The 281,496-nt window shown below is 48.1% G+C and overlaps 10 protein-coding genes and 1 pseudogene across 27 annotated transcripts; 7 read left to right on the forward strand and 4 right to left on the reverse strand.

The window, feature by feature from the left end:
- Positions 1–4,879: 4,879 nt before the first annotated feature.
- On the forward strand, positions 4,880–5,134 carry MYMX (myomixer, myoblast fusion factor). The gene has a single exon (XM_024557696.1). It carries the CDS (start codon positions 4,880–4,882, stop codon positions 5,132–5,134), a length of 255 nt encoding a protein of 84 aa, XP_024413464.1.
- Positions 5,135–10,565: 5,431 nt separating this feature from the next.
- SLC29A1 (solute carrier family 29 member 1 (Augustine blood group)) lies at positions 10,566–20,386 on the forward strand. Of its 8 annotated transcripts, none has more exons than XM_024557829.3 (14): positions 10,566–10,656; positions 12,813–12,905; positions 14,012–14,156; positions 16,029–16,110; positions 16,214–16,416; positions 16,516–16,655; positions 16,970–17,104; positions 17,191–17,288; positions 17,433–17,511; positions 17,958–18,055; positions 18,286–18,394; positions 18,637–18,722; positions 19,112–19,311; positions 19,708–20,386. In XM_024557829.3, the coding sequence occupies exons 3-14, from the start codon at positions 14,128–14,130 to the stop codon at positions 19,817–19,819; spliced, it is 1,371 nt and encodes a 456-aa protein (XP_024413597.1). In that variant the 5' UTR covers positions 10,566–10,656; positions 12,813–12,905; positions 14,012–14,127; the 3' UTR covers positions 19,820–20,386. The 8 variants fall into 8 exon arrangements, with proteins under 8 accessions (XP_024413597.1, XP_045049295.1, XP_045049287.1 ...); XM_045193360.2 differs by having other exon boundaries at positions 14,078–14,156; XM_045193352.2 differs by having other exon boundaries at positions 10,573–10,656; positions 12,735–12,905.
- Positions 20,387–27,310: 6,924 nt separating this feature from the next.
- Positions 27,311–28,757, forward strand: LOC123479464 (translationally-controlled tumor protein-like; annotated as a pseudogene).
- A 4,047-nt stretch (positions 28,758–32,804) lies between these two features.
- HSP90AB1 (heat shock protein 90 alpha family class B member 1) lies at positions 32,805–38,701 on the forward strand. Its single transcript, XM_024557813.3, has 12 exons — positions 32,805–32,958; positions 34,332–34,478; positions 34,767–34,973; positions 35,089–35,248; positions 35,416–35,549; positions 35,673–35,981; positions 36,412–36,577; positions 36,791–36,981; positions 37,108–37,255; positions 37,383–37,651; positions 37,921–38,254; positions 38,356–38,701. Exons 2-12 carry the CDS (start codon positions 34,332–34,334, stop codon positions 38,463–38,465), a joined length of 2,175 nt encoding a protein of 724 aa, XP_024413581.2. The 5' UTR covers positions 32,805–32,958; the 3' UTR covers positions 38,466–38,701.
- Positions 38,702–38,883: 182 nt separating this feature from the next.
- SLC35B2 (solute carrier family 35 member B2) lies at positions 38,884–42,325 on the reverse strand. Of its 4 annotated transcripts, none has more exons than XM_053913679.2 (4): positions 42,174–42,325; positions 41,477–41,670; positions 41,131–41,285; positions 38,884–40,388 (listed from the first exon to the last, which is right to left on the reverse strand). In XM_053913679.2, exons 1-4 carry the CDS (start codon positions 42,182–42,184, stop codon positions 39,450–39,452), a joined length of 1,299 nt encoding a protein of 432 aa, XP_053769654.1. In that variant the 5' UTR covers positions 42,185–42,325; the 3' UTR covers positions 38,884–39,449. The 4 variants fall into 4 exon arrangements, with proteins under 4 accessions (XP_053769654.1, XP_024413579.3, XP_053769656.1 ...); XM_024557811.4 differs by having other exon boundaries at positions 42,156–42,306; XM_053913681.2 differs by having other exon boundaries at positions 42,103–42,284.
- Positions 42,326–43,390: 1,065 nt separating this feature from the next.
- On the reverse strand, positions 43,391–50,142 carry NFKBIE (NFKB inhibitor epsilon). The gene is made up of 6 exons (XM_024557852.4): positions 49,527–50,142; positions 47,143–47,245; positions 46,215–46,437; positions 45,131–45,219; positions 44,732–44,998; positions 43,391–43,999 (listed from the first exon to the last, which is right to left on the reverse strand). Exons 1-6 carry the CDS (start codon positions 49,895–49,897, stop codon positions 43,934–43,936), a joined length of 1,119 nt encoding a protein of 372 aa, XP_024413620.1. The 5' UTR covers positions 49,898–50,142; the 3' UTR covers positions 43,391–43,933.
- A 4,319-nt stretch (positions 50,143–54,461) lies between these two features.
- TMEM151B (transmembrane protein 151B) lies at positions 54,462–61,933 on the forward strand. The gene is made up of 4 exons (XM_053913768.2): positions 54,462–54,537; positions 54,627–54,889; positions 56,992–57,432; positions 58,685–61,933. The coding sequence occupies exons 2-4, from the start codon at positions 54,767–54,769 to the stop codon at positions 59,810–59,812; spliced, it is 1,692 nt and encodes a 563-aa protein (XP_053769743.1). The 5' UTR covers positions 54,462–54,537; positions 54,627–54,766; the 3' UTR covers positions 59,813–61,933.
- Positions 61,934–63,176: 1,243 nt separating this feature from the next.
- TCTE1 (t-complex-associated-testis-expressed 1) lies at positions 63,177–69,419 on the reverse strand. Its single transcript, XM_053913770.1, has 4 exons — positions 69,075–69,419; positions 67,512–68,080; positions 65,002–65,451; positions 63,177–63,503 (listed from the first exon to the last, which is right to left on the reverse strand). Exons 1-4 carry the CDS (start codon positions 69,364–69,366, stop codon positions 63,294–63,296), a joined length of 1,521 nt encoding a protein of 506 aa, XP_053769745.1. The 5' UTR covers positions 69,367–69,419; the 3' UTR covers positions 63,177–63,293.
- A 12,214-nt stretch (positions 69,420–81,633) lies between these two features.
- On the reverse strand, positions 81,634–92,870 carry AARS2 (alanyl-tRNA synthetase 2, mitochondrial). The gene is made up of 22 exons (XM_024558019.3): positions 92,604–92,870; positions 91,571–91,762; positions 90,888–91,033; positions 90,523–90,690; positions 90,214–90,358; positions 88,698–88,843; positions 88,398–88,506; positions 87,967–88,005; positions 87,767–87,878; positions 87,138–87,271; positions 86,545–86,689; positions 86,117–86,289; positions 85,883–85,996; positions 85,639–85,779; positions 84,810–84,947; positions 84,621–84,730; positions 84,363–84,471; positions 83,983–84,105; positions 83,634–83,744; positions 82,991–83,074; positions 82,769–82,879; positions 81,634–82,333 (listed from the first exon to the last, which is right to left on the reverse strand). The coding sequence occupies exons 1-22, from the start codon at positions 92,844–92,846 to the stop codon at positions 82,169–82,171; spliced, it is 2,958 nt and encodes a 985-aa protein (XP_024413787.2). The 5' UTR covers positions 92,847–92,870; the 3' UTR covers positions 81,634–82,168.
- On the forward strand, positions 88,841–153,986 carry SPATS1 (spermatogenesis associated serine rich 1). 8 transcript variants are annotated; one of them, XM_053913772.2, is made up of 9 exons: positions 88,841–89,025; positions 127,520–127,680; positions 134,851–134,998; positions 141,440–141,558; positions 142,840–143,001; positions 150,357–150,477; positions 151,076–151,138; positions 152,594–152,709; positions 153,184–153,986. In XM_053913772.2, exons 1-9 carry the CDS (start codon positions 88,904–88,906, stop codon positions 153,210–153,212), a joined length of 1,041 nt encoding a protein of 346 aa, XP_053769747.1. In that variant the 5' UTR covers positions 88,841–88,903; the 3' UTR covers positions 153,213–153,986. The 8 variants fall into 8 exon arrangements, with proteins under 8 accessions (XP_053769747.1, XP_071075788.1, XP_071075786.1 ...); XM_071219687.1 differs by having other exon boundaries at positions 127,520–127,653; XM_053913774.2 differs by lacking the exon at positions 152,594–152,709 and adding an exon at positions 90,096–90,246 and having other exon boundaries at positions 88,939–89,025.
- A 7,119-nt stretch (positions 153,987–161,105) lies between these two features.
- CDC5L (cell division cycle 5 like) lies at positions 161,106–213,905 on the forward strand. The gene is made up of 16 exons (XM_024557756.4): positions 161,106–161,275; positions 164,051–164,154; positions 165,220–165,381; positions 166,466–166,593; positions 168,884–168,983; positions 174,431–174,649; positions 176,477–176,621; positions 177,787–177,975; positions 184,872–185,020; positions 187,312–187,474; positions 189,000–189,164; positions 190,444–190,524; positions 190,805–191,047; positions 193,807–194,004; positions 206,458–206,670; positions 207,365–213,905. Exons 1-16 carry the CDS (start codon positions 161,231–161,233, stop codon positions 207,467–207,469), a joined length of 2,409 nt encoding a protein of 802 aa, XP_024413524.1. The 5' UTR covers positions 161,106–161,230; the 3' UTR covers positions 207,470–213,905.
- The last annotated feature ends 67,591 nt before the right edge of the window (positions 213,906–281,496 follow it).

The raw sequence follows: 281,496 nt of genomic DNA on the forward strand, positions 1-281,496 counted from the left end.
CAGGAGGGGGGGAAATGGAGACTAAACTATGACTAGATGCCTGACCTGGACCGAGCCGTTGCCTCTCCCCACCTCCCTTCCCAACTTCCCCTGGGGCTCCCCATTGTTAACAGAGACAACATCCTGTTTCCTTTATTTGCCTCGCTGACCCAGGTCCCTGGAGTTCCTCTGTTTACAGGGGACAGGGAGAGTTCAGGCATTTGGTCCCAGACCCGGGGTCCAAGGTTCTCACAGCTGGAAGACCCCACAGCTGTGGAAGCTCAGCTGGAAGGGATGGTGGGACTTACCCGAGATCACAGCAGCTGCACATCTGAGGCAGCGCTTGGTCAGGCCTCCACAGTACCCCCCAAATTATACACTTTGGAAGTTCCCAGAGGGAACCATTGAGGCCTGACTTCGATTTTCTGTGGCTCAGTGTGATCAGTTCCTCCCCTCCCAGCGGCTCTCTCCAGCTGTGTGCAGCCTGCGGGGTTCTCCTGTGTATCTCAGAAGTGTGTTCAGATCAATGTAGTTCTGGGTCTTAGAGGCACAGGCTCTGGGGCAAGCAGGCCTGGGTTTGACCCCGTCACAGAATTTTCATTTATTTTTTTTTTACATCAAATGTTTATTGCCAAGCACCGGCGACACAGCAGCTGACAAAACAGATGCAAGTCCCTACTGTCATGGACTTTACATGCTAGTGGGGGAGGCAGATACCGGTAAGATAAGGAAGTAAAATAAAATATATAGCATGTCAGACAATGATGTGCTATGCAGACAAAGCAGAGGAAGGGGTAGAGAGGAAGCAGCAGGAGATGGGGCAGGAGTGTACTTTTAAATAGGATGGGTGGATAACATTGGGCAAAGACTTGAAGAGAAACCGGAAAAGACACCGGCATTCGTGCTGCCTGTCACACACCGAACCCAATAAGCAGAGACAGGGGTTGAATCTTTATGGGCGCTTTATTCCGGTGATCTGAGAAGACAGCAGGTTTATACCCTAACGGACCGTCTTACATTTCCTTCCAAGCTAGCCTTTTTATAACGGAACAAAGTGTGGTGAGAGGTTTTGAAATTCAGGGAAAATGAGATTAAAAACTGCAGTATTCTCTCCCTAGGCAGTTATCTGTTCCCAGGGGCCTGCGGTTGTCTGTCTCTCCCTGGAACACAATGGCCCAGATGCCTCCATTTGCCCCCAGGCAGTATGGAATTTAGTGGTGCCACAGGAGGACGACTGTCTCTCAGCTGAAGCCTGGATGGGCCTTATCTGTAGTTTCTGAAACAATAGCTTTAACATTGCTTCCTTACTAGGCTTATCACTACTTACCTTAAACTAAAATTTTCCAACTCTGGAGTCCCCTATCAGAAGGAGATAAGAGATGAGACTTGTGGATGCCTGGAGGAAGAGCCTCGCAGGCAGGAGGAACAGTAGGTGTAAAGGCCCCGAAGCAGAAACAAGTCTGGCACAGTTAAGGAGCTGCAAGAAGGCCAGTGTGGCTGGAGCGGAGTGAGAGGCACGAGCTAGAAGCTGAGTCTGCCAGACCATCCAGGCCAGGGCCTTGGAGGTCATAATTCAAGCCGTTGGCTTTAACTCTGAGTGAATTGGAGCCAAAGGACAGGATCTGACCCATGTCTTATGAAGATCATTCTGGTACTGTGTAGAAAAGGAAAAGAGGAACACCAGTTAGGAGGCCTCTCTGACACTTCGGGCGAGAGGCGATGCTCAGGTGGGGCGGTCCTGGTGGCGTTGGTGAGGCGCGGTGACATTCTGAGTGTTTTGAAATTACACCTGCTGAATGGTTAAAAAAACAAGACTCTTGTACGTGCTGTCTACAAGAGACTCACTTTGGATCAAAAGACATACACAGACTGAGAGTGCAGTGTTGGAAAAGGATATTTCTGAAAATGGAAATAGAAAAAAAAAAAAGCTGGGGTAGTGATACTTAAACCAGACCAAATAGACTTCCAAACAAAGGCTCTAACAAAAGACAAAGAAAAGCCCGGCAATTCCAATTTCGTTTTCTGTTGGACATTTATCCAAAGAAAATGAAAACAGTAATTTAAAAAGGTATGTGCACCCCTATGTTCATTGCAGCAGTATTTACAATCTCCACGAGGTGTTCGACCTAGGTGTTCACTGATAGATAAATGGGTAAAGATGATGTAAGATTTTATATAATACAGAAATAGAATTTTACTCAGCCATAGGAAAGAATGAAATCTTGCCATTTGAGACAACATAGATTTAGAGAGTATTCTCTTTTTAAAGATTTTATTTATTTAGTTTTAGAGTGAGGGGAACGGAGGGAGAAAAAAGGAGAGAAACATCAATGTGTGGTTCCCTCTTGTGCACCCCCCCACTGGGGACCCAGCCTGAAACCCAGGCATGTGTCCTGACTGGGAATCAAACCAGCAATCCTTTGGCTCACAGGCCAGTGCTCAATCTACTGAGCCACACCAGTCAGGGCTGGATCTAGAGAGTATTATGCTAAGTGAAATAAATCGGAGAAAGACAAATACTTTATCATTTTACTTACATATAGAATCTTTACAAACTAAACAAATGAACAAACAAAACAGACTCATAGATATAGAGAACAAACTGATAGTGGCCAGCGGGTTGGGTGATGGGGGGAGGATGGGCAAAAAGGTGAAGGGGATTCAGAGGGACAAACTTACAAATAAGTCACAGGGACGTAGAGAACCGCAGGGCAAAGAAAATACAGCCAGTAATAGCTCAGTACCTTTGTAGGGTGATGGGGGTTACCAGACAATCTGTTTGGTAAGGTATATGAATGTCAAATCACTATGCTTACATATGAAATTTCTATAATATTACATATCGACTATGCATTAATAAAAAGAGTTTTCTATTCCAGAGTGAAAGGAGATAGAAAGCAGAACCACCTGGCTTTACGAACATGGGTAATGGGCTGTGATAGGAAGAGACAAGTCGAGGTTTCTGGCCAGAGTCACTAGGGAGGTCAGATGCCACACATGGAGATGGGAAAGCCAAAGGGAGGGCAGGCTTGGGGGAGCGATCAGGTCATCTATCTGCTGTGTGATTCTCGGTAAGTTGCTTAACCATTCTGAATCTCAGTTTCCTCATCTATACGATGGTTATAATAATTGCCCCCCCTTTGCAGAGCGGTGGTAAGAATTGAGAGTGATCATGAATTCACAGGCTTGGCACACGCGTGCACATTCTGCCCACGGCCCAGGGACGACACATGGCCATCACATGTCTTCAGGAAGAAACTGGAAGGAGAGCAAGACAGTGCCTATAAATCTATACTCTAGCGCCTGCTTCCTCCAGGCAGAAGTGGAGCAGGGCTTTCAGATAGTTAAGTTTTCTTTCTTCAAGGTCTTCGATGGTTTGGAGATGTGATGATACAGGCTGGTGGTGAGATGATGATGTGGATGGTCATATTCCCAAGGCTAGGCTGAAGTTTATAAAATACTTTCATGACTATTATCTCATCTGAGCCCAGCAGGGCAGATTTATATCCATTTTATAAAGTAGGAAAAACTAAACAAACCCAGGCTATCTCTATATCTTGCTACCTCGTGGAATTTCATTTAATCTCAGGGTGGGGGGGAGTAGATAGAGAAGAGGGTCCTGAAGTGGGTATTCTTCTTCTTGTCCCTCAGTGGCAGTGCCACATAGCTCTGTCCCACTGGGCCCAGCTGTGAGATGCACTGTGACCCCACTCCTTCAGTCCAGGAGACAGCCCACGAATGCCTGCCCAGGGCCTGTTCTCCCTGTCTCAGCCACTCCGAGCGTGCCTGCTGTGTCTGGGCTGCAGTCTTACTGCTCCTGAGGTTGGGCAAATGTGTCTCATACACAGCCCCATTCCAGTTACTTCCCCCAGCTACCCCCAGAGACCGAGGTAACTGAGGAGGGGACCGGAGTCATGTCATTAGAACGTGCAATCTGGCCCTGGGCAGGTAGCTCACTCAGTTGGTTAGTGTCATCCTGATACACCAAGGTTGTGGGTTCGATCCCTGGTCAGGGCACATGTGTAAATAAATGGAACAACAAATCAATGTTTCTTTCTCTCTCTCTCTCTCTGCCAAAAAATTTAAAAAATTAAAAGAAAAAGAACTGGGAGGAGAAAACAACAGGCGTGAGATCACATTTAAAGTGCAGTCTGGGTTCCAGCTCTGAGGTCTGAACCCTGCAGGGAGAATTCCTGCACCTGTTCCTGCCACTTCTTGCAGTACAGCTGTCCCCTCCCCTCCAGATACCAAGTGCCAGCACACAGCTGTCTCTTCAGAGTCTCCCCCATCCTGACAAGCTGTCTGAGGTGGGGCCCAAGGTAGGTGGGGCAGCCCTGCATATTGAGGGCCATGTGAGGCTGTGTCCCCACCAGCAAATTCAGGCAGAGATTGCTTCTGTGCTTCTGAGCAGTGGTTCTGACTGGGGAGAGCTGCTGCCCACAGGGCGGAGGGCTGGGAGGGTAAGACATGTCAGCTCTGGGTGGATCAAGGCTCCACCCCCACAAAAAAAGAAAATTTAGAGTTGCCTGGGGAAGAACTCCTGCTGGATTAAGGAAGAAGGGTTGGAGAATGTCGGGAGAGTGTGCAAGAGAAGGGGGTGACTGGAGGAGGGAAGGGTGTAGGGAACAGTAGGAGCCCCTGCAGCCTGGATGTGGTGGGCTGTAGGTCCTAGTCCCAACTTCACTCCACAGGGAGGACCCTCCTGCCCCAGATTCTACCTCGCAAGGAGAAAGGGCTTCAGGAAAGCAAATGGGACCCACCAGTTGAGGTCTGGGAACGTGAGGGTGGAAACTGAAGGGGATGGGAATTCTGCTCAAAACCCCGTGTCTTTGCCAGGTGAGCAGGGAGCAGGAAAGGCAAGCCTAGATTCTGGATTGCTTTGGAAGTCCCTGACCCAGCCATGCCTGTGCCGCTGCTCCCGCTGCTGCTTCGAATGCTGCTGTCTCGCCTGCTGCTGCCTGCCGCCCGCCTGGCCCGCCAGCACCTCTTGCCCCTGCTGCGTCAATTGGCCCGCCGCCTGGGCTCCCAGGACATGCGAGAGGCTTTGCTGGGCTGTCTGTTGTTCCTCCTCAGCCAGAGACGCTCGCCAGATGCTGGGGTGGCTTCCAGAGCGGCCAACCCTGAGAGGAGGGAGAGGCTAGCCCCGGGAAAATGAGGCCACGAGTCCTGGTAGCAGCGGGAACCAAACACTTGCTTTGGGAGCAAGACAGTCCTGGCAGCATCACTGACGGAAGCCTGGCCAATGGGCATTAGATACTGTTCGGGGCTGAGCATGAGCCGAGTCTGACCAAGACGTGCCTCCCGGCTCCAGCAGAAATGACTGGAACCCAGCAGAAACTGAACTTTACCTGTCCTCTCTGCATTCCTGAAGACCTTTCCTAATCACCTGGGGCTTCAGAAGGGAAAGGAACGGACTCTCCCGTCTCTCCCTACCCCCAGACAAATGAGGACATGAGGTCCTGTGAGGGACAATCCTTAACCCAGGGACAACCGACAATTTAGTGGAGAGGCAAGACTTTAACCCTGTTTTCCAGACTCAGGATTTACCTTACAAGAATAAGACATTGATTCCGCCAAAGAATCAGTCCTGCCCCCAAAGCCTGGCGTGCAGCAGGTGTTCAATAAATATTTTTGAATTCCTGGAATGCCTTTGAAATTCTTGTCACCCACACTCCTGCCTGCACTGCACGGCAGTGTCACCTGGCCAGTGGGTAAGGGTGGGGAACAACTCCAGGCCTCCTCCCATGCCCACTCTGTTGTCCCTGTCAGTGCCCATCTCCTGGAAGTCGTTCCTGCGTCTCACTCCAGTCAACCACACGCCGACCCCGCAGTCCTGGGCCTCTCTGGGAGAGCGTTTGGTTGTCCAGCTCACGGTAAGGAGGAAAACGTTCTGAGAGCCTCTGGAGACTCTTCTCAGCAAGCCGTGGTGGAAAGAGGGGGATTTGTTAGCTAAGGGACCCTGAGGGCAGCCCCTCAGGGGAGGGGTGCAGGACCGCAAGTTCCTGCAGAGATGGAGTGTGGGGGGCAACCTGAGAAATCCACCTCTTCATTCCCTCCTCTCCAACGGGAGGCACCTCAGGGGTCAAATAAGAGTCGTCAGATGTATTTACATTTCAGCCTCCGGATAATTTGCTTAGGGCTTCCCAGCAACAGTCTTTCCTCTCTCCTTCCACCTGCTTTAAGGTCAGAGGAGCATAGTGAGGAATATAGGAATCTTGCGGGACCACCCCCCTCCCCTAACTCGGTTCCCACAGCAGTCAGACGCTTGGGCCAGGGGAAGGGCTGAGACCAGAGCTGTGCGCCCCCTCCCAGCCTGTGGGGCTTTCCGCCAGTCACCCGCCTCCCCACCGCTCCGCCATCTGCTTCCTCCTGGAGTCCTCAAAAGCCAGTGCATGTGCTCGCTCCACTCGCGAAAGCAGCCTGGGGGGAGGAGCGGACTGAAGAGGGTGAGAGCCCCTGGTCCCCGAACACCGTTCCCCTCAGGGGTCATGGGCGCCTTTTTCCCCCACCCCCCTGCTCCAGGCCTCCCTCTCGGCCTCCCTCCCTTTCTGCCCCTCTCCCTAGCCTCAGGCTTCCCTGATGCGCTCCCAGCTCTGGAGGAGTGCCGAGCAGGACACAGCCTGACGCGGATCGGGGGTTGCAACCTCTCTCCTGCCGGGCGGCAGAGACAGGGCAGACCCGGCCCGGACAGCCCCAACCCCGAGGTGGGGAGGCCAGGAGGGCGACTAGGGCCCCGCCGGCCCGAGCATTTCCGCCCCACACCCCCAGCTCAGCCTGCCCCCCAAGATCTCTGCAGGGGTGCGGGGAGCAGAGGCGGTGGGGCGGGGCGGGGCGGGGTCTGAGCTGTGTTCCAGAGGCCTAGCGAGGCGGAGAGGTGCGGTTAGGGCCCTGGTTGGAGTGGGGCTACCGGTGGAGTCTGAACCTACGGTTTCTGGCGGAGGGGGTATTATATGGGACATCGAAGGCCGCAGTTACATGACTGTCCCCTGACCCCAAAAACAGAGAGGTCACGCAAGGTCAGAGACCCACCGAGAGCAGAGGGAAGGGGCGGAGAATTGAGGCTGGAAGGGCTAGCCCAGAACTAGTGAACAGAGAGCCCCTATCCACTCGAGGAAGGTGAGGGGAGTCTGACCCTGCGAGAACCAGATTCTGTCTTTATTTTCAATGTTGATGCTTTGTCCATGGAGTTTTCTTTTGCATTCATCTTGATTTTTAAAAATACTGCATTAAAATATTCATCTTGATTCCTGAACTTTCTGGCATCCCCCTTAAATTCCGTGACTCAGTCCAGTTGCCTCATTGGCCTTGCCCTAGTCCCAGCCCTGCGACAAGGCCATGGAGGTACCGTCACAGGCACGAACTGAGAACGCACAGTCATGAGACCTGCCCTGGTGACAAAACAAACACGGGGCTGAGCAAACACACTTGCAGCAGACAGATGGACACAAGGCTGGGCGCAGACAGGCCTGCGCGAGCGTTCGGGCAGGCCTGGATGGGGGAGCAGGGGGTCTGGAGCAAGGCACAGTGTTAAATAGGATAAGAGTGGGGAACTTGATCAGCCCTTCCCACCCCACTCCTAGACCAAGGATCCGAGGGAGCCCAGGGAGGAAGAGGGCCATTAGGCTGGGCAGAGGGTGACTAGGACTGCCTTGGCCTGGCTAGAAAAACTCCAGGCACAGGCCAGCGTGAGTAGGGCTCTGCTGATGCTGTCCACAGAAGTCCCTGGCATCCAGCGATCTCCTCCGCCCACGGAGGAGGCTCTGGACGGGTGTGGGCGCTGGCTGGGGGCCCAGGCAGGGTGTGTGCTCTATGGGCGTCCCTCCAGCAGTCACAGACCTGGTTGTTGCCATCTCAAGTGCAGGCCAGGCTCCAGCAGGGGTAAACAGAGGAACCAGCCTCCCCCTTCTGGCCTAGGACCCTCACCACTTCCCTCCAGTTTCTTTCCACTTCCAGCCCCCCTTATACACACTGCAGCATTGGCCACCAGCCTAACCATGCCTGACGGATCTGTCTGACCACTAAGGCTTGCCACCCCCGCAGGCCCAGAGCTGGGCAATAAAGGTGGGGAAAGAGACAGGGGCCAGGAAGGGGGAGAGGAGAGCCAGGAGAGGAAGAGAGAGAGACTGGACAAACACAGGGTAGGAAGGGGGAGGGAGATCCAAACATGAAGCTGCCCTTAAGCCATGGTGCAGTGCCTGAAAAAATACCACCGATACCCCTCTTCCTGCCCTCTGCTTGTTTAAGCCTGGGGGATGATGGTGTGTGTGTCTCTGTGGGACAAGGAGCTGGAAGTTTGGGAACACCCCTTCTGGAGTAGCTGGGTGGTGTCCACTGATTCTAAGTGGGAAAGCTCCCCCTCACCTCAGAGTCCAGCCTCGCCTCTGGGGAGATGGCGTGATTCTGCCTTATCCCTATGATGTTAGTGAGACATAACAGTGAGAGGCTAGGAAAATTCCTTGGCAAGTAGACTCGGGAAACCGAGACAGATAGCTGAGCACAGTGGTTTAGCAGTTCACAGCCACGTGCAGACTCTCACCAGCGCAGAAGACCCCAAGTGCCTGGCAGGGGGCAAAACTAGGAAAACAAGGACCTCGCTCCCAGGCTAACCTTTCCCCCCTGGAGATAACATCTGGGCCTCAGTTGTATTTCAGTTCCAGGCCCAGAAAAGCAGCAAAACCAGGTGGGTGATGCCAGAACCAACTGCAATGACTAAAGACCCCCTGTCCTCACTGACCAATCAGTGGAGACCGTGACCCTGTCAGGGCCAACAGCGAGAACTGATGAATATTCTGCTGAAACCCTCCCCTGAGACCTGCCCTAAGATTCCCGAGTAAGGGAGAGAGAGAGAGAGAGATTGACTGAGAGAGAGAAAGCCTCAATACAAAGGCCCCAGCTCTCACTCTCCTTCTGGAGGGGTGCCCACACCATTTCTTTTCCCTTCACCTTCTCCCCACCCCCACTTCTTTCTTCACAGGCACGCAGCTCTTAAACTCTAGCAGGGGTGTGTGTCCAACCTGCTGCCCACAGGCTGCATGCCGCTCAGGATGGCTGTGAATGCAGCCCAACACAAAATCGTAAATTAACTTAAAACATTATGAGATTTTTCTTGTGATTATGGGTCGTGATGTATTTAATGTGTGGCCCAAGACAACTCTTCTTTCAGTGTGGTGCAGAGATGCCAAAAGGTTGGACAATCCTGCAGGCAATGGGCAGTGGCAGCTTGTCCCAGGCTGATCCCCTGAACCAGTCCCCAAGGCCCCCTTTGCTCTGACTTCCCAGTGAGCTAAGGTAGCCCAGCCGAGGCTCTCCTGTTGCTTTCTCTATGCCAAGCCCTTCCTTGTTTCACTGCCCCCAGCTTTGACAAACGTATCCTCATAGTCACTTGGACTCATGTTGTGAAATCTTTCCTACACGAAGTCAAGAACCCGCACACTGCAGTTGGCCGTAGGCAGACCCGCTCTCTGGTAACAGTACTCCCAATTGTTAATCAGCGTCTGTGGCTTCTCCAGGGGACAGGCCTCTTGGGCAGTGGGGATCAGGTGGGAGCCGGAATGGATTTGCTCTCCTCAGTACCTCTCTAGCCTTTGGATTGTCCTCCAGCACGGAGAGCTGCTGTAGGGGCGGTGACTCCCCTCACCCCCAAATTTCCTAACCAACAAAAAGGAGTGAATCCCTCCCCCCTCCCTTGAAGGTTCAAGAAGGACTTCTTTACAGGTCTACCCCCTCTTCCTGGGGCAGTGGAGGATGTGGGACTTGGCAAGCTTCAGCCCGCCTCTGAGGATCAGGACAATAGGATTCACTCAGTGTGGAAGGCTGTTTCCTGCTTTTTTTCTTCCTGTCCTCAACTGGGCCCCAGTCTTTCCTAAATGCTGAATTTGGAAAGGGTGAATCACGAGGGGCTACAGGGCTGTGCCTCTACTGTCAACCCCCACACAAAACCAAGCATCCCTCTTCAAGTCAAGAGTTGTGGGGGGCTGTGTTTGGGTGGGTGTGGGGTCTGTGTGTGTTAGAGGTGAGAAAACCCACCTTGTAGGTCACTGATTGTGTGGGAGGGATCCCAAGGCGTGCTGGGATCTACGGGGAGAGGAAATATCAGGACAAGTCTGAAGGGAAGAAAGTAGCCCTGAAAGGGCGGGGGGTCGCTGTTAGGGAAAAAGATGCACTGTGGAAGAAAGTGGCCTGGGAGGGTGTGTGGGGGTGATAATGGAGAATCTGCGAGGGAGGAGGGGCATGGGGGTGTGGGGCCTGTCTGGCAGGTGTGTTGCTGGGAGAACCCTGAGATGAGTTCTGTAGGATTTGTGTGGCCCCAGTACGGAGGAGACTGGGGGTACCCGTGCGGGGCTGTACCCTCCAACGCCGGGGCAGGGTTTGCCGGGGCAGCCTTTGGTGGGGCCGGGCCTAGGGAGGTCCTCGCTACAGAAACCAACCAGGCTTGTGTGGGCCAGGCGGCCCTGGGCGGGGTAAGGTCCCGGAATAGGGGCTTCTTCTGGGCAGAAGCCCGGGTGCAACTGGCAGGGACGGTCGGGGCGTGGCCCCGACGGCCACGCTGCCTCTCTGGGGAGCGGGAGGGGGCGGAGAGCGGGAGGGGGCGGGGGCACCCTGCGCGGGAAGCAGCGAGAGGGCGGTGGAAACGGCGAGACAGCGCGCGGATTTTCAGCGCCGGAGGGCTCGTTCACAGTAGGTGTTGCCCTGGTCCGGGGGTCCCGGGGTCCAGAGGCCAGCGGGGCGGAAGGCACTGTTTTCCGCGTTCCAGGAGGGCAGGGAAGCGGGGCCTGGCACACTGCAGGACAGACGCCGGGCGGGGCCCCAGGTGCGGGGTGTGCAGAGCAGCGCAGCACGTGGCTGGCTTGCCCAGGGGGCAAGAAAAAAGGTGCAGTGTGGAATAAAGGGGCGTGGGAGGGAGGCCCGAGCCGGGCGGGAAGACCTGACTCTCGGGCTTAAAACCGGCTGTTGCGGAGCTGACCTCTGCAAAGGCGAATAGATGGTTAATCTTGGTACGGGGGGATGGGGGAGGCCGCGCCGCTAACTACGCGGGGTGGGGGGAATGGAGCTGAGGGCACGCGCTTTTTAACCCCCGCTTTTAATTGGCCGAACTCTGGCCCTGGCCTCTCCTTTCTGTGTGCGGCCTCGTTTACTCCGAGAGAGAGGACCCTTCCTTCACCCTAAGAAAGGGCAAGGACACGCACCTTTCAGGTTTTCTTCCCGAGTAGAGCAGTGGTGGGTGAGGGTTGGTTCCATCCTGCCCCTTGCCTCTCTTGGGGTGGCCCCTCTGCCCATTTTTCTGGTAACCTTTAGACCCTCCCATTTGTACTCCTGCTGGGTGAGCTCTTCTCGCCACTATGTGTGTGTAATGGCGGGGCGGGGGTGTGCCTTACTCCCGACACTCCTGTCAGGCTGGAGGTGACCTTGGCCCCCACCTTGTTTTTCCCCCTTAGCTGGAGGAGAGCATCCCCACCTCCCAGTATGTAGGACTAGCTGAGAAGCAGCCTTCATACCTCCCTCTCTACCCCAGAAGGAGCCTAGAATAAGCTGCACGTTAAATTTGAATTTCAGCTCCAAGAACCTTGGTTGCCCCCCCATCTGTTAAATGGAGAAAGTTTAGAACTAGCCGATGGGTGGTTATGAGAGAAAGGAGGGGCATTTGCAGGCTGGGGCACATGAACGGTAGGTGTTGGGAGCCTGAGTTTGGTGGCTGCTTTCAGGGCCCCATCGAGGCAGCCCAAGGCATGGCTGGAGGTACACCAGATGCTCTGAGCCGGTAATTTGCTGCTGGGCAAAGAAGACATAGCACTGGCTGGTGTGGCTCAGTAGATTGAGCGCTGGCCCACAAACCAAGAGGTCACTGGTTCGATTTGGGGCCCATGCCTAGGGTACAGGCCAGGTCCTGGGTTGGGGGCATGAGAGAGTCAGCTGATGGATGTTTTGCTCCCTCTCTTCCTCCCTCCCCCTCTCTCTGAAAAATAAATAAAATCTTTTAAAAAAGTAGGAAGACAAAAATAAAACACCTGGACTGGTCTGCTGTTAGGATATGGGCAGGGGAAGGGGCTGCCCCTGGAGTTGAATTGTGCCCAGCCCTGGGCTGAGAGCAGAAAGCCGGATGTTGACGAGGGAGAGGACAGAAATTTATTCTTCTCTGAGCTTACAGCAGATTTCACCAAGAAAGGGCAGGTGCCCTATTCTCTCCACCCAGTCTCTGGTCTGGTTTTGAACTCCACCTGCTCTTCATTGCCAGGAACATTGTGAGGTGGGGGAGGAGCACAGGGTGAAAAGCGGCCTCTCTGTCCATTCCCCCCACCACCCCGGGTAGAGCCCTCTTGCCCCCATCCCTCTAGAAAATGTAAAAAGTTGTTCACTCTGTCCCCGGTGCTTAGAACGGTGCCAGGCTAGCCTGCAAAGGTCCTCGGTAAATGTTTGTTGAAGGGCTACATGCAAGAAGCCCTCTGCTTGCAGGTGGAGACGGGTGGGTCTGCTCCCCCTCCCCCAACACACACACACACACAACCCAGGTGTGGGCTTGGGGGCGAAGGAAGGCTTTGGAGAGTCTGGGGTTGACCCAGGGAAATTGAGAGGATGAGGACTGCTAGAGGGGTTAGGGTCCCTACAGATGTCTGTCTGTCTGTCTTGGGCTGGGGTCTCCAGCACTGGCTGTACTCAAGTTGACCCACCCCCTCAGCTCCCCTGCTGAGACTGTTGGATCTGTTATCTCCCAAGCTGCAAATGTGGTTTTTCTTATCTCCCTGGTGATGTGTGTGAAGCTTCTAGGAATGGGGCAGCTTTCTCCTACAGCAAAGGCCTGGGGGTTTCTCTCCCCATATGCTCTGGACCTTACCTAGGAGAAGCCCATGGCCAAGGTCTGCTGCCTGAGCTGGAGCTAGGACCACCTTCCAGGGACTGCCCAGGACTCCAGTGCTCCGACTCTTCTGCTGGTAAGTCTGGGCATCCCGTGAGCGCTGGCCCAGGTGGGCCTTGGGGGAAGCCAGTCCTCCAGGCTCCAGAGCTAGTCCCTTACTTGGGGGATGCACCAGCACACGGCTGCCTGGCTTTCCATGCCACCCAAGGGGAAAGCCGTTTTATCTGCTGGTGCCAAAGAGGTCCTAGCTGCAGACATAACACAAGGGTGGGAGGAGCAGGAGAGGGACACTGAAGCAGGAGGCTAGGAGCTTTGGGACTCTGCTGTTAGGCAGGCCTGTGCTCCCACCCCACCCCCAATCTTCCCTTCAAGTTTGCTCTCAGAAAGGGGAAGAATACAGAGGCCTGGAATGAGAGGAACCAAGGGGGCTGGAGGGGGATGGGATGAGTTGGGCCAGGGCTAGGGGTCAGGGGAGAGGTCAAACTAGGCTGTGAAAAAGGCTGTGTCCCACACCCATCCAAAAGTGTTTTCCTGGAAAAGTGACCAGGAACTGGGAAGTCCCTGGCCAGTGGCTGGAAGGGAAGGTTAAGGTGCCACCAGCAGAGAGGCTGGAGTGAGGGGTACCTCCAGGAGGGGACAAGTTCTCAAGAGCCCACCCTAGCCGTGAATCCAGGGGCTCCCCAGGAGGGCGGAGAGGTCAGGTTTAACGGGCAGGCCCTGGAGGCGGCTGCCTCTGGCTCTGCCTCAGTCACCATCCCTGGGGCTGCTGCTCCTGCAGATGTTTGTTTTGTGCGCTCCCTCCCGCTGTCTGCTGTGTCTCTGCTCTGTTCCCCTCCTCCTGTCCCTCCTTCTGTTGTCGTCACTGTCCCTGACCCCACTCATCCCCTTCCCTGCCTTTGTCTGTCTTCCCCTCCCTCTCAATCAGAGGTCCTCCTCCTCCTCCTCCCCTGCTCTCCACCCTCTGGTTTCCCAGCGTACGAAATGCTTCTCTGCTGGGTAAAAATAGCAGTGGCAGCGGCCAGGCCAGGCCTGCTGCCAGGTAGAGCCTGAGCGGGCAGGGGGGCCCAACAGGACTGGCTAGAGGGGTCAGACTGAGCAGTCCTGAGAGGCAGTGTCAGGAGGGTGTCCTGCTGGACTCTAGCGCTTGCCAGCTGTTTGCCCTGCCCCTTCCTACCCCCCAAGAGTCTGAAGAGGCCTGTGGGGAAACAGGGCGAGACAAGGCCTCACACTGCTTCTGCCCCAAGCAAGCCTCAGAAGAAGACAGCTGTCAGCCAGGCAAAACCAAGACCGCCGTCACCATGACAACCAGTCAGCAGCCTCAGGACAGGTACTGGGAGACCTGGGCTGGGGACCCAGGGCAGTGGAAATGGGTCTCCAGGGGGCTGGATGCCATGTGCCTGGGAATTCGGAGCTGTCACTGCAGACTGGCCTTTCAGCTAGTCAGCCAGAGTCAGGTCTGCGTGGGGGCGGGGGTATCTTGGTGGGCTCTGGGTGGGGTATCTATGGGGAGGGCCAGGATGGGTAGGTGGTAGCCCCTCCCTGGTCTGTCAGTTTTTCCACTGTTGCTCTCCAGCCAGCCAGCCGCTGCTGGTTCCTCCCGCCACCACCGCGGAGAGATATTTGGCAGCACCCCTCATTCCAGAGCACATCTGGCAGAACTGCCCCTCCCTCCGAGTGGCCTCTATTTCACATGACCTTGGCCCACCCTGGTCCGTGCTTTGGCCTTCCTCTCTCTCCTGCACCTCTGGAGCCGGTGAGCTCCCTCTAGTTGGACCTGCACGTGTGACCGTGCATATGTGTGTTGGGAGAAGGCGCTGTAGCTTGATTCAAGTTCTCCAAGGAGTCTAGGACCCAAGAAAGTTGACGAGGTCACGCCTCAGATCCAAAGCTCTTCAACCCATCACCTCTTTCAGCCCATGCTGTCTCCCTCCTATGCCAAAGGCCATAGAACTAGACCACTCTGGCTGTGAGACCTTGGGCACCTAGCTTGTTCTCTCTGGGACCATTTCCCACCTGTAAAATAGAGGGGAGGTTTATTTGGATGGGAGAGAACTTAAAGAGACAGTAAGTATAGGCCCCTCCCTCCCTTGTCCCTACGCCTGGGCTGCCTGCCTGCACCTTCCCAGCCTCACCACTCCCTGCTGTTCTCTGAACCCCTCCGCATCTCCATCACCTGTTGCGCTCACCCAGCCCCACTCTGTCCCTCTATCGTATGTGACCTTGACTGGGAGTTTCTCCCTTCGTCCTGGGTCTCTGAACCAAGCCTTTAATGACTTCAAGGTGGGTATGTGAGGGCTTTGGGGGGCTGCAGTTGTAATGACTCAGACCTGCCCAGTGGGGCGCTCACCCAGGCCCTCCCTGCGTAAGGCCAGGCCCTGCACTCTGGCCGGACTGCCCTCACTGCCTTGGGCTTTGTCCCTGCCATCTCTGTGAAGAAAGAGATGTTGGCTGTGGGGAAGGTATGGCAGACACACCTGGAGACTACAGTGGGGGGACCCAGGGCTGTCTGAAGGAAGCTGGCCCATCCCAGACAGGCCCTGAGGTGTACAGCTTGAGGCTGTGCCCTGGCAAAAACTGGGGTGGCACTTATTTATACACTGGGGCCCAGATGACCTCCAGTGGCCGGATACCCCCTGGCCTACCTAGGTGGTGTGACCTACAAAGCTAGTTCTGTCTGGGCCAGGAAAAAACAGCTCCTTCATTTTCCACCTGCCCCAAGGCACCCCGCCTGCCTGCACCACTAGGTCCAGAATGGTCTGGGACTTTCTTGACCTCAGAATCCCCTTTGGGAAGCCACACAATTCCCGCTCAGACTGCATAATCACTTCCAGCCTGCCTGGTGGGCAGGGGTGGAAGACAGTTGCTGTTTGCTTTCTTGCTCACTCTCCACCCCCAGCCCTTACAGCAGGATTTCCAAAACTGCCTGCAGACATGTGGTCACATCGGTTCCCGAGTCTTTGGGGGCTGGGAACCACTATCCCATGGCCATGGCCTTCAGCCCTGTGTTCCTGGTCCTCCTCCCTCTGTGGACTCAGCTAGGCCCTTTTCCCTATCCCAGGACACCTCCCCCTCCACATACACTCACGGGAGGACACAGGCACACGGACACAAACACAGATGCCCTGTGCCCTGGGGTGGCTGGAGAGACAGAGGTCAGGGAGGGACAGGCTTGTGCTCCTTTTTCCTCTCCCACCCCCAGGTACAAAGCCGTCTGGATCATCTTCTTCATGCTGGGTCTGGGGACCCTGCTCCCCTGGAATTTTTTCATGACTGCCACTCAGGTGCGACTGGGAGCCCTGGGCTCCGGGGGTATGTCCATAGGGCACGGATCTGTGCTCCAGGCATAGGGAGAGAGGTTGCAACACTCCTGTGTACCCCCCACAGTATTTCACAAACCGCCTGGACCAGTCCCAGAATGTGTCCTCGTTCGCTGTCAAACTGGACGGGGACATCCAGGCGTCAGCCGTCCCCACAGCGCCCCCTCTGGAGCGGAGCTCCCTGAGTGTCATCTTCAACAATGTCATGACCTTGTGTGCTATGCTGCCCCTGCTGCTCTTCACCTGCCTCAACTCCTTCTTGCATCAGAGGTGAGCTCCCAGCCCGGCCTGACCCCTGGCTGCCTCCTGCGCACTCTCCGCTGCGCCCCGGCCGCTGCCACACCTCTGCCACCTCGGCCTCTCCCCCAGGATCCCCCAGGCTGTCCGTATCCTGGGCAGCCTGCTGGCCATCCTGCTGGTGTTCCTGATCACCGCTGTCCTGGTGAAGGTGCCCGTGGATGCCCTGCCTTTCTTCGTCATCACTATGGTCAAGATCATGCTCATTAACTGTAAGCAGAACTGGGAGGGGCCCTGGGGCCAAGACCTTCCCACACACTCCACCCTTCCCGTAGACCCGAAGTCAGCCAAAGAGGAGCCTATTCAGACGCCCGGAGGAAATGGATGCCGTGGGCTCAGAGGCCTGGGCAGGAAGGGAACCAGGGCCGGGAGTGGGGGGCAGAGAGAAGGGCCGCTGAGCAGCAAGGCCCACTGGCAGTAAAGCGGGAGTTACAGGAACCTGTTTTCCCATGAGCCCCAGCTGCCCCCAGTGGAAGCGAATCCCACGCTGCCCACACCCCTGCTGATGCCCACCGTGTTCCCCCAGCATTTGGTGCCATCCTGCAGGGCAGCCTGTTTGGTCTGGCTGGCCTCCTGCCTGCCAGCTACACGACCCCCATCATGAGTGGCCAGGGCCTGGCAGGCATCTTCGCCTCAGTGGCCATGATCTGCGCCATTGCCAGTAAGTCTTGCTGTCTGTCTGCCTGTCTGGTTTTTGTGGGGCGAAGGGAGTAGAGCTTGTCTCACCTCTGACACCCTCCACCCCAGGTGGCTCAGAGCTGGCAAAAAGTGCCTTCGGCTATTTCATCACAGCCTGTGGGGTCATCGTTTTGACCATCATTTGTTACCTGGGACTGCCCCGGCTGGTGAGCAAAAGGAGAAAGCAGGGGTTTGGGGCCTGGGGAGTCCAGGACTCGGGACCACCGGAGTTTTGAGGCTGGAACCAGGGGGGAGGCAGGAATTCTGGAGATCCTGCCTCTGAGTCCACCTCCGTCTCCCTCTCTTGGTAGGAATTCTACCGCTACTACCAGCAGCTCAAGCTTGAAGGGTCCGGGGAGCAGGAGACCAAGCTGGACCTCATTAGTAAAGGTCTGAAAGCCTGACGAAGCTGGGGCAGCGGACGGCCTCCCTGGCAGGGGGCAGCTGAGCACAGAGGGCAGGAGTGGGTACACTGTATTTATTGGCAGCGATGAGCCAGGGGCCAGAGGGACTGGGGTGGGGTCAGGGGAATGATGGGAAATAAGAGCTGGGAAAACCAAAATGGGGAGATCCTGGATGACCTTGAATGCCTGAAGACAGTGGATTCTTGGATAAGGTGCAGTGTGAGCTGAGACTCCTGGGAGAGGTCAGGACACAGGGACTGGCACTGTGAGCATTTGAAGGAGGTCTGGGCTAGATGTTAGGGTGCTTCTGTTCACTGTAAGGGCGTGTCCACCCCCCACTAACCCCAGCCCTTTCGGGGAATGGTTGTGTCATTTCCTGTTGCTCTGTCCTTCCAAAACTTAAAGATCCTTCCATAACCTGTCACCCCCCAGGAGAGGAGCCAAGAGCAGGCAAAGAGGAGTCTGGAGTTTCAGCCCCCAGCTCTCAGCCCACCAATAAAAGCCACTCAATCCGAGCCATCCTCAAAAATGTGCGTGGGGCATGGGTGTCTTTGCCCTCTACCCCTCACCCTCTTTCTCTCCTCATTCCCCCCACCCACTCACCACTCACCTCCACATGGCCCCTTCCATCCCTTTCTGACTGAGACTGGCCACTCTCCTGGACTCTTCTGTGTGTGTGTGTGCGTGTGCACACGTGTGTGTGTTGGTTCTTTAATGCACTACCACCATGAAGACTTGGGCCTGGGTCCCTTTCCTCCAGATCTTAGTCCCGGCTCTCTCTGTCTGCTTCATCTTCACAATCACCATTGGGGTGTTTCCTGCCGTTACTGCTGAGGTCAAGTCCAGCATTGCAGGCAGTAGCGCCTGGGGTGAGGACACCATGGGTCCCCGGATGGGGATGGATGGGCTCTAGCAGGACTGGGAGTGGGGAAGTGGAGGCCCTGGGCTGCCATCTCCCCAGCTAGACTCTTCTGGTCCACTTGCCCTTCCCTGGGCTGAAAGTATCTTCTCCACTTTACAGCTGGGGACACTCAGCCCCAGCGAGGGTCCAGGTTGCTAAATCTGCCTCTGGACCTAATAACATTACCCTCATGTGCTGTTCCTTCTCCAGAAAACTACTTCATCCCTGTGTCCTGTTTCTTGACTTTCAATGTCTTTGACTGGCTGGGCCGAAGCCTCACAGCTATATCCATGTGGGTAAGTGGAAGAAGAGGGCACCAAGTCCCCACGAGGGGGCAAGAGTCCATCCTGAGACCCAGAAAGGGCACCAAGAAAGTATGGTGACAGGACCATGCTTACTCAAAAACCAAGACATCATGTATAGTTAGGTGTACAAGGCATGAGTGTACAGCTTAATGACCATGTACACATCCCCTGTATAATCACCAACCAGGTGGAGATGGAGAACATTGCCAGCCTTCCAGAAGTTTCTACTCTGCCCTCTCCCCATCAGTACCCATAAGGGTAACCAGGTTTTGAGGTTCCAATGCAGATCCTGAAGGGTTCCATATTCAGCCTGGGGGTCTGGGTGTGCCCGGGGGTGGGGTAGAGGGCAGCCCGACTGAGGCACTGCCTGGTCCCCACAGCCTGGGAAGGACAGCCTCTGGCTGCCAAGCCTGGTGCTGGCCCGGCTGGTGTTCGTGCCCCTGCTGCTGCTGTGCAACGTCTATCCCCGCCAACACCTGCCTGTGTTCTTTGAGCACGATGCCTGGTTCATCATCTTCATGGCCGCCTTCGCCTTCTCCAATGGCTACCTCGCCAGTCTCTGCATGTGCTTCGGGCCCAAGTGAGTGTCAGGCAGGGTCCAGCGCTCCAAAGGGGGACACTCAACAGAGGAAGAAAGGGCTACAGGAGCCTCCCTGATTCTGGAGCTTAAGGTTTCCAGGCTGAGCAAGAAGTCAACCAGGAGGGGCATCTGGATTGAAGGGGTCACAGTGGGCGGGAGCGCAGGAGCGGGGTACCCAGGCTTATGGAAGTGGGGATACGGGAGGGCACTCTCAGAGAAGGAGGAAGACAGCCCCCGAGGCCATGTTTCCCCAAAAGGGAAAAGCCAGATTAGCGTGGGGCAAGTAGAATGGTCTGGTCAGCAGAATTGGGTGCTGAGGCAGGTCTCACCACGCCAGTGCTCTGGGTGGGGCTGGAGTAGGGGCCATCCTAAGGTAGCCTTGCGCCCCTCCTTTAGGAAAGTGAAGCCGGCTGAGGCGGAGACAGCTGGAGCCATCATGGCCTTCTTTCTGTGTCTGGGCCTGGCGCTGGGGGCTGTCGTCTCCTTCCTGTTCCGGGCAATTGTGTGACCACGGATGGACAGAGGAGTGTACTGGCCACCTGCTCATGCCCCTTCTTTATCCTTCAGGGATGGGCAGGGGTCGGCTGGAGGTTTTCTCTTCTAGCTGAATTCTGCTTTCTTGTGGCCTGTGCTGGGCCTGGTGTCCAGGCCCCAGCGAGGGACCCTCTGGGCAGACAGTTGGACAGTGGAGACATTGTGGGCCCGCAGGTCAGAGTCAAGGAAGGGGACGCAGTGCCTGCATATGCTCGGACCCCCCCCACTTGGCTCCGACTGATCCCTACTTGAGCTGGACGGCGGAGGCTCCTAGGCTCAGAGACTGTGTGTCTGTAGGTTCATGCACCAGGGGTGGCTAGGGGCCAGGACCGTCTGTTCTAAGGTCCAGTCTGGTATGTGCACCCCTCCCTGTGCTTCCTCCCCCAGGCTCTTTCTGTCCCTCTCTGCGTCCCCTGCCGTGTATCTACCTGTGACGTACCCTGTACAGTTGCCACACTTTACTGCCTTTTTTTATACTCAACAGAAATCAGGTGCCCTCAGAGGCTCTCTGACTAAATAAACCATTGTATTTTCCCCCGTGGCTCTCTGTGTCCTCCAGCCACGACTGCCTGCCCTGGAGAGGGTAGAGGGACGGCAGCCTGAGCCTGGGGGGATGCGCACAACCCAGCTGGGTCGTGGCCAACACCAGGCCTAGGTCCAAGGTTGGTGGGTGGAGGTGGGTTAGTCGTCTTAGCCTTAGAGAGGCTGCAGTGTCGTCTGCTGGGGAAACAGGAGGGAGGGGCCTAGAGCCAGGACACCCAGACTTGGCTAAGACCAAGAAAGGCCATTTTTCTTTGCTGCTTCATTCCTTCTTCCATAAGACTGGGGATGGAGAAAGCACCCACTCATTTTTTGTTGTTGTTGTTGGTCCTGGAAATGAATTCTGCAAAACTGGCCAGCTCTCCCCCCACAGCCTCCTCCCACCTGGCTCCTGGTTGTACTCCCACACCTCCCGGGGAGAACAGGCTGCGCCCGAGGGTTCTCCCCTACCTGGCACTCTGCCCTGACACCAAGGCTCGGAACTCCGGGGGAACCGGGGGAACAAGAGGCCTATGTGTTCTCACACTGAAGCTCAGCCCTCCCCTTCCCTTTCCAAACTCTGGCCTTGGGAGGGAGGGGTGGGATGGTGTGGGACAATGAGTGTCTCAGTGGAGGGGGCCATACCGCTGGGTCCCCCTGCTCAAAGATGACTCCTCCTGACAAAGTGGGGCCAGAGCTCTAGCCACTGGACCCCCTTCCCCACCTCAGTGACCCTGGCCCTCAGCACGTGTCCCAGACTTCCCAGAAGGGCAGGAGGTGTACTGCCCAGACTGCTCACTGATCCCAGACCGGCAGAGGCTGCAGAGTTGGTACCTCTGCCGGGGCTTCACTTCTCAGTCTGACTGAATTGCAGGCTTCAGGCCTCATCACAGGGTAGTTGAGTGTATCACTGTGGGGGCACTGGAGCCCACGCACCCCAGTCAGGCCAGAGCGCGTATCCGAGGGTGGTGGAAAACGGAATTTCTTTCCTATCAGGTTCAAAGGTGAGGAGTTCCCTGAGACTCCCCCAGTTTTTTTTTAAGATTTTATTTATTTTAGACAGAGGGGAATGGAAGGAGAAAGAGAGGGAGAGAAACATCAGTGTGTGGTTGCCTCTCGCGCACACCCTACTGGGGACCTGGCCCACAACTCATGAATGTGCTCTGACTGGGAATTGAACCAGTGAACCTTTGGTTTGCAGGCAGGTGCTCAATCCACTGAGCCACACTAGTCAGGGCTCCCCCAGTCTTTGCAGTTCCCTTTGGCAATGAGTCAGGCAAGAAAAACCTGTGCTCTCCCCCTCAATCCTTCCTGACTGCCCCATTGTACCCAAACCTGAGAGTCCTATTGGGCTTCTTCCTCAGCACCATCAGCCCTGAGGGACCCTGTGTTCCTCCCTGGGTCCCTTCACCTCTTCCTGCCTGGCCTTTCAGGACCCCTGCTCAGGCCTCCTGCAAACCATCCCACACGTGGTATATGCTGGTCCCTCCCTCTGGAGCATCTGAGCATTTCCACATCTTCCACCACCACCACTAGCAACAGCCAGTTTACGCAATTCCTTCCCCCTCTGCACCTCAAAACTCTGGTAACTTTGTGACATATCTTATCATCATCCTCCAGACTTAGGCCCGGTCTTGTTTTTCAGGTTAGAGTCTATTCATGTGTTCACTCTTTAAGCCAGAAGTGCAGTAGCTGGCTCCCAGAAGTACTCAAAAAATGTTTGCTTCATTCACTGTTTGCTCGTTCCTCCCACACGGTCTTCACACGCCCGACTCCAGCTGTGTGGCAGCGCTCCCTTCCCTGCCTGCGCCCATGGGATGGAGTTGGGTGGTAAGTAGGCTGCTCAAGCCCAGCAGTGGTTTGAAGGAGGAGACCTCTAGGTTAGTCATTGTCCTTCTTTCTGTACTTACACTGATGTTGGAGAAAATGACTAGTTTTCCAGAAACCCTGTCTCAGGTTCCTCCCAGAAGGGCAGGAAGTTTTGTAATGTCTCCTGACCTATGTTTTCACCTGAAAAACTGGGAGTTAGGAAAGCAGCTCCCAGGTCCCTTGCCTGCTCAGCTGCAGTGATAGCCCTGACCACAAGGGGGCACTCTGCATGCAACACCACCTGTGGGACTAGTATTTCCTCTTCACTTTGCTTCCTGTAAGATGGGGAGTTCTGAGCGTGAGAATCTGCCAGGTATCCCTAACTCTGCCATAACTTGGGCTGGTCGTCATCTTCCATGTGACATTTCTGCCCAAAGTCAGTCTGTATTCAGCTTCTGTCCTCCCTCAGGTGGCTGCCATTGCACACAGAAATTTTCCACTAGTTTAATCTTATATGGTGACTTGTTCGGGCTTTAAACCTGGAAAGGTAAGAGTCCCAGTAAAATGAGCAGGCAGCTTCAGGTATAACTAATGACTGTATCTGTGTATCTATTTTAAAAAATTTTATTTATTGATTTTAGAGAGAAAGGGAGAGAGAAACATCAATTTGTTGTTCCATTTACTTACGCATTCATTGGTTGTTTCGTATGTGCCCTGACCAGAGATCGAACCCGCAACCTTGGCACATCAGGATGACGCTGAAACCAACTGAGCTAATTGGCTTGTGTGTCTATTCTTTGAGGTGAATATGGAAAGAGGATGGTGAGGGCTACAGAATGGCGGAGGGGTGGGGCCTGATAGGAAAACAATTACTGGGAACATAAATTATTAGAATGTTAAACTATGATTAGTGATTCGAAACAGATGAGGGCAGAGACATGCAGTCACTATAAAGAAAGCCCTGCTCTCTGGCCGGCAGACCCTCTTAGAACTGGAAGAGTGGCAGGCTGAGAGAGGCAGGCCAGCCAGCAGATCTGACAGGAACCAGGCTGGCAGTGAAGCCCGTCTGGTTCCCGGGGCAAGTTGGCGGTGGGTGTGGTGATGGGCAGCTCCGACAGGCAGAGCCCATGCCCTCCCACCCCCAATCCATCAATGGCCTGTGTCTTAGCTGCGCCGTCTGTCTCCGCATGACCTGGCTTACTACGTGGGTCCCCTCTGGGAGAGGATGTGCTCTCTACAGCCTCGGTGTTCCCTGTCAACGAGCCAGTTGGCATTCTGGCTGCAGGGCAAGTGCTAAATGAGCCCACAGGACCCCACAAAGTGGGAGCATCTGCCCCTGGCAGCTGCCTTCTCCCAGGGCTTTCTATGGAGTTTTGGGTGGTTTGGATTCAGAGCCTAGGATTCCATCCAGGGCCTGCCAGGTACCCTGCGGGACCCTGGACAAATCACTCATCCTCTGTAACCCAGCTCCTTGGTGTTTTTTTGTTTATTTGTTTTAGATTGTGTTTATTTTTAGAGGGAGGGTAAGGGATGGAGAAATAGAAAGGGAGAGAAAACATTTATCTGTGAGAGAAATATTGACTGGCAGTTGCCTCTCACATGAGCCCCAACAAGGACAAGCCTGCGACCTAGGCATTTGCCCTGACCGGAAATCGAACCATGCCCATCAGGGCCCAGCTCCTTGCTCTTAAAACAGGGTGACACGTCTGTAGACTCGCTAATGAAATTAAAGGGGCCTGTGCTGGAGAGCCGGGACACAGAAGGCGATGGCCCTAAAGACGCACGGCTCCAAGTAGTCATTAGGGTGAGCCTCAGCACGGAGCGCTCCCGGCGCCCACCCCCACCCAAGCGTCTTGTTGCCCCTCCCTACATGCCCTTCGTTCCTCTATCCCACACCTCCAGCCCCAGGAAGCTTCCAGAACCAAACCTTATTTCCCCCATCGCAGCCATCCCTAGTATGAAGCACTACTGGAGTCCAGTCTGGCACGGGTCAATGGAGAACTGCAGGTCCGAAGAGGACCAGGAGCGAGGGGTGGAGCCCGAAGCTAGGCCCAGCTTTGCCCCGCCCAGCGAAGAACAGAGGAGGAAGGTGATGTCACCCGCCCTGCGCGCCCTCTGGCGGGAGCCCGGTCCCAACCAGTGCAGCCCTCCGCATCTGACCCCCGGCTAGGAACACCAGACTGGGTGTCTCAGGCCCACTCCACTGCTCCTTAAATCTGAGTGACCTTGCGCCAGGCACTGCCTGTCTCGTTGACACCCATCTGTAACGCAGAGGTAGTAGCACTTGCCCTGCCTAACTCTCCAGTTGAGTAACTCCTCTGAGATAATGAATAAGAACTATTACTTTTGTCTATCATTCTGCTGTCTTAATAGTGATTATCTCCTATAATCTCTCAATAACCAAATGGAATGCTAACTATTGCTATGCCCATTTTACTCCAGAAAATCGAGGCTGAAAAGATTAATGATGGAAAATATTTTGTTAACCGCAAAGCACCAGGTGAGTATGTCTCTGTCCCACTCTCTGATAACACACACACACACACACACACACACACACACACACAGGCAGTGAAGGGGATGGGAAGACACAAAGCCTCATGTGATCATGTGGCACCATAAAGCAGGCTTGCCACACCTTCCTTCCCTGCCTCCAAAACATTCCGGAGAGTCAGCTTCTCTTTCCACATCCCCAGGGGTACCAAGTGTCCTAGAGTCCTGAACTCCCATGTCACCCTTCCCAGGTGAAACCAGCAAAGTCTTTTCCGACATCTAATCGCTGTTCCTCCCAGTAGTACTTCCAATCCCTTATCTGGGTGCAGGTGGCCAGGCAGGCAATGGGCCCTGTGAATGACCCAGAAACCCTGTCAGTTTGGACCTGCACATTGAGGAGGGACTTGTGCCTGGGGCTGAACAGGTAGCAGGTAGAGCAGTTAAGTAGGTCAAGGTTGTTTGTGACGCCACCACACTCCCCTGCCTATATCATCTGCTCTGGGCTGAGGTAGTTTGGGGTTAAATTTTACCTTCTTCGTTAAAGGGGGGTCTGGAACACTGAGCAACACTCAAGACAAAAAGGGATGCTTGTGGCCATGATGGCAGGAAGAGGACTGACACTTTTGGGCTGGCTGGCAATGGCAGGTAGGCAGGACTGAGTCACACCCCTCAGACCACTGACCCTGTGCCCTTGCCTGTGGAGAGTCAAGACACAGTCATGTGTGTATTAATAGTGCCAGTTACCAACTTACCATTCCAGAAGGGCTTAGTCACAAGTTCTGGCCTCATCACACTCCCCTGAGTGAAGCGGTTCTTGCCTATGACCTTAGCCATCAGCTCTGCCTCCTGGACATCTCTCCTTGGTGCCTACAATGTGCCTAAAACAGACTTCCTGACCCCTCCTACCCAGAGTGGTCCTCCTCCCCTCGGCCGCATTCTATCATTCTATCCCATAAAAGGTGTACACCGTGCCTCTTCCCACCCTGTCCTATCCCCCCAACTTCAGCCTCTCCTTTCTCTGAGCTATGTCCCGTGGAGTCTCTAAGTGGTTTTCTGTTTGTTTTGAACAACATGATTATCTGGCTTGACTTAATAGATTTTACACATTTAAACCTTTACCCAACAATATATATGTTTTCACAAGCATGTATGACACATTTATAAACATTAGCCACATTCTAGGTTATAAAAGAAGTCTCAAATAAAAATATGCATACCACATTGTATGCCCACAACACACTTAAGGGATAACATTTAACAAATAATTGGAACTTCTCAGCCTGAGAAGTAGCAGGAGGCCTCTGCCCAGGCTGAGTCTCTATGTTCCCTCCAAGACCTCTCTAAGCTTTAGCAAGGCCTGGGGTCTGTAAAAGTGTGAAACACTTTCAAATGATCAAAAAAGATAACATATAAAGAATCAGAAGATTCTTAAAACTGCATTATAACAAAAACAGTATATATTAAAACTTGTGGGATATAGCTAAAATAGTACTTGAGAAAACTGTAGCCTTAATTCCTTATATGGGAAAGGGGGAAAGTCTGAAATGTAATGTGCTAAGTATTAAAGTTAAGAAAATAGAAAAAGAACAAGACTGACTCAAAGAAAGTATAGATAATGAGACAGAAATTTAGCAGAAATTAAAAAAATAAAGAAATAAAGTAAAACTAAATTCCCAGACAACAATAAACTAAAGGAGTTCATTACCAACAAACCAATATTACAAGAAATCTTAAAGGAACTTCTTTAAGAAGAGGAGCCCTGGCTACTGTGGCTCAGTGGATTGAGTGCCAGCCTGCAAACAAAGGGTCACCGGTTCAATTCCCAGTCAGGGCGCATGCCTGGGTTGCAGGCCAGGTCCCCAGTTGGGGGCACATGAAAGGCAACCACACAGTGATGTTTCTCTCTTTCTCCCTCCCTTCTCCTTTCTCTGGAAATAAAACCTTTAAAAAAATAAAAGGAGGAAAGAAGATTTAAAAATATAAATAAAATGGCGATAACTACATATCTATCAGTAATAACTTTAAATGTAAATAGGTTTGATGCTCCAACCCAAAGGTGCCCGAATGGGTAAGAAAACAAGACTCCTACATATGCTGCCTCCAAGAGGCCCACTTCAGATCAAAAGACACACACACAGGCTGAAAGTAAAGGGATGGAAAAAATATTTCATGAAACTGGAAATGAAAAAAAGCTGGGTTATCAATACTTAGACAAAATAGACTTTAAAACAAAGGCTATACAAGAGACAAGGACTCAGCAATTGCACTTCTGGGTATTTATCTGAGGAAACCCAAAAGACTAATTTAACGAGACACATGCACCCCTATGTTCACTGCAGCATTACTTACGATGACTAAGATAATGAAAGTAGTCTCAGTGTCTGCTGACAAACGAATGGATAAAGAAGATATGGTACATACACACAGTGAAATAATGTTACTCAGCCATAGAAAGAATGAAATACTGCCATCTGCAATGACATAGATGGACCTAGAGGGTGTTATAAGTGAAAAAGGACAGAGAAAGACAAATAACATGATTTCACTTATATGTAGAATAAAAAAAACAATTCATAGATACAAAGAACGTTTTGATGGTTGCCAGACAGGAGGGGGAATGGGTGAGAAAGGGGGAGGGATTAAGATGTGCAAATGCCCCTTATAAAAAAAGAGTCACAGGGATGTAAAGCACAGCAGAGGGGAGACGGTCAATAATGTCGGAGTAACTGTGTATGGTGTCAGGTGGGTGCTGCGTTTACCAGGTGATAACTTTCTAAGTTACATAAATGTATAATCGCTGTACTGTTCACCTGAAACTAATATAATATTTTATGTCAACTGTGACTGAAAAATTAAAAAGTACAAAAAAGTAAAGAAGCAGAAAACAAAGATATGAAGCTCAATATAAATAAAAGACAAATCTCTGGTGAGATGTCATTTAAAAAAGGTATAAGACATGAAAAAATTTTAGGAATAAAAAAAGGAGACATACTTCAGATAGAACAGAGATTAAAAAGACAGTCAAAATAGTATGCCATAATATTTAAAGCTTTCAAGAAACATCCAGAAAAATTATTAAACAAAACTGACTTCCAAAACTGTGAGCTTTGCCGCCCCCGCTCCAATCAAGCACCGAGCTGGCTGCCCTAGACCGGCTGCAGTCTCCTTCCAGCCGCCGTCTTGGTCATCTACCGGGACTGCATCAGCCATGAATGAATGAGAGGTTCCCTAATATCTACAAGATCCGGTAGGCCGCAGAAGGGCTGTGCCTGGAGGTAGCAGCGAAGATGGTCAGTACGACAGAGGGTAACATGGATGACTCACTCACTGGTGGAAATGCCTCCACTGAAGGCCCCCAGGGACAGTAATCACCAGTGGTGATGTTGTCAGAAACCATCATTTGTAGGAAGCCAGCTTCACAGAAGGCGGCTACAAGTACATCAAAGTTACAGGAAATCAATTGAAGGGAAACTCAAAGAACAGAGACCAGAAAGCCTAAAGCCTATTACGACAGGGACGGCAGAACGAATTAAGCACATTTGTGCTAACCCCAGAAACTACCAGTTCTTTATTGGTGAAAACATGAATCCAGATGGCATGGCTGCTCTGCTGGACTACTGTGAGGATGTTGTGACCCATGTATGATTTTCTTTAAGCATGGTTTAGAGATAGAAAAAAGTCAACAAATTTTGCAATTCGGGCCAATCCCCTGTCATCCTAACCAGCTGCGGCTCTTCATCCCCACCCCAGGACTAGGACAAAGAGGACTTGTGCTCTTCATTTATTTTGACCTTGATTTATTTGGAGCAGAGGCATTGTTTTTAAGAAAAAAACATGTCATGTAGGTTGTCTAAAAATAAAATGCATTTAAACTAGAAAAAATTTTGAGTCCTTAGTTAAAATGTCTTCATACAGAAAACAATAGACTCAGGCAGTTTTATGGGTGAGTTTTACAAAACTTTAAAGAAATAATTATTTCAATCCACTATTAATAAGTCATTTATGAGTTAAACATAGAAATAAAAATTTAAATGACATTCTCAATAGATGCAGAAAAATAATTTTCATATTGATTCAGATTAAAATTGTAACAAGTTAGGAATAGAAAGAGTAAATATTATGCTCAATGACGAAATGTTGGAAGTTTTCCTTTTCTGATCAGAAATGAGACAGGAATACCCAGAATTATTGTTTCCACTCATCATTTTTCTGCAGGTTCTAGCTGGTGCAATATAACAAGAAATACAAGGTATAGAAAGGGAGGAACCAAACTCTCTGTTCTCATATGGAAGATGGGTCGTACCTAGAAAACACCAAAAACTGACGGACCAATTAAGAAGTAAGCCCTGACTGGCATGGCTCAGTTGAGCGTCCTGCCATAAAGCAAAGTCACCGGTTCGATTCCCAGTCAGGTCACATGCCTGGGTTGCAGGCTAGGTCTCAGGTTGGGGGCCTGCGAGAGGTAAGCCAATGATGTTTCTTTTTCCCTCTCTTCCCTTCTCTCTAAAAGTAAATAAATAAGATCTGAAAAAAGAAGGTAGTTTATCAAGTTTCAGGATCGATAAAATCAGTTGCTTTCAAACTCGTTGGAAAACAGAAATTGAAGGAAACTTTCTATTTGTCATAGCATCAAAAAATTAGTAACAATAAAGTGAGCAAAAGTTGTGCAAGAGACTCATGCCCTGGCAGAATGTAGACACTGAGACAAAGACATGGAGCCCAGGCTAGCCATGCATGCAGACCTGCTCAACTGTCTAACATATATGAACATCAAGTCTATTTACTGGCTTGTAAGAAATACTAGTTCAGGGTATTCCCTGGAGAATTCAGAGATGTAAGCCCTATGGAACTGGGAAGGCCCAGAACTGACAGCGAGGAGCCGAGCTCCCTCCCTGACCCCCAACAAAACTCCCTGTCTGAACAGCAGCAGGTCATCTCTGCCCAGTCTGAGTCTCTGTGCTCCCTCCAAGACCTCGCCTAGCTATAGCGGGATCAGGGGTCTGCACACCTTTTGAAGTAGGTAAGACTAAATATTTTAGACTTGGCAAGCTATGTGGTCTCTGTCACAACTATCAACCACACCATTACAGCATGAAAGCCGTCAAAGACATGTAAACGAGTGAGTTTGAGTGTGGCTGTGTTTTGGTGAAACTTCATGTACACAAATTCAAATTTCATACTGTCCACATGCCAAATATTACCTTTCAAATTTTTTTTCCCAAACATTAAAAAATATTAAAAAACCCATTCTTACCCACAGGCCATACAAAAACAAGGAACAGGCCTTTCAGCTGCAGGCCATAGTTTGCCTCGCCTCAACTGGCTGCCCTCCAATATGGCAAAAGGTTGGGCTGGGCCTTTTGAGGCTTGATCAGGAATAACAGGTATCTTGGGAACATCGGGCACTGCAAGTGCTGCTGGGAATAGACTTCTGGAGAACTGGGGCTTTTAAGCCATCTTTAATAACCTTCAGTGGCTGAAGGTTACCCTCACCGTTAGTTAGGGCTGGAATGTCTTAGGGTGGCATTTGTGGCCCTTTGTGACTTGACCCCTGCCTGCCCTAAGGGTCGCTTTCGGCTCCTCCTGCCTTCCTCAGTTTCCGGGACTACCGGCCCTGTCAGGGCAGTAACTTGTCATGCTTTTCTATTCCACGGCCTGGCCAGCCATAGCCCTAGGCCTGCTCCCTTGCCCAGGCTGAGCTGGGAAGCCCTATCTTCTCCCACATTGCTACGATTCACACTTGGCCTGCTGTAGCCCCCAGTGGGGCAAGGACTCCGTCCTTTAAAAAAAAATTTTTTTATTATTCAATTTTAGAGAGAGCAGAAGGAAGGGAGAGGAGTCCCACATGTCCCACATCATTGTGAGACAGAAACATTGATCTGTTGCCTTTCACATGCTCCCTAACGGACTGTGGGATTGAACCCACAATCCAGACATGTTCCTGACGGATAATGGAACCAAGGACCTTTTGCTTTGCAGAACCCAACCAACTGGGCCACACTGTTCAGGGCTCCCTGTCCTTCTTACGCATCTCTGCATCCCCAGGTGTGAAGGCTTCTTGGAAATCATCTTGGAAAGCTTCCAGGGAGGAGGTGAAATGTCTGTGCCGGTGCAAGATTTAAGATTTTTCCACTAGGAAACCAGGGGAGCCCTTGGTCCTGGCACTGATTCAAAGGAGCAATTCCTGCTCTGCTTTGGCCGTGGGACCTGAGAGGGGGAACAGCATCCCTACTACTCTGGAGCAGGAAGCAAGGGAGTGAGTGGGGCAAATGCTCTGAGCTGACCCACCCTGGGGCAGTCACGGAAGCCTGTCTTTCCCAGTCCATAAAATGTGCAGACTCACTTTTACCTCTTCACAGGCTGTGAGACACTGTGATTGCTTTGCGAACTCTGGGGCAGATTTTTAATTAGCTAGGCCCCTTCTGCCAGAGAGGGAGGGAGGGTGTGCTGAGGGATGATGCCCCTAGTTTGAGATTTCGATCAGCAATGGAGCACCTGGGGGCCTTCCTGCACACTCATTGACATCTCCCAGCCTCAGGCTTCTCACAGACCACAATGAAGGGGAGTACATGGGTAAGGAGAGATGAAATTGGGGTGGCTGTGGCAGGGGTGATGAGGTCTGGAATGGGGGACAAGGAAAGCAAGGGTCCTTTGTTCGCTGGAATTCAGCACAGGCACAAAGAAAATACGAAGAAAGGAAGACTGGGCGCCAAGGCTAGTGAAGGACTGCGGGTGGTGGTCGGGGGAACCCATTCTCAGCATTCCAGGATCGGACAAAGTGGGCCCGGAAGGGACTTTGACAAACATCTACAGAGCAGGGAGTGGCCATTGTCTCCTGGCTGGAAGAACCTGGAGGCGCATGGCCTCTTGCAGCTCGTGTGGTAGGCACACGGCCTGGGGGCCTCCGCGCCATAGCTGAAGAAATCAAGTTGGTTGTGGTGTCCCGAAGCCGACGCTCTACAGCCGGCCTCTTCGGGAGGCCTCCAAGAGGTCCTGCCAACCCTCCTCCGCAGCTGCAGAAAGGAGAGGGCTAAAGGAAGACACCAGACTGAGAAACAGCTCTATGTGCTCCTGTAGCAAGGCTGCACGTCTCTGCGTTCCACACACGCGGGCACCTGCAGAGGCTGGGAAGGGTCTCTCTGGTCGCACTCCATTCCCCTTCTCGGCTCGCTGAAGGCGGCGCCTGCAGGCCCGGGTACTGTGTGGTTGATGGAGGAGAGGAAGGGGTCAGTCAATTGTTATCTTTACGCTCCATCCCACCCCTGACGCAGTGTCCGGCTAGTTGGGCCCGCGGGTGGCGAAGAGGGTCCCGCAGGCGGTTTCCCAGAGTACAGAGAATTGCGGACGCAGCCACCGCTGGGACCCTGGCGAAACTGCGGCGGGGCGGAGCCGCCGCACAGACGCAGCCCACGCCGCAGCGGGCGGGGAAAAGCCTCTGTGAAGGGGGGGCGGGCGGGGCGGGAGCGCAATCTCCGTGTCAGGCTTGGAAACTGCTGGAAGTAATCGCAGTACAGCCGCCAGCGCTCCTTCCGCCGCACGCGGACAAAGAGTCCACCCCCGCCCCCACCCCGCCAGCCCAGGCCGGTTGTCCCCCACCCCCAGCCGAAGCCACGCCCTGCGGCTAAACGCTGGCCCTCGTTTCAGCCCACCGGAGGGTCGGAATGTGGGGGCTGCCCGTAGGTGCACCTGGAACTCCGCAACATCCCCAGGGAAAAAACAAACAAAAACCCCCAAACCCTTACCCTTAGCGGGGAGTAGGAGTGTGTAGGGCAGATTCTAGGAGGAAGGTCGAGCTTGGGAGCGAAGGTCGGAGTGATTGGCCGCCTCCCACTCCCCATTTTTAGGTGTCCATCGAGGCTGGCACAAATGGGTGGAAGCGCCTGACTCACAGGTGTTTAGAGTCATCAGCGAGATCCTCCCTTCTAGGCCTACCACTATGTCATCTGAGCATTCCCAATTCCTAGTTCTGGTGGGGTCATGCCTTGGAAGTGCGGCGATAGAACCGCATAAAGGAGTGTAGAGAGTCAGGCCGGCCCCTCCCGCTCTTCACCACCTCCTTATCTATTTGGGCCATTACGTCAAGGTGGGCGGGCGGCGGCAGGTGCGAGGCTGACAGACATCCTCCTTTAAGGCGGAGGGATCCGTGGGCGGGCAGCCGGGTGTGCTTCGCCCTATATAGAGCGGCTGGGTGCACACAGTCCTTCTCTTGAGTCAACCCCGCGCACGCAGTTTGCGGTGTGTGAGCCCAAAATAGTCCCTGCTTGCTAGTACTTGCATCTCTTCCTTCTCAAGGTAAGGCCATAGCCCTTTTCTTCATGCTTTTGTGTTGAGGGCCGTTTCGAATTGCTTTCGTCTCTTTTCAAAGCTCAGATTTTGTTGTGCCAGATGGCCTTTCTTGGGGCGGGGGGGGGTGGGCTCCCGGTTGTAGCTCTCTTTTACTAATGTGCTTAGGCGGCATGGTTTTCCCCAAGCCACTAACCTTGGCCGAGGTGGGCCGTGGAGTGGACTTGGGCTAGCAGTGGGCGTTGCACGTGGTGGCGGCGCCGGCCTGGAACGCTGCCATCTTTGCCCCTTCATTTCCGGACGCGGCTACGGGTGGCTGGAGGGTCCTCAGGAATGGTGGGTGGTAGGTGTGCTACTCGGAGTGACTCAGCACAGCCTGGTATGGCCTGGCTTTGTCACATCTCTTTATAGGACGCATTTTTCAATTCTGAGGGTCGCACTAGGAAAGCTTTAGACCTCCACTGGCCCATCATGCTTGCAGATTTTCCTTGCGTCTGGTTGGAGAAGGAGGAGAGGAGGGGGCGGGCACGGGAATATTCATTTTGGTTTCCTTCCTTCCCCCACCCTCTTCCCGAGAGCTGAGATTGTTCTGGAAGCTTCTGGAGCCCAGCGCGCCCCGCCCAGGTGCCCGGATGCTGGGGCGCAGGGAGGCTGCGCGGTGGCGCCCCCTCCTCGCGTGTTTCTGGCTGACCGTTGTCTTGCTGTGAGGAGGGTCGGCCTGTTGGACCAGGGCCACCATCTTAGTTGTGTCTGGTTTAGCCCTGTACTTCATAGTCACGTGTGCTGGAGGATCACGATCGAGGTTTTTGTTTCCTTGTTTGTTTTGTTTTAATGGACACCCAGACGGATAACCTCAGAGGCTATCCTCCCCTACCTGTCAGGCAGCACCCGCCTCACGAGCGAGCAGTTTCAGATCATTGTCACGTAACGTAAAGCTAGTGTAATTTTGTTTTTTTTTTCCTTTCACTTGGTACCAAAAAAGGTAACATAAGTGTAGTCAGTGATTTCTAACTTTAAATATTTGTGTGGATTACCTGGGATTGTCAAGTAGGTTGGGGCATTTCTAAGAAGCTGCTAGGTGATGCTGAAGCTTTTGGTGCATGGACCACTTAGTTTGGCCTCCCAAAACCCTGACCTTGTGTTTTGTTGAAGAACATGTTACCTTCCTCCCCACTCAATTGGTTTCCAATTAATTGGTTTCAAGCCTACAGCTTGAAATCTTTGATGAAAAGGCTCTTTAGTCTCTTGGAAATGGGTAGTACTCGGCCCAAAGCAGTTGGAACTAATTTTTTTCATGTCTTCATTATTGGAGTGAACTTTAGTAGTAGTCTTAAATTCAGGCCATCATGTTCCTTTGTAATTTTTAACTGTTCTTATTTTAGATGCCTGAGGAAGTGCACCATGGAGAGGAGGAGGTGGAGACTTTCGCCTTCCAGGCAGAAATTGCCCAACTCATGTCTCTCATCATCAATACCTTCTACTCTAACAAGGAAATTTTCCTTCGGGAGTTGATCAGTAATGCTTCTGATGTGAGTATTCTGCGGGTCTTCGTGGGTGGTGGTGTTTTGCTTTACTTTTGGGGGTTTAGTGGGGTTTACTATTGAAGGGGGGTAAATCTGGCATTCAAAAAGGGCTGGTCTTGATCTATGTGGATAGATGGAATATTGTAGGCAACTGTATGTGGTTCTTAAACCTCAAGTTAAAGGGTTATCAGTTTGGAGGCTGTTTGGGAGTAAATAGCAAAAAAGGGGTTTTTTTGGGTGAAGAGGTGGGCTTTAAGAGAGCGGAATCGTGCAAATGATAATTTGTGTTTTTAGGCCTTGGACAAGATACGCTATGAGAGCCTGACTGACCCTTCCAAGTTGGACAGTGGTAAAGAGCTGAAAATCGACATCATCCCCAATCCCCAGGAACGCACTCTGACTCTGGTAGACACGGGCATTGGCATGACCAAAGCCGATCTCGTAAATAATCTGGGGACCATTGCCAAGTCTGGTACAAAAGCATTTATGGAGGCTCTTCAGGTAATGGTCTTCCAGCTAGGCACACCATTTACCCATGCCCTTTGGCTCTCTATTTTTTCGGAACTCTGACTTTCTTTCTTTATTATTTATTTATTTATTTATTTATTTTGGACAGGCTGGTGCAGACATCTCCATGATTGGACAGTTTGGTGTTGGCTTTTATTCTGCCTACCTGGTGGCAGAGAAAGTGGTAGTGATCACAAAGCACAATGATGATGAGCAGTATGCCTGGGAGTCTTCTGCTGGGGGTTCCTTCACTGTTCGAGCTGACCATGGTAGGCTTTCCTGTAAAGGTGTCAGGGTTTGAATTCTGGGGAAACCTGAAATAGACAATCTCTAGTCGCTTATCTGTAAAGCAGTTACCTTTCACTATAGCTCTGCATTTAGTTTCATTCCCTTACACTACATTGTGAGTGCCTTTATTTATTTACTTATTTATTAGGTGAGCCCATTGGCCGGGGCACCAAAGTGATCCTTCACCTTAAAGAAGACCAGACAGAGTACTTAGAGGAGAGGAGGGTCAAAGAAGTGGTGAAGAAGCACTCACAGTTCATAGGCTATCCCATCACCCTTTATGTGAGTATGGACTGGAGACCCTCACGGGAATGGGATCTGCTTCTCTGGAGAATTGCATGGTCCTTGGCTTTTTTTTCTTTCCCTGGTGTTCTGTACTCTGAAACTTGTCTTTGGTACTTTTAGTTGGAGAAGGAACGAGAGAAAGAAATCAGTGATGATGAAGCAGAGGAAGAGAAGGGGGAGAAAGAAGAGGAAGATAAAGATGACGAGGAGAAACCCAAGATTGAAGATGTGGGCTCAGATGAGGAGGATGATAGTGCTAAGGATAAGAAAAAGAAAACAAAGAAGATTAAGGAGAAATATATCGATCATGAAGAACTGAACAAGACAAAGCCCATTTGGACCAGAAACCCTGATGACATCACCCAGGAGGAATATGGAGAGTTCTATAAGAGCCTTACCAATGACTGGGAAGACCACTTGGCAGTCAAGGTGAGAAACCCCAGATGGTGGCTCAGTGAGGAGAAGGTGGAAAGGCGTTGATGGTATTAGACAGGTGAAACTTGCACAACTGGTTGGTAGCTGGGAACTGTGACTGCTGTGTAGCCACATGAGTTGGTCTACAGGTGACACTTTCAGGGTGGAGAGAGAACATCCTTCCCAGTGACCTCACTTTGTGTCTATGGTAGCCTAACACATGCTGGGTTCAGACTTGACTGTTTTCATTGGCCCAAGGATTAACACCTTGTAGCGTTCTAGATCATTCAGGATATTAAGGATTAGTTTTCTCCACAGCTGCCCTATACTGTGCTCATTCTGTAGTGCTTAGGGAAGATCTTTGTTTCAAACAGTTTGGTAATTTGGTGTTGGGTCCAGAAGCTATGCATAACCTTGAAATGTGTTGGCTTGTCTTGAATTGCAGCACTTCTCTGTAGAAGGGCAGTTGGAATTCAGGGCATTGCTATTCATTCCCCGTCGGGCTCCTTTTGACCTCTTTGAGAACAAGAAGAAGAAGAACAACATCAAACTGTACGTCCGCCGTGTGTTCATCATGGACAGCTGTGATGAACTGATACCAGAGTACCTCAGTGAGTATCCTCTTGGCCTAATGTTACTTGTTGGGTAAAGTTCTGTGAGGCTTTAAGCATTCTCAGGGGAACTGAAGTCTTTTTTACATAAGTAAGGATTCTCCGCAAAGTAGCCAGTGAAGATGCAGTGGAAAAATGTATTCTGCTGAATCTAGATGAACCACCTCATCTACCTGCTGTTTTAACTGAGCTTTCTTCCCTGTGTGATTGCAGACTTCATCCGCGGTGTGGTTGACTCTGAGGACCTGCCCCTGAACATCTCCCGAGAGATGCTCCAGCAGAGCAAAATCTTGAAGGTCATCCGTAAAAACATTGTTAAGAAGTGCCTTGAGCTCTTCTCTGAGCTGGCGGAAGACAAGGAGAACTATAAGAAATTCTATGAGGCGTTCTCTAAAAACCTAAAGGTAAGGAGGCAGCAAATGCATACTTTCTTTATGACGGATTTTTTTTAATTTTTTTTTTTTAATTGAGAATAGAGGGTAAGAGGTTATTTCCAAGTGAGATTGGTTTTCTACTTTCCACTCTTAAAGCTTGGAATCCATGAGGACTCGACTAATCGGCGACGCCTTTCTGAGCTTCTGCGCTATCACACCTCCCAGTCTGGGGATGAAATGACTTCTCTTTCGGAATATGTCTCTCGCATGAAGGAGACCCAGAAGTCCATCTATTACATCACTGGTGTGTTGGAGCATGGGTCTGATTAAGGCCTTTTCTTAAGAGGTGTAGGGATTTGGGGGACATTCTGGGATTCCTGGGAACTGGTGGTGTGCAGGTTTTTGGTCTGAATTCAGTAAAAACCCTACAGGTGAGAGCAAAGAGCAAGTTGCCAACTCTGCCTTTGTGGAGCGAGTACGGAAGCGGGGCTTTGAGGTAGTGTACATGACGGAGCCTATTGACGAGTACTGTGTACAGCAGCTCAAGGAGTTTGATGGGAAGAGCTTGGTCTCAGTTACCAAGGAGGGCCTGGAGCTACCTGAGGATGAAGAGGAGAAGAAGAAAATGGAAGAGAGCAAGGCCAAGTTTGAGAATCTCTGCAAACTCATGAAAGAGATCTTGGATAAGAAGGTTGAGAAGGTAAGCAATTCTGAGACTGATCCGTTTTGTAACATGCCTCTAGGGCTGTTTCCCTCGGAGCCTGGTGTTGCTACACAATGAGTGCTTTTAAGCAACCTTGTTTAAGATCCGCCTGACCTCTTGCTCTCTTAAGCAGGCAAGTTTAAGGTTGCCATGTCTAGAATTTGGCAAAGGTTATGCAATTATTTTGAGAATAGAACTTGATACCCTTTTACCTCCAAGTGGTAAGCTGGTTTAATATAAACTTGAGGTTTTTGTGATGTCCACAGGTGACAATCTCCAATAGGCTCGTGTCTTCGCCCTGCTGCATTGTGACTAGCACTTACGGCTGGACAGCGAATATGGAGCGTATCATGAAAGCCCAGGCACTTCGTGATAACTCCACAATGGGCTACATGATGGCCAAAAAACACCTGGAGATCAACCCTGACCACCCCATCGTGGAGACCCTCCGGCAGAAGGCAGAGGCAGACAGGAATGACAAGGCTGTGAAGGACCTCGTGGTGTTGCTGTTTGAAACTGCGCTGCTCTCCTCAGGCTTCTCCCTTGAGGACCCCCAGACCCACTCCAACCGCATCTACCGCATGATCAAGCTAGGCCTAGGTGGGTGCCCCACTAGCTTGAGCGTGGCAGAGTTGGGGAGCTGGTCCTGTGGGGATAGACATGACTTGAGACAAGTCTCTTGATATTTTTCCCACTTACAGGGATTGATGAAGATGAAGTGACAACAGAAGAACCCAGCGCTGCTGTCCCTGATGAGATCCCCCCCCTTGAGGGTGACGAGGATGCCTCTCGCATGGAAGAAGTAGATTAGGAGTTTCTACCTGCAGACCTTGTGTCCACTGTGTAGTGTCTTCATGGCTTCCCCAGCAGCCCTGAGTGGCCTGAGCCCACCTGGTTTCCTCTGCTGTTTAGTGGGTTTTTCTCTTCCTGTCTTTGCCTAAGGCAGGTTATGAGGGCTTGCTCAAGCCTTCCCTTTTCATTTGACATTGGGTTTGGATGCTGTTGTGTATTTTTATTTTGTTCTAAAATTAAAGTATGCAAAATGAAGATGCGGTTTTATATCATTTTGCTCTCACAAAATGGGTAGGATGCTGCCTTTTGAGTTCCCCGAGACAGACACTCAGTGTCTCGCCATGACATGGTAGCATTTGAAGTCAGCATTGGCTGGCGAACTGCCATGTTGACACTGTTTCAGTCCCCTCTGTAAAGCATGTACTTGTCAACCAAAGCACAGGACCAACCTATTGCAGCAATTTAATAAAATAAAATTATGAGAGCAGAAAGTTACATTTCCAAAGTACCAAAACCCACAGCTGGCTCATGGAGCAGAGCTCAGGGGTCCAGGAACACAGAAGGTGGTGTTGCTGGGTAGGCTCTCCCTTCCCCTCTTTCATTTATCATAGGAAAGTAGCACCCTGCCTACAGTCACCAAAGTAATGCAGGTGGAGGGGGGTGGGTGGGGAGTCTAAAAGGGTGGGTATTTTGGGCAGGGGACAAGCACAGGTGAGTTTGCTAGCAGTGCCAACAGGGGCAAAACCAGGGAACTTCAGAGGGGGAAGGTATCTGTACCCTGGGGCTCAAGAACCCTGCCTACTAGAAGACTGGTGACTTAAGGCAAAAGGGAAGGCTGCCTCCTGGTCTCCGTGTCCTTAACTGCAGAGCTCGTTTGTGTAGGCAGAAAATACCTGCACTTTGCGCCTGAGCTGGTCACCTCTGATCAGTTACAGTAGAAGTGGAAAAATGGCATGGTGAAGTATGGTGAGAGGGTCCTACTTCACTTTGCCCCTCAGATCCCTCAAACCTTCTGCACAGGGGACTCCATGGGCACAGCCTTCTTTCCCCGTTGCTTTAAACGGCCCCGGGCATAGACTCTGAGCAGTAGGGCAGCAAAGACCACGGCCACCCCCAGCCCGCCCACCACAGTGACAGTGTGGCCGTAGAGGAGGCAGGAGAGGAGAATGGCAAAGGCCTGGCGCAGGGTCATGATGATGGTGAAGACCGCAGCCCCGAACTGTGCAATGGTGTAGAAGATGAAGAGCTGGCCACATGCGGAGCAGATGGAGAGCAGCAGGGCATGTGCAGCAAACTCGCTGTGTCTCCCCATAAAGCGGGTCCCCTCCAGGAGGGCCCCCTGCTCTAGCAGGGAGCCCACTGTGAAGAGGCAGGAGAAGAAGTTGACCCCAAACATCATCTGCACTGAGGACATCTTATAGGCAAACAGGGCATCCTGCCAGTTTGAGGTGAAACTGTCAAAGGCAATGTAGCCTGCCAACAGGATCAGGCCCGAGAGTGTGGTGGCCGGGGAGCTTCGGGGCTCTGGTCCACTGGACAGCAGAAACATGCTGACCCCAATGGAGATGAGGCCGGCTGTCAGGTATTCCCAGTGTTCGTAGCTGCGCCGAGACACCAACTTTCCCATTAGCATGACAGGAATCACCTTAGAGGCCTTGGCCAGCACCTGGGTGGGGAAGCTGACGAACTTGAGTGCTTCATATTGGCACCAGCTGCTAAGCACATTCGACAGGCTGGCGAAGGAATACCGATACATGGGTGCCCCATGTCGGGGCTGTTTGCAGAGAAGGCAGTAGAGGCCAGCCACGATCAGGGCCAGCACTCGGTTCATTAGCACCAGGAACTGAGAGTCTGTGAAGCGCTCACCTGCCCACGTGGCTGTAGCTCCATAGCTCCGGGTCATCACTCTTTCCTGCAGCACTCCCCAAGTCAGGTATGATACCTGGGTGGGGGAAGGGTAGAAACGAAGATAAAAGGAAAAGGCTGGCAAGAAAGGATCTCAACAACTCCCTCTCCCCCAGAATGCTGTTTAAATGACTTAAAGGACAGCGTAGGTATTTTGGTTCCTCTGTAGTAACCAAAAGCTTCCCTTCCCCTCTCAAGCCTGGATTCATCTTGTAGGGAATGAAGTGAGTGTATGTGAAACACAAGCGCTTTAGAACTGCCCAGACCCCGTCTGTCCCCACAGTGGGGCTGGTCAGGGCTGACTGCGTCCCAAGTATTTTCCTGTCTATTCCCAACCCATTCAGGGAGGCAAGAATCGTTAGAGAAGATTGGACACCTCTCGGTTTAACATGTTCTATGAGGTGGACCTAGTAGTGTCTACTCAAAAATGCCATGAGGCCAACATCTTTGTATCCCTCTCACGTACAGTGTGGGGGAAAGCTGAATGGCTTCCCCAAGCTTTTTTCAGTGGGTTTACAGTGTATGAAACACAACATTGCAGGGGAAAGTGTACTACAGCACAGTAGAAATCGCCAAAAAAAAAAAAAAAAAAAAAAAGAAAGAAAAAAAAAAGAAAAGAAAAAGAAAGGAGGAGGAAAAGTGATTTTTCCTCCAACCAGTTCTAAGAAAATGGTGGTACAGTGTGGACACATAACACACCAACCAGCACCCCGACAGAGTGAGGCGGACCCGGACCCAACCCAGGAACAGAGGCAGAGCCTGTCTGCCAGCCCACCTACCTGGAGTCCCACCGCACAGAAGAGCAGCTTCAGGGCCTGCCAAGTGGGAGTGGTCTCTGCTGGCTCTGTCCGGGAAGCCTGGGGGACCTCATCGGAGGCCTTGGGCTCATTGCCAAACACACAAGTTTTCACCAGGGGGAAGCAGAGACCCCTGCCTGAAGAAGGCGCACAAGGTCAAGCCCCGGGCTTCTTCCTAGCACCCCATCATCTTTTTCAGAGCAGCCAGCTTGCCCGATGGTTGGGCCTGCTGCCCTCCCTCCCTCTGTTTCCAAGCCACATCCTTCTTTGGACGGCTGGCCAACACCTAATACGGACCTAGCACACTTCCCCACCTTCACCCACACACCTGTCTCCAGGTAGTTCCTCCTCTTGAAGTACTGCACCAGCAGGTAGCCAGGTACCATAAAGCTGGCATAGCCAGCAGCATTCACCAAAAAGCGGAAGAACCATAGTTGGGTCCATGATTCCGGAGGGGCTTCGGGGGTTTCCCCACCTGCGCCCAGGGCGGGGAGTGCAACCAACACCACCACTGCCCACCACCTGCGGGGACAGCGGACATAAGGATTAGGGTGCAGCCCATCATCCACTGGGTCCTGCAGAGGAGACCACACTAGAGAAGGGCCCGGAGTCACCTCCCCACCCCCCTCTGCTGCAACCCAGCCGGGACAAAGAGCCTCTCTCTCCTTGGGGGGCCGGCGCCTCCAGGCAAGGCTTCCTCCCTCCCCGGGGACAGACCCGCCCCTCCGGCCACACAGGTTTCCTCTGTTCCCTCTAGCGCTCGCCGGCTGCTCTGGCCTGAGGCTGTGCCCCTTCCTTCCCCCGCCCTCCAGGTTCCCGGGGCGCCGGGGTTCCCCAACTCCTCCGCTGGACACTAAGTCCCCCGAAAAGCACAACCCCACGCCGCGCCCCCGCCCCCGCCCCCGCCGGCTCAGCTGGCTCGGCGTAGCGATCGGTGGGCCCAACCTGGCCCACCCGGCTGAGGAGCAGCAGTCACGTGGTGCCGGGGCTCGGTCACGTGGACTCACCACCCCGGAGCCCCCCACCTGGCAACCATGGTCCGGGCCGCGTGGGGCGGAGGGGGGCCGGGGAATGCGAGGCCCCGGGCCGTGCAGTCCCTCCGCTCCCGCCGTCGCCTCCAGAAGCTGCCAGCGAGCCAGCGGCTAGCGGAAGTGCCGCGATCTTCCCGCCCCCATCCCTGCCCGCGGCCGCCCCTCCACCCCTCGCCGCGACCACGCAGCGCCCCGGGCCGCAGCGCCCCCGCGCGGCCCGGAGGGAGACGCGGCTCGGTGCCCGGGAGTTTGCTGCCCTGGGCCGGGAGGTGGGGAGCCCCGAGCCCCAAGCCACCCCCTGCTTCTCCACGCCAATAGGTCTGACGGAGGGCTACTGCCATCTTAGGGGCGGGGACATTAAGGTTCTGACCCAAGCACTTCCCCTTATGGTACTGTTTTCTGACGGGAAGATGTCTCCCTTTTTTGGCTGGGACAGCAATTCTGTCCCCCCATTCTCCATGACCTTCAAGGCTCTTGCGTGACCTGGCCCTAGTCTTCCTCGCCCACTCACCCATCCCCTGTAGAACCCCACTGGCCTGTTCTCAGTTCCTCTAATTCGCCTCTCCCCATCCCTTACTCACCCTTCTGTTCAAGTTGAAACGACACTCCCGACCACCCGAAGTATGCCCTCTACCCACTCCACTGTTCTTCCTCCCACTGCTTCTTTTTCCTTCACAGCTCCCATTGCAACTTGTAGTTACGTATTTATGTATTATATAGAAATACACGTTTATGATTTTAGTGGCTGCCTCACTCACTAAACTATATACTCCAAGTGGCTAGAGACCGTGTTGGTTTATTCCCATAGTCTTCATCCCCGCATAGGTCTGACCTAACAGGGCCCCTAAACATGTGTGGAATATGAGAAAAACATAAAAAGCCACAGCTCCCTTATGTCACCCTCCCTTAGGCTGGCCCTTCTCCACAGGCTCCTCCAGAGGGCAACCTCCAAGGCAGTGGCGAGGCCCCCCACCTGTGTCTCCTTATTTCTCGTTCCCTCCATCCGTCTGCGTTTCCACAGAGAGGGCAAAGGTCTGTGCTGGACAGAGAGGCCTGAGGACTGTTAGGCCTCCCACCCCACCTAGCAAGGTCCTATCCTGCTCAGGTGACAGTTTCCTTCTTCTGCCTCTACCACAAGACCACAGGGCAGGCGTGTCTAAAAATCCCCAATGCACGCAGACATACATTTGCACAAAACAACTATAGGGGGGAACTTTTGAAAAGTCTGCCGTTTTAGTGTCATGTTATTGAAACTTCCCCTTCCCCAAAGCTCAGTCCGGGGCCTTCTGTGTCCAGTCTCTAAACAACAGTGTTTAACAGTCCTCGACAGCAGTGCAGTGGAAGCCCTCAGGGCCCTGCTCCCTCTTATTTCAGTTTCTCTCCTCACTCAGGAGAGTCCTTCCTTGTATTCCTACTGGCTGGCAGTTTCAGGGTGACCCAGCATGGGTAGAAACAAGTGTTCCTGTCATCTTCCAGAGAGGTAAAGAGGCTTCGCCCAGGATACCTGGGGCTTTGGGTGGGGGGTGGGGGGAGGGAGGGTTCTTCCAAGAATCTCCGTCCACCTGGGAAGCTCTTCCTTCCAGGCTGGCTCTCTCTCACTTGTGATCCCTCCTCTCAGCTCAGGACTGTGCCGGTCCCAGCAGTCCCCAGGACTCCAGAGGGCACACTGCCTGGGCCCAAACTGCAGCAACTGTGGCTCCAGCTTCCAGATGGGAAGAGGTGAGGCCTCCAGGGCGCCAGACCCTGCCCTGGCTTCAGTCGGCACACATCAGTGGCTTTCCAGAGATCTTTAGGTCATCAAAGGGCAAAAGAGCAAAGGGCTGAGAAAGAGAATGGAGAGAAGCAAGGTCAGGGACCAGCGGAAAAAGGCAGTGGTGGGGGAGGGGAGCCCCCCATCAACTGACAGCTGGACATCAGGGAACAGACCCTCCTACTAATCTCCTAAGTGGTGGCCCCTCTGGGCTAGCAAGAGCCCTGAGGCACTGGGCGAGCCCTCACTGTCTAAGAACATCCCTGAACATCACAGATAAGAAGGACGAAGGAGGTAACCCAGCCCATGGGTCTGGTTTTTTTGGGGGGGGGGATAATTACAAAACATTTTGAATATTTTTTTATATCAAATATTGAAAAATGGGCAACTATAGAGAAAATCTAGGTTTCATTTCTCCAAACAACCCCAAGAGTTGGAAATACTGGGCCCACATTCCTCCTCTGCAACTATGTGCTGAAGCTGAATAGAATGATCTTCAGGCAGAGACCGGTGTCACAGGCCCCACCACCCTGCTGTCTGATATTTGGCTGGGTTCACTGATCCACTTTAGCTGCAGGGCTCCTGTAGGAGTCCAAGTTTGGGCCCCCCTCAGCCTGAGCCAACTAAGAAAGCAGGCTGAGAGAGGGGCAGAAGCTTGCCCTAGTCCTACAGTTGGTGAGTGGAGGAGTCGTGGATTGCGCCCCAGGATCCCAACTCCTTGGCTCTTTCAGCCATTACAGCGCCTGCCTCTGCTATGGGTGTGGGAGGGGCTGGAGAGCAGAGCAGAGTGTATGCCTCTTACATCCTCAGCCAGGTCCTGGGGCGTCACATCCTCAGCCAGGTCCTGGGGCGTCTCATCCTCCACGTTCCGCAGCAGGGAGTCAGCACCTGCCTCACGCAGAGTGGATGAGATGCTCTTGAGGCCCCGGCCTGCAGCGAGGTGCAGGGGTGTGCACCCGTTGAGCATACGGGCATCTACCCGGGCCCCAGCCTGGAGCAGAAAGTGCACCAGACCCCGCTCCTGGGTCTCCACAGCCAGGTGCAGAGCTGTCTTCCCACTCGTGCCCTCCTGGGGGAGAATAAGGATGTCAGCCAAGGCCCTCTAGAGGAAGCATGTTGGACCTGGGCCCCGGGTAAGGTGAGTGCCACCACTTCTGACACTGGGAGCAGACCTGGGGGCTAGACCAGGTGGCCACCTCACCTGCACGTCAATGTCAGCTCCATTTTCAAGAAGCAGTTTCATGAGTGACTGGTTCCTCTGCAGGGTGGCAATGTGGAGACAGGTCAGACCTGGAATGGGGTGAACACAGGGGCTGCTGATCTGTATGCACCAACTCTCTCTCCCCTACTTTTCAGGGACCTCCCTACCCCCCAGTCCCAAGGGACCCACTGCCCACTCAATAACTCTGATCACAGGGCTGTTAAAACACAAACCCAAAAACCCCCTCAAAAATCTGAGGGGAAAGGAATGAAAGTTTCCACTGTTTCAGTCATGTTATTGAAACTTTCATGCTTCAGGGGTCATGTTGCTGAGTGACACCCCCATACACACACCCTCCCCCCCAAATCCTCCCTTCCCCAACCTCTCTAACTCTAACTCTGCCTGCCTCCAAGCCCTGTCCAAAGCCCTTCTTCAGTGGTCTCTGGGACCCTTACAACCCCGGCCGCTCCCCAGGGCCACCTCCTCTGGTGTGCTCCCCTAGTCTTTTTGCTATCTCCTTTCTGGCCTGGATTCCCCTCTGCTCAGAGACTCGATTCAAATGCACATGCGTCACCTCCCTCAAGTCTGTGCTCAAATGTCCCTGCCTCATGAGACTCTCCCCAACCAACCTGTCTAATCGCACATCACACAGCCTCATTCCCCCAATTCCGGTTCGTCTCGCTCTGTTCTACTTTCCCTCAGCACTTGCTGCCTTTTAACCTACGAGAGAACCCATTTCTTACGTTTATTGTCTGTCTCAGTCATTCTGTTTTGTTCACAGCTATAGGCCCAGCTCCTAGAACAGTGTCTGGCACATAGAGGCCCTCTGCCCATTTTTGTTGAATGAATGAATGAGTGATCTTTATTAAACAGAATACATAGCTTGAGGGCAAGGTTTAGCTCTCTGTTTAACACATAGCATGTTCTAAGTAAATGCTAAATCAAATTCATTCATTCAGCAAATATGTACTGAGTGTCTGTGTTCTTAGAATTGGAGGAGCATCGATGGACAAGCTACTACCCCCTCCCCTGAGAGTGGGGTCCCTTCCCCTCTTCATCCTATGGGCCCTGCGGCTGCCTGTACCTTGCCAGTTTTGCAGCTGGAGGTCCAGGGAGTGAGATGGTCCTCTGCCTGGCTCTGGCTGTCCCTTCAGCAGGCAGTGGGCACAGTCTAGGTGCTGGCGCTGGCAGGCCACATGCAGGGCTGTGTCGCCGTGCCGGTCCTGTAGCGTGCGGCTGGCCCCCTTCTGCACGAGGGCCTGAACTGTGCCTGGCTGGTTCAGATGCACAGCCAGGTGGAGTGCTGTCTGTAGGCACAAACAGAGGTCACGAGGCCACTGCAGCATGCTCCCACCTTTGGGAACATGCTCAGGTGAGCGCAGGAATTGACAACTGCCCACACCTTCCTTAAGGGCAGCTTATAGAGGCTATGGCCCTGGTCTTCCAAGGCCACACTACCGAGCCCTTCCCTTTGTCACCCCCCACCAAGCTCTTGGGACCTCTATTGTGGAGGCAGGGTGAGGAAAGTAGCCCCCTGCTCTTCCTGTAGGTTCCCTTAGCCCCTGGAGAAAGGACAGATAAAGGCAGGGTCTACCTTCTCACCCTCTAGGAAGACCTGTTATCCCCAAGGGCTAGGTGACAAAGAGGGGCTGGGGAGAGGAAAGAGAGTCACCTAGCACACTCCTCTTTAAAGCTCCATGCAGACATCACGACTCATATGAACCTCCCCCCGGCTGCCCCGCACAGACACTGGATGCCGCAGCAGCTGGTATGTGTCTCCATCACAACTCTTGTCACCATGCTGTATAATTAGTTGTAGACACAGTTCCCTGGACCAGGCTCAAGCACCTTGTGGGCAGAGGCTGCGCCTTACTCTTGTTTGTACCCTCAGTTTCTAGCTCAGTGTCTGGCATATGGTTTCCTGAGTAAGCAACCTAAGGTCACTCGTGTGGCTGCTTGGCATGGCTGCCAGGGCAGATATGGGTATCTGGGCACAGCCCACCCTTTCCCACCTGGTAAAGGTTGTTCTGTATGTCCAGGACCTCCTGGGGCAGAAAAGCCAGGCAACAGTGCAGCACAGCTGGGGCCTCGTGAATTACGGACAGGTGGATCAGCCTGGAGGGCAGGGGCAGGGTTTCATGTCAGGGCCCAGGCCAGAGACATTGGCCTGGGGTCCTGGGGTTAGAAGGAACACATCCCTAAGAGGCCACTCATAGGGTAGGTGCAGAAAGTGAGAGTATGGGCCAGGAAGTGAGGGTTGGTTCAGGAAGCCAGGATCCTGGGGGTGAAGACTCCAAGTCCCTATCTCTGGCCTTCAAGGAGGGCCTTGGCTCAGTGAGAGTGTGGGCAGGGTGCTGACGGGCCAAGGTCCTTCCGGTTCCATACCCTACTCCCCGCTGGCACCAAGGCCCTGCCACACTGCAGCTCCAAAGCCAAACTGCAAGCTGCTGGGGTAGTGCAGAGGTAGTGTGCAGGGCTGAGCTCCCCACTTACCCCCATCTCAATAGGGAGAAGAGAGGGCAGGAGTGGGGTCACCCGCATCCCAGGAACTCAATGTTGCACATGCCAAGGGAGAGAAAACAGAAGCTTTTGGGTGAGGAGTAAGGAGAAGTGCAACATCCTGTCCTGCTGCCCCCACAGGGGGGTGAGTCAAGAGGGCCGCTCTTCAGACAGCACAGCACAGACTGGTGGGTCTGGCCAGAGCCCTCCACTCTGTGCACCTCCAAGGGGAGGTTTGTGCAGTGCAGAAAATGTGTTTGTTGGGGGACAAAGAGCCTTAACCTAGGGGTGGCAGGGCAGCTGGGAGGGGAAGTTCCAGTGCTGGGGTTTCCCCACATCAGGTGGGGAAAATGAAAGCCAGCGCTGGAGGGTCTAGGCCAGGACAGCTGCCTTGAGGTATTAGTGACTGGGGTAGTTTGGCTAAAAGGCCTGTTTGGGCTGGGGAGGGGGCTGCTCAGGCAGGAGCAGGGCAGGCCTGGGGGCAGGCGGCAGCAAGAGAGGCCCAGGAGAGAGTGACGGAGGGAGGGAGGAACCGCTCTGGAAATCCCCTCGGCCAGGACCAGCTCTCTGGGTCACATTCCTGCAGCCACCTCCCTCACTCCCTGTCTCCCCTCCTCCCACTTCCTCTTCCCACTTCCATCTGTCCCACACCCCAGACACTTCCGAGGGAAGGGACCCCCTGGGGAGTCTTGACACCTCCCCCTGCCCAGTCTAGACACAACACCTGTCTGTAACTAGAGGCGGTAAAGGCTGGGCTGAGAGGCTGACAAAGGAGGGCAGCACCAGAACTCCCCACTCTCCGAGTCAAAGGTCAGCCATGGGTATTTCACAGGAGCCTCCAAAATCTTGGTTCTGGGCCTGAGGGCAGGTGATCTAAGCACAGAACACAAACGGCCTGGGGTCACCCCTCTCCTGCCCACTGCATCTCTAGGCTTTCTTTGTCAAAGGTCCCAGGATTAGGACCCTTGCATTTCCAAAAAGCAGCTCAGGACAGACACTTCCTGCCCCTTTATATCCCCTGGACATCTGTTCATCAACCCAGATCTAGGACCCCAGACCCCCCCACTCTCTTTCTCACCCCCAAATCCCAGCCACCCCCTGGTCGGACTTGCCCTACTATTGCCTCTTACTTCAACTGTCTCCTAGCCCAGTCTCCACCAAGCTCCACCTGGTAAAGTAAGGGGGTCAGACAGGACAGTGAGGGGAACTTGGGGGGCTCAGGAGATAGAAGGTGCCCGTAAGACTGACTCCAACCCTCACTTCCCCTTTCTCAGCAGAGAAGGAAGTAAGCTGGGGCAGCCAGCTGCCTATCAGTCTGCTGGGGCCAGACTGTCTCAACCTGGCTCACCACCCCTCCCCTCCTCAGGCCCGGTGTCAACTCTGCACCCTGGCAATACACCCACCCCTAGTTTCCTGGCCTCCATGGGCAACCTGTAACTGGCACCTCTTGTTCCCTGAGACAGGGCATTCTGAGGTCAGAGACTGGGAATTCCAGATATTGCACAAGCAAGGGTGCCCTCTCCCCCAGCAAGTAAAAAAAAACAACAACTGGACTGGTCAGGGGAATTTTCTCTTCCTAGTGGTGGGTTATTGGTAGGTTTCAAAGATTCTAGCTGGGGTTCCAGGTGCCTGGTAAGGGCCCTACCAGCTCTGCCCACCTCCAAAAGGGAGGGCAGAGAGATGACTCCAGGTCCTCTGCTCTGGGCCTGGCTAGAGCTCAAAAGTAGGCTGAGAGTTAAGTCTGGAGTTTGGAAAAGAGAGTGGAGGCTGCCCCTTCCAGGGCAGGTGCCTTGAGGGACTACCATAGAGGGGGTAACCGGCCTGTTGCTGCTCCTGGGAGGCTCCGAGTTAGCGTCGGGAAGAAGGGGTGTGGTCCCAGCCTAGCCCCCATACTCACGTGTCTCCGTCCTCCGAGATATAAGTGAGTGCTTCCAGCTGCTGAGGGCTCAGCACCCCAACTGGGGGTGGCGGCGAGCCTGGGGATGGGTTTTCGGTCTCAGGACCTCCCCAAAAGGTCAAAGACTCCGTGAGCGACGAGGAACCATAGATGGAGTCAGCCCTCTCCCCATCTGTGTCTTCCTTCTCCTGTGGCTGTTTGGCTGTTCCCGGAGGATGATGGGTCCAGGGCTCGGGGCCTCCGCCCTCCGAGGGCCCGGAGGCTGAGGCCGGGGTGGATTCGGGCAGGGAGCGCAGAGAGCGCAGGCACTCGATGCCCGAATCACACTGGCTCTCGTCCGGCTCGTCAGTCCCCTTGCGCGCTTCCGACATGCCAGCGGCACCAGCCCGCGGGGGCCCTGTCCAAGCAGGATCCGGCTCCGGGCTCCGCCGCACCGCCTTTCCGGGTTGCAGGTCTGCCTTGCGGAAGAGGCACCTGGCCTGGAGTGACCTCCTTACCGGGCTTCCGGGGTCCGAGGAGCCAGGGAGTAGAGCTGGGGTGGCTCGGATCGCTGGTGGGGTCCACCGTAGAGGCTACTCAGCGGAGCCGGGATGCCGAGTCTGACGCACTCCCTCCACCCGCCCCTCAGGCCCCGCCCCCGACGGGCGCTTCCGGACAGAAACCCCGCCCTCCGGAATCCCCCGTACCTCGCCCTCTGCGTTTGCTGGGAGTCAGGGGTTACCCCGTCCTGACTCACCCCTGCGTTAATTCACCCATTCATCATCCATCCATCCATCCATCCATCCGTCTATCCGTTCATCCATCCATCTATCCGTTCATCCATCTGTCCGTCCGTCTGTCCTCCTCTTTTTCTCTTCCCTCCCTCCATTCATTCATTCATCTTTCCGTACATTTATTCATTCACTTTTCCCCCCTTCCTTCTTCACTCCATTCATAATTCTAATCATTCTTTCCTTCCTTCAGTTCCTCCATTTCTTCATTCATTATTTCCATTCATTCATTTATTCATTCGTTTGTCGTTAAATAAAGATTAATTGTACAAATTAGGCATCTTGTTGGGGGTGGCACGCGGCTGGTGGGAACGCGGAGCATTGCTTCCTATCTCCTACCTATTTCCGTTTCTCTTGGTTTCTCATCTACCAGTTCCCAGGACTTTGGGTAGGGAAAGGGGACACCCGTTGTCTTTAAAGAACAGATTCTCCCTTTGGGTCCTGGATAGAGGGTTTCTTGTTTCAACTTCTCAGGTCACATAGAATTGGACACGAGGATGTTTTCCAGAAATGGATTTTCTCAGGCAGACTGTTGTCTAAAAGAAGGAGGATGGTTACGATTTTTTGTTGTCTAAAAAAGCAGAGTGGTCATTCCTCACAGGGGTGAAACACTGGTCTCGGTGGTTACAATATTTGATTACCCCCACCTGTCAGGGAAGATTAGTTCCTCGGGATGAGGACAGGATGGGGAGGCCCCAGACACGCTGGGCCACGTGCTGCTGAGGTGACCACCCCAACCCCAGCACCAGCACCAACACATGGTTCCTTCTTCCCTATCCCTGCTTTCCGTGGGCCCAGGGAGGCCATAGGCAAACCTCACCCACATGGTGAGCCCCAACCCCGTGCCCCATGATTTACCCCCACCCCCCACCCCAAGTGCCATTGACCATGGGCCAGCAATGCCTTTGGAAGATCATCCCCGAGGGAACATCCTTTTCTGTCTCTGGCATTGGGGGAAGAACACTGGGGAGAGTGTAGACAGCTACTAATCAGCTTCCCTACTGCCCTTCTCCATGCGACCTCATTTTATTCCATCCATTTGACAAACATGTATGGAATCTCTCCTACATGTATGCAATTGTTCTCTCTCCTGGAAGCGAAACCAAGTATCACAGTGACAGTGATATCCACCAACCACCATCCCCCGCACCACCAGAAATGCCCCATGGCCTCAACCTTCAAACAGCTCCCTGGCAGTTACAACAGTGATTGTGCTAAGACAGGAGAGAGAACAGGGTGCTGTGGGGCACACAGTGGGACCACACAGTGGGACCAACTACTCAGTAGTATGAAAGGCAAGAAAGTCTCCATTTGAACTGAAGGGGGAAGGGAAGAGGTCTGGGGAGACGAGAAGTACCCAGTCTTTGGGAGGAGGGGGTTAGTAAAGAGAGAGGAGAGAGGGGAGAGCAGATGGGAGGAGATGACCCACTGCTTGCTCTCCATCTCCCTGGAGGACCAGAGAGAATGTGTTGAGCATGAGGCAGTAAGAAGTCATTAGGGAAAAGCCCAAGGAAACTGAGGCATCTTCTTCTTTTGGGGTCATGTGATTTCAGGTTTTCAGCTTCCTCCTCTGACATGTTTCTCTCCTATTCTCAAAATCTGGAGCAAAAGTACAGTCATAAACCCAGACCGAGACCACTTGGGTTCAAAACCTGGCACTGTCTCCATTTTAGAGCTGGGAAGCTGTGAGGCGAGAGGCGAGTTGACTTTCCTAAGGTCAAACGAAGCGCAGGGCCAGGTTCTCCTGACCCTTATCCAAAACTTAAATTTTTTTCAGTACATTTTTTCCTTTATGAAGGCCTAACGGTTGGGGCGTCTGAGCCCTTTGCAAGGACACAACAACTCAGGCATGTTCAGTGACCACACTTCTTATTCATACAGAGGTTGAACTTAAGAAAAAACCTACCCCCATCCAGCCCTGTCTGGCTCTGAACCCTGAGAGGTGTGTGGCAGCCCCTTTTCTGGCCACACGAGGTCAGGATTGAGTCGCCCACTGCTTCCAGCACCAAGTCTACACTCTGACAGGAAGCCCTTCTGGGGAAACTTCAGGAATAGAGGGACCATGCAGTGTCATCTGGAAACATGGTGGCCAGGGACTTGGCTGCGGCCACAGTGTGGTCAGGACCCTGACTTTGTTTCCTCAGCCCCAGTCTTCTTCGAGGCTGGGCCCTCCCATCTCCTCTCTCTCTCTTCCCCCCCCCCCCCGCCCTCTCTCTCTCTCTCTCTCTCTCTCTCTCTCTCTCTCTCTCTCTGCTGGTGTTTTCTAGTTCTGTTAGTTGTTTTCCCACTCCCAGCTTCCACCCACCCCAGCCAGGCTCATCTTTTGGAAGCAGGCCCAGTTGCCATGGTGACCAGCTGGTCAGCTGGCTACTTCAAAGACCCCTCCCTTCACCCCTCTTTTCCCTGGGCTTTCAAGGAAGGGTAATGTATGTGAATGGATTGGGGGGGGGGTGTTCTTTTATATCTTGGGAGCTCTGGGATTGGCCGAAATTAATTGGGCTATCTTTCTCCCAAAGCCCCCTGAAGTGAGAAAAAGGGAAGGCTGTGGGGGTGGAAACAGGAGGAAGATTATAATAACTAAATGGGGAGTGTGAGGATTTTATCTGGGTTAGGAAACAGCAAGGTAGGACCTCTGCTCTCTGCCTGCAGCCAGGACTGAACTAGGTGGAAGAGGATGAATCCAGAAGTAGAAGGATCAGAGTTAGCTATGAGGCAGGACTTTCCAAAAAGCAAGGGTGGGAGATAGTGGAATGAGCCACTTCTCCTCTTCCACAGGAGTGAAAGAGAACCCTTGCCTCTTCAGGATCACACCCTTCCTCTGTGTGGGCAGGGAGGACGGACTCGCTGATCTGGGGAGGCTTATGCAGGCTGGCTAGTTCTGAAGCAATTGGCGGACAGAGTCACCTTTACCTCGCCTGGTAAGGGAAGAGTAGAAAAATGGAGGCAGGACCAGGACAGGGGGGTGAGTGTGTGGAGAGTGGAGGCAGTGGCCTTTCTGCCCTAATGAGGGGCAGGACTGTCCCAGCAGATCAGTGTGCTTGTCCCCCACCCCCAAAGATCAGATATCCAGGCTCTGCCTCAAGCTAACTTCCTACTCCCAAATATCCCCATGGGCTTTCGAATGGGGAAGATCTGGATTCTAGGACTAGTTCTGTGAGTACTAGCAGGTGACCTTAAGTAAGTCCCTCTGCCTCACTTCCTAAAGGGTAAGTGGGGAAACAGTTACTGTATGTTCAAGACTCCAACAAAGCACAAGACACACAGTAGGACTCCACAGTTTACTGTGCACAGAGATTGATCATGCATAGCCCTTACCTGATTCTATTATAATGATTGGTTTCCTTGTCCCTTCTCCCCGTTAGACTGTGCTCCCTGAGGGTAGGACATAGTGTGTTTCATTTCTGAACAGGGCACACAATAGGTACCTAATACCTGTTTATTGAATGGCTGCATCCAGGAATGAATGAATGTCAGTTTCCTTTCTTACTATCCTGGGTGTGGCAGGGAAAAGCAGTGTGGGTGGATGGCGTGAAGGGGTAGGCTACCTGCAGTCACACAGCCTGGCCTATGGTCTGTGATTTTGCCTCCTACACCCAGAGAAGGTCGGAGTCTTAGAGACGTTCACTGCACAGATGAGGAAACCAAGGCTCAGAAAAAGGAAGGCACTTACTTGTCCAAGGCCACACAACTTGTTAATGGGAGAGCCAGGATTAAGAATTAGAACTCTGATTTCCTGATCTCCAGCATAGAGCAATGTACACACTTCTTTGCTCCTCTGGGGAAGTACTTCTAGTGAAGGATGGTTCCAATGCCCCCTCCTCCGCCCTCTGTGGGTCCTTTCTCACATATAGCTCCGATCCTTTCCCTATCGCCCTATTCCATCCAGGTTCACTTGGGTCTGGCCTCTTAAGTCTGATTCCTGCCACTCAACTGAGAATAAGGATCTTCCCAGGGTTCCAAGACTCAATTTCATAAATCGTCCTCGGACGGTGGTGTGTGTGCGTGTCATGCATGCGGTTAGCAGGGCCAGGAGTGCGGCACGGGTGCTGGAAGCCCCCTGTTGCTTCTCCTCTTTGGGGGGTGGTTATTAGGTAGGCTTGGGGAAGGCGGAGTTTGGGGGGCTGGGGGCGGGGCTCCTGCGCTGGGAGGAAGAGGGGGGGCGCGCTGGCTTCAGCTCCGCTCAGACAAAAGGCGGCGGCGGGAGCGGGCGGGAGGCGGAGCGGCGCCGCGCGGGCCTCAAGGTGACACCCGCCCCCGGCCCCGGCCCCCCCAGCCCGGCCCCCCAGCCCGCCTTCCCACCCAAGCCCCTTTCCCCCTGTGCCCTTTACAGGTCCCCTCCCCCCGTGCGGGGGGGTGGGGAGCAGAAGGGGCCCCGCCCCCTCCCGTCCTCTACCCAGGGCCAGCGCAGGATGCCCCCGGCCCCCGGCAGCCCCCCGGGAGGCCCTGAGCTCGACGCACCCCCTCTACGCCATGTCCCCCCCTGGCTCGGCCGCGGGAGAGAGCGCCGGCGGCGGCGGCGGCGGTGGCGGCCCCGGGGTCCCGGAGGAGCCCACAGCAGTGGCGGCGGCGGACGAGGGCCCCGCCCGAGAGGAGGTGAGAGTCGGAGGAGCCCCTTCCCCGGGCGCGGCCGCAGCCTGGCCCCCCATCCCCCTCTGCGCGCGGCCCCCACCGGTTCCGCCGCAGCGCGGCCGGCGCCCCGCACCCCGAGCCGGCCGCTGCAGCCGCAGTCCCGCGCCACTGTCCCCACCCGGCGGCGGGAGCTGTCCGCTGTGGCAGGGGAAGGGGCAGCGCCAGGGGCGGGGCTCGGGGGTCCTGGGCAGGGGGAGGGGCCTAGGGGCGGAGCCTCGCAGACCCCGGGCAGATCCGGGTGTGGATAGTGGCTCGAATCCTCTATCGCGGAGGGAATGCTATCTTGAAGGCCAGGAAGGGCAACTTGTAGGGGCCACAGCGGCAGGAGAACACCAGGGGAAAATGGTGATATTACCTGAGCTGGGGGTCTTAAGAAGGTCAAATGTGTAGAGGCGACACCCACCTAACCGTGCATCCCTCCCCTCAACCCTATCACTGGGAATGTGTGTGCAGCCCCCCACCACTAGCCCCCTCGCCCAGGGGGCCTGAGCCCAGGAACCCTTCATAGTGCTGGTACTAAGCATGTCCCTACTCAGGGGCCTTACTCTTCAGTGCTCCGAACCTGGAGACAAAGAGATGGAGGAAAGTACCGGGAGCACCCCCGTCTCCTATGTAAACTCACGCACACACATGGACACTGCACTAGGGCAGAGGCACACAGGCAGACAGGCCTGCAGGTAGGGCCCCTTTGCTCTCACTGGGACAAGTGTGCACCTGGGCAGGTGCACATATGCAGCCTCCCCAAGGACAAGGCTCCCTAAAAGGCTCTTGGATCCTCCGCTGGTTTGTTTATACTGTGTGCTATTTCCTAGCCCAGCTACCTCTCTACATTTCGAGATCTTTCCTTTGATTTCACACCAGGCCCACTGCCTGTTACTGTCCCCTTCTTTTCCATCCTTTTCTCCCTTCCCCTGGCTGGCCTCCAGGCCAGGTTCTGGGGACTGGAAGAGTAAGTCAGGATCTCAGCAGGAGTGTGCGAGGTTCCTAAAGCTGGACAGCAGGAAGGAAGAGTGGGAAAGCCCAGGCACCACCAGAAATCCAGCACCACGGTAGACAGCCAGGATGCAAACAAATGGGGCCCTGCCCTCAGGAACACCCAGTCTAGTAGCAGAGCCAGACATGTCAACAACTCACAGGGGCGACTGTGTGACAGAACCTGCCAAGTGCTTTAAAAAGCTAACAGGCCCCCAGGGAGAGCACCAAAAATCGATCTCTTGACAAATGACTGCGCTGCAAACATCTTCCTTCCTACCCCCCGACACCCAGTCCACATCCCCCCTCCCTAGCCACATGCCTCTGCCCTTCTAGATGTCTCCTCTGGAACTGCCTTCAGGGACACCAGCCCCCATCCCTCTTAGAACAGGGGAAGGATCTTAGGGTGCAGGAGGGAGATTCACAGGGAGCCTGGGGTACAGAATGGGAGGAAAGAGATAGGGCCTGGGGTTTTCTGGGGGTCCCCTTTCAACGGAGGTATGAGGCTATTTGTCTGTGAGGGACATGGAGGTGGATGGGTCAAAGAGGAGTGGGTCTTCTGGAATGTAGGGCTGAAAGAATCTGGAAGCGAGGGACCCACCTGTTAGGTGGGAAGGTGATGTCAGTGGAACACCTGGAAGAGGTCTGGGCTGGGGACCGGCCTTTGCTGATGCGTGTCTGTCCTCCCCTCTCTTCCCCATCCACACCTTTTCGTGTTTCATTGCTATCTTTGTGTTTGTCCTTGGACTGTGTCTCTGGGTGTTATCCTATCCATCCACGTCTTTGCCACCTGTGCCTCCTCTCTCCATCTCCGGTGCTGATCCCTTTCTGCTTCTTGGGGCATCTATTTGCACTTCCCTATATTGGCGCTCTGTTCCCTTTCCTGTCCCCATGACTCACTCTGGGTCTCTTCTGTGTCTATCTCTGGTCCTTGGCTCCCATCTCGGTCTTACATGATCTCTCCACATCCGTCTCTGCCTGTCATCTCTGGTGCTGGCCTCTGCCCCTCTGTCCCTGCATCCATCTTTGTTCTGGATCCTGCCACTGCCTCACTTCCCTCTCATCTCGGCCCCTCTTCCTGCCCCTCTGAGTAGCAGCGTCCCATCCAGCCCTCTTTCACCAAGTCTCTCTGCCGTGAGTCCCACTGGAAGTGCCTGCTGCTCTCCCTGCTCATGTACGGCTGCCTGGGGGCCGTGGCCTGGTGCCACGTCACCACGGTGACCCGCCTCACCTTCAGCAGCGCCTACCAGGGCAACAGCCTCATGTACCACGACAGTCCCTGCTCCAACGGCTACGTCTACATCCCCCTGGCCTTCCTGCTCATGCTGTATGCTGTCTATCTGGTGGAGTGCTGGCACTGCCAAGCCCGCCATGAGCTGCAGCACCGCGTGGATGTGAGCAGTGTGCGGGAGCGCGTGGGCCGCATGCAGCAGGCCACGCCCTGCATCTGGTGGAAGGCTATCAGCTACCACTACGTCCGACGCACCCGCCAGGTCACCCGATACCGCAACGGAGATGCCTACACCACCACCCAGGTGAGGGGCTGGAGGGGAGTGCCGGCCAGTCCAGATGGGAGGGGGGTGCACATCTGGTCCACCCTGCCTGTCTCCAGGGGGAGGAGCAGAGGCTCAGAGAGCTTTCGTAGGCACTGCAATGGAGGGGCAGTAACAACAATCATAATAATAACAGCGAACACCAGCAGACAGTCTGCCCCAACTACTTTACAAACATCAAATCATTTATTTACCCTTCATAACAACCTGATGAGGCAGGTAACTGTTATCCCCATATTACAGATGAGGAAACTGAGGCTTGGAGGGGTAAAGTAACTTGCTCAAATTCAAACAGCTAGTACCTGAGGGAGCTGGGATGTGAACCCAGGCAGTCTGCTCCAGGGTCTTTACTGTTTAGTGCTTAATAGTTGGAGACTGCTTCACGTGCACAGTCTCATAGCATGCTCTCACTTGTTCAGTGAGGTGGCTATTACCAAGTCCTCTTTCACAAGTAAGAAGACCTTAGCTCATCTGCAGCTTCCAAGTGGTAGTGCTAGGCTCAAACCCAGAGCCCTGGATCCCAAGCCCAAGGCTCCCAGAGGTGAGAGCCAGCTGGCAAAAAGGTGGAGGTAGGCGTGGGGGGACACATGGAAAGTGGTGGTGCTGGTGGGGATTGTCAGTCAGCGCTTCCTGGTCCCTCCAGGATTAGACGTGTTAAGAGCCCTGGAGGAATAGTAGGAGGAAGAGATTTTCCCAGGGGAGAGTGACCTTCCTCTCAGTACTGGGATGGGTAAACAGAAGCCTGGGGCCTTGAGAATCAGGAGGGAGGTGCAGCAATAGCTCAGAGGGGGAATAGGGAGACCAGAGACAAAGGCCTTCGAGAGGAAGCTCCTCTGGAGGGCCCATTTGGAGACCACTTGAGAAAGGAAGATGGGAAGGCTTTAGTGATGAGAGGGCAGTGCGGGACAATGGAAACAGTGGCAAAAGGGTCAGGCAAGCCCAAAGAGGAGTTCACGGCCAGGGCAGGACCTACAGATGAAGCAGAGCTTAATTAAAATTAGGAAGCACACATGTAGGGATGAGGTGGATTCCTGCCGTCATCTCTAACTCACTGATTAAGCTGAGGGCCTCAGTGTCTCTCTGTAAACCAGATGAGAAGATCCTACCCGACTCCAACAGGGATCAGAACCAGGACAGCTTGGGTTCTGACCAGAACGTACAAGAGCAGCGAAGGGGCAGACGGACGAGGGTGAGCAGACATAAGAGACCCCCGCCTCCTTCCCCAACGCCGCAGGTCTATCATGAGCGTGTCAACACGCACGTGGCGGAGGCTGAGTTCGACTACGCGCGCTGTGGCGTTCGCGACGTGTCCAAGGCGCTGGTGGGGTTGGAGGGCGCGCCGGCCACGCGGCTGCGCTTCACCAAGTGCTTCAGCTTCGCCAGTGTGGAGGCCGAGAACGCGTATCTGTGCCAGCGGGCGCGCTTCTTCGCCGAGAACGAGGGCCTGGACGACTACATGGAGGCGCGCGAGGGCATGCACCTCAAGAATGTGGACTTCCGCGAGTTCATGGTGGCCTTCCCGGACCCGGCCAGGCCGCCGTGGTACGCCTGCTCGTCCGCCTTCTGGGCTGCGGCGCTGCTGACGCTGTCGTGGCCGCTGCGCGTGCTGGCCGAGTACCGCACGGCCTACGCGCACTACCACGTGGAGAAGCTCTTCGGCCTGGAGGGCCCGGGCTCGGCCAGCAGCGCGGGCGGCGGCCTGAGCCCTAGCGACGAGCTGCTGCCCCCGCTCACCCACCGCCTGCCGCGGGTCAACACGGTGGACAGCACGGAGCTCGAGTGGCACATCCGCTCCAACCAGCAGCTGGTGCCCAGCTACTCGGAGGCCGTACTCATGGACCTGGCGGGGCTGGGGGCGCGCGGCGCCGGGGACGCGGGGGGCGGCTACGCGCCCACGTGCCGCTACGGCGGGGTGGGCGGCCCGGGCGCGGCGGGCGTGGCTCCGTACCGGCGCAGCTGCGAGCACTGCCAGCGCGCGGCCAGCAGCTCGTCCATCTTCTCGCGCAGCGCCCTGAGCATCTGCGCCAGCCCGCGGGTCGGCCCGGGCCCCGGCGGAGGGCCTGGCTGCGGGGGCAGCCGCTTCTCGCTCGGCCGCCTGTACGGCTCGCGGCGCAGCTGCCTGTGGCGCAGCCGGAGCGGAAGCGTCAACGAGGCGAGCTGTCCCACGGAGCAGACGCGGTTGTCGAGCCAGGCCAGCATGGGGGACGACGAGGACGACGACGAGGAGGAGGCCGGGCCGCCGCCGCCCTACCACGACGCCCTCTACTTTCCGGTGCTCATCGTGCACCGGCAGGAGGGGTGTCTGGGCCACAGCCACCGGCCGCTGCACCGCCACGGCTCCTGCGTGGAGACCTCACTGTGACCAAAGGCCTGCGACAAGCCCGCCATTCTCCCTCCTGCCCCCCGCCGGACTGCGCCCCCTGCCTATAGCAGGGGGAGTCAGGATGACGACTGCGGCTGTGCATGGCGCGGGGGAGGTTTGGGGGAGGCAAGGGTGAGCGGGACGGACTCCATGGGGATGAGACCCCCGCCTTCCCTGTACATAAACAGACAGATGGGTGGGAGGGGGCCGGCAGTTCCTGCAGAACCCCACTGGGGCAGAGTCGTCCCTTTCATCCCCGCCCCTGAGTTGCTGAGGGCACCCCTCCCCTTCCTAGACGCACACTGGATTTCGCGTCCAGCCCTTCAATGGATCTTCTGACTGTTAATGTGGCGACTGTGCTGTGGGACTCGTGTTGGGCTTCGTCTCAAGTGAGAGGCACTGGCTGTGCAGCCGGGGAGGTTCAGAGCCTGGGGAAGGGAAATTGGGGCTTTCCTTCTAACGCTGCCTGGATTCCCGGGTCTTGTCTCTGCCGAGGGGGCTCTGGTTTGGTGAACAGCAGGGCTAGCTTCTAACCAGCTAATGAATTCAGTGGGTCTGCGCGGGGACCAGGTGTCACCCCCCATCTCAAAACCGATACTCCATCTCGAAACTGGAAATGTTGCTATCCTCTCCTGGGCACGGGCGCACAGGCGGGGGCGGGGCGGTTTCCTTTCTGCCACTCCCACCACTGTTGTTTGTTTCACTGGGCCCCTGGAGTCTGGGTCGTGAAGAGACGACACAGAAGCCACTCGCCTCCCTTCCCTCCTGCTCCCTGGCTCTGAAGAGCTGTTGCCAGGGGGGCAGGGCAGGGCAGCGCACCGCGATCTTTCTCCGTCCTCCGGGCAGCGTCCTTCTCCCTGGGTTCTAGGAGGGCACTCCTTTCAGAGAGGGTGAGATCCCACCCAAGCAGCATTCCGTAAAGCTGGTCAAAGTGAAGGACTGAGTGGGGAGCTGAGGGGTAGACCTGAGTGACAGTGGGGAGCTCTGGAAGCGGGACGGGAGTCGGAGGAGAGGGCAGTGGAGGATGGAGTGAAAGGGCCTTCAGGGGAGGGCGTGTCTTTGAGGACCTTGTCACAAGCCCCAGCTGAAGAAATACTCAATTCCAGTGGCAGGGACAGAGTCAGATTCTCTAAATCTTGCCCACTTCCTCCCTCCTCCCCTATCCCATGAGCTGACGAAGCCCTGCTGTGTGTCCCAGGGTCTTCAGAGGGGCATCCTGCCCCACATCCTGTTCCCCCAAAGCTCTGATGTCCCCTTCACTCCCCACCGCTCCCACTCTGGTGTGCTTCAGTGTGCATGTCTGCGTACAGCCACCCTCCTCCACCCCGCCCTCCCAACTCCCCCTGCTAAAGTTTTCCCAGCAGACTTAGTGCCTAGGGATTGAGCTCATATTTCAAGTTGAAGAGGATACCCCTTGGGCTGCCTAACATTGCTCACCCCTGATGCTGCTTCTCACTTTGCCTGAGCTATCAGAGCTCCTTCTTCCCCTCCTGCAACACCCCCATCTTCTCCCAGCCAAGCTAGGCCTGCACCCACCAAGGGCATGGCCTCCACCTATGCAACATCTCTGGCTCCCCAGCCCTCCCTCCTCCCCGGGGGACTTGGGAGGCACAGGTTGTAGGGACCCCACAGTCTGTGGCCTGTGGCAGTTGAGCTTTATTTTCCTGTGGAGATGGCTGAAGGCTGGAGAAGGGGAGGCTTAGGCAGGAGGGTACAGCTGCCCATTATGATTCCCTGGACAGCAGTACCCATCTGTCTACCAGCACTAAACCCACCTGGACCCCGAGTCCATGTTCCTCGGGGGCCTGGTGCTTGGAGCACCCCTCGTTCCTCTGAGCGGACGTCTGTGAGGTACAGATGGTGAGCTGTGGCCTCAGGCCCCAGTTCTTGGCCAGCTGGCACCTGGACATCTCCTGGCTCCAAGGAAGGAGGAACTCAGCCCCTCCCTCAGGATCGGTTCTGAGGCAAACCCAGAGCCGGACGAAGGTAAAGGGGCCCCTGTTACTACTTTTGCCTGTGCTGACCGTTTCTGCCTAGGTTTCTCACACAGACAGCCTCATCTCCCACACATGCACAGACTTAGGAACCAGTTCTTTGGTCTCTTTCCTTGGTAGCTTTATTGATTGCCAGGGAAAAGGAAAACCAGAAAATTAATCTACAATTAAACTTTACGCTGAATGTTCTTGTTTCTCTAATTAGAACCTCTGCTAGCAGCCGTGGCTATGTGCGCACACACTCACCCTCACACCTATACATTTGCACTCTGGAACTGTCAGAGGGTATCAGGCACAGACAGACTCGAGGTTGCCCGGACAGGCACGCATTTGCAGTCACTCCCAAGCCCCCTTTGGTGCTCTGCTCAGCGCCTGCTTGTTGGGAGGAGTCCCCAGAGAGCAGGCACCTGTAGGCTGTGGTTGCAGCCTACAGCCCACACTTTGAAAACCGATCTGCAGGTTGTGGGGCCCCTCAGACTGAGGAGGATGGGAGATGGGGCTCAGCCTGAGTCCATCAGTCAGGTCCTCTCATGGCCCCGTGGGTTGATGTGATTTCTGTGGGTGTGGCTCCAGGGTGCGCAGCCACAGAGTGTTGGGGACTTGTGGAGGGAGTCTGGAAGGCTCTGTGTATCCTGGGGACAAGGGCTTGTGGGGTGGGCTGGGCCTGGCTGGGAGAAGACAGGTCTCTGTCAATTGGGTGCATCACACTGTGGCCTTTCTGTCGTGGATTTCCAAGCGCAAAGATTGTACAAATCAAACTGGTGGATAATAAAGTTTTGGATGACTCACTGACTTCCCTCCCCAGCGTGGCGCTTCCCCCACCATCTTTGCCTCCCATGAGAAGCTCTCTGGGGAGGCTGGTCTGAGTCCACCCCCCCACCCCTGTCACCTCTGTTTCCCCCTCCCTAGGTTGTGGGGAAGAATTAGGGGATGCCACGGTCTGTAGAACTGGGTTACTCAAGCAGAGTGAATTAATAGGGAGGCGGCATCTGCAGGGGTGAGGGTGGAAGAGCCAGGCGAAGTTTTGCTGTCGCAGGACCAGGGGCAGGGAGAATGAGTGTGTGTGTGTGTGTGTTTGAAGGAGGTCAAGGATCTGTTCCGTAAAGAGGAAAAGGGTGGGGATGCGGGTCAGGGACATGGGTGGCCCTGTGGGAGAGTCTGGGCAGGCAGTCCTTCAGAGTTCTCTCTGCCTCTCCCTATACCTGGAAGAAGTCATTTATTTTAGGGGGTCTGGTAATACCTTCTCCCTGGCGAGGGGGCTGGGTCTCACTTTACACTCCTTCTCTCCCCCCCTCCCCCGTCCTAGGCCCCCCCCTTCCTCACACCTCTGTGCACACGACCCTCGATTACATTCCGAGGATCTTCATGGTCTCCCCCTCCCTCCCTCCTGGTGAACCAGTGTGACACTCTGCAGCAGGCATGGGGGACACATGAATTGGGGGGGGCAGGGACCCAGGCCTGGTTACTGCCCCAGCCCTGCCCCTATCTTATCCTGCGGGGTTCTCAGGGCCCTTGGCAGTGAGTGGCGACAGGAAGTGGCTGGGATTCAGGGTCCGCTGGCGGGCTTCTTCGCGGTTGGCACAGAGGGCCTGGCCAATGAGGTACTCACTCTCCTGGGTGATGTCTGACAGGCGCAAGTCAAACTGCAGGAGGGTCCTGTTGTCCGACATGCCTTCCAGGAGCTGCTTCCCGCCGTCCTGGAGGAGGGGTGCAAGGGAAGGGTCATTTTTTTAAAAGGTTTTTAGAGAGAGGAGAAGGGAGAGAGAAAGAAGAGGGAGAGAATCATCAGTGCACGGCTGCCTCTCACACTGCCCCCCCCCCCCCCCCACTGGGGACCTGGCCCGCAACCGAGGCATGCACCCTGACTGGGAATCGAACCAGCGACCCTTTGGTTTGCAGCCCGCGCTCAATCCACTGAGCCACACCAGCCAGGGTGGGAAGGGTCATTTGTTTTACATAGAGATGTGACTGTAACAGAAGTTCCACAAAATGGTGCTTAACATAATTGTGCAGCACACTGACATTTTCATTCTATTCTGTTCTGTGTGAGCTGCAGTAGCCATCTTGGGACCCCATGAGGAGCGCCAGAGAGGCCATGGCCACGTGGCTGGGGGGGGCAGAACAGAGGCTGGCACTGAGCCCGGGAATTTTCCAACCCCAGAGCCCCCTACCTTGGGGCTTCTGATAATATTCCCATAGGGAATATTCCCCTTGTTTAAGCCAAGTCCAAGAGCACCCCCTTTGGAGACAGCGTGAGTGTGAGCAAGGCTGCTCTCTGGGGAGGTTTGGTAGAAGGTGCAGGGCCTTAACTGAAGTACCCAGAGGGGCCTCCACACCACTCCTCACGGCTTCAGCCCCTTCTGGGTTGGGTGGGCTAGGCCCAGTGCAAAAGCATTTCATGTTGGGAGGCAGAGCTGCTGCTCTGTGGTTGTGACCCAATAGTGTGTTGCAAAGTCAACGTAATACAGAAGCATTTTTTATTTAAAAAAAAAAATAGATTATAAAGGAAAACATCAGCAGCCATACCAAGCAGTGAAAGTAAATTTCAATTATGTTACATCCATGTATCTGTTTGTTCACTAGGTATTCATGAAAATTGCATTTGTTACTGTGACTCTTGATCAAGACAGTTTGAGAAACCTGGTCTATCGGAAAGGACCCTGGCTTGCAGTCAGTCCTGGGTTTAATCGCAGCTCTGCCACTTCCTACTGACTGGGTGCTCTCGGCAAATCACTGATGTCTCTGAGTCAATTTTCCATCTGTAAAGTGGGGTTAATAACACACATTTTACTAGATAACTGGAGGGTTAAAGGAAAACTAGTGGATATTGGGTACCCAGGCATAGTGTACTCATATAACCCTGAGTGATAGCAACAGCTAGCAATTACTGAGGACCTAGACCGTGCCTGCAATGTTTAACTGCTTCACAAGCATCACTCATTTAATCCTCCCAGTAACAACATGTAGAAGTAGATGCCATTATCATCCCCATTTTACAGATGAGAAAATGGAGGCCCCCAAATGTTAAGTAACTTAACCGAGGTGCTAAATGGCAGAGCTGGCATTGGATCCAGGTAAAGTCTGTGATCTTAGCAATCGCCCGGTAAGTGCCCCAGGACCGCTGGATTCCACCCCCACCCTCAAGGCCCCGGGGGCCTCTCCGTGGCCCTGCCTGCCCCAGGAGCTGGGGCTCACCGGTCCTATGTGGTTGCAGGACAGGTTGATGCTGGTGAGCGTGGTGTTGACAGAGAGCACCTGGGAGATGAGCGTGGCTGTAGGCTCAGAAAGCTCGTTGCCCCCAAGGTGCAGCGTGGTGAGGCCCTTGTTGGTCTGCAAGGCGTGGGCGAGTGCCTGGCCGCCCTCATCCTCGATGCAGTTGAGGCGCAGGTTGAGGGAGAGGAGGTTGGTGTTGTGTGCCAGAGCGTGAGCCAGCGACTGGGCACCAGGCGCGCGCACCTGGTTGTTGGCCAGGTTGAGCACACGCAGGCGACTGTGGCTCAGCAGCTTGGCGGCAGCACGTGCACCACGGTCCCCAATGAGGTTGTGTGACAGGTCCAGCTCCTCGAGGGCTGGGTGGTCCAGCAGGCTGCGAATTAGGGCGCGCGCCTTGTCGTCATCCACCTTGCTTCGGGTCAGCCTAAAGATCTGTGGGCAAGTAAAGTGTCCATAGCACTTGGTAGCCAGGGGTAACCTGCCTGCTTACCTCCCTTCTGCAGGTAGAGGAGGGAGCGAAAGGGAGGCCTGAGGCTCAGCTCACCTTGCATTGGCCTCCTGGCTGGCTCTTGGGCAGGGAAGGTGTACCCAGCATGGCAGAGTGGTACGGAGTTGGTGGCAGGTAGTAGGGGGAAAAGGCTACTGTTTCTTGAGAAATTACTGTGTGCTGGACATGCTGCTAGAACGTTTCACAACCACTATCTCTCACCCTCAGCATCCCAGTGACATAGAACGACTTATCTCCATTTTACAGGCAGAAAATGGAGGCTTAGGGCAGACGCATCATGTGCCCAGAGTCACACTGTGGTTAAGGTGTGGGGGCAAGTTTTTAATCCAGGTCCGTTTGACCTAGCAGTCCCTCGCCACCCCCTCTTCAGCTGGCTAAGATCCACCATGGCAAGGAAAGGAACTTTTCAAAGGAGATTGCCAGGGTAAGAACCAGGGAGAAAGTGGGAAGGGTGAGAGCCAGGAATTGGATGGATGAGGTAAACAGGTAAAAGAAAGGGTGCAGGATAGCATTATGAGTATGAGAGATGGGAACCCTATCCCTTTTCTTCTCACTGACCCATTCCGTTCCTTTCTCTTCCTTGAGACCTCAGAGTGGCTGGCCGGTCTGCTCCCTCCCCATCCTTCAGTCTTCTCCTTTCTTTTTACCACTCTTAGGCAGCGTAGAGGCCTTTGTCTTTCTCACCTTCTCATTGCATCCGTCTGGCAAAGCTCCAACCCTGGATCCAGCCCACTGTCTATTTTCTGCGCCCAGGCAACTGACGCGATGGCAAATGTTACGTGACAGAACTGGCTGGTCTCACTGGAGCCACCAATTGTTCCTCAAGGCTGTGTGCTGATTCAGTTAGTTCTGTTTCTCTGGCCAACATGTCCTCTCATAATCTACAACAATTTCGACCTTCCCCAGCCTCCTCAGACTTCAGGGACCACCCTAAAACCTTCTTCCAGCAGGTGAATCTCCTCCTGCCTCCACAGCCAGTGAATGGGAACCCCTGATTTTCCTCCACTCTCCCTTCTGTCCAGAGCCAACCGCCCCACCCCTCCTGCTTTCTCAGGAGCCTTTCGTGGTCAGTGGACCTGTGCCTCTGTCCTGGACTCAAACCATTTCCTGCAATTGGATGAAAATCTACATTGGTTTTAAACTCATGCAAGTTTCTTCTTAAGAAAACCCCAAGCCCTCATCTATTCCTATCCTACCTTTCTCCCCTTTCACAGCCAAGTTCTTGAAAAAGTTGATCGCAGACATCCAGTTTCCTCACTTCCCACTCTCTCCATAAACCACTGCGATCTGGGATCTGGCCGTTGCTCCTGGCACCCCGCTGACATAGCTCCTTCCTCCCCCCACCAAGTAACCTTCACGTTTGCTAAACCCAGCCCTCAGCGCCACCCACCCCACTGCTGCTCACCTCCTCTTCTTGAAACGCACCCTCCCTTGGCTTCGTGACACAGTGCCATGTCCCCTTTCCTTCCTTCTCCGGTTTCCTGGCAGGCCCTCCCTCTACCAATCAGAACATTTGGGACTTATTATACTAAAAAATCATTCAATGTATATCTGGAATTCGAGTTTGACTGGACGCCCTGGGTTTTTTGGGTGTGCTAAATCTGGCAAATATCCTAGATGCAGTTTCACATTCACATGATTGCTGATTAGTGTCTTTTATTGCACTAGACAGTTAGCTCCAGAGGGCACAAACGGTATAATTTTGCTCAATGCTGAGTCTTCAGCACCTAGGACAGATCCCAGAGTGCGGATGTTTGTCGAATGAATAAATAGCTGGTGAACTGGGAGGGCAGTGCCTTGTTCATCTCTGCATCCCCAGAACGCAGCTGGGTGCAGGGTGCATGAAGGGACACTCAGTCAGTGAATAAGGAAATGAGAGGAGGAAGATGATGATAGCTGAGGAAGAGGAAGAGGAGGTGAGAGGGAATCAGAGAGATGCAGAGAATGGGAATGGAGGAAGGCTGGGGGGCAGGACCAATGGTACCTTGAGGGTGTGGCATGCCTTAAGGGTAGCTGCCAAGGACTGGCAGTCACGGTAGGTGAAGAGAAACAGGTTCCACTCAAAGTTCATGCCGCAGTCCTTGACGCCATACACCAGGTCCAGCTCCTCCAGCTGGGTCAGGCCAGCCACCAGGTCACCCAGTTGGTAGTGGTCCATGGTGGGCTCGTCTATCTCTCCCTCGCTGCCGGAGTCGGATTGGTCCCCACTGTGTGGCGGAGGCGGGAGCTGCACCGGTGGGAGGAACTGATCCACGTGGACCCTACGCACATAGGTCCTGCAGAGCGGCAGCAGGTCGAGGATCACGGCGGGGTCCGTGGTCCCTGGGATGAAGTGCTTTATCAGATTCTCCAGGTGCCGCTCGAAGAACACACGCTTCCAGCTGCCGCCGTGGCAGTCCAAGTGGCACACAGGCCAGCGCTGCACACAGCAGCGGTGCCAGTAGCTCTCATCATCGATCAGGTTGGCAGTCACAGCCAGCGGCAGGTCAGGGGACAGGTGGTTCAGCACCTTCTGCTGGTGTTGTGGGAGCAGCTTCTTCAGGATAGGGTTGTCTTTGGGAACAGAAGAGGGAAAACAGACGTCACAGTGCTGGGGACACCACCACATGGTGTCCTGGGCTGGGCCTGCCCGGGGGCGCGGAGGAAAGGGAAAACCCTCCCCTGCCTTCAGGGAGCCCCAGTCTGAGTGGGGAGGCAGACTTAACTCTCAGGGAGGCTCAGCCGCACAGGGAAGACATAGGCCCTGGCTTTGGGGTTTTCCTTGCCTGAAAGTTGACATCTGAGCCTCTGGTTTCAGGGAATAAGGAAAGAATCTTAGGTCCAGTCCCCAGTCATCACTTAGTCTGGTGCAGGGGACAATCCCTGACTTCAGAGGCTGTCAATTTGATTTGATTCACGCATTTCACAACAAACAAAAAAATTTCTTAGCACCTGCTATTTGCCAGACACGGTTCTAAGTGCTGAGGGCATAAGAGGGAATGGAACAGAGGCAGCTGCTCCTTGCTGTGTGGGGAGACAGACAATAAAGAGGCCAAACACATAGGTTAGGCGGTGACAGATGCTGTAGACAGAATTACGGCCCTGTCCTCAGAGAGCTCCCATCCAATAAGAGAGGCAGGCAACTTGTCTTTGAAAAGGATGGGCATCGGCAGCACACATTGCCCAGAAGTAACCGAGAAAATATACACGCCACAGGGGACTGCAAGAGAGTAAAGGCCAGTCAACCAGGGAGGGCTTTCTAGAGGAGGAGATAGGGAGGGTTTGGGTGTGGTTTTGTTGGAGAGAGTAGGAAAGGTGAGGAGAGGGTGTGGTCATGGAGGACACACTGCGGGTAAGAGTCTAGTGGGGCCTGGAGGTAGGAACAGCAGGAGAAGATGTCTTAGCTCCAGGGGGCAGAGGGAAGTGTTGAGTAGGGATGAGGACTCTGTATGGGAGGGCAGGGGCTGCCCCAGGACCCAGCCTCTGAGGCCTCTCCTCCAGGCAGTCCCCACCCACTCTGCGCCGCCCCTGGCCTTCTCCCTCCTGCCACCGGCAGAAACACACTCACTCTTGAAGTTCTGGACGATGTGCTGGATGCAGAGCTCTGTGAGCAGGGGCACGGTGGCCAGTGACCACTCAGCATCCTCCGCGATGATCCTGCGCATCTGACGGACAGCGGCTCCAGAATTCGGGCCCCTGGACTTCACGGGGGGTGGGATGGCTGAGGACTTTGAGACCCTTGGACCTGAGCTCAAAGCTTGGCCTGCAGTGGTGGACCGGTCCTGGGTGGAGATAAAGGACCGGCTGCGAGCTGAGGTTGTCGGTGTCACGCTTTCCTGCGTGCTGGTGACTGGCAACATAGTGACAGGTGACCGCTTGGTAGGTCCTTGATGCTGGTGAGAATCTGGAGCCAGAGGAGGGGACAGAGCTGTTACTTTGGAGGGTCTTGGTAGGCATGTATCAACAGAGGTAGCACAGAGTGGTTCTTAAGGTTCAGTCTGGAGTAGAGCAGATTCAGGTGCAAATCCCTCTGACTAGCTGTGTGGCCTTGGACAAGTTACTGAACCTCTCTGAGTTTCAGATGCCTCCTCGGTGAAACGAGGATAACAGAATAAGATGACTGGGAGGGGTGAATGCATCCAAAGAGGCATAGTATATTGCTACACAATATACTGCAGCAAGGAACAGCCCCAAATTTCAGATAATGATAACTGCATGGCCATTACAAGCAATTACTGTAAGCTGGACACTCTTTTTAGTGTGCATATTAATGCATTTAATCTTCGCAAAAGACTTTTTGAGATAGGTGCTCGTATTATTCCCATTTTTTCTGATGTGAAACTGAAGCACAGGGAGATTACTGACTCGCGCTATGTCACAGAGCTGAAAGATAACAAGAATGGACTTAACTCAGCCCATCAAGTTCACATTCTTACCTCCACATTGTACGGCCCTTCTGAGGGTGAAGGGTAAGGGTGTGTATTGCCAAAGACCAAGGTATAAGAAAGGACTGTTTAGTTCAAGACAGTTCCCTGCAGTATTTTACAGAATAGCAACTTCCTGGCCCGGAGGATAGGCTGGGAACAGCACCGGCCAAGAGAAATATAAGGCAAGCCACATATCCTGCTTTAGATTCTCTAGGAGCCATATTAAAAAAATAAAGAGAAACAGGTGAAATTAATTTTATATTTAACCCAATATGTCCAAAACATTATCATTTAAATATGACATCAATATAAAAATTACTGAGGTATTTTCTATTTATTTTTTCATACAAAGCCTTTGATATCGGAAGTAGCCAGTGGCTACTGTTTTGGACAGTGCAGCTGAGAGACTAGGGAGAGGGAACCAGACCCGCTCCCTGTCCAGGGTGCCAGCACCTTCTTTTCCTCCTCTCCTCTGAAAGCTGGAGCTCTGGGCCCTCTCCCTTCCATTTCCCCATCCCAGTCTTCCTTCTAGTTCTCCAGCCTCCCAGCCTTCCAGGCGGCAGCAGGAAGTCGTGGGAGGTGGAAAGGCAGCTAAATCTGGGGCTGAAGGCAGAAGACAGAGGATGTATCTGGGGCTGGAGACCCTGCCCTGAGACTGTAGGCTGAAATGGGGCTTCCCAGCACTTCAGTCTGCTTCCCCTCAGATTTGCTCCCTGATATGGGGCCCCGTGTAGTGACCGGTGGGAAGGAACACTCTGAACCAGCAAAGGTGTCCTTGGCAGATGGAGGAGACCAGATGGTGCTCCCCAGGCCGCCAAGAATCTCAAGGAGGACAGCCTGGCTCTGAGCATATATGTGAGTGAGACAGAGAAAAAGAGGAGAGAGAAAGATGGGGCGGGGGTTGTAGGGAAGATATATGCATATTTGTGAAACCCTTATGCAAATCAAATGGAAGTTAACAGATTGTGTCCAGAATTGTGGAATAACCAGCTGATACTTTCTGACTAATGGCCCCTCAGAGGGTGTGGTCGGGAGGGGATGCTGCTTAGAGATAGCAGATGACTTTACATTTCTGGCTTTTTTTAAAAGTATATTTTATTGATTATGCTATTATAGTTGTCCCATTTTTCTCTCCCCTTTATCCTCCTCCACCTTATATCCCCACCCCATCAGAATTCTCCCCCTCCTTTGTTCGTGTCCATAGGTCATACATATAAGTTCTTTGGCTTCTCCATTTCCCATACTATTCTTAACCTCGCCCTGTCTATTTTCTACCTACCATTTATGCTTCTTATTCCGTATACCTTTTCCCCCATTCTCCCTCCTCCCCCTCCCTGCTGATAACCCTCCATGTGATCTCCCTTTCTGTGAATGGGTTCCTGTTCTAGCTGTTAGCTTAGTTTGTTTTTGTTTTTGTTTTGTTTTTAGGTTCAGTTGTTGATAGTTGTGAGTTTGATGTCATTTTACTGTTCCTAGTTTTGATCTTCGTTTTCTTAGTTAAGTCCCATTAACATTTCATATAATAAGGGCTTGGTGATGATGAACTCCTTTAACTTGACCTTATCTGGGAAGCACTGTATCTGCCCTACCATTCTAAATGAGAGCTTTGCTGGATAGGGTAATTTTGGATGTAGGTCCTTTGCTTTTCATGTCTTTGAATACTTCTTTCTGGCCCCTTCTTGCCTGTAAGGTTTTTTTTGAGAAATCAACTGATTGTCTTATGGGAAGTCCTTTGTAGGTAACTCTCTCCTTTTCTTTGCCCTGGCTGGTGTGGCTCAGTGGATTGAGAGACGGCCTGTGAACCAAAGGGCCACCGGTTCCATTCCCAGTCAGAGCACATGTCTGGGTTGTGGGCCAGGTTCCCAGTAGGGGGTGTGCGAGAGGCAACCACATACTGATGTTTCTCTCCCCCTCTTTCTCCCTCCTTTCCCCTCTGTCTTAAAATAAATAAATAAAATCTTTAAAAAAAAGATTTTCTCTTTATCTTTAATCTTGGGTAATATAATTATGATGGGCCTTGGTGTGTTCCTCCTTGGATCCAACGTCTTTGGGACTCTCTGAGCTTCCTGGATTTGCATGTCTATTTCCTTCACCAGATTGGGGAAGTTTTCCTTCATTATTTTTCTTTTTTTTAATTTTAATTTTTATTTTTTTAAATATATTTATTGATTATGCTATTACAGTTGTCCCATTCCCCCCCCCCACTCCACTCCATCCTGCCCATCCCCTCCCTCCCATATTCCCCCCCTATAGTTCATGTCCATGGGTCATACTTATAAGTTCTTTGGCTTCTACATTTCCTGCACTATTTTTACCCTCCCCCTGTCTATTTTCCACCTATCATCTATGCTACTTATTCTCTGTTCCTTTCCCCTCCTCTCCCCCTCCCACTCCCCTATTGACAACCCTCATGTTCTAGTTGTTTGCCTAGTTTGCTCTCGTTTTTGTTTTAGGTGTGGTCGTTAATAACTGTGAGTTTGCTGTCATTTTTACTGTTCCTATTTTTGATCTGCTTTTTCTTAGGTAACTCCCTTTAACATTTCATATAATAAGGGCTTGGTGATGATGAGCTTCTTTAACTTGACCTTATCTGAGAAGCACTTTATCTTCCCTTCCATTTTAAGTGATAGCTTTGCTGGATACAAAGCTAATCCAAGGACCTACATCCTACATCCTACATCCAAGGACCTAATCTTGGATGTAGGTCCTTGCGTTTAATCTTGGGTAATGTAATTATGATGTGCCTTGGTGTGTTCCTCCTTGGGTCCAGCTTCTTTGGGACTCTCTGAGCTTCCTGGACTTCCCGGAAGTCTATTTCCTTTGCCAGATTAGGGAAGTTCTCCTTCATTATTTGTTCAAATAAGTTTTCAATTTTTTGTTCTTCCTCTTCTCCTTCTGGCACCCCTATGATTCAGATGTTGGAACATTTAAAGTTGTCCTGGAGGTTCCTAAGCTTCTTCTCATTTTTTTGAATTCTCATTTCCTCATTTTGTTCTGGCTGATTGTTTATTTCTTCTTTCTGCTCTAAATCATTGATCTGAGACCCAGTTTCCTTCCCTTCACTGTTGGTTCCCTGTACATTTTCCTTTCTTTCACTTTTGCATAGCCTTTATTTTGGGACCATACTCAATCATTTCTGTGAGCATCCTGATTACCAGTGTTTTGAACTCTGCATCTGATAGGTTGGCTATCATCTACATTGCTTAGCTGTATTTTTGGAGCTTTGATCTGTTTTTTCATTTGGGCTGTATTCCTTTGTCTCAGCGCACCTGTTACATCATTAGGGGTGGGGCCTTAGGTATTCCTCAGGGCAGGGCAACCCATGTAGTCTTGGTGTTATGGCACTGTATGTGGGGGAGGGGTCAGAACAGTGCCACTTGCTCAGTTCTCACCCCGCTTTCAGTCACTTCACTTGCTATTCACAAGCGAATTGAGCCTTTTGAGGTGCTGCCCTGGTGCTGATTCCCAAGTGGGTGGGTTTGTGTATATTCTAGGACCCTGTGGGCCCCTCCAACAGACTTTCCTGTAAGACTGCCAGTTTCTCCTGCTGCCTCAACCCCCACAGGTTTTTACAGCCAGAGGTTTTGAGGCTTTAGTTTTCTGAGTTGGAACCCTGGGTTGCGCTGTCTCTCTCCCCAGTTGTTCCTCCTGGCTTACAACCATGCGAATGTGGGACTGCCTGATCGACCGGCTGAAGCCTTGCCACATGTCCCCTCTGCCCTCGGCTGCCCATCTCCACCCTTCCTACAAGTCTGGATAAATGTTTCTTCTTTAACTCCTTCGTTGTCAGACTTCCACACAGTTTGATTTTCTGGCAGTTCTGGTTGTTTTTTGTTTTTAAACTGGTTGTTATCCTTCTTTTGGTTATGCAAGGAAGTGAAGTGTACCTACCTATGCCTACATCTTGGCTGGAACTCCACATTTCTGGCCTTGCCAATGACTTACTGTGTGACATTTGGACAAGTTACTTAACCTATCTGAGTTTCAGTTTCTTTGTCTGTAAAACGGGAAAACAATATCTTCCTATGCAAGCATTGTGGGGATTGCTCTAAAATAATATTTGAATACTATTGATAATATTTGCAGATTACTGGAGGGAGTGTGTGGAGGATGAAGGCACTGTGATGGACAGGGGTCCTAGGCTGGGGAGAGGATACCCTGGACACCAGCTTCTTGATGCTAACCTGAGATGGTATCTTGGAGTGGGGCCCTTCCCTGTCTTCAGAGGAGATGTGAAAGGCAAGGTGGCTGTGGCTGGGTTTGGGGCTGGATGAAAGGATGGCCATCTGGGCAAGAGAAGAGAACAGACAACAGTCCAGCCCTGTTCCTGCCAGCTCTGCATCAGGGATCCCTCCAAAGGCCTGGCCTGAAACATTCCTGTATTCCCCTTTCCCAATGCATCTCAAGATACCCTGTGAGCACACCCAAGGGAGCGAGACCCAGCTTGGCAGGGGAAGCCCCAGGTGACTGGTGGATGTTGCCCTGGTGCCCACCACTCCACAGGCATTACTCACAGTACCATCAGGCTTCACCATTGTTGGAGGCCATGTATTGGGCAGCCCCTCCTGGGCCCAGGCGGGCACCTTGTGGAAATGGGTGGGTCCAGCTTCCCTGACTGATGCCTCCTGTCTCAGGACCCGCATTTCTTCCTGAGATAGTTCTAATCTCTCTTGCTGCAGTTTAGACCTTGCAGACTCCTCTGGGCAGGACACTGCAGGACGAGACCCAGGGTGGGTCCCAGAGTCTGGAGCCACTTCCAGGAAGGAAAAAGGCAGAGCATCCCTCCATGGGCCCCGTGTGCATGGCTGGTATAAAAACCCGTCCCCACCTCCGCCCTGTGACGTTTACAGACACCTCCATGCACCACCAGGTCTGCTGTCATTTGTAAGGCAAACACTGAGACCATTAACCTCATAATAAGGTCAGGGTTAGTTGTTTCCACTTAATAACTCTGGAGTTTTCAAAAAAGGATATTACAAAGTATTTTTGGCAAGCAACTTATTACCTGGCACAGAAGATTCTTCTTTTTCTTATCCTCACCCTAGGACATGCTTATTGATTTTAAAGAAGGGGAGGGAGGGTGAGAGAGGGAGAGAAACATCGATGTGAGAGGGAAAGATCAAATGGTTGCCTCTGGTACGTGCCCCAACTGGGGACTGAACCCTCAACCTAGGTATGTACCCTGACTGGGAATCGAACATGCAACCTTTTGGTTTATGGGTCCATGCTCCAACTAACGAGCCACACTGGCCAGGGCACAGAAGATTCTTCTAAGGAGAATTTTAGTTCCATATTTTAAAAAATCTATTATCAAAAGCTAATAAAATATAAAAAAAAGTATATCTAAAAGGATATGAACAAACTTTTTGTCTCCTTGTTATTAATGTTATAAAGATGATATAAGGTGTGGCCCCCTCCCTGGCAGGTCGTGACCCTGACCTCTGCCCTCTTAACCACCACCAGGTTGCCACCCTCTTGGCTCCCATCCCACCTCTCTCATCATTCTTTCTCAAAGTCTCCAGCGAAGGCTCCTTGCACTCTGCCCACTCCCCACGTGTTGTGGCTCCTCAGGGTTCTGCATAGTCTCCCTGCCTCACTCCTGTTGCTGGTTCTCAGTTCTCACTCTCCTCTGGGCTCCAGACTCAGGTCCACTGGCCTGCCTCCCAGCTCCCTATCACTCAACTGCCCTGCAAGAAAACTCAGTGCCTCTCCCAAGCTGCTCCTCCTCCTGGCTCCCTACCTTGGCCAGGGACACCATGGTCCATCCAGATGCCTGAATCAGAAGCTGGGTGTCAGTGCTCTCCTTCCAGACCCGACATCTGCTTACTGTTGGAGCCCTTCGCTTCTGCTTCCCACCTTAGCACCCATAGTCTCCCTCTTGCTGCTGCCTTAACTCAGGACCTCACGGTCTGCCTGGATCTTAGCTTCGGCTGCCAGCACCTGAGTCTGTCATCCAGTGTGGTCCTCACATCTAGCCTTCCGACAGCTGCCATGCCAGGCCCCTGGTGGCTCACCACCACTCACTGGGTACAGTTCAGCTTCCTCACCTCCATATAGAAAGCACCCTGTGACTGGACACTCCTTTTGCATCTGGAACACGTCAGGCTAGTTCAAGCTGCCCAGCCTTTGCTCATACGGTTCCCTCTGCTTGGAATACCTTTCCCACCATCTCAGCTCAGGAAGCAGGGATCCTTTGGAGTTTGAGCTCAAGTACCATTTCATTTCTGAAGACTTGCAGCCTTTCTCGTCCCCCATCCCCTAAATAGTCCCTCCCTGTATCAGACTCCCGGCGCTTGTGTCACTTCAGTGATGTGACTGACTACTCTCTCCCCACAACCACTCTGGACTGGGAGCTCCTCAGGGTGCAGGGACTGTTTGCTACTCCTTCTGGTCGCTGGTCCACAGCCAGTGTCCGGTTTGCATTAGGTGGGGTAGCTGCTGCTGTGGGCTGCTCCACCCGCTTCTGATAACAGATTCTGGCAAATAGGAGTATCCTATATTGGTCAGAGTGATTGGTTCGGGGCAGCCACCTGCTGCAAGCCAATCAGAGCCCTGCTTGGGGTTTGTCCAAGTAGAGGTAGACAGAAGGACATATGTCCTTGAAGGACACAGATCCCCTGTTGCAGGCACCTGGTTCCCTTGCCATGGAAAGACCTGTCTGTAGTAGGGGGAGAGAAGCCAGGTGGAGGCCAGTGGGAATGAGAGGTGAACTGAGAGCACCTGGCCACCTTCAGTCCCCAGTCTCAGTCCCCGAGGCCCCAAAACTGCCAGACTCCTCAGCGGTTCCTTCGATTCTGAGACCTAACTTGGCATCTTCTAATGAGTCCCATTTGCTGAAACCAAGAGTTGGGTTCTACCCCTTTCTGAACAAAGGGTCCTGACCATTTTGATAGGCCCATCATTTGGTGAATTAAATTATGGGAAAAATTCTAAATCAGTAGATAGAATAGCTCAGTAGGATGGCTGAAAAGGGCCAAAGGCTCCCAGGTTATTGTAGACAGGGTCTGACATCTATCTCCCGTGGCCTCTTTTTCTCCTGAAAATCCCAAGCCTCCTGTCTTACCTCCCAACTCTCCAGCCGTAGGACCGTTATCCTCAACGAACATCTGCTCAGCACTTAACAGTTACGGTTGCCTTTCGGAACTCTTTTCTCATTTGAGTCTTACAAACACTCTACAGTGGAGGCAGGGCAGGCCTTGTAGCCCCATTCTACCAATGAAGAGACTGAGGACCAGAGCAGGCAATGACTGGCCCTAGGATACCTGGGAGGGCTGGGGCCGGGGCCTGAGGGCAGGCTGCTGCCTCTAAGCGCCATGCACCGCTCTTTCACACTCACTTGGTGAGTCCCCTTCCCCACACTTTCCTACTCTCCACTCAGAAAGAAGAAAGCACGTTCACTGGGAAGTAGGGGTCCTATCTTCACACAGAGAGGACCTGTCAGGGAGAGCCTCCCACCCTGCGGGAGCAACCAGGCCTTGGCACCTCACTGTGGGAATTTCAGGCCCCTAACCTAAGGCTTTCATCTGTTACATTAAAATGCACTTCCTGCCCTTACTGGTGTAGGTCAGTGGGTTGGGCGTTGTCCAGTAAACCGAAAGGTTGCTGGTTCGATTCCCTGGTCAGGGCACATGCCTGGGTTGTGGGCCTCCAGCACTGAAGATGTGTTAGATATTATGATGAAGACGTTAGGTGGCTTGCCTAAGTTTCTTAAATCTTCAAATTTATTATTGAGGATTATTATCGTTGTTATAACATCATTATCCCCATTTCACAAATGAGGAAACAGACTCTTAGAAAGGTTAAGCAACTTGCTCAGCTTTATGTAGCGAGTAGGTGGAGAAGCTAAGGTTTGCGTTGATGTCTGTCGGAGGCTCTCTCTTATTTTCATGAATAACAGTGTAACAAGTAATAAGGTGTTGGGGTTGCTTTCTAAATGCCCCGGACTGGTCGCTCACATCATTTTTTCAGTGGACCTCCCACTTCCTCTGGCTCCTGAGCTCTCTTGTCTTGTCACCAGCGTGGGGTGTGGGGGTGCCCTTTTGGTGCTGACCTGAACAGCCCAGGCTCCCTCACCCCCTACATCACTGTCAGGCACGGGGTCTTTCCACAGAACTGGACTGTTGCTTGTATCCTCCAGCTTAACGCTCCACAAGGACCCATGAGAACCCTGCAGAACTCTGCTCTCCTTTCCCACGGCTCATGCTACCCCCGGCATTCTTCACAGACCTAGGATTCAAAGCTTGAATCTCTAGCAAATTGTGTCCTTTCAGAGGAAGTCTCAGACCTTCTCCACCCTTCTGAAGCCCCCAGTTAAATAGGATCACTTTGGGCACAGGCTTCTCCCACCTGCCCAAATGGGAAAGTTGAAGGCGCTGGAGGAAGCCATTGCCCCTTCCTGCTTGTCCTCAGCTGTCCTCACCTGCTTTCCCCTGAACTGAGAAGCTGGAGAAGCTGAAGCCCTTGGCCCTCCGAAGGCCCATGAGCACCTCTGCGCCCCTGGACACTCTCATGGGCTCCCTGACACAGCACCCACTGGGCCCCCAGTGCTCCCCTCACTTCCTGGTGTCCCCTGTGCCTTCGAACTCAGCCTGGCTTTCACCCCAGGCATCTGTCCTCAGGGCCCTGGGCTTTCGTCTACATTTCCCTAATTTTGTCCCTTCCGACCACCACTACGTCGGACTCTACTTCAGGCCAGGCCACTCCCAAATTCTCATTTGGGAATTCCCAATTAGTGGAATCTCAAAAGAGAGGCAAAAAAGTTTCTCTGGCAGAGCCCGGGCCCAGCCTGCTCGGTCCCTGGTGAGTGAACCTGACTCTGCTTCTGCTCCTGCCCACTTAGGTCTGTTGCCTTAAAAAGGACTCCAGTGACTTCACTCCCCACCGCTCATCCCCCGCCAAGGGCTCAGACTCCCTGCGGGGAATCTCTGCACCAAAGGTCAGAGAGGCCCTCCCCAACTGGGCCTTGCCTCTCCTAGGTAACCAGGGGAACCCAGCGCTGCCGTGGGAGCGAGGTGCGTTGGCTTCTGGCCCCGCAGGAGGGATCGCTGCCTGTAGGAGCTGGGGTGGGGGTGGGACTCAGCCTTTCTGAGAAGACTGGGGCCCTGCGCTTATGACTGCCCTCCTCCACGACCTACCCAGTGCCCACCTCCCGGTTCCTCTTTCTCATGGTACCGCCCCCCCATCCCCTTGCGCGCAAACCCTAAGCCTTGGGCCAATTTGCAGACAGTGACTGTGGCGGGGGAGGAGGCACGGGTCCCACCTCAAGTGGGTGGGGGTTGTGGAGCCTCCTGAAGTTGCAGACCAGCCCTTCCCCGCCACTCGAAAGGTGGGAGCCAAGGCTGGGGCCGCCTGCGGGCTTTGGGCCTGGGTGGGTTGAGGGCATCTCGAGGACAGAGATGCGGGCGGGGCCGGGAGAGTTCGGTCCGATAGGGGAGACCCGGAGTTGAGTGTCCTCTCTCCCAGAGGTTGCCTCACCGGTTCCGGTCGCCAGGCGCTCACCTTTCCGCCAGCTCCCACGAGGTCCCCGCCGGTCGTTAGGGACGCCCCACGTCTCGAGGGGGCGGGTCCAGGGAGGGCGTGCACACGTGCTTGTCAGCCCCCCTGCGCACCAAGTCTCCCCCGCCCCCCCCCACCCCGGTGCCTGGCGGGCGCCAGGCTGGCCTTTGATGGCTGCCACTACGTGCCTTGGCACGGGGTTGGCGAAAGGAAGTTTCTGGCTAATGTGCTGTGTGTGTGCGGCTGCTGTACAGGCAGGGGGACCTCTGTGACGGTGGGCATACTTTGTGCTTCTGGGGGACATGTTTAGGAACGAGTGGGCTTTTGCGGGGGAAGGTGAGGAGTGGGGGCCCCGGGCAGGGTCCCTGGACTGGAGTGCTGTTCTTTCTTGGAGCCTTTTGTGTGGAAGTGGGGGTGGGGGGTGGCGAGTGTTAGGACGGTCCAGGAGAAGCATCAGCAGTCAGTCTTTTCTGGAAGATGAGGAGGCGGGAAGGGCAGCTGCAGGTGTTGCCCGGCCTCCTCTGGGGCAGGCCCTGAGGGAGAGCTGTGGGCTGCAGCATCCCTGCAGAGGAGCGCCTTCCACCTTTATCTGAGATGTAAACAAGGCTGATGTCTGGCAGTGGGCAGGAAGGTTCCAGCCTCCACAGCACTCCTTGACACAGCTCAAAGCCTGATGTCAACCCCCCACCCCGCGCCCCCGCCAGCCCAGAGGGACAGGATGTGGTGTCCCGAGGGGCACGGGTGACCAACTTCACTAGGAAGAAAAAGAAATTGTCCTTCAGGAGGCACGAGGCAACCAGGGTGGTGGGACGTTTCACAGGGAGGCAAGTTTAGCTTTGATTTCGGCTGCGCCGACGCCGATGCATTTCCGACGTGTGGCTGCTCATGCACACACGCAGGGGGCAGATCTCTTTCGGGTGGGTTGTCAACTGCGTGGGTGGTTGGCACGCCTAACCCCCATGTTCCTCAAGGAAAAACTACCAGCTGGTTACTCTGGATGAGTTAACATCTTAGAAGCTCAATGAACTCATGAGTAAAGTAAGGGTACCATGCTTCACCTTGGCGTCCACGTGTAAAAAGCCGGACCTTTGGAGAGCGCCAACCACCAAGGCTGCTGCAGTTGCCAGGATTTTGAGGTCAGGCTTTGCACCTCCAGAGCTGAGCAAATGGTCAGGGCTGGGCACGAGGGTTCAGGTCCCTTTCAAACCTTTAGCAGTGATTTACCAACAAATCACGGGTGCCTCAAAAGAATGAGAAATCATGCAGGGAAAAACGCTGGGAGGGTCTGCTCTGCTCTGATAATTTTAATTAAACAGCTCCAGAACTTGGTAGCCAGGGAGCCTTTGACTCGAAGATGGGTCCCCTGAGGTCCTTTCCTTCCGGTAACAACAGGGATTTTGGAACAGAGGCGGAGCTACAGCTTCTGACTGGGTCCTGGATAAATTCCTTCTGGTGGGGAAGGGCTGTCCTCTATCCCTCAGCTCCTTCCCGCTCCGATCTGCCGGTTTTCAGCTTCAGTGCGGAATGCGGCAGGTGCTGTGCAACTTGTTTTTAAAGAACAGCGTTGCTCTGGTTCCTGCTTTGTCCCCATCACCTGGCATTCTCCCCAGCTCACTGTGCCCGCCCTCCTCCCCGTCTGCGCCTTTGCACTGGCTGTTCCCTCAGCCTGGACAGCTCTTCCCGCAAATGCCACCTCTCAGTGAGGAAATACCACCACCCCACTGTCCCGATCCTGCCTGCTCTTTCTTCAGACCTCATCACTGGCTGACAACTTCTTTCTTTATTGCTTCCTTCCCACTAGAAGCTCCACAAGGACAGGAAGTTTTGTCTGGTTCTCTCCACCTTCCCAGCAACTGACCGGTACCTGTGACTCATTTTATCAACCGATCACCAGGGCCCTCAGTAAGACAAGTCACTGATAAAGGACTAAGTGACACAGAGGATCCACCCTGCTATAATGACTTTCACATGACAGTTCTGGGTCTTGGGGGCCGGGGAGGCCTTTGTGGGTGCCAGAGCAGGCTGGCACAGAGAGCCCGGCAGAGCATTTGTGGCCGTGAAGATGGGTCTCATGTGGACGCCTGGGCAGCCTTTCAGCCCAGCGCGAGGGGTCGGATTGCTGAGGGAGCACCCATACCAGACTGCTGGGAGGGGAAAGCCTGATCTTTTTTTAAGGAAAAAAACCTTCAGAACTTCCTCTCCTTTGGGAAATACTTTTTATTTCTAAAATATTTTATTTATTTATTTTTGGAGGGGGTGGAAGGCAGGGAAAGAGAGGGAAAGAAGCATCAATGTGTGGTTGCTTCTCGCACACCCCCAACTGGGGTCCCTGCCCGCAACCCAGGCATGTGCCCTGACTGGGAATCGGACCAGTGACCCTTTGGTTCACAGGCCGGCACTCACTCCGCTGAGCCACACCAGCCAGGGTGGGGTAAATACTTTTTAATGAGCAGTCACAGCTAGGACAGCCCAAGTTTTCACATGCACCTAGTGTGGTGTCTCTGGCCCCACCTCTGACTTGGCCGGCCCACATCTCGTGTCCATGCAGGACCAGCCCAGGCCGGCCCTCTTCAGCTCAGCTGCTTGGCCTCTGGCCTCTAGTCCTCCCTTTCGGCCTCCAGGGGGATTCTGCTGGTTCCTTCAGGAAGTTGTATTTGACTGGTTCTCCCCACAGTCAGCAACTGACCCATATCTGTCACTGGCCTTTCTGCTGTCTCTTTAGTCTGTGTGAGTCCCTGGGTCAGAGCTGGTGGAGGGCGTAGGCTCGGGCTGTACTGAGGGCAGCTTCCAGGTCAGCGGTGCTTCCGGTGCCCTGGGCAACCACTGGAGAGCCCCAGGCCTTGCCCCCCATGTAGCTGCACACAGCCAGCGCCCAGGCCTCTGCTGTGAAAGCTGGTGTGGGACTCTGGGGATAGAAACAGAAGGGACGGCAATGCAGAGCTGCCCTCCCTGCCACCATCCACTCAACGGACCCTCAAGAGTGGAGTCATGGTGACTGGCATGCCCTGCCCAGCCAGGCACATCGTGGGGCGAGTGGGGTGAAGACAGGTGAGGGCCGGGCTGGGAATGCGTACGGAGGGTGGTGAATGTCTGCTACTTGTTTGCAAGGGATGTGCAACCTGCAGTGGGAGGCTGGTAATTAGGGAATCTCATGGTATACTGTGGTGGGGTTGTCTGGTGGTTAGGGACAAGGGGGTGACCCTATCTATGTCCTGGAGTGTCCTCATGGGTCACCTCCACCCAGCCTTGGCTCCCGCGTCTGGGAGGAATAAAGGGAGTGGAATCAGAGAGCTGGACCAGGAGATGGGTGGGGTGGGGGCTGCTCTCCCACTTCCCTCACCTGGGCCACCTGACAGGCACACAACACACGCCCCAGGGGCTGGGGGCTGAGTAGCAGCACGGACGTGCTGGGCACTTGCTCACACAGCTGCCGGACCACCTTCACCAGCACCTGGGCAAGGGAGGGCAGATGGCGGCCGCATAGCCCCTAGACTCCCAGGTACCTCCCTGTCGGGACTTCCCCCTCCCCAGACCAGGGGCCACCCCCGACCCCGATACTCACTGAGAGGGACTCAGTGGAAACTGTGTCCACGATCAGGGGCCCCTTGGAGTGCCGCTGCAGCAGCTCCTGGGCTTTCTGTGCAGCCTGTGGGGTAGGAAGGACAGCACAGGGGTCAAGCTGGAAGAAAACTGGCCCCCACTTCTGAACTGAACCCCAGTCCAGAAATCCCCTCCCTCAGCAAAAGTCTTTAGCTTTGAGCAGAAGGGCCAGGGGTTCTGCCTAGAATGGCCTCCTTTTTTTGGGTCCCACCTGGTCCTTCCTCTCCTCCCTCACCTCCTCCCTTTCATCTTAGCTCCAGGCCCCGACAAACAGGTCAATGAAGGTGGAAGGACTAAGGACAGATGGAGGAGCAGGGGCAGGAGGAGGGAGAAATGCACAGTCAAGGAGTAATTAGGACTGAATGGAATAATCAGTTAGCTTCCTGGAGGGAGAGCCTGAACCAAACTTGGGTGTTGGGAAGACACAGTTTGGCAGAGAGAAGTGGGGGCCTGGTGATGGTGCCCAGTGGGCAGGAGAGGGAGCTGATACCCACCCCCACCCTCACACCAGGCCTTGAGGCTTTTCTGTGCTCACACTAGAGCGTTTCTGACCCTTGTTTGGTGTGCCCGGTATCTGCCCCCACGGGTGCAGCCGCCCCTCCTACCTGCCTCACTTCCAGCTTCCGGACGGCAGTGTTGGCACGCCGCTGCAGCACCTTCAGTGTGGCCTGCAGCGCCCGCCGCTGCCACTGGGGCATCACAGCAGTGTCCACAGCCTAGGGCCGGAAGCAGTGTGTCAGCCCCACCCCTCCCGGAGCCACAGTCCCTGAGGCAGGGTCCAGCAGGGCCAGGGAAGAGACCACACCCACCACATCCCCACCACAGACAAACAACAAACATCTAGTCCAGCTGCAGTCCAACAGGAATTCTGGGAGAGACTGGAAGGGCCCAGGGAGGCATGGGGAAGGGCACAGTATAAGGACAAGGGTGTGTGTACGTGTACACAGCCCTCACATCAGTGAGTCGTCCCACGTCCTTGGACAGCCGCTGAGCCTCCACCACATCCCGGCTGCCCCGACTCAGCCGCTCTGTGGCTGCTTCCACCTCCTGGGCCAGCCTCTGGCCCACTTCTCGCGCCTGCAGGGAGGGAACAGGATGGTCAGGGCTGCTCAGCTTACTTTCAAGGCTCTCAACCTATTGCTGCTCTGGGCCAAATTAGACATATTTAACAATCAGGACCCATGAAGGCACCAAATAATCACAACAGATGCTAGCAGTGCACGTGTGGAAACACTGGTCCTGCGGCCGGGCATCCCCGGCCTGAGAGTATCAGCTGTATGCGCCCCCTGCCCCTCATCCACTCAGAGCTTCCCAGGCCCTGCTGGCGTGCTGACCTGCTGGGCCTGCTCCCCAGTGATGGCCAGCAGGCGGGTGGTGCCCTTGGAAAGTTGGCGCTCCCCGATGATGACCAGGTCCCCTACAGCCCCCGTGCGCAGGAGGTGCCTATGGGCACAGGGAGAGAGTAGGAAGTCTGGGGGATTATGGGAGGGAAAAGAACAGCCTGAACTCTGAACCAGGGTCTGGTGGCTCCAAAGACCAAGGCAGGGTGAGGGTCCAGCCCCAGGCCAGGGCAGGTAGAAGGGGAGACTCACGTCCCACAGCACAGTTCCACTGAAGTCTGCAGGGCAGCTTGAGAGGCTGGGTCCAGTGCACGGGCCACAGGCACCCCCACTGACACCACCCGCACTGGGTCTGGGTAGACCTGTGGGTGAGAGGGGACAAGTCTGTTAACTGGCCTGTGGGGGAAGGTGATCTCCACTATGGGGGCTCCCCCAACTCACCTCATCCAGACAGTGAAGGCCAGGGACATGTGCGGTGTGTGCCAGGGCTACCTCCTCCGTGTACACGGCCTCATCCTGCCTCACAGCCTCCTGCACAGCGCTCTCCACTGCCTGGAGCTGCTCTGGGGTCAGCGGGGCCTGGTGGGGTGGGAGGAAAAAGGACAGACCGACAGGCAATCAGCCCCATGCCTGCAAAGGATGCATTAAGAGGCAGTCACTAAGGAAGGTATAAGCGGGATAAACGGTAATGGAAAATACAAACGAAAAAAGCAGTCCTTGTTCACTGAACTACCCCAGGGTTCTACAACACTGGCTAGCATATATCAGGTGCTTAACGAGTATGTGTGGAGCAAACAATTCCCTTCCTTAGAAAGCTACCTGGAAGTGGGCCTACTGGAAGCTGCAGTCCTTTCATCAGGTGTTAAAAGTTGGGGGAGAAACAGAAAATGGAGGCTCTGTACTCAGGCGGCTTACAACAGGGCAGCCCAGTGGGAGAGAGGTCGGAGGGGGATGCGGGGACAAGGCGCAGGCAGGTGGAATGGGGCTTAGTCAGTGAGTGCTTCCTGGAGAGTACTGAGCAGATGAGCAAGAGGAGGAGGGAAACAGTGTGGCAGGGAAGGGAGAGGGCAGCTCCTTTGCGTGACAACAGCTCGGGTGACAGCAGGAACAAGGAAGATGGGTGGTTGGAGGCAAAGCGAGGGCTCCAGCACTGTCTAGCCAATCCCTTCCTGATGGGAAGACACCCACCCAGGTTCCCACAGGGACTGGCTGGACTCCCCACTCTGAGCCTGCTGCCCGCTTGAAGCCTGTCTTTCTGTGCCTGGCTCACCTGGGTGGCCACGTCAAAGCGCAGCCGCTCGGGACTGAGATGGGAGCCTCGCTGCTCTGTGCCAGGGCCCAGAGATTGCCGCAGTGCCCAGTTTAGCAGGTGAGTGGCTGTGTGCTTCTCCATGCAGCCCAGACGCCAGGCCTGAAATGCTTTTGTCACCCAGTGTCCTGGGTGACAGGAGGGCGTGGAGAGAGTAAAGGGGCTACAAGGTGTCAAGAACAGCTGGGGTGGGATTCTTCCTTACCTCATCCACGTGCAACTGCACCGGGTCCCCCACCTTCAGGTGCTCAGGGGCCACAGCCTCATGGAGGATGAAGCCTCCACAGACCTGGGCCCGGGCCACGGGGAACAGCACATCCTAGGGGAGGTCAGGGACCAAGGCACTGGAGTGACTGCCTGTAGCCTTTCCCTCCCCTTGGCTACCTTTCTGGCTCAGGTCTGCCTCCTGCAGAATTTAGCCTCTGTGTGGGGGACTCACCTGCTGCTCCAGCCGCACCAGGTAGCCTCGGTCTGAAGCCTGACCCCCTTGCTCAGCATAGAAGTTGGTCCTGTCTAAGAGGAGGCCACAGCGCTGGCCTTCCCCCACAGAGGCCACGGCTCTTCCGTCCTCTGTATACAGCTGGAGCACCTGGGCCTCGCAGGGGCCAAACTCTGCCAGGGCGAAGAATGGCTATCAGTGGTAGACAGCAGTTAAAGATGTACATGAGTGTGGGTCTGTGCTTTACTTGAAGCCAAAAGGCACCTGGCAGGGAGAGGGGTGCGTAGGGGTGGTGCACACCCGCAGGCCCAGCTGAGGGCCGCAGAGACCCCTGGTGGCTACCCTGGGGAATGCATGGGGCAACCATCTGCCTGTCCCAACCACAGCCAGGCAAGCTTGTGGCCACCTGCCTCAGTCCAGGCTCTCACCATAACTCCCGCTGGGGAGAAGGCAGTAGTTGTACTTGGGGCTGTCATCAGTTGGAGGCACACCACGGCGCTGCAGCTCCCCCAGTGCATGGATGTCAAGCCTCAGTCCCTGCTCCTCAATTGGCTCAGCCTGCTGGGCCCGGTGCTACAGGATGGGCATATGCATGTGTGTGTACATGTGTGTATGGAAAGCGTGCATGGATAGTACAACAGACTGAGGCCTCTGCAGAGCCCTGTCCCTGCCACACCGCCCTGTGGACCTGCATCCCCTCTGGAATAAGTGCCCAGGGCTTGGCTTGGTGCTAGAGATCTGGGTTGGCTGGTGAACCACCTGTCGCAAAGGGTCTCAGGGTCAGGCCTCCCTCACCCCATTCTGCCCCTGGAGGCGTGTCCTAGGGTACTGTGCAGGCCCCTCCCCTTCTGCTCCTCTGTTTAGCCCACGGCACGAGTGTTCCTCCCCAAGGGCTGTGCGAAGGACAGACCCCACCTCAGCCCTGTTTCCCTCAATAGCTGCAGCTCCTCCCCCAGGAACTCAGGGCTGGGGAGTGGGCTGACTGTCCCAAAAGAACCCTGGCAGGGCGCCCAGCTTGTACCTGGGCTTCCTCCTGGGCCAGCCGTGCCAGCCCAGCCGAGTCCAGCTGCACCCCCTTCTCCTCCAGCATCAGCTCTACCAGGTCCAGGGGGAGCCCCAGGTCCCCAGACATGGACAAGGACCAGGCCACTTCGGCTTTTTGGAAGGAAGACAAGGGGTTTTGAGTGGGAAGAGGCAGCGTGGGGAGGGGTATAAGGGAGAAGGGCCAGGGCTTTTCCAACCACACCAGGTGCCAAACACAAGTGCCCTCTCCCCACACTGGGTTGGCCCAGGACAGGGGTCGGCCCAGGACAGGGGTCACCTTCAGGCTTCATGCTCAAAGGCCAGAGCTGGCAGGTGGCAACTGTCATTTCAGAGGAGGAGAGAGGCTCATTCTAGGCCTAAAGCCAGCCCTGGAAAGCAGAGACTGAAGCAGGGCCAGCTGGGCAGAGAGGAAGTGGGGAAATGGGGAGAAGCAGGGTGGTGTTCCCACAACAGAGAAGAGGTCTTGGTGTTGGAAAGAGTATAGGAAGAAGGACATGGGAGGAAGAGGGGGTGGATATGAGGCACAGCCCTGGCCCAGAGTGTCCTCCTCGGCCTGCCCTGGCTTGCTGAAGTGAGGCTCTCGTGACTCACGAGGCACCCACTCACCAGGGAAGACATCAGAAGGCCCCAGGCGCCTCAGGGTCCGGTCGATGATTCGCCGACCCCGCTGCAGGGAGGCCAGGAAGGCTGCCTCATCCTCTGACACCAGGTTGGCTATCTGAACCAGGGATGGGACAGGACTGGAGGGAGAGCCTCTCTCTCCCACTCTCTTGTCAGCCTGTCCCTCCCCTATCCAAATCTAGTACCTGGGCTGAGTTCTTCTGTAGTTCCGGATAAGTGTCTCCCTGGGGGAGGTAGAGAGGGCTGAGGAGGTGTGAAAGGCAACCAGTCTGCTCTCTACCTCTGCCCTCCAGGCCGCCCTGAGGACAGCTGTCCTGGAGGCTCAGATGGGCTGATGGACATGGGGAGGGACCCAAATGGAAAATCAATTTCCACATGGGGTGGGGACACAGGCAGAGGGGATCCCAAGGTCAAAGGTTCATCAGCTGGGCAAGGAGGCCTCCTGAGGGCTCCCCACTTTTTGGAAGCAATCCCAGCTTTCTCAGCTTGCTGACAGGACATTGGGGTGGACATTTAGGGTGGCGGCGAGCACAGGCTGGGGGCACTGCATGGGCTCAGCAGTAGATGCCCCAAGTGCCCAGGGAGGCCCAGAGGAGTGAGGCGGCTCTGCCCTTACCAGTGTCTCCACCACTACAGGCACAAGGCTGCCTAGGAAGCCAGGTGGTGCCCGCAACACCTCTGTGGAGAACCGCACTGCCCGACGGAGGATCCGACGAAGAACCAGCCTAGAGGGGTTCAGAACCTGGCCATGAATCTCTAGCAGGAGGCAAGGTCCAGTATATGCTCCTACCCCAAAGCCCTCTCCCTTCCCCGGCTCCTCATGCCACCTCAGCCTGACCCACCTCTCTCCTGTTCTCCCCTCTCCCCTGCAAGCCCCAGCTGCACCTCCCCCTCTCTGTAGAACTTCCAGACTCACGGGGCGCCTGCCATTCCAGTGGAGACACCATCAGCGATGCAGACGCTGAGTGTGCGAATGTGATCAGCCACGACGCGGTATGCCATGTCTGTGCGGCCCTCGTCGGCTGCCCCTACCCGGCCCAAGTAAGCGGGTGCCCCGCAACCCTGGGAAGCAGGAGAGAAAGAGACACGGCTGCTGGCCCTGCCTGACCTGGCCTAGGTGGGATGCTATTCAGTGCCCTTAAAGTTGACTACATCTGGAATGACCTGGCTGGAGAAGTTTTAGAGATGGATGGGAGTCAGACCCTGCCCTCAAGGGCCCACCTTCACACTAACAATCATCACAGGTGAGATCATTCACTGAATTTCTACCATAGAACTGTGTGGGTGTTTGGACGACATGACATCTAACCCCTAAAACATCCTCTTCTGGGAGGTATTACTATGCTCACTTTAAGAGGAAACAGAGGCTCAGGGGATCTAAGCGCCACAAGGCCACACACAACTCAGGAGCAGATCTGAGATCTGAACCAGGCCTGTCCGCCTCCAGGGCTCTCTGCTGCCCCCACCTGTCTCTGCAGGCTTTGTGCGGGGCAGAGAGGCTCGGTGTAAGCTGTGTAGGTGTGTGAGCTCCAGAGCAGAGTGCTAGGTTCATGCAGCCCCAGTCCTGTCTCTTCCCCAAGCTGCCCCCCTCAATAAACAGTCCTGCCATTCAGCCCATTGCTCAAGTCAAACACTTGGGAACCAGTCTTTTCCTTCCCCTCTCCATCCACTCCACTAGTGGGGCCTTTGCTTCTACCCCCATGAGACCTCTCAAATCAATCTACTTTTCTCCACTTCCACTACTACCAGCCTATGCCATACCCTACTGTTTATTCCCTGGACTAGGAAATAGCCTCCCAGTTGGTTTCTCAGCTTCTACTCTTGTCTCCATCCAGCCCATCCTCCACACAACAAAAGGAACGGCCTTTTAAAGTGTCAGTGAGATCACGCTCCTCTCCACTCAGAGCCCCGCTCACCGCACTTAAGACTAAAAGCCCCAACTGGGACTTCTAGATCCCACAAGACTGGACGCTAGCAATCCTTCCCTTTTCTGTGCACATGCTGCTTTGCAGTGTGACTTCACAGTTGCTTTCCATCAAGGAAAGCATGTCTTGAATCTCGGCTAGCCTGTGACTTGCTTTGGTCAACAAAATGTGGTAGAAATGACACTGTTCTGAGCCTAGGCTTCAAGAGGCCTTGTGTGCGTCTGTTCTCCTTGTAACCTTGCTGAGCTGGGATGTGAAGAAGTGCAAGCTAGCCTGCTGGAGGATGACAGACACATGGCCTGGTCATCCCCACTGCCCCAAAACAGCCAGCCAACTCCTAGAAGTACAGCTGCCACCATTTTCCTGACTGCTACCTTTTTCACTTCCAGCCAGGGATTTTCCTCCTGCCTTCGTGCCCCATTACCTGTTCGGTTGCATGAAGACCAGATTCCAAAAGCACTGGTGATGAGGCCAGAGAGGCTTCTGGAAGGGAAGAGGCACGCTCACCTGGTGTATAGCGTTGAGCAGCGGGGAAAAGAGGTCAGTGTCGTAGGTGGAGTGTCTGCCTTGCAGCACAGCTACCAGCCTTTCCAGGCCCATTCCCGTGTCCACGTGCCGCTGGGGCAGGGGCTGCAGACTTCCATCTGCCTCTCTGGCCAGGGAAGGTGTGCAAGGTGAGGCCCCACACAGGATTACAGGTGTGAGGCAGATGCTCAAGCGGAGTAGAGGGATGAGGAAGGGTTCAAGGAGGCTGACAGTTCAAGGGAGGGTTCATGTCCAGCCAGACATTTTCCTCCTGCTTCAGCACCCCATTACCTGTTATATTGCATGAAGACCAGATTCCAAAGCTCCACCAGCTGGGGGGTTCCTACCCCACCAGCCAGGTCATAGTGGATCTCAGTACAGGGCCCACAAGGGCCAGTATCCCCCATCTCCCAGAAGTTCTCTTGTGGTCCAAAGGAAAGCACATGGCTGGCAGGCACCCTAGAAAGAAAGCAAGGCAGGTGGTGGGGAGACAGACAAACCCAGAAGCTGGACTCTCTCTGCCATGAGAGCCTCTCCATTAGGCTCAGCAAAAGGAGGAGCAGGACTAAGCCCACGGTCTCCCGGGATATGCGGATAGGCTCTATTTTCCAGGCCTCCTGCCCTCCAGGAATGAACGTTAGGGAGGGTGAACTTACCCTAAGCTGAGCCAGATGTCCCTGCTCTCTAGGTCTGGGTCCAACCCTGCCTTGGGGTCACCACCGAAGTAGGAGACCCAGAGCCTGTCCTCAGGGATCCCGTAGACCCGAGTCAGCAGTTCCCAGGCCATGCTGCAAGCCTCCTCCTGCAGTTGAAACCCACATGGGGTGGGAAGAAGAAGGTAGGTGAGAAGAAAGCCCCACTGAAGCGTTAATCAAACCACATGAGTTCAGCCCTCAGCTTAAGACAAAACTATTTCCACTGTCCACCCTGTTTCTAAAATAAGCCATGATCATTTCTACTCTGAGTTTTTCTCTGCCCAGAAAGCTTCCTTCCTCCTTTCATTTAAGTCCCACCTTCTCCATGAAATCCTCTAACCCGTCTAGCCTGGGATGATTTTTAACTCTTGCATTTGAGTATTACTGTCTATTTATTCATACAACAATTATTGACCAGCCACGAGGCAGGAGGCACAGTCCTGGCCATCAAGGAGCTTACAAGCCAAGGAGCTTAGTAGGAAATGAGACACATTCCTATTATATATGTTCATCTTGCACTTTGCCTGTGTCTGGTATGAGGTCCTGCCTAAGCAGACTCTAGGAGTGGAGAGAAAACTAACCTTAACCCCCTTCTTGGTTGACTGCTGACCCTTCCCTAACTCCAGGACTTTCTGGAGACTCACCTTAAAATATTCACCCCCAAATGCCCAATTGCCAAGCATCTCAAAGAAGGTATGATGGGAAAGGTCTCGGCCCACATCCTCTAGGTCGCTGTGGCGTCCTCCAGCCCTCACACATTTCTGGCTGTTGGCCACACGTCGGAAGCCTGCCATCTCACTCCGTGGATCCACAGTGCCCAGGAAGATAGGCTTGAACTGGAACATGTGAAGAAGGGGGAAAGGATATGCCCGTCCCTCATCAGAACAGAAATGTGGGCAGTGAGGACACAGATGGCTGTTTAGGCTGAAGGCTGACTGTGCCCCTGAGAGTGCAGTGTGGTCTTGGGCAAGGGGGCAACCTGGGAGCCTCAGGGCACCCATCTCTGGTGTGCGGGGGACTGACAAGGGGAATATAAATCATGAAACAGCAGTCCTCTGCTAGTGAGATAGGCAAGATAAAAGGAGGAGGGATGTGTTGGTGGTTTGAAATAGGGCAATGAATGGCTACATCCTCCACCTCAGCTTCTTCAATCACACCCACTAACTATAGGCTACAAAACAGACCACAGGGTACTTACTACTGGGCATACCTTACAATGTCAGTATTTAATAGGGATCTTGGACAGCCTCTAGTCTTAATCAATTCCCCCTCTCCCACTCCTCCACCCATTTTACAGATGAAGACAACCAAGTCTAGGGAGGGGAAGTCGTGCTCAAAGACAAAGGTTTAGGGAACATAGTCTAGCATTTGGCATGTGCTCAATACCATAATCACGTAATGAATGAGTTATCTTTATTCAAAGAAGGAATAAATGAAGCCAGACTTTGTCCACCAGTTTACCCCCATGGGCCTCCACATCCCCCCATTCCTGGGCCTAAAACTCAATTCCAAACGAGAAGCATCCAGGTCGAGTCTTCCCCAAAACCTAGGTCGCGCCCCCAACCACTTAACCCAACCAGGGCCCTCTTTCCCCAGAAGCCACTGCTCCGCCCCGTTTCTTTGCCCAATCCCGTAGCGCCTTTCTCTCGCGAAAAAAATTACAAACTCCGCCCCTACCTGGTTCATGCCGGCATTGACGAAAAGTAAAGTGGGGTCGCCGCGGGGTCGCACGGAAGCAGACGGTACGAGCCGGTGGCCATGGCGGTCCCGAAAGAAGCTCAGGAAGGCGTCACGTACGGCCGTCGCTTGGGTTGGAGGGGGCTCGGATGAGAGCGGCCGTCGGCTGGGGCCCAGCCATGAGGGCGACCTTCGAATGGCCCGCCGCAGTCCACTGACTGCAGCTGCCACCGACGCCGCCATCTTAACTTGGGGCAGAGAAGTTACGGGGTCAAAGGGCACCGCGGGGATTAAACCGTAACGTGAGAAGGAAGCTGGCCGTTTCCTACAGCGGCTCCTCGTGGTGGGAGGACCCCAGGCAGCCTCTGCCGCCATTGTGGAAATGATTGTGGAGGGGACCCTTGTGGGAGTGTGAACGGCCTGGCACATTGTAGGCCCTTAATTCATTCGGCAGGAAGCAAATATTCATTGAGAGCCTGTTATGTGCCATACATTATTTTAGGCACTTAAGGTACGTTAGTAACAATTAACAAAAATCCCTGCCCCCAGAGACCTGTATTGTAGCAGTAATTGTTAATTTTATTACTTTTGCAAGGTTATATACAAATGGAGTTGCAGTGAACAGGCGTGGGTTCAGTTTCGAGTATGTGTGTGTGTGTGTGCGCGTTTGCAGACTGAGGGAAGAAGGCAAGAGTGCTGAGGGAGGTAATACCAGCATTCATTCAAGAGGCATTCAGCAAATTCATTGAATACCTGTTACACGCCCGGCACTCTTCCAGGTACTTGCTAGTTCCCAGTGTCCTTGACACTGGAAATAGCTGTTTTGTTTTTAGGGACTGAAGCAGACCCTTTAGAACAGGAGTCTAGCAGAGAGGCAGAAGCCAAACAGCATCTGCTCCATTATTAATTAATTAATAACATTTGGTCTTTTAATTTATTTGTCCGGATACTGGAGAGAATCCAGGACAAAGCCCTTGGCCGATAGCTGCAGAGATTTCTCTCTCTCCGAGCATCCCAGTGCCCCTTAGGGTTTTGTGGGTTTTGCTTTAGAGTAAGAGAGATACCTGTTCCATCTCCCCCTTCTGTGTTACTTTCCAGAGTGACAGCTGTGACCACGAGGCCCACCCAGGCCCTTGTGGGTGCAGCCCAGTGTCCTCACAGGGCTCCTCATGATACCCTCTGCTCTTGGTGTGGGCAATTAAACAGGTTGAGAAGAAAACTGCCAAGGCGAAAATCCAATGGGGGCAGAAGAGCCGAGGTTAGTGTGGTCACTTACAAGGCCGCAGCCATCAGCCGGGTCCTTTTGGCTGCCATTCTTTGGAGTTATTTGGGGACTTTAGAATCAGCTCCCTTGGGAAATCTGTAGTCTTTTTTGGACTCGAGTTTCTATAATGATAGTGAATTCTTAACTTTGTATTCTGATCTGTCCCATGATCCTCTGTTTCTTCCCTTGTCCTCGTAAAGGTGTTGTTTTGAAAGTGTGTTCTGCCTGTTTTGGTTTTTCCAGTGTTTTTGAAACAGGAACCTAAAGCTCGATGGGGATTTCCATGAGACTGATGATTTTGAGACAAGACTGTGAAATTCTTCCCCAAACTAAGATGGGAGTGTTTTGCTAGGGAAATCTAGCTGGGGCCTCTACCTCGTACTGATGTCAATTTTTTTTTTCTTCAGATTTTGCCCAGGCATGTTTTGCATTATAGTAGGAACTACATGTTTTTAGATTAATGTAGAACTAGTGTGGAGCCATGGATTTTTTTCAAACAGCTTTATTGAAATATAATTCATATACCATGCAACTCACCTATTTGAAGTGTGTAGTTTTGTGGCTTTTAGCACATTCATAGAATTGTCATCCATCACCACAATTAATTTTAGAACATTTTTCATTATCCCCAAAAGAAACCTCATACCTCTTATCCATTAACCTAATCCCCCAATCCCTCCCAGCCCCAGGCAACCACTAATCTACTCTCTGTCTCTATGGATTTGCCCATTCTGAACATTTCATATAAATGCAACCATACAATATATAGTCCTTTGTGACTGGCTTCTTTCACATAGCACAATGTTTTCAAAGTTCATCCATGTTGCCGCATGTCTCAAGGATTTTTAGAACTGTGTTTTTTGAGTTGTTTTCTGTTTGAAGAAGGGTTTTTTCCCTCATCTTACTGTTTTACCTTGCCATTAAAGAAATGATCGTTGTCTTTCCGTTGTGGTATTCCTTGACACGTCACTCTCTTTAATATTTCCCGGTGAAGCGCAGTGGTTCTCCTGGGACTGGGTGGGATGTGTCTATTCTGATTTGCCAGTCATCTGATGAGGAAGTTAAACTTGAGGTCTGCAGTTTCCCAAGATAGATGGAGATGGAAAGAACTTATGAGACTGGGGAGTCACTGATCTGGGAACTTCTCCCAGGAGTACTTACCCACTGACTTAGTAGGATTTTCATTTTGAAGTTTAAAATGCAAGTGGGGTCTATTTCCTGGGAGCTTGTTCAGCTGGACTTGGGTGCTGCCTTCCCTGGGTCTAGAATTACCCTTATTTTACTATTTGACTTAATTATCCTGCAGTTCCACGGTGCTCATTCTTTGGACTCTCTCTTTTCACGTTATTCATAAGAAGCAACACCCTTACTCTGGGGATGGAAATTGTCCTTCCTGATTTCCCCATCGGCTTTGACAGCAGGAACCTGAGGTCAATGATGCATTCTATCCTGGACTGAAGGTTAGAAGAGACACAAGGGAATTTTTACCCTTACTGAGTATAGAGAACTCAGCTTGGGGAACTTCCTTTTATAAATCATAAAGGCTATCTTTTAGTGTCTAGGTTAAAAGTTCAATCTAGTAGAGGTGTTCCTAGCCTGATGTATTTATACATGGCTTTGCCTTATCTGGATTGTAAAAGCAACACTTACCAAATGTTAGTAAGGATGGGGATCTCCTAGGATTTTGTTAAAAATGCAGACAGATTCAGTGGGTCTGGGTTGAGGTGGAAATTCTGTATTTCTAGCAGGCTCGTAGGTGATGCTGTTGCTGCTCCCCTAGTCCGCTAGACCACGCCTGGAGTAATTAGGGTGTGGTAGAGGACTTGTGGGAAGAGTCGGGACACACACTTTTGAGTGTGCTGAGGTGCTAGGGCTTAGGTGCCCCTGGCTTCTCCCTTTTCTACCAGAGCGGATGAATGGAGCTGAGAACTCCTTGTGCGCATGCGTGCTCACTCCCTTCAGCTCCACCTTGGGTGTTACGCGAGGTGGCAGGCCTGTCCACCTGTTGCTAAGAGACGCAGGAGTAGTGCAGGCCTGAGGCAGGGATGGAGAGCGGCTCCTGCGGGAACCCAGAGAGGGCATGGGGACTTAGATTGTGCAGCTCGAGGATGCGAACCTCCTGGGATCAGAAGTTGAAGGATTAGTGGACCCTCTCGGTTCGTAACGCTTGGGTTTATCCTCATGCAGTATTAAATGGTTACGTTTTAAGTGGTTATATAAGTACTACACAATATCCTCGATTTTGCTTGCTGGCCTGAAAAATCTAAAATCTGTACTATCTGGCTCATTGAAAAGAGTTTGCCAACCCTTGTGTTAAAGGTTTTAACAATATTTCCCCCCCCCCCAAATCACAATAAAACACAGATGTAGAAAAGTCAACCAAACTAAACGTATGGCTTAGTTGTTAGAAGGCAAACATCTTTGTATCCACCACCCAGGTCTGGAAAAGAACTTTGCAGCCACCCCAGGAGCCGTCCATGGACTCTGCCCACGCCCCAGCCTCCTTCCTCCTGGCAAAGGTGGCCACTCCCCCGACTTTCACAGTAATCACGACTTCGCCTGTCTTTATGGTTTTATCACTCATACATCTATCCTCAGATGTTACAGTTTTGTCTGTTCTTTTCAAAAGCTTAGTTGATATGCATTTTAAAACTTTTAATCTGTAGGTTCTCTCTTAGTCCCCTTCTTTTCCTTAAAGTGTATCTCTTGCAGAGCTAGGCCGAGAGAATGAGAGGATTATTGCAGTAGCAAAGATTTTAAGTATTTGGAGAGATGGAAAAATTCAGTACAAACTGGAGGAATAGGCCGTAGCCAGGAGCAGGGACGCTCCTTCCATTATAATAAGAGAGGGAAATGTGGATACAGATTGGCAGGTCAGTGCCGGTAGGTCTGGGAAGGTGAGGGAGTGCTCATCTTCGTGCATCTATTTCCTTAATGAATGAATATGCAGTGAGATGAAGAGATGAAATTGCTGTTTTGATAAAGAGAAGGAGTTTACTGGGAAGTCTAGTAATATTAGCTGACAGTGTCGGCCTCTCCTTTAAGATTGGAGGTCCTCTCTTTAAACCAAGACTGGTCAGCACAGTGGGATTTTTCACTATCCATGCTTCGGTGCTCAGAGCAGATGGATAAGGGGTGTAGTTAGTCTGGGGTTCTGCCATCTGAGTGATGGAGGGAGAAGCATGATGGAGGGGTAAGGGTGTTTGCAGAGAAATGGGTCAAGTCCTGGACCTTGCTCAGTATTTGAGTTCTAAATGCTATTCACGTAGGCACCCCTCTCACTTACTAGCCTTAGTTAGCAACATGCCTCACATTTTAAAATGCAGACTTTATACAAAGATGATATATATGATATGTGGCGACTCCCACTGTCTCTCCCTCCTTTGGAAGCTTTGTTACTTTAAGGCGGAGAAAAGAGACAATAGTCACTACTTTAGCAAGAGAAAATTTTGCTGACTTTTAATCAGAAACAATAGAGGTCAGAAGACAGTGGAAAGGCATTTTTAAAATGGTGGGGGAAATATCTGTCAACCCAGGATTCCTTGTCTAGCAGAAATATCTTTCAAGAATGAAGACAAAATTAAAATTTCAGATAACAACTAAGAGCTTATTGCCAGCAGACTGCTCCACAAGGAAATATTTCAGGCTGAAAGGAAATGCTACTGGATAGAAAGTTAAATCTTAGGTGAATGAAGAACACAGGAAATGATAACTGTGAATGAATATAAAAGGCTATCTTTTTTTCCTCAATTTATTTAAAACACATTGAACTGTTTAAAACAAAAGAATTTTGCAATTGTATATGTCTGCTTATTGCTCCTGTGCCTTATGTAATACATCATAAAGGATGAGGGGATGGTAAGTGGAACTTTATAGTTGCAAAGTTCTTACATTTTACATGAAGTATTATAATATTTACTCTAGGTATTCTCTGAAAAGTTAAAGATGTTTATTGTTATCCCTACAACAGTGGTTCTCAAAGTGTGGTACAGACTTTGGGGGTTCCCAAAACCCATTCAGGAAGTCTATGAGGTCCTTGCTTTTCGAGTTATATATCTATATGAACTTGGCTTTTCTTCATATATGCCAACCAACATAACACATCACAACAGATTGAATGCAGAAGTAGATGTGAGAACCCATTTGTCTTAAAAGACAGATGTTAAAGAGATTTGCAAAAATGTAAAACAGTGCCTCTCTTATTACTATTTTTTGAAAATAAGTTTTTCATAAAAAAATATTTATGTTGATGGACTTCTGGTCAAGATGGAGGCATAGGTAAACACAGCTCTCCTCTTCACACAACCACAGCAAAAATTGCAACTAGACTACAAAACAACTATTACTTAGAATCGTCAGAGAATCGAGCTGTATGGAAGTCTGACAACCAAGGAATTAAAGAAGTCACATTCTTCCAGATGGGTAGGAGCGGTGGAGATGTGAGTATAATGCAGAAAGGCTCAAAGATGTGGAACGAGCAGTCCATACCCGTGTGTGGTGAATAAAACTTGGGAGGGATCTCTTGGGAGTGAGGGATCCCAGCCCCACACCAGATCACCCAACCCAGGCTTCCAATGCCAGGAAGATAAGTTCCCATAACTTCTGGCTATAAAAATCAGTGGGGGTTGGGGCGGCAGAAGAAACTGTGGGAATCTCAGGAATATCCTCTTAAAGGGCCCACAATGGACTTAGGACTTATGCAGACTTACTCCCTCTGGGCTGCAGCACCAGGGCAGCAGCTGGAAGGCCGCCAGTGGCATATGGGGAGAAATTGAAGTGTCTGGTATTAGGGCAAGTGCCAGGGGATAGCTTCCTCCCAGACAAAACTCCAGAGGTCAGGGTGTGGAATTTTCCCCTTTCTGAGCCCTCCCCCATGCAGAGCTAAAGAGCAGTGGCACCATGTTGGAGACTCCATCAACCTAGTTCACATGGGTTGCTTTGCCCAGGTGATTTTTTTAATGCTGTTTTTAATAGACATACTTTAAAAAATATTTTATTTAGTTATTTTTAGAGAGTAGAGAAGGGAGTGAGATAGAGAGGGAGAGAAACATCAATGTGTGGTTGCCTCTTGTGCAGCCCCTACTGGGGCCTGGCCTGCACCCCAGGCATATGCTCTGACTGGGAATCGAACTGGCAACCCTTTGGTTCACAGGCCAGCACTCAATCCATTAAGCCACAGCAGCCAGGGCTGCCCAAGTGATTAATTAAAGCTCTGCCCCATCCTATTGTGCTTTTCTACAATAGGCCATGCTACTAAGACAGGGAGTCAAAGCTCTACCTAATATATAGAAACAAACACAGGGAGGCTGCCAAAATGAAGAGACAAAGAAATACGGCCCAAATGAAAGAACAGATCAAAACTGCAGAAAAAGAACTAAATAAAATGGAGATAAGCAGTGTAACAGATGCTGAGTTCAAAACACTGGTTATTAGGATGTTCAAGGTTACACTAAGTGAAATAAAAGTTTACAGGGGACCAACAGTGGAGTGGATGAAGCCAAGAATCAAATCAATGATTGGAACATAAAGAAGAAAAAATAATCCGAAAAGCAAGAAGAAAAAAGAATCCAAAAAAAGCAAAACAAAACAAGGATAGGCTAAGGAGCCTCTAGGACAACTTCAAGCATTCCAATATTTGAATCATAGGGGTGCTGGAAGGAGAAGAGAAAGAGCAAGAAATTGAAAACTTATTTGAAAAAAATAATGAAAGAAAACTTCCTTAATTTGGTGAAGCAAATAGACATACACGTCTAGGAAGCACTGAGAGTCCCAAACAAGATGGACACAAAGAAGCCCACTCCAAGACACATCATAATTAAAATGCCAAAGGTTAAAGATAAAGAAAGAATCTTAAAAGGAGGAAGAGAAAAGCAGACAGTTACCTACAAAGGAGTTCCCATAGGACTGTCAGCTGATTTCTCAAAAGAAACCTTGCAGTCTACAAGGAACTGGCAAGAAGTATTCAAAGTGATGACAAGCAAGGACCTACGACCTAGATTACTCTATCCAGCAAAGTTTTCATTTAGTATTGAAGGGTAGATGAAGTGCTTCCCAGACAAGGTAAAGCTAAAGGAGTTCATCATCACCAAGCCATTGTTTTATGAAATGTTAAAGGGACTTATTTAAGAAAAAGAAGATCAAAGTTGTAAACATTAAAATGTCAATAAATTCACAATTATCAACAGGTGAATCTAAAAAACAAAGTAGGCAAACAAGCAGAATAGAAAGAGAATCATAGATATAGAGGTCACTTGGAGGGTGATCAGTTGGGAGGCAGAAGGGGAAGAATGGGGGGAAAGGTGCAGGGATGAAGAAGTACAAAATTGGTAGGTACAGAATAGACAGGGTGATGTTAAGAACAGTATAGGAAATGGAGTTGCTAAAGAGCTTGTATGCATGACCCATGGACATGAACTAAGAGGGGGGGGATCCTGGAGGGAATGGGGGCTATTTGAGGAGGGGGGAAAGGGGAAAAATAGGGGCAACTGTAAAAGCAAAATCAATAAAATATAAAAAAATACCATGTTTATGTTAACAATGGATTTACTTATTTTAATTAAAATATTTTTTAAAAATTTAATTGAAATATATTTCTCACATAAAAATTTTGGGGGGTCTAAAGTAGTTTTTAGGAGTATAAAATATTTCTGCAATTAAAACACTTGAAAATTGCTGCAGCAGAGCAAACACTCAAAAGAATGCAATGAGCAGCACTGTTCACCATAGCCGAAAGGTGGAAACAACCTAAATGTCCATTAGTGGAAGAATGGATAAACGAAATGTGGTATATGCATACAGTGGGGTTTTATTCAGCTTTAAAAAGGAGCAAAGTATTGACACGGGCTGCAGCATGGATGACCCCTGAAAACATGCTAAATGAAAGAAGCCAGACACAAAAGGCCACATGTTACATGATTTTACTTATATGCATTGTCCAGAATAGGTGTATCCGTAAAGACATTGCAGGCTGCTGGTTGCTAGGCATTGAGGGAGAGGAGAATAGTCGTGCCTAATTGGTTTGGAGTTTTATTTTGGGAAGGTGGAAATGTAGAACTAGACAGGGGATGATTGCACAACGCTGCGAATGTACTGAATGGCACTGAATTGTATTAAGTGGTTTTATTTTAAAATGGCTAATTTTATAGTATGTAAATTTCATCTCGATAAAACTGTGGCAAAGTATAGTTAAAAAGCCAATAGAGAAGTTAAAATAGAACTATAAAAACTCCTTAGCTAGCCCAAAAGAAGAATGGAGAGGAAGAAGAGAGGAACAAAAAACAATGGGGCAGACACGACAAGTAGCCAAACGGTAGACCTAAATCCAACCATATCGAGAATGACATTATCCTATGACCTAGCAATTCCTCTTCTCGATATTTATTATTTTTTTACCCTCATCCGGGGACATGCCCATTGATTTTTAGAGGCGGTGGGGAGAGGAACATCAATGTGAGAGAGAAACACTAATCAGTTGCCTGTCATCTGCACCCTAACCAGGTATGGGGCCTGAAACCCAGGCATTCGCCCTGACCAGGAATTGAACCTACAGCCTTTCAGTTTATGGGACGATGCTCCAACCAGCTGAGCCACACTGACCAGAGCTCCTCTTGTAGATATTTATCTAAAAGAATTGAAAACACATTTCCAAAGATTTGTGCATGGATGTTCTCAACTTTACTTGTAATAGCCAAGAATTTGAAACAGTCCAGGGGTTTATCCACAGGAGATGGATAAGCAAATTATGGTGTCGTATACTCTTACGATGAAAGAGGACTTAGCATTGTGAAAGAACAAACTGTGCATGTACACAGCATGAATCCATCTTAAAAACATGTCGAGTGAAGCAAGCCTTCTATAGAAGAATATTTGATGATTGTACTTTTATAATCTGGTTTTAGATCTGATTTATAAAATATTTTTTTAAGTGGTCATCTCTGGAGGGTAGAGGCATGGGTGGACTTGAAGGAACTTTCTGGGTGATGGAAATGTTCTTCATAGAAGCTGAGTTTACACTATTTTATTCATTTGTCAAAACTCATGTCAAGCCCCACTGGTATGGCTAAGGGGGTTGAGCACTGGCCTGTGAGTTGAAAGGTCGCCAGTTTGATTCCCCGTCAGAGCACATGCCTGGGTTGTGGGCCAGGTCTCTGGTTGGTGGCGTGTGAGAGTCAGTGTTTCTCTTGCACGTCGATGTTTCTCTCCCTTTCTCCCTTCCTTCCCCCCTCTCTCAAAAAGATAAATAAATAAAATCCTAAGAAAAAACTTATGTGGAAACATCTCATGGTGAAACTGGAAAAGTTGCATTTGTGCTGCCTGTAACTACAAGAACCAAAAAGTAGAGATAAGGATTGAATCTTCATGGGTGCTTTATTTAGATGCCAGCAGTCTGAGAAGATGGCAGGTTATGTACACAAAAAAACCATCTTAACATCTCATCTCAAGCTGACCTTTTCATAAGGAAAAGGGGTAGGTAAGAGGTTTGGAAAAAAGGTTAACTGGTTAAGAGTTGTAGCCTGGAGGCAATTTTCCTAGTACTTCTTTATCTGTTGGTCACCGATTCTTTCTCTGTGTCTTGGATGTTCCTGCCCTAGAGCACAATGGCTCAGATACCGTCCCCACGGCTTGCAGACCTCCTGCAGCACAAAGGTTGAATTGCTTGTCAACCTCCTGGAGTCCCGTAGATCATGTACTCCAGTTCCTAGAATAACAGCTTTCCACATGCATTAATCACTTAAGCCTATCAACTATGACTGAAGCTAAAGTCTTTAACTCTTGAGTTCCCCTATCAATGGTACATAATTGTCCCAATTTTTTTATTGTGGTAAAACACAACATAGAATTTACCATCTTAACCCTTTTTTACATGTACAGTTCTGTGGCATTAAGTACATTCATGCTGTTCTGCAACCAATGCCACCCTCCATCTTCAGAACTCTTTTCATCTTATAAGATTGAAACTCCGTACATATCAACGATAACTCTTCATTCTCCGTATCCCTTCCAGCCCTTGGCAACCAACTTTCTACTTTCTGTCTTCATGATTTTTTGACTACTCTAAGTATCACATGGAATTGTACATTTGACTTTTTGTGTCTGGTTTATTTCACCTAGCATAATGCCCTTGAGTTTCATCCATGTTGTAGCGTATGTCAGAATTTCCTTCCATTTTAGGGCCAAATAATATTCCATTGCATGTGTATACCACATTTAGCTTGTCAATTCATTTTTAAAAAAGATTTTATTTAATATTTTTTAGAGAGAGAGGAAGGGAGGAAGAAAGAGAGGGAGAGAAACATCAATGTGTGGTTGCCTCTTGTGCACCCCCTACCAAGGACCTGGCCTACAACCCAGGCATGTGCCCTGACTGGGAATCGAACCGGGGACCCTTTGGTTCATGGGCCGGTGCTCAATCCACTGAGCCACATCAGCCAGGGCTCTGTTTATTGTTGATAGACATTTGGGTTTATTCAATGTTTTAGCTATTGTGACTAATGCTTCTCTGAACATGGGTATATAAATAATTACTCTGATGTCAATTCTTTGGGCATATATCCAGAAGTGGAGTTGCTGGATCATATGGTAATTCTATTTATTTATTTTCTTTCATTCATGTATTTTTTGAGTGTCTACTTTGTACCAGGCTCTGTACTACCTCAGTGATACACAAGTAAACCAAACAGACCAACATCTCAGTGACCCTAGTGGGGAGGCAGACAGTTAACATAATGTGTAAGTTGTATAGTGCCTTAGGAGATAAAACTGCTGTGGGAAACAGAGCAGCCAGAGGAATCAAAGTTTTCTCGGTCTTAGTTTATTTATTTTAAAGCCCAGAAGACTTTATTTGTAGGAACTATTATACAGAAGCTCAATATATAAGACAGGGAGGTGCTGGGAGAGGAAAATAGAGTTGAGCCCCAGGGCTCCTGGGACCTAGTGGACACACCCCTGCCCATGTAATGAGCTAGAGGCTCACAGCAGGAGTGACTTGCCAGGGCCACATGAGTTAATAACATGTCCTAGTGCAAAGGTATTTCCTGTCTGCCCTGCCTTCTCTCCCAACCCACTGTCTCTGGGAAGGAGGGATGGTGCCCCCAGGGGCCTGAGGAGGCAGTGTATTTTAAATATTTTGAGGAACCACTACACGGTTTTCCATGGTGGCTGTACCATTTTACATTCCCACCAACAGTGTACCAGGGTCTCAATTTCTCCATATCCTTGTCAACATTTATTTTCTGTTTTTCTGATGTGAAAATCATCCTAATGGATGTGGAGTGTTATAGTATATAATTTTTAAAAAAGTAAATATGCAAGAAGAGTTGAACCAGTTTTGATAAGAGTAAATGGTGAAAATGCTCTTAAATTTTTTTTTAAACCCTAAACAGATACAGTGTTTAGTTGATGATAGGCATGTTTAGGGGTGAAGCGTTCTGATATTTGCAACTTGCTTTGAAATGCATCAGGAATAGGATGGATGGATTGATGGATGAATAGATGTGTGATAAGGCAAATACAGGAAAATGTGAACAATTGTAGAATCTAGGCGGTGGGTATATGAGTGCTTACTAATAAGTTATTAGTAAGCACTCATATTCTTTCAACTTTTCTTTATGTTTGGAGTTTCATAATAATTCTTTTTTGGGGTAATTTTCTTTGCCTTGGAGAATTTTGGCTCCTGACCAGGACTCCTTTAGAAAATGTGGGGCCTGAAGGGCTGAAAGGACCCCTCTAGCAATTCAGAAGTCTCAGGGGAAACTGACTAGAACCAGCTGACCTAGAACTAGGACCCTGGAGGTAGGTGTGTATTAGGGAGGAAGGGGGAAAGAGTGAAAAGTTCAAGGGGACCAGTGATGGAGAGTGGGAAAGAAGAAGGGCAATTAAAATCCACTTTTGAGTGTTCATCTGGAATGGACTTGTCTTTAGACAGGAGAGCACACACATTATGAGTTTTTTTATGTTGTTTGAAGCACTTAACACTAGGGAGTCAAGGTAGCAGTGTGAACTAGGGGAGGTCAGCCGGCCACGTGGGCAGGACCTCCACATGGCGTGAAGTGCCAGGGCTCGGGGTTGGGCTCTCAGGGTTGCCAGTGCAGAAACTAAACCATCCAAGTGCCCCATGTGTGCCCAGTCATGCCCGCTCACTTCAGTGGGACTCACTGCACAAACCAGGATAATGAGACAGGGAGGCGCCAAGTGGGTCAGGTGTGTGGGGCAGATGGTCATTGCATCCTCTCTCGTGGGCATGAGAAACAAATTCTTCAGAAGCCTCCTTAGGGAGCAGAGCAGTGTGGCAAGAGGAGTGAGTGGGTTGATGGTGTCAGGGCTGACATTGACTTAGCGTGGCCAGATGCATGCCTGCAAATCCAATGGGAGGTTTATCCTGGCTGGACCTGCCACATTGTCCCCTGGACAGGGCTGGAGACACTCACATTTTTGACCCTTGGTCTTATCCTTTCTAGACTCCATGCTTTTTCTGTTAACAAATTTTATTCTTTACATGACGTAGTACATTAGGTTGTGACATTATAAGTCAGTTATACCATGGGTATTTTCCACGGCTAAACACCACACCTTTGCACAGGCGTCAGAGGCACGTAAAGTAACCCATGGTTGGGCAGTGGGAGGTGCTAAGAAAGTAGGAGAGGTGCTGGTAGGGACAGACAGCCAGTTTAGTACCCAGACCATCAGACCCTTTTCAGAGTTTATGGTCTCTATTAGTACTCTTTGGGCTTAAACCTGAGTTGTTGTTTCTTTTAATTTAATCTTTACTATATTTTTTTCTATTACTATTTAGCCCCCTTATACACTGTTCCCCTCAGCAATCACCCCACTGTTTTCGCCCATGTCCTTGAGTCCTTTTTCCTTTTTGCTCAGTCCCTCCATCCCCTCACCTTCTCCACTCTCAGCTGTCAACCTGCTCTCTGTCTATGAGTCTGTCTCTATTTCGCTTGCTGGTTCAGTTTGTTCATCGGATTCCACACATGAGTGAGATCATATGGTATTTGTCTTTCTCTGACTGGCTCATTTCACTTAGCATACCATTCTCCAGGTCCATCCATACTGTCGCAAAGGGTAACATTTTCTTCTTTTTTATGGCTAAGTAGTATTCCATTGTATAAATGTCCCAAAGTTGTTTTATCCACTCATCCACTGATGGACACTTGGGCTGTTTCCGTATCTTGGTGATTGTAAATAACACTGCAATGAACATAAAGGTGCTTATGTTATTTCAAAATAGTGTTTTGGGTTCCTTTGGATATATTCCCAGAAGTGGGATTGCTGGTTCAAAAGGCAGATCCATTTTTAATTTTTTGAGGTATCTCCACACTGCTTTCCACAGTGGCTGCACCAATCTGCATTCCCACCAACAGTGCAAAAAGGTTCCCCTTTCTTCACATCCTCACCAGCACCTGTAGTTTGTTGATTTATTGATGATAGCCATTCTAACAGGTGTGAGATGATATCTCATTGTGGTTTTAATTTGCATCTCTCTGATGATTAGTGATGGTGAGCATCTTTTCATATGTCTAGTGGCCATCTCTATATCCTCTTTGGATAAGTATCTATTCACTTTGCCCATTTTTTAATTGGGTTGTTTTTTTGGTGTTGAGTTTTGTAAGTTCTTTATAAATTTTGGACATTAACTCCTTATCAGATATATTGGTGAAAACGTTCTCCCATTCTGTTGTTGTCTTTTTACTTTGGTGATGATTTCCATTGCTTTACAAAAAGTCATTAGTTTGATGTAGTCCCATTGTTTATTTTTTCTTTCATTTCCCTTGCCTGGGGAGATATATCTGATAAAATATCGCCACAAGCAATGTCTGAGATTTTGGTGCCTGTTTTCTTCTATGATTTTTATGCTTTTGGGTCTAACACCTAAGGTCAAATTTTGAATGTATTCTTGTGTGTGGTGTAAGAAGGTGGTCTAGTTTCATTTTTCTGCATGTATCTGTTCAATTTTCCCGATACCATTTATTGAATAAACTATCTTTAGCCCATTGTATGTGCTTGCTTCCTCTGTTGAATATTAATTGACTGTAAAGATGGGGGTTTATTTCTGGGCTCTCTGTTCTGTTCTGTTGATCTGTGTGTCTGTTTTTATGCCAGTACCATGCTGTTTTGATTACTATGGCCTTATAATATAGTTTGATATTAGGTAATGTGATTCCTCCAAACTTTGTTCTTATTTCTCAGGATCGCTGTTTTTATGTGGGGCCTTTTGTGGTTCCATATAAATTTTTGAAATATTTGTTCTACTTCTGTGGAATATGTTATTGGAATCTTTATAGGAATTGCGTTGATTCTATAGATTGCTTTAGTTAGTATGGACATTTTAGCAATGCTGATTCTTTCTATCCAGGAATACAGGATGTGCTTCCACTTATTTGTATCTTCTACAGTTTCTTTTTTCAGTCAATGTCTTATAATTTTCCAAGTACAAGTCTTTTACATCCTTGGTTAGGTTTATTCCTAGGTACTTTATTCCTTTTGTAGCAATTGTGAATGGGATTGTTTTCTTAATTTCCCTTTCTGTTAGTTTGTTATTGCCATATAAAAATGCAACTGATTTCTGGATATTAATTTTGTATCCTGCTACTTTGCTGAATTCATTAATCAGTTCCAGTAGTTTCTTGGTGGAATCTTTGGGGTTCTCTGTGTATAGTATCATGTCATCAGCAAATGACAATTTTAATTCTTCCTTTCCAATTTTGATGCTTTTTATTTCTTCTTCTTGTCTGATTGCTGTGGCCAGGACTTCCAGTACTGTGTTGAATGAGAGAGGTGAAAGCAGACATCCCTCCCTTGTTCCCGATCTTAAGGGGAACGCTGGTAGTTTTTGCCCATTGAGAATGATGCTGGCTGTGGGTTTGTCATATATGGTCTTATTATGTTTATGCATGTTCCCTCTATTCCCACTTTGCTGAGAATTTTTTATCCTAAATGGGTGCTGGGTTTTATCAAATGCCTTTTAAGCATTTATTGATATGACCATGTGTTTTTTCCCTTCTTTTTTGTATATATGGTGAATTACATTTACTGAATTGCAAATGTTGAACCAACCTTGCATTACCAGAATAAATCCCACTTGGTAATGGTGCATGATATTTTTGACATACTGCTATATACAGTTTGCTAATGTTTTGTTGAAGATTTTAGCATATATGTTCATCAGGGATATTGGCCTCTACTTTTTTTTTTTTTTTGTAGTGTCTTTATCTGGTTTTGGAATTAGGATAATGCTGGCCTTGTAAAGCAAGTTTGGGAGCCTTCCCTCCTCTTCAATTTCTTTGAAATAGTTTGAGAAGGAGAGGTGTTAGTCTTTTTGGAATGTTTGGTAAAATTTACCTGTGAAGCCATCTGATCCAGGGCTTTTGTTTCTTGGGAGTTTTTTGATTACTGCTTCAATTTCACTAGATGTAATCTGTCTACTCAGATTCTCTGATTTTCCCAGATTTAGTTTTGGAAGACTGTATGTTTCTAGGAATTCATCTATTTTGTCCAAGTTGTCCAGTTTGTTGGCTTATAGTTCATAATATTTTCTTATAATCCTTTGTATTTCTTTGGTGTCAGTTGTTCTTTCTTCTCTTCCATTTCTGATTTTCTTTTTATGGGTCCTCTCTCTTTTTTTCTTGATGAATCTGGTTAAAGGTTTGTCAATCTTGTTTATCTTTTTAAAGAACCAGCTCTTGGGTTTGTAGACCTTTTGTATCATTTTTTAAGACTCTATTTTGTTTCTTTTTGCTCTGAGCTTTATTATTTCCGTCCTTCTACTCATTTTGGGCCTTGTTATTTGTTCTTTTTCAAGTTACTTTAAGTTTAAAGTTGTTTATTTGAGCTTTTTCTTGTTTTTTTAAACACTTGGCATTGTAAATTCTTTTTTTTTAATGAGCATTTTGAAAATATTTTTAGATTTATTTACTTTTAGAGAGAGGGGAAGGAGGGAGAGAAACATAGATGTGTTTTAGTGAGAAATACACCTATCTGCTGCCTCTCGCATGCCCCCAACTGGAGGCTTGGCCCACAGCCCAGACATTGCCCTGCTGAGAATCGAACTTGCGACCTTTGGTGCATAGGCTGGTCTCAGTCCACTAAGCCACACCAACCAGGGCTATTGTTTTTTTGAGATAGGCTTGTAATACTATGAATTTCCCTCTTACAATTGCTTTCCCAGCGTCCCACAGATTTTGGATTGTTGCGATCTCATTTTCATTTGTTTCAAGGTATCTTTGATTTTTTTCCTTGATCTCTTTGTTGACCCATTCATTGTTTAATAACATGCTATTTAGCTTCCTTCCATATCTTTGTGTGTTTTTCAGTGTACTTGTGATTACTTTCTAGTTTCATAGCATTGTGGTCAGAGGAGATGCTCGATATGATTTCAGTCTTCTTAAATTCACTGAGACTTGTTCTGTGTCCTAACATGTGGTCTATCCTAGAAAATGTCCCATGTGCACTTGAAAAGTATGTATATTCTGCTGCTTTGGGGTGAAATGCTCTTAAGATATTAATTAAATCCATTTGATCTGGTGTGTCGTTTAAGGCCGCTGTCTCCTTGTTGATACTCTGTCTGGAAGACCTATCCATTGAAGTTGGTGGGTTGTTAAAATCCCTGACTATGACTGTATTCCTGTCGATCTCTCCCTTCATGTCCATCAAGATTTGCAGCACATATGCAGGTGCTTCTGTGTTGGACATGTAAATGTTTACTAGGGTTATATCCTCTTGTTGGATTGTTCCCTTTATCATTATGTAGTGTCCTTCTTTGTCTCTTACTATAGCCTTGGTTTTGTAAGTATTGCTATCCTAGCTTTTCCCCCTTTCCATTGGTATAATGTATCTTTATCCATGTCTTTACTTTTAGTCTGTGTATATCTTTCAACCTTAGGTGAGCCTCTTGGAGGCAGCATATATATGGGCCTTGTTTTCTTATACATTCAGGTACCCTCTGGCTTTTGGTTGGAGCACTTAAGCCATTTACACTTAAGGTGATTATTGATAGATACATATTTAGTGCTGGTTTATTGTTAGACTATTTTCCTATTTTTTTTCTTTCTCTTTTTCTTCTTCTCCTGAAAGCAATACCTTTAACATTTGTTGCAGTACTGGTTTGGTGTTACCAAACTCCTTTAGCTTTTTCTTGTCTGGGAAGCTCCTTATTTCTCCTTCGATTTTAAATGATAGCCTTGCTTGGTAAAGTAGCCTCGGCTGTGGGTCCTTGCTTTTTTATCACCTTGAATATTTCACAGCACTTCCTTCTGTCCTGAAATGTTTCTGTTGAAAAATTAGATGACAGCCTAATTGGTGCTCCTTTGTAGGTGACTGTCTGCTTCTCTCTTTGTCTTTCAGCCTTGCAATTGTAATTATGGTGTGTCTCAGTGTAGACCTCTTTGGGTCCAACTTGTTTGGCACTCTCTGAGCTTCCTGGGCTTGTGTGTCTTTTTGCTTCATCAGGGAAGCAAAAAGGGAAGTTTTCGGTCATCATTTCTTCAAATAGGTTCTCAATCCCTTGCTCACTCTCTTCTCCTTCTGGTTTTCCCATGATGTGGATGCTGTTACTCTGCATGTTGTCCAAGGTGTTTCTTAAGCTCTCCTCATTTTAAACAATTCTTTCTTCTTTTTGCTGCTCTGCCTGGGTGTTTTTTTCCTACCTTGTCTTCCAAATAACTGATTTAATCCTCTGCTTCATCTGATGTACTGTTTATTCCTTCCAGTGTATTATTTATTTCAGATATTGCCCTCTTTATTTCTGACTGGTCCCTTTTATGGTTTCTATGTCTTTTTTTATGCTGTTAAGTATCCTTGTAGTCATTATTCTAAACTCTCTATCTGAAATTGTTTGTTTCCATTTCATCTAGCTCTTCTGGAGAATTCTCTGATTCTTTCATTTGTCTTCCCATTTTGGCTACCTCTTTGTATTTGTTTCTATGTATTAGGGAGATCTGCAAAGACTCCGGTGGAGGCCTTTGTCAAATGCTGCTTGTGACTGGCCCTGGTCAACCCGTTTGGAGCTATCAGTGACCCACTGCCTGAGGCTCCTTCTGCTGAGCCTATTTGTGAGCAGAAAGAACCAGGCTGCGCACCAAGGCCAGCTTTTATCAGTACCAGGCCCGGGGCAGGGTCAGCTGAAGTCTCACATATCTCCCAGAGATCTGCCTTAGTTCTTAGATGAAACAGTGCTAAGGCCTCAAGCTCTAATCAGCAGCCTTGCTTAAGCCCCACAAGGAGTAATTACTGCAGGCAGGGCTATTGCTTCCCCTCGGGCTGATGCCACTTAGAGAGTAGTGCTCTGCCTGAGAGAGATGCCTCTGCAGTGTGGAGAATGACTCAGCACAGGGATCCTGGCAGCTGTTCCTTCAGTTCTCTCCCCAGATCCACCATCCCCAGACTCTCCTCAAGCATCTCTATTCCATTCTGCCCTCCCTCTGCCAGAGTCCAGGGTAAGGGGCTGCAATGAAATTTTGTGTGTTTGGCTTTTTAAGAGGCTCTCCTAGTCTCCAGCTGTCTTTCCCTAATGGACAGAGACCCTGCTGCTTTTCACAGCTGGATGTTATCTGGATTCCTTTCTGGCTCTGGTGCCAGAGACTGGAGAGCCCAGCTTGGGGTTTAGACCCCATACTTCTCAGGGGGTACCCCCTGGCTGCTGAAATATCTCTCCAGAACTTCAGCTGCCCCCCTTGGAAGCCTGGCTGTGGTTCTCACACCTCCTCCTCACTCCCTCCCAGTCTTGTTATGGTGAAGTGGTTTCTTCTCTTTGCCCATGGTTTGTCCATGGTTGTAAGGCTTCTCTCCAGCTAGTATTCAGTTGGTTATTCAGGATGATTTCTCTACAATTTACTTGTAATTCCAGATTGGTACTGGGAGGAGGTTAGTGTAGCTTCCACTTACTCCTCCACCATCTTGGATCTCCGATCCTGAGTTTTCATGCCTCCCGCTTACTTTCCCGGCTGGTACATGGAACCATTTCTGATACCTTGGAGAATGGCATTTTTTCCTGTATATTCAACTCCTACTATGCATGTTTGGTTGGAGCTGAACTTGTCACTAACTGCACTTGTCACTAACCGCACTTATCACCAGCGTTGCGTCTGATGGGATTTGCTCTCACCGTCTCAGCAGCAGTCCCTGGCCGAGCAGTCTTTTCCAGATTGGCAGATAGAAACTTGTAAAATATTGTTACCCTGGCTAACCAATGCAGTGTAGGCGTTTGTCAAAACACATGTCGAAACATTTCTTGGTGTGTAATTAAAAAAATACCTAAACCAATATTCAGTCTAGTTGATGACAGCCATGCTGAACTGTTTAGAGGTAAAGTGTTCTGATATTTGTGACTTACTGTGAAATGCATAGAAGTAGGATGAATTGAGAGGTATTCATTTTAGGCAGTGGGGAAAAGGACTCAAAACTTGTTGGACACTTGTTCACAGAGCACCATTCACTGATTTTTACAAAGTAGTATTTACGATTATTTTTGAATTTCAGGGGCACGTGTGTATTATAAAAAAGCTGAAGATTTTGAGCTGCTTCACTTAAGTGTGGTTGTGCATGACAGGGTGTGTTGTGCAGGACAACACAGTTGCGGGCATTCCCGTTGTGGGCCTGAGATGCTTTGGCGCTCGCCGGGGAGGGAGGAGGGGATGTGATGTACAAAGAGCTTGTCTGTGAACCCCGCCCTGCTGCTCAGCAGTGATGCTCATTGGTGGAGATGTCTGAGCAGCTTTCCAAGGGGCTGCACAGCTAAGAGTCTGTCCTCTGATCAGAGTTGACCAAGACCAGGGGTCTGTTTAGTGTTCTTTCTTTCATTGAGAGAATCTGGAATAAAGACGTTATGTATGTAATGCTGTGAAAAGATCTCCAAAAGTGAAAGGAAAACATTCAGAACAGCGTGAGAATATATGCGCAAGGAGACGGAGAAAGAGCACTGCTCACATTTGCTTGTAGAGCTCTGGACTGGCTCCACCGCAGTAAGGTGGTTTCTGTTGGGGTGGGGGAGCTGGGGCCTGGCCTCAGGCGGGGTGCAGTGGGAGAGAGGCTTTCCAAGGGTACCTTTATAGTTGTTGATTTTGTCAGCTCTGTAAGTGAATTTCCTGTTGAAAATTAAATAAACGTAATATAAAAAAGAGAATATAGAATACCATGAGAGAATGCTCTTTGGTTCCTTGGAAGAAGTGAAATTGGAAATTTTAAGACTGTGGCATTCCCTGATCAATAATAATTTCAATTACGAAGACCAACACTACACAATGAAACAGAGACTGTGTTTTAATAAATGTGCATGTGGCTCTGCCATCAAGGTTCGTCATTTTGATATTGGTTTTATTTCCCTTTGCTTTGTTTTTGATTTTGTTTGTTTATTCTATAGATACATTTATCATCACATCCTTCTCCTTTTAGAAAGCTATTGGGCGTACCCCCGCCTGTGGGTGGGATTTGGGGTTCCAGAACAGCATTGTTTTCTAGAACAAATTCTACAAAGGGCAGGCGTCATGTGATGGGAATCAAATTAGCTCACCTACCTTCCCTGTGGCTTCCTTCTTTCTTGTTGTTTGAGCTCTTAGGGGTGGAGATGGTAGTCACTCTGGCTTTGATCTGGAGGCTTATGATGAAAAGCCCTTCTGCAATAAGTATCTAATAAATTAGAACACAGACTTGCATTATCCCTTCTCGAAATGGGGCCTTCATCAATCTGTAAGGATATCTGGAGAATGGAAAAATATACACAGAATTAGGAATCCTAACATTAATGCAATTCTCGTTTGTTATCAGCTTACTCTGTTGTCTCTGAGATGCTATTAAAAATGCATGCAGGATGTGAGTGATTCCAATTTACAATGGCCCATTTCTCCGGCTTTTCTGGATTCCAGCAGCTTTAGCCCTCCGGATCGCAGCCCGGAGTGTGGGAGTGTGGAAAAGGGCATCCCAACAATGAAAAGTGCTGCCATAAAGCTCAAGAAGCTGAGGTCAAAGCAGGGTCTTTCCCACACTCAGGGCCTGTGGAATCAGTAACTTATTTTTTATATTAATAGTAATAGCTCTCCCTTATTGGGCACTACTCTGTGCCAGCTAACATGCTTTATATATAATAATTTATTTAATCTTTACAATAACCCAGTGAGTTAAATTACTATTATAATTCTCCTTTTACAGATGAAGAAAGAGAGAGGTTAAGTGACTTGCTTAAGGTCACACAGACAGTGGGTGGTAGAGCAGTAATTTGATCCCAGGCAGCCTGGCTCCAGAGCCTGTCTTCTTAACCATCTCTCCTGCATCCCATTTGATTGTGCGTGTGCTCGACACACATAAATCTAAAAAGCTCGGAGATTCACTTTGCTGACTCACAAGCAGATTAGGAAGCGGGGCCGCTAGAAGCAAGCATACTCATGACACCGAGATACCGGCTGGCGGCCTCGTGGTGATGGAGCAGATGGAGACCTGTAAGCTCAGGCAGCCCAGCCCTTGCTAAGTGTCGGTCCTGCGCATTCAGTTGTTCTCGTAGGGGCCACCGAAACACAGCACAGTACCACGAGTAAGATTTACAAAGATGGCTGTGGCAGACACTATAAGCTGTACCCAGTGTTCAATTTCCCCTTCTCTCTCTAGTAATCGAGCCCCCAGCTTTTCCATGGCCCATGGCTGCCGAGTTTCTTGCTGCTAGGTGTGGCCAAGTGGCTGAGTTTTGGCCCCTGGATGAGAGCAGAAATGAGATATGCCAGGTCAGACAAGCTCTGCCCTTCTACCTTTTCCTCTCCACGGGCTGAGAAGCTGTCTTGGGGATCAGGTGGTGGGAATGGAAATACCCAAGGGTAACAGCAAAGGATGGAAAGGGCTCAGGTCCTGGACCCTGTGGAGTCACCGTGGGCATCCTGGACTGTTCATTCCTGCAGTGTCACCTGTGAGAGAAACAAACTCTCTCGTTTAAGACACTTTAAATTTCCCTTAGAGCAGCCAAACTCAAAACCAATGTATAGACACAGGACATCAAGGAAAGGTTATATTATGTTTGCTGTATTTTGTTAACAAATCAAGGAAGTTGAAGCATTTTGTTTATTATTTTTGTAATCCTTACCCAAGGACATTTTTTCATAGTTTTTTTTTTTTAATAAAGAGAGAGAGAGGAAGGGAAAAAGAAACATCAGTGCGAGAGAGAAGCACAGATTGGTTGCCTCCTGTATGTGCCCGGACTGGGGATTGAACCCTCAACCTAGGCATATGCCCTAATCGGAAATCAAACTTGCAACCTTTGGTTATGGGATGATGCTCCAACCAACTGTGCCACACTGGCCAGGGCTGAAAGCATTTTAGCGAGAGTTCAATGACAAGCTCATAAGAGGCAGCTTTGATTATTTGGAATTTTCTAAATGCTGGCAGGAAAAGGTTGGTGTTCTAAGAAGAGGGGGTACATTTAACTCAGTTCCACAAATATTTATGGGATGGCTACTGTGTGCCAGGCAAGGCTGATAGAGTCCTTGCCGTCAGGGAGCTCCCAGTCAGCAGGGTGCAGGGACGCAGGCACGTGTGCGTATAAAAAGTGATCAGCACTAGTGGGCGCAATACTCAACCCTGACTTGGGGCATCAGGGAAGGCGCTTTGGAGGGACATCCAAGCAGAGTCCTAAGACTGAGTAGAAGCTTTGCTGGGCAGTGTCCTAGTTTTTGGTGGTGTTGAGTTTTCCTTAAAGAGAAGAGGTCTTGTGTCTTAGGGAAACTAGAGATGAAAAGGCCATTCAGAGGCTTCTCTGCCTTGAGAACTGTGTCCCATGAAACTAGCATCTTGAGTTTCCCCCCTTTTCTCATTTCCTTCATGTTCCAAGCTCCTCCCACCCATGGAACAGGTTCCAGCAAACTTTGGGGTGCACTTTCCCACATCTGTTTACCCACATTCCAATGTGCATTTTCAGAATGTGGGTAAACAGATGTTACCTAGGAATATCACCCAGGAATCAAAAGGGTCTTTGGCTAATAGTGTCTTTTTTTATAGTTCAATTTTTACTTTTTGTTTTACTTATTTATTTTTTAATTACAGTTTACCTTTTACATTAGTCTCAGGTGTACAGCATAACGGTTAGATCATCATATACCTTACTACGTGGTCCCCCTGGTATTTCAGTACCCACCTGGCAGCATGCATAGTAATTACGATATTATTGACTGTATTTCTCATGTTGTACGTCGCTAATTGTGTCTTCTCTTTCATCTTTCAGTAGTGGTAAAACCGGAAGCAGTAGTCAGGAGCTCGGGGAATTAGAACAGTGCGCACAGCAGCAGAGTTGGCTCCCGCTCACTCTCATCCTCCCTGACAGGCTGATAGATAATGGACAAATTACTTAACTCCAGTTGTCAGCTCTGTGGACGATGACGTTACCCTTACCCGAGCAGGGGACTGTGGGGAGTGATGAATCGGAGGTATTAGATGGCACTTGGCGGACTGAGAAAGAAAGTCGGCAATTAATTACTTTGGAACAGTCTTGCAGAAATATCGATGCCTGAAGGACGCTTGACATTTTCTTTTCCCCAGACAGCATTAACTCGGGAAGAGAGTTCAGATTACGGCAGCGGGGCAGCAGGGCGAGTTGCAGGACACAGAGGAGCAGCGAGAGGAGGAGAGCAGAGCCAGTCGTGAGAACTGTCTCTCCCCGATCTGTGGTGTGAGGCTGGCTTCCCTGGGGGCTCGCCCCAATTTTTTGCTCATCTATTCAGTCCCCAAAGTTAAGACCTGGGTCTGATTTTAGCTGAGTCCTAAGTCAAAGCAAAATCTAGCGGTACATGGTCATGGACTTTTATAAAACTGCCTATAATTTTATTTTAAGGAATATTGTTTTTTAAAACAATTTTTAAAGATTTTATTTATTTATTTTTTAGAGAGGGGAAGGGAGAGAGAAAGAGAGGGAGAGAAACATCAATGTGTGGTTGCCTCTGGCTGGGGACCTGGCCTGCAACCCAGGCATGTGCCCTGACTAGGAATCGAACCAGCGACCCCTTGGTTCACAGGCCGGCACTCAACCATTGAGTCACACCAGCCAGGATGGAAAATTGTTTTTTTCACACACATATACATATACATGTATATACATACAGGATGAGGCAAAAGTAGGTTTCCGGTTATGACTATGCGAAACACAGAGTTTATTCTTGTATTATTATTTACTGATTATGTATTATTTTCTGTGCCAACAACTGTAAACCTTTTGCCTCACCCTGTATATATACATATATATTTTTTATTTGACTTTAAAAGAACTTTTTAATTGTATTTTTCTATTGTTATTTAGTCCCCTTATACTCCCTCCCCCTTTATTTCACTTTTAACAAGATTATGTTTGCTTTCCATGTAAAACTTGGTGACTGACCAGATAAAAAAAGATACTAAAAATGGAAAAAACAAAATACCAAAACGAAAGCCCTGAATGTTGCTGATATGAAATTTCAATGGTAAATGAGATGGCTTCTAGTTAGTCTGAAGGAGCTAACGTTGTCCTCTTTGATATAATAGATAAATATATTGAGCAGTAACTATTTTGCACACTGTACGAGTTATCTGAATTTTAATTTAATCTTTTCCTGCCAAAAAAAAAAAAGTATAAAATTGCTTCCTGATGTTCTTAGGAGAGGGAGTGAAATCCAGAACCAAGTCTAGCAAGCCCTGTGTGCTGAGCCCTGCCTCTGTCCCTTTTATTCTCCGTCCCCTTCCCCAGGTTCATTTTTTAAAGGTTTTATTTATTTTTTAGGCAGAGGGGAAGGGAGGGAGAAAGGGAGAGAGAGAAACATCAGTGTGTGGTTGCTTCTCAATCGCACCCACTGGGGACCTGGCTCACAACCCAGGCATGTGACTTGACTGGGAATCGAACCAGTGACCCTTTGGTTTGCAGCCCGTGCTCAATCAACTGAGCTACACCAGCCAGGGCTCATTTTATTCACAGCACTATTTCTGTCTCTCACATTTATTTCTCTGCCATTTCAAAACTTGTCATTGAAGTGTAACATAGGTGCACTTAGGTGACTGCTGGAAGGATTTTTCCAGTGGCCATGGACTTCTTAAAAATTGTGTTTATTTTTAAAAAATATATAGAACATAATCCTTTCCATTTTATCCACTTTTAAGTGTGCCACTGAGTAGCATTAAGTACAGTTACATTATTGTATATCCATCGCCTCCATCCATCTTTTTCATCATCCCAGACGGAAATTCTACACCCAGGAAACTCCCCATTCCTCCCTTCCCCAGCCCTTGGTAATCCTCATTCTACTTCCGTCTCTGTGAGTCTGACCACCTCAGGGACTGTGGGCTCTTGCTGTGAAGTGGACTGGCTGTGGCCCTGAGGCGCCATGTGCCTCCTGTTTCTTCTTATTCGGTGTAAGTTTATTAATTGTCCTGCTGTGTGATGACAGTCCGCAGCCAGCAGTGGCGCCTTGAAGACTGTTGTTACGGATTTTTCTCTCGTTCCCCATCATCGCAGGAGACACTGGTAGGCAGCTAAAGTTTCAGTGTCAGACCACTGTCTCCGCTGTGAGTAAAAGGAACTGCCAGCTCCCCGGGTAACTTCTCTGGTCTGTTACAGGAATTAGTGGTTCAGTTAAGTGCCCAGTGGTGGTACAAATGCCACTCAGAATAAATTGAAGCCATGTTTGAAGGATGCTGCTTCCAATAGTGGTGGTTTCCAAATGTTTCTTCTTCATTTGCTCCGAAAGACTTGCTTCCTAAATATGAAGGTTTCATATTCAAGCATGTTTAAAAGAAAAATGTGTTATGTATGCAGTTCTGCCCCTTTCCTACCCTGTCCTCTTCCTTAAATCTAAACCCTGTTTAGCTTAACAAGGAACATCTGGGACTTAAAAAAAAATTAATTGATTTTAGAGAGAGAGAGAGAGAAGAAAAACATTGATTTGTTGTTCCACTTATTTATGCATTCACTGGCTGCTTCTTGCAGCTGCGCTCACCGGAGATGGAACCTGCAGCTTTGGCGTGTCAGGGTGTTGCTCTAACCCACTGAGCTACCCAGTCAGGACCACCTGGAGCTTTTAAAAGCCTGTTTCATCCAGGAGAAAGGCCCGTCTGATTAGAGTGTTTCTGGAAAATGAAAAAGCAGAATAGAAATTTGGAAAGCTTGCAGTGTGTTGGAAGAACACGTCCATGCTTTACTCCTGAGCACGAGAAGCCTGGAGACATTGGTTCGGAGGAAGCAGGCAGTCCTGCCGTTGAGGCCTTACTCTTTCCAAAGCCTCGCAAGTGTCAGAAAAGTGGGCCACAAGTTCATCCTAAGAGTTGGAGAAAACTGAAGAGGAATATATTTTTCCCTCCATTTTAAAATAACAAGGACCACCCTGGCTGGTGTGGCTCAGTGGATTGAGTGCCGGCCTGTGAACCTAACGGTCGCTGGTTTGATTCCCAGTCAGGGCACATGCCTGGGTTGTGGATCAGGTCCCCAGTAGGGGGTATGTGAGAGGCAACCACACACTGATGTTTCTCTCCCTCTCTTTCTCCTTCCCTTTCCCCTCTCTCTATAAATAAATAAATAAAATCTTTTAAAAAATAAAATAAAACAACGAGGACCAATAGCCACATATCCCCTGCATGTTTTGGAGGAACTGCTGAGGATGGATGAAATTCACTGGGTTAAGTTCTTGTTCTCAGCTCATCACACTCTCCCTGTGTTAGAACTATATTCATGCGGACTTCGAATTGTCTCCCACTGGCGTGGGTGGGTCCACTCATCATGAGTTTTCCTGTGAGACTGCTTTGGCCGACAGAATATAGGTGGGAGTGACAGTGTGCCAATTCACTTGCCCCTCTTGTGCTCATACCATACGACATGAGAACATATGACATGAGAAGTACATGCTGACACCAGGAGAACGAGAGAAGTCCCAGGGGGTAAACCTGCATCTAAACTGCACCTTTGAGCCAGGTCAGTAGTAATCAAAATATATGCCTAGGGTAGGCCACTGAGTTTTAGGGAAATTTGTTATAGAGCACTGCCGTGGCAATAGCTGACTAATGCAAAGACCAAAATGCAGAAGCAGAGAGTAAAAGGGCAAGTGAAGCAGATGATTGATGTAGGAATAAGGAAGGAAGTGGTGTGGGGTCTGAGCACAGAACAAGTAGGAAAGGGCCTGAAGAAGAAGATGAGGTAGAGATGAGAGGAAGGGAACACACCAGCTGCAGCCCTGTCAGATGCTGGCTGGGCAGTGGGGAGGAGGAGCGTCTCTCTCTCTCTCTCTCTCTCTCTCTCACACACACACACACACACACACACACACACACACACACACCCTTCCTCTGTGCCTCTGGTGAGCACTGGGCCTTTCTGGTGTCTGTTCAGTGTGGCCAGTGTCTGGGAGGTAGAAGCTTGATTCTTAGCAGGGTCTAGACTTCCAGTTTTGGGGTATATCTAGGCTTATGGTCACTAAGTCATTGGAGCAACAATAAAAATGCCAGGCATGTGAGATCTAAGGACAGAACTCTGCCAAAGGGTACTGGCACCACTAAACTACTAGCTGGGATGTTCCCTAACTGAAAAGAGTCGTTAGCACAGGGAACCAGCCCTCCAAAGCGGAGACACAGGCTGTGAACCGGGCTCTGTAAGGTCTTGTGACCTTGGGGAAGTTACTGTATTTTGCCGTGTATAATGCGCACTTTTTTGCCCAAGTTTTTGAGGGAAAAATAAGGATGTGCATTGTACATGGGTAGTACCAATTCCGTATGCTTCTATATAGATGTTTTTAATTCTTTTATTTATGCTTATGCCTTAAAAGTGTAACTCCAGAAAGCAATAAGGATACCCTGGAATACAATAATTGGTTTTGTTTCTAAATATAAATAAAAAAATAATTGAATTAAAAATGAAAATGAAAGATTTTTTTTTCCTGAAAGTTTGGGCCAAAAACGTGGTGCCCATGGTACACAGGAGTGCACTGTACACAGCAAAATACAGCACTTTACTTCTCCAGACTGAGGCTGTGATGAAGGGTTAAGTGAGAGCGAGACCCTCGAGCAGGGTGCAGCCCTCCGTACGCTAACACCGACAACTGTGTTCCCAGTGCGTAGTAAGAACCGATCATTCATGTTCAGTAGGAGATTGACATACTGGTTTTCCTATTTTATTTTATTTTTTAATCCTCACCCGCGGACATTTTTTCATTGCTGCTTTGGAGAGAGGAAGGGGGAAAGAAATATCGACATGACAGAGAAGTATCAGTTGGGTGCCTCTCATATGCACCCAGACCGGGGACTGTATGTTTCTGGCCCAGAGATTGAACTCACAACCTAGGAATGTGCCCTGACCAGGACTTGAACCGTAAACCTTTTAGTTATGGGACGATGCTCTAACCAACTGAGCCACACTGGCTAGGACAGGTATTGCTTGTTTTTCTGAGTCTAGATATTTAATAAAGGTAGGAGTCCTCCCAAATGCACTGTAACACTGGGCCAAGTCCTGAACTCTCAGTTCCTATAATCTGAGCAGAAAGCAGTCCTTCACTTTTGGTCACCTTCATCCTCAGCCCCCATCAGCCAACCTGCTGGCTTTTGTTTCTTACTTTCTCTCTTTCTTGGGAAGTCTGTTTATTCTTCTGCTTGTAGGGGTGGGTGGAAAGTGGAGGTGGGCCTGAAGGAGCAGCCGGCAGAGCTCCGTAGGACACCCCGCCTCATGGCCAGCTTGGGCTGTGGCGGTGCAACAGTCCAGCTGGCTCCTCCGCCACGATCTAGGTGACTCCTCTGCCACACTTACGGTTTGGGAAAACGGATCAGATGACCTCCAGCTGGGGTGTTTTTAGCCAGACTAGTCTCTGAACACTAACTTGCATTTACGTCTGAATCTACTGTATATACATTTGCTCCAGTTCTGTCTTGTACTCTCCTTTTCCAGGGGAGAGTTTCCAGACCAATGGGCTCCCTGCCCAGGCATTCTTCTGTTTTTCTTAGAGTTTGTGTGGAGGAGTCTGTCAGCCCCAGGAGGTAGTCCTCCCCATTTGCTTCCTAAAGCCAGTCTTTCTGGAGGCTCTTAACTCCTTCCTCTTCCCTTTCTCCAGTGCCTCCCAAGGGAGCTGAGGGATGTAGTCATACAGTCAGCCTGCTGGGCACAGAGGGGACAGGGACAGTGGGGACTGAACCTGGAGGGACAAAGGGAGGATGTGAGGGTGCACAGCAGATGCCACATCATTCTTCTGCTGAGGGATTCGCAGTGACTCATTCCATCTTGGGCCACACCTTGTATTCAACACATTTCACAACCCCATCAATGCCAGCCTTCTCTCTCCTAAATCTGTAGAGGATATACTCTGGTTTCTCTTCAGATCGTATGAATCTTTCGCCTCTTACTAAATCTGTAGTGGGTAGGCATTGCACTCACACACTGGTATCCTTACTCTGCGTGTCTATTTTATATCTACATAAAGTATATATTAAAAAAAAATCTTATTTATTTGTGTTCCTCTGATACCTAAGCCAAGGGGCTTGTGTTTCTGAGGATGAGCATCTAGGCCTCACCTGGGCGTTGTGACAGCCTGTGATGGGAGTGGCGACCTCCTGGCTGGAACTGAGACGGCAAGTGGACCCTTCACTGCCGAGAGCACATGCTAATAAGAAGGCTCTGGTGCCGTGGTGAGCGCCCAGGCTCTGAATCTGGAGAAACTGGGTTTACACTCCAAGCTTGCCAGTTACTAACTGGACTAGTTCTTCAACGCATTGGAGTCTGTCGCTCATCATCTGTGAATGGGGATGATTCTTCCAGCACTTCACTGTTGTAGGAGTAAGTGAGATAATGAATGTGAGGAGTGGCAGTGCATAGGTACCCGCCAGGGAAAGGGCCGAGCTTTTTAGAATCCCTGCCCCTAGCTCAGTGCCTGGCACATCAGAGGGGGCTGGGACCTTTCCTGTCCTGAACAGATGGGAAGGCCCTTTGGGGACTTGGGAGCTCTTGACGTCAGCAAGTTCGGGGATAGCTAGTGCTCCCTCTCCACATCTTTGCCAGAGCCCCTCTGCCTACCACTGAAGGTTTTCAGAGGCGAGCGATCTTTAGTCCGTCATCTACTCAGCACCCCTTTTCCCAGCGCCCTGTTTGGATGAGCCCCTGCGATGCCAGCCTGAAAACTACAGTGGGGAATCTCTGGCCAAAATTTCCATCGTGTGTCCTGGCCTACACTGCCCTCTGGTGTGTACTCATGGGACAAGCATGTTCAGTGAGGGTTTGTGGTGACTTTTTCTTGGCGTTGAGGAAGAGGCTCCCCTGGAGCAGCTGTTGGCAGTAGTGTTGTGGGGAGAGGTAGTGTTTAAGACCCCTCTCCGTAATTTAGTTTGCAACTCCTAACGTTTGCCAAACATGGGGCTTTTTACCAATGTTCCTGACCACTCAGCTATCAAATACTAACATCCTTCTAGTCTCAAGTTTCGCTCTACGGCAGGTTATTCGTGTTCAGCCAAGACCCAAAAGGAACAGTATAGTTTGATGTCATTCCCCATCTGCTTTCTGTTTTCCTCTGATCCCTCTAATTCTTAGAGCTGCCCCAGCTGCTCTCAGGGGTCTGGGGTTGCAGGAGGCATGGGAGCCAGGAGAGACCCAGAACCGAGCCTCCCTCTCCCGTGCCTGCAACAGCCCGCCCATCCACTTGCTTCCATCGCCTTGCCTCCTGTCCCTTCTCAGAGTCAAGTCCCAGGCTGGTGAACACGAAGTGGGGTCCTGCAGGCTAGAGGGGGGCAATGGCGCTGAAGTCCAGCATACCTGCTGACCCCACCATGGAACTTGCTAGAAGCATACACTTTTTTACCATTAGGCTGAATCATGAAATTGCCTATATGCAACCATTTTTGACCTACAAAAACAGCAACTTCATATGAGTCGATGTAATACTTAGCCACGTAAACCCTGTGTGTGCCAGTGGTGGCCCGGGAGTCCAAAGTTCCCAGACTTGTGCAGACCCAGGCTCGTGGCACGTCGGGATCCTAGACTGTTGAGCTCTAGGGCCCTGGAGAATGTTGAGTTGACCTCAGGAGCCTGGGACTGGCCTCACTCAATGCGTCAGACCCCTCTGTTCCTGCACAGGTTCCACGGTGACCTCCAGGCCAGGCTTGGTTGGGACACGCAACCAAGGGAGGGGCCTCTGGCACAATGGCCAGGTGGCAAGGGAACCCTGGAGAAGTCCTTCTTGTCAGGCGGTGCTTGCCCTCCCAGCGAGGCCCACAGGGTTTCAGAGGGAAGGAAGCCTCAGGCTTCTGGACACTCCCAGCACCCTCGACCCTCACCTCTGCTGCGCAACCCCAGCAGCCCGGCTGGTATTGGTTGCCCACAGACTGTGAACTCCGTGGGCCACCAGGACCTCTCAGGTGGCTCCTGTGCCCTGCCAAATCTCGGGGCCCGCCACTGGAGCGGGCATGGTGCAGGAGGCATCTAAAATTTGCCCAAGGGATGAAGGCAAAGTGGCCCTGGAGGTTTTAAAGCTGCAGAGTCACAGGAAGTTTATGAGTAGCAGTTCACAGGACTCAACAGGGTTTTTGTTACTGAGTAAGCCACCTTGACAAATGAGCCAACGATTAGCATTAAAGGAAATGGGTTTTTATTAACAGGATTCCAATCTTGGGGAGACCGAGGGCACTCCTGCTCAGAGCCCTCCTTTCTCACAAGACCCAGAGCTTCCCTTGCTCCCCAAAAGGCTACAAGCCAAAACCACACCCAGAAGTTCCCCATGTCCTTATCTGCCCTTAAGCTGGTCATGCAAACAAGTCTCCGTCCCCTCTGGAAGGTGCCCTTGTGGGTCTCAGAGTCGCCATCCTCTCGCAGCAGCTCTCTCCTTCAGGATCTGGGGCGCGCTGCTCTCAGCCTCCAGGCAGTGGCTCAGGGAACCATGGGCCGTGCTACACGGGGTCGTGGTGGGGCCCAGGGAGGCCCACGTCCCAAGGGAGTGGCTTCTCCATACGTCCTTCAGAGAAGCAGAAGTTCCTCCTCTCTTACTCCAGACCACACGGCTTCTCTTCTCTTACTCCAGACTGAGTAGCTTCTCTCCTCTTTCAGCCTGCCCTCAGCTATCAAATACTAACATGCTTCTAGTCTTCTAGTTTCGGCCCAGAACTTCCTGTGTGACCTCATATCCTGCCCTTCCTATGATATGTTAGCGCCTACCATTTTTGCCAGTTTCCCTGTATCTTTTACCTTCTTTTGGCTGCCATTTTTTAGTCAGGGTAAGAGTTCCCAGTAATGTGGCATCCACCTCTTGCCTCTCACGCAGGCACAATGTAAGCAGCCCCCACCTGTCAAGAGTCCCTGAGCGTTTTCAGCATCACACACAGTATTTGTGCTAAGTGGCAGTCCTCTTCCCTCCAGGGAGGCACCGCTGTTAACTAGCCGTTGTTATGCGATATATCTTAAACACTGCATCATCTACTCTTCCCTTCCCCCAACCAAGGATTGTGGGGTTTTCTTCTATTTTCAGGGGGCCCTCACTCTGCACCCCATTACATTTTGACTCTGGGATTCACCCACCAGCCCTGAAATCCTTGGACTAACAGATGGGTCTTGACGTCTGGGGACCTGGTGGTGCAGGTTAGGGGGCTGGTCTCTCTCCTCCCGGGAGGATGCAAACAGGAGAGGGAGGGTCTCAGTTCAGGCCATTGTAGCATCCATCCATCCATCCATCCATCTATTCACTCATTAAACAAATGATTATTGAGTGCTTACATGTGCCAGACACTGTGCCGAGTGCTTGCTGTATAGCAGTGAGCAAAACAGACAAAGATCTCCACCCTCCTGGCATTGCAGCATCTCGGGCCATGCCATTAATGATGCTGCAGTGGCCCGGCTAGCGTTTCTGTTGCAAAACTACCGTTTTTACCACGGGATAAGATAATTAAACAGATAAAATGTGTTTTTCTTAAACTTTAATAAGAGGAGATGCCCTGAATATAATGTTAAATAGACAAAAACATGAGAGAAAATTGTATATGTGCTCTAGTTCCAATTGTGTTAATATATACGTGCGTAGAAAAAGGACAGGTAGGAAACAACCCCTAAGAGTTAGTAGTGGTGGGGCAGGCGCTGTTTCCTAAGATAGTCACAACAAGGTCCCTCACACCCTAGGCTCTTCGTACAACGTGATCTCGACCTCCCACTGAGAGGTGTGGTCAGGGTGTCCTCTCTCTGCGTCCATGACAGTGCCGCTTCTGCCCTGTGGCCCTGGGGTGCTCCTGTTAGGAATGCCAGGTGCTGTGAGGAAGCACACGGAAAAGCCATCTGTAGGTGATTTGGCCAAAGCCCCAGCCGGGGACCCCGCTGACGGCCAGCACAGCTCATTGGATGTGAATGAAGAGTCTTGAGCCACCTTCTCGCTGCAGCCATGTCCGAGACCCCAAGCGCGAGCAGCGTGGCTGAGCCTCGCCAGCCCCTAGAATCATGGGATAGTAAAGACAGTTGTTGTCTAAAGCTACAGAGTTTGGGGGTGATTTTTCTTACAGCATTAGATACCCAGAAAAAGTGGTTGATCTGGATTGTGGGACTGCGGGTATTAACACTAGTTTTCTATATTTTCCAAGATTTCTATAGTGACCACTGATTTATAATCTGTAAAAAAATGTCTTTAGAAATAAAAACATGGTCTAAATTTGTTCACTTCACCTAGGGAGAAGTAAGATCCGAATTTGAATTGAGGGACTTAAACTAGCCTTGGAGAAAAGCTTTCCATGCAAGACTGAGTAGACGCTGGAAAGGATTAGTAAGATAAATTCGAGTTGGTATGATGGGAAGAGCAGTAGATTTGGGCTAAGGAAACTTGGAGATGATGTCAGTTTTCTGAGTGACCTTGAGAAAGCCTTGCTCAGATTCGCTTTCTATTTTGACAAATGCAGCTGTCGGCCTAAGGAATAGATAACATCCACCAGGGAGTCTGGCCCAGGAAAGCCAGCCGCTTTGGCCGTGGTAGGTGATCCTGTCTAATCAATGTCAATTATAAGCGGGCATCTGCCAACTTCACGGAGGGCTCATCCTTCACTGCCACCAGAGACTACAGTTCCAAAAATTGCCCGAAGAGCCACGACTGTTTAAAAAAACAAAACCCAAAACGCTGAGCAAATTCTCCAGCGGTCCTTGCCCAGGACACCCTACCATGTCTTGGGCCTCTAGTTCTGCCCATCTCAGAAGACTCCATCACAAGCCGAGGACCTTGGGGCCCTGAGATGCAGAGGGCGGAAGACCTGGAAGCCCCGCCTGGTGCCAACCTGTGCCGCGGCGCGTTGCTGGGTCCGTGTCCCAGCAACGCCGAAATGCGCTTCTGGGGTGAGAGGAGCTGGCGGCGGCCGCGTTCCCCTCGCCTTTGGCGCTCGGTTCCTCGCCGGATCTGAGGCAGTTCGGCTGCCAGTTGGTGCGTTGATCTCACCGCATCTTTCCTGCAATCCTCCCAGAGTAAAGCTGGGCCATCCCGGGGCGAAGGGGAGGGAAGACCCATAGATGGAAAAGGGGAGGCGCACCTGGGATGGGAGGGGCAGTGAGCCTTGCGGGGAGAGAACTCGCCAGAGCCCTGGGACCTTCCGAACCGAGAAGAACCGAGAAACGTCGGGTGGAGGGAGCCAGGGGAACTCTGATGAAGAGGCCAGACCTGCCCTCTTGACTTTCTGTGGCTGTGGAGTTTGTTTGTTTTGATTGCTGCCTTTCTTACAAAGGTCTTTTCTTTGTCTCCAGGTTGCTTTTAAAGTTAAAACGTGCACAGATGAGTCTACTCACTGGAAACCGTCCAGGGGGCTGTCAGAGCCCTTGCATCTCCAGAACGACCTGCAGCGGAGAGCTGGAGAAGGTTCCAGAGAAAGTAGACCCCGGTATGACCGTAGTGGAGAGGAGATACAGTTAAGTTGAAGAAATCAGGAGGGCTGGATGTGGATTTGATCGTCATATCCAAGTACACTAAAGCCAGGAGACACCATTTCAACTTTAAAAGGAGGCTAGCTTCGGGACATACTGGAAGAAAACCAACCAACCAACTACTTGTGTCCTATTAACCCAAAATCTAACAAGGTGGAGAGCAGCTTCAAAGCAGAGTCTCATAAACGACCTCCCCGGACCTCGGACCTCGTAACATTCCCATGCCTTCTCCCCCTCCCCCGCCCCGCCCCATGTATTACAAACGAGTAAAGGGAGCCAGAAGTTTGACCTGCCCGAGCTTCAGTCAATAAACGGTGAAGCTGGGATTTGACAGGAGTCTTCTGGTCTCCAAAGTCCAAGCTCTTTGATTTTTTTCCCCTTTGCGTATGTATTGGTAGGTTTGTAGTACTGTATTGGATTGGACAGGTCAGGTAGAAATTATGACCACTGTAAGGAAAGGTTTAAATTAAATAATGGATGGTAGTTCTGTAATCGGTTCTTAAGCCTGTGGAGGATGTATAGGGCACATTTACCTTGAGAGAACAGTGTCATGGAGCAGAACAACCACAGTTTCTCAGAAAACCTCCGAGTATATGCCTAGGTTGGCATTTACCTGTTGTAGGTGAGTGGCCTGTATGCTGCAAAAAGGGGTTGTAAAATCTTCTATCTCTTCTCCATCAGATCTTAGCTTGGTCCCTGGTCTTCGGTACCCAGGTCTGCGACCTCCTCATTTTTCTTTACAAGTGCAGGGAGAGGAGGGAGCTATGACTCACGACACCCACTTACAGATGGGGCCTTTGGGGCACCAGGGGGGTAGAATCGTGAATTGTCCAACATGCCTAGTTCAGCAGGACTAAAAGGTTCTGGAATTCTAACTTGAAGCCCCAGACTTCTCTACAGGTGAATCTGGGTTAAGGAAGGAGCTGCTGTTTTAAGGGTGGGGTTGAGGGGCTCCGTGTCTCTGAGTTAGGAGCACCAGCCCCTGAGATCCCCACACCACATTAGCCGAAGATCGGTGGCTGCCTTTTCTGCTCTGTAGGTGCGTCACTCAGGACACCACAGCTGAGCTCATAGGGTTCAGGAAAGAAGGGCTCCAAAAACCAGCTGAAGGTGAATGCACAATGGTGGATATATACACAGCTTTCCAGCAGAGAGGGCCCATTGCTGACATTACTTAGGGGAGCCTGTGACCCCAAACGGAGTTAAAAACCGCTGTCCTAGATCCTTAGGTTATTTGTTGAGCAGATAGGAGTGGGAAACTGAACGTTTAGTTAGAGTATCCACATGAAGCAAACTTGGTTTGATGTATTACTTTCTCCCTTCCAGACAATGCCATTGTCTGAACAAGCTCAGGTGACAAGTGTGCGAAAGAGCCTTGGCTGTGTAAGATCTTATTCCTACCTAAAGAGATGGCAGTAATTATCCTGGATTCTACAGATGGTACCAAAGAAGCAGAATTTTCTGTAAACTGTCCTTTCTCCTTGAATTTCTTTCCAGTCACCAGAACCTTCGCTTGGTCCTCTCTGTTGCATCATCTTTCCTCATCCCGTAGCGCTGTAGCGGCTTGTTAGAATTTCCTACGTCATGGCTTACAGAACATTTTTGCATTGGCATAACAATGATCATGATAAATGGTGACCCTTTCATGAAGCTGTCCCTTAGCTTATGGGCTCCTCACCACAACCTAGAGAGCTAGATAGAGAGGCAGGGCCGGCGTTGGGAGCCGGGCATGGAGAGGCAACTGACCTGCTTAAAGTTACTTGTCACTCTGTACACGGGAGCATTGGTATCAGAGTGGAAAGGCGCAGACTCTTCCACCTGAGCAGGTGTGGGGAGGCAGCTTGAGGCCGCATTTAGGTGTCCTCAGGTTGTGTGTGAGGCTGAGTTACTTCTAGAAAGATCTTGTAGTCACTTGCATCTGGAGAATATGCTGTTTGCCAGTTTAGCACAGACTGCCCTTTTTGTCCTTGTCTGTCACATAAGTCTTCCCTGTTGTAGCAGCCACAGGCCACTTTCTAGAGTGTTGCCAACACAAAACTTCTTAAGCAAACAAGGAAATAAGCTAACTCGGTAGGTGTGATTTCACTGCTCACTGCTCAGGGTTATGTAATATATTCAAATTTTGCTCCTAAAAATGAAAAAAAAACCACCCAAAAAACTTTTGAAGGGGTCCCTCTGATACCATCTGTAACACCCAATTCTTGCTTTGGTCAACTTTCAAGTCCTTTACTGGGAAATATACAATGAAATGTTTGCATGCTATGCAAAGGCAACAGCCATTAAAACCTACGTGCAAAAATTATCATAAGTCAATGCTATAAGAAATAACTCAGAACTTATGTGTAAGAATCGACCTAGATGACATCTCTGCCCTTGATCTTATTTCTTCTATACACGTATGGGTCCTTTCTGCATTCACATAAAGTGTGTACTTTTTACATAGATATATTTCTAGAAGTAGAACCATTGGATCAAAAGTACACTTCTCATAGACTTCGGAGGAAACATATGGCCAAATTGCTCTTGAGTAAAATGGAGACATTTCCACAAGCAATGTGCAAGAATGCCATTCCTCCAAGCTGGACCAACTTAGGGTTTTGCAAACTGATAGCAAATAACGTATCTCATTTTAAATTCTGCTCTTTGATTATTAGGAAAAATGAACTTTCCCCAAACGTATATTGGCTATTTGTATGTATGTGTGTGTATTTTATTTAATGAATTACCTAGTCATGTATTTTGCCCATTTTTTCCCTCTTTGAGTATTTATTTTCACCTTATAAATTTATAAAAATTCATCATTTGTCATGATTAACTTTCTTATCATATATGTTACAAGTCTCCCTTTAGCTTATAATTTGCTATGGAAATTTTAAATGTCTGCGGTCTGTCCAGAAAAAGTCCAGCCATTGTTAATACAATGACAAAAGTTTTCACAACATCGATATAAGCTGGCAGCCAAGGGGAGTGGACGGGAATGCGCATGTGTGAACAACGATGACTTCACTGTACTAGTTAGTAGGGGGCGGAACATGCTGTTGAGTGAGCATGTGTACTGTGTGGCCATTGCATTCAAAATGACTAAGTGAGTAGAGAAACGACTCTACATCAGATTTTGTGTAAAGCTTGGATGTTCCTCCACAGAAACTATTTGGATAATTTAGAAGACTGCAGCCTTGGACAAATGGTGATTGGCAGCTTCATCACAAAAATGCATCACATCTTGTGCAGAGATTTTTAAAAAATATTTTATTTATTTTTAGAGAGAGGGAAAGGGAGGGAGAAAGAGAGGGAGAGAAACATTAATGTGTGGTTTCCTCTCATGTGCCCCCTACCAGGACCCAGCCCACAACCCAGGTATGTGCCCTGCCTGGGAATCAAAGCGGCGACCCTTTGGTTTGCAGGCCGGCACCCTAATCCATTGAGCCACACCAACCAGGGCCTGGTGCAGAGATTTTGGCAAAACATCAAATCACTCAGGTGACTCAGCCTCCCTACAGCCCAGATTTGGTGCCCTGCACCTTTTGACTTTTCCCAAAACTAAAATCACCTTTAAAAGGGAAGAGATTTCTGACTATCAATGAGATTTGGGAGAATATGATGGGGCAGCTGCTGGAGATTGGGAGAACTGTGTGAGGTCCCAAAGTGCCTACTTTGAAGGTGGCTCAGGTGTCATTGTCCTATGTACAGTGTTTCTTGTATCTTGTATGTTCTTCAACAAATGTCTCTATTTTTCATATTTCATGGCTGGATACCTTATGGACAGACCTTGTAACATTAAAGTCCATTTTGTAAGTTATGCTCCATAGCTCTGTGATCTTGAACACGTTATTTGACATTTTGGATTCTCAATTTCTTTATAGATAAAGTCATTTCTATCTTACCTATAATTACGACCTCACTTTTCTTCCTAATACCGTATACTTGTGTTCAGATTTTTTTCTTGAATGTTGCTTATCTACATTATTAGTTTTTTCCCATGACAAAACTGATAATCTTCTTCATTTCATTCATTTCTGCTTTTCTCTTATGATTTACCTCCTTATCATTTTGGAGGATTTATCCTCCCTCTTTTCCCCCCTCACTGCTTGAATGGAAAGCTTACCTTATTAATTTAGGAATATTTTTTTACACTGTAACCCATCAGTTCCAAGATGAACATTTTTCACAGTTTGCATCTCTGAACTTGGATTGGTCCGGCCGTGCTGAGGGCCCAGAGGCAGGTGTGAAGTAGCTGTCATAAACTTGCCGTGTGAGACCGAACAATGCAGAAAGTGTCTGTGGCTTGGGAAGAAATTGCAGAGGCAGGGGAGGAGCACTCGTTTAGAAATGCTACTCACCCCCGTTGTTGGTGCATTGCGACCGACTGAGGTGGAAAATGTGCGCGTCAGTGATTGAGCTGAAAAGTGAGCTAGTAATCAGATTTTCGAATGTGAGTATGGTTTGAAGATTGCCTGAACCAATTTATTTTGCTTATATTTTTCTTCTTTAAATATGCACATGAGTGCAATATGTGATTAAAATCTCTAAGTCTAAAAGACTGCTTCAGTAAGTATAAAATAAAAATTCTAAGTGATAAAAGATTGTGCCGTAGTTTACTTTTTAATTTTTTATCCTCACCGGAGGACGTTTTATTTTCATTGCTTTAGAGAGAGAGACAGGAAGGGAGAGAGGAAGGGAGCAAGTGATACCTCCATGGGAGAGAGAAATGTCAATTGGTTGCTTCCTGTAGGTGCCAGGTTAGGGGATCGAACCCACAACCTGGGCATTTGCCCTGACCAGGAATAGAACCTGCAACCTTTTGTTATGGGAGGATGTTCCAACCAGATGAACCACACCGGCCAGGACACATGTGCCATAGCTTAATTGGCGGCCTTTGTTTTTTTTTAAGGTGCATAAAATAATAATGTTATCACAATGGATAGTGTTTTATATTTAGTGAAAACCAGTGCATACATTTAAGGCTCAGGTTTCTAATTACTGCTTTAGTTGAATCCCACAAGTTTTGATACATGTACTTATATTGTTGATCGTTAAGTACTTTGTGTTTCCCATTACAATTTGTTTACTACGAAATATTTACTAGTGTGGTCTGTTTCCATGCTCATGGATGCTTTGGCTGTCTTTTTATTATTGATTTATGATTGTATTGCATTGTGGTCAGAGAGTGTGGAATGTGTTGTATTTGTTGACACTGCTTTTGTGGCTCAGGATATGGGTGGTTTCTTCTTTGGCTGCCAGGGACCTGTGCTCTCCTCTTCACAACTCTGCTCCTTTCTCACCCCTCCACGGGGCTCCATTCCAGACCAACTATTCACACCTAAAGGAACCAGTTGGCCTTCACTATACCTGGGGCTGCTCTAGGACCACCGGCATGTTCCAGAACAGTTCTTCCCGCACTTGGCTGGTCCTGAGGATCAGTCACCTGAGGTGCTTTTTAAACACAGTGATTCCTAGGTCTTCCCTGGCAGGTCTGGGTCAGAGCCCTGAAATCTGCATGTTATTGAACAAGTGCTCCAAGGTGGCTCTCAGGCCCAGGCAAATGCAGGGAGTGCTGCGCAGCTGGGAATCAGGAAGTGGGACGGGCCTCACTTGGGTAGAGTTTAATTCAGAGGCTCTGTGATGGAATGTTGGAATCTGTATTTTTCATTCTAATGCAGACAGCCCTAGAATCGGGATGGTGTGAGGGGAGGAAGTAGCTCAGCTGGCCTTCAAATGTTGTAGACTCACACACAGTCCTCTTAAGAGTAAAGGGTTTGGCCCTGGCCAGTGTGGCTCAGTTGTTTGAAGTGTTGTCCTGTAACCGAAAGGTTGCATGTTCGATTCCCGATCAGGGCATGTACCTAGGTTGCAGGTTCGATCTCAAAGTACAGGCACGTACAATCCCTGGCCACATATGAGAGGCAACCAATGGATGCTTCTCTCTCATCTATGTTTCTCCCTCTCCCTTCCTCTCTGTCTAAAAGCAATGAAAAAAAAATGTCCTCGGGTGAGGATAAAAAGGGAGAAACGGGTTTGGTGATGGGGTTGGGACTTGACAAGAGTGTGGAAGGTGTGATCCACTTGCTATATGCATTTCAGAGGAAGCCAGTCACCAATCAGAAATGAATAAAAAATTGTCTGAGTACCAGTCCCACTGACAGACGAGGGGAATTTACAGGTGACCCCTGTGTATCCTGTCCGCGTGCGGCATGGTACTCCGGAGCTGGAACGGCAGCCCGTCTAAAAGTGCACTCAAGAGTCAGAAGTCTGAATCTCAGTGCTTGCAGTATTCGTATAACCAGAAGTCACATTGTGGTAGAAGTCTATTGACTTCTGTGCTCTGCGAAGCTATGCATGAAGAAATGCACTCTCCATTTACCTGACATTTAAAAAAAGTGAATGGACAAGGCACACACCTGTACACAATGATGGCAGCACAGATTGTCTTTCACGAAGCAGTAACTGTATGGCAACGTGAAGACAATGGGTGCGCTGCTCTGTCAGTCATGGGCCTCCCTCGCTTGTACTTGCGCTGCCCGGGAGTTACAATTTTTTTCCATTTATTGAACATCTGTTTTGTGCCAGGCCCTGTTCTGAGGGCTCCTAAAGTGACCGAGACACAGCCTGGTGGGGAAGCTGTGTACCAAAATGAATGACGACACTACGTTGTGAGGGGAACCCATGGAAGTTTCTGAAGACAGTTCTTTGGGTTTCGATCACCAGCTACATTCATCAGTCCTTTGGAAAACTGTATTGCGATGCTTGGTAAACAAGCAGTGATACCTAGCTCGCGTCAGCTCTTAATTCTCTCGCTTAGCTCAGAGCAGACTGTGGAGGCACAAGCAGTCTTGTGTAGCGGTTAGGATTTTAGACTGTAGCATCACAAGAACTGTGATCAAATCTGGGCCCAGATGTTTATTTTCTACGTGATATCAGCAAGTTGCTTAACATTCTGAGCCACAGTTTCCTCATCTGTAAAATGGAAGGATAAATACCTCCGTCTGTGGGCAGTTATGAGAATTAAAAGGGAAAATGTGTAAGATGTCAACACAATCCCCAGCATACAATAAATGCTCAAAAATGTTCGTTGTAAAAATTGTAGTCTAGGGAACAAGATGGACTGGAAAGTATGTTCGTTGACATAATCAAATTGTGGTATCTTTGTGTTGTAGGTACTAAACACAAGGATTTCCTGGAGTCTGAGGGATGTTTCTCCAATACAACATCCTCTGGCCAAAGGGTCGGCCCCTCGTGTTCTGCAGTAATAGGTGGAAACGTCAGTGAGCCTCCAGCCCCCTGCGGAGTGCCTGCTCACCTAGAGTAAGTAAGGGTCCAGCAAAGAGCCATAAACGGTGGGGAAATTCTGACCAGGAGCCAACAGTCTGAGAGGTAGCTTGACGTCTGTGCCAAGAACATGGATTCTGGAGCCAGTTTAAAGCCCAGCCCTACCACTTAGCCTCTGGGTGAACTTGGGCACAGTTCAGATGTTCAATAAATGGAAAAAATTATAACTCCCCGGGCACCACAATTACAAGTGAGGGAGGCCCATGACTGACAGAGCAGCGTACCCTTTGTCTTCACGTTGCCATACAATTACTGCTTCATGGAAGACAATCTGTTCTGTCAGATAGGTGACTCCCTGGCATATAATAACATGCACTGTGCAAGTGCTTGCTGTTGTGAAGTTCAACAGCAAGTGAATGGTGGGGGGTAAATGCAGACAGCTGTAATTGAACAACAATAAATTAATTTAAAAAAAGGAAAAAGAAAGCTGGTGAATATAAACTAAACTCCATATTTTTAGGAATACATACATGCACACGTATGTAGGTGGTAAGTCTTAAAGACAAGAAGTGATTGCTATGAAGGTCAGAGTTGGGGAAGTGGTCGCCCCTCCGGGAAAGGGTTCTGGGGGGGGGTGGGGCTGGCCTTGTTTCCTTTGTTTCTTGTCGTGGATGTTGGCTTTATACTTAGTTGTAAAACTGTATTTATATTATACGTTTTGTGTGCCATTCTGTTTATATTTCTTTTACAGTAAAATTTTCAAAAACATTATTCTAACAAATTTTGTTATCATGAAAGTAATTTCAATTCATATTAAAAAATTTGAAAATGTAAAAGCAGTATTAAAAGATCACAATAACTCCACCTCTTTAGAGAATCAATGTTAACATTTTAATGTTTTTAATATGAATAAGAAAGACTTATTTCTTATGCATATAAATATATATTTTTGAAACAAGATCATATTATACTCATCGTTATTTTTTATTATTTTTTGGTGATGTTAATTTTTTAAAATTATATTTTATTGATTATGCTTTTAAGGTTGTCCCAAATTTCCCCCTTTTCCCCCCATCCACCCAGCACCTCTCACTCCCTCAGGCAATCTCCAGCCCATTGTTCATGTCCATGGGTCATGCATGTAAGTTTTGTGGCTACTCCATTTCCTATACTGTACTTTACATCCCTATGGCTATTCTGTAACTACCTGTTTATACCTCTTAATCCCCTCACCTCTTCAACCATTCCCCGTACCCCCTTCCCATCTGGTAACCATCAAAACACTTTCTGTTATCTATGATTCTATCTCTGTTCTTTTTTTAAAAAAAGACTTTATTTATTTTTTTAGACAGGGGGAGGGAGAAAGAGAGGGAGAGAAACATCAATGTGTGGTTGCCTTTTCCATGCCCCCTATTGGGAACCTGGCCCACAACCGAGGCATGTGCCCTAGACTGGGAATCGAATTGGTGACCCTTTGATGTGCAGACTGGCACTCAACAATGAGCCACACCAGCCAGGGCTCTATCTCTGTTCTTCTTATTTGCTTAGTTTGTTTTTTAGATTCAATTTTTGATAGATATGTATTTATTGCAATTTTATTGTTCATAGTTTTGATCTTCTTTTTCTTAAATAAGTCCCTTTAACATTTCATATAATAATGGTTTGGTGATGAGGAACTCCTTATCTGGGAAGCACTTTATTTGCCCTTTGATTCTAAATGATAGCTTTGCTGGGTAGAGCAATCTTGGCTGTGGGTACCTGCTTTTCAGGTACTTTGAATACTTCTTGCCAGTCCCTTCTAGCCTGCAAAGTTTCTTTTGAGAAATCAGCTGACAGTCTTATGGGACCTCCACTGTAGGTAACTAACTGCTTTTCTCTTGCTGCTTTTAAGATTCTCTCCTTATCTTTACCTTTGGCATTTTAATTATGATGTGTCTTGGAGTGGGTCTTTTTGCATCCATCTTGTTTGGGACTCTCTGTGCTTCCTTGACTTGCATGTCTATTTCCTTCACCAAATAAGGGAATTTTTCTTTCATTATTTTTTCAAATAGACTTCCAATTTCTTGCTCTTTCTCTTTTATTTCTGGTACCTCTATGATGCGAATGTTGGAATGCATGAAGTTGTCTCAGAGGCTTCTTACACTATTCTCAGTTTTTTGGATTCTTTTTTCTTCTTGTTGTTCTGATTGATTGTTTTTGTTTCCTTATGTTCCAAACCATTGATTTGATTCTTGGCTTCATCCACTCTACTGTTGATTTTCTGTAAATTGTTTTTTATTTCAATTAGTGTAACCTTCATTTCTGACTGGTCTTTTTTATTCTGTTGAAGTCCTCGGTAAGTCCTTGAGCATCCTCATAACCAGTGTTTTGAAGTCTGCATCTGATAGATTGCTTATCTCCATTTCATTTAGCTCTTTTACCAGAGTTTTGATCTGTTCTTTAATTTGGGCCATGTTTCTTTGTCTCCTCATTTTGGCAGCCTCCCTGTGTTTGTTTCTATGTATTAGATAAAGCTGCTATGACTCCCTGTCTTGGTAGTGTGGCCTAATGTAGTAGGTGTCCTGTAGGATCCAGGTGCACCGCCTCCCCTATGACCCAGGCTGGGTGCTCAAGGTGCACCTTTCATGAGAGCTGAGTACATCCTCCTCTTGTAGTTGAGCCTTGATTGCTGTTGGCAGATCAATGGGAGGGATTTACCCAGGCCTATCAGCTGCAAGGACTGGCTATGACTACTGACCACCAACCTCCGTCCTCTGTGGAGGATCAGCTGTACAGGGGCAGGGTGGTGGTGCTCTGACATGGTCTGTAACTGTCCACTGGGTGCACAGGCTCTGGGGTTTCTTGGTTGGTGCAGGCCAAGGTCAGCTTCCACCTGTGTTCTGCCTGGGGCCCATCCTGCATGAACTACAAAGCAATCTGAAGATGGCCAGTACTTGTGCTGGGCTGTAGGTTCCCAGGTGAAGCCAAGCTGTGAACCTAGGCTGGCTGTTGCTAATGCCAGGCCTGGGGCCACTTAGCAAGACATATGGGCGCTGGGGGCTTACTGAGGCCTGCTGTTGCTTGTTTGATAGGATTAAGAAATTGTGAAGCATGTACCACGACCAGCCATTCATATGGAAAAACCTCTGTTAACAGCTTGGGTGGGCCCATCAATTGGGTGGGAGCCTCAGGGAATCTCCAGGGCAGGGCAGACAGAGTTAGCCAAGTTGATGGAGTCTTAGATAAGGCACCCACCTGCTGGCTCTGTGGCTCTGTGAGTGCAGGGTTCAGAAAAGGAACAATGACCTCTGCCCACATTTCTGTCTGGGAGAAAGCTGTCCCCCAGCTATTGCCCTGATGCCAGATACTTCAGTTCCTTCCTTATGCCTCTGTGCCTTTCAAGCTGCTACACAGGTGCTGGAGCTCAGAGGGAGTGAGTCTGAGTAAGCTAGTGTGTGGGTTCTTTAAGAGGAACTACTTGGGACTCCAGAAGTTTCTTTCACTGACTCAATATCCACTGGTGTTTGCAACCAGAAATAATGGGGACTTATCTTAGTGGCACTGGAACCCTGGGCTGGGTTCCTTGCTCTCGAGTGTGGGGCTCGGACTCCTTGCTCCTGAGTTATCCCTCCCGAGCTTTTATCCACCACGTGTGGGTGTGGGACCAGGCCATTCCACACCTCTGTCCCTCCTACCAGTCTAGATGGATGTGGTTTCCTTAAATTTGTAGTTGTCGGACTTCCACTGAACTCGATTCCTGATGGTTCTCAGTGACAGTGGTTCTGTAGTTGTAGTTTTGATTTGGTTGTGTGAGGAGACGAGCTGTGTTTACCTCCATCTTGACTGAAAGCCCTATACTACTCTTTTTAAAACCTGCCTTTTCCCACCCTGCATTTACTCACCCTTCCTCAGTCACCTGTTTATCCGTCCACGTCCGCTGCCCCCTCAGCTTCTCGAAAGCAGGGACTGTGTTTGGATTCCCAGCATCTAGAACAGTGCCCGCCACAAAATATGCTCAGATAAGTGTTTGTTGAGTCAGCAAAGTAGTTGAATTCTCTAAAGTTCTTTTGGAAAGTTTCCTTTATCCTTGCAATCTTTTTTATACAGTTTGTTCAACAAAGCATTTTCAAAAATATTCAGGAGAGATTTATTTCATCCCAGTGTCAAAATTATCACCTGTTCTGAACTGGGAGAGTCTGAGTCACAGCATTTTTTTGCTCTGTCTGCACACTATCAAAGTTCAAAGGTACTAGTATACACATTTATTTAAAACTAGAGATCCAGCCGTACAAGACTTGTGAGTTATTGCCCTGGGGTTCTTTACGATTTGGGGGCAACATAGTGTAAAGTGAGACAGCAGATCAAGTTCTGATCCTGCCTAGGGGTGTTTCATCCTTAACTTCTCTGAAGGCCCATTTCCTTTTCAAGTGGAAATGATTCTCTGTTGGTTCTACCTATCGCAAGATTGTTAGTAGGGAGCAGACACAAGCAATATGAAGTTGTTTTGAAACTATTCAAGTGTAGGGGTAACGTAACCTTGTGGAAAAAGAGCCTATGATTTGATACCAGATAACTGATATCTGGAAACCTTGGCCAAGGCCATTTATCTCATGCAAAGCTGCTTAAACCAGAAGGGACTGCTTTTTCTGCTGACACTCAACGTACTTTGCTGTAGGCGGCCCTTTTGACTGCCAGGAAGTTCAGCCCCAAACATAATGCTCCATTATTATAACCATTTCAGCCTAGGTTTGTTTTTGATTATTTCTTTTTATGCTTACTGGGTTTTAATTTCCATTTAATGATTTTGTTGAACATGCGTCTATTTTGTAACAGTTTTCTTGAAGCATAATTCACATACCGTATAATTCACCCGTTTAAAGTGTTCAACTCAATGGTTCTTTTTTTAAAAACTTTATTTACTTTAGAGAGGGGAAGGGAGGGAGACAGAGAGGGAGAGAAACATTGATGTGTGAGAGAGACATCGATCATTTGCCTCTCACACATCCGCAACTGGGGACCTGGCACACAACCCAGGAATGTGCCCTGACTGGGAATCGAACCAGTGACCATCCTGTTTGTAGGCCAGTGCTCAGTCCACTGAGCCACACCACCCAGAGCTCAACTCAGTGGTTTTAAGTGTATTCACAAAGTTGTGCAACCATTACCACAATTTTAGAACATTTTCATTACCCCCCAAAGAAGTCCATCCCCTCTAGCTGTCACCCATCCCATGTCGGCCACCCCCCCAGCCTTCTACAACCACTAATCTTCTTTTTCTCTCTATAGATTTGCCTATTCTGGGCTTTTATGTAAATGGAATCACCAGTATGTAGTTTTTAGTGTCTGCCTCTTTAATTTAGCATAATGTTTTAAAGGTGCATCAATGTAGCAACATGTATCAGTACATCAATACATTTTTTAAAAATTGTGGTAAAATATATGTAGCCAGACATTTGCCATTTTATACATTTTAAGTGTACAATTCAGTATTGTTAATTATACTTACCATGTTGTGCAATCATCGCTACTATTTTTAAAAGTTTCTTCACCCTGAACAGGAACTCTGTATCTAATAAGCAATAGTTACAAATTATTTCCTCCCCAGCCCCTGGTACTCTAATCTACTAACCTTATATATTTTCTGTCTCTATGAATTTCCTATTCTAGATATTTCATATAAGTGAGATCATACAATATTTGTCCTTTTGTGTTTTGGCTTATTTCACTTAACATAATGTTTTTTAACAAGTCTTTTTTTTTTTTTTTTTATTCTCACCTGAGGATATGTTTCTATTGATTTTAGAGAGAGGAAGGGGGGAGAGAGAAAGGAGAGAGAGAAACACTGATGTGAGGGAGAAACATTGATTGGTTGCCTCCGGTACGTGCCCCAACTGGGGACTGAACGCACTACCTACGTACATGCCCTGACTAGGAATCGAACCCACAACCTTTTGGTATATGGGACGATGCTCCAACCAACTGAGCCACTTGTCCAGGGCAACATAATGTTTTTAAGGCCCATCCATGTATAGTGTATATCAGAACTTCGTTCCACTTTATGTCTGAATAACATTCCATTGTACGTATAGGTGACATTTTGTTTATTCCCTCTCTGTTGATGGACATTCGGGTTGTTTCTACTTTGGGGCTCTTACCCATAATGCTGCTGTGACTATTTGCATACATGTATCAGCTCGAGTCTGTGTTTTCAATTCTTTTGGTATATACTTCAAATGCCTAGGAGTGAAATTGCTGGGTTGTGTGGTGATTCAATATATACATTTCTGAGGAACCACCAAACTTCTTGAGTGTGTGTCTTTTGAATATGTTTTAGTCTCTCACATTGCGAATAAACAAATCACATGCTCATGGGTGTGTATGGAAGAGCAGGCTTAGTCGTCACGGGTGCGGGTAATTCTAGCGTAAGATACGTGTGATCAGATTCTGGATCCGAGTTTCAGCACATGGAAGCATCTAATCCTTCTGCTCCCTTTCCAGCCCTGCTGCGGATTCGGATCCGAAATCCTCCCATTCTGATCACCCCTCTGAAACCTCACTGCCTGAAGTCCAGAAGGATAAGTGTCTCGAGGAGTTTAGCATGCTAAAGTCACAGACAAGTGAGTAAGTCGCAGATCCCCCTCCCCACGCCTCCCTGCCCAGGGTCTCCCACAAGCCTGCCCCACTGTCGGGCGCCGTGCACTGAAGACCCACTGAGTGCCAGGCACTCAACAACTTCATCGCTGACTCTTACAACAACTCTGCTAGGGAAAACACCATTGCCTGCTTTTCAAAAATAAGGTGCCTTTATATGAAAACCATACAAGAACTATCCAAGTGCTAAAATAATAAGGAAGCACATAAAGTGCATAAAGAAACCCCTTCCCCAGTATTCTCCAACAATATCCCCATGCTGCCCCAGAGCTGTGAAGAGTTTAAGATGTACAACATTCTTCCAACAATTTGAAATGCATGTGTTTGTATGGATAGATGGATGGGTTGTAGTATTCGGCCATGTTTCCACTAGCGGAAAATGGTACACAAACTATTTTCACACACCGTAAGTAGATCCTGGACCTCTTTCGGTGTCAATTCATACAGATCTACGTGGCCAGTAGAAACCTACCCATTTCACACAGAAGGAGACTGAGGCTGGGGCGGTTCAGCGACTGATAAAAGTACACAAGCTAGGACGTGGAGTGATGGGGTTGTAACCACACTTGCCTGCCTCCGAAGCCTACGTTCTTTCTTAGCCACCGCAGACCCCAAGTGGTTTTCAAGCAACCACACAGCTATTAGTGGATCTTTTATTGTTTAAAATCACTTTAGCAGTGTTATAGGAAAAGGACAGAATGAGGAGACAAGGATGCCGAGGGGTCCAGTAACTTGCCCCAGGCCCCAGCACGTCCTTTCTTGTTCACCTCAATCACGTGTGAACACATTCTGTGTCGCTGTAGTGTGTGCGTGTGCCATTGTTGCTGCCAACACCTGCTCCATCCAGTTACACCACCACGGTTGGCCCCACCCTTCCCTGGTTGACGGGAATTCTCTTCTTCCTACCCACTTGTCAGAGTGACGGATGGATCACAGGTGCTTGTAAAACTGTCTTTGAGCTTCCCGACCCGTACATTACTTCCAACCATAAAATTTTCTTTATTTTTGGAGGAGGATAAAAAGGAGAAAGAAAAGAGGCCTCTTCAATAGCTTTCTCCCCACTTCCCTTCCTGTGGTGTCTAGCCCCACAGAGACTAACACTGTGCTGGTGGAGAGCCAGGGAATTGTACACATTGACAAAGATTGTACAGCCAGAGAGTGCCTAGGAGTTTCCGCAACCTTTTGGCGTCCCGTTGCATTATGAAGCTGGGAGCGCTGCTAATGGGAAGATTTCTGATGTCTTGCAGAAGATGGGCAGCGTCCTGAGTGGACCTTCTACCCAAGGTTTAGCAACAGCATCCACACCTACCATGTTGGAAAGCAGTGCTTCTTTAAGGGGGTCTTCCTCGGCAACAAGAGGTCTCTAGCGGAGAGGACGGTGGACAAGTGCCTTGGGAGGAAGAAATATGGTAATGTTTTCCTCCTGGCCCCTGACCGTGCAATGCCTGCAAATACCCCTGAGTCGTGACTCCACAGCCCCAGCATTCCGCGGTGGGGGGCTGCCCTGTGGGGTCACCGTGTCAGCCTCGTGCAGCCAGGAGGATCGGAAAATGAAGGTGATGGTTGGCAGGCTGCACTTTTGGGCAGAGAACTCACAGCATACGCTGCTCCACATTTTCGTTTTTCTCTGAATTTCATGAAATGCTAATGTGACATTTAAGTCATCAGATAAGTTCTCTCAGATTCTTATTAATAGAAACCTTCATTGAAGTTTGAAGAAAATCATTTATGTTTCAGTTAGAGGCTGCCTGTCATATGCATTTAAATTGTACTTTATATTCTTTACAAGGAAAACATCCCATAAACCTTAGCCTAAGTGTACATTGTTATTTCTTAGCTTATTTAGTGAAAGGTAATTGACACGAGCTTTTATATCTACCTACCTACCTACCTATTTACCTATCTATTCGACTCCTTGGTTTGTAACTTGGTGAGTTCTCTGTCTCAGCCTATCCATAATTTATTGAAGACCTAAAGGTTGCTAAGTACACAGACCGTTTATGGCACCATCTTCTATAGAAATACACGCGTAGGAGGCAGCCACTGCTTCAGGAACAAATAGAATTGCTGTAGCAGGAATACAAAGGGAAAAAAATAGAAAGTTCTCACTTTTTAGTTTTAAAATAGGCTTTTAAACTCATATCAGTGACAAATTGTTTTGAAAACTAAGGATTTTGTTTCGATAGAGAATACATGAACAGCCAGTCTAGAGGAAGTAGGAGGGTAGTCACTGATACGCGGACTTTGAGGAGCCCAGCTCCTGGGATCAAAACCTAGTGGGTGATTGGATGTGAATCTAGCTGGGGCTTTTGGCTGGGGGACGAGCTCAAGCCTCAGGGAGGTGGCATCTGCCGTGACTCTGAGCTGGAGAGTGGTGATAGCTGTGGGCAATGGGTGGGCAGTGGCCAGCCTCACAGTGTCACTTAGCTGGGAGGTGTGGGTGTGGAGGAATAGCTGCATTTCTGTGCCCTGTGGAGGCTGGGGAGGTTGGGGCAGAGACAAACAGTGAGAGAAAGAGAGAGCAAGCCAGGAGAGCCGCCCCGGACTCACACTGGACTGCCGTGGTGTGATGCACTGTGGGTCATCGAGCCAGGGGTCTATGAGGATAAATTTATGCTTCACCTGAGGCATGTGGAGGGGGATGGCTTCCTGAGGCTCAGACTGGATGCCAACAGTTTTTAGCAGACAACAGAAATAGATGCCACCTCCCAGGGAATAGCAGAGATAAGGCAAGCAGAAGATGCCACTGTGGTTTGCAGACAGTAACTCAGGCCCCAAAGCCTTCCCCTAAAGCCCTGACGTCATGTAAGTCTGCTGTGCACACCACTGCTTCCCACTCCCAACTGAGATGCAGCCACAGGGTGGAACAGGAAGGATTTATTTAACTGGTTTAAATCTTTAACAACTGGGAAAAAGCAAGAAGGAACTAAGTTTAGCTGTATATTACTTACGAATGCTCTTGGCCACGAGTAAGAGAAAAACTAAATTATCAGAGACTTAAATCATAAGATACCTATTATGCACCTAGTAAGCCTTGAAACCTAGGCAGCCTGTGTGGTCTGGTTGCCCAGTAATGTCATCAAAGGAAAGGGCTCATTCAGTCTGTAGGCGCTATCATTGTCAGTGGTGTTGGATTTTTGTCTTATCGAAACCCTTACAATTCGTGGTCACAAGGTAATGCTGCAGTTCCAAGCATCACTTTTCTATCTGTAGGACCCGGAAAAGAGGAAACCCTCTTGTTGCCTTCCCCTTTCAGAAGGAGGAAAGAGTTTTACCGAATGGTCCTTAGGAGACTTTCTTCCACTCATTTCTCACTGACCAGAACTGGGCTAATGACAAGTGTGCATCAGAAGTGAATGGGATTATGCGCTGGCCGGGTTGCTCCATAGGCTGGAGTGTCCTCCCATACACCAAAAGTTTGCGGGGTCCATCCCTGGTCCAGGTGCATGTGGGAGGCCGCTGATTGATGCTTCCCTCTCACATTGATATTTCTCTCTCCCTCTCCCCCTCTCTCAAAATCAGCAAACATATCCTTGGATGGGAAGTAAAAGCCCAAAAGTGAGTGGGATTATCGTGATGGTCCAAGTCCTAACCCTAACTCATCAATTCCTTTTAACTCAGCGGTGAACATCATCCCATAGTTTGTGATTCTCTCTTTTCCTTCTTCCCTTCCTTCCTTCCTTCTTTCCTTCTTTCCTTCCTTCCTTCCTTCCTCCCACCCTCCCTTCCTGCCTTCCTTCCTTCCTTCCCTCCTTCCTTCCTTCCTTTTACATTTTTAAAAATAAGTACTGAGGCATCTTTATTGACTATATAGAATAAAAGTTCACACTTATATGCTTCTCACTCTATTTAAGAAATGGTATATTATCTTTCTATCTGAAGCCTCCAATAGGCCCCTCCCAAAATACAACACCTCTCCTCCCCCTACTCCAGCGATAACCCCTCTTTCCACTGTTTATTAAAAAGAAAGTCTTTTTAGTAAGGACATTTTCAAACATGTGCCAAAGTAGAGAGAAGAGCATAGCGCAACCAGATGTACCCATCACTCAGCTTCAACAGCGATCAACACGTGACTAGTCTTGTGTCATTTTACCCTCTGCCCCAGGGGCTGTTTCAAAGCAAGTTTCAGACGTCACAGTTTCATCTGTAAATATCAGTTCGTCCCTCCAGCCGATAAGGGTTATTTTTATTAACATGACCATGATGCCTTTAATATTCAGTCAGTGTTCAAATATCCAACTGCTTCACAAATGCTCATTCAAAATATTTATAATTTGTTGGAATTAAGGTCTAAATAAGGTCCACACTTAGCAATTCGTTGAAAAGTCCCTTCAGTCTCTTTTAATATATAGGTTCTCACCCCCTTTTTCCCTTGAAGTTTATTTGGTGAGAAACTAGGTTATTTGTCCATAGGCTAGAGTTTGCCACAGTCGGGATTTAGCTGATTACATTCCTGGATACCATGTAACAGGTTCCTTCGTCCTGTGTATTTCTTATAAACCGATACTTGATTCGTCTTAGGCGATGACTTCTTCTTAGGTGATGTCGTGCAATGACTTCCTTAAACATCAAGTACAGTGGTCTTTTCCCACTTCTTTTCTTTCTTGATTTTCTGTAGCACCTATTATTATTAAGCTTGACAGTGAACACTTATTGGCTTGTGAAATTCTCTCCTCTCTCATTATTTTCTTTTTAAAAAAATCTTAAAATTTTTTTCAGTTGACGTTCAATATTATATTAGTTTCAGGTGTACAACATAGTGACTAGACATTTATATAATTTATGAAGTGATTCCCCCAACAAGTCTAGTCCCCATGTGGCACCATGCATAGTTATGACAATATTACTGACCATATTCCCTATGCTGTACTTTACATCCCCAGGACTGTTTTGTAACTGCCAACTTGTATTTCTTAATACCTTCACCCTTTTCTCCCAGCCTCCTAGCCTTCTTCCCATCTGGCAACCATCAGTTTGTTCTCTGTATTTAACTCTCATTAATTCTTGAACAAGATGGAGAGGCAGCTTCAGGGACTGCCATTCTGAACTGGAATCAATACATTATGGAAAAACATATATTTAATTAATAGTTGACTCCCAGCAGCTATGATCAGGCTGTGAGTGGAGTACTCTAAAGGCTTGATTTGTCATAGGTGCAAGAACAAAATGTTCTCTGTGACTATAGGTTATAGGGAAGTAGACCTGAAAAAATATTTTTTCTCTCGTATAGGTCTTCCTACAGGAGAGCATACGGTAGTAGTAAGAATGGGATGGGTTCTGCTGCAGTAACAAGCCACCTCTGAAATCGCAGCAGCTTAGCCAAAGTTTACTTCTTCCTCTTGTAAAGTCCACCGACTCCAGCGGCTCTCCAGGGCAGCTCCCTTCTAAGCAGTGACTCAAGGGTCTCTTTTGCTTTCACCCTGTGACTTCTCCATCTCAACATGTGGCTCCCAAGGCTGCCATAGCCGGAGAAAGAGAAAGTGCTGAGGGTCACATGTCAGCTCTTAAATACTTCTTTCTGGATGTGGCCACCTCATCTCTGCTCACAGCCTGTTGGTTAGGATGTGGCTCTACCTGACTGCATCGGGGTGGAGAGACTTGGGACAGAATATGCTATTTTGGTGAACAGTTTGCTCCTTCATGCGTTTCTTTGATTTTAATGGGTATGTCCCATTTTCTACCTCCTGAATGTCTTCATGGCTAGGAGATTGGATGGTGCATCCAAAAGCGTAAACAGGAAGGATGTGTTATGAATCTGTCAGCTTTTGATATACAGTGGCCAGCGCTTAGGGCTGATGCCTGTTTTTGTGGAATATTCAGACATTAAACCAAAGTCCCACATTATACCTCATAGCTTAAACATGCATGTTATCTCAGCGGTGTTGTCCGGGAGGTTTTCCCTAAAGGCAACACGTTCTACTTGGACACCAGCCATTCGTTCTTCTCTACTTGCAGGGTCCTAGGCGTTGTCCTCTGACCACTTGTGTGACGAGCAGCTGGAGAGTTTACGAGAAGTGCCGGTTCTGGGAACCACTCCAGACGTTCTGAGACAGAATTCCTTAGGTTGGGGCCTGGGAAGCTGCATGGTTAACATGCTCCCTAGAGGATTCTGAGCTATGCTGAAATTTAGGACTACTGTTCTGTAGTGTATGGCATTTACCACCTAGTGTAATAGTATTTAATCTCCTTATATACGTGTCTTATCTCCCCGTCTAGATAAGATTCCCCAGGAAAAGATTCCCAGGGGTGTCCAGCCTTTCGGTGTCTCTGGGCCACACTGGAGGAAGCATTCGCTTGGGCCACACATTACATACACAAATACTAATGAAAACTGATGAGCAAAATATGGTCTGTGCATAATTTTCATGATATCTGCCACCCCAGATAAGCGAAAAAGTCCCGACATAAAAACCCTAATTACGCAGCAGCCTTTTCGATGATCTTTTAAAATCGTGGAGCAGGTCCCAAGTTTGTGATTGCCAATATAGAAAATGTACGTGTCTAAGTAGTAAAACTTAGTGTAAAACTTAGTGAGAAAACTAAGTAATATTTTAAGTAAATTTACAATTTTGTGTTGAGCCGCATTGCCAGCCATCCTGGGCTGCCTGCAGCCCGCGGGCCATGGGTCAGCCAGCCCTGGTTTATGCCCTCAACAGATGGCACTTGTATGTTCCAGATTGAAAAGCAATTTTGGAATGGGGGTGGTAGTAGCCTACTCCTGATTTCAAATACTAATTCAGAACGTTACTTGAGTGCTGATTACTGGTCCAGATTATTCTAACTGATATTCTAATTAATTGGTCCAGATTATTCATGATAACTCTGCAAAGTAGACATTGGACATAAACAGTTTAAACAGTTTACAAACAAGGCTTAGAGGAGTTAAATAGCAAAAGAGCACAGAACTAGAAACTGCAGAACTGAATTTGTACTCGGGCACGACCACCTCCAAAGTCCTAGCCCTTCTCCCCACCTCTTGCTGTCGCCTGACCTTTACTTGCCAGTGCCCTTGATGGGAGTCAAGAGACAGGGTCACTCCACTCTCCTTGCTTGGAATCCTCCACACTCATACCTGGCAGGCACTCCATCCGTGGAGGTAGGTGATGCTATTTCATTATACTTCAGAGCTGATAAAAAGTTCAGGTGGAGAGTCTTAGCAATGGAAAAGGCTTTTGAAAGAAAATGGTTAAAAAAATAAGTTCTCCAGTGCTTCCACCTATTGTGAGATAGCGTCTCTGAGTTAGCTAGAGGAAAATAGCTTATCAAAAACCTTCCCTAGCCCTCCTCTTGACTTGCCTCATGGGTACAATTGAATTGAGTGATAGCAAAACAAACATCTAAGAAGAAAACAGTGATGCCTGCTCACTGGGTGTGTGGGCTAAGATGGAGGACATGCCTCCAGCCACGCATCCCTGCTTCTAATTGTCACCACTCAGAAACTTTATTCTTTTTTAGTCTGGTCACCCCTCTCCTCCCTTCCTTGCCCCTCCCCTCCCCTCCCCTTCTTTTGACTCAGACTGGCCTCACCCAGCACCCTGACTCACCCACCTCCCTCTCCCTGGCTTCATCACTAAGCCCTCAGGACATTGAAGCTCTGGTCAGCATCCTGTGGTCTTAGGTCCTGGGTCTATTGATTAGAGAGACAGAGCTTTCAATCAAACTAAAGATAATATCTTGGCCTCAGTTTTGTTTTGCTCCATGTCCAGAAAAGCAGAACGATTCCACCAAACAAATCCTTGCAAACTCAGAAAGAAGAACTGCACGGCTGACATCAGGATCAGAGGCAATGATCAATTACCCCCTACCCTAGCAACCACCAATCTGTAGAGACCACGATCCTAACTCCTTTACCCACCATGATTAATGATTTTTTCCCTGTATAATCCATTCCCTGGAAGCCGGGCAGGGAGCTGGGTCTTTGAGCATTAGCTCACTTGTGACTCTGGGCGTGGTACCGTCTCCTCAGTAAATCCTTACTTTCTTGGCTGCAAACTTCTGTGTGTGTCGTATTGCGCTTTGATGAGAACAGGCAAACGGACCCGTTCAGTCCATAACGTGATCCCAAGGCTGGTTAGTTTTGCAGTCCAGGCTTGTTCTCTTAGGAGGGGCATCTGGTGTCAGATGTGTGGGTTTCAATGACTGTCTCGTACCAGCTGCTTCCTTTCAAGCTTTAAGCGATTACTTGTTTGTTACTGGTCCCCAGTTGGGTGTCGGAGCAGCTGCTGAATCAGCATTGTGTGCTCTGCAGCGGTGACTCTCTCCCGGCTCCTCTTCACCAGGAAGGCCGCCTGCTGCCGCTGCACTGCCCCAGTCCTTGAAGCAGAAGGAGGAGAGGCCTCTCATGAGCTGATCTCCTCCTGAGAACCAGAGAGGCAGAGCTTTAATGACAGTAGCTTCTAGAACTTCATAGGACTCAGGGATTCAAAGAGCGCGATGCTCAGGGATGAAAAGATTTACATCAGAGTGTTTGCTCGTTGTTGCAGCGATACCTCTGATTCATCACTCATTTAATCCACACCTCCGGTATTCTTCTTCCCCGGTATGGTAATCAGAACAACACCTCTTAGAAAATGTCCCAGACATGGCTCACTTTTATCTTCTTCTCCTCAAGGTAAGACAATTATAACCAGGTACAGATAGCTATCTATCTGTACCTCATAATAAAGCCCTAACTTATCTTATTTCCATTGTCATGCCAACACTTACAGCAAATCTATGGATATCTTTACCCATTTTTGTGATTTTTACAAACCATCTCTCACAGATATTGACCCCAGGAATGGCATCCCGAAGTTAACTCCAGGAGATAATCTATATATGTACCCAGAACAGAGTAAAGACTTCCACAAAGTGGGGTCAACTCTCCCACCAGTGAACTTTTCACTGTAAGTATATGCTAATACCAGGGTTATTTAAATGTAAAGGAATTGTATCTTTCTCTGCTCTAAGTAAATCATATTTTATAAGGGGTAGATCTCAACAGAATCTGGTTGGTGAGAATTCCTGAAAACGTCCATGTTTACTTTGTTAGTGTATGCATCCATATGAGTGTTTAAAATTATACGCAGGACCTTTACTACAAAAAAGTGGTTGTTAATTTTATTTCTATCGTTCTTACCACAAAGCTGAAGACTTCAAGTTTCATGCTGGGCCAGCTTGTTGGCTAGTGACTGCCAGTTGGGTTCGTTTACACTTGGAACTAAACTCAGACCAAAGCGATTGAGGAGAAAGGGAGGGTCATCAAATTAAAAGAAAAATAGTTGATGCATTACATTAAAAATACTAATTAAAAAAATTAAGCATGCTTGACTTAATGATGTTCACTAAAAATGATAAAGCTAATGAGAGTTACGGCCCTTAGAGTTTTGAAGCCCATGCATGACAATCAAAACAGAAAACAAGACATTTTATTGAACACAATGATGTATCGATCTCTTTGCCGTAGCAGAAAGGCAACTTTATGATCACCTTTTCTGTTTTCAGAGTGCCGTATGAAAAGAAGTTTGATACATTTATTCCGCTTGAGCCTCTTCCACAAGTTCCCAAGTGAGTGTTCTCGTCATGTTGTTTATTATCCTATCTTTATGAAAATACCGATTATTTATTATTTTCTCCTGTGGAGGAACTCACAGACAACCCCCCCCAGCCCCCGCCCCACAGGGACATTTTGAATCCTGGCAGGTGGCTGGGCAGTTTGTATGAGGGTTTTTGGTGAGACGCTTGGGGGCAGGCGCCTGTCGAGCCCAGCGGCTGGGCGGCTCAGAAGATACAGGTGACAGACTAGCAGATGCCCTGTGGTATGTCAGGTGTGCACTGTCTGGGGGCGGGTTATGTGGAGCTGAAAGACAAGGCCCCTGATTTCTGAAACAAGAGTTTGTTGGCAAAGAAAGACACGTGCTTAAGTGAGTGCAGCCAGTGAGGATGGTTAGAGTTTGAAAAGGCAGAGAGAGAGACATGGGAGTGTTCTGTATTTGGAGGAAGTATTGTTCCTCTGATCTCATATTTTCCCTTAGTTCCACTCTGAACTCTACTTATTCACCCAAGTAAGGTTCTAACCTAGGAAAAGATATGCGTCAATGTATCGTTCTTTGTCCTGCTATTTTTATTTGGACTTCTCCTATTGGTTTGTATTTAATGATGCCCTTGAAGTATGACCTTGACTCCCACCTATTGTCTATATGTTAAGCCTCCTCTTCCTCCTTGCAAGTCTCCCTGCCCTCAGCAGGTTTATCAGGGCTTTTGCTCAATCACGGTGCATTTCTGCTTTAAAGAGTGGAAGTTCTAGCTGCCAAAACATAACATTTTTCATCTCCCTGCTTTGACTCATCCCAGCAGTCACGCTGCCTGATATCTTCTGCACACATGGCGCAGCCCGGCATATGCCGTTTGAAATCTCAGCAGGCCCGGGAGGACCCTGGGGTCTGCATTAGCTGAGGTCCCAGCAGAAAACAGAAGGTGTACTCAGCTGGGATCCTGAAGGCATTTCAATGCAGGAACTGCTTACAGATGTGTGAGCAGGTTGAGAGAACTCACATGGGAGGGTGAAGCAGCCAGGGGCTTCCGACAGTGGGAAGCTCTTCCTAGTCCTAGGTCTGAACAGCATGAGGAGGGATCAGAGTCCGCAGAGCAGTGGGAGACGGAGGTTGTGGCCGTGGAGAATGCAGCCCTGCCAGAACTGGGGTACCTCAGGAGACAGGGCAGGAACTAGGTAGAAATGTCCCAAGCCCACTCTTCTCACCTTCTGGGTTCCTGCTGGTGTCTCTCATTCACCCAGCCCAGCGCACAGCGGGGCAGGGAGGTGCCAGGGTGATGACAGCTGCAGGGGCAGCTTCCTGGACAGAAAAGGGCAGGAAAAAGACCTGGGTCTGGGCAGGGGCAGGTGGTGAACAATGAACATGGAGTTTTATTTTGACACCTATCCAAATCGGAGGCCTTCTTACTGAGCATGTTTATAAGTGTTGCATCAGACGAACGCAAACTCAGGGTAGTGTGTTCCTACAGCTTGCCTTTCTGGGTAAAGCAGAAGGCCGACGTGCTGAAGAATGAGATAAGAGAAGTCGAGGAACTTGACAATTGGCAGCCAGCGATCCCTTTGATACACAGTTTGTTCTCCACTGGTAGGTTAAACACCTTCAAAGAATAGCAGAGAAACTGGAGGCAAGCCGAGAACAGCAGGCTTTTGAGAGGCTTCCCCATGGAGAGGAGAAAAGGCAGAGCCTCTTCCGGGGCAGGTGGTGTCTTTAGCCCCAGGTGGTCCCTTGGGCAGGCGTTGTGACTGCACTTGGTGGGTTGAGTGGTTGGTTTTTGTTTTTAAAGATTATTTATTTATTTACTTATTTATTTTTAGAGAGAGGGGAAGGGAGGGGGGAAGAAAGGGAGAGAAATACCAGTGTGTGAGAGAAGCATTGACCGTCTGACCGTTTGCCTCTCACACACACCCCGACTGGGGCCGGGCGCACCACCTGGCAGGGATGTGCCCTGACCTGACCCAGAACCGAACGATGCTCAACCAAGTGAGCCATGCCAGTCAGGACGAGAACGCTTTGTCTTTTAAGGGAACACAACCTTTAATGCCATGCCTCTATCCACAGGTGCTTTGGACTTCCCAAGACAACCCTGAGCAGAAACAGGCCCACGGAGCATGCGCCAGGCACTCTGGGGAGCCTCTTTCAGTTGGCTGCTTCTGTCGTCGTGCCTGCTCTCAATCAAATGCTTGACTTTGATGAGGGATCCCTGTGCTTTGCTTTTTTTAACTTGATATTTTGAAAACTTTCAAGCTTGCAGGAAAATTATGGGAATTGTACAATGAACGAATACCTACACATCCTTCACCCAGGTTCTATGGTTGTTAACATCTGCCCAAGTTTGTGTGCGCGCTCCCTCTCATAGTATCGCTGTTATTATTTTGCTCAATTATTCAAGAGTGAATGGCAGGCATCATAGCCCTTGCTCCTACATACCTATGAACTTCAGTGTGTATCTCCTAAAGTCAGGGATGTTCTCCAACAATCACAATGCAAAAATCAAATTCAGAGAATTTAACATTGATACGTTACCCCCACTATACAGTCCACATTCAGTTTTATTCAGTTAAATTTAATTTTCTAAGGATGCACTCACATCAATGGTAAAATGCAGACATTTGAGCTTTCATTAACTTTCATAAGATTATTTTCATTTCATTAATGCCTTTTGAGATTTTTCTCTACTATTCACTTGATACATGTTGGAAAAATGTGCAGGCTGGCTCTCCACCAGGTAATTGATGCCAGTGCCTGGTAGCTCCATTCCCCGTTTCCGTACTGTCTGTCCACACAGCCGAGCAGAGTGACAGCTCAGGGAGCGCCAGCCAGGAATCCTAGGGTGTCTCATCAATCAGGCAAGAAGCAAACATTTGGAGGAAAAGGTGGGCACAAAGCCACCCTTGTACAGTCAGGCTGTGACTCTCAGCAGTCAAACTGACGACTCAGCATTTTCACAGCCAATCTCCTTCTCCACTAAGCAGACCCCATTGGTTGGCTAATGAGGGGTGCATATCTGGCTGCCCCAAAATCTTAGAGTGGAAAGAGAGAATTGCGGCCTGTGCTGAGACTCAAAATGCCCAAGACATGAGACGTGATTTCTTTTCCTGTCAAAACATTGTCTTTAGACACAGCCAAATTGAATGAAGCACATCCATGGTCTCTTTGTACCTTTAGATGAACTAGTAGAGAACGCGTGGCTGCCGCCAGCTACTGTGCCCAACCAGTCCTCAGCTCAGCATCAGCATTCCTCTGTGCCAATCCTCTTACCCTGGGACACAAGGCCGCCCCGCTACCCAACAAAATCCAGGGAAGAAAATAAAACCAAATAAGTTAGAAACGGAAAGAAGAGGTTGCTAACAGATTATTACAAATACATTAACTTCTGAAAAAAAATTTGTGTGCCTGTCTTACTTAAAATATAAAAATGCCAGCTGCAACCACCTGTGTGAGTGGGTATTGGGGAACACAGCGTAGAGGTTCCAAGGTTCCGCAGAGGTTTCCAGATGGGATTGCCCAGGTGGGAGCTGCTGGAGGGAAAGCATCCTACACAGTAAAGGTTACGAAAACAACCAACCAGTTTCACAAGATTTGTAGTTGTCTTTAGGTTTCAAAGAGGTCTGTATAAATCCTGGATGCTGCTCTAGGCCTGAGTAGATACGATTTAAAAAAATTATTAAACGAAAGTTTCAGGGCCACATTCCATCCCCTGGAAATCAGGACACCTTTAACTGGATTTGGGGTTCTCAGTGGCCTTATTCCGTGGCACTCCCAAGGGCCGGCAGGTGAAGAGTTCCATCACTACTTTCAGGTCCTATGTGCACACACGTGTGCTTTGAGGAGACTAAGGCATCGGTGTCCAACCTGCGGCCTGCGGGCCACACGCGGCCGAGAATGCCTATGAATGTGGCCCAACACAAAATTGTTCATTTAATTAAAACATGATGAAATTTTTTTGTGATTACGCGTCACAATGTATTTAATGTGTGGCCCAAGACAACTCTTCTTCCAGGGTAGCCCAGAGATGCCAAAAGGCTGGGCACGTCTGGAAGGAGGCGGCCAAATGTGAAGAATGTGTGTCTCAGCCCTTCCAGCCCTCCCTTCAGGTGCAAAGAGGCCGCCCTCCCAGACAGGAAGGGCCTCTTCATCTCCCTTTAGGTTCTTTGGTAAATAAAAATGTGTGTGCACAGGTGTGTGTGTGTGTGTGTGCTCATTCCTTACTTTCAATAACAAGTTGGCAGGTTTAATAAGAACAACTTGTATATGACATTGACCAGTAACCTTATTAGAGTACCGGCTTGCACTGCACATGAGGTGTTCTCATTTCAGATCCTGGGAAGAATGAAAAGTGGCCTCTGTGGACTGTGGGAAAAATTGCTACACAGCTGGTGGCACTAAAGTCCACGTGAGCTAAAGGAAGACAGGTCCGAGGCTGTTTCTACAGTCTCTGCACTCTCAAGTTATCAAAATATTAAGATATTAGGGTTTTACATTCTTAAAATTCCAGAGATGATTTAGGAATATTTTGTACGATTCCATTGTGTACATTTCTAGTTTGAGGTGTTCCTTTTGGTTAGAGTGTTTCCTTTTGTTCTTAGGCATTTGGTCCTCAAAAGTGAGGCAGGTAAACGCCTTGTTTATAGGCTTTGGCTTGGTGAAGTGTTTTAGCCTTGGATCTCTCCAAGATCATGGCAGTGGACTAGCGACGCTTTTCTTTCCTGGCCGGAAAGTCGGGAGCGGGGAATACCTTGGCAATGTGCCAGACATGGGACGGTGCACCTTTTAGGGGGGTACTGGCCAAGTTCCCAATAGGCTCTGGGAAAGGATGGGGAGCCTCCTTGAGATGTTGGGAAAGTAGGAGGTGTTACAGCCTGAACCACCCTGGGCGGTGGGTTGGGGCACTACTGACTTCAGGAGCCAACTCCTGGACCTTATAAGAAATACATCCGTGCCAAGGAGACATTTCTTGTGCATGGAGGGTCTCAGCCTCATATCAAATATCATGTATCAAATATCAACCTCATGTATCCCAATGACTTGTCTTCTGAGGAAATGCATCTGCCTTCGCCAAATATGGAGAGGGCGTGGGGTCAGCTTCTTGTGGTGATTGTGTTAGTATGTGATCATCCGGCTAGAAATGTGTTCTTTTGGGTGCAGAAACTGGGGTTCTCTTACAAAGGGAGGACAGAATGGATGAAGGAGGCATAGTTATACTAAAAATTATTGTTTATCTGAAATGCAAATTTAACTGGGAGGTCTGTATTTTTATTTGCTAAATCTGGCAACTTACCGCAGCGGTGGCACAAGGAGAGGGATTTGATGGCTAACTAAAAGGTAAAAATGGTGAGATTCTGGGATGGCTTGGATATGGGTGGGGGGATGTATGGGAGAAGAAGTGGCGACAAGGCCGATGGTGCTGTTGCCAGGGCAACATGTGGTATCTTTATACACCTAGAGAAAGATGCAGTCTGTGTGGACACAGTCCTGTGGATATACCACTTGGTGAGCAGTGTGCAGGCTAGATTTCAACCCATTTGTGCCTTGTGTAGTGAACAATTTACACAACCGTACACAGCAGCCTGGTGCTGTTCACTGGATTAAGGAATGCTGTGTAGATTTCCGGAGGGGGGGCGGGTTCAATTTTGAGAAGTTGAAACTGAAGAACCTGTGACACACGCAGGTAGAACTGCCCAGGATGTAGTTGGGCATCTGGTATACGCATTTGAACAAATCTCTTCTGAGAAGTGTAAATCCCGAGCCTGTGCCAGTGGATGCGGGTCTAGAGGTAAATGACCTGCCGGAAATACAAACCCCAAACTGAGAAACGAGCTCAAAAAGCTCTCGAACTTTTGGGGAAAAGAAAATTGTGAGAAAAAGCAAATTCTCTTTGGGAACACTTCGCCACCTCAGGGCACAGAGGACTCCCTGGAAATGACACCCAGGAAGATGAGCTTCTGAGAAAAAAAATGACAAACTACAACAGGACCCACCACAAGGAAGCCTCAATAGGTGAACCTCAAGCCAATTAACACGATTAACCATGGTGTGCAGTATGATATGAGCTACCAGCATTTGGGATGCATGCAATTCAATTTTGTAGTAACTCAACACCCAGACGTTAATTCCTCCCCCTACTCGCTGAGGAATTTCTGATGGGAGGGAGGGGCTGTGGGTGGCCGTCTGCTGGATGGGGTGGGGCTAGAAGACTCGTTTTGAATTGTATTCAAAGCAGCACAATGTTTCCACTTCAATTCCATGTATTTATTTGGAGGGAGGGAATGAAGATTATTGGAGCGGCTAACCCCAGCCCTTAACCATGCCTATCGTTGTCATATGCTTTTGACTCTAATTTTAGCCCTTTCCTGGACAGTGTCTTGATGGCAAAAAAAAAAACCAAAAACCAAAACAAAACAAAAACCCTGGATGAAAAAGAAACTAGAATTTTGATTGTTTTCTCTGCTAAGCCAAGTTAGCTCAGGCAGAACCAGCTCTCCAGAAAGGGATGAGGGGTGAGGAACTGGGGGATAATGCAACCTACAAAGTCCAAGAAGTATCCCTACCAGATAAGATAACAGATAAAGAATCCGGAGAAAGGCTTCCTGAAGTGGTAGAGGATGCTTGCTTGTTGCCGGCAGATTACAATGGCAGATTGGTGGCTGAAATAGATGACAGGAAGCAGCTCATTCCAGTGCTGGCAGATTTTCTTCATTGTCAAAGGAAGCCCTTGCAGAGAAAGAGCATAAATTGGAAGAACACAGCGCAAGTTAGCCAGAGTTTCCCTGTGCACAGAGAACTCAGGTCCCGATCCAGAGCCTGCCAGACTTATCTCGATTGCCCAGTGTGCCTGGCAGCCACGTGCACCTGCCCTCTGCAGGGGACACCAACAGTGAAGACTGACGACCCGCCTCTTTCCAGGGCCCAGGACTTTGCGGGAGACGGAGACGGGTTACGTGGATAGTTCTGTAGTGTTATTGTTGTGTACTGTTGAGAGCAACACTAACAACAACAATAAAAATGACAAGCAATTTATACAATTGTTTAAAATGTTGGTTTGTTTACTGTTTTATTGGTAAGTTAACACGACTTAGTTTAAACAAAGTGATGGTCTGTGTATTAATAAGCTCACAAATAGTGATTTTTTCAAAAGATCTTTTGTACATTTTTTTGATCCAGGGCCTTGTGAGAAATTCCATGTTTCTATATCTTTATGTATTTGCAAATGCGTTTCTTTATTTTTGTCAGTATCTAACCACGGTATCGTATGTAATTCCTAAAGGGTAAGAGCTAGTCAGGAGTTGGTTGAGACTTGGTTATGGTATAGTTAGGACTTGACTGTAGAAGAGACAAAATGTTTCGACTTAATCTTCACCCATCTCCCTGACCAAAATATCAGTTCTGTGCCTCTCAATGCCTTTGATTCCTCATTCCTTAGAGGCCAGTAATTTAACATAAACATGGGTGTCATTTTTACAGTCAGGTCAGAGGTTAGGGAATGTTTCCACAAGAGCACCGTGGGGGCTCCATTCCAACTGCCAGAGCAGAACAAGAGGAGTGTGAAATAGGGACCCCCTTGATTAAACTGTTTAAAAACAGTTGATTAGATTAATGTGGAATGCTTGGGAAATGTTATAAAGTTTGACATTCTACCAAGAGGTAGACAGCTTTCATTCTGGAACTGATTTCTGTCTGGCACATCAGCCTCCTTTTAACACAAGTGATCCCTTTAACATAAAGCCATCTATGGAATTATGAGAAACAAAATAATGATATTTTCATTGTTCCCATAGCCTTAACTTTAAAAACTATGGTATTTTTAGCTCTAATATCTCCAGGACACAATGTTCATTAGTGTTCAGTAAAGTAGCCTGGAACATTTTTAATGTTTCCTTTAGGCTTTGAATGACTGTATTAGGAGATTAAGCAGTGTTGCACTATAGGGAAGATGTGGTAAATACTTTATTTGTATATTTAGAGTTACCAAAACAATGTACTTTTACCTTTTTTTAACCCTGTGTGTTAGAGCAGTTGCATGCTCTTCTGCTTTCTTCTTTTTAAAAAAAATTTTTTATTGTTATTCAATTACAGTTGTGTGCCTTTTCTCCCCATCCCTCCACCCCACCCCAGCCGAACCTCCCTCCCTCCCCCAATTCTGCTTTCTTCTTAAATCACATTGTTAAGCTATGGATTAGAACTCAGTGACAATTTAGGATAAACATTTTTTATTTATTAAGTATTAGACATTTTTCTTTTCATTGTAAGCAGATTCAAGTTAGTCAATAAAACATCTTTAAATCCCTTCCTCCCAAAATAAGAGTGTCCTGTTCTCAAAACATTATTATTTTGTGACAATTTTCCAACAGGTGTCAATAAGTAGTCTTGTAGAAGGAGCATCTTTTCTAGTTGATACAAAGGTGACATGTGATAGAGGTGGTCCTGAGTGGGACGGAGAAGCCATCATCGAGGGCTCTTGAGAGAGAGGACTGGCTGCGTCAGGCATCTTGCTTACAAATAATAGAAACCCAGTTCCAACTGGCCAACGTCATAAGGTGAGCTAGTCATGAGAACTCAAGGACCGGAATGCATCTAGAACTGGGAAACACACTGGATCCAGGGACACCCACACAGTCAGGATCTACCTCTGCCTCTCTGTACTGTCCTTTCTGCTCCTCTCAATGCATCTGCGTCCTGCTTTCTTTCCCTCTTAGTCTGCCTACTAAAAACATTATGGCAGACGACTCCTGCGTGTCACGTATTACATATTCATAGGCCAGCATAGAGACTGGCCTCTTCCAGGTTCCAGGGTCTAAATTCCTGGGGAGGGGACTTAATTGGTTCAGCTTTGATCAGATCAATCACATGACCACTGAGTGTGAGACCCTGTAACCACAACAACTGAGTGGGTGTTGGGAGTGGAGTGGGCAGAAGTAATGGTAGATCACACGTCCTACACAGGGTTTCTGGGACAACCACTGATCACCTGGGTTCTCTCTTTTTGGGGGCAGTATCAGACACTGTGCTAGGTTTATGATTATTGAATCCTTAGGACAACCCCAGGTACAACCAGATGTTGGTACTATTGTCTCTACAGGTTAGGAAATTTAGGCTTAAATAAGCTATTGCCTTTTCCTGAGTATGCTGTGCACTAAATTACTATTAGTTAAATGCCTAATAAAGTGCTAAATTAATAATTAACAAAGCTCTTTTTTTAAAAGTATTTTATTGAGTATGCTATTCCAGTTGTCCCAATTTTTCCCCTTTTGTCCCTCTCCCCCAGGTACCCCCTTCCCTCCAGCAATCCCCCATCTTAGTTCATGTCCATGGGTCGTACATATAAGTTCTTTGGCTTCTCCATTTCCTATACTATGCTTAACAACCCCCTGTCTATTTGGTACCTACCAATCATGCTTCTTAATCCCTGCACCTTTTCTCCCATCCTCACCCTTCCCTCCTCATAGCAGATAATCCTCCAAATGATCTCCATCCATACCCGTGATTCTATTCCTGTTCTAGTTGCATGCTTTGTTGTTTTTTTTTTTTGATTCAGTTGGCAGTTGTCAGTTCATCATTTAACTATTCATAGTTTTGATCTTTTTCTTAAATAAGTTCCTTTAACATTTCATATAATAAGGGCTTGGTGACGATGAACTCCTTTAACTTTACCTTGCCTGGGAAGCACAAGGCTCTTTCAAACCAACTGTGCCAAAACTCCTCCCTCCTGGTTTTCACTCTGCTACTAGGTGACGTAATGGTCAATCCCAGCCCAACTGTCCTAGCTAACAGGCACGGCCTACATCTCCCCACGGCTGTGTTTTCCTCCAACTTTTTTGGGGCATGCACCCGCCGTTTTGCGCTTTGGCCCGAGCAGCTTGTGGGCTTTCCGACAGTCTTGTTAGATTACAATTTTAACGACAAAACAGTTATTTTCCTTTCAGCTGCCCAAGTTCTCGCGATACTTGCTACTCCGCTCCCCCACCCACCGCCTTGCGCCTGCGCAGGTCTTTACATAGCAGAAGGTCGCACCAGGAGGAAGTGGTGGCTTTCAGTCCCAAGGCCGATCTGCTGTTGCCATTTCTCTGAAGCTCCTCTCGGCCGCTGGCCGAGTCACCCCGCCGCCAAAATGCCTCGAATTATGATTAAGGGGGGCGTGTGGAGGAATACCGAGGTAAGTCCCCCTTTCCCGCCGTCCTCTGCCCTTCGCCCCCTCTGGCAGCTAGTGCGCACGCGCACTGAGGTCGAGGAGCCAAGACGATGCCCTGCAGGGTTTGCGAGTGAGGCAGAGCCTGGTGGACTCTCCTGGCCTTTATCTCGTGCCCGACGCCGCATTATTTGTGCACCTCAAGGACAGGGACCATGATTAAATCACTTGACTACCTGCGGTGCGCTTGTTAGGCTTCCAGTGAACATTCGTTGAATAGAGGAAGGATTCAACGAATCCTCTGTTCGTTCCCCCACGCCCCCGCCCTGGAGGAACTCAGAGTATGGAGGGGGAGATAGGACGTCAGCGAGAGTTGCTCTTCTGGGGCACCCCTGCCTCAGCCAGGACACGGAGCCTTTCTTTAATACTCAAAAATAAAGAAGTGCCGTGGCCACAACTTTGTTTCCTCCTTGACGTCCGTGCAGAGTTCGGGAAGCAGCTTGGGCGCCAGGTTCGAAGAGCCCGTTTATGCCCCTCAGCCCTCTGGTTATTTGTTATCGAGGCATCACTTATCTGTCCTCCCGACAGGACCCAAAGCCTGTCTCTTCCTGTTACTCCTCCTCAGCTTGGATAGAAGCCAGATGGAATAAACTGATTGCAGTAGTTTCTTTACTTGCAGAAATGTAGTGGATAATGCCAGTGGTGAGCCAGTAGAGAGGCAGTGAAATAAAAATAAAATGTTAGTGCAGTTTGTAAGTGCGCTGAATCTGTCAGTTTCTGGAGCACATCCCATCTTTTCATGATCTGCGTCTTTATATGTCTTGTACTTTATTTAAATATCTTCCTGCTACTTGGCATCTTTCGATTATCCTTCAAAACCCATTTCGTAAACTCTTCTTGGAATTTTTGCCCATTTTCCTTCTGAAACATTAGTTCCACCTCCAGTGTTCCCATCATTCTCTTTCATGCATTTGTTAGAGCTTTTGCAGGCATCACACCTTCTATGTGATGCTGGGTAAGTTTATTAGTCTCTCAGAACCTCAGTTTTCCCATTTTTCTACTGGGGGTGGTAATAATACCTACCTCTTGAGGATTAAATGCGTCAATATATTTAGAACATTTAGGACAAAGTCTGGCACGTAGTCTTCTTTCAGTAAGTGCTAGTTGCTGTTGCTTTCTTCCCGCACACAGTGCTACAAGAGGACCAGATCCTGGTTTCCCTGACACCTAGGACAATAACCAGCATGAAGTGGGTTGCCTAGCACAGTGTTTGCCAGATGACTCTGGTAGGGTAGATAACTGCAGTACAGGCATTCTTAGTGAGGATGTGTTCAAGTGCAGCAGTACTACAGCGAAGTTGTGAATAAAGTCGTGAGGGCTTTGCCTCCCAGAGGGAACCAGGCTGTGTCGTTTATATTGGAGAAGATGTGTAAAATCAAGTAACAGCATGATTCCTCTGCAGTGGCCAAAACTTGGCAGTCTTTTTAAATGTCTGGTGGTGGGAAGGTGCATTGGGGTGGAGTAGCTCATGTATGAGGCATGTAGTTCAAGTGGAAAAAAGCCTAATGGCAAAATGCCCCAAGTTCTTTATCATCTGTGGAGGCTGTGGCTTATCTTGCTGGGCTCCCCCGGGGATTGGTGATTCTATGATCAGAATGGGTGCCCTCATGAAATAGTATCTGGAGATGGGAAGATTGGAGGAGAGCTAACTGGCGAGGGGGGAGAGAAATCTCAGGTTGGAGCTGGATGTGGATTCTGGGGTCGGAGTTGGGGTTAATGAGACTGGAGAGAAAATGCCATTCACAGATAGGAAGCAGGAAGCTTGGACTGGATAATGGGGTCACTAGAGTCTTGGCTTGCTTCTTGAGGGCTGGAAGTGTCCTGTTGGATTCTCTTTCCTAAAGCGCACAAGGCGTGGTGTAAGGTAGGTGTTGCAGAAATGTCTTTTGAATGAACGAATAAGTGAATGAGGTACACTCTTTGGAGGAGAATGACAGTCACACTTTAGAGACTATTTTTTGTTAGTCTTTATCAAGTGGGGTTTCTCAGATTGGGCTGTATCCATCCCAGTTTATTGGGTGGGGGGTTGTGTGTAAGGCAGGGTGGGATGAATGTTCTTCTAAGAGAGGTCTTACTAATTTCTTGCATTTTGCTGATTCCAGCTTTCTGTTTATTATGATAGTAAATGAGGTTTATGTACTTTTTTTTTTTAAATCTGTGACAGCAATTTTTAACCTTTTTCATCTCATGACACACACAAACCAATTACTAAAATTCTGCAGCACACCCCAAAATATATTTTTTGCGGACCTGGCAAAAATAATAGGTATAATTTTAATTTCATTCACAATGGATGGCTATTTGTTGGTTGTCATTTTAAAAAATTTATTTATTTATCGATTGATTGATTTTAGAGAGGGAGTAAGGGGGATGTGAGTGGGAGAGAGAGAAACATCAGTCTGTTGCTCCACTTACTCATGCATTCACATGCCCCCACCCGGGATCGAACCGGCAACCTTGGCACATCAGGATGATGCTCCAACCAGCTGAGCCTCCCAGCCAGGGCTGTTGTCATGTTTTAATTTGACAATCTAAGGGAAAAGAGGTCAGTGCCCTGACTAATTAGTCAGGTATTGCATGTTTTAAAAAATCTTACGGCACACTGGTTGAAAATTGCTGACTTAGGATGTATGTATGTGTCTCTCTTTCTCTCCAGGAATCAGAATTCATTTAAATTTTGTCTTTTCTCACTTGGAGTTTTGTTATTGAATGTACTGTTTTCCTCTGACATTTTTTTTTTAGGATGAAATTCTGAAAGCAGCGGTAATGAAATATGGGAAAAATCAGTGGTCTAGGATTGCCTCACTGCTGCATAGGAAATCAGCAAAGCAGTGCAAAGCCAGATGGTATGTACCAGTTAACGGATGGAAAACAGAAAACAGCCTTAGCTATGATGAGGAAAACGTCAGTGTTTTCAGCCTACCAGAGAAAGGAGGCGTTGTGATCGAACAGAAAGGATCCACTGGGAGATGGTGATTTAGATGTAAGACCTAGTGGCACTTGCGTCCTGTGTGATCTTAGGCAAGCCATTTTTGCATCCTTTCTCTCGTGCCTCTGTTTTTTCCCATTTGAGGGCAATAATATTTGGCCCTAATTGATGGAGATATGAGGCTCAAGTGAGTTATTGTGTTTGAGAATGGTTTGTGAAGCATGAATCTGCTTTTAGATAAACAGACTCTAGCTTATAGATGGATTGTGTCTAAAAGTTTAAAAGCTGGTTAGAACTTTCTTTCCCAACAAAATGAATGATAAATAATGGTTAACTTTCTAGGCTAGCTCACAGTAGTTGAGTCATAATACAGTTGAAGTATTATATATTTGCTACCCCAAAATATAACATAACCCATCACTATACCTGGGTATCCCCTTTTAAGTCACAAGGTAGTGGAACATGAAACTTTTTACATGTGTTCTTGGCATGAGTGATCTGGCCTCAGCCCTGACCTATGTGGTACTAGGATCCTATTTTGAATTGTATAAGAGTGACCTAATTTCCTAGGCACCTGCATAGGGGAATGGATCAAAATGTAGGGATTAGACCCCGAAGAGGAAGACAGTCTTTAACCTGAAGAAGTAGTTCTGATTTCTGCTTCTCCTAGTGGAGCTAAGCCCCTCCTCGGATGTGTGATAAGGCTTCTGTCTTGTTTTGTCAGCCTCTTGTCCAGCTAAGTAAACCAGATGGAAAAAGTGGGTGGGGTGGTGCATTAGGAAACAGATGACAGTAGTTTCACTTAAATTTAAAAACATCAAACAAAAACAGTGACTGTTGTGTTGGAAAAAAACAGCTTCGGTAATTGAAGGGTGAGAGTTACCTTCCATTTTTCAGATACTAGAGGTAGTGTATCTAATGCGTAAATAGGATATTCATGCTAGATGACTGATTAATGTACAAAATTGTATCTTTTTAATAGGTATGAGTGGCTGGATCCAAGCATTAAGAAAACAGAATGGTCCCGAGAAGAAGAGGAAAAACTCTTGCACTTGGCCAAGTTGATGCCGACTCAGTGGAGGACCATCGCTCCAATCATTGGAAGAACGGCTGCCCAGTGCTTGGAACACTATGAATTTCTGCTGTAAGTGGATCCCCAAAAGCAGTATGAGAATGTGTCTGTGTTTTCTGAATGAGACTGAATAAACTTGTAGCATTTTTTTGTCTTTAAACATAGTTACAGATCTGAGTAAAGCTAAAGGAGCCAAAGCTATTGGATTATTTAAAGTGTGATTATTTATCACACTTTAAATCTCATGTGATAAAAATTATTTCTTAAGTTACATTGTTTTTAAAAGAATAATTTAAAAATATACAAACCATACATGTCCATCATAGAAAACCTGGGGAAAATATGGTAAAACAAATAAAAGTCGCCCATAATCACACTGCTGAGAGTTAACCGTTTGTTTCTTTACTAGCAGGTTTTTTTTTTTTTTTTTTTTTTGCATGACTATACTGCATTTGTGATTAAGGGACCCCTTGGATTCTATTTTATAAGTGAATGGGGACACTTACTGAAATTAGAGGGAATTTTAATATCTTTTTCAAGTGAAGCGATAGTAGAAATGCCTTATTTTGTTAATGGCCATCCATTGGGTTTTTTTCAGTGTTATCTTTTTTTAAATGGAATTTATTGGGGTGACATTAGTTGGTAAAATTACTTAGGTTTCAGGGGTACAGTTCTGTGACACATCATCAGTACACTGTGTTGTATGTTCACACCCCAAGTCAGGTCTCCCGTCACCATTTATCGCTCTTTTATCCCCCCCCACTGCACCCCACCCCACCCCACCCCCTTTCCCTCTGGTAGTCACCCTACTGTTGTCTGTCTATGAGGTGGTTTTTTTGTTTTGCAATCCCTTAACCTTTTTCACTCAATCCCCTTCCACCCTCCCCTCTGAGAACTGTCGGTCTGTTCTCTGTATCTATGAGTCTGTTTCTATTTTGTTTGTTGATTTTGCTCATTAGATTCCAGATATAGGTGAGATCATACGGTCCTTGTCTTTCTCTGACTGGCGTATTTCACTTAACGTACTGTGCTTTCGGTCCGTCCATGCTGTCCCATTGAGTTTTTGAAAGAAAAGCGTGCCAGCGCTGGGAAAGCTCGTATTTCTAAGACCAGGTGGTGTGACAGCGTGACGGACTCATCTGCACTCTTTTTCTAGGGATAAAGCAGCTCAGAGAGACAATGAGGAGGAAACAACAGATGATCCGCGAAAACTTAAACCTGGAGAAATAGATCCAAACCCAGAAACAAAACCAGCACGGCCCGATCCAATCGACATGGATGAGGGTAAGTGTATACTTGGGAGGAATTCATTTCTTTGGTGACCCGTACACTCCTCAGGCTGCTTTTTAACTCATAATTCCTTCCTCTGAATCCCAGTTCAGTCTGCTGTTATTTATGTCTCATTCTAAGTGTGTCCAGTCTTCTACTGGAGAGGAATTGCTCTTTTTGGACAGTGTCCCTTTATCCTCTGACTTTGTAATTCGTTCAGTACGTTAAGCAATGCGATACTACTGGAAAGATATCCTGGAGGCTGGAGGTAAGCCCTTGAGACCCTGTGCTCCTGAGAGCCAGGAAGTCGGGATCTTGGGCTCCAGTCCTATTAACTGCTTCTTTGACTTTAGGCAAGTAATTTAATCTGTGAAAAAGCAGTACCACAAGACTGTGATGGAGATTCAGGATGACCCCTTGAGACATCGAATCAAGAGTCAGAGGAACTGGATTTTAGACCCGTGTCTGCCGTTTACTGGCTCTTTGGTGTTCACCAAGTCATATAATCTCTTTGAGCTTTGATTCCATTTCCTGCCACACGGAGAATAATATCTGTCTTACCTTACAGCAGTGGTCCCCAACCTTTTTGGCACCAGGAACTGGTTTCGTGGAAGACAGTTTTTCCATGGACCGGGGCAGGGCCGGGGGATGGCTTTATAGCCTCCCACCAGATGCAGCTTAATTGTCACTTGCCACTCACTGATAGGGTTTTGATACAAATCTGCAGGCAGCTGATCTGTTTCGGTCTCTGGTCGAACCTCTCTGCTAATCTGTATCGTCTCACTCCCCAGTGCTGACTTTGCGGCCTCAGCTCCACCTCAGATGATCAGACATTAGATTTGCACAGGAGCATGCTACCCAGATCCCTTGTGGGCACAGTTCACAACAGGGCTCGCGCTCCTATGAAATGGGACGCTGTCACCGATCTGGCAGGAGGTGGCGATGCCAGCAGTGGGGGGCAGCTGTAAACGCAGGTGAAGCTTCTGTCCCCGGGGGTTGGGGACCCCTGCCTCAGGATTGTTGTGAAGTATTCAGTGAATACTTGTTAGTCCATTTCCTGCCACTACTAAAAGCAGAATGCTATAAATAGAATGATGTCATTTATCTCCAACAACTATTGATATACAGAGCAATGTGAAAATAAAAGGTGTTCTGTGGGTAAGGGTAGGACTATAATCTGCAAGTTATCTTCTGGTAAACGCTGCAGCCGCACGAGCCTCCAGCAGGTGTTCTTGGAGCAAACGGGCAGTGAGTGGACTCAGTTTCTAAAATTGGAAAGTTTGAGGGTAGTAGTTCCCAAAGACAGGCAGTGGCTGGTCGGTCTGCATCATTGTGACACTGGGAACTTTTATTTTTTTTAAGATTTTATTTATTTTTTTTTTAGAGGGAGGGGAAGGGAGGGAGAAAGAAGGGTAGAGAAACATCAGCGTGTGGTTGCCTCTTGTACGTCCCCTGCTGGGGACCTGTCCTGGAACCCAGGCATGTTCCTTAGACTGGGAATTGAACTGGCAACCCTTTGGTTTGTAGGCTGGCACTCAATCCACTGAGCCACATCAGCCAGGGCACATTGGGAACTTTTAAAAATGCAGGTACCAGGGCCTCCCCTGGAGATAATTGAGTCAATAATTTCAGTAGTGGAGGGGCTATTCTGGATGAGTTTCTAAAAAGTTTCCTTGCGATGCCGTTAGACAGCCTTTGAATTGGTCTAAAGCATCAGTAATGACATTTGTTATTCTACTTTGAGAAGCCATGGAAATGTACTGGAAGAGAGAAATAGGAAAGAAAGGTGTATCTGATGAAGATAATCAGTTCTCTTGTATGTAACAATTTGTGCTTTGCCAGTTAATAGGTGATAATGAATGATACTATAATCATGGTCACTGTTTAATCAATACTTGCTAGATGCTTTATCTGCTTCGTTTTGTGTAGCTCTTCTCAACATCCTCGTTAAGTAGGAATTGTTCTCATTTTATAGAAGATGGTTTTTCTGCCCTGGCTGGTGTGGTTCAGTGGTTCAGATTGAGCGCTGGCCGTGAACCAAAGGGTCACCGGTTCGATTCCCAGTCAGGGCACATCCCTGGGTTGCAGGCCAGGTCCCCCTCCCCACTTAGGGAGTGCGTGAGAGGCAACCACACATTGATATTTCTTTCCCTCTCCCTCCCTTCCCCTCTGTCTAAAAATAAATAAATGAACTCTTAAAAAAAAAAGATGATGGTTTTTCTCATCTTAAGCACTAGGGTATGTCTCTCACATACCTTGCTTCTGTTGGCAAAGAACTTAGTTTTTCTTCTCTTTATTTTTGCAGATGAGCTCGAGATGCTTTCTGAAGCTAGAGCCCGCCTGGCTAATACTCAGGGAAAGAAGGCCAAGAGGAAAGCAAGAGAGAAACAGTTGGAAGAGGCAAGGTATGGTTATTTCCATCCATGCTTAAACAGTTAGTCCGTGCATCCTTAGCCCAGTAAAACTGCATGATTTGTCCAGCCCTGTTGGATGAGTAATAATGAGAATTTTCCAATTCTACTTTTGGCAGTATTCTTTATTACTTTGAAAACGTCATATTTTTTGCTCCGAATCATTTTGGAATATAGAAAAAACATATATTAAAAATAACTTTTTAAGTAAGATATGGCAGAAGTAATGCCCAGGTAGTTCACTAGGTACGTTTGGTTCTTTTGTTAGCGTAGGAGATCCTCATCTGTTGCGGCCATCTGAGAGTCAGACGGCCAGACGACACGCAGTCCGTGTGGCTTCTGCATGATTGCCAGTGAGCTACTCTCCTTGGTTAGTTTGGGGCAGGTACTGACTTCAGACAGGAAACTTGGGAGTTAATGAACCTTAAACCAAAACTGAGGCTTTCACAGAAATCTATCTAAAAAGTGAGCGAGCCCTGGCTGGCGTAGCTCAGTTGGTAGGAGTGTCATCCCGTTGGGTTCGTTAGTCAGGGCACATGTCCAGGTTGTGGGTTTGATCCCCAGTCGGGGTCTAGTGAGAAGGCTGCTGGTCGATGTTTCTTTCTCTTTCTCTCTCTTCCCCCTCCCCCTTCCTCTCCCTCCCCTTTCCTCTCCAAAAGCAATGAAAAAAAATATCCTTGGGTGAGGATAAAAAAGTGAGTGAAGTAAGTATTGCCCTCTACTCAAGATTTTCTCCGCTTTCCCTCCGTTTTACCTTTTGGTTAGAGCCATGATTGGACATCATTCCTAATGGCCCAGAAGTGGGTAAAGGGGAAACCTGAACTGTATTAAGTGCTCATTAGCTTTTGGAGTTCATGCATTGTAATAACCTCCCTAGGCTACACAGCTGCCTTTTGTGGTCTCACTGCCAGGAAGTGCTTCCTGACCAGATGACTGGCATTGTGTTGATGGTTTCCCCAATAATGGCTTTGAAGGGCCAGAGCCTGGGATGGAGGATTCTTTCATGACTGAAGATGCTGGTTGGCATAACTGGCCAGTCACTAGCCCAGAGTAGTTAGTTACAACGACAGAGTGTGACTAGGCTGGGACAGGGAACAAAACCCAAGAGCAGGTACTAAATTTTCTGCTCAGTCGCAGCCACCTGTCTTTTCTGTACACTCGTTAGGGTTAAATAATGTAAGGTTGAAACAGATCACCTTCCATTTCTGTCCATGGTTGGTTGGGAACCAGATTTTTTTTGAGAATTTTAACCACATGGACTGGGTCTGGGATGTGGCAAGTGCATAAAAATTCCCAAGAATGGCTGACATTGCTTGTTTTAAATAAATTTTTTGGTTTAAATTTACTCTACACCTTCTTGTAGGTTTTCTTGGAGGATCTACACGTCTTTATAATTTATGTTGTATGTACATGTTGTAATAGACTAGATCAGTGATTTTCAACCTTCTTCACCTCAGGGCACCATAAACTAATTACTAAAATTCTGCAGTACACTAAAAAATGCATTTTTGGCCGATCTTACCTAAGAAAAGATAGGTATAATTTTGCCTTATTCACACCGGACGGCTAATGCTGTGTTGGCTGTGGTGGTTTCTTTATTTGACACTCTAAGGGACGAGAGGTCCTGCCGCGTGTTTTCAGGTTCTCGCACACTCACTGAGCGTTGCTGGTCTGTGTGCGAAGTGCAGCGCGGGACTGTTTAAATGGGGAATTGTAGGTCTGCTTTATGGCTAAAGCTTTTTACTGATTACAAAAGTAATGCGCTTTTCCTTCAGTATTGTTCTGTTTTCTTCTGGAGGCATGGTTAATACCCCAAAAGGGGTGCCTTTTGGGGTACTGCTATAATACCCCATATTTATAATGGCTCCTCTGAAGTCTAGTGCTACGTAGCTTGGTTATGTTCACTTAATATTATATTGCGGAGGTTTCCTAATGTGTTTTGAAGTCTTCCTTTCCTTTATTGAAAGAATGAAGTTACTTTAACTTTGGAAATGTGTCCTTCCAAACCTTTCTCCGTGTAGATGTACGCGTACGTGTGTGTGCACACAAAATAGCGTGTCAGAGTAGATGGTACTGTAAATACTGTTTCAATGAGAAATCAGTTATTAATCTTATTGGAGTTCCCTTCTAAGTGATGAGTCATTCTTTCTCTTGCTGCTTTCAAGATTTTTCCTTGTCTTTGGCTTTTAGCCTTTTTTTTTTTTTTTTTTTTTAAGAGAGGAAGAGAGGGCAAGAAACATCAGATTCTTGCATACCCCACCTGGGGGCCTGGCCCACAACCCAGGCATGTGTCCTGACTGGGAATCAGCTGGCGACTCTTCGGTTCCCAGGTTGGCACTCAGTCCACTGAGCTACACTAGCCAGGGCGGCTTTTAGCTTTTTAATGTGATGTTTCTGGTTGTGGATTTCTTCATGTGTATCTTACTTGGAGTTTTGAGCTTTCTGGAGGTTAATGGTTTTCAGTAAACTTGGGAAATTTTCAGCTATTATTTCTTGAAATATTTTATCTTGCTCTCTTTTCCCCTCCTTTTGCTACTGCTATTGTGCGTATGTTGGTGCACTTAATGGTGTCCCACATTTCTGTGAGGCTGCGTTCACATTTCTTCGTTCTTTTTCCTCTGTTCTTCAGATTGCGTGATTTTTATACGTCTGTCTTCAAGTTTGCTAATTCTTCTCTCAGTTTGAATCTACTGCCGAGTCCCCCAGTGAAGTTTTCATTTCATACTTTCCAACTCCAGAATTTCCATTTGGTTCTTTCTAATCATTTCTGTCTCTTTACTGATATCCTCTGCCTGCCATCGTGCCTTTCTTAATTTCTTTAATCACTGCTTCCTTTGGTTCTTTGAACGTGTTGATAATGGCTTCTCAGAAGTCTGTCAAGTATGGCATCTGGCAGCTCTCACAGGCAGTTTCTGTTGCCTGCTTTTCCCTCAAGTATGGGTTGTGCTTTCCTGCTTCTTTGCATGTCTCATAATTTTCTGTTGAGAACTGTAGAACTTAGATGATTGATTACAGTAATTCTGGGTGCTAGTGTTGCCACCACACCTCCTTGTTACTGTTATTTGTTCGTTACTTGTTTAGAGGCCGGCTGGATTATTTAGTGGGGTCTGTCCTCCCTTCCCTCGTCTCAGCAATGGGAAGCCTCTGGTCTTACTCTTCCGGGGATGCAGTCTTGGGTGTGCTCACAGTCGCCCTGGGGTGACGTGGTTTTGACAGGACTTTATTTGACATCTTTTTTCCTGGCTATATCCAGTTCTACTAATTGCTAGCTGATTGCTTTATTCTTTTCAACAATGTTTTGGGGCATAAATTGCTCCACAAACTGATCCAGTCAAATCTGGGCTCCTTTGAAGGCATAGTTTCTGAGGTCTGGGTTTGGTATTTGTTCTGGCCCCAGGAGGCTCCTCCTACCTGTGTCTTTCTAGTTTCTGGCAAACTAGTGGGCCTGCAGCTTAGCCCGCATTCTCCATAGTTTCTTCCTAGTTGCTTCACCACAACTTCCACTGTTTCTGAGTACCTTTGGGCTTGAGCTTCTCCATGCTCTGTTGCAAATGAAGTTAGTCTCTTTGGGGAGAGATGTGGAGCTCCTATTTTACTCCTGCAGTCTGATGTGCTCGTCTCTGCGTGGTAGCCTTACTTTAGGAGCTGAGTGCTTGGTGAGGGGGCTTACCAGCTCTAGCTTTCCTCGGCCTGCCTGTCCTAGGGTGGAATCCTCATCCCATAATCCTGTGCAGAGGCAGTTGGGGCTCTAGCACACTCAGCAGCAGTATGCTCAAGATAGAGCCTCCGTCTGGGCGGAAGAAGGAAGCCAGCACTTCTTGGCAGCTCTGGACTGAACTAGCCTCTGGAGGCAGGATGAGAAAGGCTGCTCTTGGAATAAAAGCCCTCCTACTGGGAACTGGAGGAGAGACTGAGAAACCCGAGTCCTTGGTGCACCAGTGTGGGGTGGAGTTCCCATCTCCCTGAGCTGGGAGGGTGGAGGAGGGGAAGGACTGGGTCTAGGTTCAAATATCACAGACTCTCACTTTTCTTACTATTGGTAGGTTTTTTTTGAAGAAATGTGTCTTCATTGGCTGTAACCCCTTTGGATTCTTTTCAGAGACTTAAAATTGTATTAAAATTTTTTTAAAACTGATTTTCATCAGTTTTGCTAGGAAGTAGATCTGTAGGGTCTCCTCAAGCTAGAAGTTGTTCCCATAATTAATTTTTGTGGATTGATTTTTCCTCCCCCATTACTATTGTGAAGAACTTTCTCATCATTAAATCATTAAAATTATGGCATCATGGGAAAGTATAAATACAAAAGTAAAAATTAAATAAAATTTTAACTTCCAATGATTAACACTGACAATATTTTGGTGGATATCCTTCCCATCTCCCCACGCATTTATTCATTAATAGGTACGCATGTAATTTTCACATGTTGCTCTCCAGCATGTAGACTTTGTAACAGTTTTGAAGTAGTGTGTCTGGGGCATCTTTCCATGTCAGAGTAGATTTATAGGCTTTTTAAATGTTAGATGGATGGCTGTATAATACTCTGTCTTACAGTTGTCTGTAAATTCATTTAACCGATTTCTTGTTGTTGGACATGTAGATGTATCTGGTTTTCCCCTGTTACAAACAGTGCTCCACGGGCAGTTTCACAGCTGATTCCTTGTTCACGTGCTTCTTTATTTCCTTAGGCTAAAGGCTGAGGAGTGAAATTGCTGGGTTAAAAAATGTGGAAAATGTGTTTTCATGTGTATTTCCAAATTGTCTTTGGGAAAGCCATGCCAGTTTACTTTCTTAACTGCCAATGTGGAAGAGTATTCACTTTTAGCACCCTTGCCGTTAAAACGAGACAAAAAGCTGAGTGCTAGCAATTAGATATGCAGAAATGGTACCTATGGATTTGATTTGTGATTTTTAAATTATTAAGTAAACCTTTTGTCCTTTCAGCAATTTGCATTTTTTCCTTAGTGAACTGTTTATTTCCTTTTGTTTTTTTCTCCCCTTTGGGTTGCATTTTTAAAAAACCTGAATAGATTTTTTAATATCTGACCATTGCTAATATCAGTTGCAAACATCTTTTTCCTATTATTTATTTGCCTTTTAATTTTACTTTATGATTTTAAAAAAATAGTGCTACAGAGATACAAAATTTCAAAGCCTTTGCTCTTTTCCTTTGTCTTTTATTTTTATTTGGTGAGTATATTTTCATCCAGAGGTAAGATAACATATTTACTTAAAGTTTCTTGGTTTTTCTTTTTGCTTTAGTGTATGTGTGCATGTGCTCACATACCTTTAAATCGAAATTGAACTTCATTTTGCTGAATAGAGTGAGGTGAGGATGTATTTCTTCCTCATATAACCAATTAGTTTTCTTGACTGTTGGATAAGCCATGTCCCTTCCCCCTGGCACATGCTTTTCAAGGTGATCTTGCGTTCTTTTCCTCCAGGCGCCTCGCTGCCCTCCAGAAGAGGAGGGAACTTCGGGCAGCTGGCATAGAAATTCAGAAGAAAAGAAAAAAGAAGAGAGGAGTTGATTATAATGCTGAAATCCCGTTTGAAAAGAAGCCTGCTCTTGGTTTCTATGACACTTCTGAGGAAAACTACCAGGCGCTGGATGCGGATTTCAGGAAGTTAAGACAGCAGGACCTGGACGGCGAGCTGAGATCGTAAGTGCCTCTCTGGTTTTGAAAATGGGAAGGGACGGTGGGGGTTTCATGGAGGCTAAGCGGTATCCTTGTCAGAGCCAGGTTTTTATTACTTACACATGTAGCCTCTGTGTGCTTTATTTATTCGAGTTCACCCTTCGGAGAAGGTCAGCGACCCTGGCCGTCGTTCTTTTAGCATAGAATGCAGTTTGGATCTCTTGTGATGTCGGCACTCAGCTCTTAGTAAAGCGTCTGCTCACTGAGTCACAGTCTTCATTTAAGATGTACGTACATTTGTGAGCAAGGTGGTGTTTTTACTAACAACCTGAAGGACTCTGTACAAATCCGATCTGGTTCTTTTTGTCTTGTAGTCTAGAAGTTTTCACTTAGAGTAAGTAGGTACATTTATAAAATGTTTGTCTTATAGGGTGCAGAGGATTTTGCCTACTTCAAGGGATTTTTAGAGTTTCTTTAATTCTTATATCTAGAAATTGTGGGGAGAGCCATTTATGATTGCCAAAGATTTTTAGTTTTTTACTTCCTGACTGATACTCCATTTCTACTGCGTGAATAGTTACCAAACAACAGATACCAGCCACTGTGAAACAGGGTCTTTTGGGATATATTCCGTTTTGTTTATTTTTCAAATTAGGGCCTTCCTGTAGGTAGTCTTCCGCAAATACACAGGTTAAAGATGAACACTAATCTTTTGGAAGGCATAGACTAGGTGGGGGACGAGGGGAGGAGGCATTCCTGGAGCTTTAAAGATAGCCTTGAGCCCCTCCTTTGACTTCCTGACAATTTTTTTTGGTGTGATTTGTCTGGACTTAAATATCCTTTTTAAAAATGTTGTGAATTTATAAAATCATAAACAATTGAATGACAGTTTTAAAGGGAAATTTTAAAACTCACAATTTCCCATTTTAAAAAATAGTTTATTTTTTATTTTATTTATTTCCATTACCATTTATTTCCCTTACACCCTCTTCCACCTCCACCTGTCCTCTCCCCTCCACCCTCCCAGTCACCACACTGTTGTCTGTGTCCGTGAGTCCTTTTCTGTTTTTGCTGGATCCCTCCACTCCCCAACCCCCACCCCCACCCCCACCCCAGAGCTGTCAGCCTGCTCTCTATCCGTGAGTCTGTCTCTGTTTTGCTTGTTAGTTCAATTCGTTCATTAGATTCCACATATAAGTGAAATCATATGGCCCCTGTCTTTCTCTGACTGGCTCATTTCACTTGGCATAATGTTCTCTGGGTCCATCCGTGCTGTTGGCAAAGGGGAAAATTTTCCTTTTTTACAGCCGAGAAGTACTTCATTGTATAAATGTACCGTAGTTTCTCCCACTCATCTACGTCATGGTGGACACTTGGGCTGCCTCCAGATCTTGGCTATTGTAAATAATGAAAATTCACAATGTTCTAATTTTGTTCCGTTTATATTATTCCGTTTTCCTTTCTGTATACTTCATCATTTTACTATGTGTCCACACATATTTTTATATAAATGTAAATAACAAAGGAATAGTTTTATTTTTCTTTTGATTTTATATGTGACATTTAGCTTATCATAGCCTTTATAATATATAGTTTTAATATTTAACATTTAAATTACTTAGTGTATCCTATTTCCCTAATAATTCTATTGTTATTCTAAGTCCACATTCCTCTTGAATACAGTGGGTAGGTAATGGTGTAGGGACCAACTTAATGTATATAGTTTTTATGTTAGTAATTTTCTTAGAAATGGGATTATTTTGTTAAAAATGTATGAGTATTTATGTGGCTTTTAATGTTATTGCCTATATGTAACTTTTTAAAATCTCTTCTCCACTTGATCCACGACAGTGAAAAAGAAGGAAGAGATAGAAAAAAAGACAAGCAGCATTTGAAGAGGAAAAAAGAGTCTGATTTGCCCTCAGCTATTCTTCAAACTAGTGGTGTTTCTGAATTTACTAAAAAGAGAAGTAAACTAGTACTTCCTGCCCCTCAGGTAATATAAAAGTACTTTTTTTAATGGTGTGAGCCCATATACTTATCATTTATTCAGCAAATATTTGAGGGCTAATATGCCAAGTTTTTGCTGGGTGCTCAGTGCCCGTGAGAAACTCCCAGTGTAATACGTGAGCACATAAAAACGAGTCCCCGTGGTTTAGTAAGTCAGTGTCGGCTCTTAGTGGTTCGTCAGCAGGGGGCGCTCCAGGCCCCTTTTGGGGGCAGACCAGGATAGAGGTGTCGCGTGGCTCTGTGGGGTGAGGCCGCGTGCTTCCAGTGAATGTTTTGGTGTGCCATACTGACCTTTTTGAGGCAACAGCAGCGAAAATCAACATGGGAGATGTGGAGAAGAGGGAGACACATTCATTCAGCCTGTCACAGTCTCCATCCCTTTGACTTAATTACACTTGGTTAGAAACATGGGAATTTTGAAAGACTCTGAAGATGAAAAAGGAGTTTATATTTATTTTTGCCATAGGAGGGGAACCAGATGAACTCTTGTTCTTCTTTGAGTGGGTCAGGTCTGTAGAATCAGGCAGTTTAATGGAGCAGAGGGCTGGACTTAGGAGGCAGAGGAGCTCCTGTCCCCAGTGAGTGCGCTGGCTGCGTCAGCGCAAGGCCGCGTGGCACAGCGGAATTTGTTAGATGCTGCCGTTCCTCATAATGATAGTTCTGAAGTTGAGATTTTTGCCTGTTTTTTTTTTTTCTTAGTACCCCTTAGGATATTATTTTGGTGAAATTACTAGGATAACACATTTTGATTTTCGTAGGGATCTGTGGATGAGTGGACTCTCTCTGTGATATTTTAACTGGTTTTCAGTCATCCTCCCATACAGTAGTTTTATATAAACTCTAGTGTTTTATGTTTTTGGAATATTATGTTTCTTGATTTAAAAAGATTTCAGCATGGAAATACACACACGACTTTGCAGATTGATAGCATGGAATTCCTCCCCTCCCCACACATATACATTATGTAGGAAAGACTTTAAAAAACTGTATTATGCAAATTTTCAGACCCGCGAAAAGTAGAGAGTGCTTTTTTACAGTGATCCTTGTGTACTCATCACACAGCTTCAGCACTTTCATTTTTTTGGATATGGAAGTTTTAAGTTTGTTGTTCTCCGGTTAAAATATTGCTGATGTGATAACTGTGTCTTTAGATTTCAGATGCAGAGCTCCAGGAAGTTGTGAAAGTAGGCCAAGCCAGTGAAATTGCACGTCAGACTGCTGAGGAATCGGGCATAACAAACTCCGCTTCCAGCACTCTCTTGTCTGAGTACAACGTCACCAACAACAGCATCGCTCTGCGGACGCCGCGGACGCCAGCTTCCCAGGACAGAATTCTGCAGGTCAGCTGTCATGTGGTAGAGGGGGCCTGGCTCTTTGTGTATTGTCCTGGGAAGCGCTATGGAGCAGAACACTGAGTGGCTTGGTTTTGTTTCTTTTAGGGTAGGCAGTTTGAAACTGCGTCCTGAGTGCGTGGATCCTAGAGAGCTCTGTAGTAGGGAAGCTAAATCAGCAGACTCAGTAACTAAGTGGTTTTCTTTCTACATTTATTAAGTCAGAGTTTTTGTTTTGAAACCAGCCCTCTGCCGTCATTAGTCTTTGGTACCTGTCAGCGAAGCCCTGCATTTTAAAATTTCACGTTGCCTAGCAATCCTGGAAAGAAGTCAGATGTGTGTAGTCAGTGATTTCTAAAGCTTCCTTGCATTTCTGTGCTTAGCCTGGCGTAGGCTGCTCTCAGTGCCTCCTCCTTTCCTCTCCCTAACACCTGAGTATGCAGCTCTTTGTGTTTTTAGGGCGTCTGCATGCCAGAGAACAGCCAAACCTAGCAAAACACTTATCGAGTCCTTTATTATTGCCCTTATATCATTTTCTTTTTTCTAATGGCCACAAATATCATTTTAAGGTGCTGATTCAGTAGTCAAGTAATCCTGTAGGCTTAGTAAGAAAACAGTTGCGTCCCTTATTACTTGTTCTCTAGAGGTGCCAGTTACAGCTCTGTTTTTCTTACCACCTTACTGCTGAGACACTTGTTATAGGTTGATTTTTATCGCCCAGTTTCAGGCATTTTTTTCCACCCAGAGTTTGAACATTTGGCTTCCTTACATCCTCTGCCTCTATCGTGCATGCACACTCTTTCCATTCCCTCATCTTCCGTTACAGTGTATCATAATTTTGGTTAGCTCCGCAATCATGGTTGATCGCGTGCCTGTGTAAACCGTATTCAGTGCTGAGCCACAAAGTGCTGTATAATTACGTTACTGCACAGTATTTTGGGTTTTTTTTGTTAATACTTGTTTTATTCAGCTGTTAAATTTTCTGATTACTTAGCACTAATTCAACTCTAGACTTTACATTAACTGTAAATCTCTTGTAATCTGGGCAAATGTTAGGTATTCCTATCTTTGAAGAAGATTTTCCCAGAAATTCTGAATGTTGTACTCTCGACTGATTACTCTTTTTTTTTTTGACCATCTGTATCCATTTATTTGGGAAATTGCTTTGCCTGTAAACTAACAACTGATAAGGCACATTGGTGCATGATCATGGGAGATGAGGGAGAGAGACCAGTCTAAGGATCCCAGTAAAGGGACAAAGTATGGAAAGCTTCTTTGTTTCCCCCTCCCTTTCCATACTCCAGGAACACAAAGAGCCACACACTTTAAAGTCCAATTGGCCTTCTCTTCGTGGGCCGATTACCTGGATGCTTTTTAGATCCCATTCACAGCCGGCTCCTCCTGACTTCCTTTCGCCATCACCCTAGAGAGTCCCGTATACTTCTTTCCTGGCTCCCGCGACTTTGACTTTCTTGGTTTACTCCCTTGTTAGCGAAACAGCCTGCAGTAGCTTTCCAAGGAAGCATTCATGGAAGATAGAATTTTTAAGACTTTGCATATCTGTAAATTACTATTCTACCTTTTTGTTTGATTAATAGTATAACAGGGTTTAGAATTCCAAATTCAAATGATTTTTGTTCAGTTTTTAAAAACTTTTTAAATACAATTTTTAATTTAATGTAATTTTTAAAATTATATTTTATTGCTTATGCTTTTACAGTTGTCCCAATTTTTTCCCCTTTGCCACCCCTCCACCTAGACCCTTTCTACTCCCTCAGGCCGTCCCCACACTGTCGTCCATGTCTATGCGCCATGCACATATATTCTTTGGTTACTGTACTCACTGTGCTGTCCTTCACATCCCATGCCTACTCTTTAACAACCAATTTGTACTTCTTAACCCCCTCACCTTTTTCACCCAGCCTCCTGACTCCCCTTCCATCTGGCAACCCATCAAAACATTCTTTGTATCTATGATTCTGTTTTTGCTCTGCTTGTTCATTTATTTTGCATTTTAGATTTAATTGTTGATAGCTATGTATTTATTGCCATTTTATTGTTCATATTTTTGATCTTAAAGAAGACCGTTTAATATTTCATATAATAATGGTTTGGTGATGATGAACTCCTTTGGCTTTTTCTTGACTGAAAAGCACTTTATCTCTTCTTCATTCTAAATGAAAGCTTTGCTGGTTAGAGTAATCTTGGTTGTAGGTTCTTGGTTTTTATCACTTGAATATTTCTTGCTATTCCCTTCCAGCCTACAAACTTTGTTTTGAGAAATCAGCTGACAGTCTTACAGGGAGCTCCCTTGTAGGTACCTAACTGCTTTTCTCTTGCTGCTTTTAAGATTCTCTCTTTATCTTTAACCTTTGACATTTTAATTATGATGTGTCTTGGTGTGGATCTCTTTGGGTTCATCTTGTTTGGGACTCTCTGAGCTTCCTGGAATTATATATCTATTTCTTTCACCAAGTTAGGGAGGTTTTCTGTCTGTTTTTTCAAATAGGTTTTCAGATTCTTGCTCTCTCCCCTCGTTCTGGCACCCCCATGATGTGAACGTTGGCACACTTGAAGCTGCCCCAGAGGCTGCTTACACTATCCTCATTTTTTTTTTGGACTCTTTTTTCTTCTTGTTCTGATTGGGTGTTTTTTGCTTCCTTATGTTCCAAATCACTGATTTGAATCTTGGCTTCATCCACTCTCCTGTTGATTCCCTGTAAATGGTTCTTTATGTCAGTTAATGCATCCTTCGTTTCTGACTGGTTCTTTTTATGGTGTCCATGTCCTTTTTTGTACTGTGGAAGTTCTCTCTGAGTTCATCTGCTTTTCTCTAAGTGCATGCAGCACCCTTATAACCAGTGTTTTGAACTCTTTATCTAGTAGATTGCTTGGCTCAATTTTGTTTAGCTCTTTTTCTGGAGTTTTGATCGGTTCTTTCGTTTGGGCCATGTTTCTTTGTCTCCTCATTTAGGCAGCCTCCCTGTGTTTGTCTCTATGTATTAGGCAGAGACAACTCCTTGTCTTGGTAGGGTTACCTAATGTAATTGGTGTCCTGTAGGGTCTGGTGACCCAGCCTTCCCTATCACCCAAGCTGAGTACTCAAGGTGTGCCCACCGTTGGTCTGTGCATACCTTCCCCTTGTAGTTGAGCCTTGAATGCTGTTGGCAGGTCAGTGGGAGGGATTAACCCAGGCTGATCAGGTACAAGGACTGGCTGTGACCACTGACCACCAGCCTTTTACTACTGTGAGGATCAGCTATGCAGGTGCCCACTGCATAGAGCAGGACTTAACTTCAGCAGGGCTCTGGTGCCCGCTGAGTCTGCCCCTTGTGTGTGTCACTTGTGGAGGTGGTTGGGTGGTGGTACTCTGATGTGGTCTGGAGCTGTCCACTGGGTGCGATGGCTCTAGGGCCTCCTGGGAGGTGCAGGCCAGGGTGTGCCACCACCTGTGTTCTGTTCTGGGCCACCTGGCATAAGCTACAAAGTGATCTGCAGATGGCTGCTACTTGTGCTGGGCTTCGAGGTGCCCAGGCAAGGCCAAGCTGTGAACCGAGGCCAGCTGCTGCTAGTGCCAGGCCTGGTGCCACTTAGCAAGTGGTACAGGGCTCGCTGAGTCCAGATGCTGCTTGTTTGAGAGGATTTAGGATAATCTGAAGCAGGAGCCCAGGCAAACCATTCATATGGAAAAGCCACTATTAACAATTGGAGGGGCCGGAAAGTTGGGTGGGGAGGAGCTTCAGGGAATGATCAGGGTGGGGCAAACAGTGTGAGCCGGGTTGATGGAGTCTCAGATATGGCCCCTGCCTGCCAGCTCTGTGGGGGGGAGGGATCAGAAAAGGAACAATGGCCTCTGCTACACTTCTATCAGGGAGAAAGCTGTCCCCCAGCTCTCGCCCTGATGCCAGACACTTCAGTTCCTCCCTGTATGCCTCTGTGCCTTTCCGGCTGCTGCCCTGATGCTGGCGCTCAGAGGGAGCGAGTCTGAGTAAGTCTGTGCACAGGCCCTTTAAGAGGAACTGCCTGGGAAGCCAGTAGTTCTGTCTGCCACAGCCTCAGTCCCTGCTGGTTTTTACAGTTAGAAGTTATGGAGACACATCTTCCTGGTACTGGAACTCTGGGCTGCGGGGCCTAGTGTGGGGCTGAGACCTCCTCGCTCCCGAGATATCCCTCTTGATTTTTATCCACTATGAAGCCAGCCGGTTCCGTGTTTCTGCCCCTCCTCTCAGTATCGATGTGATTTCTTCTTTAATTCCATAGTTGTAGGACTCGATCCAAGTCAGTTTCCGGTGGTTCTGAATAATGGTTGTTCTGTAGTTCAGTTGTAATTTTGATGTGTTGTGGGAGGAGGTGAGCCGTGTTTACCCAGGCCGCCATCTTAGCTTTCTCCTTATTTTTGATTTTAGAGAGAGGGGAAGGCAGTGAGGAAGAGAGAAAGAAACACTGATGTGAGAGGGGAGCATTGACTGGTTGCTTTCTGTTCGTGCCCCGAGCTGGGACCAAACCTGCAACCCAGGCATGTGTCCTCACCAGGGATCGAACCGGTGATCTTTTGGTTTGCGGGACGACTCCCAACCTACTGGGCCAAGGCAGCCGGGGCGTTGTTTGTTTGGTGTTGAAGGCAGAGCTGCAGTGTCTTCAAGCTTCCATTGTTGCTGTTGAGACCTCTGGTGCCATTCAGGTTGTTAGTAGGAAACCTGTTTTCTTCTTTCTCTGGAAGTTTATATGAGCTTTTCTTTTTCATAAGCATGTTTCTTGGTGTGGGTCCGTTTTTAATCATTATGCTAAGTACTTTGTGGGTCTTTTCATTCTGGAGACTCATGGCCTTCAATTCTGGGAAGTTATTTTGAAATTAAAAGAAGTTTCATTTCTTTCATTGATCTGTTTGTTTTCTCTGTGAAACTCAAATTTTCCTTATTTATTCCTATCTGGTTTCCTGTCTTAATTAACTTTTTGACTAATTGCTAGGAGATTTTCTGAATTTTATCTTTTAAGATTTCTACTATCATATTTTTAATTTCCAAGAGTTATTTTTTAAATGTGTTCATTTTTTTAAGATTGCATTCTTACATATGAATATCTTCTCTTATTTCTGTGAGGCTATTAATGATGGTTTTGTTTTGTTTTTATAGGTTTTCTTTTCCCTGCATAGTCTTTAAGTTTCTTTTGTTAGTTTTATTCTCGATCTTTCATATGAGATGTGTTTCCTTAAATATCTTTTGGTCTTTGGCTCTGTGCCCGTGACTAGGGGTAGTGGTGGGGCAATTAAAGCTGATCAGAAGTTCGTTGTGTGTGGTGAGGGCTCCTTGGCTCTGGGCTCCCTGGTCGGCTGAACTTGCTGGGGTGTTTCATAGGGGAACTCTTGATGTCAGTGTTTCTAGGTCTTTTCTCCTGGGTTGGTCAGATTCCCTAGAGAAGTAAGTAGCTTCCGTTCCCTGCCTGGAGGGCATCAGGTTGGCCAGCCTTTCGGGAACCTAGATGGGGCAGAATGCTCTGTATTTGGAATAGCAGAAAGAACACACAAAGTTGGTAGTGTGAAATTTAAGGTTCTTTTCACAAATAGTGAATAATGAAATGTCTTGCTCCAGTTATCTTCGTTTTGCCCCAGATCTTAGTGGTTTAAAATGTTTTGTAATATAGGAATTCAGACAGGGCATAGATGGAATGGCATGTGTCTCCTCCATGACGTCTAGGGCCTCTGCTAGGGTGACCCCGCATTTGAGGGTAACTTGATAGATAGGGCCTGGAATCACCTTTTTTCCGTGTTTGTGCTTGGTGCTGGATGTGGGTTGGGTCCTCACCTGGGAATGTGGGCTGAATTCACGCTTGGCCTCTCCATGTGGCTTGGGCTTTCTCACAGCATGGTGGCATCGAAAGTTTGAACTTACGCCATGGTCTCTCAGCTCCAATGTGAGTGTTACAGTGAGTGTGGTTGGAAGCTGCGTTTTTTCTACCATTGCCTTGGAAGTCAATCAGCATCATTCAATGCTGCATTTTGTTAGTTATAAGTGAGTCCACCTGGATTCAAGAGGAGGGGACGTAGACCCCACCTCACAATGGAAGGAGTGTCAAGGTTGGATTATAACAAGAGCATGTGAGATGAGAGATAATGGTCATGAGTTTCTTTAAAAATAACAGTCTCTTCAAGGAACATGAATAAAGGTTCCATGGACAAAGACAGCGGGGATGAGGAGGATTGAATGTGGGAGGTGGGGTGTGGGCAGGGCAGAGGAGAGTGATGGGGGGTAAACGAGGACAAATGTAATTGAACGATTAAAAAAAGAAAAAAATAACAGTTTCGTACAGAGCCGAAGTTGGGTGCTGAGAGACTTGTAGGAACCGTGTGATAGTAGTGAATACCGGGTTACAGTGGGGGGCTGAGGTCGGGCAAGGCTTGGGAAAGGAGCCTGCCCGCGGGAGTTTCCTTACGAAGTGGACAGGCCCGTTGGTAGTGTCTTAACTTCCCAGTAGGAGAATCTGAGGTTCAGAGAGGCTAATAAAGACTAGAGGTGTGATTAGTGGTAAAGCTACATTAAAGTTGGGTGTTCTGACACTTAGCATGAGCTCACGTTGGGAAATTGGAATTCTTAGTTCTTTATGACTATAAAGAGGTTTGGCACGGGTAATAGAAGCTTTTGGGTAATGGTAATTTCCTATGTGAGGCCACAAAAGCATTTCTTGACATAAAATCTTTGTTCTTAAACTTCGGGGGTACCACATCAGGTTGACAGAGGGAATGCAAGTATTGAACTCACTGTGGCCCTGTAGTCGTTTTCTCTCTTGGTTTTTACTGAGAAAATGTCTTAAGAATTTTGCCTGTTTTCAGATTTGAATAGTAGGTCCAGACGAGAGGATTCTGCTCTTCCGTCTACTCTGTTAAAATACTCTGCTTTCTTGTTGATCAGGAAGCCCAGAACCTCATGGCCCTGACCAATGTGGATACCCCATTAAAAGGTGGACTTAACACACCCTTGCACGAGAGTGACTTCTCGGGTGTGACCCCACAGCGGCAGGTTGTACAGACTCCAAACACAGTTCTCTCTACCCCGTTCAGGTATTGTAAATAAACAAACGTTTTCTGTTTTAGATAAACTTGAATCGGAGGACTTGGACACCATGTTTGCTTTAGTAATGTTAACAGAATGGAAAAAAGTGATCAACTTGCCTTTTTGATTTTTCCTCACTCATAGTACTAAATAACATAATAGTATCCAGGAAATGGTTAAATACTATGTGGAGCTCCCTTCTTTTTGCAGTTTCTGATGCTAACACCTTGTTTCTGAATACTTGTTATCTGATTTAAAAGAGCAAATCAATCCATTGTTAATGATCATTTGGTGAATTTGATAAAAATTGTAGTCCTTTTTATGTATGTAATATGGTTGCTTTTACTCCCACATATATTTTTATTTTAATCATTTTTATATTCAGTCATAGTTGACATACATTATTATGTTAGTTTGAGGTGTACACCCCAGTGCTTAGACATCACGTGACTTGTAAGTGATCTTGCCGATGCACCCGCCTGACACCACACGTAGTTGTTAGACTGTTGTTGACCTTACTTCCTGTGAGTACTTGGCATCCCAGTGACTGCTCTTTAACAGCCAATTCGTACTCTTCATCCCTGCACCTTTTTCACCCGTGCCCAACCTCCCTCCCGCCTGTCAACTGTCAGAACATTCTCTGTGTCTGCGATTCTGTTTCTGTTCTGCTTGTTTGTTTTTTTTTTTAGATTTAATTGTTGATATGTATTTATTGCCATTTTATTGTTCATATTTTTGATCTTGTTAAAGAAGACCCTTTAACATTTCTCCCCCAACATTTCATTCTGAAAATGTTTAACATTCAGAGAGGTTGAAAGAATGACAAAGCAAACATCTCCACACTCACTGCCTAGATTCTGCAGTCGTTAACATTGTACTATATTTGTCGTTAACATTGTACTGTATTTGTTGTATCACATACTCATCCATCATTGTTAATCCACCTTATTTCAGTGCATTGCAGAGTAATTTGCAGGTATCAGTTTATATCACACCTAAGACTTCCTTGTGTGTATCATTAACTAGATTTAGGGCTTAGTATCTGTTTGCATTTCTTTTGTTCTAAGCTACTGTGTTTTAAAAAAGAATTTTTAAGATACAGACATCATAGAAGCAAATCATACTTAAATGGAATATGAGCCTTTCAAGGTTGGAAATATTTGGGGTTTCTTTTAACTTTAAACATCAGGATATGTCCTCCCCCTGGTTGCTTAGTACGGGAAGCTTCCATTCCAACTGTAGGTTGCAGCAGGGGCAAGAACCGTGAGCGGCCACGTGCTCATGTATCAGCAGTTCTTGCAAGGCTTGTATGAGAGCCTGACTCCCTTTTCCTGTGCACTTGTTGTGTCTCCACTACATGGTGGGCTCCTTGGGGGCAGGGACCAAGTTTTGTACGATAATACCTCACCTCTGGGGAACAGCTGCCTGGCACACCACCTGTCTGGAACACACCCAAGATACAGGAAGTAAGCAACCAAAATAAAAAAGGCTTTGAAGATTTAAAATTTAAGTTGCAAAGTCTATGGACTTTATTCCTAAGAGATTCTATTAGCTGTCATTCAGAACCATTTATATTTAGATACGCTTCCAAACAAAATTTGAGGAAATGAGCAACATGGAGTATGCACACTGAGGATAATGATGGGATAGCCAGTAGAGACAGGGAGGATGGAAATGGAAAGACGAAGACCCGGAACTCAGAGAACCTGGGGTCTTCGACTGTGGTAGCTCTCCTCTCTGGCCGCTGGGTGTTCTTAGCCACCCTAAGCATCGAGAAAAAGTTGAGATAATGTTCGAGGGACCTAGTTTATAAAGGCAAGAAACGTCAAATGTAATGTCTTTATTTGAAGTCGTTAAAATAAAAAATACTATTTATAAGTACTAAGCTAGCTGAGCCAAACCTTTATTGATACTACTTTTTATCTAAACCCAAGGATATGCTTACTGATTTTAGAGAGGGGAGGGAAGGGAGAGAGAGGGAGAGAAACATCAGTGTGAAAGAGAAACATTGATTGTTTCTCTTATGTGCCCCAAACTCGAAACCTAGGCATGTGCCCTGACTGAATTGAACCCGTGACCTTTCGGTTTACGGGACAATTCTCCAACCAACTGAGCCACACTGGCCAGGGCCAACCCTTTATTTTATCTTAGAGCTCTAACCTAAAACCAGGTAGGAGACACAATTTCTGGAATGCTTTATTTATTGTTTGCCTTGGAAAATAATTGATGTGAAAAACACTTGAAAGCACAATACAAATAAAAGCAGCACTTTTATGAACTAGAGTTTTTGTCTTCCTAGGACTCCCTCTCACGGATCTGAAGGGCTGACTCCCCGGAGTGGGACAACTCCCAAACCGGTTGTCAACTCCACCCCGGGCAGAACTCCCCTTCGAGACAAGTTAAACATTAACCCTGAGGATGGAATGGCGGACTACAGTGATCCCTCCTACGTGAAGCAGATGGTACCTGCCAGTTCCCTTTGCCTGCTCTTTAAAAAATTGTTTTTGTGTTTTTCGGGTGCCGAGTTAAACTTCCCTTTCCCCTCCGGTCAGTGCACAGCACATGTGTCTTAAGAATCTATGGACATCAGAAAAGGAAAATGATTACCAGTACTTAAGAAGGGAAACTTTTGATCTCATATGCCTATTTTTTTATTATTAATGTGTTTGTGGATATTGATTATGTCTATAGTAATTCTCCTTGTGTCTTTTATGATTTTAATTTTTTATCATTTACTAACATACTGTCTGAATGATACATTTATTTAAAAATTTATTTCTGTAAAATAGTTTTGAATGCCTCAAATTAGATTTTGACCCTTAATTCCTTTGTTTGTTCTGTACTTCTGCAAGGACAGTCTAGACGTCAAAGTCAAATCAGTTTGATGTTTGTTGCTGAAATTAGTGAAGTTTTCTTTCATATGCTTTGCATGATGATGTAGAAAGGAATTACAAAAAGTTGCAGTTTTGCTCTGCCCCTGTTACTGTTTTTATTTTATCTCTGTTAGGCCTTATTATCTGATGTCACAGAAAATCATTGTGAAATACTTACTTTTTTAATGAGTTCCAGTGATGCAGACCTGCTTTCAGTTTACAAACTCTCACTTCATGTGTAGATTCAGGTAGAGTTGTTTTAATGCCAGAATTGACATCAACCAGTGCCAACTGAAGAGCCTCATGCACGCAAAGCACAGGTCTGGATACTTCAGGGGATCCAAAATTGAGTAAAGTGATTCTTTGTCCTAAAGAAGTTAATGCTCCGGAGAGATTGGCAGTACTAAACCAGTTTAAAAAATAATTGTAAGAACAAAGTAAGCTCTTGGAGTAAAACCAACGTGCTTTTAGGGTGGCCAGAGAGAGAAATAGCACTTGTAGGTGGGTACTCCAAAAGCCTTGCTTGGTGGGGAGTGCTCAGAAGAAGGGTGGCGGCCGTCCCGGGTGGAGGCCACGGCCTGAGTGAGCAAGGAGCGCGTCTTGGCAGCTCGTCTGACCCTCACACCTAGCGTTCGCATGATGGAGCAGTGGGGAGTGAGATGGAAAGGGGGCCCGAGGACACACTGGGGAAAGCTTTGGAAGCCAGGCAGTTGCCTTCCTGAACAATGGGCTGCTTTTTGGCCCACATATGATCTAATCTTTCTATTAAAAATACACACATGGGCACACACACACAGATTCAGGCATCTTTTCAGGTTAGGTTTTTATTAGTCCAAGGACAAATTGAGGAAATCCTGAAGGACTTTTTTTTTTTTCCTTGCAGAAGTACTTCCCAAATGAGAATATCCCAGAGTAACTTCACTGATTCTAAATTGATTCATTTTAACGCAGGGAAGAAATGGAGATAGAAATTTAAAAACTTGTCTCAGCTCTGAAGTTGGGGATCATTTTCTAGAATTAAAATTAGGCTAATTATTTTTTAGAAACCTTAATAGACTATCGGTTGCATACCTAAAGTGTATGAATTCAGAAGGACCAATTTTTTTTTCTACAGGAAAGAGAGTCTCGTGAACACCTCCGTTTAGGGTTGATGGGCCTTCCTGCCCCCAAGAATGACTTTGAAATTGTGCTGCCTGAAAACGCTGAGAAGGAGCTGGAAGACCGTGAGATAGATGACACGTACATTGAAGATGCTGCTGACGTGGACGCACGAAAGCAGGTCAGTGATTGTGAGGGAAGGGAAGGGAGTGTGAGTTTGCTGGATGTGTCAGTAGGCTGAAGGAATGAAGAATGGCCATGAAATATCTCAGGATCTCTGCTCAAAAGTTTTTTTCAATATTTAAAAACATTGTCCTAAAGTAAATTACCAGTATACATCATTAATAGTATATACTCACATAATTAATAATATACTCAGAATATCTGGATAAGCATTCTTAAAATGTATATGTGTATGTCAATTTAAATATCTTTTGTCAAATTCGTTATATTTCCTTAAAATACACATAAGTAGTCTTTTAGACATTGCTTATCACTCTAGCCAAGAAAAAGTGTTACTGATCAGTCTTAAAAACAAGTACATTTTGGACTGATTGAGTAAATGGTGTGAGTTCAGTGTGAACTAATAAAAAGTGTGGATTTGGGAATTTAGAGAGAGAGTGCCAGAATAATAATGGTAACACTTCGTACCAACATATCTTATAGCTAATTACTTTCTCACTTGGACATGACAACCTGGTGATGTATACAGGATAGGTGCCAGCTTCATTTTAGAAAAGAGGAAACAGGCTCAGGTGAATTAAGTTCACTTTCCCAGGTCTCAGGGCTGGAAAGTGGTGAACTTGAAGTAAAACTGAGATCGTGTGACCCCTTTCAGGAATTCTTCTTCAGTCTGTTTCAGGATGGTTTTAGAAGTTGAATAATTAACGGGGTTGGAGTGAGAATGGCATCAATGGAATCATATTTCAGAGGAAACCACATGAATGTGCTTTTTGGTGGGGAATATAATAATACTTCCTGTGTTCAGTCCTCTTAGCTACTTGGAGATAGATACAGATACATTTACTCAGAAATGGTGTGAAATTCTAATGTGTTATCCCACATTATTCATAATTTGAGAATCAGGAAACAGCACATTCGTTGGCTGGATTTTTAAATTAAAAAAGGTAGCTTTGGGGTGAAAGAAAACGGTTGTGTGGTAGGAGGAATAGTCCCCTCCAAGTTAGGGTTCCGACTTAGACAAGACAAGGACAGTTACCCGATGGACCCAGCCGCGGACGTTTGGAGAACGCTCCAGTGGACACTGGAAGTTCTTAGTTTCTGTTTCACTGCGAGAGTGAATAGATTAACTTCTGCTGCCTTACGTTGCCTTTCTGCAAACCTACAGATGTCTGCAGCTCTAGTTCTTCAATACACATGCTCTTACAAAGTGTCCGGCTTTATTGAAATGTGTTAAATACTGCATAACAGCAATAATGGATATAAACATAATTTTTTAGGCCATGCGAGATGCAGAGCGTGTGAAGGAAATGAAACGAATGCACAAAGCTGTCCAGAAAGATCTTCCAAGACCATCAGAAGTAAGTGTGAGAATTTTCGGCCTAGAAGTTTTAAGTTTCTTTTCATGTGGTTGATGTTTTTTACATCATTCATAAAGTCCATAAAACAAAATTCTCTTCACTCTTTGGAATATAGTAAAACAGTTCCCAGATGCAGTCACTGGTGCAAATAAGATTTTAGAAGGGGGAGGGGATTTCTTTTAAAAACGTGTAACTGCTGTTTAATTCATGCTGGAGCAAGTAATAATGTTAGTACATGGCAGCGATGTGTTTGGTAACTTTATTTGTTTTACAATTTTAGGTAAACGAAACTATTCTAAGACCCTTAAATGTAGAACCACCTTTAACAGATCTACAGAAAAGTGAAGAACTAATCAAAAAAGAAATGATCACAATGCTTCATTATGACCTTCTACATCACCCTTATGAACCGTCTGGAAATAAAAAAGGAAAAACTGTAGGGTTTGCTACCAATAACTCAGAGCACATTGCCTATCTGGAGCATAACCCTTACGAAAAGTTCTCTAAAGAAGAGCTGAAAAAGGTATGATTGAGCAGGAACCTTTCTGTCTTGAGATTCAAGTATTTGTTTGATACTGTGTATCAGGGACAAATGGTAACTGCTTTCCCTGCACTGATATTCATAAACAACTGACATACATGGTTAAGAGATAAATGTTCATATGAAGTGTTAAGAAAAGGACTTTACACCCTTGCTCCCGAGTGCAGTGACAGACCTTCATCAGGTCAGTCGCTGGCCCTGTTGGCAAGGTGTCCTGTTTCGTGGGCGTTTGCCTGATCGGCAGCTGCTACGGGTGCCGTTTTCTCTTTAACTCTGCTATCTCCGAATAGAATTAAACGCCTTTAACACTTAAACCTCACTTGTTTAGACTAATATATATAAAAAAAAGAATATATTAAAAATGTTTACAGATTAAACTTTTTACTTATTCAAAGAAAGGAAATGAATATATATGTATTTAAAAAATTTTATTTATTCATTTTTAGAGAGGGGAAGGGAGGGAGAAAGAGAGGGAGAGAAACTTCGATGTGAGAGAGAAACATCGATTGGTTGTCTCTCACATGCGCCCCAACTGGGGACCGAACCCACAATCCAGGGCTGTGCCCTGACCGGGAATTGAACAGGCAACCTTTCGCTTTGTGGGGTGATGCCCAGCAAACTGAGCCACACTGGTCAGGGTGAAAGGAAATAGTTTTTACTGATTTTGTTTTCCTCACATGATTTCCTCCTGTCCTTTTGGGTAAAGAAAGAAATATGTTTGTGTGTAAAGTTTGTCCTGCCTCTTCCTCTATGTGTGTTACTCTTTCTACTCTGATAGAGCAAAGAGCTGAGATTGTGAACAGAAATCTGTACAATGGCACAAGAAAACACAGTTGGTTTCATGGCTGGAAGCAGAGTGGTCATTAGCTTAAAAGCCTGTTTCCTTTAGTCTTTAACCCTGACAGGCAGCCATAGACCCATCGATTGGAGTGCGCTCAATGTATCATTGGGAGTAAACAGAATAAGATTGTTTTTTCTGTTTTCTTTCCTGTACTTTTCCTTTGTATTTTTCTTCTGGCATAAGTGATACATGTATATTATAGGATTTTTAGCAAATAGAGAAAGGGAGGAGGGTTTAGATTTATATTTTAACAGTTTACCCCTGATTTCGGAGTAACTTTGAGTTACTTCTTTTAAGTAAGTGCTGTGGGAAACTGACAGATATGAGGTGCCTGTGCTGTGGTCAGTACATTTAATCATTGAACTGGGGTTGAGAATTAGATTGTGAGTTTGATACTTGAACAGTTTCCTTCCTGTAGAGTAAAAGAATGAGGGGAAGATGACATTTAGGAAATAAGGTTTTCTAAATTTATCGTATTGTTGCTGATAGAGGTTCTGTAAGATAGATTCTAATAAAACTTTTGAAAATAATTACTGTAAGAAGTGCTTTGGAATTGTTTGAAACCATTACAAATTAGTTTAAATATTTTTCCATATTTATTTATTTATAGTTCTGTTTGTTTCAAAAAGAATTTGAAGCCGCTATTTACTTAACAGATTTCTTTACGAAATCTGCTTAAGATAACTTAGCTGTACTCTCCTACTAATTGTAAGAGGTGAACTTGTAAATTTTTACTATGAACAGTTTCAGAGTGAAATACCATTTCTCTTATAATAAAGTATCAAACTTTCATTAAATATGTTAAAATTGGTTTCATTATTTCCCTTGAGGTATTATTTAAAAGTATCCATTCTTTATCTTCTGTAGATGTGATTTTTTCATATTTTTTGTTTAAATTTCTTGTATGTTGACCATTTCTCTTAGTTTTATATGTTTGACCTCTTTATTTTCTGATATTACTGGAATGATGGAAAGCTTTCTATAAAGCACAAAGAAGTGGTTCTCGGTTTTTCATGAGCCATGGAGCAGAGGGCTAGAAAAAGTCCGGGTGGTGCTCCCATAGGCGGTGTCTGCTGCCGGGCTGCATGCGACATGTGTGTTACTCCGTTTTGGAGGTGGGAAATGGGCTCAGTGATGGCAGGCAAGTTCAGGCAACTACGGAAAGTGTTAACGCTGCTGTTGAACCCCGGTCTGTCTAACTCCCTCCCACCCCTGTTCTGTCATTTTAAATGGTTTCTTTCGTAGTGAACAGAAGCTGGTCTTTGACCCCCATGATTTGATTTGTGTCCCCCAGTCTCATTCTCTAGCAATGTCAGGGACATTCCTTCCGAGGAGAAAAAGGCCTAGTTTCCTTTCACGATCCCGTGAAGTCTTAAGTGTAGGGAGGGGTGGCAGAGTGGAAGGACGACATGCAAGTATTGGGGGTGTTTGGCTTGGGCACGATCCTCCCTTGTCTGCTTACTAACGATGTGCTTTTGAACAGGCGTTTAATCTCTCTGCGCCTTAGTTTCACCGCCTTTGAGACAAGGTTGATGTTGGCTACTCTCTAAGGTGGTTGTGGTGTTTGGAGATAATGTAGGTGAAACCGTTAAATTCAGTTCCTGACACGTGGTAGACACCTGAGAAATGATCGCTACTATTACAATGAGTGAAGGCAAAGAATGCTTATGTTATTCGGGGTGCGTGGACGTTTGGCCCTTCCGACCAGAGTGAATTAACTTACAGGCTTCGTTATTCATTTCGCTTAGGTATTATTTTCCCCTTCCAAGAAACAACCATTCAACCAGAACTACTTGCCTTTGCCCAAAGGAGGAGGAAGAACTAGTCTTTTATTTAAAGCTGCCTGTTGATGGCAAGTATTTCTAGTACTCGAACTTACTGAAATTACTATTTTAAACAGGCCCAGGATGTTCTGGTACAGGAGATGGAGGTGGTGAAACAAGGTATGAGCCATGGAGAACTCTCAAGTGAAGCCTATAACCAGGTGTGGGAAGAATGCTACAGTCAAGTTCTGTATCTCCCTGGGCAGAGCCGCTACACACGGGCCAATCTGGCAAGCAAAAAAGACCGAATTGAGTCACTGGAAAAGAGGCTTGAGGTTGGTATCCTTTTTTTTTTTTTAATCTTCACCCAAGGACATTTCTTTATTGCTTTTAGAGAGAGAGGAAGGAAGAGAGAGAAATGCTGGTAAGACAGAGAAACACTGATTGGTTGCCTCTCATGTGCGCAGACTGGGGATTGTAAGCACCCGGACTGTGGACTGAACCTGCAGCCTAGGTATGTGCCCTGACCTGGAATCAAACCTGCAACCTTTCGGAAATGGGACGATGCTCCAACCAACTGAGCCACACTGGCCAGGGCTGGTGTCCTTTTAACATTCTAATTTGAATGTACTTTGAAATAATGAACCAAGTAATACTCCTGGAAACTTCAGAAAAATAGACCCGAGGTAATTGACCTTTGCAGTTCTTGAGGGAAAACGACACTGAAGTATTTGATCTTCTCTGGCCCTCCGTCTTCGTTGGATTGGCAGTTGCTGGCCTTCGTGATGAAGAGCGTACTCCACGTTGGCCACAGGTCAATCGGAACCTGTCAGATGTGGGAGCAAGGAGCCAAGAAGTTAGCACCAGTCACTCAATAACAGTGTGGAGCAATGCTGGAGTAGCTTGTTTTCTTTAAGAAGGGAATTCAGTGGTACCAACGGGCTTTTTTTCTGTAGCCAAAAGAGCACATTTACAAAACTTTGATGCCTTTTTGTTCACCCTCTGATTCCTGTGAGTCTGTTACAGAGAGAGCACCAAGTTGGGTTATCTATAGACAACGGCTTCCATGGCTTTTCATGTCTTGGGGAATGTTGAAGTGTACTGCGTGGGAGTTTCATGACATGTGGTTTCTTAATATTGTCTGCATTTTTTGAATTCCAGAATCTGTGTAGGCATTTTGCCAGTGGAAAGCAAATTGTGGTCCATGGACCACTAGGCTGTCTTGTGGATTCTTAACGGTGGTCTTCAGGGATGTTTCTGAGGCCAAGTTGGAATGAGAAGAAGGAAGGGGTGCTTCATGCAATCACATGCAGAAAATGGCCTCATTTTTCACTTATGTGATTACCAGTTTCATTTACAGAAAGCATATTCGAAAATACTTTAAGGGATAAAATGAAAAATGGTAAAATTACTGGGGTGATTGGGGCTGTGGGGCTGTGGGGCTGGGGAAATGAGCAGGAAATAGGAAAAAGCAGTGTCTTTTTCATTCTGGAATGTAAAGGTCTTTTTAATTAAAGTATAGTTGACACACAATGTTATATTAGTTTCAGGGGTACACCATGGTGATTTGACATTTATATCCCTTACGAAGCGACCACCATGAGAAGTCTAGTAAGCATCTTTCCTGTACAAAGTTACTGTAATATTCCTGACTGTACTCCCTGGGCTCTGCTCTCCCTGTGACTTGTTTATACTCTAAGTTTGTACCTCTTCACATTTTTGCTCATCCTCCCATCGCCCAGCCCTCTGGCCACTATCAGTTTGTACTCTGTATGAGTCTGTTTGTTTTCTTTGTTCATTTGCTTAGTTTTTTGGATTCCACATGTAAGTGAAATGATACAGTGTTTGTCTTTCTCTGACTCATTTCACTTAGCATATACCTTCTAGGTCCATCTGTGTTCTTGCATATGGCAAGATTGCATTCTTTTCTACCAGCTGAGTTACAGTATTACAATGTGAAGTATGTACAGTGTTACATACGTGTGTTTATGTGTATATGTACACCACATCGTCTTCATCCACTCGTCTGTGGGTGGACACCTAGGCTGCTTTCATACCGTGGCTATTGTAAATAATGCTGCAGTGAACATAGGGGTGTGTATATCTCTTCAAATTAGTGTTTTCATTTTCTTTGGATGAATGCCCCAAACTGAAATTGCAGAAATGTATGGTAGTTCTTTTCTTGATTTTTTGTGGGACCTCCATACTGTTTACCGTAGCGTTTGCGCCAATGTACCAGCCCACCAGCAGTGCACAGGGGTTCCCTCTTCTCCACATCTTCTCCGAAGCTAGTTTCTTTGACAGCAGCCATTCTGATAGGGGAGGTGATGCCTCATTGTGTTCTTTACTTGCATTTCCTTGATGATTAGTGATGTTTAGCCTCTTTTCATATGTCTGCTCGCCACCTTCTTGTCTTTTATGGAGAAGTGCTTGTTCAGGTCTCTGCCCATTTTTAAATTTAATTATTTGCTTTTTTGATGCTGAGTTTTATAAGTTACGTGTTTTGGAAGTCAGCCCCTTATCAGATACATCATTTGCAAATGTCTTCTCCTATTCAGTAGGTTGCCTTTTCATTTTTGTTGATGGCTTTCCTTGCTGCGCAAAAGCTTTCTGGTTTAATGTAGTCCCATTTGCTTATTTTTTTATTTTGTTGCCCTTGCCTGAGGAGACACACCCCAAAAGAAAAAGCAGTATCTTTTTATTTGAAATTACTTTTTTTTTTTTTTAAGAGCTGGGGGTAGGGAGGGAGAAAAAGAGGGAGAGAATCACTGAGCAGTTGCCTCTTGTACGCACCCCAGCCAGGGGCTGAACCTGCAGCCCAGGCCTGGGCCCTGACGGGAATTGAACCACAGTCCTTTGATTTGTGGATGATGTCCAGCCAACTCAGCCTCACCATTCAGGGCAAAAGTATTTGGAGTTTTTATTTTATCCTTAAGATCACCCGTATAGACACATAATGGCTGATGTCCACAAACTTCTTTTATCATTTAGTGGGAAGTTAAGAGTTTATTGTTGAAGTAATTCTCATCTTGGTCGAAATGTTAGGAATCCAGCTTTGTTGGTTCCTCCAGTTGTATTACTAACTTCCAGCAGGGTGTGCTGTTGCTCTGTTTTAGTTCACAGAGTCAGGGAAAGTAGAACATCAGTGGTTAAATTTTAAGTTATGTTTTCTGTTGCGTAGGCTTCATTTCTTATAAATGGTAGTTTAGAGTGTAATTCTGATCTAAGGTCAGCATCATAGTTGATTGGAAAGCTATTTGGAAAGCTTTCTTGTAACATATATAAATACTTAGGTCTCTCCCTTGGTTTGAAAATCTTCTCATTTGAGGTGGGTATACTCTATCTGCCCGAATGGTAAAGATATTTTGTACTGTTTAAAAAATAAAAATAAGTTTTTCTCCAAACCTCATTTACTTCGTTGCGGCTCTAGCTTTCGTGACAGCAAATAGATGTGTCACGAATTGAGTGGTACTCTGAGGTACGGTAATTTTTATTTCTGCATTGAATTGGTCTTGGGAGTTTTGAAGGGAAAAGTACAGAAAGAACCACTGCTGTTCTTTTGGAGATTTATTTGGGTCATTTATGAGCAACCATTAAAAACATGTGGTCCTCCTTGTTCAGGTCAGTACCAGGAACTGGAATCTTCCGTCGAACTATTTTCGTTGAAGTATTGGTGATTTTGGAAGAATATTCACAATGCAGTTTGAAGTAATTTTTATTTTCTTGACTCCTGGATATTGTTTACCCAACTAGTTACTTTTAAAGACTATGTAATCAAATCCTTCAATTTAGTAAACTGTGCTTATTTCAAATGAAAGTTCATTAAATCTTTAAAAAAAAAAGAGAGACTTAAAGACCCAAATAAACAAATCCCCCATTTTACTTGTATCCATCCCTAATTCCGAACTAGGTTTGTCTTAGCTTATTTTAGTTTTTGAAGACACAATTCTGCTGGTTTGAAATACATAAATATTTTATTTCAGTTGTGGTAATTCTTTCATCATTTCAGTTGATTGCTAAATTACAAACATTATTCGGAGCTTGCTGTGGGGAAGGAGCCCAGTTATATAAACTGAGTGCTATACTTAAATTGCCCTTCCCACTCCAGGTCCAGGGCCACTCGCCTTTCTGCGCGAGCGCAGCGCGCCGAGGCCGGCAGCGTGTTTGATCTTGCTGCCGTGAGCTCTGGACAGTGCACTTAAATAAACTACGGCCCTGTCGCAGCGTATCGAGCGAGACGGAATCCAGCGTTGTCGTGCTTGGTGTCTCCTAAGTGGGTTAGAAAAATCTACCCTGAGGTTTGCGTTGGAGCTAGCCTAGTCTTTGAGCCATTCATTACTCGTGATTAATATTTGCAACTTAGAACTTAAATGAAAATCCTTCAGGTACTCATTTAAAATTTACAGAACCATCTCAGGTTTTATGTAGAATGCGGTGGGTGGTGCAGGGAGTCTGTTAAATAGAATCAGAATGTAGACACAGGTCAGAAGTAAGTGGGAAAGACTTCTGAATTATAACTAAGTCCATATATTTTATTCTGCTTTGGAGGCAGAATTAATTTTAAAGGTTTTATCTATGTTTAGAGAGAGGGGATGGGGGAGAGAGAAACATCAGTGTGTGAGGGATATATCAGTTGATGGGTTGCCTCTTGCAAGCTCCCAACTGGGGACCCGGCCAGCAGCCCAGGCATGTGCCCTGACTGGGAATCGAACCGGCATTTGGTTCTCAGGTCGGCACTCAATCCACTGAGCCACACCAGCCAGGGCCAGGATTAATTTTAGAACCTTGCCAGACATTTGTGTGTAAAGTAAGGCAGCAACAGTAAATAGAAGTGACAGCTAATACCAGGAAAGGAAAAGTTAGAAAGCATAGCATGTTGCTGCCATTTAAATATGGTGGCAAAAAGCCCTGTGAAGTTTAATAGCTTCTCTTAGGGCATTATCGGTGTGTGTGTGGTGGGAGGGTGGTTTGTAGAGATAGTCCAAAGGAATAAGAAAAGCTTAATTTCTGTTGAGTGCCATGTTTTGTTTTGTTTTAAAGGAGGTATGGCTGTAATGGGAGAAGAGTTTTCACCAAGAGGTTAAAAATAAAAGAGCTTTAGTGCTTTATTTATCGCGTCCACCGTGTGCCAGCCCCTGCTCTAGGCCCGGGGGTGCAGCAGGGATCCGGCAGCTGGGCTCTCCGCTCCCGTGGACTCCATTTATCTGGAAAACGCTTACTGTGGAGAACCTCGTTTTCTCCCGATGCCAGATAAATGAGTCATTACTGTATGTGGGAAGTGCAAATAGAATTTGAAGTGTTCTAATTTGTTTCCACTTTAAGTGGAAATAGGAAATCGTCTGAAGACATAATTATTTTGAGTGAAATAATTTCCAGTAGGTGCAAAAGTGAAATGAGAAGTCTGAATTTAGGCCTGCTATTAAATTTAATAGTATTTGAAATAGTATCTAAACTGCTGTGTTGAGGAAGTTTGGCTGGAAAGTAGATTTTGTCATGTTAGCTGTGAAAATGGAAAGGCTTTACTTGGAGGTGGAAGCTGGGTCCAGCAGTAATACTCCTCCCCGTGTTTTACTGGCACAGGCACTTAGTCGAGAAGTATTACGTAACAGTGACTTCCTGGAAGGAGAGGAACTTAAGGAGCACAGACAACACATTCCAAGCCCTTCTCAGTGGATTTGCAGAACTCTGACGGGACCCCTGCCTTTAGGGGGTGGTTATGTCTCAGCAAAGTCGGCTACGTAATGGCTCTCATTTTCTCTGACTTTCATTATAAAGTCAGATATTTTTACACAGGAAAACTACTCCCTCAGTACTGTACAGAGAGAAAATTTAGGGTAAGGTCTAAGTTGGTGGGCAGTTGTGGGTGGAGGACTGTATGTCGTGTCAGCAGGCTTGTGCTTCTACATTCCCTTGTGTGGGGGGGTGGGGTGTGTGTGCAGGGGCTGCAGGAGAGGAGCTCAGAGTACTTTGGATGCTCTGTGTCTTAAGTTCTGCTCTGCCATGACCCGCAAAGGCATCGGCAGACGTCTTGGTTGTTTGTAGCAAGGACTCCAGAGCTGGACCAGAGACCCTGGGTACAGCTGTGTTGTTTCTGCTATGCCTCAGCATTCAGCTGGGTGTCTTCCATGCGGTTTCTTTCATTTCCTAACTTGTGCAGACGTCAAGTGCTCTTGGTATCGCTTTGTCGGTGCAGTGCTTGGAAAGGTGTTTAGTAAGGTTCTGCCTCACTGCTCAGCTTGCTTTGCAGGGGTGCGACCTGACGGTTGCCAGCTGGTGGGTGCTGCCAATAATCACGTACTTGGACCCGCATCTTAGTGTAGAGAAGGTTCGCTGATAGAAGCTTTTTTTAATTGAATTTTTGAGGTTACGTTGGCTAGTGAAATTATGTAGGTTTAAGGGGTACAATTCTATAATATGCTAGTAAAACTTAGTGCCAGTAAGCAGTATAGAGATAAAAGGAGAGGCACTTAGGGACTCTTGTTTGTAAACATTTGGGTGGTTGAACCACATCTTTGGTACTACAGGGTCATATTGCTGAGTGATGGACTACGAAGTGGAGCTGCCATTGCTTCTGTATTTATTTTGGGTGTCCTTAAACCTGTTTTCCAGTGGTAGACGGTTTTGCACGGGCCCCCAAGCGAGAGTCGCAGTGAGGGATGCGCCTGATGTTTCTGAGCCTCGCAGTAACAGACTTCAACTGAAGACAGTATTGGAGACCCAAGGATCATGTGTTTGTTTTGGAATTGCTTAGGCTCAGTAACCTTAACAAACTCAGCGAGTTTGGAAGTAACAATCACACTTTTATAAGCCCCACACAGCCCCCCTTTGTAAGGGTCCGAGGAAACACTTACGGTTCCGCTGCTTCATCTCCTGGGGACCATCAGTTTTCCAGCGGTCTCTGGCCAGCCTTTTCCAGACAGTTTCTTTTCTGTGCGTTTAAAAAATAACATTTATAGGGCGTTCTGTAAAAATAATGCCAGTACTCTGTAGAAAACTTTAAAAGAGAAATGAAGAAAAGAGCCTACCATCTATTCTGGACGTAGTCATTGTAACATTTTGGGGGCGTGTGTATGTACATATGTACACTTATAGATATGTGAGTACATACATAAGATTAGATATGAAAGGGGAAGGGTCACTACACATAACACATCTGTGTGTGGATGGAAGGAGGGAGGGGTTTCAAACTGGGATCATCATGTACTGCTTTGTTCATTTCATAGTATAATATTATAAATACCATTAAAAAATAAAAAGAAACCTGATCACTTGCTCTCATTTAAAGTCTGTGGCAAAGATTAGCTTTGGTGAAATCTCCAAATAATTACACAAGTTATATTCTGCCCAACTTCTTAAAAAGTTGTAAGTAACTTTTTTCCTCCATAAAATCTTTCTGAGAGATGTTTGTTTTCCTACAGTTTTACAGCTTGTTAAGAATTACAGAATTATGAATTTAAAATTATAAGCCGGGGAGAGTAAAAGTTTTTCTGAAGTGTCAAAATTCTTGTAAATGGGTATGTATCGGTTAATACCTAAATCAGAAAGATGGTGGTCAGGGCAATCAATCAAGATTTTGTTTGCATGTGTCTAGAATAACTTGTTTTCAGGGCACTGTCTGGTGGCATTAAGCTGTTGGGTCCCACAGCTCGAATTTCTTCAGGCATGTTCGCAGTTCGGGGGCTGAGGCAGGGAGGACTCCCGTTTTATCAGCAGTGGAATGGCCGTGTGTGTGTTGGACTCTGAGCAGGCCGTAACTGCAGGGCTTCGTCGCCCAGCACCTCTCCGGGTCTCAAACTTCCTCACCTGGAAGATGTGAGTAGGTCATGGTTTTTGTCTCATGGAAGTGAGAGTTGAGATAACGTAAGTTTAAGTGAGACATTGTGTGCCTAGCAGATAGCAGGTTTTAGTAAATGGGAGTTTGCTCCCACGCCTCTCAGGTTTGCACCATCCTTAGTGTTATCTCAGTGGGGTAAACTTGGTTTGATACTGCGAGGTATCGAGAAGCAACTTTACCTTGAACAGCAGGGTGGCTAAGTTTTTATTCTATCAATTTTGATGACTGTCTGAAATTTTGAGACATGGTTGATCTTAGGAGAGAGATTAAGACTCAATCTGATTTTGGTTAGTATAAATGGATTTTAATTTAACATTTCATATATACATTTTGAGGTGTTGAAATAATTGACACATTTTAATACTTGCACATTTTAGTGCCTACATTATATTTCATTGTATTGAAGCTTTATAGTTTGTGGTGTACAGTCTTAAAATAGCTTTTAGAGTAGATGTTGAATTTGAATTTAAAAAACTTTTTATCATGGGAATTTAAAAATATACCCAAAAGTAGACTAGTGTAATGAGTGCTCATGTATTATCACCTAGCTATGACAGTTGTCATCTCACACAGCCCCTTTATTTCAGTTTCCCCTTCCCCATTATTTTGAAGCAAATTCCAGACACGATGTAAAACAGAGTTACAGTGCATGAAATTTGTCAGCTTGGTTTCCGTACACATTTACATGTAGATATGTTCTTATTCATCTCCTCTTTTAAATTGAATTTTACTCTCTCATTTTGGATGTAGTCAGCTTTAATTACATCGAGTGTTGTCCTACTTTAAATTTGTAGTGTTGTAGTGAACTTTATTGAAGATTATTAGAAACTTAGTGCTTATGTTATAGAACCCCACCAGTGGTGTTCCAGAACAGCCGTGGGGTTCGATCGCCTGCTGCTAGGAAGCGTGGCTCCCAAGGCAAGAGTTTGGTGTAAAAGGAAAGGGGTTGTTTATTTAAAGGTCGTACAGGTTTAGAATAATGGCAGAAGCCTGCCATTAAATCCCGCCCCCTTTAAAAGTACCCCAAAACATGTAGTCCTGCCTCCGCCTGCCAGACCAGGCCAGTTTCAGAAAACTCCGCTCAGAGGCGCCGTCTTTGAGGAAAGCGGAAGTCCGCCGCTCGGCAGTCCCGGCATGTCCTGAAGTTCCAGCAGTCACCGGGTGAGCGTTTACAAAGTATTCAGTATCTTTCTTCAGGTTAAAAGTTTTGTCAGTTACAGCTTACAGTCAGTATTATTTTGTATTAGGTATACAGCATAGTGGTTAGACAATCGTATATTTTCCATCACTTTCTCCCCTACCCCCACCCCAGTATTTGCAGTCCCCACCTGACACCAAACACAGTTGCTACAATGTTGTTGACTGTATTCCCTGCGCTGTGCTTCACATCCCCGTGGCTGCTTTGTAACTTCACGCCTTCGTTCCTTCACATTTTAGTGGTCAGATGGCAAATGTACGATAACTAAGCTAAAATGGAATATTAAAAGCTGTATTCCATTTCTTCTTTATAGTTTTAGTGACTATATAGTTGACTAAATTTTTTAGGTATAATTTATTTCCATATTTACTTGGAATCCTGGCACAATATTTGAGCCAGAAGATTTTATGTAGAGCTTGAGCTAAATTAAATATAATTGTTGGCATTAAAGGGAAGCTAGCAACTTTGCAGTTTCAAAATCTTCGGTAGTTGGGGATAATAAATGACCCAGCTGTGTCTGAGGCGGAGAGTCCCCGGTACAAGTTACCAGTCGTGCTGAGTTTGCCGGGATGGCTACTTAAACACTTTCTGAGAGGAAGTGTTATGTTTTCACACCCGAGTAGAAATTGAATATCCATGCAGTGCAGCACATAGCTAATTGAATTATCTTACCAACAAAAATGATAATTTGTGCAACTAATTAAAAACAAAAAACTATGCATTAATTTGAAATTTTATGCTGTTAAGGTTTCTGGAATGTGTATTTGAATCCACATGTAATTAGAGTGTCAGATGTTAGTGTTAGAATTCGATGCATTACGGCGTGAGGAAATTGATGCAGGCCATGGGTTTCGTTTTTTACGTTTGGCAATGAGGACTCTTTGGCGGGTCTAGTTAAGAGAAGGCTGCTGTCGAGCTTCTGTCACGACGGGGGCTGGAACAGGACTGTCCTTCCTGACTGCCTGTTACAGTCATTGGGGGCTTTCGAAGTCCAGAGGTCTGCGCCACTTAAGCGGGCTCTGCTGGTTGAGGGCACGGGCACTGGTGGGTTGTAGAAGCTGTGCGGGCGGCGCTGGAGTTTGCCGGGGCTGGACAGGCGCCCCCGTCAGCTTGCTTGGCCTGGTGGTCCGCAAGAGGCACCACTCACTTAAAGTAAGGAACAACTCTTTTTCCTTTTTTTTAAATTAAAGCTGGAATTTTAAAGAAGGTTTTAAAGCCTCATTTTTAATCCCTTGGTCTATGTGAGAGGAGAGCCAAGATGTTTCAACTCTTAGTGCCTATAAAACAATTGTAATCAGAGCTAACATTTGCTGACTGCTTCCTCCGTCCGTGCCAGTCACTTGGTGGCTAAGGGTTTTCATGTACATTATCTTATTACTACTCCTATTAGTATTAGTGTTTTTAATCCTCACCTGAGGGTATGTTTATTGCTTTGAGGGTGGGGTGGGAAGAGAGAAACATCGATCAGTTGCCTCCTGTACGCACCCTGACTGGGAATCGAATCTGCAACATTTTGGGGTACAAGGACGATGCTCCAGCCAGTGGAGCCACCTGGCCAGGGCTACATTGTCGTATTTGAATTTCATAGTAACTTTCAGCAGTGGCTGCCAGTTCACCGATGGAGAAATGGAGACGTAGACGTTAGGTCATTGGCATCAGCTCAAAACATCCGGGTGTCCACGCTGGGTAGAGAGTGACTTACTCTTACCTGCCATACTGTGCTGCCTGACTTCATCCTTAGAAGGTGTATCGCTGCTGTGGAGCTCACTTTGACTTATTATCTATTAGAGGAGAGTGGCTGCTTTATAAAGGATATTACTTTATAGTCATGGATTTATTCAAGTGAGCTACAGAGAAATGAAAGCTTATTAACTTACAAAATGCTGAAGATATGACTGGTTTTTAAAGAGCTTTATTTATATTTATTTAATTTTATTTTTTTAAAAAAAATTATTTATTTTTAGAGAGAGGGGAAGGGTAGGAGAAAGAGAGGGAGAGAAACATCAGTGTGTGGTTGCCTCTTGTGCATCCCCAACCGGGGACCTGGTCCTCAACCCAGGCATGTCCCCTGACTGGGAATTGAACTGGCGACCCTTTGGTTCGCAGGCCGGCACTCGAGCTGCTGAGCCACGCCAGCCAGGGCTGTTTAAATTAGTTTTAGATTAATCTCACTGAAGGTGCACACATGTAACATGTCCTCCTCCTTCCCCCTCCCCAAAGCTTATTTGACTTTTAATAAACTTAGTTGGAAATGGAAGGGTATGAAGTAATATTTTTCCAGTAGAAGTGTACTTTATATTTTGAGGGACACTTTATTTTTGATGTTATATATTCTAACTTTACATAAAACGTGGAGATCGACATGTTTGTTTTTAAATGAGATATTATGCATTGAAGTGGATATTTCAGAGTTATCATGGAAACCTGTGTATTAGCTTTGTTGATTATATTGTTTCTAAATATTTAGAAACATCTGGTGCACAGTTTTCATATCATCCTTTTGCATTTGACATTTTCTCTTGGTACCTTTCCCGCTTAATTACTGCCCCACCCCTCATTTAGTATTTCAGAGAAAAACAGGTATTTACATTGTCATCTGTGTCTCTTGTTACAGGGTGCTGTCAACCTCTTTATTCTGAATTACAGAGTATCATTTGGGGATCTGTTGTCTTGAAGCTACTTAATTTTGATTGCTTATGGACACTCCTGGATGGAATCAGTTTGAGAGGGAATGAGGTGGGCAGGAGGGTGAAGAAAGGAAGTAAGTTGAGGGTGGGAGGGAAGAAGGCACAGACACACAGAGCAGTCAGCACAGGTTTAATAATGTTTCTAAGGCCTTGACCTCATGGTTCTGAGTGTTCTGTGTTGAAAGCAGGCACTTGCAGACCAGTGTACAACGTGCCGTGATTCTGTTGTGGGCTACAGAATAGGGAGGGGTACGCCAGCGGGACTCCGCATCGCACACCTGTCCCCTGCCCTTCCCCCTCGGACCGTCTAAGCTGGGGCTTTCTCTGCCCCTGTGCTTTAGAATTCTGTTCAAATCTTTCTTGTATTCATCATCCCTCTCCTGTTTTTTTGTGAGTTTGTACATTTTAACTCTTTTCCCCTAATTTTAGGATGATCTGAGGCGGCAGTTCACCTGTGCTCAATATACATATTTAACAGAAAACTGTCATTTTTCTTAATTTTATATTGTCTTTTCACTCCTCAAAAAAAACCTTTCTGTTGACAAATGTGATATTCTCTTTCCTTAATGTGTTATATTGTGCCAAATGTGCCAAATTCAGGGGTTTCATATTATAAAAATAATCTAGTAATTTCATAGTTTGAGGGATTATGTTTTGATCACGACTGTAGTACACTAACTGGATATTCGGTTATTAAAAATGTGCATGTATAGTGGAGAAGTGCATTTTCGAGATGTAGGTGGTGAAGGTGAGTCACTGCCTGTTCCAGACTCAGTGCAGATTAATGTCAGCAGAAGCAATTTTCAGAAGCAAAGAGTAGTTTTTTTCCATCCTGTGCAATTTAAGCCTGCTTTGAGATTGAATCGTGGGTGAAATTATTATAAATAGTTGGTTCAGGACTAACCTGGGAAACCCTCAAGGGGCAAGATGGATTCTCCCGAAGCCTAATGCAGCATTTCGGCAGCCGAAGAGTGAGGGGCTCTTGTGCACTCTTGCTCTGAACCAGTACGGCCCGTGGCGCCCGGTTATCTAGCTGCTGTGCTCACGTGTGCTCGTTGGTCTCCCCTAGATAAACAGAGGTCACATGACGACAGAAGCCAAGAGAGCCGCAAAGATGGAGAAGAAGATGAAAATTTTGCTTGGGGGTTACCAGTCTCGTGCTATGGGGCTCATGAAACAGTTGAATGACTTGTGGGACCAAATCGAGCAGGCTTACTTAGAGTTGCGCACTTTTGAAGAGCTCAAGAAGCATGAAGACTCAGCCATTCCCCGGAGGCTGGAGGTAACATTATTGCCTTGCAGCATTGCTTAGAGAGCTGCGAAGACTTATCCAGGGCTTTCCTTTTTAAATTTTCTTCCTGTCGGGCTATCTTCTGAAGCTGATACTGTCTGGCTTTTCTCAGTGGGAGCCTAAACTTTTCTGATGCAGAGTTGCCCAGGTGTAGATGGGTAGACTGGGCCAGTGGTAGATAAAATTGCTTTTCCTTTACTAACTTTCTGCTTTGTATAAAGATACCTGATGAAGCGAAATAAGTAACCCTTGTCATTTGTCCCTTAAAACTAACCTAATTGTATTCCATTCATATAGCTCTCGTGGGTACATTAAACCATTGCATCAAATTCCTTTAGTCACATTTAACCGTATTTCCCTAGTGTGCACGATGGCCCTTACCCAGATGAAGTGCAGGCGGGGCTTAAGTGCATTGGCCGGTATCGATAGGACAGCAATGGCTTGTTTATTTGAGATAGAAGCAGAGATTTTACAAAAAGATGGCAGTCACACGACCAAAGAATGGGTGTAGTAGTGTTTGCTTCATAGCGCAAGTAGCCCCTATTCTTGCTTTTCTGTGGGCAGTTCTTGTCTCTGAGAGCCGTGACTTCACCCAGCTGTAAGAGGGTAAAGTACCGTAAGGTCTTTTTAATTTTCAGTATGCTTCCACATGAAATAATTGTTTTAATATTTTTGTCTCTTTAAGTGTCTAAAAGAAGATGTTCAGCGACAACAGGAAAGAGAAAAGGAACTTCAGCAAAGATTTGCTGATTTGCTGCTGGAGAAAGAAACTTTGAAGTCCAAAATGTGAAGCACAGTTTGTATTCTGTCGCGGGATGAATTAATTGCTGGTTTTCGTACTCTGGAAGGCTGAAACCGATGTTCATCTTCATTGACAAATTCGCCTGTGGTCTGTGGGGTTTGTGGTTGTTTATTTTAAATGATATCGACCTTACACAATCTATGTATAAAGACTTTAACTCTGCAGGACATTTAGGGTTTAAATTATTATGACAATCATTCGTGAAGCAGTGTCTTATTTGCAGATTTTTTTTGGTTTTGGCCTTTATTTTAAAAGCGTGATTTTCAAGTGCTGCCTGTGAGGATACTCTTGAATAAAAACAAAAGATAAAATTGAGAATGTAGCCTTTTATTTGAAGTAATTGGATGCTTAGAGTGCCCACAAACCAGCGAATGTATACTCTGTATCGTATTTAATGTGCAACTCTTTGGTAATAGAATGGTGATCCAGTATCTTAAACTAAACCCTTCAGAGGCAGTCCTTCTGTGGCTTTGTTAGTTTTTACTGATTCAGCATAGAATGGTCATTTGTCTATAGTACTGACAAGATAGATTAGCTTTTTAATGCCTTTTTTTTTCAATATAATTTTAGGGAAGGTCTCTTCTCTGCCTAGCTATTCACATATATAGTTAATGGATTAGGACTCAAAAGATTTAATTTTTCTTGACCTGTTATTTTCTTGTAAATATTTTTTGACAAAGGCATTTTAAAGATTAATTTCAGCAAGGTTATCAAACTGTATTAAAGCTCTGTGTTTATCTTAAGTCAATCGCAAGTGTAGAATTTGGGGGTGGATGGGTAGAGGTGGGAAGATCTGACTGTGTAACAATCCATGTGAAATCATTTAGGGCAGTGTTGGTTGGCTGCAAGATCAGTATAGGCCAACAATGTGTTGGACTCACCGAAAAAATTTGCCCAATCTTTGAATATTACGGACTTAAAAGGGAGGGATTCATTCATTCATTCATCAGATACTTGTTAACTGTAAGAGGAGGTGTGTTAACTATACCTAGTGTCAGAGTCCTGGGGATGGGACAGTGAATAAAGTGGGCATAGGTCCTGTTTTGTAGAGCTTACTGTTGAGAATGACAGCCAACTAAAATTCAGATGTTCACCGAGTGACTCTTACATGCCAGGCAGTTGTAAGTGTTGGAGTCGAACAGTTATTAAGACGCAGTCCTTGCTCTCACCGAGGTGACGTGTGGGAGGAGATAATAAACATACAGGGAGAAGTACCAGGTCATGAACTTTCGATTCTGTGGAGGGAATTAAAATGGGGCAATGGGAAATAGTGACTGGGTGGCTACTTTAGGTTGGAGGATCCAAGAGCTCTCCAGGGAGGTAGTGTTTAAAACAGGATGTGACCGACATCTTCGAAGGGGCCGTCCGTGTGAGATGCGCGGGAAGCGCAGTGCCAGCAAAGTGAAGAACCAGCACAAGCGTGTGTTCCAGGGACAGAAAGTTGCTGCGGCCGGAGTCGAGAATGGCGCTTGTTCAAGGCCGGGTTGTATAAGGCCGTAGTAAGGAATTTGGATCTTCTGTGATGAAAAGCTTTCCTTCTCAGCAAAGGAATGACGTGGTTAGATACTTTTAGAAACATCTTGTCACCATACCCTCAGGCTAGGGTAGAAACAGTCTTGATGGAAGATGTGGAAAGATCTGAGCAGCAATAGTGCTGGTCAGACCATTAAATTACATTTTCCTGGTCTCTACTTAGTTCTAGTTCTTTTTTCCAGTAATTTTGCATAGGCTTAGTAGGAAAATACTTTGATATCTATGAATAATGATGTTCATCTGACAGTTTTATTTAATTTTTATTGCATGCTGTATTGGCTGAAATGTTCAGAACAACATTCAATAACGATTATAATAGTAGACATCCTAGTTTCGTTTCTGACTTCAACAGGAACACCCATAGTTCCCGTTAAACTTCCATACGTAGTGTTTTACCTTTAGGTTGGCTGTTGTGAGTCAGCTCTTCTTCATCTAGAAAGGAAATTTCCCTCCACCTTTAGTTTTTAAAGAGTTTGAGTTGGGTATGGATGGCCCTGGAATTTTGTCAGATATGCATTTTGGGTATCTGTTAAGATGATTATATAGTTTTTTTCATTTGATTTGTGATGACATATATACACACACATATATTTTTGATTTTGAGAGTACATTTATTAAGGCTGAGGGCAGTGAAACGAGGAAGGGCCTAGGATGGAAGAAGCACCATGAGAGCCCGGGCGGAGCTGCTTTGGTTTCCTGGGAAGGGAAAAGGGGCCTTGAGACAGGCTCAGGGGGCCAGCCCGGGACGAGCTGCTGCTGCCCGCTGCTCCCCACTGCAGCTAAGGGTTGCAGGCCTCGTGATAGCCCTTAGAGATGAGGAGAGCAAAGCGGAGATGCACGCCTGTGAGGCGAGAGAGGCGTGGGCCTGCTCCCCGGAGGGAGAGTGCTGTTGACGTAATACATTTTCCAGCAGCAGATCATCTTTGAATACCTGGAATCAGGTAGAGTAATTAATTTAAGAAAAAAAAGATTTACAGCCCTGGCTGGTGTGGCTCAGTGGATTGAGTGCCAGCCTGTGAGCCAAGGGGTCACTGGTTCAATTTCCAGTCAGGGCACATGCCTGGGTTGCGGGCCAGGTGCCCAGTAGGGGGCGCGTGAGAGGCAACCACATACTGGTGTTTCTCTCCCTCCCTTCCCTTTTCTCTAAGAAAATAAATAAAATCTTTAAAAAAACATTTACAGTTTACTCGTATCTTATGTAGTCTTGAATTATACAGTTTTAAAGTTGTTGATCTAACAGTAGTAAAGACTCACTTCCATTTCAAAATCTGAAGTAATGCATATACTTAACAAGCCTAAAAAATGAACCGGAATCGCATAATTTCAGATCTGGTAGTCTCAGTGCACTTGTAACGTATTCCTGCTTTTGCCACAGAGCGGTGCAGCTTTGGCTTGTAAATACAGTGCCACCCTCCTTTGTTAGTGTCCGGTAACGTACCACTCTGAAAGTGAGTTTGGTAGTTTCATACTCGCATGTACCGTATTCTCTTACAGGCACTCATTAAATGGCAGTGTTAAAACTGGTGTTGAAAAGCATGTTCAAATCTCGGCAACTTTGGGACAGAAGCTAAAGGGGATAGAGATCCAGAAGAAACGACCACTCTGGGCAAGAGTCCTTTCTGAAAGAGTAGGAACAGTGGCGAGGTGAGAGGCAGGCTCAGAGAAAACACTGCAGTGTGGACTTCCACTGTTCACTCGTGCGCCCCCTGCTTTCCATGATTTTGGGGGGAAAATTAGTTTCAAAATACGTGGTGTCCTCTGGAACACATTTTTCCTAAAATGTGACTGCCTTAATGGTACTAGAAATTTGATTTGCTAATATTTTACTTAGGAGAATTGCGTTTCACATGAGTGCGTTTGGTCTTCTGGCTGTCGTCCAAGTTTGGGCCTGGATTTTGCTAACTCTGTGAAGTGGGCAGGGTAACTGTATGTGCTTTCTCTGCCTTAAGCAGTTACATTACAGCATGGGAGTGGATTGCGCCATGGAAGATTGAAGGACTGTGCTTACGAAACTTGAGTTCGGAGCCCTTTTTGGAAAGAATTTCTTGGTAACTCAGTTTCCTTTGTGATTAGTATGTCATCTTTTTAAATTTAAGTAGCTGTAAAATACTATTTTCAAATGTAGTTTTCCAGTCGTGTTTATTATGTACTAAATTTAGGTAGCATACATTTCTAGCAAACTTTATTTTTTTGAGATTTAGTGTGTTTATTAGAGAATTTTATTAAAAATAAATTTCTATTGTTCTTTCTAAGAAATTTACCTTTTTTAAAAATTTCTTATTTTTCCTTGGTTAGGCTTGCTAAAGGTTACCTTTTTTCAAAACAACCAGTTTGGATTTGTTTATCAATAGTGATTTTGTATTAATTTCTCATATGTTTATTATTTTTGTTTTTTCTAGAGTTTTTTCCTGTAACTTTTCGAGTCGTGCTTATATATTTTTTTGTTTGTATACAAATGAATATGTTGAAGGCTTTTCTTTATCTCTTATTTCAAATATATTCACACTCCAGCCATGCTAATGTGTTTTGTTTTCTAGGTAGTTTATTATTGTGCTTTAAATTTTTGGTTTATTAATTAAGAATATTTAAAAATTTCTGTGTGGTTAGCTTTTTTCCCCTCCAGTTTTGGCTACTTCTAGGACTTCTTACCTTGTAGAAAGAAAATGTGGCTTAACTGCTTTTTAGAATTCATTGAGGTTTGGGGGCCTAGCATTTTAAAAAAAGTATTCTGTAGATGACTGTGCGCGACACGCGTGTTTATTCAGCCACTTTAATTACATTTTTCCAGTTTTATGTTCTTGCTTTTGGTTATAAACTACCATAGACTAGTTGTGTTGTCTTAAAGTCTCCTAATATAGTTCCTTCTCTCAATTCTATGTTTGCCTAGAGCTTTAGCTTTGTGTATTTTGATGCTATTATTTAGTGTACAAATACTTGTGTCTGTTAGGTACAGTATATAGGGAAGACTTACTAGTCTATAAAGTTACTCTTTGTCCAATTTTTGTTTTTGCCTTGAATTTTACTTCTTGGATATTAGAATATTTTTCTTTTTTGTTTATGTTTGCTTGATAAGTTGGTTTTTATCTTTTTATTTTTGCCTTTTATATAGTTTTTAGTTGTTTCTTAAACAGCATGTCTTTTTATATTTCAGCCTGTTTGGAGAGTCTGCATTTTACTAGGGGAGTCCAGCTCATTTGCTTTATGTTAATTACTGACTTTGGTCTTCTGTGATCATGTTTCACGCTTTCTCACTGGTTCTTCTCATTTCCTGAGTGGACTGTAATTTCCTGGCTTTAATTTTCTTAATGATATAGAAAATATACATCCTCTTTTAAACTTTACAAATGATTATGGTATCATTTAGGGTTCAGGAGAAAGAAACCCTACCAGAATTTGAACAGGGAGGATTCAATATGAAGAATTATTAACTAGTAATGGGATTGATTAACCACCAAGAGAGGCCAAGACATCTCTAAAGAACACAGGACTAGCAGCTGTGGGGAGCAGCCACTGCTTGTAGCCTGAGAGAGACCCGAGGGAGGGGTGGACTTAGAAGAGCCCTTTCCTTCCCCCAAGGCTGAGACTGAGATCTCATGGAAGGAGGTGTGCGGCCCACTGAATGCAGAAGTTTGCTGAGGGGCCACGGTTTGACGTGGCAGGCGGGGGCTCAGGGAAATGCCCTAGGAAGTCACTTGCTGGGTGCCGGGGACACGGGGAGGAAAGCTGCCCCTGGGTTGCCGGCAGAACTCTAGAGAACGCTGGCTTTCACACATCGCTGGCCAGAGTCACGGGCTGACCGTGACTCAACAGGAGCAACTGGGTCAGCTCTGGAACCAGGAGACAGCAGGCCCTTCCCCTTGCAATGTCCCTCCAGTGCCGCCGAGCGACAGTGCCTAGAACTGTGTCCACTGGCAGACGAGGAGTGTTTGTAGGTTACAACGCCAGTACCACAGAGCAGGGCACGAGGGTAGGTCTGCAGCTGGCCCAGTGACCGTTGTTTTCCAGAATCGCACTGAAGCCTGTTTTTCTTAGTGGCGAAGTAAGGAATGGAGCTGGTGTCCGAACCAATTTTGGTGCCGTTACAGCTCCTTTACACTATGGTAAGGGGACTCTTTCTTGTTTCAGTTTCAGGGAAACCTTCCGGGCATGCGTGCCAGTTCACTGTTCAGAGCTGTTTTATTCCATTTGGTGGTTGTCCCCGGTGGCCAGTGTTGGGGTTTGGGTCCAGCCTTTTCGTGTCTCTGCCTGGCCTCTTGCGCTCAGGCCGTTCCTTGGAAGTGTTTCCTTGTTCTCTACCTTTCCTGCAGGCCTACATTATTTCTTTGGGTCCCCTTTATTCCACGTTTTCAGCCAAAGATAAAGACAAGGAGGGAAGTTCAACAATATTATCTCCTAAAAAAAGTTTATTTTTATTAGCAATACATTCATAGGTTTTACAAAATTAAATTCTAGGATGACGGTGATGGCTGGAGTGTAACAACCAAAGACCCCTGGACAGCATTTACAACATAACTGAATGACAAGCTGTCCCTCCCTGTGAGCTCCAAAATACACGCGGGTGGGGATAAACCACCAACAGGCACAAGACCCCTGTGCGCTGAGTCTGCAGGAAAGAATCGGGGGGGCAGTGGGGTATCCCACACATCTAAGAACAGAAGAACTTTAAAGTAGCCAACAGGTATCTGCAGAATGAGGGAGTGGTAGACCGATTTGAGAACCGCTACTAAAGTGGGGACGGGTTTTGTCGTCGACTGCAGTAGTGAGCGACTTAAAGGGAGTCAAAGTTTGAAGACAAATTAGCAACCTCTATGATTAACATGTTAACCATTTTTCTTTTTTAGACAGGCCTAAACATTTCAAAAGTCTTCCTTTCTTAAGGCAAGATGTTTTTCCTTTGGGGGAAAAAAATACAACTTAGTGATACATAGATGTTGACGTTATCAGCTCTAACATTTGTTAACTTTCTGTGCTGCCTTGCACCATCCGGCCCGGCAGCCACCAGCCACATGCGAGTCGAGCACTTGGCGTGTGGCTGGCCCCCATGCCCGTGTGCTGTAAGTGGTCTGTGGGATTAGTCTGGGGGAAAAAGAAACTCATTGAAAAATATTGTTTACATGTTGAAATGAGTATTTTTGATAATAGTGGCTTACATAAAATACATTATTAAAATTAAGTCCACCTGTTTCTTTTTACTTTTAAAAATGTGGCTAGTAGAACATTTAAATTACGTACGTGGCTTGCATTATATTTCTCCTCACAGCGCTGTTCTAATTTTTTGTTACTGATTGCTAATTTAATTCCGTTGTGGTTTGAGAACATGCTCTGGATGATTGCAATCCCTTGAAATTTATTGAAACTTGTTTTATGGCCCCAGCATATGGTCTGTTTCGGTCAGTGTTTCTTGTTCACTTGAAATGTGTATTCTGCAGGCTGTAATGTTCTATAAATACCAGTTAGGTAGGTCACATGGATAAGTAGAATTCAAGCCTTCTCTATTTTTAAATCCTCCTTCTCTCCACCTGTTCTGTAAATTGCCGAGAGTGTTACGGTGAAGTAACCAACTGTAATTGTGTACTTGCGTATATCTCAGTTCTGTTTTTTTTTTTTTCTGTTTAGAAGTTTTGTTATCTACATACACGTTTAGGATTATTATGTTTTCTTGTGGAATTGTCACTTTTGTCATTATGAAATGCCCTTCTTTATATCTGGCAGCATTTGGCCTAAAACCTACTTTGTCCGATATTGATGTTGCTACTCGAGTTATCCTGTGATTAGTGGTTGCAGGGTTATCCTTTTCCATCCTTTCAACCTCTCTGTATCTTTGTAGTTAATGTGGGGTTATGGGTATTACATTGTTGGTTGGGGCGGACGTGTATCTTAGACTGCTCGGTATTTCACAGGTTATTGAGGCTCTGTTCTTTTTAAAAATTATTATTCCTTTTCTCCTTCGTTCTTTATTTTGTATAAATCGTATTGCAGTGTTTTGAGTTTGCTGATTTTTTTCTGCAGTGTCTATAATTTATGCCTTTGCAGTGAAATGTTCATGTCAGGTACTGTATTTTCGTCTTTAGCAGTTCCATTTTGTTCTTTTTTACATACTTTTTCTCTTCTTTATATTTGTATTTTCCATTACATTCTTGAGCATATAAAGCATGTTTATAATAGGTTACAGCCCTCATCTGCTAAGGACTTTAGCAGATAAGGCTTTTTTCTGGGTCTGTTTCTATTGACTGATTTTTCTCCTGGATCCCGGTCATTCTCCATTTCTTTGGTCTAGTCCCTACAAAGGGCGGTACACATTGTGAATGTTACATTGCTGGCTTTGTTTTCTTTGTATCGGGCTTTATTCTAGCAGATAGTTAACTTCCTTGAAGATCAGTTTAATCCTTTTGAGGCTTGTTTTCAAGCAAAGTGGCCCATGCCTGTTTCTGTAAATAAAATTGTATTGGAACACAGCCGTGCTCAGTTGTTAATTTCTTACCGTCTCACTGCTTCCACACTACAACGGCAGAGTTGTGGAATTGTCACAGAAGCCATGTCGCCTGCGAAGCCTAAAATACTTCTCTGATCCTTACTGAATACCTTTGTCTATCCCTGCTCCAGTATTTATGATTTTAAAATGAATCTGTGGGTAAATATCTAAAAACTTTCTCAGTTTTAATTTCTACTACAGTCAATACCCATAGCTATGATCCACATAAAAGAGTTTTGGGATCCTCAGTTTTTGGAAGTGGAGAGGAGCCCTGAGATCCCCCACGTTGAGAACTGCCAATTTAGATTACACTTGCGAGGCGTGAAGAATGCCTTCTGCTCGGGGAGGCCGCAGCTCCCCCTGGTCTTCGGTCAGAAGAGCCTGCCTTGCTCTCCTGGGCCCTTCCAGCCCCACCTGTGCCTGGGACAGGCTGGTGGTGGCTGTGTCTGGTATGTGCAGTGAGTCGCTGTCCGTTACAGGATCCTGAGGTTTCTTCAACTGAAATGAGCAGCAGAAGTTCCTAGTTAGATTCTGTTGTTTGGTGTTTATTGGTCCTAGAGAGGTGTGCAAAATACAGTCCTGAGGGAACACTAAGTAAGTAGTTAATGCAGTAAACTCTTATTTGCACATGAGGTGCCTGAAATCTCATTAGGGGAACGGATTTGACCAAATAACGAAATTAATGTGCAAGCCAAGTCCAAGGTCCAGCCCTTGTTCTTCCACAGTAACCAGTCACCATGGGATCTGAAATCTCAGAGCAGACCAATCCCAGAACGCTTACTTGTTTTTAAGTAAAACGACCCTTTGTTACTGTACCTAATAAAGCTGAGGGACTCATCTCCTGGAAAACTGGCATAAATTGGAGATTTAAAGAAAGCCACATTTTGGACTCATGAATAATCTGGAAGTTCTTTTCTGTATCTTGGGAATATATCTTGCACTGATAATCTTTAGAACTGAATTCATGGAAGAGCAGTTGCCATTCCTTCCTGCCAGTCACCTGCCCCCTTTCCCACCAAGAACACTTGGCTGAATGTGCTCAAAAATTGTCCTGGTATAATGAAGTGGCTGAAAAACGGAAGTTGGATCAGATTTTTGAAGCGACGCATATGGCCTGCCTCTAGGAGGTTCATCACAGATTCACTGGAAGAGGAAACGTAATTTACTCTCTGCTCCCAGAGTAGCCTTTGCAGGGAAACTTTGCAGTCCCGCTAGCCTAATGGGAGACTGAGAGTAGGGCCGTTCAGAGTATGTGGGTGAGGCTTACACCATCACTCCAGTGAGAACTCGCTGCTCCCCAACAAAAATGGACAGGTCTGCCAACTACAGAGTTTTGTGTTTAAAACTCTTGAGGAGGGAGAGGAGGAGGAAACCTGTCCAGAGTTAGGATTTGCTCACCTAAGAAATCTAGAGTAGAAGTATTTTAACATCCCTAGAGGTGTCCAGTGCCTGTCTCCAAAGTTCAGAATTGGGTCATCAAGTCTGGTGGAAGAAGAAGAGAGAGAACAGAGGCTTCCAGCTAAGATGGAAGCATAGGTAGATACGCCTTGCCTCCTCGCACAACCAAAAGAAGGACAACAAATATAAAAACTAAAAATAACCAGAACTGCCAGAAAATTGAACTGAATGGAAGTCTGACAACCTAGAAGTTAAAGGAGAAACATTCATTCAGACTGGTAGGAGGGGCAGAGATAGGCAGCTGGGGCAGAGAGGACGTGGCAAGGTGGTGGCCGGAGGACTGGGCAGGTGAGGCAGCAGCTGGTGGGCCAGGGGGTCCCACATTTGTGTGGATAAACTGGGAGGAACAACTGGGGAGTGAGACTGCAACTCAGGGTTCCAGCATGGGAAAAAAAAAAGCCTCAAAACCTCTGGCTGTAAAAATCTGTAGGGGTTGAGGCAGCAGTGGGAGAAATGCCCAGCCTCACAGGAGAGTTCCTTGTAGAAACCCACAGGGTTCTAGTACGTACACAAACCCACCCACCCGGGAATCAGCACCAGAAGGGTCCGATTTGCTTGTGGGTAGTGGAGGAAGTGACTGAAAGCTGGCTGAGAGCTGAGCAAGGGACATTGTTCCCTCTCTGACCCCTCTCCCACATACAGTGTCACAATGCAGGTACCTGGGTTGCCCCACCCTGGCAAATACTGAAGGCTCTGCCCCTTATTACATAACAGGTGTGCCAAGACAGAAATACGGCCCAAATGAAAGACAGATCAAAACCAAAAATATAATTAAGGGATGGAAAGATAGCCAACTTATCAGATGCAGAGTTCAAAACACTGGTAATCAGGATGCGCACAGAAATGGTGGAGTGTATGGTTGCAAAATAGAGGAAGAAGTGAAGGCTATGCAAAATGAAATAAAAATATGCAGGGAACCAACAGTGAAGGGAAGGAAATTGACTCAAATCAATGATTTGGAACACAAGGAAGAAATAACATTCAGCAGAAACAGAATGAAGAAATAAAAATTCAAAAAAATAAGAGGCTTAGGAACCTCTGGGACAACTTTAAACGTTCCAACATCTGAATCATAGGGGTGCCAGAAGGAGAATAGGAAGGGCAAGAAATTGAAAACTTACTTGAAAAAATAGTGAAGGAGAACTTCCCTAATCTGGCAAAGGAAATAGACTTCCAGAAAGTCCAGGAAGCTCAGAGAGTTCCAAAGAATTTGGACCCAAGGAGGCACACACCAAGGCATCTCATAATTACATTAGCCAAGATTAAAGATAAGGAGAGAATCTTAAAAGCAATAAAAGGAAAGGAAAGAGTTACCTTCAAAGGAGTGCCCATAAGACTATCAGCTTATTTCTCAAAAGAAACCTTACAGACAAGAAGGGGCTGGAAAGAAATATTCAGAGTCATGAAAGGCAAGGACCTACATCCAAGATTACTCTATCCAGCAAAGCTTTCATTTAGAAGGGAAGGGCAGATAAAGTGCCTCCCAGATAAGGTAAAGTTAAAGGAGTTCATCATCACCAAGACCTTATTTTATGAAATGTTAAAGGGACTTATCTAAGAAAAAGAAGATCAAAACTATGAGCAGTAAAATGACAAAAAACTCACAATTATCAACAACTGAACCTTAACAAAAACAAAAACTAAGCAAACAAGTAGAACAGGAACAGATTCACAGAAATGGAGATCACAAGGAGGGTTATCAGCAGGGAGGGGAAGGGGGGAGAATGGGGGAAAAGGTACAGGGAATAAGAAGCATAAACGGTAGATACAAAATAGATGGGGAAGTTAAGAATAGCACAGGAAATGGAGAAGCCAAATAACTTACATGTACGACCCATGGACATGCACTGAGGTGGGGAATGCTGGTGGGAGAGGGGGTGCATGGTGGAGGGGGATAAAAGGGAGAAAAAAATGCAGCAACTGTAATAGCATAATCAGTAAAATATACTTTAAAAAAACAAATAAATTTTGAACCATTGAATAAAAAAGGAGAGCGAGAACAGCAGCCATGTGTTACCTTGTTTGGCCAGCAGGGGACCGAAGCGTGACATGATTGAGCCTCTTCTCGGCTTGATGTCCAGGTGAACGGACAGCTTCCGAATACTTATAGGGTTGCACGTCGGAGAACTGAGCTGGGCAGGAAGCTGGGATCTTAGCAGTAATGCAGGTGGGGACGGTCATTAAACTAGAGGGATTTGGGGGGAGTTACCTGTAGAAGCTCATTCCAGGGGGAGGGGGATGGAACTAGAGGGTGAGACTGGGGAAACTCACGTGAATTTATTTTTTGAGTCATCTGTTTGGTTCTAGTTTCTGCTATTGCTTTGATGATAATCAAGTATTTTGTTCCTGCCTTTAAGAAGAATCCATTCTGAAGTGACACGGCCTTATGGCTGGTTACGGAATTGGTGGTACACCTCTTCCAAATTCCAGGCGTCTCCTCTGGGTGAGGGAACCTAGGGGGTGGTAACTAAACTTGAGCCAGGTCAAGTGCCATCTAGTGGTTAAATGGGAGAATTGCGTTTGCCTGAGGGAAAATCTGGTCCTTTTAACCAAGACTCTTTGACCTTCAAATCTGAGAAATAGAACATGTTCATTCTCAAGTGTCATCACTATTTTTAAGTGAACTTGCTTCTTTGGAAATCTTTATTTTGAACTAGATGAATTCTAAAATAATACCGGGTCCTAGCAGATAATCCCTAGCAGATAATGAAGACATAAAAAATGATTTTGCTTGATGACAAAACCTCAGCGTGCATGTATGTATGTATATATATCATATATAAACCTAAACAAAACCAGTGCTCTTTAAGAAACAGGCTCCTCCAACCTGAGACGTGAGAGTCACGCAATCGCCTCGGCTGCCGGCACTTCAGCATGCGGCCCCCATGCGAGCTCCCTGAATGTGGCTGTGGCAGGGTCCGCACCCGCTAACCGTCCCTGCGACGTGGTTCTTAAGTGCCACAGCGGACTGCGGGCAATTTCATCAGCACCCGTGTGCGGTGCCCGTGTGCGGCCTTTTCCCAAGTATTACCCTAAGAAGCCTTGCCCTATTCCAACAATGTTGCCACTGCTTTAAAAATAAAATGCCCCTGGAACCGCTTACAAGGATTGTTTTGAGTGCCTCCAGTGGTGCTTGGGGAAGACTGACCAGTTCCTGTAATGGGATGGGAAAGGGAAAAGGAAAAGGCAGGGAGACTGGTGACAAGTTAATGCAAGAAGGTCGAGGCAGTGGAGACAGAAGTTGGGGGGCTCGAGGGGGTTGGGGAGGCAGAATTGAAAATCGTCAGCACCTGGATATAGATGCAAAAATGGCCCCGGTGAGTTGTCTCCGACAGGGGCAATGGGGAAGATAGGAGATGGTGGGGGAACTGATTTTGGAGAAGAGATGAAATGTTTGTTTCTACTGTAAATAAAAACAGGCTTTGGGTCTGGAGGTCAAGAGGGAGGTTGTTATGGGAGACTGATCTCTACTTATTCATGGAACAAATGTCACAAAGTAACTAATCAAACAGCTTGCATGTAGTAAGTACCTGTCATACTAAAATGGTAAACCTCTGCACACGACCTTAAGCCTCTCAAAACTGACAGCTGTAGGTGCTCTATTATCTTCCCTTTACAGATGGAGATAAAGTGGTTTGAGAGGGCAAATTATATCCATTTTGTTTCCAGTTAAGGCTGAATTAGGTGAGAGAGAGTAGAACACAAGAAGAAATAAATGAAAACATCAACATCATTACTGATGACATCACAGACTGGAGGCTGGAGCTTAGATTTGTGCCTACAGTGACCTCCTAGGGGCCCCACCACCCCCAGCCCTCAGAGCAGCCCCCTTCTGGACCAGTGGGAGTTTGCAGGGCAGACACATTTACCCGGGCTGCCGCCTCATAACTGGTCTCTCAGAGCTTCGGTTCTGTGTGTTCAATGGGTCCTGGCAACTTTGGAAAGCAGGCAAGTTTATAAAGTAGGGCTGAATGGCTAGGAGACAAGTTCCACGATGATCATTTGGAGAGAACCCAGCCCGTGGCAGGCAGGGGAGGGCTGGGAGTCAGGGCCCTGGCGTCCGGCCGCCCGGCGCTCTGAGTGGTCTGTGTGGACTTCAGAGGTACTGAGGCCTCCAGCCTCATTCGTGAAGTGTAGTCGCTGCCCTGGTGGCTTTAGCACCGCCCAGCCCTGCTGAACGGGAATCTGCGTTTTAACAAGATTCCCCATGTTGTGTGCATGCACGGTAAATTTGGGCAATATTTCTAGGAGCTGCCCTGTACATGGAGAAGCTTGTTTTTCTCCTGGTTTCCTCCTGCTCTCGGGAAGGCTTGATTAATATTCTCCTCCCTGCAGAGGCCTTCCTGCTCCAAAGGCTGCCAACCGGCCCTTCCTTCGATCACTCATTATATCAACAATTTGTCCGTTATTTGGGAACAGTGAAAAAAGCCTTCTCAAAACACGCCCCGAAGCCCATGGGGCACGTGTGATAACTTACGCAAACCAACCTGATACTTACTTCGCCTCCCTCTACGGTCCACCCCGAAGAGCTTGTAAAAAGTCGTTTTCGGAACCCGTCGGGTAGGTCATTTATTTCACTACAAGACTTTCTCCCCGGAGGGACTTGCGATTATAACGGGAGTGAGAAAGCTCTGTTATTAGAAATAATATTTGGTCCTAGAAAACTCCAGAGAACTTGGGTGGAAGGGGGACTGGTAGACAGGGCAGTGGGAGTCGGGGGGAGGCTGGGAGAACAAGGGCCCTTGCTGTAGCTGCAGTTCCTGCTTTTGGATTTACAAAGGGGCAGAGAAATCCACGGAGAAATAAAGGCTCAGAAAAGTGGTTCTCTCAGAGCTGTGCTGCCCAATATGGACATTAGCTATACACAGCTAAAGAAACATTTGAATTAAATTCTAGTAAATTTACATACATTTAAATAAAATTTACATTCAGTCCCCCGGCCACATTTCTGCCACTGAGAAAGTTGTGTTATTCAGTGTTATTCTGGAGAGTCACACAGGGTTGTGAGGCACATCGCTGCTAAGAGGTAGTGACTTACTTCTAAGTCAAAACTGAACTGCACCAGAGGGACCCCAAAGTCTGTGTCGTCTTCCCTTAGGCAAGGGTGGGTGCGTGTGCCTTTCTGCTCCGTGGTGCTCTCAACAAGCACCATCGCCTCTGCTGGAGTGACAAGGAGCTGTGAGCCAGGTACTGCCCCCAAAGCCAGAAACCCAGTTCATGGTACCAAAGCCTTCGCGGGTACCAGTGCGGGGCAGTTGGTAGCACTCGTGGTCACCCACTGGCAGTGCGCCTGTGTGCCAGAGAGACGGCACAATTCCGAACTGCACGTGGGGCTTAGAGGATGGAAACCCTCACGGACCCTCAGTCAGTTAAATGAAACAGCATCAACAAGGTTCACCACCACCACCACCAGAATGTATCCCTGTCACCCTGCCCTGCCAGTGACGTGCATCTTATTTCGTCTAGAAGAAAACTCAGGGGCGAGCCTTTTACTGTATGAGAATACAAAGTTTTATAAGTAATATTGCTTTTGAAATTTAATTTTAACAGGTTTGAAAATCACCCCCGTGCAGGCTGTTTTATGTAATGAACCCTTAGTTTGGCAGCTCGGCAGAATGACACGTTAAACCCAAAGGTATCTGCATTCTCATTTAGCTCAACGTTCCAGGTGGGGGTTTGCCCGTGCGGAATGTGTCTATCCCTGTCCTGCCTACAACTTAGCGCCTCGTCCTTGTGATGTTTCCCCTGTCGGTAAGAAGCTTTTTTCCTTTTGACTCTTTGAGTCAACACTGCTGATTGCTTCTTCTTGTTCACAAGTGAAACAGCATCTAAGGATTAGCTCTGTGTCTGAGTATTGGACTTTGATAGCATATTCGTATTTCAAACTCAGCTGGGATCACAACTTACAGACACTGCGTGCCTACAGGCGCAAACTTCTGTATAATACTGATGTGGACGAGACAGGGAAAGAGCGCCCCAGTCAGGGTCAATGAGGTAAGACAGGCAAGTACGGCAGCAAAGTCGGGGAGGCTTTCACGGTATCAGCCCAGATATCTTGTGCCTGTTTGGTCATCTTCAGCTTGGGGACGTGGAGGTCACTGCCAGAGGACATTTTTTTTTTAATGATCACCCGAGGCCATGCTTATTGATTTTTAGAGAAAGGGGAAGGGAGGGAGAGAGAGAGAGGGAGAGAAACATTGATTGGTTGCTTCTTGTATGCGTCCCGACTGAAGGACCGAACCTGCAACCCAGGCATGTGCTCTGACTGGGAATCGAACCCACAAACTTTTGGTTTATGGGAGGACACTCTAACCAGCTGAGCCACAGTGGCCAGGGCCTCCCCACACTTTGAAACTAGCCGTGCAAACGCCAGTCTATTTGAAAACCTGGACATTTTCCCACAGCGCATAAAAGAGAGATTGTTCCCTTAGTTAGGAGTCAGTGTGGAGTTCACAGACCTGCCGAGGCTTCCTAGTACATTTGGAAAGGTTAGACGAAGCTTAGAAACTGTAATTTCTCCGCATTTCCTCAAATACACCATCAGGGCACAAATTACCATGTCACTGAGCTGGGCAGGAGCGGGAGGAGCCCTCTGGGGCTGTCTTAGCCCGGTGAAGACGGCGGGAACCCGGTGGGAGAAAATCACCCCTGCGGCACGGACTGTGGTAAGAATGCCTGAAAGACGCTCTCCGCGTGAGCAGTTCCGCATCTGGGGACTTAGCCGACCGGTGACTGGCAGTGCAAGGGCGGTCGGTGCAGCACCGTGTGCGTGACGGGCTGGGAAGAACCTCAGCGTCCGTCAGCGGGTTAAATGAATCACGCAGCCTGCGGCCGGGGCCTCCTGTCTTCTCTCCACCCTCCCCTGGGCCCGCTTCCTTCTCTTTGCTGTCCAAACCCAGCCAGGCCGGCTTCAGCCGTCCTCCTGAGTCACTGTGGGGCTGGCCTGTATTTTGTCCCATGTGTGTTGGGCCTCATTTGTGGTTTCTTTCTGTGTCAACTTGTAGCTCCTCGGCTAAATCGTAAGCGTCTTGGAACCGTGTCTCCTAAGCATCTGCCTGCAAAGCGGACGGCTCAGCCGCTCTGCTGCTTCTCTGTGAATCCCGCTTTTGTCTCTGGGTGTAATTCCTCTCCTTCTTGTTTCTGGGCACCTCTGGCCCCCAAACACCAGCTCCCCTTGTCGGTCCCCACCCCTGGCACCCACATCAGCGGATAAGCCTTAAGTCTGGAAGTCACCAAACAATTGCTTTTGCCGTGCTGGACAGCAGAGAGTGGGAACCGGGGAGTCAGGGTGCAGGGGCTTCTCGGGAATGAGAAGAAACTCTGTTCTCAGGAGTCCCGAGTTTGAGTCCTGCCTCTGTTATTTTTGGGCTGTGTCCCTCGGGCTAACACTTGATGTTTCTGAACTTGACTTCTCTGCGTGAAACACAGCTGTTACGCTCCCCTGCAGGACGGCCTGCAGAGTCAGGTTAGTGTGGTCTGTGAGTTGCTAACCCCCTGCATTCTCACCACCCCCCACCCGTGCTCTTCATGATTTCTTGACTGTAGCTCATGGAGAGAGACACTAGAGAGCCTCGCACCAGGTTCAGAGCCGACACACGGTGCCGTGGAGGAAGAGGGGACTCAGCTGGGGCTGGGAGCACAGGCAGACTCCTCAGTCCACGGTGTCCTGACTCACATGCCCTTGGCATTGGTTTGTATCCGAGTGAGTGAATGTGCTGATTAGTCGTACTTGGTGAGCCAGAAGCACAACCAAAATACGTTCCTCTGTGGGATTTAAAAATCGAACGGGAAGAGCAGCGTGTGGTGACGTGTGGAAACATTTCAGTTTTAGTTTTGAACCGTGGACATGTGCGTTCTGAAAGCCGGTCTGGGGAAAACAGGCTTCCGTTAGTCGTTCAGTTAGCTGGGGACGTCCCTGCTCCCTTCATGCTGTTGGGAGTGGCAGGAGGGGGCAGGGTGGCTAGGTAGTGAGTTGTCATTTGTCCCGTGGGGCAGGCGCTGGAATGGAAAGAGCTTTGGACTTATGGGGGCTCTACTAGGAAGGGGCTGTGTGACCCTGGGTGAGCTAGCTCTCTTCTCTGAGCTCTGGTCTTTTCACCTGTAAAGAAGGGATCCCCTTTTCCGGGAGGGCCTGGTGGGAGAGACTGAATGTGAAGGGCCTGGGACTGTGCCTGGCACACAGCAGGCCTCCAGGCCCCTCCATTCATTCAGAAGGGGAGACAGAACCAAACCACTGTGACTCCGGGGTTTTGCGTTCCAGCTGAATGTAGTCCCGCCTAACACACTTTACGGATGAACTCCCGCATCTCTTAGGAGAGGAGATTACAGTTACAAGCCCCAGACTTTCTACGCTAAGCCTGTTGTGTATTTTTCCAAAACAACTGCTGCTCCCTTAATTAACATTCTCAGCGCTCTTTGACAGTTTTCAGAGCTTGTATAAAGAAAGCTATGTGTCTAAGTTCTGGCCAGAGGGATGGAAGCAGAAAGGCATGAATTCCTAAAAAGTCGGGGTGCCCTTCTTCCCTCTTTCCACACCGTCTTACTTACAACACGTATAGCACAAAATGCGTGGGTTTCTATCTTCTCACACCAGCCAGTTCTCTAGACACCGACTAGGTGCCCTACAGCCGGCCTGTGCCGCCACTGTGGGCCTGGACCTGGCGCCAGACTCCACAGGTGAAGGGCTCAGGCCCACGCGACTGCCCACCGCAGACACCAGTCCCAACTTGCCATCTGTGCTTCGGACTGATCACTGCTCATTCTGACTGGCTGTGAATTGGGGATTCCCATGACTGTCTCAGGTTCAGCAAGTTGTTAGAATGACTCACAGAACTCAGGAAATATCTTTACTTACTGTCACTGGCTACTATAAAGGCTACTATAAAGGGCACTGATGAACAGCCAAGCCAGGTGAAGAGCACGCACAGTGAGGTCTAGGAGGGTCCGAGTGTCGGAGCTTCTGCCTCTGTGGAGTTGGGTTGATGCACTCACGGTCTGGAAGCTCTCAGAACCCCATTGCTCAGGGTTTTCATGGAGGTTGCACTACGTTATCACGCTCGATTAAATCATCAGTCATTGGTGACTGCACCCCACATTCAGCCCCTTTCCTCTCCCTGGAGGTGGGGGAGCTGGGCTGAAATTTCCAACCCTCTATTCATGTGGTTGGTTCCTCTGGCAACCAGCCCCCATCCTGAAGCTATTTAGAATACCAGGAGTCACCTTATTAGCATAGACTCAGATTATGGTTGTTATGAAAAACAAAGACACTCCTATCATCACTGTCACCCAGGAAATTCGAGGAGGTTTAGGAGCTCTGTGCCAGGACCTGGGGGCACGGCACAGGGGCCTCTGTACCACCCGGCGTGCTGAGAGGGGAAGATGGGCTTGGGAGAGAACAGGATAGAAGGTGCCTAGCTCCCGACACCAGGGAGGGCCACATCTGCCCCAGTGTGATCATTTCTCACTTTCTGAACATGGGAAGATATCCCCAAAGAGGCTGGTTATTTCCCCCAATGCCCCACTTAAAATTTCAGTAGGTGTAACCAGGACTGCAGTAGTGCCTGGTGAGGCTGGGCCAGTGTGGATCAGTGAGAGAACGGAGAGAGGATGCTGGGAGCAGTGTTACCACCTGGTGGTGAGCCCTAACTGCCTAACACAAGAACTTGTGTGAGGACCTAAAAAGCATACTTACTACGATTGGGGATGATCTGAAGCCAGTTAGGAGAGCTGACATTTGGAAAAATATTACAAAGATGCGAGAAGTATTTTGACCAAACGGAATGACGAGCTAAGTGCAATAATAGGAAAAGTGCTGTAAGGGTGAATGGAAGGGTCTGCCTGACGGCAGGGGGGGGGGGGGAGGGGGGTGCCGACCAGCAATGACCTCAGTGAAGACGGTTGGGGGAATTAAGTTTGGTTGTGAACTTTGGGGAAATGGGGCCATCAGGGTGAAGAGACTCCAGCTGTGATCTGGGGGTGCTGGTCGAGGAAAGAGCTGGGGGCGGGGCGGGTGTGGAGTAACACACAGTCCTACACTGGGTGAGGCGAAGCAGGTTCACGGTTGTGGGGACGCGAAACACGGAGGTTGCTCTTGTACTGCTATTTATTGCTTCTCGTAGTATCTCCCATATGAACAACTGCAAACCTACTTTGCCCCACCCGGTATTAGTTTCCTAGCACTGCTGTTAACCAAGCACCACAGTACCACTGGGTGGCTTAAACAATGGACACTTACCTTCTCACAGTCCTGGAGGCCGGAAGGCCCAGATCGAGGTGTCGGCAGGGCTGCTTCCTCGTGGTGACTGCGAGGAGAGTTGGTCCCCCGGCCTCCCTCCCAGATTCTGTGGCAGCTGGCCCTCCTGGCGACCCTTGGCTTGTAGACACATCACGCCCACCTCTGCCTCCAGCACCGCATGGCATTCTCCCTGTGTGCGTGCCTCTGTGTCCAAATTTCCCCTTTTAAAAGCACACAGTCATATTACGTTAGGGCCTAATCCTAAGGACCATATTTTAGCTTTTTAGCTTTTAGCTTTTCATCTGCTAAGACCCTGTTTTCAAATAAGGAATTCACAGGTATTGGGGGGCAGGACTTTGACATCTTTTTTGGGGGGTATACAATTCAACCTGCAACAGGCCCTTTTCCAATATATGGAGGGTTGTCACGGGGAAGAGGCTTAATCTTCTTCACTGGGTCCCAAGGGAGAGAAGCAGTCCCATGGAGACAGATCCCAGCCGGGGAGGTTGTGCAGGGCTGGGCCTCAGAGTATTGGTCTGGCTGTCCTCTGGGTGTCCATGTCTGTCTCCACTCTCACGTGTACCCGAGGCTCACTTTCCTTCCCCCAGTCCCTGGAGAAGCAAAAGCAAAGATGCAGAGAAGCTGTTGACCACGTGATTCATCATAACCTTGGACTTCGGTGAGTGATGATGGGTGGGGGTGGTAGGGGCCAGTCCGGCAGTGGTGCATCGACTAAAGGATGCCCTCCGACCCAGGGAGACCCAGGCAAGATCAGCTCTTCACGGTCAGCATGCATCGCCAGTCAGCGATTCTGGACCTTGTCAGTGACAACATGCTCCTTAAAAAGTGTTTTATTGGCTTAAGTCCTAAACAATTGCTATGGTTATTATTGTTCTAATGTACATGTCAACTTCAAAATAGCTTGTTTTGATTCCTTACCCTTTAATAAATAAACATTACAGTCTACATGGAAGTGAATGTGGAGAACCCCCAGTTACACAGTTGGCCCCGACACATGGGAACTCATTCCGTGTACATTTACTTAGAGAAATTCATAACTATGCAAGTTCATGCAGACTTGGTGAGCAACTTAAGTCTTCAGCCCCTGGTGAAGTACCTCTGGGTTTAAATAACAGATTGGAAATAAACAATGAGAGTACAATGATTATAGTGCAACGAAAAAACAGAATTGGAATTACTTAATTATGTCATTCTATGTGACCACTTGGAGTTTTTATGTGTGTTCAAAATTTAAACGGAAAAATTACAGTGAGTTGTAATAGTTTTGCTTAAGTGTAAATTTAGCTCAATGATTTTTTAATATGTAAAGAGTGGGATGTGTTAAAATGTGATTCACTCTGAGTGTCAAATATACTGAGCGAGGAAGGGTTGGTGTTAACCCTTCGAAGTGATAACTTCGAAACCAGAACTGGGCTGTCTGCTGGGACCTTCCGCTGTTGGCCAAAGGTCAAATGGTGAAACTGAGGCAACAGTTCTTCCCCCTGGGGGGCTAGAAAAGACCAGTCCCGGGAGAAGGTGGGGTGGGGGTGGGGGGGTTGGAGACACTGGTGGGAGAGGAAGGACCACCAGGAGGGAGGAGGAGTCCAAGGATAGTCGGGAAATCTCCTTCAAAAACGTGCATATTTGTTTAATAAAAATGCAATTACAATGCACGTGCAGTTATGTAATTGGCGTTTAAAAATGTAATGTCATATGGTAAGTCTTTTCCTGTCATGAACTTTTCTCTGCAATGTTAGTTTTAGTGGTTGCCGTCTTGCCTCCTGGATCCTCTTCCGTGAGTCCTTGCCGTGTCTCCCCACCTCACAGCCTTCACACACGTGCACTTCAGATGTGGTAAGAAAGTAACATGGGCGAAGTCCTGAAACTATGAGAAGAAGAATATGAAACTATTTTTAAGACCTTGCGTAGGGAAGGTGCTAGAGAAAGATTCCCACTCCCACTCCCCAACCTCAAAGGGAAAGGACGATCAATTTCATTTCATTTTCAGGATCACCGGAGAGGTCACACAAAAAAGAGAAAGGCAAGAAACACACTTATAATGTACATAGAGACAAAGGATCGCTCACCAGACTTTGTAAAGAACTCTTCCAATAATTAAAGAAAAACATAAATGTCTCGATAAAAAAATACGAACAGGCAATTTGGAGAAGAGGAAGCCTTCACGGCCAGTACGCACACAGAAAGACGCCCATCCACACCAGTCATCGGGGGGCTAAGGATGAAAACAACATCAAGATATTATTTTCACTTATCAGGTTAAAAAAAATAAAGTCTATCAATATCAGGTATCGATGAGGACAAAAGAGAAATGGTAACCTCACACACGAATGGTGGGAGAGAGCAACTCGCCGGCGTTTAGTAAAGCGGAAAACGTGTGTGTCGTGGGGTCCAACAATTCTATTTCAGCATTCACACCCAAGAAAAGCTCTTCAGTCTGTGCACCAGACATGTGTGTGGTTGGAAACAACCGGCATGTCCACGAGAAGGGGAAGGATTAGCAGAACGTAGGAGGTTTGTAAGAGGAATTGCTGGGTAGCAATGAAAAGGAGCAGTGGAGAAAAAATGGGATGCCGAATAGTACCCTTAGCATGGTGGCGTTTATGGGAATGCACCCCACTCATTTAGTGGGTAAGGATAGGAGCTGATATTCAAATATTTACCTGGAGTAATAATATAAACTACGCAGTCCAATGTAGACATCGAAAATTAAAAATATTCTCTTCTCTAAGTTGTAGCACACATTGTTCATCAACTAAATCTGGTAATTTCCTAATTATTTGTTCATGTTTAGGAGCTGCTAGTACGAGCTTTTGTGGTTGTGGCCGACCCTTATTAAATGGTGCCCCCGTCAGGGCCGGGACTTGACACAGGAAGAGGCCTCAAAGTCTTTCAAGAATTTTCCTATTAAATTATACTCATTAGGTAACTTGTAACCTTAATGAGTGGAAAATCTTTCTGAATGTCAATGATATTATAAATGGTGTTGATCTCTCAGATTCTGCTAAACTAACATCAATTAAATTAAGCATTTTCCATGCCTTATACAAAATCATCTGAGATTTCCATACACTGCGTATCTCTATTAATGACTAAATGGTTGAAAATCGCTCCTTGAAATGTCGTGTTTAGAAAGGTCAAGTTCAATCTTTCGGGCGAATGAGAGGTTCTGCCCGCGCTAGCTAAGCGCGTGGGCTCTGCGGCTGGATGGCCTGTTTCGAACGCTGGGCTCTGCTTCTTAAATTTTAAATATCTCTTTTCAGATTCCTCGTCTGTAAAAGTGCGAATGGTGGTGCTGATACTGGTGGCAGTTAGTGAGGTAGTACGTGCACGATGGGGCCAGGCAGTGAGCAAGCACCGTGTGAGCATCAGCTCTGGTTTCCATTGATTAAAATGAGATAGTTAATGCCAGTGATGGGCAGGCGCTTCAGGGGTTTTCATACGTTCTCCATTAAAAGGGGGTGAAATTCAGCAGGGGCTGTGGACAGAGGCACCTGTACCAGAGGGGACTTCTGGCCCTGAACTGCCCCTACAGATCTGGTGGATCCCTTCCTCCTGCCACATGGGTGCCCACCTGTTTTGGCTCTCAGTATCAGTTCTGCAGAGACTGCAGTTCCCACGTGTGACCATGTGAGGGCGACTCCACAGGAGTGGCAGTGGGCAGGGGCAGTGGCAGCCTTTGGGAGAGGGGGTGGTTATTTCCATGCTGGGTGCCACTGCCACTGCCAAGGAGGCCAGGCTGCTGTGGCCAAGGAGGCATGTAGAGATGGAATCTTGCACTCAGGAGCTTCAGAGGGCTGGTGGGTCAGTAACCTAGGTCCTGGGGGCCCTGGGCTGTGCCAGGTGCTAACTCTTTAGTGCTGGTACTGCACTGCCCCAGATGGGCCCAGGGCGAGGGCTATTTGCTAACCACCACCTAATAACGTCAGCTTTTTGCCCACCAATACATCTGAGCATTGCCCAAATACAGCTCGCTTGTCGTGGGTCTATAATTAAAGCTGAGTAGGCGTCATCATAGCAGTTCATACCTCATAGCTACGTTCCCCGAAAATAAACAACTCAATTTAGGGTGGTGTGAATATGAGTGCGTGCTGTTATTCTTTATACTCTTTTTTTAAAAAGATTATATTTATTTATTTTTAGAGAGAGGGAAAGGGAGGGAGAAAGAGGGAGAGAAATATCAATGTGTGGTTGCCTCCCACGTGCCCCCCACTAGTTGGCAACCCAGGCACGTGCCCTGACTGGGAATTGAACCAGAGACACTTTGGTTCACAGACGGGCACTCCGTCCACTGAGCCACACCAGCCAGGGCTATTCTTTATACTTAAAAAAAAAATCCTCACCTGAGGATGTTTATTGATTTGAGAGCGGAAGGGAGGGAGAGAGAGACAGAGACAGAGACAGAGAGAAACATCAGTGGGAGAGAGAGAGAGACATCAATCGGTGGGCTCCCACAGGCAGCCCGACTGGCAACCGAACCCGTGACCTTCTGTGTACAGGATGATGCTACAACCAAGGGAGCCACCTGCCAGGGCTCTTTACGCTCTTGTATTGCATTCAAAAATTCCCAGAAAGAGAAAACTTGGGTCATCTAAAACATTTTGGAAAGATTCAGTTGCGTGATACAATATTTAAGAAAAAATCAGCATAAACAAATAAGCCTACTAAATGTTGTTTTGCACCAGTGGCATTCTTTCGCAAAATTGCAAATCAGATACATTTTGTTTTCAAAATTCCTCGCTCCGATTCCTGTGCCCCTTGGGCCCTCCCACCACCATTACCGCTGTCCCCACGGCTGCTTTCTGCTCCCCACGGTCTGCCCTTCCCCGCCCCTGACCTTCTGTGCAGCAAGGCGGGTGATCGCCGGCGGTGAGGTGTTCCTCCTCTCGCTCAGCCCTCAGCTATCTTATTTTTGCTCTGGGGCTCAGAAATGCCCTGCCTTGAAGAAGTCCGAAGGACATGACTATCCAAAGTTTTGTTCTGTGATAGCCGAGATTTCTTCTTTTATTATGATTTAACTGTTTTTCAGAAACTGACAAAAGTCAGGGTGCTAGATTTATAAAGGATTGGCAGCTTATAGCCCTGTTTTTCACACACAGACAAGTAAAAAATAAAATTTCATGAGCAAATTTATTATTTTCGGACAAAATTATACATTTAAATGTAATACACAGTTTGGTATTAAATAACCGGTGTATACATTGCCCTACTCCAAAAAAGGATCAGAGATAATACCGGAGGAAATGATTGGCTGAGCAAAACCAAGTTAGAATCATAAACAACAAAATTCCTGCACCCCATGTCTCCACGCTCCCTGTAAAACAACGGCAAAGCTCCCCCTTTCCCTTTACTCTTCATCTTACCTCTTCCATGGTTTGAACGTTCAAAGTTATCGATTTCCTGCTTAGAGACCTGGTGTAACTTCAGGTACGAACACTGCAGTTGGGCAGGTCTTTGGGGTGTGTGCTCCGCCCAGGGCTAGGCGGGCTGAATGGGGGGGAGGGGGTGGGGTGGGGTGGGGGGAAGGGTCTGACTGGTGGACACAAGCCGCCCAGAGCCAAGAACCCAGCCTCCAGTGGCAGCAGACCTGTAGAGAGGATGGTCTGGGAGGAGGCAGAGGGCACATGTTGGGTTCTGGAGCTGGGCGCTGGGCTGAGCACCGTTCCCCTTCTGGGCCCTGTTAGTGGTTTAAACTCCAATAGCATATGCAGACAAACGGGCCAGAGGACAAGAGGCGGCTCTGGCAGACCTTGTATCAAAGGAAACTTTTTCTAGGTGTCTGCAGGGCTCAAGTGCCCCCAGAGCTTGCCTGGGGGACCTCTCTGCCATTGGCCCTGATTTGATAGGCTGCTTTGCAGTTTCGTTTTCTGTCTCCTTTGGCCCCCTCCACCTGGCATCACCACCTCCTTTCCTCTCCCTGAAACCCTCCAAGGTTATGCCTGCCTGGGTCATTCGTGTTTTAAAAGGAGACAGAGGGGCCGCAGGTGAGGTCAATACTCCAATCCAGAGAATGCAATGAAAACTGGGGTGTACCAAGCACCTACTGTGTGTCGGGAGCTTGCCCAGCGCCACCTCGTTCGATCTCTGCAACAACACTGAACGGTTTTACTTTCCCACTTAACAGATAGGAAGCGGAGGTGGGGGCTTGAGAGGGTGCAGTTAGGTACTTGGTCAAGATTGCAGAGCTGGTGGCTCTCTGCTGGGGTTGCACTCGATGGCACATTGGGGATAATTTCAACTTGCCCCTCCCCTCCCTGGCTTGGCCTCCAGAGCCCACCTGGGAGCCAGGCCCCTGGCCCGTGGCCCCTCACCCACGGCTCCTGGGCTGCGGTGGGTGGGGAGGAAGGGCTCACTGGTCCCTGTTGCCCTTCTGTGGCTTGAACAGGAAAGAGACAAAGGTCCCATTTTAGGGCTTCTGTCTGTTTCCATGTCTCTAGTTGCTGAACCACCAGGAGGAAAAGCATTTGAGGTATTTCCATGGGAAATGGTAGCCAACCAAAGCGCTGTTGGGTGGTATTCTAGTTAATTGCAGGAAGGCGGGCAGCCCTCCAGGATATTACCTTTCTTGGGCTGGAAAGTGTTTCTTTGAAAAACGTTTCAGTTCAGCCGAGGCCTCCTAAGTTTTCGCAGATTTGCGTGTTCATAACTACGATGAGAGTCACCACGTCGGTCCTTCGGGGGCTGGGAGGGGTGAGGAGGGAGGCAGCGTTGGGCGAGAGAAAACCACCCCGATGACAACTCTTTGCTAAATGATGGCTGGAAAACACTGGATTATATTTCTCAGCCAGTAAAAATTCCTAAAGGGGGCCCATTCCCCTGAGGCCTGCCTCCCCCAGACGGAAACAGAATCTGCGACCCTGAATAAAATGTCTCCTGCCCCTGCGACAGAGAGGGCAGGAAATGAAGAGAAGTGATCACCCTTCTTAAGCACACTTTTTTTTTTTTTTTGAATAATGAAAAGAAAGGCATTTGCAAAGGTGCAGGAACCCAAGCGTGTTACTCCTGACACGTTGGGTTTGCAGTTGGCATGTGCTTCTTCCTCTGCAGAATGTTTCCAATTCGCCGCAGCCCTGGGGGGTGAGCACGGGCCCCCGCCAGTCCGCACCTGAGACATGAGGACACAGCGTTAATGACTCACAGACCAGGTCACCCTGCTGGTGAGACATGGGGCTCAGTCTGTCATGATGGCTTATTTCCTGGGCACCTCTTTTGTGCCCGGCACCAGGCTGCTGTCGACCTGTGGATAAACGTGCCTCGTTTAAGCGGGCCGGTCCAGAACAGCCCCAAGTGAGCTGCAGTCCTTCAGCCTGGAGCCCTGAGCAGGGAGGGATGAGGGTGGCCAGCAAGAGAAGACAAGCGGGACCTCTTGAAGGAGGGGACCCTCCTCCCACAGCGTTCTTGCCAGCAGAGCTCACTGAACTCTGTGTGCTGTTCCCGAAGTGGAATGCTTCAGTTATTGTTGCTGATTATATGTTTCCTATATGGTACTCGTTATAAATTCAAATATAGGGGCACAGGAAGTAAAATGTTAAAGTGGCATTCCCCCTACTCCCTGCACCTTCCCCTCCCAGTGCTCTCGACACACTGGTTTGTATCCTTTTGGACATTGTCTGTGTTTACAACCCGTGAGGGGCTCTTCTGTGGGCACCATTCCAGGCCCACCTTGCTCTGCCCCTGCAGGGGATGGGAGGTGGGCAGGGATATTCACTCCCTGCCTGGTGCCTGCGGCCCTCTGTTGTGAGGCAGGGCCCCTGTCGGGTGGCTTCCCTTCTCTGGATCCCAGAACTGCCTCCTCCCTTTACCCTTCCACCCGGGCATGGTTACAGGCCGCTGGGCGCTTCATCATCCCTTGCTGAATTCCTTACACCCTCTAAAGAAACCCTTTTACTAAACTCTCCTCAAATCACTCACCTCGGGTTTTGCAGACCTGGGCTGGAGGCATGTATATTGTTTTGTAATCTGGACAATGTGTGTATGTGTGTGTGTAGAAAGGCACAGCATATATATATATAACTATACATATGTAGTTATATATATGTAACTATATATAGTTATATATGTAACTATATATAGTTATATATATATAGTTACATATATATATGGTTAGTGTCAAGCTCCAAAATGGGGATTAATACTTATTTTTATAATTTTAATAAATATTTAATTGCCTCAAAAAGTAATAGCACTTTTAAAGTATGTAAAGTACGTAAATATGTATTTATGTATATATCTATATGTATATCTAGCTCCTACTTTTTAAGGTGACCTAGCATTCCACTGAGTGGACATGCGTGATTTATGTACTGAGTCCCCTGCGGATGAACACCGAAGGTCGTGGTCAGTTTTTCACTCCGACCCCAGGGCATTTCCAAACACGCTGGTGACTTCTTCCGGGAGCCAGAAGCGTGGCATACAGCAGCGGCAAAGCACGGCACTTCTCCCAGCCTCAGTTTTCCGTCCGTCCATTGGGAATAGCACAGATGGCAGGGTGTCCCCACGTCAGCCCGGCGGCTCCACCCTGGGAGGCACCTCCCTATTGTGCTCATAAACTGCCAAAATATTAATTTACGAGAAAACTACCGATTAGTGCTGGAATTGAAAGAGAAAGTGAAGATTCAGAGAAAGTGCTGATTTTTAAACGCAATTAAGAAGTGTTAAGGGAGAAATGGTGTGTTCTTGTGGCACCTGGGGAGCTCCGAAGTGTTTAAATCCGGGGGAGTTTGCGGCTGCAAGGCCGCAGGTGCGCCTGTGGGTGCGGCCCCTCAGCTCCGTCCAGACCCTTCCTCCTCTTTGTCCTTCCAAGCGGTTGGGAGGCCACGCTCGCGAGAGGACAGACGCGCGGCCCCTGGTCCTTCGCTCCCCGGGGACACAGACGCCGCAGCTCCGCGAACATCTCCAGCCCAGCTGCCCGGCCGGGGCGCTCCCGCCCCAGGCTCCGTGGAACCCCGCTCCTGCACCGGGGCTGGAGGGTCAGGGGGGTTGGGCCTCCGCCTCTGCGGCCTGGGGCAGCAAGCACGCCCGTCCCCTTACCCTCGTGGAAATCCCGATCGCGGCCGCGTGGGTGCCCACCGAGCGCGCAGCCCCGCGGCCCCGGCCAGCAGGTGTCGCTGCTGCCCCAGCGGACGGACCCGAGCGCCGGCGAAGCGCTTTGGGCCCACCGATCTCACGGGGTTTGCCTTGGAAATGACGGCTAGAACCGCTGCCCTCCATCCCAGCCTCACCCCCAACCCCGGCCAGGAAAAGGATTAAAACCCCCTTTTTTTACTTTTCCCAGGAAGTTAGGAAGGTGCAGTCGGAAGAGAACCCCACGCAGGTGTGCTGGGCTGCGTCCTTCCTCCCTTGTCTGGCTGGGGCATGTGGATCCACTGCCTGCTGGCAGCTGTTGGGGTGTGCGGATGTTAGGGACGCAGCTCTTAGGGTCTTTATAATGCAGCAGGGAGAGGGTACAACTTGAAGGGAAATTCACAAGTGTAACCAAGAGCGGCCCAGCCTGGGTCTGGCAAGCCAAGTCCATCTTCTTCCCCGTCCATTTTTCTTTACTCCAGAGGCTATTCCTCCAAAAGCAGGAGAAAAAGAAGAACTCACCTGATTAGAGTTATAGGGAGACCATCTGTCCCATTTGCCCAACATTTGAGAGGTTGCTGCGATGTAAGACTTTGGTGCCTGACCTTGGAAGAAGCCCAGGGCAGCCGGCAACAACTTGGCCATCCTAAGCGGGTACCGGCCACTTTTCAGGCATTATCTCACTTAACCCTCATTGTAGTAGTGTTACCATCCCCCTTGTATAGAAGTAGAAACTGAGGGTGGAAGAGGCTGAGCCAGCTGCCTCAGGATGGGGAGGGAAGAGCCGGCGCTGGACTGAACGTCCACTTAACTTGTGCTCTTTCTGCTGCACTCCACTTTCTCCTGGGTGCTTTTGAAGTTGGGAGCCGAGAAGTGGCTTTCGCAGGCAAATCTGTGAGGCCCAACAGTAGGCAGCTGTGGGTCGTGGGCATAGATAATTACAATGTGCACTGCAGTGGCTGCCTGAGCCGGGGCAGCAGCCCGGGAGCTCCCCCAGGGCTGGGAGTTCTGAGGAAAGCAGCATGTTGGAAAGTGGGGAGATGGGGCTTGTGTGGCCCAGCAGTGAGCGCACAGGCTGCGGAAAAGGCCGTGCTGGGCCAGGCTGAGCGGCATGTTTGCGGCTGACGGGGCTTGGGGGCTAACTCCAGATAACACTGGTTGGAGAGGAGCAGCCCTCACAGAAGGCCCTGATAATTTCATCTACCTCCTATGTGGCCCAGACAGGGAAATGTCTTTTAGTACAAGAACAAAAGCCCCAAGCCCTTCGAGCTCAGGACCTGGGTGTGGCAGCACGGGAACCGTATCTCTGGCTAAGCTGGGCAGGGGCCGGGTGGGCAGGGGGAAGCTGATCCTGAAGGAAGTTCACTGTGATCTGGATGGCCAGACCCGCAGGGACACCACCGGCTGCCTCCCCAGCCCGGCATGAAGGGTGTCAGGTTCTGACAGAGGAGCTGGAAAAACACTCAAGCTGAGCATGGAAACCCCAGTGAAATAGTTCGCACGGTCCTCAGTCCATCTGGCCAAACCAACACTTGTCAGCCCACTCTGGGCGCTGTGCTCAGGACTAATGTCACAGAGATGAGCCCCGGCTCTCTCACCCTGCCTGCGAGAGCATCAGGTCACAGCGACCAGGATGAGTGACGAGCTTGTCAAGACAGCTGCTCAGGGTCTGAAACATCTGCTCCTCGGTTCTGCCGGCGTCTGCGGAGCAGGGCAGTGCTGCTCTCACAGGTGGGCCAGAAAAGCGCCACCCACCCCCCTCCTGCCGGAGGACACAGAGGTCAGCGGGAAGGGTTGGCAAGAGGACTTCAGCCCCGACTAGACTAGCGACCCCTGCTGGGTGCCTTTGTGCAGCTCAGAGACTGAACATGGTTGCCTGCTTACAGAGAAGCCTGCTAGTGTCCGGACTGAGGAGCCCTCTGGGAGAGAATTCACCAGTAAGAAGGAGAGTGCCAGGCACAAGTGGGTGCAGGAGTGAAGCTGGAGGTGCCTGAGACCTGGGTGATGCTGTCCCCACCTGTCCCCCCTTGCGCACAGAGTGGTCAATCTGCCTGGAAGCACCCAGGGGAAATTACGCAGGGGGACAAAGAGGAGGAAGGGCCTCCTGAGCAAAGGAATGACATGTGCAAACACACAGGGACACAAAACCTCCAGGCTGCCTGGAGATTTGGGCGCAAGATGGGGACATGGGGGATGAAGTGGGCCAGGGCCAGAAGGTGGAGGCCTGGGGTTCTGCGCATTGTTCTCTGGTTGAAGCCAGGACGGGCTGAGCCAGGTTGGAGAGAGGGGGCAGCTACAGAGGGCCGGTGGGGAGGAAACCCTTACTTTTGTAGGCTCCCCTGATGTTACTCCCATACCACATAAATGCTAGTCCCGGAAACCTCCACGAATAGTTTGGAGCTCTGTCTTCCACCCACCATGCCTGCTCTTCCTGGGAGTCTTGGAAATAGAATTTGTGAGCCTTACTCTCAAGTAGAAATGTCAAGTTTGAACAAGAAAGCCACGACACCACACGTGTGCCTGCTGTGACTAACGGGACACAGGGGGGCACTGGGGGCCGGGAACGAGGCAGCCCTGTGCTTGGCGTGCCCTAGAAGGACTTCTCATACCTGCCTACTGCTTGTAGACCTGGCTCCCAGGGGCACAGACTCCTCTCCTGACTAGGGTGCTGGGTTCTGTCCCCTGCAGAAGGGCACGGCCACTCCCACCCACCCAGTCACCAGGGCGTGAGCTACCAGACATCATGACTATTTACTCTTCCTCCTGGTGGGTGACAGCGTCTCAGGGGCCAGCTCCTGCCTCTCACCCTTGCGTGGCGCTTGGCTGGACCTTGTTTTCCTTGTAAGTTCTGGTTTCTCTTTTTTGCAAAGCGCGGGAGAGAGGCTGGAAAGGGACGCCTTAGCCGATGTTGATCTGGAAGGGCCGACGTTGTGTGGACAATGGCTGGTGGGCTCGGCCGGCTGTGTCCCGGAGGCTACCCCGTGCCGGCCTCGCTAGTGTTCTAACAAGAACTTGAACTGAACCGAACCATGACCCCCAAATTGGAAAACACTGCCCTGATTCACTGAACCCAAAACTGAATCCAAATATTATTTTCTGACTGAACTCTGAATTGAACTAATGTTTTTTTTCTTAAATACCTACCAGGCCAGTTTGAACTAGACACAAACATATGTGTTTTCTGAAACTATTGAACCTGAACGTCAAAATAATCTCCTATCTGAGGGCAAAGTGAGACTTTATTTGCTTGAGCTTCCTGTTCACAGCAGGCCGCTGGAGCTTCCTTTATGGCTGGAGTAGCTTTCGGTGGTTCAGCTCTTTAACTCTGCTTGCTTGCTTTATTTATTTATTTATTTATTTATTTACAATCCTCACTCAAGGACATTTTTTCATTGCTTTCAGGGAGAGGAAAAGAGACAGGAAGGGAGAGAGATAAACATCAATTGGCTGCCCCTGTACGTGCCTCCACCAAGGATCTTATGCACCTGGACTGGGGATCGAACCCACAACCTTTTGGTTACGGGATGATGCTCCAACTGAGCTACACCGGCCAGGGCTGTTCCTCACCTTTAAATATCAGGGTATAATTTAAATGTAGTGGAAGGCACAGATATTAAATGTACAGTTTGATTAATCTTGACAAGTGCATCCCCTCAAGGAATTTGCATCAGCTCAAAGTGCCCTCTCTGCCCCTTCCCAGTCTACCCCGCCTACCAAACAGTTGCTGCTCTCATTCTCTCCCCTTTTGCTTCTCACTGCAGCCTTATGAACAACCCCCACCATCACCCTGGAAAGAGGGAGGACAGGCATGATAATACCCATTTTATGGGCAAGAGAACAGAGGCGCAGAGCTATGCAAATGGCCTGCTTTTGCAGGTAGAGCCAGGTGGTGGCAGAATTAGGATGACCCAGGTTTCTGGTCTCCCAGCCCCGCATTCTCTCTCTCTTTCCATCTGAAGCCATCTGCTGAACTGGCTACTGACAATGGATTTAATGCCTCTATAGGTTTCCAGAGAAACCACAAGCAGGGTGGTTTCACCTATTTTTAAGGTCCTCTTGGCAAAGAGGGCTGGCCCTGTGTGTCTCGGTCCTGGGCTGGGCTGCCCCTGCAGGTAGGACCTTCTCCTGAGGCCTCGGTGCACCCCTGTGGTGGCAGCCTGAACAGGGGCGCCTGTCCCGTCTCCAGCCTGCCTGTGTGTGGCTGTCTGTTGGTGTCTCTGGCCGCCTGTGTGTAGACAAACTGTATCTGACCCCCGAGGAGCAGTGTCTGTCTCCCGGGCAGCCGAGCTAGAGAACATTGACCAGGTTCCCAGGCTGGTTTTCCTGGGGAAACATTTTCCAGAGCCTACAACAATGTTGTATTTGATTTGACTTTTCCCCCCTTTGCAGGCGATTGTGTGGTTTGGGGTGTTTTGCTCCTAGTTATAATCCAATAAAGAGCAGCTGCTGAGATTTTTCCAAGAGTGCCGCTTTCAACCGCCCTCGTTGAAAACGCTCTAATTTATTTCAGTCGCTTGTGGGAAAACCAGCCTCAGCTCAAAACAAAGGCGTCCTGTGCTGATGTAATTGCCCCATGAACCTCTCCTCCGGGCTCGGCCTCTGATGGTCACCGAGGCGGCCCAGGAAGAAGTCTCCTTTCTAGATGGCGGAAGTCATCCAGAAGAACCTCGCTCTCTTCCCAACCTCTGAGGGGACGCGGGAGTCCCAAAGCCCAGGGGGAGGTCAGGAGCTGAGATGTCCTTCAGGGCTTGCCCATTTCCTACGGCTCACAGGCGTCAGTTCGTGGGTTTCTTACACTTCCCTGTGAATTAATCCGATCACTTTTCTTTCTGCTTCATACCCAGTCAAGTCCTGTCCACAGAGGAACTAGAAGTTTGGATGAAAGGACTAATTAAGAGAGAGGGAATTTCAGCTAAACAGACCTCCAGAGGCCCTTGTGTGGTGGAACCTGTAAGAGGAGGGGTTTTCTGGCACTCTGGGGTCAGAGGGGAAAGAGACACGGAAGAGGGGAGACCTTGGGGGTCAACCTGCTCTCAGCCATCCACGCCGGACCGTTCTGTCTCCCATTCTTTCCGGATGCCACTAGACCCCAGGCTGAAATGACTGCAGACCACCTAGTCAGTGACTCTGCTCGATGGTGTGCAAAAGCCTTCCTTCTTGTGAAGTGCAGGGGTCTCCTGGACCCTAAATCCAGAAAGGTGGCCCTGTGGCAGAGGGACGTGGGAAGCTTTTGTTACTTTGTCAGCTCGCAGAGAAGACTCTGATCAACTTACACGGGGTGGCGCCAACCGGTTTGGCTATAACCTTGTTTCCAGGAGAGGGTCTTTAGGGGTGTGTTGTGGGGCTGGCTGTCTCCAAAGCCCTGCTTTCCATATCATTTGCATAGTGATTTCCATAGGGCCACGGAGCTCTGTTCTCTTCCCAGTCAGAGGAAGTCACATGCCCCCGAGCATTTGCCTGGGAGATGCCCTTCCTCACTGCGGCTTCCCCTTTCCTCCCAGCCCTTCCTTTCCCTAGAACCACCTGGAGGGGCAGGATGAGTCAGGTGGGCAGAGTCCTGCAGAGGCAGGGGCAAGACCTCTGATGCTCAGCGTGAGTTACACCGCACTGGCGTGGTGCAGGTGTGGTGCAGGCGTGGGTCAGTATCACTCAGTCACCTCGGTGTCCTTCCCTTTAGAGCATCACGAGTATTTCCCATGACATGCAGTAGTTTTTGAAAGCATGGTTTGTGCAGGCCACACATAAGGGAATCTTTGTTTCTGTGTCTGATTACTTTCTCGAGCTGGGTTCCTGGCTGTGTGAGAAATTTCTACTGTGACCTAAATACTTTGCTTAGCTCATTCCCTTGTGCTGGGTCCCACTCTCCCCTGCACCCACCTCCTGCCCCCTCCCAGTGTGGAGCATTGTCTTAGTTTTAAACTCACAAAAGCAGGGCACTCTCACGAGGAACCATTGGAGCTATGTGAAGGCGTGTGAAACAAAACCGTTTCTCTGGCCCCCCACCCTCCCCAGGGACCTGTCAGTTGGGTGCATCCTCGCACACCTCTCTCTCTTCAGCCCTTTTCCTTTTTAATAAGCAACTTGAGTGGTTTTGCTGCTGGGAGCTGTCGGTGTGGGGGAAAAGGCCAGGCTGGGAATCGGAGGACCTGAGGTCCCGTCCCGGCGCCACCACTCACGGGCTCTGGGAATGCGACACAGCAGAAAGTCCTGGAGCACACGTTCCCCCTCGCAGAGCAGGGACTACGGCGTCCTTGCTGCCTGATCGTCCAAAGATTGTTTTGGGATTAAATTGGTCAGATTTTAGCAAGCAAGCAAGCAAACAAACAATAAAACAACACAAAACCAAACAGGATGCCTAGTTAAATTTGGATTTCAAATAAACCACCAGTAATTATTTAGTGTAAGTGGCACGCCAAGCGATATTTCATCTGTATTTTGCCTGGCAACCCTGTATAAGATGAAACTTGTGGAAATGACCTGGAAGTGGGTCCTGGCAAGATGGCCCCCAGGGCCCCAGCTGGCCCTTTCCTTGTGGGTAGAAAGTGTTCCTTTCTCTAGGGGAGGTCAGGGCTCATCCATCCTTGGACTTGAGACATCTCCTCAATCGCTGACAAGGGCAGGACGATGGAGGCCCAGGAGCAGCGGGGTTAAGGAGGATATACCTACTACGTGCCAGGCAGTTGGAGAGTGTTCCGGTCTCCGTGATTCCCTCCTGCCTGTGGGGGCTGACCCTACTCCTGACTCCCTTGGCCCCTAGTCCTCACGCCCCAACTTCTCTGTCTGTACCCCATGCCTAATCCCTGCCTCATCAGGCTTGAGCCCTTCTCTTTAAACTCATCTTCAGGTTGTGGATCACAGAGGCCCTGGGTCAGGGATGAGTTCCGCCAAAGACCCTGCATTCTGGTTTCCTCTTGGGCTGATCTCTCCCACCAGCCTCACAGGTGTGAGTGGGTTAGACATATCCGGTGCCCTTGGACTCCAATCTTCCCTTCTTTGATGAACCGCATAGACAGATTGCCTGGGTGTTGCCGGGCACAGGCAGGGGTCTCCAGGGTGCCTTTCCTCGCCTGGGGCTACTTCCCAGCTGCAAGGGCACAATGCTGTCTTGTAGTGCCCTCTGACCCCTCAGCAGCCCTCACCTGGCACCCCCACACACCTTCGCAGCCCTCCCTCCACTGCGGTCTACAGCTGCGGGAGTCAGGACTTCGTGGAACCCCAGGAGATGCGGATATACCCAACTCAAAGTGGCTGAGCACAACACTGTGATTCTGTCCTAGATCAGATGCCATTCCAAACCGGATGACACTTCGCCCTCTCACGCTGGAAGACAGTCCACCCTCCCTGAGCTATTTCACTGATGCGGCTGCACACCGGATTCTAGGAGCTGAGTCTGAGGGTCTCTTGGAGCCTCATGGTGCCCCTGTGGCCCCAGTACCTTGGTCCTGTGGAGGCTCTAAACACCAGGGAGAGAGGCCTAGCTTTGGACGTGTTCTCTCTCCTGGATAAAGTCATCAGCGCCATACTTCCGTCACATCGGTAATGATCATCATCATACAGCATGCTATTTTCTCCCTGATCAATTTTAATAATGGAAACAATATTGAAAAAGTAAATGTCCCTTCTCTGCTCCCAATTCAGTTCCTTCTGTTTCCTGGTTTATTAGAAGCTTGGGTTATAACCTTCTAGACTTTTCCATCTGTACATACACATACATGTGTATTCACATGTTTTTTTCTTCTTACATGGCTGGTATCACACACACATATTGTTCTGTAGCCCTGCTTTTTTCACTTAGCAATAGATCGTGCACATGTTCTCGTTTATCCTTCTTAATGTGCCGTCCAGGGTGGTTTGGGTGCATCTCAGTGACTGCAGGGAACTAACCTCCGACTAACGTTTAGCTTGTGTCCCGTTTCGCCGCTACCATGAGGAGTGCTGCAGGGAACGCCCCTGTTACCAGGGCGCCTTTTAATGAGTCGACTTTGAGGAACTCATTCCCATCTGGTATTTGACATGTGCAGGTCAAGCATTGTCCCCCACTTTACAGGTGCGAAGCCCCCAGCACAGACAGGCACAAAGTTCTGTGGCCATGAGCTAGTGAGGCACAGTGCTGGTTTGCTTCCAAGACTCAACCCAGGCCTTCTCTGGGGGTCAGAGCGCCTGAGACCCTGACTTTCACACTTCAGTGCGGACACACATGCCCTGAATGCAGGCAGGGTGGGTTCTGATCTAGTTGGTCTGCAGTGGGGACCTGAGATTCTGCATTTCTAATAAGCTCCCATGGAGTGCTCTTGCCATTGGTCTGGACCACACTTTGAGCATCTGGCATTACTGTAGATAGCATCCGAAGGCCTGCAGGACATCTGTGGTGTGTGGCCTTCACTGACCTCCAATCTGGTGGGTGCTTTGACCACTATCGCTATAAGCATCAGGGATCTGAAGGACCCACAGTGCACATGATGTCAGAGCTAGAAGGGCCCCAAGAGGTCAGCTGGTTCAGAAGACTCAGAGTGGACAAGCAGGCCTAGGCCAGAAACCACCAGTATGGATGCCACTCGAGTCTTTCCACATGGGTGCTGGGGACTTGTTACCGCAGGAGGCTGGTGGGGGCTGGATCCCAGTTTCCATCCCCTGTCCAAGTGGCTGGCTCCTATGTCTCCCGTTGTGGCTGCAAAACTTGACTTGAAGAGCTGATCAGGGAAATGATTGTGGCCTCAGAGAGCGAAGGTGTCAGGGAGCCCCATTCTGTGCAGAGAGGTACTCTACCAGGCTTTTCTGGTGTGGATTGAATGACGAATATTCCATATTGGTTGCTGATCACTAGAATGCTGTCCAGTGCTTTTAGCTGGGCCCAACCGCCCGGCCTTGTCCACAGAGGGCTGTCCGTTCACTGGGTTTGGCAGCCAGTGCTCCTTCATCCTCTGCCTGCCAGCCTGCATGTTGCACCCTCCCAGCCATGGATCCAAGTATCCATGCACCCATCCCTCCATCCATCCCTCCACCCATCCCTCCCTCCATCCATCCATCCATCCATCCATCCATCCATCCATCCATCCGTCCATCCACTCCTCCACTTGACAAATGGCTTTTGCTCTCGTATAATGCACCAGGAATGGCTCTAGATACCATAGGGGGATTCAAAGGTGAATGGACCAGGGTCCCTGCCCTTAAGAAGGGGAGATGAGTCAAGATACAAAGGACTCTAAGAGCATTACTCTAACTCTCCCAGTTTCCAAGTTACATTCACATCCTCCACTTCATTTAGTCTTAAAATCAAAGATTGTACCCTTGAGAGAGACGGTGGTCGAGACAAGTCACCTATTTCCAGAGGTTACAGCTACGTCTGACTCATCTGCAGCCCCCTCCCCCGTCCTTCCTGGGAGTTAGTTCTGTGGGGGGAGATGTTAAGGCACTATGTGGATTGAGGTCCTCAGAGCGGGGAGGAACAATGGGACAATGGAAGTGGACATCAGAGCTCCTGTAGCGGGTTCAACAGGGGAAGAGGCTAACGGTCTGGGTGATTGGGGATCCAAGCAATACGGAGCTGGCAGGGGAAATCCTTTTAGAGGTCTGTCCCTCCTTGGGCAAAAAAAAAATGAGCCTGAGCTGACTGTGGAAGGTCTTTGCTCAAAGTCACGCTGCTAGGGGGTGCTGAGCTGGGCTGGGCCCCTTCTCCCTCAGGGCCGTCCCCCGCTCAGGGTCTGAGGGGGCGATCGCCAGTGGTGGAGCTGGACGGTCCCTGTATACCTCTCCCGGCTGGCGCCTCCTCCTCTCAAGTTTAGGTTTGAATTGACTTTTTATTTTATTTTTAAATCCTCATCCAAGGATATGTTTCTACTAATCTTAGAAAGGGGGGGAGGAGAGAGAGTGAGTGAGAGCGAGACATCAATGTGAGAGAGAAACATTGATTGGTTGCCTCCTGTACATGCCCTGACCAGGAATTGAACCCGGAAACTTTTGGTGTATAGGACAATGCTCCAACCAACTGAGTCACCTGGCCAGAGCTGAATTGATTTTTTAAAGTTGTAACTTTGGATTAATCATCTTGAACGGGTCAGGTGAAAGGTCAATTTCTCACTAGGCTGGTGGTTACTCCAGTAAAGTTACTGACGTTTTTTGAGGGCTACTGAGTGTCCCATGAAGGTCCAGGTAGGTGTCTTGGCTACTGGGGACATGAAGGTCCTAGAAGGGGATGTTGAGGGTTAGGGCAGCTGCTTAAATTGTGTGTGTAAGCACTGGCAGTGGGTGATGTCTGATGCCAAAAGGCATGGGCATGCTGAAGGGAATGGGGGGCACTGGAGCCAACCTTGCTGGCCTCACAGGTGTTCCCCACAACCTTTGTACCCAGGCTTGTATGTGGGGGTTCCTCCGGAGGCTTCTGTGAGAGCCAGTAGGGGACAGAGCGGTTTCTTTGATATCCACACCTCACCTTCCACTCTAACCTGCAGGAGCTGGGGGTGGTGCTGAAAGGGGTCCCCACCTGTCAGGCTGATGGGTTCCAGCTGTGTCCTGCACCCCTGACTCTGCGAGCTACAAGGTGGGCCTTGGGCTCCTGCTCCCTGCAGGGGATACCTGGCGGATCTTTGAGGCCTTGTGCCCTGTTTAATGAAAATCAACACTCAGCAGACCCCAGCGGTTACCCCATGCCTCTGTGCTTGGAGTCTCGGGGTGTGGAGTTGTGGAGGGTCTCTAAAATATTTAGACTTTGTAGATAACCCCTGCCACACCTGCTGTGGCCTATGCCACCCTCACCGCTGAGGCCTGGATGCACCTGGCCCAGGTGGTGTTCTTTCAGAGAGAGGAAGGTGAGGCTGAGGGAGGCCCAGGACCAGGTGGGGCTCATGCAGCTGTGAGAGGCAGACGAAGATTCAGGAGATCGTCTGGCCCCAAAGCTCGAGCCGCTTCTACTTCGATTTGCAGGATTCAGGTTAGAACATCAGGAGGAGGTTCCTGCCCTGGTGTGCCTGGCTCCCCACTGCCACTGGCGGTTGTTGTTTGGTGCAGATTGACATTCTATTACCCGTCAGTCATCTGGGCGGAGGAGGAAAGGGAAATGCTGAAGTGGGGTCACCTGGCTCTGCCTGTGTCTCTCCATTTCTTGATTCACTAAACCTCAGACTCCTGAGAGGGAGAGGAGAGGGAAGTACGGTGGGCGACTCTTCCTGCTGCCTGTAGGAAAACTGAGGCACAGAAGAGATGTTCCCCCAAGCAACCCTCCAGGAGAGTTTTGAGAAGTTCCAACTCCAATGTAGTGTTGCCTGATTAACTGTGGATCTGGTCCCAGTCTTCCATTCTGGCCTGGCTATTTGATTTATTTAACTCCTGTGTGTGTGAATCTGTGTGCAAGTGTGTGTGTGGGCCCTGAGGAGCCCTCCACCCTGACTTGAGGTATTGGTGTAATCTGGGGCAGGCCGTCGTCCTTGGGAATGAATGTTCCTTGGGAGCAAGAACCGTGCTCTGAGTTTCTGTGGGTCTCCATCGTGGCCTGAGACCAGGTGCGTTTTGCTGGGTTAGTAGAACTTCTGAACGCCCATGGATTAATGGCCCTGAAAAACAGGGATGGAGGAGGGGTGCTCCTGCAAAGGGAGGAACCCTTTTGTTTTGGGGGGCAAACCTTCTCTAAGGTGATCCCTGGAGGAGATAACTTCAAAACTGGTTATCTAAAATCAGAAGCACCTTGACTATAACAGGGCTTCCTACTGTTGGGGGCGGGGTGGAGTGTGGGCCATCGTTAATCAGGGGTCCTGGGTTTGGGGCCGTGACAATCTTTAACTCGAGCGAGTGGTGTCACACTGGGCCTCAGGCACCTGTTCTGAAATGAGGCAGTGAGGCCGGCGCCTCCCAGAGCTCACCGTGCACACGATCACGTGGGGACCTGGACAAAAGGCAGGTTCTGAGTCAGTAGTCTCGGGAAGGGCTTGGGAGTCTGCATGTCTGACCAGCACCAGGCCGCGCTGATGCCGCGGCGTGTGGACCACACTTGGAGCAAATCTCTAGAAAACCCCTGAGAACCCTTTCAGTGTGAATGTCCAGCTACAGTTTTGAAGTGGGAGAAGGGTAGTTGGGTTTCTCACATTTCAGGGCTTCCTCAAGCAAATAGCGCTGGACCCAAAGATCACTCACGTGGGTCACACCACGAGAGACAGAAGCAGAAATGATGGAAAAACAGACAGTGGGAGCCATGCGGCCCGGGCAGACACAGCGACAGATGCTGTGAACTGGAAAAAGACAGGACTTGGGTACTGAGAGAGAAAGAGAGAGGCAGGGAGACACAGAGAGAAGGAGGAAGACAGAGAAAGCACAGGTGGAGATGGGGAGAGAAACAGGGGGCACAGAGGCGGACATGGAGGGTCCCAGCTCTGCCTTCACCGGGGTGGAGAGTGCCAATGGCAGCCCTGCCTCAGCATCCTGGTCCCCGGGGGATGCTCCCTTCAGCTTTAATCAGGTCTGCTTCAAGCCCTGAGGGGGCCCATTATTTTATTTCTCATGTTTACGTTTGAAAAAAGATCTTCCCTTCTCTTCACCCTCCCTTCCCCATCACTGGACTCCAGCCACCATCCCAGGCCCGAAGAGGAAGGACCCCCCCCCCCCCCCCGCCCCCGACCCCATTAATCAGAGCGGAGGGTGGGGACTGGAAGCTGCTGTCTGATTGAACATTAGTCATGCTGCATGTTACATTCTCTAATGAGAAAATTATTCCAAACTGCCCCGAGGGATGGCCGTGATTAAACTATTTGCCTGGACTTCCTCTGCTCCATCCAACGTGTGCACACACGCACACATGCAGTCGCCCTCACCAAGTCTGCACACCCGGGGCCTTGGAACACCCCCCTGGAGGAACTGGTACAGCCTCTGAATTCCAGAGAGTTTGCACTCCCAACCTGCTCCCAGCTCGCCTTCTGCTGCATTTTGAAGCCAGCTGGGCGCTGAGGAGGGAGAGGGAAGCCCTGTCAAGCCTGTTTCTCCAAGACCCTCACTGCCCACGTCCGAGGAGGCTCAGCCTGGGCGTCTTCTGGCTGTCAGATGTCTGTCTCTTAGGAGGAGAAGCACTTTTTTTCAGGCAAGAATCAGGAGCTCTTTTCAGATCCCGCTTTATTTTCCCTGCTCTGAAATTCCAATTTTGTTTGGACCGCCTTCCTATGCATGAACTGGGCCAAGCCATTAATATCCAGGCCCTGTTTGCTGATACAGGTTTTTCAAGCATATTTCAGAAGAGAACCAAAGCACACTATTAATCAAGGATTCATAGGAACTAGAAAGTTTTATGCAGAATGTGTAACACCAATTCTGCATAAAAAAGAACCCAAAAAGAACCCAGGAGTGTGTGGTCTTGATTGTTAGAACATTAACATATCACTTCCCCAGTGGCCTCCTCTTTAAATCCTGGCCAGACTTCAAGGTCCAGCAGAAACTTTCATTTTTCTTGCCATTGCCTCATTCACAATTAACTCCCAATTCTGGGATCTCATCACTTGGCCCCTAGTTGATAGAATTCAATGAACGTTAATTGAGTACCATCAATTTGCTTTTGTTAGGTTATCCTGTGTTAACGAGCGACCCGCCATCTCAGTGGTATATAGTAGCCTTCCACAGTAACCACAGGCTGGCTTGACACAGTCCTTTCCCTCTGGGGTGCGGGCTGAGGGCACAGCCTCTATCTGGGATATGCCATTCTCAAGCTGGGGGTGGCAGGGAACAATGATAGCACTAAGCGTGTCTCATAAAACTTCTGCTCAGATGTGGCACCCATGACTTCTGTTCACATCCTCCTGGCCAGAGCAGCCCACGTAGCCACGCCTTCCCCGGTGGGGTGGGGAAGACCTCTTCCCAGGAGGCTCTACCACAAATGCCTCCATCTGCTGGTGTGACATGTCCTGGGGGTACAAGGAAAAATTCAGCTCCTTTAGACTCATCGGCCAGACCAGTTTGGCATCTATTCTACCAAAATTCTCTCACCACAATCATTAGTTTTTTCAATCACCACATTTAATGTAATGATACTTTTTTCTTCTTTTTGGGGAAAGCTGCATACTATTTGGTGCCTTCACAGCATATGATTCAGTCGACCACTCTCTTCTCTCAGCCTCTAGGACACAGCTTTCTCTTGGTTCTTTCTCCCCCTCTGGCCACCTCACCTCAGTGTCTTGGGGTGCATCTCCCACCTATGTTATAAATTCCTTTAAGTGTTATAGTTCCTTTGGGTGGGAAAATCTCTTCCCTTGAGTTGATTTCAACTTCCTTTTCTGTCTTTATGGCCATAAACTCATTTTGTCTGGTAAACTTGGTATTCTTCTTATGTCACAGATTAAATATGGCCACAGACTCCTTGCATCTCCTCCTATCAAGAAATGGAATTTATCCCCACCCCTGTCCCTGAACTTGGGCTGCCTTTGTGGCTTACTTTGACCAATAGAATGAGGCAGAGTGGCATTGTGAGAGTTCTTGGGCCTGGGCCTCCAGAGACGCCAGCTGCCTGTGAGGACACCGGTCTGCCTGTTGGGGGATAAGAAGTGGGAGAGAACGGAGGTGCCTGGGTGCAGCAGCACCCACTGCCGGGCTCATGAGTGAGGCCAGCTTCCAGACCAGCAGATCCTCTGGCCGAAGGAGTGAGCTCAGGCAAAACCAGCAGAGGGAGCACCCAGCTGCCTCTCCAAATTATGAGCAACAATAAATCTTTGTTGTTTAAGTCACTCAATTTTGGGATGGTTTCTTTTGAGCAATAGCTGAAATATCCTACATTCCCCAAATTGGTTAATAGCGTTGCCACCTAACCAGTCTTCTAACCCCCAGACTTGGGAGTCGCCTCTCTCTCCCCCCTCTTCTTCAACCTCACATTCGGTCGGTCAGGAAGCCCTGTCGCAGAGATCTGAGGGGGCGCAGCGATCTGAGGGGGCGCAAAGATCTGAGAGGGCGGGGAGTGGTTGGTCATCTGGCGCACGGTTCAGCTCTGCAAGATGAGGGAGTTCGGAGATGGGTAGCACAACAGCGTGCGTATACTCAATACTACCGAGCTGTACACTTAAAATGGGTAAGATGGTGCATTTTACATGTACATTTACCATAATTTAAAAAAGTGATTAAAGTATCTCCCAGTCCTGCCTCCTCCGGTCAACCCCCACCCTCCCAACTGCTTCTTTTCTGAGATACACCTCAATCCCTGACACCCGCTTTAATTCCCAGAGTCTTCGCCTCTGCCCTCAGGGTGAAATGCAAACCCTGTACTGGGAAAGGGAAGGTTACCTGTCTGTCCATCCTGGTGCCCATCCGCCTGCGCTCTCACCAACGTTCGCCCAGGGGCTGCGAGCGTTCCAGACCCTCCCTTGCCTCCGAACCTCCAAGCCTTTGCACCAGGGTCCCTCCCACTAGAAGATCTTCACTGCTCCTTATCCAACACCAGCCCTATCCATTCAGTCTTCAGAGGTTCCTGCTTTTAAATACAATTTAACTGGCCAATATAGTTAAACCCTTAATTTTTTCTGTATCTTAGTATACTTTTTCAAAAAAAAAAATCTACTGTGAAAATAACACGAATGGCTAACAATCAGCAGACCCCTGGGGGCTGACAGTGGGGAGTGGGCAGGGGCGGGAAGGAGAAGCCACCATTCATTGGGACAGTCCTGCCACACGACAGATGGACAAGTGAGTGCGTTTTGTCCCGTGCAGCTCGGGCAGGGGCTGCGTGGCTGCTACGTGATAACACCGTGCTGGACACTTTCCATTCACAGTCACATCTCTCACCCTTCACACACCCCCATGAGGCATAAGGTGTTTATCACCTACCCGATGGTGCAAGTGAGGAAATTGAGGCTCAGACAGAAAAGGTAATTTTCTTCCCGTGTTATTGAGATGTAATTGATATACGGCAATGTACAAGTTTAAGGTGTTCAGCTATGGGCCAGGTGAGTTTTTGAAGTAAACTTTTCATAGGAGTATAGCATACATATAGAGAAGCACACACAGCCCGTGGGGGCAGCCGAGAGAAGAGGCCGACGGACAGAGCCACATGCTGCCGAGACGTCAGGCAGCCTGCAATGGGCCTGAAAAACGAAAGAAAGAATCATTCGATTTGGCGATTGGAACCCTTGAGGGATTAGCACAGAGTGAACTCACCCAGAGCGAGACACAGAAGAACATCGCCCAGGCTCCAGACACACTCCCCGTGCCCCTCCTAGGCCCTACTGACACCCCCAGCCCCTGCCCCCACCCAAGGTAACCCTTATCCTGGCTTCTAACAAATAGACAAGGCAGTTTGCCTCAGGTTACACCTGAGTAAAAGGACCAGTGCCTTTCCTGTTACCTGTACCGTGAGCCCCAGAGGTGGGCAGCGTTCCTGTGAGGGCAGTGAGGGGAGAGATGGGGCTGAGCTCACAGCTGTGCTCTGTCCCGGCCTGGCCTTGTGCAGGCTGGCAGGGACATCGGTGAGTCCGCGGGGTGGCCACACTTTTCTCAGCAATCACAGGAAGGCCTGACAGGGGACCAACTCCCTTTTTATGTGCCCTAGTCAGGGGCTTGTCTTTAAGGCATGAGCACACACATGCACACACACAGACACGCACCCCCCGCCATCTGTCTACAGCTTGAAGTCTGATCGCAACGGCTAACCTTCCTACTAACTCACTGATCCCCCCTGGAAAGCTCTGTGAACTTGGTGGAAGGAAATTTTTAAAGTGACCCTCCATTTAAGCCCTGAGTCAAAGACTCGTGTGTTTTCTTTCCTTTCCTTAACTGGAAGGTTATGTGTTTCTTAGCTACTGGTCAGACTGGATGAGACTGCCAAAAAGCTTTCAGGGAATTTCCTCACCATGTAACAAATTTATGAGTCATGTGAAAAACTGGGAAACGCTTCAGCCAGCTGCCTCTCATGGGCTCAGAGCGTTTTTTACACCTTGGTGCTGGGGCCTCAGCTGCAGCAAGCGGGGGCTGTAGTATAACCATGAATGGCCTGGCATTGCCCAGGAGGAGACCGTCTTGAGCTCCCTCTCTCCACTCTTCTGTCCTCCCCAGCAGAAAGCTCTAAAAGTTCCCTGAAATTGTTCGGCCGCTGAGAGACCAACGCCGGAGGTCCCGGCTGTTCTGTAAAGGGCTGGCGGAGGGATGGGTGGGTGGGGAGATGAAGGCAGGTGTGGGGCTTTGTCCTCCATCTCTGCCTAGATAACCGATGGGCACCTCAGACTGAGCTCTGATCTCCCCTGACCCAGGCTGTCCTCCCCATCTTAAAAATGCTAACTTCATGTCTGCCAGATTGTACTTTCCTAAGATGGTCACAATTACATCCCTCGCCCCACATGTTCTTTTGCAATGTGATCTTGCTACTCTTTCATCAAGAGGTAGAGCTAATTTTCCACCCCCTTGAAATAGGCCAGGCCCTGTGACTGCTTTGAATAACAGAATATGGTAGAGGCGATGCCGTGCCAGTGTGGGGCACAGCCCTTAACCAGCCTGGCAGCTTCTATTTCCTGAGTCTTGTAAGAAATGTGGATCCCCAGGGACTACCTGTTGTGAGATGCCAGAGAGAGGGAGCGAGGGAGAGAGGTGCTGAGGACCACTGAGCATTAAGCATGAGTGGAGACCCATCTCGGAACTAGATTTTCTACCCCAGCCTCCCAGGGAGCAGAGACAAGCTACTCAGCCAGCTTTTTCGTAACTCCTGCCCCACAAAATCACGAGCAGAACAAATGGTTATTTCAAGCTACTAAGTTTTGGGGTCATTTGCTACACAGCTGTGCATAACTGAAACACCATTTTCCAAGCTGCCCAACTAAAACCTTCCCAGAGTCCTTCTGGGCTTTTCTATTTCTCTCAAACTCACATCCAACCTGTATGCAAATCCTGTTGGTTTTATCTTCCCAGAATCTGACCACTTTTCATTACGGCCGAGACCATCTCTCTGGTCCCAGCTACTCTACACCCAAGGGAGGCTGGGGAATGGTTGCTGGTGCCTGGGAGGAGAGCCATCTAGAGGCAGAGGGACACAGCTGGCCCAAGGCTGCTGGGCAGGGAGGGACACAGGGGAGTAGGCTCCCAAGCCTCACTGTCTCCTGGCCTCTGACCTCCTGCCAGGGCCTCTCACTGGCCGAACCCAAACAGAGGCCAGAGGACAAGTGGGTCATAGATGTGACCCATGGTTGAGCACGGGGAGAGTGGAGAGTGGGTGGGTTGCAGGGAAGAAGGCCCTGGCTGCCTCCCTGTGCACTTTGTCCAGCGCTTTCCAAGTGCAAAGTCCTGCTCTGCACTCAGCATCCAGGGCGGCCTGGAGCCTGGGCCAAGAGTGGGGAGGGGTTATTTCCACTCCTGCTTCAAATACTGTCTACCCTTTGGGCAAAACACACATTCGCCATTATCTTTGGGAATTCTTGAGTCATACCTGGTGCTTAATTCAGAATCTACACTCCAGTCTGGGTCACTTTCCCCTCACGGATATCCTTACGCCCGCTCCTCTAACGCCCCACTGACACGCTCATACGGCGGGGCCCCCCAAGGTTTCTTCCCTGTCACATGCCGTCGTTCCATGGCTGCACTGTTAGAGCTGGCAGAAATCTTGTTTTTCACTAGTCCAACTGTATCGTTCTACTGGTAAGAAAACTGAACCCAGACAAGGGAAGGGACCTGTCGTAAAGAAAAATCTCTTCCTTTACTGTCTGCTACTCCCCCCCTCATGCTTCTGGTCGCCGAGTGTGTGAGTTTCCCACACGCACCGGTTCTGTCACGCCAGCCGGGAGCCCTGCCATTCAGTTCAGCTCTGACCCTGTCTGCCTGGAGCCAGAGACAAATCCCACAAGCTAGGGGCTCAGTCCCACAGGGCTGTCCCCACTTCAGACACCAACCCCGCATCTTAGGTTGTCACCTGTATTTCTGACCCATAGGCTATAAATCAGGGTTCCCGTGGCCCCTTGTCGGGCTCAGTAATTTGCTAGAACAGCTCACAGAACTCAGGGAGACACCGACTTATGTTTATTGGTTTGTTACGTAATAAGGATGGGACGAAGAGCACAGCTGGAGAGCCAGATGAGGAAGTACCCAGGGTGAGATGTGGGGAGGGGCACTGAGCTTCCATGCCCCCTCCAGGTGAGCCTCCCTCCCAGCACCTCCCTGTGGTCAGCAGCCAGGAAGCTCTCTGAACCCCGTACTTTGGGGATTTTTATGGGGGCGTGATTCATCATTAACTCCGTTTCTAGGAAGCTCTTTCCACTCTGGAGAATGAGGAGTAGGGTTGGAAGTTCCAAGCTTCTACTCATGGCTTGGTCTTTCTGTCGACCAGCTCCCCTCCAGGTGCCCACTAAGAGTCACTGTCCAGGTTGGTGGCAGAGCTGGGACTGTCCCACTGCCTCCTGGCCCGATGTCCACTGCTCTACTCTCCCCTGCTGCCTGCCGAGGAAAGGACACCACAGAGACAGGGGAGAGCCAGGCCCGTCCTGCCCTTGTCTCTCAGTCCCTTTCTCGTTTTGTCTCCTCTGTTTGTTCACTCACACATGGCAGCAGCTAGTGAGCGATTTCTGCGCATCGTTGGCCCAGGCACCGTTGTGGCAACGTTACCAGGATGCAAACATATCTGATTTTTCTCTCTTCTGGGCTCATAGAAGACCCACATCCCACGTGGGAGGGACTTAAAAGGGTGGAGCAAGCTTGTGTCTGTGACAGCCTTGAGTTTTGGGCTTCTTGGTAGCACAGAATGAGCCAAGCTGGCTCACACACAGCTTGTATTTCCGAGGAAGAGAGAAAGATGTCTCCAACAATGCAGCATCGGTGAGATGATAGGAAAAACAAGGAAAACACCCAGAAGACGAGTGGCAAACCCTGCCTGGCTCCTGGAGGCAGTCGTGGGCAGCAATGCGAGGCCGGGTGGGCTTGTCACTGCAGGACAGCGCTCGGCTTAGACCCCGGCCCTAGCTCGGTCGCCAGTCTGCTGGGTGACCCTGAACAAATCCCTTTCCCTCTCCGCGCCTTGTGTACAAAATAAGTGGGTTAGACGGGTCGTCTCTAAGGTTCTTTCCTTTCTCTTGGGAGAAGGGGTGTGCAGTGTCGGGCCCCAGCATGATTGCCTGTGTGCTCACCAGTGACGGGTCCAAGCTCTGTGGGCCCCTGCCCTTTTCCAGGGGGACCTGCCTACTTCCCGCTCTCCGCTATTGCTGCAGCATTAACCTGCTCAGCCTCCCCACCTGTCTGGGCTGTGAGTGCACTGGAGCTAGGTTCCTGAGGTTCGCCACTTTTCCCAGGCCCCCAACACCCCAAACTGGCTGCAGCTTCCACCTCTACAATCTCTCACAATCATTGCCGCCCAGGACTGGGACTGTGAGCGGCAAGGTCACTGGAGGGCTGGTTCAGGGCGCTTGTTAAACAGAAACTGCCAGTCTGAGCCCCAGGGGTACCGTTGCAGCAGGTCTGGGGTGGGGGGCCTGAGCATTGGCATTTCTGGCAAATTCCCAGCTGACACTGATGCTTCTGGCCTGGGACTACACTTTGAGAATCACTGTCCCAGGGAATTGCAAAGGGGCACAAAATTCTTTTGAGGGCTGCCCAAGAAATTCAGGGGCAAGTAACGTCCCTCCCCCACGGCCAGGCAGACAGTGCACCGATTCCGGCTGTTCTCTGGATTTGCTGCCCTGGCTGCTGCTGCTGATTCTCCTTCTGCGGCTTCTGAGCCCGGAGGAGACGTCTGCCTAATTTATGGGTCTTGGCGGACACTCAGAGACTGAGGGAGGACAGAAAACTCCTAACATGCAGCACATCTGACTCTTGTGTTGGAGCGTTTTTATTGCTCATTGGGGAGGGCGCACACGTGCAAAGCCTGTTCCCTGACTTGCCGTAAAACTTGGTAATGGAGTGCGACAGCTGGTTATGAGTCTCTCAGGGGGCTGTGCCCTTGCCCACCTTGGTGCAAGCTGGGGGTCTTTCTGAAAAGTGCTGGAGTCGGAACTCAGTGACAATTGGTGGGGTTGTGTGCCCTGTGGGCTGTTTAAGGCCATCGTGCAGAGAGTCTCCTTGTCCTCGGTTGCTCTCCCTCCTCTATGCCATTTGGGCTGCATCTGGTCAGGCCCACTGGTCAGGGGCCCATTCCCCACTGGCCGGTGACCTGGGCACTGTCTCAGAAGAAGACATGTCCAGGTGGAGCTCCCCTTCTCTGCGTAGCTAGACAATCGCCTTGCTGGGTGCTGAATGCTAACAGCTACCCTTCACTGACCACTGCTGGTCATGTCCCTTCATTCCATCCCTAAGAAGAACCTATGAGGCCCTGAAAGTCAGGGCCCGGCGCAGTGCCTGGGCTCAGTCCATATTTGTGCTTTGGGGGAGGTGGGATTCAAATCTGGCTCTTTCTGCTCCGTGAAGCAGGGCACTGACCTCTGCCATGCCTGCCCTGCGGTGGGGTTTGTCTCACTCAGCGCGGACAATGCCAAACGCCGTGGCTCCGAGCCTTTCAGGGTCGGCCAAGTGTGAAGAGGAAAAGCAGGTGGATGAATGAAGGGATGTCGTCTGTGTGTCCTGGAGATCCTTTCTCATGCTCTATAAATAGCAGAGCTAGCTGGATTTCCTCTTGCCAGGTGTTGGGGCCACACTTGGTCTGGGCTCATGTTCTCTTTCATAAAATTGGCAAAAGAGAGCAAGAGATGGTGAGGAAGCCACCCAGAAGCCACCCAGCTCCCTGGGGGTAAAGGAGGAGACGGTCCTAATTGTCTCCCCCCATTGGGCTTCCCCGAACCTTGGCATTGCCGACTGCCCTCTTTCATACACTGGAGCAGTGATTTGCAACCTTTTGCATCTCATGGAACACATAAACTAATTACTGAAATTCTGCGGTGTTAGAAATGCACAGGAGATAGAGGCGGGAGGAACCGGATGATCTGATCCAAGTGCCTTTATTTGATGCTGCGCTTGCAGGTGGGCTGGTCAGGGAGAGACTGCAGCCCCGAGGGGGAGGCAGGAACGGGGGTTTTTAAAAGAAAATGCGTGGGGTGTGTGAGGGGACAGGGGAGGGGTTAGTCTCTTGTTCTGGGCAGGTGCCTCAGGGTTCCAGGATGTGAGCTGGGACAATGGCTGGGAAACTGGCCCGACCCTTTATTGAGGCACACCAAAAAAATACTCTTTTTGCTGATTTGACAAAAAAAGGTATTATTTTGGTTCACTCACACTGGACGGTTATTATTGTGTCGGCTATTGTCATTTTTTAATTTAACTATCTAAGGGAAAAGAGGTCAGTGCCCCCGACTAGTCAGGTAGTGCAGGTTTTCAAAATTCTTGTGGCATATCCGCTCTTGATTTAAGCATGTGGCAAAAGCCCCTTTTCTGTGTCCTCCTCAGCAGAGCTAAGAGAGCTGAGCCTGGTGTAACGTAACTTGACCTAGGAACCAGGGATAAAGCCCGTCCCTCTGTGGGGTGATAACGAAAGCAGTTAGCACCTGCCGGCCCTCTCCTAAGCTCCTCACTTAGGTTAACTCATTTATTCATCACAAAAGCCTAGAGAGAAATGTTATCATTTGTTTCCACTTTGTAGATGAGGAAAAGGAGGCTCAGAGAGGTTACCTTGACATTGACATGGCCCAGGACATACAGCCAATCACTAGGGAGCTAGGATTTGCAACTAGGCGGCTGGGCTCCTGAATGTGGCCTCACCTGCTTTTCCAGCCTCATTCCCAGCTTGAAGCTCCCTAGACTCTAAACCCAGGATTCACTTCCCTTTTCTGGATACCCCGGGCATTTCCATGCTTCTTGACTTTGGCATGTTTTGGCCTCTCTGTTGGTGGAGGGTCTTGCTTGCTTGATTTCTACTCACCTATTTGGAACCAGTAGAAGTGTCTCCTTTGGCAACAGCTTTTCCAACCCCCCCCCGCCCCCCCGCCCCCCCCGCCCCCCCCCCGCCCCCCCCCCCACCCCGGCCCAGTGTAGTCATTGTGCTGTCCTCTGGGCTTCTGGAGACCTTTCCATCCACTTATGGTACATTCGGTAGTGGCTGTTTACTTATCTGCCTTCCCTAACGGCCTATGAGGCCCGACGGCAGAGGCCAAGGCTGGATCAGCACCCTGACTCCTAGGTCTGTGATTGCGCACCAGTGTTTGGTTCTCTTCTCTCCAGCAGCCACAGTCTCTGTGGCAGAGAAGGCTTATTGTTCCCTAATATCCTCCCCTGCCTTCTTCCACTGTTAGGGAATTTTGCGTGGCCTTGGGTGCCCAGAATAGAGTTGATATTTCCCTGTCATCTTTATAGCCAGGTACATCCATGTGCCAAAGTGCTGACCAATGGCACGTGGGAAAAGTGATTTCCAGGTCAGGCCCTTAGAAGGATGAGGGCGTGCCCCTCCTGCTTCCAGCTGGGCATGGCAGGGACCATGTGAGCGGTGGTCACGCTCTGTGGATGGCAGAACAACAGGGTGGGAGGAGCCTGGGTCCTGAGGAGCACAGTCAGCATCGCAGCTCAGACTTCGACCTCAGAGAGCCGTGGACATCTACCGTGATGTTTGGCATGTTAGGTGAGCTCCCGTCAGTCATGGCCAAGTCCGCATCCCAGATCATATGCCTATCTGCCCATGAAGAAAATCATCTTCCCCTGGGAGCTGATCTCCTTCGATCTTCCCCAGCTGTTGGAGGTCAGATGAAGGCCATTGCCTTGCCACTGAGTGAACGCGCCTTGAGCTCACTTTGGAGGGGCACGCCCAGGTCCTGACCAGAGCACAGCGGTGGCTCTCAAAGCTGGTCATGCACCAACACATCCCATGCCCAAACCTGACGGGGGGCACAGGGCTGAGCACTTGTGCTTTTGATAAGCCCCCCAAGGTGACATGGCCCCCTGAGATTTACAAATCAGTTTGTTAAGTTTATTTATGCTTCAGGATCTCCCAGCCCAGTTCCCAACGCGGCCCACTGTGTTCGTTCAGTAGGCATTTATTGAGCAAGCACTCATTGTGCGCTGGGCACTGCGGGGACGTAGGCAAAGTCCCTGCCTCCATGGAGCTCACCTAGTAATGGAGAAAGTCAATGAACAGCTAAACACGTGTGTATAATTTCAGGCGGGGTATGTGCTACAAAGCAAAAGAAAACAAGGTAATGTGACAGAGAGTAGGGAGGGGCCCGTTTAGATGGGGTGCAAGGAGGGGCCTTCCCCAGGAAGTGCTATTTGAATAGGTCTGAATGATGTGAAGGGAAGAGCAATGTGGATTGTGTTAGTTATATATTGTTTTAAAATTCTATTTTAATGATTCTATCATTACAGTTGTCCCAATTTTTCCCCCTTTGCCCCTTTCTACCCAGTACCCTTCTTCCCTCCAGCAATCCCCCTCCTTAGTTCATGTCCATGGTCGTGCATATAAGGTATTTGGCTTCTCTATTTCCTTTAATATATTTTTATTGATTATGCTATTACAGTTGTCCCATTTCCCCCCTTTACTCCCCTCTGCCCTGTACACCTTCTCCCACCCACATTCCCCCACTTTAGTTCATGTCCCTGGGTCATACATATAAGTTCTTTGGCTTCACATTTCCTACACTATTCTTATTCTCCCCCTGTCTATCCTCTACCTACCATTTATGCTACTTACTCTCTCTCTGTACCTTTCCCCCGCTTCTCCCACTCCCCCACTGATAACCCTCCATGTAATCTCCATTTCTGTGATTCTGTTCCTGTTCTAGTTGCTTAGTTTGTTTTTGTTTTTGTTTTAGGTTCGGTTGTTAATATCTGTGAGTTTGTTGTCATTTTACTGCTCATAGTTTTTATCTTCTTTTTCTTAGATAAGTCCCTTTAACATTTCATATAATAAGGGCTGGGTGATGATGAACTCCTTTAACTTGACCTTATCTGGGAAGCACTTTATCTGCCCTTCCATTCTAAATGAGAGCTTTGCTGGGTAGAGTAATCTTGGATGTAGGTCCTTGCCTTTCACGACTTCAAATACTTCTTCCCAGCCCCTTCTTGCCTGCAAGGTCTCTTTTGAGAAATCAGCTGACAGTCTTATGGGCACTCCTTTGTAGGTAACTCTTTCCTTTCCTCTTATTGCTTTTAAGATTCTCTCCTTATCTTTCATCTTGGGTAATGTAATTATGATGTACCTTGGTGTGTGCTTCCTTGGGTCCAAGTTCTTTAGGACTTTCTGAGCTTCCTGGACTTCCTGGAAGTCTATTTCCTTTGCCAGATTGGGGAAGCTCTCCTTCATTATTTGTTCAAGTAAGTTTTTAATTTCTTGCTCTTCCTCTTCTCCTTCTGGCACCCCTATGATTAGGATGTTGGAACATTTAAAGATGTCCTGGAGGTTCCCAAGCCTCTCCTCATTTTTCTGAATTATTGTTTCTTTATTCTGTCCCAGTTGAATGTTTCTTTCTTCATTCTGGCCCACACCATTGACTTGAGTCCCAGTTTCCTTCCCATCACTGTTGATTCCCTGTACATTTTCCTTTATTTCTCTTAGCATAGCCTTCATTTTTCCATCTAATTTGCCACCATATTCAACCAATTCTGTGAGCATCCTGATTACCAGTGTTTTGAACTGTGCATGTGATAGGTTGGCCATCTCTTCGTCGCTTAGTTATATTTTTTCTGGAGCTTTGATCTGTTCTTTCATTTGGGCCATATTTTTTTGTCTCAGCACCTGTTATTTAATAAGGGGCGGGACCTTAGGTGTTCACCAGGGTGGGGTAACGCTGGTCGCTGCTTTGTGATGCTATATGTGGGGGAGGGGTCAGAGAAGGAACAATGCCACTTGCTTTACTCTCTGCCAGTTTTCAATCACTTTCCCTGCTACCCAAAAGCAAAGTGGACCCTTCTGGTGCTGATTCCCAGGTGTGTGGGTTTGTGTACATTCTAAGACCCTGTGCGTCTCTCCAATGAGCTTTCCTGTGAGGCTGGGAGTTTCTCCCACTGCTGCCTCAACCCCTACAGGTGTTTTCAATCAGAGGTTTGAGGCTTTATTTCTCTGCACTGGAGCCCTAGGTTGTGCAGTCTGTCTCGCTCCCCAGTTGTTCCTCCCGGTTCATCTGCTCTCAAATGTAGGACCGCCTAGTCCTCTAGCTGCTGCCTTGCTGTGAGTGCTCTCCTCCCGGCTTCCTATCTCTGCCCCTCCTACAGGTCTGGATGTAAGTTTCTTCTTTAACTCCTTGGTTGTTGGACTTCCATACAGTTTGATTTTCTGTCAGTTCTGGTTGTTTTTTGTTTTTAAATTTGTTGCCCTTCTTTTGGTTGTGCGAGGAGGCACAATATGTCTACCTATGCCTCCATCTTGGCTAGAAGTCAGTTTCTGTACCTACCAATTTTGTTTTTTAATCCCTGTACCTTTTCCTCCATTCTCCCCCTTCCTCCTGCCAGCTGATAATCCTTCAAATGATCTCCATATCTATGATTCTGTTCCTGTTTCAGTTGTTTGCTTGTTTTTTTTCTTTTAGATTCAGTTGTTGTGAGTTTATTGCCCTTTTAATGTTCATAGTTTTGATCTTCTTCTTCTTAAATAAGTCTCTTTAACATTTCATGTAAAAATGGCTTGGTGATAATGAACTCCTTTAGCTTTACCTTGTCTGGGAAGCATTTTATCTGCCCTCCATTCTAAATGAGAGCTCTGCTGGAGAGGGTAAACTAGGTTGCAGGTCCTTGCTTTTCATCACTTTGAATACCTCTTGCCAGTCCCTTCTAGCCTGCAAAGTTTCTTTTGAGAAATCAGCTGACAGTCTTACGGGTACTCCTTTGCAGGTAACTCCTTGATCCAGGAGGCCAAGGAGGAAACCACATGCCTTCTATAATCTAGCCGAGAAGCCACACACGGCCACCTCCACAGTACACTATCATCACACACATCGTTCTGATTCGGGGGGGCGAGGGGACTACACAAGGGCTTGAAGAAGTTGGAGGAAAGATCTTTACAGACCATCTTGGGGTCTGGTGATCACAGAGGCCTAAACTAAGCTCATTACAATAATCTGTTTGGAGATACAACCCATTCAGTGAAGGACCACTTTTGGAATTGGTACCTAAATATGAATAAACAGAAAGATTTCTGATGACTGGTTTAATAGAATCGAGGGATTTTGTAGTTGTAAGGGAACTTAGAAGTAGTTTATTGCTACATTCCCATTTTACAGAAGAGGAAATTGTTTTCAGAAAGACAAAATGGCTTGCTTCAGCCTGGAGGGTAAATTCGTGGCTGAATAAAGATTAAAGATCCAATCTCCTAACTTGTGGGTCTGCAGTGCTTAGCACAGGGGAAGAACCCTGGATTTGGAGCCCGAGGTCTCTAAAGGGGTGACCCATTTCCCAGTCTTTGTGCCCTGAACTTAATCATTGCACAAATATATCATCCTTTCGGGACAATATTTATGCACAGTGTCAAATATTCTCGATAAAACCCAACATGCTTTTTAAAAGGTTGGGTTGGTGATACTTTGTAGCCTTATTCATTTAATGAATTTCTTTTGTTCCACTAAACAGTATTGGGGGATTTAAAGCCACGTGAACGATTTAGCTCAGGTTCACAGAACTCTCAGACATGCTGTCCATGAAGCAGCAAACTGGGGCACCCGGGGAACACCAGACCTGTCATTGTATCAGTTAAGCGTTTATGGTTGTTTGTTTGCTTTTTTGGTTGCATGCCACAGAAACTTGTGTGACTAGCTCTCAAGCAAATAAAAAAGGTAATTTGTTAGAGGGACTATGGGGTACCTCGCAAATCAAAGGAAGGCTTGAATCACTAAGACCTGGGATGAAATGGGGCTCCCCCCTGATGGCTCAGCAGCAGTTCTGGATCCTCTCCTCAGTGGGCTCCCATGAGCACAACCCAGCCCCAGAGATCTCCAGTCTATGCATGCTGACACAGATGTCAAGTTCCTGGGATGCAGAATGTCTCCAACCCACTGTGGGGCATGCATCCTTTCATGTAGCAGAGACATGATTCCTTGTAATGACTGGCTGAGTTCACCACCGAAGGGGGTGTTCCAGGAGCCACCCAAGAAGTGCCTACAGTGCTCTATGAAATTCTATCACACCAGCAAGGCTTAACCTTGGATAGTGTACAAAGTCATTTCTACCACTTTACTACACAGGAAACCAGCATCCTTAACGCCACTATTAACTCACTTGTTTGCACTTTTTTTAAGATTGGAGCTTTGGGACTCCAGCCAATACCTTTCCCTTCTTGGGACTTAGCTTCTCATCTGTATAGTGAGGGGGTTGTCCCTTCCAAGTTCTAATATAACCTGCTGGCCATGGAAGCTCAGTAGCCCCCCTTCTCTCTTCCTGACTGGGCCTCACACTGGGCATGTAAATACATGCAAATATATGAGTGAGAATATGGCCTCTAGGACAGCATCATCCATGCTGGTGTCCTCAGGCTCCTTCTAAACTGCAGGGGTGTATGTTCTTTTCATGAACATGGACCAGATATGGGCTCCACCGGTCATGTGATGAGGGGGAATAAATTTCGTAAGCAGGAAATCCAAGGGCTGATGTATCTCTCCCGGTGATATATAATTGTTGGTGTAATTTAGGCTAGAATTGGAATCAGAGCTTCTTCCAGGGATTGACTGATAGGAACTACAGCAGTAAGTGGCTGATGGGAAGAGAAGGTGGGTTTGGGTAGGCAAGTCATGGGCGAATGAGAGTGAGACTTCAGTAAATCTCAGAGGCCCCCCCGAGGGTGAATTGGTTCACAGACTTAGATGAGTAAAATCTGTGAGAGGCTTGTAGGAACAGTCCAACCATCAACAACTGGGAAAATTCAAACCTACCTTATGATTCATCTAGGGTTGCGGCTGGGGTGATGAAAATGTGGGCGAGGAGGGTGTCGGTGGGTAGGACCCATCCCAAGCTGGGAAACAGCTCTCACCAGATGTTCAAACATGACCCCAACTCGGTCCCCATCCACAATGCAAAGTCTTTTCCCATCTTTCCTTGGGATCGCAAGGAAGTCAAAATCTTGGCTTTAGACCACGACAACCAGACAAGTCCTGAGAGATGACGCAACTTGATCTCAGCACTTTCTCCCCAAGTTCTCCTGAACTTTCAGAGCTGTGTCTCTGGCATGTCCTCATGGGTAGCTAACTTTCCTCTTCACGGTCACTAGTTTTTCACCATGTTGGCTGCTGCAGAGGTGAGCATCTCACCCTCACACAACCCAGCCACATTCAAAGCTCATTGTCTTTATCACGGGAGAGAATCTTGCCCCAAACCCCCAACAGACCTTTCCTTTTGTTAATTGGTCAGAAGAAGTGGGTCAAGTGCCACCCTAAAGCCACTCGTTGTCAAAGAGTGCTCCATTGTCATTTCCAGTTTAGGCTACTCCTGCTCCATGCCCTGGGGATGGAGCAGGTGGCCCTTCCCTGAGGTCATGGCTGCCCACCAGATGTGTGTACAGCAATGTGGTGGGTACATGTGTGCAAGGTGGGGCCCTGGCTGACACCCCTGAGATGGCACCCAGGTTGATTATCCTGTCCATCCTTGGGCTCTTGAGGGACCTGCCTATGGTTGCTAATAAACAGGTCACACAAGGTTTTAAAAAACATCTATTTGTACGTGTGTGTAGCAGACGTGTGCATATGTGACAGAAAGAGAGTTATGACCCAAGGCCTTGTAATGTTCCTTCCTTAATTAGACTTGCGGAAATACACCATTTTTGCTTTAAAAGAAGTGTAATGAAGATGGATTATAGTTCAGGGTCTGATTGGAAAGAGCCAGGAACTAAGATTAATTAGCAGCAGCATGTGGTTTATTTTCAAGGTCGTTTTTACTTGGCTTCCAGAAATTCTGGCGTAATATCTTCAAACTCTCACTGAACCTTTCCTGTGCAATGGGGTGGAGGATTTCATGTTCTTGTTTGATGGGGAGCATTTGCCTCCTGTAATACTCTCTGGGCGGCCAGCCCCTGTCACTTGCCATGTTGGATGTCTGTGGATGGCCACCGCAAGCTACACTGACCTCTCCCACTCCTACCCGCTATGGCTTTAGAATGAATTGCTTTCCAGCTGACATTTCTCAGGAGGTGTGTGGGTGTTGGATTTGAGTGTGGTTTTTAATGGTGCAAGCTGTTTAAAGTCTCCTAAAATTCCTCAGCATCCTTTCTTTTTATCAGTGCTTAGAATTTCTAAGGATTTTCTGGAAGAGACAGAGAGAGAAAGAGAGAGAGAGAGAGAGAGAGAGAGAGAGAGAGAGAGAGAGAGAGAGAGAGAGAGAGAGAGAGAGAGAAAACAGAGAGATCTTTAAAATAACTCAGCCATTACAGTTCCTGTGCCCTTCAGAGGGTTTAAGCACATTCTGGGTAACTCCTTGGTTAGCATTTGGAGCCTGCCCCACCTAGCCTTTTGGCCTCTATTTTCTTCCATGACAGCTTTGCTTTCTCTTGAAAGGCTACCTCTTCTCCTACCCAAGGACTAGCTGTCACCACTGGGAAACCCATTAGTAGATTCCTACTGCTCTTGGGATAAAAGCTGAACTCCTCACCATGGCCCACAGGGCCCTGGCCTCTCTGGTCCTCAGCCTTCTCCCTTCTTCCTGAAAGGCACAGGAGGAAGGGAGAAGGCTTGACTTTCTTTGGATTCCTTAATAAATGAATCTTTTCCCTGCTTCAGAACCTTTACACGTGCTGTTCCTTGTGCCTGGAACGTGCTCCCAACTTTGTTGTTGGCTGATTCCTTCTCACCTTCCGGGTTTCAGTTTAAATGTGACCTTCTTGAGGTGGCCTTCCTTGACCTTCCAATGGATCTCTTCTTTAAGTCTCGACAACAGCCTCTTACCTGGGTTCTCCATAGCACTCAAGGCAATCAGACACTATTTCGCCTCTCTGTGGATATGCTTATTTGGTCTGTCTGTGCTAACAGACTGAGGGCGGGATCTTACCAGGATGCTCACCACTGTGCCCCTGGGGGCAGAGCTCCATGGGCTCTGGCTCAGAGCTGGCTGATTAGTGAGTGAAATCCTGCCTGTTTGGGCAGCTGTCTTGGGGCCACCCATTTGGGGTGACTCCTTAGAGGCAGTGAGTAGGTATGACATGCCTTTATGTCACCCAAAGGTTCCTGCCTCTGCTGACCCCTTCATAAATAGTTACTAATTAATTAAAAGAACTCTATTTCTAAGCAAGAATCTTCAGCTTCTGCCTAACTGACCACTAGGAAATGAAGTAAAAGGAGTAGCTATTAGGCATGTGTATCAGTTAGGATGCAGTTGGCTGCAACAGAAGTTGTAACTGTTGGTGGTTTAAATAACAAATATATTTAGTGATCTCACATCACAGTTGCAAACCCTCCTGCAGTACTTACCGCCTGCCCACCTTTGCTCCGTATGCACTCTTCATACACTTCATCCAAGTACCCTTCCTCTGGGGGAAGTGCTGTATGGGCTCCCTACTGCAGGTGAGGAAACTGAGCCTCCGAAAAGTTAAGCACTTTGCCCAAGTTCAAGTGAGTGGTAGGGCCAGGACTTGACTGATTCCAAGGTAGTGTGGCCCCCGGGTCTATGTTCACCTGCTGCCTTATCATGGCAGGTCTTGAGGCAGGGCTCTGGGTTAGACAGGAGCTCAGTGATTCCCTCAGCCTTCCCCTCTTGGCTCCCACAGTGCAAGCCTCCCTCCCCTACCTGACAGCTTCTAGAGCAGGCAGTCAGGGGTGAAGTACAAGCACTTTTCCTCCCACTGCCCTCACCTTTTGCCATGGAGGGAAATCTCCTCCAGAAGCACCCAGAGAGTTCCTCTTAGGTCTCGTTGACCAGGACAGGACTATGTGGCATCTCTACTGCAGCCCGGTCAAAGGAAAGGGGAGCAGCCATCAACTGGTGTTCATCGCTGAGATTAAATGTGTTGCCACCTGAATCAAATGGGGTTGTGTCAGCTGCAAGGAATGGAGCAGATGGTGGGTAGACCCCACCAGGCCTGGCCCAGCATGTCTGCTTCATCAGGGAGAGGGAGAAGACTCAGGTTCAGGGACCCATCCTTCACCCTTGGTGGGCATCCAAGGACCTCACTTCCCTTTGACTGCTAATCCCCAAGTCCAGTGTGATTCCAGAGAGGCGTGCGTGTGTTTGTGAGTGTGTGTGTGTGTGTGTGTGTGTGTGTGTGTATGCAGTGCTGGGGGCCAGGGGCTGGGCGTGCACTTCGGGTGGAGGTGGGGAAAGGAGCCCACCTCCCTTCCTTCTGGATGTGCAGCTTGTCCAGGGATTTCCGACTCCACTGACAGACAGTGTGTGTCTGTGGGGTAGTGGGGCCATGAGAAGGGACAGCGTTTTCCTTCACACCTTTTTGGGTGAGCTGAGAATGCGTACTGAGCACTTACCACACGTCACAATTGGTGGTAGGTGCCTGTACCTGTATCTCAGTTAAGCTTCGCGGCTGCCCTATGAGATCAGTGTTATTGTTGGCATCCTCATTTTTAAAAATCACTTCTAGCTCTGTGCCTCAGTTTCCTTCTCTGTAAAATGGGGCTAGTAATAACTTACCTTCCTTACATAAAGCACTTAGAAAAAGTCTTGACACATACTAACCAGTGACTAAATGTAGTGTTACTTTAATGCTGTAACTTTTCAAACGTGGACATTGAGTCATATTAAGTGAGGCACAAATACCCAATCCTGTTCTAAGAGGGACTGAGTCAGGCTCTCGTGCTGGTGATGATGATGAGAGGGTGAGCCTGAAGATGACGATGATGGTGAGGATGATGGAGAAGGAGGAGAACAGAAAGAAGGAAGGAGAAAAAAGAGAAGAAGGAGGAGGAGAAGGAGACAAAGACGATGGTGTCAGTGATGATGATGTTGGTGATGATGACAGCGGTGATGATGATGGAGAAGGAGGAGAGAAAAATGGGAAAATGAGGTCAGCGATTATGATGACACAGACGATGATAATGGTGATGATGAAGATGATGTGGATGATGAAAATGTTGGTGATGGTGAGAAAGACAAAAGGTGAAAGACAACACTATTGAACATTCACTGTGTGCCTGGCACTGTGCCAAGCACCTCACACCCACTGGTGGAGGGAACTGGAAGGCGATGAGGATAAGGGCATAACAGCATCACACGGGTGGTAAGCGCTGAGCCAGGACTCATGCCCAGGGCTCCTGACTCAATAGCCCATGCTCTTCACTCCATGTGGGCATCAAAGTTTTGTGGGAAGACTGGACTGAAAGCTCGAGAGAACTTACTTTTCTCTATATACCAGAGTCACCTAAAGACCTTTTAAAAAATACTGAGGCCTGAGCTCCAACCTTAGAGATTCAGAATCAGTTGGTCTAAGATAAAGGTTGGATGTTTTATTTAGGTAATTTTGAAAACTACATAGTCCAGAGGATCACTAAGGTTTCCTGGCACTGAGGTTTTAGGCATCTCTGATCGGAATCCTCTTTTCTCCACTGAGGAGTCTGCAGGGAAGGCTGGCAGAACATCTCCGCAGGAAGTAAGGGAGCTGACATACTTCAATGTTAGCCAGTCCTGGGCCAGGCAGTCTGTGAACCAAGAAGGCCAGTGCCAAGAAAGCCTACTGAGAACTTGGGACTTGGGTCCCGAGGACCATCCCCATTTCCTTCAACTTTTTGGCTATCTCTGCTGATTTGGGGGCATCTTAGAAGTAAACATAACATTCCCCATTGTCCTTCCCTTGAAAGCAAAGGCAGCGTGTTGACCTGGGAGTGACTTTAGAAAGAATAGCATCATGTAGCATCATTCTATTTTGAAACAGAAACAACCTTAAAGTTCATTTTATCGAAGCTTCTTACTTTACAGTGAGGAATCTGAGACTCAGACAGAGGCAGTGGCGTGCCCAAGGCCATGTGACCCACTCACTCAACATCCATTGGAAGGCCCTACTTGCTGCCAAGGAGAATGAGAGCACACCAGACTTCTTGCTCTGAAGCTTTTATGAAAACCAAATCAATATGCTTAATATCATCTTTATTCATCTCTTTGAAAGATACAGTGTAGCAGTAAAGTCCACTGTCAATATTTTCATGAACTCTGGAAAATATGATGTTAAAGGCTTTTGGTAAAGACTTCATTAAGCTTGGCTTTTCTGGGCCACCACAAAAGGTAAATAAACTCTAATGAGTAATATGCCCAGACTGAGATTCTGTAAGTTATACAAGGAGTCAGTGCCTCAAAACACACTCATCCCCCCACCCCAAGCCCCAGGGGAGTCTGAGAAAGGTGATCCTAGCCCTGCACTGTGCACTGAGACCTTCAGACAAAGACTTATTAACCCGCAAATTAGATACTAACTAAATAAAGCCAGAATTTCCAGAGACTGATAAGAATTGCATAGCATCAGTAATGCTGGAAGTTAGCGCTCTGCCAGTTGGCTTCCCATCAAAGCAAAATCCCCTGGTAACCAGTACACAGAGATTAATGGGGGCTGCTGGGCCTAACAATGACCCCAAGCCTTATCCTTTCATTCCTCCCACAAATTCTGTGCTGGATGTTGGGGATCCAACAGTGATTAAGACAAAGTCCCAGCCCTGGAGGAACTCATTGTCTTTTGGGGGAGAAATTGCAGTACGAGGACACAGACTATAATCCTGGGGTGCAGTGGGCCTTGTAGGAGGAGCAACTGCTCCACTTGGGGGAGTGGGGTCAGGAATGCTATCTTGGAAGGACTGTAAGGTTAAAGGAAGGAGCTCTTTTTCTTTCTTTCTTTCTTTCTTTCTTTCTTTCTTTCTTTCTTTCTTTCTTTCAGACAGAGGGGAAGGGAGAGAGAAAGAGAGGGAGAGACACTTCGATTGGTTGCCTTTTGCCCTGACCAGGGACTGAACCCACAACGCAGGCACATGCCCTGACTGGGAATCAAACTGGCAACGTTTTGGTTTGTGGAAAAACGCTTGACCAACTGAGCTATGCTGGTCAGGGTAAGGAGCTACTTTTTAACGTAAGAGAAACTGGAGTGTGTTGGCAAATGATGGGAAGGAGCCACGAGGAAGAGGAAGGATTGAAGTCAGTTATTGGCCTAGGTTTCGGAAGCAGATAGAAGACGATGGAGCCAGGTCAGGGGGTGAGCCTGAAGAACAAGAACCCCACCTGTGAAACCGCTGAGGAAGAGACAAGAGTGAACACAGAGGTGGGCGAGCTGGCAGACAGAGGACAAAGGAGAAGATGAGACCACGTTGGTGAACCAGGAGGTATAAGCTTGTGCTGAGAGTGCAGGGGTGGAGAGACAGTGAAGGGCTTCATCAGAGGAGAAGGTCTGGCAGAGCTGCTGCAAGAACGGCTCTGGTGGCTGGCTGTGCCATAGAGAATGTCCCCTGGGTGGTGCTGGTCCCAACTATCATCAGGGACCACGAGAGAAGGAGAGCACCAAAGTGAGTGCTTGGGTGGGTTTCCCCAGAAGTACTCAGCAGTGTGAGTATAGGTGCAGGGAAGGCTGGCTGAACGTAGGGGTGTTTTTCCAGGGAGACATAAGGGAAGAAAAGTGGGGCCTAGGGGTTAAGAGTTTTTGGAAGACAGATGCTGAAGGGATGGATCATGGGGTAGAAAAAAGGGGCTGATAAATTGGGAGAAATGAAGTAGCCAAAGGCCTGGAGGTCTCCATGAGATTAAACACAGATGCTGTAGGATTAACGAGGAAAAGTGCTAGAAGATTCATGTAACTGTTGCTAGAGAACAGACTGTCAGAACTTTGGTTTCATGAAATGGTGAGTTAGGTTATTTGGACTAATCTGCCTGCTGAAAACAACCAAGGATGCTGGATAACATATAAAAACATCTTAAAAGTAGCAAGAACTGACAAGATTTTAGGGCAGTACCAGACCAACATTTAAAGGAAAAAATAAGCCAGAGAGGTAAGTAAGCACAGAATCTGCTTTTGCCCTGAGGAATTTGGCATTTTAGCAAATCTGAACTTTTGTTTTGTCTACCAGAATCAAAGTCAAATGCCACCTCGAAGTGTGGAGTCTAATAAGAAACTTTCCCCATAATAAGCTGGGCTTTCCAAGAAGCCTTAAATCAGAGTGAACTGAATTAAACCAGATCCTACACGGTCTTGCAGTCAGATGTGTGCCCCTGGGTGGTCCAGGGAAACTGAAGCCTTGATGTTGGATTAAAGGTGGGTTCTACAGTAAGGTTACCAGGCACATAGCCTCTATAAATAATTTCAATCACAGATAATTAAATAACATGGAAATAAGTTATCTCATTATCCCCATAGATGTAACAGACCCATAGGTTTTAGATATTATTATCAGACACAGATTATGAAATAATTATGTTTACTATGTTTAAAGAAATCAAAATCAGCTTAAAATATCTGTGGGGAACAGGAAACTATGAAAATAGCATAGCAGATTTGAAAACCAAATGGAACTCTTAGCACTGAGGAATACAATAATCAGAAGAGAGAATGACCTACCTTCTGAGTTGGAGCAGTTACTGGGTAGGGTCTGGGAGTGGCCACCCCTGGCCGAGGTGGGGTGGAGGGTCGTTTGGAGGACTTGACATGATGAAGAAACTGAGAGGACAGGGGGTGTCCACGTGACCTGTGAAGTCATCCAAAATAGTGGTGGGACCTGGGGTGGGGAGGCAGGTGCCAACGACGTCGCTGGAGGAGGGGAGAGCTAGCAGATGACAGAGATGGAGAGAGTTAGAGTGGTCTTGACAGGTGAGATGGAAGCTCAATGGAGCAGGAATTCTGGTAGGAGTGGGGAGGAAGTGAGCTGGAAGTGGCACCAGGGAGTGAGGAGATGGATTCCACCTCTTTGTCAAGAACTGGGTAGGGTCTGGGATTCAACCCCATTTATAAGCTAACAAGTTAGCCTGACACAGGCTCAGGGATGCTGGCAGAAGACTTGAAACTCCTGGGTCAGAGACCAAGGACAGTTAATTACTCACAGCAATTAGCCCTTGCATTGATTCTCTGGGCCATGTGAAGAGGGTCAAGTGATATGTGTGCATGAATTGAGTTATGTTTCAGGAGAGGATTGCTGAGCTTAGGGGCCCTGAATTTTTTGTACTTGTCAGCAAGTATGTCCGCCCTTTGCTCTGGAGGGAGACACTGCCTCTTCCCTCTAAGCCCGGGCACTACACAAACACCTTGAAAAGCAGAGTTCAGAATGAGGGCAGTCAATGCCCCCACTGGCGAGATGAACTGAACCGGGAAGGCCCCATGGAGAATTGTCAGCACGCTCAAGCCCCAGGTCCACTGGGTGTGAGGATGGATGTTTTTTACTAGAAAAGGCTCAAAAGAAGTGGTGTCCTCAGGGGCCAGCATGGTTGTAGGTACAGCCAGGAGAAGAAGGACAGGTTTTATGAGGAAGTGAAGAATTTAAGGAATTTATCTCTACCTATTAAAAACAGAAGTGCTTACTGGATCATTAAAAGTAAAATTTAGTACCAAAATTACGTTTAGTACAACATAATACAACGTTGTGTGGTAGTGCTGGGGAGGGACTGGGCACTGGGCCGGGAAGGAGGAGGCCCGGATGGGGGCCAGCTCTCCGCCAGCTGGCTGAGGAACATCGTCATTTCCTCACCTGTAAAACGAGCAGGATGGAGGTATTTAATGATTTTGAGATGTCTTTTTTAGCTCCAACAATTTATGATTTCCTTCTCAGAAAATTTGTAACCCCAAAATATAATACCTAAAGAAATTCTCTATTAGGCAGGAAACCCTATTTTCTTGCTGGGTTGAGGACACAGTTTAAGTAAAAAGATGGTGAAAAAAAAAGTGGTGATGGGGGTGGCAATAATGACGACTATGACAGAAAAAGGAAAGCCTGGCCCCCTGTCTGGTGTTGTTCTTTATCTGGCTTCAGATTCCAGCAGTATCCAAGGGTGTTATTGCCTGGACAGTACATTTGCTTGAACTTTCTGGGGAGGCTGACTGGCCAACTCTGATTTCCTAATGAAAGAGTAGACATTTTGAGCCTTGGAGAGGCAGCCTGCGTCAGAGAATCAGTATGGGCTTTGGAGCCCAAAAGACCTGGGCGTGAATCCAGACCGCTCCACTTCCTGGTGATGACACTGGACTGGGCTGCTATTTTGTGGCCTGCCCCACACCACTGTCTTTTGGGAGCCGCACACTCCCTTTCTGGAGACTGCTCATACCTCTACTTTATCCATGTGGTTCTGGGGGAAGTTTCACATCTCATATGACCACATCTGCCTGGTCATAGTTGATTGGTTAAGGGGTGGGTATCTGGTCCACACTGAGCCTATCAAAGTCTTTCCCTGGGATTTCAGAACTGAGGAATGGAGTCAGTTCTTTTCTTCTGGCAACAGCTGTGGATGACAGGCATTCGGGAAAGTAGCTGGACATACTTCCTGCCACATGCAGAAAGCTGGTCTGAAGTGAGAGCTAAGACTAGAGGTGGAGAAAAGCCAGGTTGTGTTCGAGTTCCGATTCTAGTTGCTCGGAGGCCTGGCTGTCCCATGCGTGGTTTGCTTCTTAAACGCTTGGTTGTATTTCCTGCACCACCGAGTCCTTCCTGTGTAGGGTTGGCCAAGTTGGCTTCGCTTACTTGCACCCAGACGAGGTCTGACTCATTTAAAATCCTGTGCAAGTCACCTCACAGCTCCTTTCTTGATGTATAAAATGATAAAAATTGGGGTTAAAAATGTATAGGATAGCTAGCGGTAGGAGTAGCTGAACAGAGTACGTGACATAAAATGTGAGTACACCAGGCACCGTGTCTTGCCAGTTGGGAAGCTCAAGAACTACTTTTTCTTTTTGGCTTTATACAGGCATGCAGGGTGCTGTTTTTTCAAGCTAATAGCTATGGTGCACTTACTCTGAGTCAGGCATTGTACTTGGTGCTTAGAATGCACAATCTCATTTAGTCTCTACAATACCCCTAAGAGGTAGCTACTATTTTTTCTTTTCTTTTTAAAAAAATTATAGTTGACGTATAATATTATGTTTCAGATGTACAACATCATGGTTTGACATCTACGTACCTTACGAAGTGATCACAAGTCTAGTAACCCTCTGCCACTGCACAGTTATCACAGTACCATTGACCATATTGTCTGTGTTGCGTATCGCATCCCCAGGGCTAACTTAGTCCAAGAAGTAGCTACTGTTCCCATTTGCAGATGTGGGAACAGTCATGAAGGAAATGGATAAAGGGCTATGAACTTGTTCAATGGATTCAAATACCTCTGGCCCCACCTGAACCCTGCACTGCCCTCCTCTGAGGAGGGGAGTATGGACAATTGAAACATGGATGTGAGAGTAAATGTCGATGGCTCACTCTGTTGACAAGAGGTTTAGTCTGGAACAGAAGGCGTTGAGATAACCACTGTCAGGGACTGCCTGATCACAGTATGGGCACAGGACACGTGTGGGGAGCCGGGGTGGGGGCTGGAGCTATTATCCATGGGAAAATGAGCTGAACTGGGCAGCTACAAGGGTAGTGGTGGGGATGGGAGGAGAGCTATTTTTAAATATTTATCTGGACTTGGTGAATAGCTGGACCTTGCAGGTCAAGGGAAGCGAGACTCAATGAAGTTACATCAGCTTTGAAATAAGGTTGTTTCCTGGAAAGACTGAAGAGGGTTAATAAGTGGTACCACCATGAAAAAAATAATAAAGGAGTCAAAGAAAAACAAAATGCCAAACTTTGGTGATCCATTACTGGCGTGGTTAAGAAATGATTGGCATTTTTGGTTTTGGAGGTCTGGTGTGCCCCCCGTCATGGAACTTGTCGTTTGTCAGATCATTTGTTGCTCACAGCTGATTCTCTCTGGATGCTCTGTAGTCCTGTAGACCTGGGGAACGAAGCATGGGGGCTGACTTTTCAGCATCCTGGTTTGAAGGTTGGGTGGTAGAAACACCAGAGTTTGGCACTGGAATCTCTAGTGTCGTTATTAACTGGCTGTGTGATCACTGCTTCTCTCTGAGCTGAGCAAGGAACAATTTCACTCTCAGGCCTGCTGAGTGGGCGTGGAGCCCCGCCTCCACCTCCTCCGTCTTTTACCCCGGGGTTTGGAAATGACATTCCATTTCTTTTAAGACAAGTCTTTCAAATGAGGGGATGAGACTATATCCAGTCCTGTGCCTCATGACGCTGGGTCGGCGATGGACTGTGTGGGTGATGGTGGTCCCGGCAGACGATGATGGAGCTGAAAGGTCCCTGGTACCCAGTGACGCCAGGGCCTTGCTCACGTGTGTGGTGCTGCCCGTCCCAGAAAAGTTCCACACGTGAAATTATGCACGCTTCACAATACTTGATAATGATTATAAACAACTGTGTTACTGGTTTATGGATTCATTCGACTATACTTTTTATTCATGACTTTAGAGCATACACTTCCTATTTGTAATAAAAAAGTTTGCTGTTAAACCGTATGCCGTGTTAACCCCACAGCAGCCTCATGCATCTGTCTCACGTTTACTGTGTCTCCTGATGGCATCGTTTCGCTTGTGCTTGACTTAATGTCTTATTGTTTTCTAAGTTTAGTGTAGCCTGAGTGTGAAGCCTAGAGCAGTGTACAGTGATGCCCCGGGCCTTCACACTCACTCGCCTTTCACACTGACTCACCCAACGCGAATTCTAGTCCTGCTACCTCCATTCGTGGTAAGGGCCCTGAAACAGGTGTACCGGTTTTTATCTTTTAAATCATATTTTTACTAAACTTTTTCTATGTTTAGATACACAGTACTTACCATTGTGTTACAATTGCTTATGGTACTCAGTATAGTAACGTGCTGGGCAGGTTCGTAGCCTGGATGCAATTGGCTGTACCATATAGCCTCGGCGTCTAGTAGCTTTGCCATCGAGGTCTGTGCGCTCTAGGATGTTTGCACAATGACGAAATCACCTAACGATGAGTTTCTCAGAGTGTATCCCCGTTGTGAAGAAGTGCATGACTGCACTTAAAGGTTCCTCCAGCTCTCACATTCATGGACTCTCTGACCATGTCAGGGCCTTGAAGGATTATAGCAAGAGCTAAACATGACTTCACCAGGTGCTAAACTGGGGCGCTCCTCAAGCCCCAACTTTCTTTGTGTAAATTAAGAGCCCCTATGTGAGTGCAGGTGGACATCAGTGCAGAGAGAGCCTGGATGCTGCAGACCTGGGCAGGCTGAGGTTTGCACCTGCATCTGGTAACCATTACCTTGCTCTCAAGGCTATGTGTGCCCTGGGAAGCATTCGCCTGCTGCTAGAAAGGACTTGATTTTGCTTTCAGCATAATAATTTAGACATCATAAGGTTTAGGATTACCTGAAGGAGTAAAAGGGAAGGAATGGCATCTGAAATTGAGATTCTAATCATCTTTGGTGGGGTTTTGATATGCTAGTCAGAGCCTGGCTGTTGGCCCAGCTAGGGCCCCTGGGGCAGGCTCTGCGCAGAGGTGCTGGGGAAGTTTGAGGAGGGTTACTGGGGATCATGGCTGGGTTTGGAGAAATAGTTCCCTCCAGAGTGGGTGGTGCTACCCACTCCTCTCTCACAGATGGTTCATCCCTCCTGTGCAGTCCGTGACTCTGCTCCTGAAATCCCTCCCCCGGTCTGGCACACTTTGATGACCTTACTCCATGGGTGTGAAGAGCTCTCCACCTTTATGCCACCCCCACTGCCTCTGGGATTCTCTGCCACCATGGTGTCCTATTCCACCTGAACTGCCTTGGAGGCAAAGACCTGCCCTGGTTGGCCCACCCTCCTTGGCATGTGGCCCCTGAGTGTGGCCAAATCCAGCTCTTCATATGTCCTTTCTGTCCTGGCTTCTAATGGGTCTCAAAGCATCTCGTGCCTCCTTACTCACATTGACCGAGTTGAAGGTGAAGCCATCTGAGAGCCAGAACTCCTGAAGCATCTGTCACAGCAATGCCCCACATCCATAGCTCTGGGCTTGTTTCTTCTATGTAAATGAAGCTCAAAAATTTAGCCCTTCAACTTTTCCTCATTTTCTTATGAATTAAATTCACACTTCTCAGTCTGGAATGCCAGACCATTTGCGGTCTGGTCCCAAATCTACTTTGCCAACTTCTTCCCTCCTCCATCATTATATGTGGCTTCTGCTCGTACCACTTTGGTTTGAGACCCCTTATTGACTCCTGAATGTGCCCTGGACCTCTGCTCCATATCGTCACTCCTACTTCTCCCCTGTCTGAGCCGTCACCCCCGCCCTGTATGTGCTGGGAGGGAGCTACACTCCCAACTCCTCACTAAGGCTGCTCCCTAAGGCCATCCCATGTGCCCTTTCTGGTTCGGTTGTAGCTTATCGCAGCCTGCATCCAGAGGGCAGGGACTGCATCTCTGTGTTCCCCATGGCACCAGTGCATAGAAGGGAAACCTGAGTTTATCCACTGGGTGGAAATGGGAGGACGGACCTCACATTGTGGTTGCCCGTGATTCAAGGCTATAATAAGAGACAAAGAAGGACACTACATAATGATAAAGGGAACAATCCAACAAGAGGCTATAACCCTAGTAAACATTTATGCACCCAACATAGGAGAACCTAAATATGTCCATATTGATGGACATAAAGGGAGAGATGGACAGAAATACAGCCATAGTCAGGGATTTTAACAACCCATTGACTTCAATGGATAGATCTTCCAGATCTATGCATTGAATCAATAAGGAGACAGTGGCCTTAAATGACACGTCAGATCAAATGTGTTTAACTGATATCTTCAGAGTATTTCACTCCAAAGTAGCAGAATACACATACTTTCCACGTGCACATGGCACATTTTCTAGGATAAACCACATGTTAGGACATAGAGCAAGTCTCAATAAATTCAAGAAGATTGAAATCATATCGAGCATCTTCTCTGACCACAATGCTATGAAACTAAAATCAATAAGAGAAGGAGACTGAAAAACATGCAGACATGGAAGGTAAATAACATGTTATTAAACAGTGAATGGGTCAACAATGAGATCAAGGAAGAAATTAAAAGACACCTTGAAACAAATGAAAATGAGGACACAAAAGTCCAAAATCTGTGGTACACTGGGAAAGAAATCTTAAGAAGGAAACTCATAGCATTATAGGCCTATCTCAAAAAACCAAGAAAAACCCTGGCTGGTGTGGCTCAGTGGATTGAGCACCAGCCTGAAAACCAAAATAAAAACAAGAAAGAGCTCAAATAAACAATCACACTTTACACTTAAAGGAACTTGAAAAAGAACAAGAAAGCCCACAGTGAGTAGAAGGAAGGAAATAATAGAGACCAAAGCAGAAAAAAAATGAAATAGAATATGAGAAAATGATACATAAGATCAATGAATCCAAGAGATGGTTCTTTGAAAAGATAAACAAGATTGACAAATCTTTAACCAGACTTATCAAGAAAACAAGAGAGAGGACCAAAATACATACAATCAGAAATGAAAGGAGAAATAATATCTGAGACCAAAGAAATACAAAGGAGTGTAAGACAATGTTATGAACTATTATATGCCAACAAACTGGACAAACTGGACAAAATGGATAAATTTCTAGAAACATACAATCTTCCAAAACTAAATCAGGAAGAATCAGAGAATCTGAATAGACAGGTTACACCTAGTAAAATTGAAGCAGTAATCAAAAAACTCCCAACAAACAAAAGCCCTGGACTGGATGGCTTCACAGGTGAATTTTTACCAAACATTCTAAGAAAAACTAACACCTCTCCTCAAATTATTTCAAAAAATTCAAGAGGAGGGAAGCTTTTTGACTCATTTTAAGTGAGGAGAGGGGATTACAGGAACTACTATAAAGGACACATGGACAAAACCAAGGGGGGGGTGGAGGTGGGGGAGGGAGGTGGGTTCGGCTGGCGTGGGGTGGAGGGATGGGGAGAAAAGGCATATAACTGTAATTGAATAACAATAAAAATAAAAAAAAAGAAAAAAAAAGAGGTCAGCATTATTCTAATTCCAAAACCAGATAAAGACACTACAAAAAAAAAAATATAGGCCAAAATTCCTGATGAACATACATGCTAAAATCCTCAACAAAATATTAGCAGACCGAATACAGCAATGCATCAGAAAGGTCATACACCGTGATCAAGTGGGATTTATTCTGGTAACGCAAGGTTGGTTCAACATTTACAAATCAATAAATGTGATTCACCACATAAACAAAATTAAAGGTAAAAACCACATGATCATATCAATACAGGTCATGCAGAAAAAACATTTGATAAAATCCAGCACCCATTTATAACAAAAACTCTCAGCAAAGTGGGAATAGAGGGGACGTGCTTAAACATAATAAGACCATAGATGACAAACCTACTGTCAGCATCATACTCAATGGGCAAAAACTATAAATATTCCCCTTAAGACTGTAAACGAGAGAGGGATGTCTGCTTTCACCTCTCTTATTCAACACACTACTGCAAGCTCTAGCTACAGCAATCAGACAAGAAGAAGAAATAAAAGACATCCAAATTGGAAAGGAAGAAATACAATTGTCTGTATTTGCAGATGACATGATACTGTACACAGAGAACCTCAAAGATGCCACTAAGAAACTACTAGAACTGATAAGTGAATTTAGCAAAGTAGGAGGATACAAAATTACTATCCAAAAATCAGTTGCATTTTTATATGCCAATAATGAACTAACAGAACAATCTCATTTATAATTGCTTCAAAAAGAATACACCTAGGAATAAACCTAACCAAGGATGTAAAAGACCGGTGCTTGGAAAATTGTAAGCCACTGAAGAAAGAAATAAGATACAAATAAGTGGAAGCACAAACCGTGTTCATGGATAGGAAGAATTAACATCGTTAAAATGTCTATACTAACCAAAGCAATGTATAGAATCAATGCAATTCCTATAAAGATTCTATGGATGTATTTCACAGAACCAGAACAAATATTCAAAAATTCATATGGAACCGCAAAAGGCCCTGCAAAGCAACAGCCATCCTGAGAAAGAAGAATAAAGTTGGAGGAATCATGCTACCTAATATCAAACTATACTATAAGTCCATAGTAATTAAAACAGCATAGTACTGGCATAAAAACAGACACATAGATCAACAGAACAGAAGAGAGAGCCCAGAAATAAACCCCCATCTTTACAGGCAATTAATATTTGACAGAGGAAGCAAGCACATACAATGGGCTAAAGATAGTTTATTCAATAAATGGTCTTGGGAAAATTGGACAGATATGTGCAGAAAAATGAAACTAGACCATCTTCTTATACCACACACAAGAATAAATTCAAAATGGGTCAAAGACTTAAATATTAAACCCGAAGCCATAAAAATCATAGAAGGAAACTTAGGCAGCAAAATCTCAGACATTGCTTGTAGCAATATTTTATTGGGTATATCTGCCCAGGCAAGGGAAACAAAAGAAAAAATAAACAGATGGGACTATATCAAACTAAAAAGTTTTTGCACAGCAAGGGAAATC

Source organism: Desmodus rotundus, chromosome 11, assembly GCF_022682495.2.
Source record: "Desmodus rotundus isolate HL8 chromosome 11, HLdesRot8A.1, whole genome shotgun sequence".
NCBI classification, from domain to species: domain Eukaryota; kingdom Metazoa; phylum Chordata; class Mammalia; order Chiroptera; family Phyllostomidae; genus Desmodus; species Desmodus rotundus.

Bases quoted from the DNA above. Each gene is read 5' to 3' on its own strand.
- TCTE1 (XM_053913770.1), bottom strand. From the start codon at position 69,366: ATGTTGCCAGTCACCAGCACGCAGGAAAGCGTGACACCGACAACCTCA. The intron at 68,081-69,074 runs GTGAGTGTGTTT...CTGTTCCCAAAG, and splicing joins CATCGTCCAGAACTTCAAGA to ACAACCCTATCCTGAAGAAG. The intron at 63,504-65,001 runs GTGAGCCCCAGC...CCCCTCCTCCAG, and splicing joins CCTGCAACCACATAGGACCG to GACGGCGGGAAGCAGCTCCT.
- NFKBIE (XM_024557852.4), bottom strand. From the start codon at position 49,897: ATGTCGGAAGCGCGCAAGGGGACTGACGAGCCGGACGAGAGCCAGTGT. The intron at 46,438-47,142 runs GTGGGAAAGGGT...TTGTGCCTACAG, and splicing joins TACAGAACAACCTTTACCAG to ACAGCACTCCACCTGGCTGT. The intron at 44,999-45,130 runs GTGAGGTGGCCA...ATTCTCCCCCAG, and splicing joins GAGCTGACATTGACGTGCAG to GAGGGCACGAGTGGGAAGAC.
- CDC5L (XM_024557756.4), top strand. From the start codon at position 161,231: ATGCCTCGAATTATGATTAAGGGGGGCGTGTGGAGGAATACCGAG. The intron at 164,155-165,219 runs GTATGTACCAGT...TCTTTTTAATAG, and splicing joins AAGCAGTGCAAAGCCAGATG to GTATGAGTGGCTGGATCCAA. The intron at 189,165-190,443 runs GTCAGTGATTGT...ATAATTTTTTAG, and splicing joins ACGTGGACGCACGAAAGCAG to GCCATGCGAGATGCAGAGCG.
- TMEM151B (XM_053913768.2), top strand. From the start codon at position 54,767: ATGTCCCCCCCTGGCTCGGCCGCGGGAGAGAGCGCCGGCGGCGGCGGC. The intron at 54,890-56,991 runs GTGAGAGTCGGA...CCCTCTGAGTAG, and splicing joins AGGGCCCCGCCCGAGAGGAG to CAGCGTCCCATCCAGCCCTC. The intron at 57,433-58,684 runs GTGAGGGGCTGG...CCAACGCCGCAG, and splicing joins ATGCCTACACCACCACCCAG to GTCTATCATGAGCGTGTCAA.
- SLC35B2 (XM_024557811.4), bottom strand. From the start codon at position 42,184: ATGGTTGCCAGGTGGGGGGCTCCGGGGTG. The intron at 41,286-41,476 runs GTGTGTGGGTGA...CGCCTTCTTCAG, and splicing joins GAGGAACTACCTGGAGACAG to GCAGGGGTCTCTGCTTCCCC. The intron at 40,389-41,130 runs GTAGGTGGGCTG...TCCCCCACCCAG, and splicing joins TCTGTGCGGTGGGACTCCAG to GTATCATACCTGACTTGGGG.
- SLC29A1 (XM_024557829.3), top strand. From the start codon at position 14,128: ATGACAACCAGTCAGCAGCCTCAGGACAG. The intron at 17,289-17,432 runs GTGAGCAAAAGG...CTCTCTTGGTAG, and splicing joins ACCTGGGACTGCCCCGGCTG to GAATTCTACCGCTACTACCA. The intron at 19,312-19,707 runs GTGAGTGTCAGG...CCCCTCCTTTAG, and splicing joins TGCATGTGCTTCGGGCCCAA to GAAAGTGAAGCCGGCTGAGG.
- HSP90AB1 (XM_024557813.3), top strand. From the start codon at position 34,332: ATGCCTGAGGAAGTGCACCATGGAGAGGAGGAGGTGGAGACTTTCGCC. The intron at 35,982-36,411 runs GTGAGAAACCCC...CTTGAATTGCAG, and splicing joins AAGACCACTTGGCAGTCAAG to CACTTCTCTGTAGAAGGGCA. The intron at 37,652-37,920 runs GTAAGCAATTCT...TGATGTCCACAG, and splicing joins TGGATAAGAAGGTTGAGAAG to GTGACAATCTCCAATAGGCT.
- MYMX (XM_024557696.1), top strand. From the start codon at position 4,880: ATGCCTGTGCCGCTGCTCCCGCTGCTGCTTCGAATGCTGCTGTCTCGC.
- SPATS1 (XM_071219685.1), top strand. From the start codon at position 88,904: ATGCTATTCAGTGCCCTTAAAGTTGACTACATCTGGAATGACCTGGCT. The intron at 127,681-134,850 runs GTTAAGTTGAAG...TTTGTGTTGTAG, and splicing joins CGTAGTGGAGAGGAGATACA to GTACTAAACACAAGGATTTC. The intron at 141,559-142,839 runs GTGAGTAAGTCG...GATGTCTTGCAG, and splicing joins CATGCTAAAGTCACAGACAA to AAGATGGGCAGCGTCCTGAG.
- AARS2 (XM_024558019.3), bottom strand. From the start codon at position 92,846: ATGGCGGCGTCGGTGGCAGCTGCAGTCAGTGGACTGCGGCGGGCCATT. The intron at 84,948-85,638 runs GTGAGCCAGGCA...CCACCCCACCAG, and splicing joins GCTTTGACGTGGCCACCCAG to GCCCCGCTGACCCCAGAGCA. The intron at 84,731-84,809 runs GTGAGTTGGGGG...TCTCACCCACAG, and splicing joins GCCTTCACTGTCTGGATGAG to GTCTACCCAGACCCAGTGCG.